This window comes from Gymnodraco acuticeps, unplaced genomic scaffold (genome assembly GCF_902827175.1).
Source record: "Gymnodraco acuticeps unplaced genomic scaffold, fGymAcu1.1, whole genome shotgun sequence".
In the NCBI taxonomy this organism is placed as follows: Eukaryota; Metazoa; Chordata; class Actinopteri; order Perciformes; family Bathydraconidae; genus Gymnodraco; species Gymnodraco acuticeps.
This window is the reverse complement of record NW_022989985.1, coordinates 3,745,131-4,021,855: the sequence shown is the minus strand read 5'-3', so window position 1 is coordinate 4,021,855 and position 276,725 is coordinate 3,745,131. Positions and strand designations below refer to the sequence as shown.

Below are 276,725 nucleotides of genomic sequence, written 5' to 3'. Positions count from 1 at the left end.
AACTGCATAATAGTTATTGAATATCATTTTCTGAACTCACTGCACTGTTCATTTTGTTGTATGATTTGCTTGCATGTCAGCATTATTCAACACAAATGTCATATGTGTTAACTTTTAGTGAAAGCACCAATAGTCACCCCTAGAAAAATATTAGCAATACTGATTTTGAGGTATTTGATGAAAGCAATTGTGAATTGTAAATGTCTCCATATCACTAAGATCTAATTGTTTGAGTACTTCTTTTTATTGGTACCTTATCCTTTTTCTTTACTTTTGTTTTGAGTCAAAAATGGTGTTTTTATTTAATATTTGACACCTTGACATTTAATATTTGCTAACTTAAGTTTCTTTCGCATCTGTCGCTACTTTTGCATTAAAAAACGTCTTAGTACTTCATCCGCCACTGCACATCAATCAGTGGATATTCTGCAGCCATTCCGCATAAATCTTCAAATAAACAAAAATTGAATTGAGGGAAATTATAATGAGACTGACCCGTCTGTCCCTCGTTTTGCTTCAAGGACTCCTGATGCTGTCGGCTCTCCACTTTTAGAGCTACTGGCTGGCACACAATTTGACAATTTACAGAGGAGAATAATTAATTAAAACCAGAGTTATAAATCACTGATGTGTCATAAATAAGTTATCGCCAGGTTATTGTTTTAATTTAAAATGAGATTGAATCGCAAACTCCATACCGCTGCTCACATTACTCGCTTATAGAGACAGGTTTGTATTCTGATTGAGCATAAATGAACAAGACCTGGAACATAATAATGATCATATAATAATTGAGCATGAACAAGACCTGGAACATAATAATGATCATATAATAATTGAGCATGAACAAGACCTGGAACATAATAATGATCATATAATCACAAAAGGCTATAGTTGAAGTTGCTGCGCATACTATAATTGTTTAGAAACCAAATGAAACTAAGACCAAAGCAATTGTAAACTTGTCTATCAGTGAGACTATACTGAATTCAATTACATTTCATTTCAAACCAGCCAGTATCACAAATAACGCCCACCTACCTGCACAGTGAAGTAATTTACAGCTGTTGGCTGAGATCTGGTAGTCCATTTAGCCTTTTGTTTACCCCATCATGTGTGTGTGTGTGTGTGTGTGTGTGTGTGTGTGTGTGTGTGTGTGTGTGTGTGTGTGTGTGTGTGTGTGTGTGTGTGTGTGTGTGTGTGTGTGTGTGTGTGTGTTTCTTCTGTCACTGGTCAGCCAAATGGTGCTGTCAATAATGTTCAGCCATCCAATGCTTTTGTTGTTCCCTGCGGCAGGGTGATGTCCATGTTTTGTTTTTTTCCTCAGCTATAGTGAGCTTTGAATCCCATCTTGTGGTGAATTAGTAATACCACAATACAACACAGCTGAAACCTGTTATTGAATCTCATTATTTATAAATCGTAGCTATTTAAAAAAAGAACACCATACAGCAATGTGAGGAACTGTAATCAATGCAGACATTTTAAAAAGATGTTGCCTTAAGTTAATTACATTTTTGAATTGTTGCCTTCTTTCATCACATATAATTATAGTGTAACACATATGGATTATGTGATGTTTTTAACACCTTAAACAGCTTAAGGATTCAAACATATTCACCGAGCTCATCCTGAAAATGTGCTACTAAAAATGTATCTTGCAGCCATTTGTAGAATTCCCAAGGTTATGGCTTGAGCTTTTACACATGAATAGTGTGACCTATTTCAGTTTGAGCTGTAGGTGCCTGCTGTTTGGGCTTTTACATTTATTGAAAGGGGGGCTTCAAATAAGCTCATGCCCTTTTCAACAATCATTCTCTTTATTCGTTTGGCAAACTCTCTCACACTTATTATCAGATGTGAGGAGTTGCTTTTGGAATTTTAAAAGTTTAAAACAATCAAATCTGCAAAAAGGAATACAATATTGCCATCACCTGACTGCTGTGTGCTATTGCATACAATAGACCTTCCCTTGTAAAACCCCAAGAATGTGTTACACTTTGTTGTGACATGTAATTTAAAAAATCTTTTGTTACCTTTGCTTAACTTTACCCCATTAGAATCGTTAAGAATAAATCATTAAATTCAGATGGTGTGTGTTAGTACGTGCATGCCTCGCATTAATGTGTGTGACAGTTTGACAAGCAGAGTTGAACTCTGGAGTTCACCCTGAGTTGAAGGCTCCATTAGCAATAGGACCAGACAGGCTGAATCTTCACAGGAGATTCCCACTTCCCCTTCTCTTCTAATTCAGATCAGATTGTATCTCAGACATCCTTCCATTAAAACTCGCTGAATAGGTACATCTTTGACCTAGTCATTTGATCTTGTGCAAATGTGCACGGTAAATATGAACACTTTCACATGTGTATACAGAGGCTGAACATAAAGACTGATAGCTTTCACTTCTTTCTGCATGAAAGTAAAGAAGTGTTGTGTTAAGAGTGGGCTGTAGTTATTGTAGATAAAAATAGAGATGAAGCTACTGTCTGTTTACTTCGCCTAAGGGCTTTTCTTGTGTGTCACCCAACAGACACATAATGAATGAACATTTAGCATGACAAACAGCTGAAATGATAATAAATATGCTTTCTATTCACCATCCACCTTCCTACACTCTGGAGCATTTTTGTTTGTGCAAGTTACATGCTCCAGTGCACATGCCTGTGTTCTTTTTACTGTAATGGGATGCAAAAAAATGTAGCTCGTCAAGCATGCATATGTATTAAATGTATTATTTGAATAGATCTTGACCTGACTTGACTCCAGAGTTATTCAGTCGGGGACAACACCAAACTCTGTGAAATTCCTACAATGTAAGGAACTACATTGCTCCTGAGACAAGTGAGTGGTAGGGATCTGAACACCTCTCATAGCACCCCCCACTAAGGTGGTTCAATTATTGAGACAAAAGCAGACAAAGGGCCTAATGGATTTATGGGTCTTCTGCCAGAACCGCATGACGCCAGAGGCAAATTGGGCCTCGGCATCCACCTGGCTGTCTGGCAGAAGAATCAGGTGACAGCCTGGTCCTGCAAAGCTGAGCGGATAGGTCAATGCACTAGTCTCAACATCCTGGAGCAGAATTTGATTTGCAGTTGACTAATGGCTCAGGATAATCCACATTTTTTTCCTTTAACAGTTTGTTATATCAAATAAATGTTTCTTTAGCTTTTGCTGCATGGCATCAGATCCTGTATGTGCGTCAACGTTGTAACTGTAATGGTGGAAGCTGTCAATATTTATATGTGCTAATATTGACACCTACATGAATTACTTATAAGCTTGTAATATATTTTGATGCGAGACGTTTTTGTGCACAGAAATGCAAAAACCAAAAAAATCATGACAGCAAGAAACATAGTGTTAAAGCGTGATCACAAAATCAGGCTACTGCAGGTAACTTAGATAAGCACATTTATATGTATTATGTGTATAATTAACATCTCATTTCGAGATTGTGTTGCATGAGAAAGGACTTGCCTTGAGGCTCCCTCATTCATCTCCATCTGACTCAGTGATGCATCCTTTGTAGGCCTGTAGTGCACACATAAGGCCATCTGAAGCTATGTCTAAACCAAGAGAAGAGGGGATCTATTTTTAGAGTACGAGAGCCATATTTTTAAATGAAATAGTCTCAGTCTGCTGTCTTCCGGGCCAAAGGGAAGGCTTGTTCAACAGAGCCTTTTAATTAGGCGATACTCCGAGATCAGCAGAGGGAGCCACAACTCTTATCTTAGGCTTTCTTTCCTTTGTGAAGACAAAGCTGTCTGACAACTAAAAAGGCAGACTGCAGTGTGACCACCCTCTCTGTCTGGACCTTGGCCTGAGCAGCAGAGGAGTGTGCACACCCACCCAAAATGTTAAAAACATACTCAGGCTGACTCTCAAGGTGAAAGTATGTGTGAAGGAAACTTCTGTGTTGCAATGTTGAGGTGGAATGAAGGAGTCTGGATCGTCTTTAGCCACAGCACTGAGAGTTTATTTAAGAGTACATTTAATACAGCCGGGGAGATTACTTCGTTTCACACATCTCTGTGCACCCACCAAGCCATCTCTGACAGAAAAGAAGACACAGCCCGCCTCAACCTGAGAAGAGGCGGAGCTATCAGAAACCCGCGTTTTACCTAATCAATATCAGATGTGAGACAATAATCTGTTTGTCTCGCAAACTGCATGCAGGCAGGGATCCTTCCCCCACAGGAAAGGGGGAGAAGCTTTTGACCTGTGACCTCAATTTACAGAGAGGAGCTTTGACTTTAATACAAAGAATATTTGCAATATCACAGATTCTAAGAAAAGATAAGAAACTCTATAATCAAGATCAGATTAAAATATTCTCTTACAGTTGATCCTTCCAAAGACGTGTATGGCATTTCTTCTGTGTTTTGTTCCCCCCTTTACTCATTAAAAGATGTACATATATGTGTTTCTACTGCAGGTGCCTCCATCAATCTGGGATCACTACAGTGCAGCATTTCAGCTCAGCATCAAATCTGCTGTTTCTTTAAATAGTTCAAAAGCAAAAGAAAAATGTTGCTGCTTTAGTTTGCAGATTACATTTCTGACATTTCAAAACAGTAAATTATTGTATTCTTCTTGTATTTCCTCATGAAATAAAATATGCTTGTGTTGTAACTGAAAGCTGATATCACTTTCGTTATGAAGACAATGTTTCATGACTCTAGGACCAAGCCAGCCTTTCTTGTTTAGCTGTTAAATTCTAGGAGCAGGTGAGTGGTACAAAGTCAGTTTTTCAATACCTGACAATGAACAATTGTAAGTGTCATATTTAGGGTTTAGACATGATTACATTTTGTGAAGTATAAACAGACTATCAAGAATATGTCCTCGTGTTTGGAAGTTAACTGATATGTTAAAATCCTCCTGAATGTTGAAGTTAAACTTTTGTGTTTTTACGAAAACAATGTATTTTGGGGTAATACTGATAGTTCTTAAAAGGAGCTGCTGATGCCTGCTCCACCTTCAGCTCTTTGTTTTTCATCAAAGTATTGTACGTGTGGGAGGTCTCAGTGGGCCTCAGTGATGGGCCTCCCTCGCCCTCTGACAAAGTGTGTGCCCACTGGAGTGAGAGGGAGTTAAAAGATTTATATACCGGTCCATTCACATCCTAAATGTGACAGATGAAACGGAGCAAAACTCAATTTCTGAAAAATGAAATGTGATAAAAAAACGATACAGCTTTGCTTTGATATGTTATATTTACTGTGGATCGGTGTCCCAGCATGACCTAACATGCACCAACAAACCACAAACACACACTTGCAAGCCTCTAATAGCTGCATTATACGACACAAGTGATACTGTATGAGCACCTGAGAGAGTATCGATATATCCTGGTGGTTTACTGTATCTTTTGTGAAAATTGTTATCACTACTTTAGCATTCTGTCTGCAGGGTGGTTTATGTATTAAAATCTGGCCTGCAGTGCATCACTAGTGTATTTGTAATCAATAGGAAAACATTTACAATATTGCTATCTGTTTGAGTGGTGGATGGTGTGAGTGTGCAGAGCCAAATGCGCTGCAAAGTAGAATTTCTAGTCAATTAAATTGAGTGCTCCCTGGTCTTACTGTAGCAACCGAAGAGGAGGGTAATGTAGTTTAGCTGGGGTAAACTGAGGACAACGAGGATGGAGCTACAGAGGAGATCAAACCGTTTGGGGCATTGCTTTGACACGTTCAAAAACAAAGAAACTTGCATATTGAAAAAGAAGGTAAGAGTTATGATTATAAGCTGATGCAATAATTCAATGTGTGCCTGATCAAAAGATGCTCACACCAGTTTGCGTGAGAAGAGATGAGTGTGTGTGTGTTTGAAATTACCTTGTGTGATAGGATTGTGTCTCTGCATATGCCTAAAGAAAGCCTTTGGTCTCACCTCCTTTTTGTTCGGTAAAAAAACAATCTGTCCTCTGTCAAGGTTTATGGCAGCGGGATATGCTTCTCTTCTTTCTCTTGCTCCCCTCGATTCCTCCTCAACCTCTCTCTCCCTAATGCAATAATGAAATTGCCCCCCCTCCTTCCTCTCTCCCTCGCTCTCTTAACTGTCCTGCGTGAGTTGACACTTGGCCAGACTCTTTGGTGCAGCAGACTAGCTGACTCATAAATGTTTCAGTGCGCCCTGATTTATGGACAGTGATGGGGATGAGTTTGAGGCAGCAGGAAAAACACCACTGTCAGCTCACCCATCAGAGACTGTAGGGCACATCAGCGCAGAGACGACCTGCTGACTTAAGATAAAGAAGAAAATGCCATTGTTACTCTTTTCTGATAAACTACTTGTGTTTAGCCAAGTCCAGAGAAATATAATGAGGCTGTGTTGGCAGATAGTGCTGAAAAAGTGAAGCCTTATACTGTGTTTTGTTTTGAGTATGTTTCAAGCATTTTAACGTCAAGGTGTGGCTTGGTGTCTTCTGCTGAGTTTGCTGCAGCCCTCCCTTCCTGTTAATTGTGAATTGAATTATCAATATGGATATAACCAAAGGCTCCTTGGCTGCCATCTATTTTCTTTTTCCATTAACCTCCATTAACATTCTGGTGAGAAAGCAACATTCTGTATAAAATTAGCAGTGAGTCACAGAGCTTCGACATTGAATATAATTTTCAGCTAATGTGTTTATTTATTATTTCTTCTGACAGTTCATGGCAACTGTTCCTGTTTATTGGTACAAATAAAAACTCAAGGGCCAGCTCTGGGTTGACAAGGCTTTATTGAAGGCAGCACATCATGGATTTAAAGCACTAAGTGAGGACTTGAAGTAAGGCTTTTCAAACCGGGTGTTGCACATAGAGTACAGGCATATATTGGTGAAAGTAAAGCACACAGGTGTTTGCAAACAAATCTTTTCAAAGCCACATTTTCTCTCCCGACCATAAACATCCTGTGTTATTGATTAGCTTGTATTTTGTTTCGATTCTTTGCTTTTGCACACATGCTGTTGGTCAAGTTGTTAATACCGAGAATTTCACCAACGTGATGTCTTCTAATTTCAGGATTAGAGAGGTATCTCACCGGAGAAGACATCCTACAGCTACAATGCTAGCAGGGACTTTGTAAAGCATTTCAATTTAAACTTTTTTCTCAGTTGCTTTTCCATTTTTCTCTTCGGCCTCCACCTCGTCTTGTTTTTCAGCTTTTTCCTCCTCTTTCTTATCCTCGTCATCATCCTGTTTTTCTTTCTGCTCAGCATCCTCCTCTTCTTGAGGCTGGGTGTCTTCTCCTCCTTCCCCCTCATGTTCTTTTTCTCCATCCTCTGCATCACCCTGTTCATTTCCTAAAGAATGTGAGGTGAGAATAAAAGTTAGAATTACTTTACTACTACACACATGCACTATGGAAAAGATTAAAAACGGTTACCTTCTCCATCTGCTTCTTCCTCTCCCTGCTCTTCCTCCTCCTTTTCTTCAGACTTGTCTTCCACCAACTCTTCTCCCTCTGAATTCTCCTGGACCTTCTCTTCACCCTGATCTTCCTCCTTTTCTTCCTCTACTTCCTCCCTCTCTTCCTCTTCCAGTTGCTCTTCATCCTCCTCCTGAGGCAGGCTGGCCTCCGCCTGCTGTGCTTGGCTTGCGGATATTGTCTCTTCTGTGGGCAGGGATCTAGAGTAGAAGCGGGAGCTCAGCATGTACGGAGCTGCAGAGGTTAGCTGGGACTGCATGGAGAACTGAGTTCTTCGAAAGGATGGAGGAGTGGCGTACATGGATTGGGAGTAAACGTTGAAGGACCCTGGGCCCGAAACATTGAAACGGTTCTCTTCTCCTTCAAGGAGCTTCCTAAAAGAATAAGAGTCACATAACATCAAGTAAATACGTCAAATCCCACAATTACAGCACAATATATAAGCAACTTGCATCCCTTACCTGTAGGCTGCAATCTCAATATCCAAGGCCATCTTCACGTTCAACAGATCCTGGTAGTCTTTCAAGTATCGAGCCATGTCATTCTTGTTGGCCCTCAATTCTTCTTCTATTTGACTTATTGAATCCTGCCGAAAAAAGATAAAGTCACATGTAATAGCACATTTAGGGCAGGATGTGTATCAGTTCTTCTTTCAGGTATCACTGCACGCTCTGTGAGACTTACCTCAATTGCCAAAATCAATATACATTTTCCATAGAAAGGATAATTCAAGCACTGTTCCTTTATTTTACTTTATTTCGGTCACTAACCTGCAGTGCAGAGATCTCAGCACTCTGTTTCTCCTCTACGTCCTGAAGTTGGTTTTCCAGAGCTTGATTCATCTCACGGCAGGCATCAATGTCCAGCTCCCTGGCTTTGATGAGGCGACGATATTCTGCAGCCTCATCTTTGGCATTACGTGCACTCTCTGTGTTGCGAGAAGTGCCTACTGTCATCACATTCACCTTGTCACAGAACCATTCTTCGGCTGTTTGAAGGTTGCGGTTTGCCAGCTTCTCATATTGAACTCGGATGTCCCGGAGAGAAGCGGAAAGGTCAGGCTTGATGACCTCCATCTCCACTGAAACCTCGGCGCTCAGCTGTATTTGGGCCTGCAGCTCTGCAATCTCACTCTCGCAGAGGCGCTTCAGAAAGGTAAGCTCATCCAGCAGGGTCCCAACTCTTTTCTCCAGCTCTGCCCGGGTCAGTGCACCTTCATCTGCTCCCTTCCTGGCATCCATGAGCCTGCCCTCTGTTTCCTCTCTACCAAGCACTTCCTCCTCATAGCGTTTTTGGAGGTTAGTAAACACGTCCTCCATCTCATCCCTGTGGTCCTGGGCAGCTTGCTTCTCATGGCGGGCCTCTTCCACAGCAGCACGGAGCTGGCGAATCTCATGCTCATACAGGGTACGAAGGTTGGATGGCTCAGTCTGCCTCTGCCTGAGAATCAGGAGTTCAGTCTCCAGCAACTTGTTCTGCTGCTCTAGTTCATGGACCCTCTCAATAAAGCTCACAAAGCGGTCATTCAGGTCCTGCAGTTCAGCCTTCTCCTGGGTCCTTAAGACTTTGAACTCAGAGCTGACCTGGGCTGCTTGTTCAAGGCGGAGCTCGGTGGCAGCTGCAGATACTGGAGCTGAAAGCATAGAGGAGTAGCTGGAAGTAGCTCGGGAATGGGTCGGATAACTTCTGCGTGAAGAGACATAGGAAGCCATTGGGGCGGAGTGGCTGGAGTAGGCAGACCTAGATCCTATTCCTCCTCCAGCTCCATATCCTGCATTGCGCACAACTACCCTCCTCTTGTGAGAAGAAGGGAAGTAAGGGTCAAAGCCGATGGAAGTCATGACTTCAGAAAACGGGACGCTCTAGGAATGAAGCTGGGTTGACTGCGAAGTGAATCTAAAATACACTGGCTTTTATAGAGCCAGTAATGACTGTGACGTAAGCTATTTTGCAGTCATGCTGACAGAAGGAATTGATAGTGGTGCCAGCTATCCAGGCTCAGCCAAGGGAAAGATGCAGTGGGGTTAGGATGGAGGAGGCGGGTAAGTGGTGGAGCCACACAGGACTGCAACAGACAGGGTCACTGAGGACAAAACAGTACGCTGTTGCGCATAAAAACTGCAGAAGTTGTTATAATTTGCCATCATATATCCTGACAAAGATGGAAGACAGGAGAAAAATTACCTTTCTTAAAAGATGATGCTGCCTTGCACTGTTTTGCATTATCTGCATGCTGTGTTAAAAATAATATTAATAAAATCATTATTATGATGCAAGGGTTAGGGTTAGGGTTACATCACAATTAAATGTCACAGACAACAAAGCAATTCAGCTAAAGATCAAACCCTTAACCCAATGCTCTGATCAGGAAAATACCACTTTAATCTTAGAGAAAACATTTTACTGTATTATATTAACATTTTGCCCTCTAGTGGTTGCCTTTTGCCACAATTTACAATGCTGGCTAAAAATGTATAAAACGGAGTATGCTATATTGATGTATAAGACGTTATTTTCTGGTATCCTTCCTGAAATTCCCTGGCTGCTATCATACTATTTCACATGCTACAATTATTTGTATTTATGTTTAAATACTGTTACTGTATCCTACTTAGTGTTGTCCATCTGGATGGGTACTTTTTGTGAACTGTAATTTGTGTAATTTCTATCTCTAAAATGTTATGCATGACTCTTAATTAATATTTGTCCTCTTTACTTTTGCTGTAACAATGTAAACGTATCCTCTGTGGGACTAATAGGTATTCTGATTCTGATGCTGAAATAAGTGTAATGGCTATAGATGTTTTTAAAGCAACACTTTTGACAGATTTGTAAAGTTGTTATGCACAAGTGAAACATATTAAGTTAATTAGCTTGTTGTGCCTAATGTAAAATAGATTGTCTTCCTTGTTCATTTTCCCATTCCAGTTACTCACTTATAAGGATTAACCATAGACTTTGAGATGAATGACAATTTCTGTGGCGTGGCTTCAACCAATATCCCAACATATGATTGGTCACAAGAATGCACCTACAGCGTATTGACCAATCAGGGACGTCTTTACTAATTGGCGGTAACCAAATGTCATGCTCTGACGCCAACGCCCGTAACGTTAACAACAACAAAGGATGGAGAATAAATGAAGTTTCAAACTTGCTTTGTGCCTTACGTCCACTTATGACCGCGGTGTTTTTTTAACCGTACGCTGCCTTGTTGGAATAAAAGTAACGTTACAAATGCTTTTACATCGGGAATGAACGGTAAGACGCCCAGCTTTGCAAGTGATGGTCACCCGGTGAAACACCAGCTAACGTTAGCTCATATGATCTGCTAATACCAGCTAACTGAGACAATAATGTGAGCCAGGTGAATCTGCTAGCATGTCAGCGATCTATATTAAGCATGCTTTCCAGGGTTTTGTTCGTAATAATAACCGGTGAAGCTTAATACCTGCTCCAGACAGACTGGAGCAATGCACCACCGCAGAGCTAAGCTAACTATGCTAAGTTTTAAGTTGCATTTCGGTGAGGTTAGCTAGCCGGTCCCAAGATGTATGATTGTGTTACGTGATAACAGTTGACAGCAGCAGGGTTGCCTTTCGCTTCTCTTCTCGAACAAAGCTCTTGCATACACTCAAAACTGCACAAACGTAATGAATAATGCAGAGCCTTTAGACTGGTAAGCGATAGATAGATACCTAATTCATGCCAAATTGGGAAATGATTTTGTCGCAGCAGTGTTGTGAAATGTAATCGAACGTTTTTCTCTATACGGATTTCCACGTTATGTCCCATCTTTCTTGCTGAATTGATGTCCTGCCTGCCTTCATTCTTCCTATCTTTGTTTGCTTTCCATGCATCTGTAGATTCCAGCAAAAGCTACTAACCGTGAAGGTGGAAGGTCTCATCACAACATATTAAAATGGTAATGCTTTTAATAATTGAATGCATCTTCGTTCCCAATCCTGATGTATATTTACAGGAGTTATGGATCTGCTTGCTAAAGGGGTTTGCTACTTTTTCTGTGCTCTTTGCAGATTCGCATAGCAGCGCTGAATGCTGCTTCGACAGCTGCAGATGAGTCCCAAGACCCCTTGAGAAGTAACAAGAGTCAGACAAAAGAGGCTCAGGTACAGATTGTGTGCGGATGAATCAGCAAGATTAGGCCTGCACAGCTGATGCAGACCTTTTTTTTGCCTCTGTACATCTAAATGGGTTTTCTGATTGGTCTTCTATTTCTGTCAACAGGAAGCTGAGGCATTTGCTTTATATCACAAAGCTTTAGATCTGCAAAAACATGACAAGTTTGAGGAGTCAGCCAGGGCCTATCATGAGCTTCTCAAGACTCCACTGCTCAAAGAGGTAATATATCACTCATTATATAGTGCTGTCAAGACTCTCAAAATATCACAGCAATAACACTTTAATACAATACAAGTCCTATCCACAACAATGAAATACTGATTAGTATATATATAGGTAAGATATTTCACACATTGCCACAGGCCTCTGGGCTTTTAGGAACTGGTGCCGAAACAGTTTATGACGTCACTTGTTCTTTACTTGGTGAGACTGTTATAAGTATACATTTTGAATCTGTTTTAAACATGCCTTCCAAATATTACATTTTATTTTTGCTGCAATGATACGCCAAATATATGATTCACAATATGCACTTTGGCTTTGTGGTGGGACAAACCCTGCTCATGTACAAAAGCTGTGTGTGTGTAATCATTCATATTGATTGACTGCAAGAGAATTCTGCATTGCTCTGTGTTTGGTGCCAAATTAGATTTTATTCTCTAATCATTTTAGGCTATGCCCTCGGATGATCACAAAGTAGGTCTCAAGCATCCTGGACTGATGTTGAAATATTCTACTTTTAAAAACTTGGCTACTATGTCTGCATTGCGGGATGACCTGGAGACAGCTATGGAGTTCTATTTGGAGGTAAATCAAAGGAAATGGTGCCAGTTGAACGCTTTTTCTTTATTATCCTTTTTGGCAGGTCAGATTTGTGCAACTAAATGCGTCATTTAGATACACATGAATAAAAGTACTAACCTTATGTTCTGCTTTGCTCTTTTTTAGGCAGTTATTTTGGATTCCACTGACGTAAACATGTGGTACAAAATCGGTCAGGTGGCTGTGCGACTTGTGCGCATTCCCCTTGCTCGACATGCCTTTGAGGAGGGATTGCACTGTAACCCAGACCACTGGCCCTGCCTGGACAACCTCATAACTATTCTCTATACACTCAGTGACTACACCTGTATGTAATGCTTCATTATAATCCCCTTTGCTCTGTATCCTCTCTCATTAACAATGTAAGAACTCAAGTATAGAAAGCAAAGTAACTGTTATCTGCACACATTCTCCCAGGTTGTTTGTACTTCATCGCCAAAGCCCTAGAGAAGGACCATTGTTACACTAAAGGCCTGGTGTTGAAGGAGAAAATCTTTGAGGAGCAGCCCTGCCTGAAGAGGGACACAATGCAGATGTTCATGAAATGGTGAAGCCGCTCACTTTTTATTCCTCCATCTCTTTTGAATGTTCCCTACATGAAGCTCTACAAGTTTACATCACTGACAAACCTCTGTGATTTTCAGTGATATGTCTATTCACTATGTGGAAGTGGAGACGGAGGAATGCAAATCCATTGTGGAAGAGGCACTAGACTTACGAAAGCGCCGACAGGCTCTCTCTCACTGTGAACCAAAACCAGACCTTGTCCTGATTCAGCCCATCCGCTGCCTCTCGTAAGTGCTGCGAACGTTTTGTTCTTTCTGTCTGGGTGGTTTAGCCTACATTGTTCAACAGAATAAGTTTGGTAATAATATTCAACAAGCTGTGTTTTAGTAGCAGAACTTATGGGGCGGTGGTGGCGAAGTCGATAGGGACTTGGCTTGGCAACTGGAAGGTCACCAGTTCAAGTCCCGACAAGACCAAGTGCTACCGAGGTGTCCCTGAGCAAGGCACCGTTCCCCACACTGCTCCCCGGGCGCCGTTCAAAATGGCAGCACACTGCTCCTAACACTAGGATGGGTCAAATGCAGAGAAACAATTTCCCCACGAGGGATTAATAAAAGTCCATCTTATCTTATTATAGTTTTAATATATTTTGGTTGCAAGTAGTATATTTATTACAATATCTAACAACTTTATTGCAATTTAAACATAGAATGCATTCTTTATATGCCCTTTTTCTTTGTGACAATGGATTAATTAATACTTAGAAAAGTGTTGCTAGAAAATGCAGAAACAGTATATATTTTCCTTAAAATCTTGATTTACCTCGACTGATATTGAAGTAAAGGATTTCAGCACTAAATGTACGGTTGCCCAAAGCTCTTTCTTGCAGTGAATAAGTGACATCCCTTTATATAAACACACTGTTGTTGTATCTCAGATGGAAGCATGTGGGTGAAAGCCTTCTTGCGATGTACCGACATCAGACCACATGTGAGTCACCACGCCCGAGTCTTGGCCGCAGAATTGATTTATCGGAGTACCGGGACCCAGACTTCCTTCAGAACCTCCCCCAGCCCAGCAGCCCTGTCAGTGTGGTCCCGCCCACTGTGCTGAGCAGCAGCCCCAGCTCCCCCCCGCCCCCCATGCCCCTCCCTGAGCCTGCAGTGCTGCCCCAACCCAGCGCCCAGCCTCAGATTACACCTGCCCACACCACCGTGGAGGTCACCACTTCTGCTCCCATTGTCGGTCAGTCGCTTATAAAGAGAAATGTTGATGTGACCTGCCTATGTATAATAATATATAATCATTATTTTCCTACTGTATGTTTACAGCTACTGCCATGGACGTTTCAATGTCAGATAAAGTAAAGAAAGCTCCAAAAAGGAAACGCGTGGCAGTAGAAGATAGTGGGGACACGGCCAAGCGACGCTCGGCACGTGTTCGAAACACAAAATGCAAGAAGGAAGAGAAGATTGATTTTCAGGAACTGCTTTTTAAATACCTACCTTCAAGGTATCTCACACTCAACTATTGTACAATACATACATATATGTCTTGTTGTAATTGTGTTGAAAGACTTTACTGGTTTGTCTTAGGTTAAAGAAGTTTGATCCTGATAATGATGATGAGAGTCTGAGTAATCTTGAGACACAGTGTGATGGGAAGGAGGACATGAAGCCTTTACATGGGAGTTGCCTGCCTGCTGAATCAGTTGAATACATGGAAAATGGTTAGTAGTGCATTGTGGATTTGCATTTAAAATGTGGAGCCATGTTGCTGATTCTGTCATTTTAACAAACTGCACATTTCCTTCTGCAGAACAACAGGATGTCCACAACTTCCTGCTCGATAACATGACCAATGGTGGTATACTGGACGTGATGATGCGCTATCTGAAGGCAGTGGGTCAGAAGTTTACGATGGAGTGGCCCCGGGGCCTCACTGCTGTGGTACTGGAGGTCTATAAGACCTGGAGGAAGCACAGCGGGGGGCTTCCTAACCCTCTGCTTCGCGACTGCACCAACAAACACATCCGGGTAACAGACAAGAAAAATGCTTACTTGAACTTTGATTGTTATTTCATTAAGGACGTTTGAGTGCGTGTTCAATTTAAAACATTGGCACTGTCCCAGGTAGTACTGATATTTTCAGACTGGATATGTATCACATTTTTGAAAGAGTCTGCTTTTTCCAGCCTCTAATATAGCTTTAAATCTTCTTGAATTGGAACCAGGGAACTATAGCTTTTTATCCGAATTGGCCTCATATGATGCCCCCACAGCTAACTCTAATACGTGACTGTATATCTGCTACCTTTACAGGAAATGTTGGAGATGAGCTTAGCATCTATGGAGTTGCAGTTGGAGCAATGGGGATACGCCAAAGGGAAGGCTGGTAAGTAGCAGTGAGCTAAGCCCCCATTTTGAGGCCACTATACTGTTGATTTTAATAAATTGGACTAGATTGGCCTAAAGGGGGCACTGCAATTACAGTTCTAAACACAGTGACATGAATGAATAGCTAAATCCTGGGAAGTCATTTGTGTGTTACAACATGTTCATATTTGTTTTATATATTATTTTCCTTGTCTAGTGTCTACAAGAAGAAGCAACATTTGTCCCGGCAGTGATGCGGCTGACTCTGAGTTCCCCGGGCAGCACTTCCAAAACGATTTGTTACTCCTAGCCTTAGGTTCATCCCAGAGAGACTTGTTCGAGGAAGACTGGCTGGATGTCATGGTGCGTGTCTACTGGCTCAAGGCACGATTCTTGGCCCTGCAGGTAAAGTCTATATTTTTTGTTTTTGCTTCACTTTTTATTAACTTGGTCCTTTCCCTCAAACTCTGCCAGATGAGACTTGTAAGTCTGTCTCTCTTGTGTTTGTCAGGGAGACATGGAGTTAGCCCTGGAGAGCTATGATGTGTGTGTAGGTCTGTTGCAGAGCAAACCGAAGACCCCTGAAGGGAAACATTACACCATCAGCCTGCCTAACCTACGTGTAGACGCAGCGATCTCTGTGGAGGAGGTCAGTGCAATGGCTGACAAACCACCTATCTTCCATCAATATGACCTCTCATTTCCAACAAAGTATAATATAATAATATAAAAAGTGTTTTAAAGTCTAACTTTAATATAGAAAAAAAATATTAGCAGGGGGCAGTCGATTTGCAATTATAAAAAAAAAGAAGTGTATTATGCTAAATCATACAAATAATTAAATAAAAAACACAGCTTTTGTTTTTTTCCCGGTTTGATTTTTAAGCACGAGTGTAAATTATTAATTAGATATAAGGCCCTTGATTATCTTGTCGCTGTGTTTTGACTGTTTTTTCTCTTTTTGGTCTCGTCTATCCCCATGGACAGATTGACAAGAGGCTGAAGTCTCTTGAGCGTTGTCAGTCCTTGGAGGAGATTCAGCGTCTCTTTGAGTCTGCAGACTTTGATTCTGTGGTGCGCCTGCTGCAACCCACCCTTAATTACGGCGGCAGGAGTAAACCTCTGGAGTTTGTGAGCTCAGCACCAGAGCGGCCTGCTCAGCTGATGCTGCTGCAGGTTAGATCCTCTCCATCAGTATCCATTGAACCTGGTAGATCTTTTGAAATGTGTGATGGTTGACACTTCTTCCCTGAATTTGAACTCTAGGACTCGCTGTTGAGGCTTGAGGACTACCAGCAGTGTTTGGAGTACAGCGAGCTGGCTTTGAATGAAGCCCTGCAGCAGCTCAACTCTGCTCCTAACAACTCGTCCCCCAGTAAGGAGGAGTGGGTCAGTACCATCGGGAAGCTGCTGGACGGCACCGAGGTCTGCTTCATCACAGACTCAGAGATTCTAAGCAATATCCCTCACCTCTCCAGTATGGCTCGACTGGCAAACAACCTCATTCAGGTAAGAAGGGAGCCAAAGCCAAAAAACATTTTAAATTTGACACTGAGTAGAAACTGATCAGCCTCTTTGGAATTGTAATCTGTTGTTTGTGTGTTTTCAGCTGATTGACATGAGCATGAACATTTCCGACGATCCCAAGGACCCTTATTTCTTCTCGGTCCTGCCTTGGATTATCCTGTATCGCATTATCAAACATGAGGAGGCTGCTTTCGACTGCATGCTTCTACAGCATATCCCTGTGGGGGGTGAGGAAGGTTTGTTGTCCTCTTGTTTTTAATGCCTTCCCTTTTCCCTTGGTAGTTGTTACACCGAGTGACCCTTTCAAGTCTCATTTTCAGAGAACTCAGACACTCCCATGCTGCCCTCCTCCCTGATGCTGCTGAACACGGCCCATGAGTATCTCGGCCGTCGCTCCATGTGCTGCAACTCAGACGGCGCACTGCTCAAGTTCTATGTAAGTGTATTTATAGACTTCTCTCTACACATACTATACTACCACCAAGGTGATATGTGAATGCACAGCTTGAGAACATGGCTGCGGTACATTCCTGCTAGTACATTTTTAAATAATGTAAATTAAGCCCTGAAAAATGTCTATGTGATAGTGTGACTAGAATAATTTGTATGTACTACCTTGACCGGGCGTTTTTTCTTATGTTTTGTAAAGGTTCAAGTTTTGAAAAAAGAGGTTGCAGCCTCTTCCAGCACTGCGTCTCACCCCTACAAAGAAGAGTTGGAGATGGCTTTGGAGCAGTCCCTTTTCTGCCTATATGCTTACCCCAGTAAGAAGAGCAAGGCCCGCTACCTTGAGGATCATTCGTCTCCACAGGTCGCTCACTCACATGCTCCTAAACTTCTCTCTGGTCATACATTTTATTTTATATATATATCATAATTTTTTCATGCTGCTTGGAGATTCTTTTGAATTACAAAATGCAAAAATCAAATACAGCTCAGCTTGTTGTTCTTAAACCAAAGTATTATGTAATCTAAAATGGCTGCTATAAAGATAAAAGACAAATGGTGTTGAAGAGGCGGTGAAATAGTGAGGAGGTGGTGAAAATGGCGCATGGCTTTGACTAATTGGTATGATTTCTCACATGTATTGGCAAAAAGAGATTTGAGAGACTGCAATCATTTGCCCTCGTTGATCCTCACTCACAGAGGACGTCTGCATTTTCCACTAATGTTTTGTTTGCTTGTATGGTTAGTACGCCTGGGGTCAATTGAGGGGGTCAAATGGCATTAATGACGAAAAAGCATTAGTGAGGAATGTAAAAAAAACGTTGGATCAACCTGCAGCACTCCACCCACTGTTGTTCAGCAAAATGTAGATCTATCGTTGTTCACCTTTTGAGGTCATATCGACCCTAAAGATTATTTTTGAATAGCTACATTATAACTCTTAAATAACAATTCCACTCCTTTATTATCTCATGCATTCTGAAGCTTTGTGGATACAGCCCCTGGTCTCTTGTATTTTTGTAATGCACGTGTCCAGCCACAAGGGGGGTGTCATTGCCACCGTTTTTGTAATAGTGCTACTGACTGTAGTTATGCAACATCACAGGGCAAGAGGAGCATCCCCAGAAAACCTCCATACCACTTAATTTCTCTTGTCTGTTGCTCTCTAACACAATGCATGTTGACACTAATGCTTTTCTTTGGACTCAATCTGTGTTTTGCAGGTTGAGCTGCTGTGGTGTGATGCCCTATTCATGTTCCAGTATTTCAAACCTAAGTCACTACCTGAGTTTGACAGCTATAAGACAAGCACAGTGTCTGCTGAATTGGCCAATCTGCTGAGGAGGTTCGCTGGTATCGCCCCCACAAGCGACACCCCTGTCCTCACCATGGATGAAGTGGCAGCCTACATTGAGGGCATGGCAGAAAAGGTCAGTTTGTGAGGCCACACTGACTGTGGAGACACCAGTGACTCACACAGGCTAAAGAGGGCTGAGTTCTGCTCTGTCTCTGTGCCCGTCATTCCTTCAGCTTCATTTGCAGGCTTGTCCCTAAGAATCATGGTTATTAAAGTAATGTTTAACTTATATATTTTTCAGGCCCCTTGTCTTCCTGAGGGTAGTGCTCCTGCTCCTCCAATCATCGATGAGATGTTTTACCTGCTGGCTGATTACCATTTCAAGAACAAGGAGCAGTCCAAAGCCATCAAGTTCTACATGCATGACATATGCGTGTGTCCCAACAGGTAGGTCTTTTCTTTGCTTTAGTGTCACAAAGCATCTATGTGTTATGAATACAGGAGAAACCAATTATAGTGATCACAGTTACAGTTATCAACCACTGCTGTGGATCCATAAGCTTGAAACAGAATACATCCTGTTTTTATTCATTTCCGAAAAGTCATTAAGCTGTCGTATAACAGTGTTACGGTACGTCCACACGGCAGCGTCGCGTTGAAGCTTGCCGGTGGGCGTGTCTGGCGTGCGACCAACAACCAATCACATTAATCTCCCGCCCCAGACACACAAGCACGTGGTTTGATTGGCTGGCGCTTCCAACGACGCTTGAAAAGTTGAACTTTTCTCATCTTTCGAAGCGAGCAACGGAGGCGACGCGACGGAACCACAATGCAGTTCGCCAAAGCGTGACGTTACTCCATTCTAAGTGAATGGGAAGCGTTGAAGCATGCGACGTTGCCGTGTGGACGTACCGTTAGTTCCTTTAAGGACAAAATATACATAACATTTTTTTTAACTACAGTAATAAATAAATGAAAGATAACGCCCTTAATTTAAGAAGGCCCCTAGCGAAAGAGCAGGCAGAAGAACTGGCAGCGAGCCAGTAAATACCAAAGCAGTCTGTTCCATTACCTTCTTATCATGTAATAAATTAACAAAAATATGATAATCTGCATGATATTTTATTAAAACCAAAACAATATTTGTTAAATAATCATACGGGTAATGTGATCAATTTGATCCAGACTTGAACACTATAAGCGGTTTCCACTGTATTAGCAAATGTGTGTCTTGTATTTTACAAAAATAGTACAGATGCATACTACAGATCTTTTACTAAAAGCAAACATTTCTCCTCAGGTTTGACTCCTGGGCCGGAATGGCTTTAGCTCGGGCCAGCCGTATTCAGGAAAAGCTCAACTCCAATGAGCTGAAAAGTGATGTTCCTATATGGAAACACTCTCAAGCAGTGCTTCACTGCTTTAAGAGGGCCCTGGAAATAGACAGCTCCAACCTGTCTCTGTGGATCGAGTATGGCACCATTTCATATTCGCTGCATACATTTGCTTCTCGTCAGCTCAAGCAGTGGCGCAACGAGCTCCCCCCAGAGGTGGTTAAACAGGTGAGACATGTTAACAGAAGTGTCCTGTTCCTCATCTGTAGTCACTTGTCAGTTTTTGTTGAGTTTTAATGTCAAATGTTTCTTGTGTGAGCCTAACAGATGCCACATTCTGTCACTTTTGCCTGTTGCACATGTGAATTTGTTGTAACATAAATGGATCTGTCGCCTTCATCTAAATAACTCATCAAGGTTCAAACGTGTGTGTGTGTGTTTGTATTCAGATGGAAGAAAGGAGAGACTCCATGTTGGAAACAGCCTCCCAGTGTTTCCAGGGAGCTTCCCGTTGTGAGGGTGACAGTGATGAAGAAGAGTGGCTCATTCACTACATGCTCGGGAAGATAGCAGAGAAACGCAAACAGTCTCCAGTGGAATATCTGCAGCTTTACAAAAAGGTAAACAACTTCAGGTTATAACCTTAAGTTCTGTTTCATTCCCTCCTGACTGCCAGTGGCATTAAACAATGAGGACAAGACGCTTTGTTCTCTGCACAGGTCAACATCTGATATAAAGAAGTCATGTGGATGACATGTAGGCTCTGGCATGGCCTCTCTGATCTTATCGCTGTTAGCCTGGCAGCTACCGCTGGTTAATCTCTCCATAAGATCTATGCTGCTTGCAGGTGTAGGCAGGCACGTTCTGTGTTGTTTAGGGTTTGTCATTCTGCCCGAGATTGTATAGGTGCAGTGCAACTGGGTCAATATATTATGTTTTATGATACATTCTTTTGAATGTTCATTTCTTCTGGGGTCCAATAAAACGTGTCAGCTGGAACCTGTGTTAAAATGTAACTCAAGATCTTAAAAAATAGCTGGAAGAATACGGCTATCACACAGCTAAAATACAAAAGCATAAGGTTCAGGGAGATTTTCTTAGGTGAGTATAATTGATATAATTCAGTCTGATAGGAAGAAACAATTACATTTAATAGATACCTTTCTTCGTGGTTAACATCAGAGAAATGGTAACCGTGGAAAAAGTCATTTAAAAAATCTTTTGGTATGAAGTTGACTGCAGCCATTTATTAAGCTCTCTCCGGAGTCGTTTCATAACCCGCCTACAGAAACAAAGGCCACTGCCCTTCCACCCTCGCAAAATTAGGTTTTTTCCTAGAGAGAACAATGCATGGAGTTAGTCATCGCTTTGTTGTTGTGATTAGATCAGAGGAGGCACATGAACCTGTATGAAACACGTTGTCATGGAGGTCAGCAGAGGATGAGGGGGGCAGTGTGAACACAGGGAACCATGATGCCAGGCTCTACTACTCCTTACTGCACGCCTTCCCTCCATTTTACCTTAACAGATGATTGTGTCGGGTTGGTGACTCTCCTTTTTATATCTCTAGGCAGCACACTATCTGCATGAGGAAGCTGCAAGGTACCCCCGGAAAATCCACTACCATAATCCTCCTGACCTGGCCATGGAAGCCCTGGAGGTAAACTACCTGTCGCCGGTGGATCAAACACTTTCTAGTGGTGTCACATTGATTGTGTTATGTAAGATAGCTGTTTAAAGCATTCACATTTACGCCTTTTTCACGTCTTATTTCTAATTTCTGTCTTCCAGTTGCATTTCCGTCTCAGTGCCACCACCCTTAAACTATTAGAGGGTGAAGTGTCTGATCTGGACCACGAGCTGTTTTTCAATTTGTTGGTAGAGGCCGCTACCGGGGCATTTGCCAGGGCGGAAGAGAAGAGTATGCCGAGCATGCCTAGGTCCCTTGAAAAGTAAGATAGAAATATAACCAAGCAGCAATCACACAAACACTGCAAAACCATCATTCACCTTGTTGTTGATTGGAACTTGATTTTTTTGCAGGGAGAAACCCCCCTCCATGACGGATGAAGACTTTAATTGCTCGTCAGTTTGCACAGGGAACGTCCTGAGTCCCTCCCGTCCATCCGCTGCCACCCCAGGTCTGACATCCCCTCCTTACGTGGCCACGCCGTTTGACCATGATTACGCCAAACGCAAAACACTCCGACGGCAGCAGTGGCAGCAGCAGCGGCATGAGGAGCAGCAGGCCGATGGTACAGTCCCAGTCCTAGGCACTGTCTCTGGGGTGGGGCTCTCTGCCCTTTCTGCACTGGGACAGGAAGCCCATTGGGGAGTGCACAGATTGCTAATCACCATGCTTAATGGTTTTGGTTTTAGTTACTATGATCCCTATGCACTGGGTGATTGGGATGTGGTGAAATGGGCAATATGGCTACTGATTATTTCACTCTTTTCTTTGCCTGACAAAACGGCAGTATTGAAACGAATGGTTGAGTGTGTCTTTGTGCGTGTGAGTGTGTGTGCGCTGAAGAAACCTTTTCTTGTTGCTGCTTTATTTCTGGTCCTATTTTCTCTTCTTACCAATCATCTTGCCTCTCCTAATATTCTACAGTTTTGCTTTGTTACAACTTCCTTAAGCCTATAGCTTCACCGAGACATGCCTGCTAATTCTTTATGATCCTGATTTGTTGCTTCCCTGTGTGTTGGTTCAACAGAGTGGTTTGCATTGTCAGAGATCTAATCATGTGCTCATTATAACCAGGTAATTTTTTTTAGACTGATTACATAATTATTAGAAAGCACATGCATTATTATTCTAATCACTTTTCAATCAGATCATTTATTGAGATGAAGTACAACAGACAAATCAACAACAGATGAAACAAACAACAAACTAGCAAGCCAGCCATGCCCAAGCAAACATTTGGAACAAATACAGACAAAAAATCCAAATGTAAAAGTTTGAATTCATGCAACGAGATGTTTGTTCAAAAAAAGTGAGGCACTTTACAAGCCAGTTGTGATAAACAGGAAAGTGTTCAGTCCCCAATATAAAGGCAGGAAGTGAAAATATAAAATGTGTGTTTTTGAAAAACACATAAAGACGGAGATTATCATGCAGTAATGACTTGTACATTAGTGCTTTCAGTCATTCGGTAATGTACATCTAGTTCAGAGTTTGAACAGTGATAAATATAACTGACCTTTTTGTTCAAGCACATTGATTATCTTGTATGTTGACTCTTGTAATTGCAGTCATGCAATGATAATTGTCTTGTCAAATTTCAGAGAAGACTCTTCATAGAATGTTTTTAAAATAGTAAACAGCCACGTACATGCACAGTTAGTTAAAGCAGCCTGGACTTACATTTCAGGAATTGAAAGTCAAGGTTTTTTTTTTAGTTCCTACCCTGGCAATTAAGTGTGAACCAGAAACCAAAATAATGTTTGGAAAGAACAGTTCTGACTATTCTTTACATATGACAAAAACAGACATCCCTTCCCCATGTGTCATCTTTAGCTTGAATGTGCAAATAACGCAGCCATATTGCCCATGTTGCCAGTTTTGTCACCCTTTCCAGATTCCTTCCTACCTACCTACCTGCCTGCTACCTCTTTGCCTGCTTGCTTTTACCACCTGCTTTGCCATTTATATGCATGTAGTTCTAACAGGGTGAATGTCTTCACGACCGGATAACGTCAGTCTTTTATCACACTTCACTTAATTGTCTGGTGTGTCATGTGGTCTCATGTGATTTGAGTTTGGTGTGGGCTTAACTTGACCGAAAAAGTCTTTTAGATATTTCAAAAATCTCTCCTTAATCATGTGTTTGCTATTTTCCACTAATTTGCTATAATTTCCAATTATGACCAATTAGTGTGAAAATGTCAATTCAAGAAGAATGTGGCTGGCCTATAATTGGCTTTGAAACTGCAGTCAGAAAATCCTCCACCATGCACATGTTTACTTGAAAGTGGCAACTTTTTCTGGCTTGAGTGCTGCTTAAAGGTGACAACGAGAGTGCAGGACCTGATTCAGACATGCGTTTATCTTCTCATTATCTGGTGAAATGCATTCAAGATCTCCTGGTCATCATGTACACTGTTGATGTTTTCTTTCTTTTGTGCTGTACAATTGACGGTAAAGCAAGAGATCAGTTATTGAGTAAAATCGCATTTTCAAGACTCGTAGGTCTTCGCTGCTTTGCCAAAGATGCAGCAGGTCTATCCACGGATCATTTCACAGGCCTTACTTTTTCATTTTGGGATGAAATATTGATCTTTAGACACACTTGATACATTCCTAACACTTGCACTGATACTGTGAATGTTTGTGTCTGAATCAGGTTCTACATTTTCAAGGGGATTACATCTATTCAGTTTTCATAACGACAAATTATGGATTTTTAAGGAAAATTGCAGACATTTAAAAATATAAATTCTAAGATAACGGCTTTTCTTGATTATATTTTAAAACCAGCTCCCCATATCTTCAACAGCCTCACCAGAGTTTGACCATGATTACTGCCTGCCCAGGTCTTCAATGTGGCTGGCTTCCCTGAATGGTACTGCTCTTCAAACCAACAAAACTCTTTAAGAGGAGATGTTTTAACCCTAAATGAAGTGCATTCTAGTGGGAAGTGTTCAGTTTTCACAAACCTTACAGTACCATAGTAACTTCTCCTGTTAGCTGATGACTGTGAATCCTTTGAAAAGCCCCTTGTGTGCAATAGTCACTGAAATAGCAAAAGCTTATTGCCCTTCTGATTGTGTTAGTAACAGTTCCCTGCCAAGGATCTTTTTTTTTGGCTGAGGTTGCACAACATGGCAATTAAGAGGAATGCTGGCATTTTGGTTTTGGACCTCTAACAAAAACAAACCATCTCTCTTTTATAACAATGTGTCATTAGGGATGCACTAATAAGGATTTGTGGCTAATGACCTATTCGTGTTTCAAAAATGATATTTATTTCTCCCACACACACACACACATTATAACAGGACATTTTTGGCTTTTAAAAACAGCTTGAAAAAGACCTATACAGCATGCTGTTAAATTATTCCATTACACATTTTGGATAATTGGTTAAAACTCATACAATACAGTAATCTTAACTGGATCAATAAAAGATTGTCCCACCTGGAAAAAAAGAAAACCCCCCACTTTTTAGAAAGAAAAAACACAATTATAATTATATTTTGTAATGCTATCCTGAAAGGATGTACTAATATGTCTCGATCTGGGTCCATGCGACTGGCGGCATGACCCATGATGTGTTTTTGTTCTGACAGAGCGCAGTCAGGACAGTGAAGTGGTGATTCTCTCTGACTCCAACTCCACCCAGGATGCCTTCACTGACCCCGCCAGCTCCCAGGACAGCAGCCACAAACCTGCTTCTGGGAAAGTCAGCTCCTCGTCATCAGAGAGTACGACCCCAGTGAAGGACGGGCAGTTTGCATCTGAGGACACAGGTATGCTTGGACTGGAAATGACTTATTTCTTTATGGCTGCATTTACCTTTACATATTTTAGCTGAATGTAATGAATGTATACAACAATGTCATAGTAAGATGTGGTGTTCTGATGTTTACATTCTCGACATTACAGGTTCAGTTAATAATGTTTTATATGAATTATTTTGTATCATAACTGTCACAATATCCTCACAGTATATGAGACAGATCATCTGTGGACAGCTTCCTCTCTCTCCTGTTATTGCTCCTCATGGCATTTGCAAGATTCCATTGCGCTCAAATGAACAATAACCAATCAGATCAAAGGGGAGTCCATCCCACTCAATCAATGCGTTAAAGGGCCCTGTTTGGCTTTTTTGCGGTTTTCCTTTTCCCTTAGGTTTTTGTGCATGTAAATGTTCTGCAAAGAATAAAATCCCAAAGTTCCCTCCGGGAGAAGTTTCTCTCCCACATTCAGAAGGCAATCACCGCCCCCACTGACAAGAGCTTACTTTCTCTTTTTAAAGTTAGTTATTTAAACACTCATCTGCTCTCATTGGCCCTTTTCCTCCAGGCACGGGGACATCTTGCAAATGCCATAGCAAGCAATAAGTGGAGGCTCAGGATATAATGACAGTTTGGGGAAATATGATGACAGGTTATTTTATAAAGGTTAACAAATGACCTTTATAAAGCAAGCAGAAAACTGATCCAACATGCACAACTCTGGATTAAAGTCCTAAAGTCTTTGCTTTAAATCTTTAGCATCACATAGAGATCACTCTGGCATCCAGACGGATGAGAAAGTTATCCAGGAAGTGGTAGAAGCCGTGGTGGTGACACTCCCCGAGTCTTCAGCCTCTAAGGTCTCAGCAGACCCTGGTCCCCATCCTCTGCCCGTCCCAGTGACCCCTCCAAAGCCATCCCACTCTCAACAAGCTGCTCCTCAGACCCCAGCCAGTGAGGGGAAGAGGAAGCCAGAGCCCCCCCTCGAGGTGATCGAGGTGCCCAAGGCCCTGCCCACAGATCGTGGCGACCAGAGACGAATGCTGGTGGAAATGTGCGTCGGATCTCTCTTCCTCTGCCTCGGCCGCTTCCCTCAGCACTACAAGAGTCTGTACCGCCTGGCATTCTTCTACCACAACAGCAAGGCCCATCAGGTCAGTGTACCCCTGTTAACGGATTACACAAGTCCGCTTTCATTGCATTTAAAGGCCAAGTCATCCATTAAACCTCAGTCATGCACCCTATAATCACTATCCCCTCTCATTAATGCTGACATTTACAGAAGATTGGGTTTGCTAAGAATTGCTTCAATTTCATCAATTGACATGGACCTTTTGGATTCATAATTTCAGTGTCAAGTATATCAGAGTTTTCTTTCCCCGCCTTGGATTCTCTTGTGGGTCTGTTCACTCTGCAGTAACGCAGGAGTTTGGTGGGCAGAGGTGTGCGTGGGTGGCAGCGCAGTGCTCTCTCAGCCAGTTTGGCACAGAGACGTGGCGTTGAGCTTTCCTCTGGTGGCATCCTTCTGTCAGCACTCCATTAGTCCAACCTTTTTAATACAGCCTTTGTCCTCACTCAATAAGGGTGGATTGGGAATGGAAAATGTTTTTTTGTATGTTATGTAATATGCTCATCTGACTGCAGAGTACTGTGTGTGTCACAGCATGGTTTTCATTATTTGCTACAAGACTAAAAAAACGTTACATTTGTAGATGGATAGATATGTAGATAGATATACTTTATTGATCCCAATTTAGAAAATTATTTGGTTACATAACCAAGCATCAGTGTGTTCAGACATTACAATAAAAATACTTAAAAAAGTGGAATAGAGAATTAACAACAAAATGTAAAATATTATATCTAATATAAACAATATAAATGTGTTTATTATATTATGAACAGATCGAAGGTAAAGATTACTCCCTTGAGAATGAATGAGATGCAGATAACCTTTTGATAGAGGCTTACACAGGTGGTAAGGTTTCCCTCTGTTGTTGCCACCAGTGGAGTTATCAGCTGCCTGGATCAAAGAAAAAGCTGTGACTCGATGACAGTCAGTTGATTTGATGCTGATGACACACGTTGTGTAGCTGCCCTCACAACCCAACACATCCAGTGTTAAAAGCCTCTGTGCCCCTTTTGTTCTCAGGAAATCCTGCTCCCGCTCACATTGACTGGCCAGCTCTATCCTCCCTCCCTCCATGGAGTGAGAGGGAGCCTGTAATGTTATGCTATAGCCTACTGGGTCTGTGAAAGATAACGTGAAGTGGCATTAGCTTGCTATCTTTTCCAACAGGGCACTGGCGTAGACACTGATTTGTGAGTCATCACGCTGTGAAAAGGGGGTCTGATTGCAAATGAGCCTAATTTTTTCTTTTTGGCGAGATGTTAATTCAGCATGCAAATATATTGCATCAATCTATTCATATAAAAAAGGGTATCCCCTTGGTTCTGTCATTAGGAATGATGTTGTGCGTGTAAATAAATGTACATTCAAACGTATGTGATTTTCACATTTATTTATTTCTCTCCTCAGAACCTACAGTGGGCCCGAGATGTGTTGCTAGGAAGCAGTGTCCCATGGCAACAGCTGAAACACATGCCAGCACAAGGACTTTTCTGTGAAAGAAACAAGACAAACCTGTTCAATGTAAGTCAGTTCACTGCGATCACCAAGCATGTTTCCTTCTCCCTCCTCTCTGTCAAACTGTCAACACATTGCTCCAAACATTTCAGAGAAACCTGTCATTACTGGAGTTATTGGCATTCCTCTATGCCAGGGGTGGGGAACCTTTTTCCTCTCAAGGGCCATTTCAATTTTTTCAACATCCTCCGAGGGCCATACAAATGATTGACCTCTGCTTAAAAATACTAAAATCACAACCCATTCATTTGGCCTTTCTTTCATGCTGTGCAAAGAAAAAGCAACCTCTTAGTCCAGATATCTTACCATGACTCGCGTATGCATGCACGTGCACCAAAACAGAAAGATATGGACACAAGATGTGTGCAAATGTATTTAGTTTCATATCCATGTGAACATGATTTAAGTGGAACCTAACCTCCTCTAGGATTTTTTTTTTTTTAATGTTGATGTTAAAAGCATCAATCTGGTGCACTTTGAGAGCAACATTAGGAGATCTATGGATACATCTCTCAACATCCATATGAAACAGAACTGTAAGCAGATTTAATTTTTCTTTATGGATATTTTACAAATCACTCCTTTTAAACTGTATTCTTAAACTTTTTGTTACTGTCATATAGTATTTTATACCTGTTTTTCCTTTATTCTCTTATTTTTTTATAACTATAATGATCATATAAAGATGTGCCTTTACCTCACTGGTTGTAGAAAAAGCTTCTTATATTCGTTAGCATAGCTAGCTATTTTTATTTTTTATTTAACCAGATAAAAGCATTGAGATAAAATCTCATTTTCAATGCTGACCTGGCCAAGAAGGCAGCAACGTTACACATAACACAAACATATACAAATACAGAGAACATAACTAAGCAAACAAAAAAGCAGTCACTACATTGTGCACATTAGGACAGTAAGTAAGGTACACTACTTATTACTGCAAGAGCAGCTGGTGGTAAGGACTTCAGACAACTTCAATTTAAAACATGCTATTGAGACAAGTGCCCTCAGTTTTAGGTTTGATTGAAGGTCATTCCAAGACCAAGGACCATAATAAAAAAAGACTCCTTTTTCCAGCCTCAGTCCGCACAGCAGGTACCTGGAACCGTATCCAGGTACTGGATCTGTGGTTGTAAGATGCTAATAACAACAAAGTTATTGACTGTATGATCAGTATGACAGATGAACAGATCGCCACTGGGCTTTCAACTAAAGACACAGCCACGCAAAAACTGCGGCATGTGTACGGCTCCTTATGGGTACTGCAATTTGTAAAGTGCCGGAGCGACGTTCTGGTGCTCTCCGTCAGCACTACACCCCTGTCAGACAAGACATATACCACGTGATGACACGTTAGGCTCGTGTTGTGTTCAAGGACCCTGACCTTGGCCAGGAAAAACAGGCACTCGCTTGTTTAATTCTTTTGCGGTCTAGATTTCTTTAATTTTTTTCTTTTTTGCGTGTGTTTATAAATTACATCGAGGGCCGTACCAAATGGTCTCGCGGTCCGTATACGGCCCGGAGGCCAGAGGTTCCCCACCCCTGCTCTATGCAATCAACAAAAAATGATCCCATTCAAATAAAATGACAAAAAAAACAAAGTCGCTTGATGATTTTCTGCAACTGACTTTCAAAGTGAAAGTCCTACTTGGATTTTCTTTAATGAATACTATATTATTTAAAGCTCAAAAATTAAATATTGACACAATGCCCTTTTTGAAGTGTATCGGCAAATTAAGTCTTGCTCCAGAAGCAATTATAATCAGCATTATTGTCACCTGAGCTAAGCAATCGTTGCTGGGTAAATGTGTTGACACCACTGGATTAGGGCTGCACGATTTTGGGAAAAAATCGAATTGCGATTTTTCTGCCAAATATTGCGATTCGATTTGCGATATTTATTTTTAAGCGACCCAACGGAAGTTTATTGTAAAATGCGGCCATATCTCCGGCTAGGAAGGTCGCATCAACATGCTCCCGTCTCTAGCACACACGCAGCCCGAGCTACGAGTGAAAGAACTAAACTTACATGAAACTTCCGTTGGGTTGCTTTAAAGTCAAGCTTCAGTTTAAGATTCACCCTGTAATACATGTAAAACATGTGATGGAGCATTACTAACCTGACTCAGATGCTTTGTTTCACCAAACCATCTAGGAAAGCTCCATTGGAAGCCATTTGGAAAGGGCAGGCACTTTCAAAAATACTTGGCAGGTGATTGGATCAATCTGTCTATCACCTTCTATCATAGGCCACTTAAAATCGATTAATCGTTCAGCCCTACACTGGATCTTTATCTGTGATTTTATTACAGTGCAGTAATAAATCAGTGGGAACACAGCCTTTGGGTTGGCCGTCTAATGACTAAAGATAGACATACTTTTTGAACTTGTTATGCCATGTTTAGTATAAACAGAGTTCAAGGTATCCTGCGATGTAAACAAAGCATTCTTGTTGTTACTTCAGTCAAACAGCATCTCCAGCTGAGTACCGCCTACATTAGTCTACCCCACAACCCTACTGGTTCTATTTGAGACATTTCTGTCCATAATTGATCATTGTCACTAGGTGAAAATAATAATATATCTCTCGGTTGACTAAAGTAATTTACTTCATGGTGTCCCAGTTATGTTTAAGTGGTTTATGTCACTTCTGCTTTGGATTTAAACAAAACATCCTGTTGGAAATATACAAAATACCTTTCTCACAAACACAGAGATTAGTTCATACAATAACGTGCCTGTAAAATACTTGTGTATGTGTCGTGTTTTTACTCTCAAGTTTAGCCTCATCATAGTAAACAACTGCACAGTAGCAGCTAATGCAGCCTCCCAGAGGGAAACCTGTGAAGCACTGAAGTGTGTCTTCACGTTTGTGACTAATGAGCTGTCTGCATGTTGGCTGGGAGTGAATGATTGCCGTTCTGCAGTTGTGGTTTACCTTATTCACACACATTATTCACATAGTTCAATAGGATGCACAGAAATCAGCCCTAAATATGAATCACATGGTGCTCTGAGGAGAGTGCTAAATTATCTGCTTCTCAGAATTACAAGGCCTCTGCTGTTATCCAGTGGAGGAGTTTACTGTCTGAATCTGTCACCTGTCACACATTTCAGATGATTTTACTCTTTACTTGAAGCAGATATTATGTCTTGTCAATGTGGGCCGAAAATGGCTTACTTTTCTATTTGTTCCTGTCGGGGCCTAAATGCTCAGACTCTCCTTACCAAGCAGATGATACAAACGGTTTGTCACATCATCTTAACGTCACATATAAGTCACTTGTCAGGGTATATTTTGGTTGGGAACATTATTTTGGACATAGTGGATTGAATAGGTTATTGAGTCAAATGTGGCCTTTGGGAACAGACTGCAGAAGCGATGTGGGCCAAGTCTGAGCTGGAGGTTAGCTCCGCATCGCTCTGGCTCCCACTGGGCTCTCACAGAGCTCCTTCTGGAGGTAAACCTGCCACCCTGGCGTACCAACTGTTGGAGCTTTATTGTTCCCTTCAAACGAAGCCCTCTCTCTCTAGCACAGGAAAACACAAACATTTCTAAATGGCTGTTTTTAACGAGTCTATGAGTTCTCAGCAGCTATAACATTAACGAAAATGTACAGAATGAACATTATAGAGCTTGGATTTCCACCATTTATTTTGTTAGCTTCATTAAAGCAACAGCAGTGGAGGTAATTTCACTTGTAAATGGATAGAAAGGCATTGTTCAGCACACAGTTGTTCCCAGGTAGAGATGGATTTTGAACAAACAGCCTTCAAGCCAGCCTTTCAAAGCTGTGTACTTTTGACAAGTCAATTTCAGCCGACAGCTGCGTTCTAACCAGACTAATCACTCTGCGCTAGTGTTTTATAGACTTGTTGTTTGTGCTTGAGTCATCTCTCCAGTGACAGAATAACCAGCAAGAGGGGATTGCCCCAAATTGAAATATTGTTGATCAAATATTAAACATATGGCACCTTGATGCAAAGGACACTCTCATCCGTGCTTCAATGAGCCTGTTGGTGAATGCTTGGTTCTGCAAATGTGGGTCATCATGGCCTACATTTCCTGTTCATTTGGCTGGGCTACATTAATTGGAGTCAGCGTAAAGTAACCTATATATCGCTGTTCAGGAATGATCCAGATAAGCTTGTGTTGCATAATTCATCGCTGTGGTTGTCAGCATGAGGCCAAATAGACTCTCTGCTTTTTTAACGCAGATTTTCATACCGGCTCCTACTTATTTATTTATCTCATTGTTTGTATTTTAATGTCATTTTAGGGCGTCTTTTATTGCTGTGTATTTTTACAGAGTTCGTGAGCCTCTAACCTAAGACCATTTTTCTGAATCTCAGATCACTTTGATAATAGTTATGTAGTTGTAAATATATTTAGTAACTGAGTCACATTCTATAACTATATGTTCACTGACATTTGTATTGTGAGACTAGGGCATTTGGACTTGCTGCTTGCTTTGGCCCTTACTGGCTGTTTGACATTTAAAATGATGGTGTATATTTATATGTTCAGGTTAAGAGGTCTCAGACTCATACTACTTTAATCAATGCTTCTGCTGCCTGTACTGGAGCGCTCGATAATGCACGGAATAAATCCAGCATTTTTCTTTTCATGAAATAATTATAATATAATACTATTTTAGGAAGGGTTGTCCTGAGTAACCTTTTCCGGTTTCGTGGTCTTTGGTAGCGAATTTTCAAATCTTACACTGCATCGCACTGATAATCTTTATTTGTACTGCTCTTCAATAGGTTAAAACTTTATAGAACTAAGTAAAAAAAAAAAAAAAAAAATCGTATCAATAGCATAGTGTCGTAGCAGAGCAACCTCATTAGTGATTTTTACGATTCACAAAAAACCCCAAATCAATGTGTATCCATGATCTTGTTGTAAAAACATCCAGTCATTTATTCCAGTATCAGCAAATGTTGACAACACTTCCAAACCCTTCATAACCATCTGCTCCTTCACTTGGTTAGCACACAGTGTACCTGGCACACACTACACAGAGTCTGAGGAGCAGGTACTAACACACTGTGCTCCATGTATTTTGGCTGTAGGCAGACATTTCTACGATTTATAAAATTCTTGTCTGTTATGGCCGACGTAGTGCAGCAAAATAAGGATCATGTTATTTTATAGTCATGTTATTTTTATTAAGTGTTATTCAATTAAAAAAATCCAGAAAGGAAAAACAAAACACGAATGTCGGAATCTTAAAATAAAAAAACAACTATGTACCCAAGAAACTAATATTTCAATAGTCCATCCCTAATTTAAGTGTACTGGCTATATCTTTTAATTATATTGTGATGTGACATACCCTTTACCCATACATACCCACACTATTGAACAATTATTCTGTATTCTAACAGTCATCATTTTCGGTAAATGATTGTAATTGTAATACAGTTATTGTAACAAAGTATCAGGGCTGAATCTGATGCTTTTGGTTATAATGCTGCTGTAACAATAGAGGCTGCTCAGGACTCCTTCAGAGCGATCGTGAGGAGTCCCTGTGTAGCCTCCTCCTCCCCCCCCCCAACCAGACACACCACACACTCATACTCCTGCTTACATATTCTTCCACTCACTCACGCATTCCCTCTCTGCGAAGCTCCAGAGAAAATGGATGTCCTTGTTGCTAAAGAAAAACATAAATCCCGCCTGTTCTTTTAACTTCTCGGAGAACGTGTTTTAGCTGATACTGTGTTTCCATGACAAGCGTACATGTTTGACTTGACTGCTTGAATTTAACGGATCATGCACTTAGGCCTCGGTGTCTTGTATTATTAGGTTAGGAAAGTCTTCTGGAAACAGTGACACTTGTATTGCTCGCCTCGATTTGATGTATGACTCAAACATTTGTTCGTTCAGCTGTAGGTGGAGCTCCACTCAGGAGAACCTTGTTATTCTTTCTTAGGGGAGGAGTATTGGCCCAATGAATACATCTTGCACATAGTCTGTGTTTTGATTTGCATGTTGGAGGGTTAGGTATGGCTGCCAGTGTGTTTTCCATTGCCTTCTTTTTCTCTGTGTTCACTTGAGCTTGAGATTCTTTAGCAGTTCTTACCCGCACTCACACAACAGGAAGCAGGAAAAACAAGGTGTGTTTGCTTAGTATGTTTATGGTGGACAGCTGGAGGGAGTCGACCAGAGTTAAAGGAGAGGAAAGGAAGAAGGTGAGGGCTGTCAGTATTCTGCTATCTGAGGAAATACTGTGTGTGTGTGTGTGTGTACACACCACAATCGTATCTATTCAACAGCATTGTTCCTCAGCCTGTGTTTCTGTGGTTACCGTGGGCTGTCCTTTTTTCTCTCAAGTTTTTGTTTCATTTCACTACTGGTTTGCCGTCTTCTTGATTCCTCCCAGCACATTGATGTGGTCGCACTGAGTTCACTTGTGAGCCAGTTTCTGTTCTCTTTTCTTGTTGCTCCGTCTTCAGGGTGATCACGCACTCCCCCTCCCCCTGGCTCTTACTCGCTCTACTCATCTACTCTCTCTGCTGCACTGGTTCTGCTTCCTCATTACTCTCTCTCTCTCACTCCTCTGTTTGTGTGTGTAGTGTGTGGGTGTGCACTAAGGGCGGGAGTTTCTCTGCTTGCTTCCGATTGGCTGGCAAAGGCCTACAAGGATTGGCTGTACACTGTGTATAGTGCAGGAGAAAGGAAGGGAGGAGGGGGGAGATAACTCCGACAGGCTGGGGTCAGGCAGAGCGGAGATAGAGTGCGTGGGTGTTTTTGTTTTGAGATGGCAGGGTTTGAAAGCAGGAGAGGAACGAGTCGGCTCCTCTGTCAGGGGCACACTGAGCTTACAGGCCCCTCACTCCATCGCTGATTCTCCTCCTGCCGCTCTCCTCTTCTTCTCTTCCTCTTCTGCCGTGTGCAGCTGGGCTTCCCTTTTCTCTTCCCCTTCAGCTCTCGCTGCCCTAGCACCCAAATGCAGCCTTGCTCTCCGAGCGTGAGCCTCTTTCAGGGTGGAGGCGCTGCCAGGGCTGCAGGTGCTGCTACCGCCAGCAAGAAGTCTCTAAGAGCACTAACGCAGGCGCAGGGGAGTAGCTTTCTTAGGTGATGGTGAGTCTCCTTCTCCCTTTCCCTGCAACTTTTGAACAAATTGCGCAGAAGTTTGTAGGTAATTATTGTGCGATCAGAGTTCCTGTGTCTAGGAGGGCGTTCTACTTGTTTTTGACTAAATGTGTGATACTCTTATTTAATGGCATAGAGCATCCTGTTAAGTATGTACTGTTGAGGGTCTCAACTGTCTAGATTTCTGCATGTAAACTACAATAGACTTAAGTAAGATGCACATTTACACCACCCACATGCAAAGTGCTGAAAGCATTGCAGGTTACCAGCCATCTTGGGTTTTTTGTGTGAATCTGAAGTTGTTGTTGGCTGATGAAATGCTGATATTGTTGTTACCAGTAAGCTGCAGTAGTGTTTGCTGAGTGTTTAAAGACACATTAACACTCAGTTAGTACAACTTCCCAGCAGTTAATAAGTTCAACCATGGCTCATATTTTAGACCTGTGCCTTTCTTGTCATTGCTGCTGGCATGATAAGATGTTGATAGTAGATGAGGTTAAAAAAGACACCTGGTTGAGGGTTTATTTGGCAAATGTTGTTCAGCATAGAGACATTGTTTTATTTTGGCTCAGTTTCTCACACAAGAAGTAGAGGGACCGACAGAAGTTGGTCTCTTTTGTTTTTTGTCACGTTGCAACAGAACTCCGTTATGTTGATGTTTATAATACCAGAAAAAGTGACTTAGTGAATTAGGATAACTTTACCAGTTACTCTTTTGAACCTAACAATTGTCTGATTATTCTTTCTGTACCAAAGGACTCTCTTGTCATGTATTTATCTCTCACACACCCCCGCCATGCGTCTTAATCTCTTATCAGTCAGATGTTTTTGCGTAATGTATTGGCAACATCTGCCAGTTCTGTCGCTCTAGTCTCAAGCATTGGTTATTTTTTCTCTCACAAAAAAGGGGGTGCTTAAAATCATTGCAGTAAAAAGTCTTACAAATCTGCTTTAGCTGTTGTGTTCAGCATAATCTGTGTAAAGCCATGACTCTGCTTTCCCTAAACAGATTTGCTGTGGTTGGATGCTTTTCTGATGAAGAACAACTCTCCTCCATTAGAGATGTTTTTAAGTGTGCGGAGCCCACCCCCTCATCATCATACTTGTCCCGTTCCTGTTGGAAGCATTTGTTAATCTGTGCATTGAAAGGTTAAAACCTTCCCAAGCCCTGCCTGATTGCATCATATGATTTATACATTTTCTCTTTTCACGCGGGCATTGGAGCCGTTCACTTGTTCTTTCGAGGTTTTTGTTGACCACTGGAAATGTGGCTGGAGAAGAATACAATTATTTCTAAATTAATCTTAAAAGATGACAACATTAAGTGAACTAAAAGTGTAAAAGCATCTTTTAATCAGTTTTTTCTAAGGAAGCCTTGAATATAAACACAGAGGCTTGTTTTGCCTGGGATGAGTTTATATGACGTGCTCAGGAATGTGATTTGTTTTGATGTGTTTATCTTGCCTCTCTTTCCTGCTTTGTTCGTCTCCGGTGGCTTTGAAAATGTCATCTGACGATCAGGAGCTGTCTGTGAGGAGGAGCTCCCCGGTGCCTTCAGCAGCCGATAGAGCCGTCTCGTTTGTTTTGCTCCATCCTAATATGGTCCTCTTTGTTTTAGTCTCAAACACATTTCCTAAGGCCAGAAACTGAACCCTGCGCCATGTGCTTAGTGTACGCCTCCTAGGCCACCATCTGCACTCGTATCAGTAGCTTCAGAGTGAGAAGCGCGCCTCGCTTCACCTGCCGAGAGGACATGTGCTCACAGGAAAGGTGGACTCCTCCATCTTTCTGCACAGCAGGGCTGTGTTTGTTGGCAGCCAGTCTGCTGGACTCTGCTTGGACAGAGCTGAGCACTAATGAGGCTGCCTATCATGTGTGCCCAGTGAGAAAGCCCCCAGATCCCCCTCCCCCCTTCCACATGGCCATCCAGTCCACTAGATCTCTCCTGCAGCCTTCCCATCCCCTCATTAGGGCTTTCTTGTTTCAATGCCATGTTTTCAACTCCTTTTAATTCCTCTACTTTCTTTTTCTTCAGTGTTTTCCATCTCTCCCTGTTGATTGTCTGTGTGTGTCATACATTCCCTAGGCCTCTGAAAACCTGGCAACAAAGAGCGCTTGTAAAAACAAAACTTTCAGAATTTCATAAATTAGCCTTTTGGCTTGTTGTCCAGTCAAATGTAAAACAAGTTTAATGGAAGCAGCTCCTCCTATTTGGCCTCCTTGGCCAATTTGAAATAATACTTGGTGAACTTTAAGGCAAAGGCTCCACCAACAAGTGTGTTTGTGCCCAGGATCACCAGCATTTAGTGGAAAACATGATATTTTAGGTTGTATGAAGTCGAACTAACCTCCAGATTCTGCTTCCCCTTTTTCTGTTCTTGTCTCCTTTAGGGCATCTGGCGTATTCCAGTAGATGAGATTGATCGCCCCGGGAGTTTTGCATCTCATATGAACCGATCCATTGTCCTCTTGCTGAAGGTGCTGTTTCAGCTTAAGGATCACGATACTCTGGTGAAAGTGTCTTTCATGCTGCAGAGAACCCCTGACCAGGGAAAGTAAGGACCCACTTCATATGATACTTCTACTTCTGTCATGTATTATGTATTTGTTCCATAACATTTCTCCTCTTGCTTCTTTCTCTTCCATGAAGGAAGTATTTACGGGATGTTGATCGCCAGGTTTTGGCCAAGAGAGCATTTTTCCTAACTGTAAAAGTCCTGGAGGACAATCTGAACAGTCTCACAGGGGTAAGGAAGCACAAATCACAGCGCACACACAAAGAGCAGAGAGCCGCTCAGCAGTTTAGATGTCTGGCATGCACCCTCTTCATGTTTTGACAGGTTCTGTTCTGTTTCAGGTGTCTGAGCAGCTTCACAAAGCGCCTGCGCCCTCCATGGGGGAGATGACTACAACGGAAGCATCCAACAGGCCCAGTTCAGAGGACAGCAAGCATGCACTGCCTAAGAAGCCTGGGCTCACAGAGGGAGTCTGTGCCACTGAGACAGGGCCCAGGGAAGCCTCCCAGGCACAACTCACCCCTCCACTGCCATCATTAGATAAAGGGAGCAAAGTTCAGGAGATCTACCCTGGGAAGGTGGAGACTGCTGGGAGTGAGGGACACAAAGCAGGGCCAGAGGAACCCATGGACCTGGACAGTGGCCAGTGGAGGAAACCCTCTGCTCCCACAGACTCTCAGGGCAACCCAACAGAGGCAGAGACCTGTCTGAGTGCCGTGGAGCCCTCGCACAAAGTGACTGACAGCAGCCGGACACCAGAGCTGTCTCTAGAGGAACTAAGTATCAGTTCCAGGCAGCAGCAGCTCCAAGCTTTGCTACCCAAGGTCACCGTGGCAGCCGGTGGGACGGATCAGGGGCTACTACGAAGGCCAAACAGGAAAAGGAAGCTACTTGACGATGTGGAGTCCGGAAAAACGTTACTGCTTGATGCCTACAGAGTTTGGCAGCAAGGCCAGAAAGTCATGACTTACGACCTGCAACGCATCGAGAAGATCATGTCAGAGACTTATATGCTCATAAAACAGGTAAACCTGTTACCACACATAGATTACATTATTGCCAGAATATGTGCTCCAGTGTTTTCTCTGTTCTATTTTCAAAGTCATGCATGCTTGATGTAAGCCCTCTTAAAGTAAAGGGGACTTGGGAAACCCTTCATCTGACTGAAATAGTAACACAGCACCCGCTGCAGAAGAGGGACTTTCCCTCTTTCCGTTTTCAAACACACCGACAAATCCAGCTCATACCGCGCGGTTTTGTTTTTACTCTCAGTAACCCAAATATAACCTCTGAGTCTGTTTGTTCTTACTACAGAAGCGGGTTGTTGAATCTAAAAGTAGCCCCACTGGGTATTTTTCAGGTGAATTGAGACTTTTGTTTTGTAATGATGTCACAAGAAGGTGGGGAGTTGCTCAGTCATTATGTGTGTAAGGAAACTGGTGCCAACATGTAAAGTTGTGGCATAATGCCAATACAGAGACAAAGGTCTGTCTGTACTATCAGCCACTTCTGCTTATTAGGTTGTATGTATCGTTACACTAACAGTAACTTCTTACTGCCTGTATCTCACAGTAAAAGCAGGGAAGGAGCTGTTATCTGTATAACTATTATTCATTATCTGAAATTCATATATCATTATGTCAAGATGTTCTTGCGTAGGGAGTGTCAGGGAAGTGTCTTCACATCTCTAGAGCCAATGTTCCTCAGTTGTTGAAAGTTAGTCCAACTTCAGGGCCTTCTATGGCATTGATGAAATAGTAGCAGAACAACCCACTTCAGTTTTATACGGCCATATTGAGCTGCAGATCAATGCTGGCCCTACAGAAGGTGCCATGTCGTTATCTGTGTAATGCCATAGAGCTGGAATAGGAGGGTTATAAGCGAGGGAAAACTGAAGAGGAGAGAGAAGAAATCAGAGGGAACTGGCCGACTTCAGCAACGTTTGTTTTACTGATGTCTTTAATGCGGCTTTCACACCAGCGCTTTTCCCTTTCTAGCTCCGAGCTGGAGCTTTTCTGGTTCAGCTCCGGTTTCCCTTTTCTGCTCCCGCTCTGTTCACACCGCCCAGAGCCCAACTGGTGCTGCCGCTGCTGCGTCATGACATCACCGTCAACGGCGTTACGGCGCTCACAACAACAACAACAACAACAACAACGGGGAACTGCGTCGCGTCGATGATCGTGTTACTTTTAATCACACGAAGCCAGATTAAATTAAATAACGACTTCTCCAACCTTATACTTTGCTCCAGAGTGCCGTGGTTCATTGTTTATTAATGTGTTTCTGCAACATTTACCGACCGCTGCAGTGTTGGCTGCTCTTCCACGGGAGTTTATTCTCCCGTTAGCTCCCGGTTAGCTCACACTGCCGCTCTAAAGTATTCACTGTCCGACTCACACAAGCAGCTGATACATATCCCCAGTTCCCCTTAGCCTAAGTGAATGTGTGTCAGTCTGAATTGACGCTGTTTGGCATCACAACGCTGTTATGAAAGTTTCTCTGGTATAAAATGGGTGATGTTAGCATAGCAACCGAAGCTAAACTGACTACTATTGCTATCCTATTGTGGCATAAACCGTTTTCTACAGGCACATTTTACCGGCGTATTTTTATTATGATTCTACTTGTGATAGTCGGACACGACAACCTGTGCAGCCCATGTATTGATTCCATCCGATAGCTGCTACAATACAAAACAAAACGTCTGCCTCTCTCCACAATGATCAATAACAGTGAACGGATGGTCAAAGTAAGGTACAAATAAACAGAATCACACGAAGCCTGGTTAGTGTTGCCTGACTTTATAAAGTGTGTTTATAAGCACTACTGCTTGTAGGCAGGCATGACAGTCGACCCATGTTCAGGGGAGGAGGGTTTAGTTTCCTGCACGCCTCGACATCCCCTAGTTTCCACCGGATCGCGGCCACTCTAGTCAATGGGTGTTATTCCACCAGACGCGCCGCGTTACGGCTCAGAAGCGTCCCAGAAGCGTCTCGCCGCTGGGCTCCGCTCGAAATAGGATTGAAGTCTATTTTTCGACGCGACGCAGCCGTAAGGTAATGTCGGGCAGGCAGGAAGTGGAACGTTCAGAGCATATATAGCATATATATATACACACACACAAACTAATTTTGCAGACCCTATCCCTCCGTAGTCGTTCAAGTAGGAGGAGAAATGCAAAGTAGTCTGTCCAGGAAATATGCTCAAATCAACTGAAACTGCGAGCCGGCAGGCAAGACGCTCCGCTTCTGAAATGCTTCTGAAACGCGCCCGGTAGGGTATGACGCCGGAGGAGGCCGGACCAAAACTGCGGCGCAGACGGACCCGGTGGAAACTAACCCCCTAATCCCACCAGGAGCGTCTGCGCTGCGCTGCGGCTGCGGCGTTTTTAGCGATCGCGGCCACTCTAGTCAATGGGTGCTATTCCACCAGACCCGCTGTGCCGCGGCTCGAAGCGTCCCAGAAGCTCCTCGCCGCAAGGAATTTCTAAAATATAGGATGAATCCTATTTTTTACGCAGCGCAGCGCAGGCAGGAAGTGGAACATTCATCCAACAACTGCGAGGCTGCACACACGACGCTCCGCTTCCGCAACGTTTTGAAACGCGCCTGGTGGGTTATGACGCAGGAGGAGGTCGCAGCGCGTCGCAGCGCGTCGCAGCGCGGCGCAGCCGCAACGCAACGCAGACGCTTCCGGTGGGATCAGGGGGTAAGAGAAACGTAAGCGACGCCACCTCTTAGCTCCGAACAATTTTTTGGAGCTGGAAGTGAACCGGATTCCGGAGCTAAGAGGCGCCGCCGCTGCGGTGTGAACAGGAAAAACCGGCACTTTTCAGGCTCCAGCTCTGAGCCGGAGCTGAAAACGCGTTGGTGTGAAAGGGGCATAAGAGACTGCAAAGAGAACATTTACTCAGACACACCATTAAGAGATAATGTTGCCAGAACGAGCGATGACATGTTTCCTGTCTTCAAATGAGTTGTGCAATTAATATGCCTGGACATATTACAGAAGCACCTTCTCTCACACACTGCAGAGGCTCGGTGCTTTCGTGGTGTGCTGCGTTGCACAGCAGCATGTGGGTATAGTTTTGATCGGCTTCTTGCATCCTTTTCCTCCTTGTTCATGTTTTGGTTATCAGAATATTTTCTTCCTTTTTATGCTCACTCCTAAGACACTGCAGGCAGTGTTATGCACTTATCACTAATGAGAGCTTCTCCATAATTCAGAACAAGTTATCATTATTCAAAAATAACTATTCAGAAAACTTGTTATTTAGAATGAATGTCTTAATATAAATAATCAACTGGGGTTTCTATTTCATCTGCTATCTACTTATTAAACAGTATAGTGTTGCAAAATGTATTGAATCTTCAGAATCATATCTTTGTGTTTTCAATTAAAACATTTATTAATTCTCACTCTGTAAAAACCAAAAGGATTTTTGGCTCGGAGGGATTTGTTCATACATAATTCATAGCCTGATTTATATAACAGTTTTTCTACAATACAACAATATTTCCTTGCTGAATAAGTCTACAAAATGAGACCAGAATGTGAGCCTGGCTCTATCCAATGCTCAGATCTCTGTTTAATGTCAAATAATACCATTAGCATATTCAAACAAAACCTTTTGCAAAACTTATAATTACAGATAATTATTATCTAAACGTTAATCATCATCTAGGAATCCCTAAGAGCCACAACATTGGGTGTTTGAGCATTTCCTGTCATGAGAATGCAGTATGTTCTGGACATTATGTAGATAGTTGTATTGATGTGTTTCAGTGCTTCTCAAAGTGTGGTCCGCGGACCACTGGTGGTCCATGAATGCCCCCTAGTGGTCCGTGAGTATATTGGTAACATTTCACATTTGAAATAAATAAATAAATTTAAGTTTTCCGCACTCTCGCAGGAATATCTCCGCAATGGAGCGAGCTTAAGTTTCACTTTCGATTGCATGATATAGCCCAGATAAACACCTTCATCACACATGTTGCCACTTGTTTGTACCATTTTCAGGCGATTTGTAAAAAACGATGTGTTTTGGGATATTTGTGGAGTTAGGTGCTCCGCGAGTGTTTTTTTATTGGTTAAGTGGTCCTTGGTATGAAAAAGTTTGAGAAACACTGTTCTAGATGTATGGTTGAAAGGCGCCTGTTTCAAATAGTAATCATTATGTGTTATTGATAAGTCATTGCTGGCAGCTGTATGTGGTTTGACGAGGGAAGTTACCATAGAGCTAGACATGAATAGAAAGCGGTGGGCTGTGATACACTGAAGCTTGACTCAGTCCATTTAACAATTGGCACCATTTGAAAATGAGAATGCGGCTGCTGTAAAATCCCTCCCTTTGGGGGTCCCTGAACCGCTGCACACAACAGGCTGCTGCAGGGAACACAACAGCTGTGTGAACAAGATGACTGCCAAGTGTACGATGTTGGGCTGTGGCTAAGCTCGCTAACTGAGTACTGGGCTCTCATGTTACTGCTGCTATGGTCAGAGGCAGAAGAATTTATAATTGTTGATTAGTGATGCAAGTAAATAACACGGTGGGAACACAGGGCAGTTCACCTCAGAAATATGATATCATTGCAATTACACCCACTGCTCCGGTGTTGCGTGAGGACATTTAATGAATATAAATGGATGTGTGTAAAAAGTTTGTAAAGATGTGTTGCTCTTCCCTAATGTCCTTGTTCTGCTCTCCTGTCTCAGGTCGATGAGGATGTTGCTCTGGACCAAGCTGTGAAGTTCTGCCAGATACAGCTGGCCACTTCTGCCCAACGACAGGTAAAACACTTAAACTCAGCATGCCCATCTGCCATCTGTCCGCTACATCACCTCAACAATGTGTCTTCCTTGTGCATCGTAGCATTTATTTTGGTTTGTATACGGGCAGCTATGTTGCACAAACCAATTTGACACAGTAGAGACTTGATAACCTACGCTAATTTCAGGGTCTTAAAAAGTATTAAAAGTTGATAAATCAATTTAGCAAAAATGAAGGCTATTAAAAAGTATTAAACGGCATTTTCCAAGGTATTACATTTTGTAGCTTGTTTTCAATAAGTATATAAATTGTCCAAAGAGGTTGTATTCTACAGTCTGCCTGAATGTAATCATTGCAGTGTGATTCTGTAGTTTATTTATGGCATCCCGTTGGATTTGACGTCATCTGAACAGGACATCGCACGCTCACTGCGTGATAGCGCGCGAAGGTCCGTTTGCGCCGGCTGTGGGGAAATGCAAGTTTGCGTCCAAATGGTTGGAAGATAAGGAGGAAGGACAATCACTACTGTATATAGTAAAGTGTGTCGCCAATGTAACCGGTTAAAACTTGAACTGGCGATAAGCTCTTAAAATGCATGGAAAGGGTCTTAAAAGGTATTACATTTGACTTCAGGATTCCTGCATATACCCTGAATGTGCATACCTGACTAGATAGTAGTGCTGGGGGGAAACGATTATTTTGAAAACGATTAATCGGGCGATTATTTGATCGATTAGTCGACTAATCGAACGATTATTTTTCTGTTGTTCAATTCATAAAAAACGTAATGTAAAAAAAACGTAATGTAAAAAAAATTTTTTTCACGATACTGTGTCTCAGGGGATCTTAATATTTAAGAACCTATTAATGTGTTATACCAGATTAACGGAAATAATCTCAGCTAACTGACGATACAAACCATGTTTACCAAAACAAAACACAAGTCTCATAAGAAGCATCTAAATGACCCCTGAGCGAAAAATGCTAACGGACATTGGCACAGAACTCGAGATAAAAGTACCCTTATTACTTATCGTAGCTGCACATACAATATATCCGATTAAAGCTGAGACCCCACAGATTATGTAGGTACATAGTATCATCACTGAGTGATCCGGACTCGCGACAGGGGAAGCAAATACAGTCATCACAACACGTACCTTCACAGAGCTTCTAGGGAGATCGTCTCACCGCCGTAGCTGTCAATCTGATCAAAAGACGTGTTCAATGGCATTAAAATGAGAAAAAACGCGGCTGAATCGGTTAATCAATAGGTTTTTAACGTCTATGTATAAACAAATTATTGAATTTATAATCCATAATTCCATTTTTATGTAAAAATCGGAGAGCAAATGCTAGCTGCTAATGGTAGCCACCACAGCTAGCTGCTGCTTCCGGTCAAGCAGCAGTCTCAGTGAGATATAAATATCTTTGTGTTTTGGACTAACTTTAAAATATTCCCATGCTTTTGAAGACCTAGGGCGAGATGTTTTCGTTTGGGGGCTTCGTGCGCAATCCTGTGAGGAGGAGGTGGTAGCCGTTTCAGTCTCCATTGTGTTAGAAGTGCGATTGCGAACTGCTTGTTGCTTTGGGTGACCCACGTGTGTGTGGCGACCATATATACAGTCTATGGTGGCGACGCGTCGACGCGGAAATATGTCGTCGACGATATTTTGAAGTCGACGCGTCGCTACAGCACTACTAGATAGGCCTTATACAAATACCCAAAGTTCAGAATGATGACAACAACATGAACTAACAAGAAGCACCAGAATATTCATCACCATGTGTATGATCCCTTAGTACAACCACACAGTAACTGTGCATCTTGGTAACCTGGATATGAAGTAATATATTAATTAAAGATAAGTACATGTGATACACTTATAAATAAATGGTATTTACTTTCTTAAAAGCACGACTATGATCTGATCAGCTTCCTATCATAATAAAAGGCCTGTCAATAGTAGATGCACTAAACTATTTTCAGAATGAAATGGTGGTCACTCTGTAATACGTCTAAATCGATGTTAGTTTGCTCATCGTACCTTGCTCACCATCTCACAACTCCTGCCTGGCACCTTTTCTAAGAAACAAACACCCGCTTCCTGAGATCTGACCTTTTTCCAAGCATGATTTTCTCGTAGTGTTAATCCTGTCATGTCATCCAAGTCCTGTCTCGTCTTGTTTCACTGAAGGAAAGGGGAACACATGTTTGAACTCATTAGCTCCTATTGAGGCAAAGACTAAATGACACCTGAACATCGAGTGTAAGACATGATGAGTTATACAGCTGTTTCTATAGCGAGTCAAGAGAGTCAGCCAATCCATCAGCCTTGTTTTTCCAAAGTTGATGCCAAACACTCATTTGTTTCCCCTCAAGTAATAGAAGTAATCTTGCATCGTAAAGACTTTACGGAAAGAAAAAAAAAGGGTATTGTGCAGAAGCAGTATGTTAGTGACTTGTTGAGCAACTTTTTAAAATATTGAAATGATCATAACCGCAGGTAAAACTTAAGCAGATAATATTAAAAGGATATGTTTAGCATAAAGAACATCTGATTTAATGTGAGGTAGGGAAATAATCATTTGAGTATAAGTATATGTATATAAATATGTAATTTACAACAGCTGTAAGATGCTTGAAAATGCACCTTGAAAATGCTTGAAAAGTGCTTGAATTTGACTTTTGAAAAAGTGTAAGAACCCTGAAGGTTGTAACCATCATGGCACTGTACTGACATTTATTAAAGTCTGGTTTCCAGCATGGCAATAGATTACAATAGTCTTCTCATTAGCTTACAATAGTCTTCTCATTAGCTTACAATAGTCTGCTCATTAGCTTACAATAGTCTTCTCATTAGCTTACAATAGTCTTCTCATTAGCTTACAATAGTCTTCTCATTAGCTTACACTAGTCTTCTCATTAGCTTACAATAGTCTTCTCATTAGCTTACAATAGTCTTCTCATTAGCTTACAATAGTCTTCTCATTAGCTTACACTAGTCTTCTCATTAGCTTACAATAGTCTTCTCATTAGCTTACAATAGTCTTCTCATTAGCTTACAATAGTCTTCTCATTAGCTTACAATAGTCTTCTCATTAGCTTACAATAGTCTTCTCATTAGCTTACAATAGTCTTCTCATTAGCTTACAATAGTCTTCTCATTAGCTTACAATAGTCTTCTCATTAGATTACAATAGTCTTCTCATTAGCTTACAATAGTCTTCTCATTAGCTTACAATAGTCTTCTCATTAGATTACAATAGTCTTCTCATTAGATTACACTAGTCTTCTCATTAGATTACAATAGTCTTCTCATTAGCTTACAATAGTCTGCTCATTAGCTTACAATAGTCTTCTCATTAGCTTACAATAGTCTTCTCATTAGCTTACAATAGTCTTCTCATTAGCTTACAATAGTCTTCTCATTAGCTTACAATAGTCTGCTCATTAGCTTACAATAGTCTTCTCATTAGCTTACAATAGTCTTCTCATTAGCTTACAATAGTCTTCTCATTAGCTTACAATAGTCTTCTCATTAGCTTACAATAGTCTTCTCATTAGCTTACAATAGTCTTCTCATTAGATTACACTAGTCTTCTCATTAGCTTACAATAGTCTTCTCATTAGCTTACACTAGTCTTCTCATTAGCTTACAATAGTCTTCTCATTAGCTTACAATAGTCTACTCATTAGCTTACAATAGTCTTCTCATTAGCTTACAATAGTCTTCTCATTAGCTTACAATAGTCTTCTCATTAGCTTACAATAGTCTTCTCATTAGCTTACACTAGTCTTCTCATTAGCTTACAATAGTCTTCTCATTAGCTTACAATAGTCTTCTCATTAGCTTACAATAGTCTTCTCATTAGCTTACAATAGTCTTCTCATTAGCTTACAATAGTCTTCTCATTAGCTTACAATAGTCTTCTCATTAGCTTACAATAGTCTTCTCATTAGCTTACAATAGTCTTCTCATTAGCTTACAATAGTCTACTCATTAGCTTACAATAGTCTTCTCATTAGCTTACAATAGTCTTCTCATTAGATTACACTAGTCTTCTCATTAGCTTACAATAGTCTTCTCATTAGCTTACAATAGTCTTCTCATTAGCTACAATAGTCTTCATTAGCTTACATAGTCTACTCATTAGCTTACAATAGTCTTCTCATTAGCTTACAATAGTCTTCTCATTAGCTTACAATAGTCTTCTCATTAGCTTACAATAGTCTTCTCATTAGCTTACAATAGTCTACTCATTAGCTTACAATAGTCTTCTCATTAGATTACAATAGTCTTCTCATTAGCTTACAATAGTCTTCTCATTAGCTTACAATAGTCTACTCATTAGCTTACAATAGTCTTCTCATTAGCTTACAATAGTCTACTCATTAGCTTACAATAGTCTTCTCATTAGCTTACAATAGTCTTCTCATTAGCTTACAATAGTCTTCTCATTAGCTTACAATAGTCTTCTCATTAGCTTACAATAGTCTGCTCATTAGCTTACAATAGCGGCTTTAATGATATGTGTTTTGTTGTTGTATATGTGGGGAAGTAAAATGCAGCAACAGTAGTAAAATGTGCCCAACTGATGGAAAAGTAACTTCAGGTATTTTCTGCTGCAGCTTCCGGAGCTAAATGTATCCCAATGCGTGGTGTGAAGCCTCCCCGTGTTCCCTTCAGCCTCACAACTTAGTTGCTAAACTTGTCATTGGTCTAACCGAGCAACGGTACGCATGTTTCTTATTTGCATTGATTATTAGCATAAGCAATGTGCATTCCAGACAAAATGATCTAAAACCATTAAATATGTATGTCTCGTTGTATTACACGAATGGGTTCAGCTAGTGCTAAACCAGCTATTAGTTCAGCTTCGACTTCATATCCTTCGTCGAATCTTTACTGGCTCTGCCTCGCCGGTGACTCCCCCTCCCTCACATCCCCCCCCTCCTGCCCACACAGTCAGTCTCTGCCCACATCCTGTTGTCACGGTGATATCCACCAAACTGCAGGCTGTGTGAGCAGTAGCTGTGGGCAAAATAAATGTCTGTTTTCCTAGTTCACTGATCCTATCATCTTGTTTTCTGCATGAATCTTTTTGTTGGTTTTGTGTGTACAATTGTTCGTCTAATTTCCACGCATCAACACACGACACAGAGATTATGGTGCAGAGGAGGCACAGAGCGACAAGCCGCATGTCTTTAATGTGTGGAAACCTGTTGGATTTACTGAACCAGCTGTGTGGTTTGAGCACTTTAAAAACAGTTTACATTTATTTACATGTTTAAATCTTCATACTATCTATATGCACCTTATTTTAAGTCTACATTTTTTTAGAGTTCATTGAAGTGCAATTTTGCTTTTCCTTGGATGTAATATATTGTATAAACTATTGCTTAATGAGTCCACTGCAAATTAAAAACAAAGTAGTAATGAATAAGAAAACAAGTCTGAACTAAAAAAGTCTCACACTTGAAATGTTATTATAGCAACAGCTTTTAAATGAATCAAAATCAATTTTATTTGAATACTTGTCTTTTATTCCATTATCACCAATTACTTGATTGGTGACATTAGTCTCATGTGGTGAACTCTTAACCTGTCAGGTAATTGTGATGCTGTTGTTATCTTCAGATATACGTAGTGATGGTTATATATTGTGATAATTACTGTGCATGTGGTGCTTTTTTCCCCTTCTCCCCTGATGCTGATGGGGCGCTTCTGCGTACTAGCTTTTTCTCTGCAGTGTGATCCAACTGCTTTCTGTGTAATGATTGTGCCACCAGCTCCTGTCTTGTATTTTGTATTTGCTTTCACTTGGATGTAGTGGGAAATGTGAGTAGGCACCTTGGAGTTCTCGGCTCGTGGGCATGAAATATTCTTGCCTACCTCTTACAGATTCACACATCCCTTCAAGCCCCCACAAGTGACGAGCGAGCTCTTCTCCCTTACTGCTGATCCGGAGAATTGGTCCAGTCTTGTGTCTCATTTCTTCCCTTCGATATCAGGAGAAAAGAGTGGCAAAGAGCACAGGTTGTGTAACACGCTACATGGCTGTCACTCAATTCATATATATCCTTTATTTAACCAGGTAAAAGACTCATTGAGATTAAAATCTCTTTTCCAAGAGTGACCTGGCCAAGAAGGACAGCATGTACGAAGTTACAACAGATAAAACACAGACGTGACAGGCAGACAAACACAGCTAAAGCTACAATTTATCTGATGTATCTCCATAATCAGTTTTTTTACTCGCCTCTTTGTGGAGATTGTGGCTCTCTTTGAGAGACTCGATGTAGTCTTTAAAACACTCCAGTCTCACCTCCTTTACGTTTCAGCAGGATGGAAGAATGCTGAGGTCTTAATAATCAAAGATTGAACATACGCTTCTCAACGGAGCTCCAGTGTCAGTCACATTTGAGCTGGCAATTTAATTAAAATGTTCGGTTGGCCGGTCTTTCAATTGTGTTGGAAATATGGCCAAACCTGTGCACGACATCCACAGCTGCTCTCGCCTGATTTAAAGCTCGATAATTGCACAGAAGCACCTCTCCTTTCACGCTGTGGGACCTCTGTGTGTCTGCCAGCAGCCCACTCTCACCCCGCAGAGACCCACGACTAGACTATGTGCTGCAATTTTCTCAAGTACAGTGTTTTTTTCTAAAAGCACACGGTCCAGCTGACATGTTGGTGTCTTTGGTTGCCAATGTTTAATTCATGAGGTATGAATCATCAGAGCTGGCAGGGGAGCCGCTTCATGCTTGAAGCTGCAGTTGTGGAGCTGAAGGATCTGTCTGTGAGGATTTGGAAGGCTACTCCCGGTTGTTTGAATTGCCTGTGCTCTGCTGTGTAAATCCCGTGGGGAGCTTCATCACACACAGCTGTGATTCAGAGCACAATTTGACTTTAACTCCCAGCAGAGACCCTGAGAAAAATGGTACGAGAGTTGTGTTATTGCCAAATTATCTTGCGCTAACATACCGTATCTGTCAAAGCCTGCTTGTTATGACAGTCGTGGCTCTGATTACTGTCTCTAGGCTTTGGGGGACCTTGGCAAAACTGTAATACATTTACCAATCAAATTAACCTCAGACATAGAAACATATTTATGTGTTACATGCCTGTGTAACTAATGCAGTACAATTCTGTGTAACCCTCCACTGGCTATACAAAGATTTCTTCTAATTGTGCACACAAAAGGTTATCTAGGCTAGTTTCATCTAACTTTTCATCCATTTTAAATGGAAAAGTAGAGGGATTGTATTCGTGCCTCCTCTGTGTTGCCATGACAGCGGCTGTGTGAGCAGGGCTGCTGTTGTCACAGGTTGTTTGTGCAGCCCTTGTGTTTGTAAGTGGTCCTCCAAAAGGACACACAGGAAAGTGGCTCAGAGGGATGTAGTGTGGAGCTGAGCTGAGTCCAGCACACAAGTAAGCCTCTCGCCACCCGGGGGACCACACCGCCACTCTGCCGAGGATTTCATTACTACTAATGTGGAAGAGCCGGAGACTCTTATGGCTGTGTTTTTAAAAGTGCAGTTTTATCAACTGTGGCTCCCTCTCTGACCAGATTCTGTCTCCAGGGAAGGGTAGTACACTTCTCAGAGGAGAGTTGATGCTGCTGATGGATCCCCCAAGGTCAGTCTCACCTCCTCACAACCTCTTCTTCCTCCAACAGTCTGCAGGCGATGCCCCCACCACACCGAAGTACACCAAGGAGCACCGAGACCTCTTCTTCCCCCTGCAGTCCCCCGTCCTGCTCAGCCACACCGCCTGCCACCCGCTGTCCACCCCGGAGGCCAAAGTGTTGTACGAGCCGCTCAGCAAGCTGTCCAGACCTCAAGCCCCCCCGGGCTTCACCGACCAGCCGCCGCTCCGGAGAGTCGTGAGCCACCCGGCGGCAGCAGCCATGGCCTTCCTGCCACACACAGGTACCACGGCCCCCGTTAACTCACCATTAAGTGTTTTTACCACAACAGAAAAAATTACTTATTGCACTTTTCTAAAGGGATGTATTGAAATGTTAGATACTTCCAAGCCTCGTTCATAACGTTGACACATTTTCAATCAGCATTCGATTGCTACTCAACAATGAGTTTAGATTTTTATTTTGAAGCCAGTTTTCTTCACCGATAAAGATTGTGCCACGCTCAGAATCAGAATACCTTTATTCGTTCCACAGAGGGGAAATGAACATTTGTTACATCAGAAAAGAGCCAAAGACAGCTTGATGTTAACACTGATATTATTAGTGTTATACAACTGAACTGTGGTAACTGCATAGGATTGTGTGTAGCTCCAAACATTTCCTAATCTCCAGTGTTGTGAACTCTAAAACATGTATTGAAAAAATATGAATGTGTTCATTTCCAGAATTCGCACACACCTGTACTAATGAGACGTGATAATGTCTTTGAATATAACGACAGACATTACACTTAATTAAAAAAGCTCACTTGAAGCTTTAAATGTTAAAACAGCCGCACTCTCTGATGCCTTTGAGGTTATTTTATTGTTATTACTTTTGGTTATCATACTGCTGTAGTCTATTACAACTGTCTAGTCGTAGCTTTGCAGATGTCTGTTCAGTTTAAGACCCCACAGTGCTGCGGCCCATGTGACCAGCAGGGGGCGCCTGTGGTCTTCCTCAGATCAGTTACATAACAGCAGACTGCTCAAGTTTTGCCTTTTTGGTTTTTGTCAGTTGCCAAAAGGAGTTTTAGGAATCCTGCGTCCTCCTTTCTGAGCTCCTTGGCATAATAATCTCTGATCCAAATAATGAGTTCTGGCTCGCTCACATATCTCATATCCAAAGACACATGTCATGCACCCAATGTCTTCATTCTAAATCCCCCGAGACAAAGCACAAACTCAACCTGTGATCTTGAATCTGTAGTGTTTACAAATGTATTGTCTGTTCTAGTTATGAGATCTAATTGTTATCATTTTGAACAGTCATTTGTTTTTGCACAAGCCCGTAGAGCCTCTAGAGGGCAGTATTCTGATCATTTGGAGACCCTGAAGGCAGACGTGTTGTTGTTGAGCTTTCATTTTCTTTCCCGTCAGATAAGTGCTCAGTAATTGGAGCGTTTGTATTTGACTCCGTTCCAGATGTTGCTCCTGTTTTTGCCCATTTTCCTTTAATCGTCACAGGTGTTTTACTGCAACTTTTGAAACCTCACCAAATAACCTCAATTGATCGTTTTAGAAAGAAATGACCCTCAGGAATGTTCATTACATGGACTTGATTCCAAATGTCCTTTAAATCAAGCAGAAACATCCTTCTGAATGACAAGCAGCTATGTTTACACACAGACTCGGGTTATTATAAAATCATGTAAGTAAAATATGTATTGTATCATCAGTAATGTTTGGCTTTATATTAATGACTGTATAAGTCAAAACATATAGTATCATAGTTTAATACAAAATCGGATTTGTTGCAGTCTACTTTTAAAAAAAAGAAATCTCATTAAGATAATTTATGATAAGCAGTTACTGTAAGGCTGTTATACGCAAGTGTTTTTTTAATGTTACAATATATTTGATATCTCTATAGTGTCACATGTAGGGTTCTTGTTCAATTTCATAGTGAGATAGCTTTCTTTGGGAGTAAAACGTCGCCTCCAGAACAAAGATCCCAGCTTCGTGAGTGAGCTGTCAGTCAGAGCTCTCTTCTGGTTGTCCTTCATTAGAAACCCACAATGCAGCTTCACAGCAAACTTTATGGAGCTCTATTTCAGATCTACTCGAGTCCTTCTCATCAGCTATTACAAATACACAGTGGGGATTTCAGCTGGACTCTTATGAAGGTCATGTGACGAGCTTATCTTACATCATAAATCCAGTTGACTGAAAGTAACCAGTAGCTGCATATCAGCAATCTGTGTGGATCCATTAGGCTTTCCTTAAGATTCACACACACACACACACACACACACACACACACACACACACACACACACACACACACACGCACATTAGCATTAAGTAACATTGCAGCTCTGTGTTATATAATGGTTTCCTAGGCAACATTAGTGGAGAAGCCTGAAAGAGTATGATATCATGTTCTGAGCTGCAGGGGGAACATCTAGTCATCAATCAATCAATGTTTATTTATATAGCCCAATATCACAAATGTTACATTTGTCTCAGTGGACTTTACAGTTTGTACAAAATATCAGTATGACAATACGACACCCTCTGTCCTTAGACCCTCACATCGTACAAGGAAAAACTTCCGGAGAAAACCCACAGTTTAAAGGGGAAAATGGGAGAAACCTCAGGGAGAGCAACAGAGGAGGGATCCCTCTCCCAGGACGGACAGACGTGCAATAGATGCCGTGTGTAAATTGAAAAGATAATACATTTGCAACATAGGTAGTCCAAATGTTTGGAAATGCATGTGTGTATAATAGGAAGATGAATCCACGAGGATATCCATCCAGGACCTATGATCCAGGACCACAGCCACGACTCAAGATCCAGGGCTCGCGATCCAGGACAAAGGACCGCAGGATCATCCGTGACTCCGGATCCCGGCGTATATAGACACCAAAAAGAAAGAAATTTAGGGAAGCTGGGTTAATCGGAACATGAGAGTACACAGGTATAGACAGAGAGAAGGAAGAAGTAAGATGTCCCCCGACAAACTAAGCCTATAAGTCATCTAATTGTCTGCCAATAAATGCCAAAATGTAGTGAATAATTTATTTGATTTCTACATCAAATACGGTAATCTCCACTGACTTTGTGCTAGGAACTGTCCATCCATCCATCCATCTTCTCCCGCTTATCCGTGGTCGGGTCGCGGGGGTAGCAGTTCCAGCAGAGAGCCCCAAACTTTCTTTTCCCTGGCGACATCAACCAGCTCTGACTGGGGGATCCCAAGGCGCTCCCAGGCCAGCGAAGAGATATAATCCCTCCACCTGGTCCTAGGTCTACCCCTTGGTCTCTTCCCAGCTGGACGTGCCTGGAACACCTCCCTAGGGAGGCGCCCAGGTGGCATCCTAACTAGGTGCCCGAACCACCTCAACTGGCTCCTTTCGACGCGAAGGAGGAGCGGCTCAACTCCGAGTCCCTCCCTGATGACCGAACTTCTCACCTTATCCCTAAGGGAGACACCAGCCACCCTGCGGAGGAAACCCATCTCGGCCGCTTGTATCCGCGATCTCGTTCTTTCGGTCATGACCCATCCTTCATGACCATAGGTGAGGGTAGGAACGAAAATGGCCCGGTAGACAGAGAGCTTTGCCTTCTGGCTCAGCTCCCTTTTCGTCACAACGGTGCGGTAAAGCGACTGCAGTACCGCTCCCGCTGCTCCGATTCTCCGGCCCATCTCACGCTCCATTGTTCCCTCACTCGAGAACAAGACCCCGAGATACTTGAACTCCTTCACTTGGGGTAAGGACTCATTCCCTACTTGAAGTGGACAGTCCATCGGTTTCCTGCTGAGAACCATGGCCTCAGATTTGGAGGTGCTGATCCTCATCCCAGCCGCTTCACACTCGGTTGCGAACCGATCCAGTGAGTGCTGAAGGTCGCAGACCGATGAAGCCATTAGAACCACATCATCTGCAAAAAGCAGTGGTGCAATCCTTAGTCCACCGAACTGCTAGGAACTGTGAGCCAGGGAATTAAATCAGCTTCCAAATGCAGGGGAAATGTTGCCTGTGGCAGGTAAAACTCTCGGATAATGTGCCACCATGGTAGATAGGATAGGTTTTCCTTATTACTTCTGAAAAATCTGATTCCTTAATGACAAAAGGCAGGGATGAGGGTTACATGTTATAATTATTTACAATTTCTAAAGTCTTATAAATAGATTTCAGGATTGGCAAACCAAACAATGGAGTTGCCAGTAAAAATACTCACTGAGCTTTGAGTGGTGAGGATACAATTATTTATTTCAGACCCGGCTGTCAATCTTCTACCAGTGTGTAGTCCTTATATTACAGTCTACTTGCATATACACACTTGTCAATAAAGTCTGATGCGATTATTTTAGTTGGAATGAAATTGGATCATTAATCAAACGGTTTTTTCGATTTAAATACTGTAAAAAGCCCAAATGCATATGGAGTAGCTTTAATGTGTGTGTGTGTGTATGTTTTGTGCCCCCAGAGGAGCGGGAGGTGCCCTCAGAGTGTCTCTCGTACCGGCAGCAGGAGTCTCACCTCTGTCAGCAGATGAAACTCGCCACTGTTTCCCAGGAACAAGAGGCCGCAGCAGGCTGGTTCCAGGGGGAAACCGCCACATGTAGCAGCGCACAACCCTGCCCAGGTCAGACCCTTCACATCAGAGGTGTGACAGAAAGAAGGAATGGAAGTGGCTTCACATGTCTTAAAAGTATCCTTATATTTAAAGTGTCCTCTTGTGTCTCGCTCTCAGACCAGCAGCAGTTTGCCGGAGATGAGCAGACCAAACTTCCAGACCGAATCCGCTCCCGTGTTCCAGCCAACATGCCAAAGCTTTTCATCCCTTCCACGGTCACCAAGTTCCCCCCAGAGATCACAGTCACACCCCCCACTCCCACCCTGCTCTCCCCCAAAGGTAGCATCTCAGAGGAAACCAAACAAAGACTTAAGGTTTGCACTTTGCCTTCACATGTGTGTTTCTGTGTGTCCATACACGCAGCAGTTCCTCTCGATTTGTTATTAGATACTCTTTTAATGAAACTAGGATTCTCTTGATCTTTATTATCACTTTCTTAGCACAGAAGTACAAATTATACGATACGATAATACTTTAATGGTCTGATCAAGTCCATTAAAGTATTATGGTATCATTTGTATTTCTGTGCTAAGAAAGTGATAATAAATATCAATTGATTCCCAGTCAATGATATCGTTATGATGATTATGTTGTTGCCTTTATGTTGTTGTGCATTGTGTAGTGCTAGATTGAAAATAAAAAATAAACATAACCACAAGTTGTGTATTTTTTATTGAATTATTTGCTTATAATGCAAGTTTTTGTGTGAATGTTGGAGCATTTCGGCAAGCGGCTTTCGTTTAAGGCCTGTGTTAATTAACTGTTTAACTTCTGACTTTAAGCATATGAGAAAAACTATAATCTGTACTCTAGTCTGACAGTGAACAGTGACCCCTGCTGTCTGCTCCTCTACAGAACGTCATCCTGTCATCTCAGTCGGCAGCCACGGTGAAGAAGGACACGCTGAGCCAGCCGGCGCTGGAGGTGCAGGAGACATCGAGCCAGGAGTCCTCTCTGGAGAGCGAGTCGGACGATGAGGACGATTACATGGACATCTGAGCCTCTGAGGGAAGCCCCTCGTGTGAAGCTCAAACGGACCTTTTGTCGCTAACCTGGCGTCACTCTGCCAAACCCTAGGCCCCCTGTCTTAAAAAAATGGTACATGTCACTGCAGCTGTTGCTCCGTCACGTGCATTACAAAACAACCACTCCCAAACTGAAAAATGCAGTATTTTCTTCGCCTGTCATGTCATATACATCTCTGTCAGACATCTCAACAGCCCACGACGATGGCTTTAGCATGTCTGTAACGTTCCATTTATGCATATCACACATCCGCTTACCGAGCTCCCCTGCCCCCCACCGTACTCTGGGTATGACGAGAAAGACTTTTAGCCTTTTTAAAGCCAACCAGCCCCGTGTTACACATATTTCTTTTTTTATGCTGGGTGCTAACCGTATCTCCAAGCAGCAGCTAAATCCTCGTCTGAGAAACCGCCAATCTGAGCTCAGTCTGGACGCTTTGACCACTTACTTTGGCATGATAATTTCATCCTTAAGATACTTTGCGTTGGTACATAATATATATAATATAAGGAACACAAAGGGTGAAATAAGGACAATCGGCTGCATTCGAGGGCCTCACAACCTGTAGCAGATTGGAAATGTTTACACTTAACGTTTGGGATGTTTTTCAGTTAGCACTTAACTTTGTGCTATTTTTTTGTATAATTGTAATATTTTGTCCTATATATATTTTTCTTGAGTGTGCATTTGTAGCTAAAGGGAGGACGTCTTGTCACCAGCACTGATCTGAATGGTATGGAAAGGGGTTTCAGTTATTATGAATTAGCCTTTGTACATATCTCAATCCAAATATCCTTTTCCAATTAGCTTGGCTTTAATGTGTGTGTGTGTGTGTGTGTGTGTGTGTGTGTGTGTGTGTGTGTGTGTGTGTGTGTGTGTGTGTGTGTGTGTGTGTGTGTGTGTGTGTGTGTGTGTGTGTGTGTGTGTGTGTGTGTGTGTGTGTGTGTGTGTGTGTGTGTGTGTGTGTGTGTGTTGTGTGTGTGTGTGTGTATGTGTGTGTGTGGTGTGTGTGTGTGTGTGTGTGTGTGTGTGTGTGTGTGTGTGTGTGTGTGTGTGTGTGTGTGTGTGTGTGTGTGTGTGTGTGTGTGTGGTCTTCAGTGGAATTGAAACGCCTGCCGAGGAAGACTTCCTGATACAGATGCCTTTCCATTAAAACCATTTTGGTAAATTTGTCACAATTCTAGCTTAACTCAGAGGAAGACAACAGAATGTTTTTTACAGATTGTTTTCTATAAAAAAGGAAAGATGTTTACTGACTATGTTTCTTGAAAGCTGTCTTAAGATCATTTTTTAAAAGGACACAAATTAATTATTGTAAACTATCACCCTTGAAAAAAAGAAGAGAAAAGTATTTTGTATTTCATTGTTGGTTTTTGTTGTAAAATAGTTTTCTATTGTTCTTCTGGGAATGTGCCTGAAGAGGTGAGCGGAGACTCTGCTGGAGGGGAACTGTTCTGTGTCTGACTGAATGCGTTATCGATGTCAAACCAAAAATATATTTAAGAAACGCAAAAAGTGTCCTGTGTGCTACTTCAAATACTTTCCACATGGGTCCTTGCATCAGGTAAGATGCATGAACAGAAAGATAAAGAAAATATTTCACAAAACCTGTAAAATAAGTACAAACATTTGAAAAATAAAGGGGAAGAATTAAAAGAATTATTAAAGTGGAAGATAAATTACAAAATATAAAAAAATGATAATGTTTTTTGTCATTCTTTTCTAGATTTTTTTTTATTTGTATATTTATGATTTTTTTTTCATATTTTTTTGTATATGGAATATATTTGTTATCCGTTTTATTTTTTATAGAATTTGTCAGTCTAACCTGTCAATCATCTGGCCTTCTTCCTGCCCAGACTAGGTTGTCAGTACCTGCTAAAAAAATATTTTGTCTTTTTGTTTATCTATCTATTCCTTTTTATATTTCCAAATGTATATATTTTTTATGGCACTCTTATAATTCCATACTTATCACTTAGTGGAGTAGTAGTGCAGCGTCATCCATTATTTTCTTTTATACGGTTGCCATATATAATATTTAGTGCATAAGGTGCCCCAAAAAACATATTTATAGCCTATTAAAATGAATATCTGACTAATATAACCAGCTGCAAATCAAACATTCTTAGGGTGCAAGGATATATATAGATGTGTGTGTGTGTATATATATATATATATATATATATATATATAATGGGTAGGATAAAATCCCATTCATGTCAAAACAAGTGTTAATTAGGTCCAGTTAAGTCGTATGAACTATTTTCTTTTCCAAGAAATTAGATAACAAGGCTAAAACTTGCATAAAGATGTTTAGTTTTAACGTTGATTTTGTTTCCTTATTTAAAATATTTTATCAGGAGTCATCAGGTGAATGTTGGAGGATCTGGGACGTCGGCCTGCCTCCAGGACTGTCAGCAGATGAAGATTTCATCGAGGTGTCAGTAGAGAGGAAGGTGATGGACACTCACTTAAATTCCAGGCAGGCCACACGGCACACAGGATGTTATCAGAGACGGCTCATTCCTTGGCAGTCAAGTTTATTCACAAGGTGCGTGTGTGTGTCCTGAAAACACCTTATTTCATTTTGCAATATTTATTAGTAACACACACGGTGCTTCATCCAGATTCCCTATAATGAAACGCATAACAATGATCTTGTATCTGTCATGTCTACACAACCTTTTAATGCCAGATTATAAATTCCCAAAGGCTAATACAAAAAGATTATAAAACCGATTTGACAAACATTCATTAAAAATCAGAATTGTGCCTCAAAAGAGCATCAATATAAATCGCTCATACAACACCCTCTGTCCCTAGACACCTCAGATCAGGTAAAGCTCTCATAACATGATTTTGTTTTAATCCAATTGGCTTTATAATAGGATTAAGCAATATTTCTACATATTATATTGGGGCATGAGTAGACACCGCTTTAGATTTGCATTTTGTGATACTGATAATGATTTATCATAAATCTCATTGTGTAAATGTTTAGTGTAAGCATCTATTGTCATCCCTATAATATCAGCAAAACATCCATATTTAGTATTCTATCAAATATATTTAGATATTTGACTTTTTAACACATCACCCAGCCTATCATTTTAATCGCGTTTATAATAAATAAACTTCTTGAAAGAGCCCCCTCTGCCGGTGGAGCTGTGTGCTTTCTGCTGCGGACCACCCTGCTGAACCCCTCTGACAACACTGCCTCTGACCACACTGCCTCTGTGCTCAAAGGGCTTGTACACTCTGGTGTGAAGTCCCCGACACGAGGGAAGTCATTAGTCTTCATTAGCAACTTCCAGGAGTTTCTTATGAAGTGCTGTGAAGTTGTCATTTGCCCCCTTTGCCAGGCAAGCTAGATTTAGAGTTTGTTTTCTTTTGGTCTGGTGGACCAAATGTGAGCTCACCCGGCCCCTTCTTGAGACCCCCAGCCCCTCTGGAGTCAGGCCAGGGAAGCCAGAGCGGAGTAGAGAGTTTGTTTTGTATAATATCTGCAAACCACAAAGGAAACTGAGGAATTGGCCTTTCGTAATGAAATGAGGGTTTCTTCTTGAGGACAACACAGCATATACTTGAATGGTCTCTCAGCAGATTCAAGTTCTCTGCTGATATAATGTTATGAAGTATCTCTAATAACACAGAATCCCAAATGTAGCTTTTGCAATACCAGATTTTCACTACACGAGCAATTGGGCAGAAATAATTTACTATAATTATTATTATAATAAGGATGCAATTACAACATCTATAGAACATTTAAGATTTAAAAATATCAAATGCATAGTTAACTTCCTTTGATTGTGTGTTTTGGTGGCAAATAGATTACACTTTAAATATGATTAAAGTGAGGTGGAGTGAAAGTGTATAAACACATTTCCTGATTAAAATCAGTCATTAAAAAGAAAAGCTAATAAAATAAACATTAAAAGAAAAAAATACATGGATAAAAGTTACAGTGCAGTCTAAGATATGAATAGTTAAAAGCAGCGACAAAAATAAAAGTCTTCAGCCTGGATTTAAAAGTAGTCAGAGTTGCAGCGGACCTGCAGGTTTCTGGGAGTTTGTTCCAGATATTTGGAGCATAATAACTGAACGCTGCTTTACCATGTTTAGTTCTGACTCTGGGGACAGAAAGCTGACCAGTCCCTGAAGACCTGAGAGATCTGGATGGTTCATAATTTAGCAGGAGGTCAGAAATGTATTTTGGGCCTAAACCATTCAAAGCTTTATAAACCAGCAGCAGTATTTTGAAATCTATTCTTTGACACACAGGAAGCCAGTGTAAAGACTTCAGAACAGGAGTGATGTGATCCACTTTCTTAGTGTTAGTGAGGACTCGAGCAGCAGCGTTCTGAATCAGCTGCAGCTTTCTAATATATTTTTTAGTGAAACCTGTGAAGACACCATTACAGTAGTCGAGTCTACTGAAGATAAAAGCATGGACAAGTTTTTCCAAATCCTGCTTTGACATTAGTCTTTAAATCCTAGATATATTCTTTAGGTGATAGTAGGCTGATTTAGTAACTGTTTTAATGTGACTGTTGAAACTCAGGTCAGAGTCCATGACTACACCTAGATTTCTGGCTTTATCTGTTGTTTTGAACATTGCAGACTGAAGCTCAGCGCTAACCTTTAAACGTTCTGCCTTGGCTCCAAAAACCATTACCTCAGTTTTATCTTTGTTTAATTGGAGAAAGTTCTGACACATCCAGTCATTGATTTGTTCAATGCACTTACTCAGTGTTTGAATTGGAGCATAGTCTCCTGGTGAAATTGTTACGTAAGTGTGTGTGTCATCTGCATAGCTATGGTAACTTATTTTGTTGTTTTCCATTATCTGAGCCAGTGGTAGCATGTAGATGTTAAAGAGAAGAGGCCCCAAGATGGAGCCTTGAGGAACCCCACATGTCATATTTGTCAACTCAGATGTGTATTTACCTATAGAAACAAAGTTGTTTCTGTCCTTTAAGTAGAATTCAAACCAATTTAGAACTGTTTCCGAAAGTCCCACCCAGTTTTCCAGTCGGTCTAGTAATATGCTGTGGTCAACAGTGTCAAACGCAGCACTGAGATCTAATAATACTAACACTGAAGTTCTGCCACTGTCTGTGTTTAAGTGGATGTCATTGAAGACCTTTACAAGAGCAGTCTCAGTGCTGTGGTTTGGACGAAAGCCTGTAGGGATACAGTTGTGTTTTCTGTGACATCATGTTGTCTCCGGCCATGGGGGCTGCTATCTCTATAAACCCTCTCAAAGTGGCCAATTAAGCATCAAAAGGGCATGCTGCATGGCTAATGTGAGCGAAAGGTGTGAGATTTCTCGTCAGTCCACCCCAGGGGCTCTTTATTGGGCCGCTGCAGAGCCGTCTGATCCCCGGTCCTGGCTGTATATTGGCAGCTGTTAACTGTCGAGCACAAGGGATCTGTGCAGTTAAAGCAAATGGCCAAAAGACTGACACCTGGGAGGAGAAGAGCTCTGCAAAGGTGATCGAGGAGCAGGGAGACGCAGGAAGGAGAGCCAGTGGAGTCAGATGTTAGTTCAGTTAAAAGGAGGAAACAGCTGATTATCATAACTGAAGATGCTTATGGAGAATCGCCAATGATTCCTCCCTCTTCATAATTTTCCTTCAAATTATTTTCAGTGGTTACACTCGTGCTGTCAATGGAAACAATTATGTATTAACCTTCATTAAGAACCGAGTCATCAAAACCACGGTGGATCTTGTTAAAGGCCCCAAATATACTGGATAACTCTATATACAAATGTTATTAATTAATAGTAAACAGATAGTTAATCAAAGTTGTTTTACTGTAGACAAAATTAAATTATAATTCACAATTCTAACTAATTATAGTACTGCTATATTTTATGTTGCAGCATTAGTTGTGTCATTACTGATCAGAGACAACATTTTTACAATAGTCAATTTTTTTTTATTGTTGAACATATTTAAGACTATATTAGGTATTTGTTAATAATTCCACAATTATTTGTAAAAAACAAATAATATAACATAATAATAATAATAACAAACTAATAGATGGTTCCAAAAACGATTTTTATTCAATGAAAAGTATTATTATATTCATATTATCTGTCTGAATAATGTTTATAGATTCTTAACAAAGTAGTCCTCAAGCTTTAAGTGTTGTTGCAATGTTTTAATAGCCATCAAAATCCAGTTTACAAACCAATTGTCTTACCAGTACCTGGTCAGTCTATCTATGTGATGTCAACAAATGATAAGCAATCCATTTTTTAGAGGTTTAAAATAATTTGGTGAAGTTAAACTTCTGCAGTCTGCTTTTTACACTTTTCAGTCACATCTGTTCCACCTTAGGTTGGTATTAAATTCAGATAAGACAAAAGTCATGTTGTTTTCCAATAAGAAAAAGTTACCAACTGTTCTCCCCGTCACAGCATAACCCCATTGAAGCTGTTAACACCTACAGATACTTAGGCATCACTATAGATGAAAATCTCTGCTTCAAACCACATATTGACAATCTCTTAAGGAAATTGAAATTAAAACTGGGATTCTTTTTTTGAAATAAGACCTGCTTCTCCACTAGTGCGAGGCTTGTAGCTGCCACATTTTTGCCGCTCTTGGAATACGGGGATGTTGTGTACATGAACGCCTCAGCTCACTCCCTTCATCTGCTGGACGCTGTTTACCATGGGGCTCTGAGATTCATAGCCAACTGTAAACCCCTCACACACCATTGCACGCTGTACGCTTTAGTCAACTGGACATCATTATCAATGCGCAGATCACTGCACTGGTACAAACTCATCTATACCGCTATGCTTGGACTGCTGCCCCTCTACATATCCACTTACATATCACACAAACAGTACAGCTATAGACTACGATCTCAAAATTACATCACTCTGTCCGTCCCCTCAGTACGCACGGTGCTTGGGAAAAAAGCCATATCATACTCTGCCTCCTCGACCTGGAACACACTTCAGCAGGAACTTAAGCTGACCAGTTTGATACCCATCACGGATTTTAAACTCATTTTTAAAAAGCTGGAGAAATCATCTGTGGGTGTTTGCACCTGCTATATCTGACTGCTGTATATGGATTTCAATGACTACTTTTTTTACGATGTTGTATTTTACTGTTGCCTCTGTGTTTAGTGTCCTGTCTGTCTGTAACTTTGTGTGGTAGTGTTACCACTGACAGGTCTCTCTTGAAAATGAGACCTTGTGTCTCAATGAGATTTTACACCTGTATAAATAAAGGCTAAATAAAAAATAAATACACAATATGAAATGTTTGCAACAATAAACTTAATTATAGCTTCTCTAATAACAAGTAAATTATTTAAATTATCATCTCCTTGTTTTTTAGCAGGCAATAACGATACTTTTTTAACAGTATGAAGTTCCACCCAGTATAGTTTGATGCTCATTTTGAAAATCCACCTTATTTTTGGAGCTCAGTCCTTGTAAATCTTTTCCAGGTGACCTCCCTGAAGAGTCCTGCAGTGCTTATTGCCCCGGGCTGCAAGAGGCTCGCTCTCTGTCAGCCCTGACTCTAGTCCTCAGCCTGCAGACCCCACCAGTCACATCTGTCACCCCCAGACCCGCAGCGGAATGGGATCGACACCGCCGCTGCTCAAACGTACACCTCCGCTCAGACATAGAGAATTTATCATCAAAAATCTATTTATTTCCTGCGCCATCTTCTCTGCAGAGGCGTGTGACCTCTCTTCCCCCGTGAAAAAAGGGGGTCTTCACGGGGCCCCCCGAGGAGCCTGCTAATGCTAAGTGAGGAGAGCCACACTGAACCTGTGATTAATAACTCCTCAACAACAGTTGGCTTCACATGAGGAAGATAAAAACACATCGCACTTCCTCAAGGCCAATGTTGTCCCACCAAGCTCCACAGAGAGGGGGGGAAGGGGTGGAGGGTCCCACATCAGGACTTTTAGCATGAGTAAATGATCCTACAGACCCATCTTTAAGTGCATCATTACAACCGAAAGTTATTATCCTTTTTATTTCGCATCGACCCCGCAAATGAGCCTTTAGGAAGCGAGTCAATATTTTCACGCCAAGACTTTCTAGCCTCTGACATCTCTTCATTCTCACTAAACTGCTGATTGTACAAAGTGCTGTGAAGCCTTTAAAACTGTGGGACCGATACTTTTAAAACTCTAGATCATGTGTTGCATAACTGTTATCCATACAATTCCACAGAATCCTCTGTGATTGAGTGTCAGAGAGCTTACAGGTGGCATTGTATGCAACACGCAGACTACAATGAGAAATGTGAGTGGAAGTGGTGTGTCCATGCTAGAATAGAAGTTGAATGAGATGTGAAAGTCACCTCAATTCAAATTTTGATGTCAGTGGAAACACTGTGGTCTAATTTTGTTCCTCTATGCTCTAACACCTGCAGTGTTTAGCATTTGTTTTGCCTGTGGTAACATGGCACGATGCAGGAGACAGGCCTATGAATGAATGACACCCGTGGATTTTGCCTGGCTGTGGATGGTGTGTGAGGACGGCCGGGTTGTTGTGGCAGGTCTTTATTCTCAGACCCCTCCTCTCCCATTCAGGGCTGACTTGGGCTTGTGGTGCTAACTGGCTGTTAATTGCCTGCCTATACACAAGGCTTTCTCCACATGCAGAAACTAGCTCCTTCAAGGGAAACTTCCCTAATGAGATTATCTATCAGAGCACAGGTCTGTCTAGACACCCCAATATACAACACCCCCACCTCCACACACCCACTGCTGCTGGCAGAAGCCTCTGAAGATGCCCTCAGGTAGAAGTTACCTGCAGAAAGGGTGCATGTTATCATTACACCATTATGGGTTTACACCCACTGCGTAATTTATATTATGGAGAAGGCTGAGAATGTGGAAAAGTGTAAAGGTCATCGAATATTTAATTGTATAGTCTTTTATCCTATTTAATTTCAGAACAACATATTGGATACATGCAATCAATAGTGTTAGAATAATTGTTATACTTTGAGAATTCTGCTATTTTAACTCAGGATTATCTCCTATAAACGTTAAGCCAATTCTATTTTCATCAGTTTTCTTACAATTATTATATTGGGTATTTACCAGATTGCACAAACACACTAAATGGTGTGTGTGTGTGTGTGTGTGTGTGTGTGTGTGTGTGTGTGTGTGTGTGTGTGTGTGTGTGTGTGTGTGTGTGTGTGTGTGTGTGTGTGTGTGTGTGTGTGTGTGTGTGGTGTGTGTGTGTGTGTGTGTGTGTGTGTGTGTGTGTGTGTGTGTGTGTGTGTGTGTGTGTGTGTGTGTGTGTGTGTGTGTGTGTGTGTGTGTGTGTGTGTGTGTGTGTGTGTGTGTGTGTGTGTGTGTGTGTGTGTGTGTGTGTGTGTGTGTGTGTGTGTGTGTGTGTGAGAATGATATTTACACAGATTCTGGTGCCGATCTGCAGCAGGGAAGTGCGTCCATATTTGTTTTAAAGTCTCTTAGCAGTTAATAAAGATGCATTTCCTCCGTTCCCTCTTCCTGTGGGGACGGTATCAAGGCTCTGTTAAGTCTCTTTGATTTCCAGCACCCTCCAATCACAGCGGGGCTCTGACTCATCATTGTGCCACTTCAAAGCCTGGGAATGGCTCTCTTGACCCCACCCACCCCGGGACTCCCCTTAAAAGTCATGGTCATCTTCTTCCAGCAGGACTGATCTAATGTATCTGCTGGAACAAGACGGACCAACCTTCTGCCTCCCTGAGCTGCTGGATTTCTCTTTTTAACACATGAGGCAGGACGTTAGATCTGAACACACCGTTGGATATCACAAACACTTGGATTGCTTTTTGGCCCTCAGTGCAGGAACCTTTCTCAAGCTTCTCCTGTGTTTAACCTGAACAATGCAGTCCATCAGAGGTGAGTGGTTCTCGGCTTTTATTGGATTTACTTTGCTTTTCATTTAATTCCCCAGCCTGTGTGTGGTGTTGTCTTTAGCTGAGCATACCTATGGTGATCTTCTATCACTTTTACTGAAGCATGTTGCTCTGTTGATTATTATTTAGACTTGAAGCCCAACTTCGGCCCTCCTCCCCAGTCCATGGCGGCTGGCCCCGATACCTATATGCAGGGCAACATCAGGTTGACTCTGGAGGACCCTGACCTCTGGAAGTCCTTCCATGATTTAGGGACAGAGATGATTATCACCAAACCGGGCAGGTAAGAAGACAGAAAAATACAACTTTATGCAAAAAAGATTTGAAAAAAGTGTTTCCTGTTGCTGCATTTGCTTCTTTTTCTTCTTCTGTGTCTTCCAGGAGGATGTTTCCACACTGTAAAATTAATCTAGCTGGCCTAATTCCATGTGCCAAGTACATTTTACTGGTTGATATGGTTCCTGTGGATGGTTTCAGATATAAGGTAAGATAGCCATTATTTTTCTTTCTCTTGTGAATGTTGATATCAGTGATTTTAGTTGGCTTTTCTAAGAAGAGGAAGTAGCCCTGACTCACAACAGACTTTGGTATTGGGTGAGGATTTCCCTCAGTGGTTACCAGTATCCCCAGACAAGGCATCCCCTGTTTATCACCCCCCACTGTGCTGACATTGTACATCAAAGGGTGCTATCTCTTCCTGTTTTTCTATCCCCTGCTGGGAGCCCAATGTACTACCCCCTATCTCTGTGGGTGGTACTGGCCGGCAGTCACTCTCCCCTCTGTGGTGCTCTCACCCTGTGGGAAGGGAAGAAGACTTTCCCCTGTGACAGACAGACAGACTCACTATCTGTCTCCTTCCTTCAGTGGAATAAAGAGAAATGGGAGGTGGCAGGGAAAGCGGAGCCCCAGCCTCCCTGCAGGACGTACCTCCACCCCGACTCCCCCGCGCCGGGGAGCCACTGGATGAAGCAGTCCGTCTCCTTCCTCAAACTCAAGCTCACCAACAACACACTCGACCAGCACGGCCACGTAAGTACACAAAGTGTGGTGCTTATCAACAGTGTATTTTCAAATCTATCTACACTGACTTAAAGGTTACCTATTGTGCAAAATCCACTTTTTCATGTCTTTTAAACATAAACATAAACTCTGTGGAAAGAGATTCTGAACGTTTCAGGAAAAAAGATTCGCTCACTTTTTGTCCTGATCCATTTATATAAAAACCTGTCTGAAAATGAGCTGATCAGATTTTGGCCACTTTATGATGTAAATTGTTTGGCTTGTGTAACCATTAGCCAATCACCAACCAAGGTAACCCCCCCCCCCCCCCCCCCCCTCCCCTTATCACCTGAATCTCCTAGAGCACCATTGTGTTCTTTTGAACCAAATATCTCTCAGAGGGGCGTGGGGAGGGGCTCCTTATTTTCATCTAATAAAGTAACACACAGAGAATCAGCACTTTTGAAACAGGGCTGAAACAGAGGGGATTATGGGATGCTGCAATGATCTGTTTGGTATTTGGAGCCAAACACTTCAGAGACATGTTTTGTATATATCTGAGACCTATAATATATTGATGAAAAACAGCATAATAGGGGACCTTTAAAGATATTTGGTAATAAAGGACTTGCAACACTTACTAAATGAAGCTTAACGTTCTTAAAAACATGAAAAAGTCCTCTGAATTAATTACGATCTTCCTCTCTGCAGATCATTTTGCACTCCATGCATCGCTACCACCCGCGCTTCCACATCGTCCAGGCAGACGACCTGTTCAGTGTGCGCTGGAGCGTCTTCCAGACCTTCACCTTCCCTGAGACTTCCTTCACCGCGGTCACAGCGTACCAGAACACCTCGGTCAGTTTCTCTCCCTGCAAACACAAAAATGCAAACTGCTGGCAGGACGCCCCACACATTACCCAGATTTGAACTGTTTGGATTTCCCCTCATACAGATCACAAAGCTGAAGATCGATCACAACCCATTTGCGAAAAGGTTTCCGGGATGAAGGCACCAATAAAAAAAGGTGGGTGTCGCATTAGTCACAGGCTGATGACCATTTTACAGATTTCCATAACAGGAAACACTCTTTTCTTAGTGTTTTTATGGCTGTCATTTCTGTTAGAAGTAATGCATTGTTTACATTTGACTGATGTTCCTCTGCAGGCGTTCAAGCAAGAGTCCAGCCTGCAAGGAGAAACGAGCCAAGATGTCCGACATGTTGAACAGAGACTCTAAGGAGGACAGTCCACCAGGTACAGATTCAAGACAACATTGTGTCAATATTTGTACTCTTATGTCCTGTACTCTGCAGTAAACTAGTCTGATGATTTGAACCCTCTCAGACTTCTGCCGGTCAGCGTACGAGGCTTACGACGGAGAAGAAGGAGACATGCCCAAACGGAAAGAGGCTGAAGGCATCAAACAGGAGCGTTACTCCCCTTGGGACGCAGAGCGGGAGCACGGTGTGAGGACCGAGTCCCCCCCCGGGGCAGACCACAGAGACGTGTACAACACGGAGCAGCTGGTCCCTGCCCCGGCCTCCTACCAGCCCCAGAGGTACTGCCAGCTCTATCTGTCAAGCACTACGCCTCTCACAGTTTATCAAGTACAGTCAAGGATGCTGCCTAGATGACCGAGAAATAGAAACAAGACGGAAAAGTAAAAACTGCAGAAAAGACAAAAGTAAATTTAGCAATTTCAACGATTCCTGAACAATGACAATAAAATCATAAAAGATATAATAAACAGCAGTCGTGGTCAAATATAATTAAACACAAACAAAATATTTAGATAAACAATACAATTAATTAAAAAGTTGTACAACTTAAATACAATTACTTTTAGTTTAAAAATGTGATAAAGTTATACAAACTAAAAGGAGTCATCATTAGTTTTATGTTTATGTTTTTAAGATTTCAACCTTTTTATAAGTGTTCACATTCCCAGACTGTTCCAACTAATCAGCAAATAAAACTAAGAGCGGACTCACCAAAGATTGTGAATGTCTAACCTTCATTTTTGCATTTACTGTATTTTAACATTGTGGTATTGCTTATTTGACCCAAGTAAAGGATCTGAATACTGGCTGATGCACAACCATAAGATTCTTTAAATTAAAAAAAAATGTGTGTTTTATTAAAATAAATTGTATTAAAATCCTAAAGTAACCCTATGTCAGGTCTCAAACACGTTGAAATAGAAGCTGTGCAACACATAAGAGCATTGCGTTGTCCTGAAGAGCCGATGCTGATCTCCTTTATTTTCCTCTTCAGGGTCCATGACTTTGGGAAGCCCACCTCGCCCTCCCCCAGCGTGGGCAGCAGCCACAGCGGGTCAGGACGCAGCAGCTTCGAGTCCCGAGCCCTCGACGTCGCCACGGTGCCAGACCACGACGCCTCAAAGCTCCGCACACACGAGGTGGGCCCCCCCCCCTGTGGCCCACAGCCCCTCCCGGCCCCCCAGGACTACCCCGGGGTCCTCAACATGTCCATGGCCCACCAGGCAGGGAAACCGGGGTTGATCGGACACCACCTCTACAGTCCGTACGGCCCCGAGCAGCCCCTGGGCCAGTGGAGCAACCCGGGCCCCCCACAGTACCCCCCCCCCTCACCACCTGACCGCCGACTACACAACGCCCACTGTGCACCATGGATATCACCATGGCAATGTGGCTGAGTGGAGCCAGTACCCTCTGTTCTCTTACTCGTGCTGGTGAAGGATCCAAGGTGATAAGTGACTGATACCGGTGCTGATCCGGGGGGTGCAACAAAAACTGATTTGAGAGAGGAAAAATATGAGAGCGGCCGGACGTCTCCAGACCGACAGGATGCTGACTGAAACCAAAGTGTGCTACGCCATGCTGTTTGATTGTTATTATTGTTAAATTGTCTATTTATTTTCTATTTCATCTCATCTCCAAGTTTAAATATTATTTTTGTAAAAGAAAGATTAAAACGTGTGTGCAATTTATGTCTGTCTTCAAATTGTGATGTGATCTGAAAATAAAAACCTTAAAGTAACAGGATCAAATGACTTTTCTGTGTTCTTTTTGAACCATTTGTATCTGTTATAAACTAAACAAAGGTAGAATATTATTTTAGAAGGCTCATACTGCAGCTTAATTAAATATAACTTGTTTTCTTATCTACTGAAACTACAACATTTTAAACATAGTTGAATGGTTTAATACTTTCCATTTCACGTAAGTACATTGAAATAAATGTATAGCATTATGTAATGCTCAGTTATCATCTCTAACACTTTAAATTCAACTGAAGTTTAAATCTTCCACTTAACCATGAAGTAGCACATTTCCTGTCTGTAGTTTAGTTTTTAGACTGTGTAATGTGGATCCAGCTAGTTTATTGAATTAGTGTATTGTGGCAGTGTCTTGTTTGCGGCTGCACATCTGCATGCTTTGTACCCGTCACCTCTGATAAGCAGCACGTCCTTTCGGTGGCATTTGTTTGTATTTCCTCTTTGTTGATCTAACGAGGGCCCCTCTGTAGTTTGGAGGGTCCCAGCAGGCTTTAAAGGGACTGTATTACTGTGACTGCGGGTCACCTGCTGAGGTTTACCCACCGGTATCATAAAGCCCTGCATGACTCTTGTTCTACATCTCAATGAGCCCTTCAAAAGCTTGAAAATGGGGGGCTGTTGACACCTTTTCACAAGCTCAAAAACACAGGCTGGGCCTATCGACTCCACCCTAGGTGGATATGAGCTGCTAATGACTGTTGTAAAGTCCAGGGGAGGAGGAGGAGGTCATCCTTCAGGAACGAGGCTGACATGGTGTAGATTTTACTCAGAGATTCATTAAATTGGAGGTTGCTTGGACCAGTAATACTTTTCCAACCTCAGTGACCCCAGCTGTTTGCACACAACTCATTCACTCATTTTAATGAGGATGGGAAGAGCTATATATACTGTATGACCTATACTTATATGTCTGTAGACTACGGCTGCTGTGTTAGGACGTCACTTGATGATGTTCAATTTCAGACTTATTGTTAGATCATACCTGAGGCCAGCTTTTCAGCAAAACAAAGATAATCATTATGTTAGGAATTGGAAAAATTAAACCATCAAAGACTGAACATCATAGAATTTTGCCCCAGGTTATTGTTAGGGATCATACACGGTGACTGATATGTGTTGCCATATCATTGCAATTATCATTTGTGTTTACAGATTATTTATCATCTAAAATATTTGTCATTAAAAAAACACTGCCCTGCATTTTAACTTGCTTAAAGCCAGACATTATGGTTTTATGGGGATTTGTTAGAGCCTGGTTCCACACCTGTAACTCAATTCATCATTCCTCAAATTGAACTTTAATGAGTCACTTAAACATGAATGAATAAAAAAGACACACATTCGCATTTTTTAAAATTACAAGGCAATATTGCTACACTATTCTTGTTTGGATAATCTCTCCCTGTCCCCTCCATATCTGTGAACAAACATGTGATGAACATTTACAATAAATGAATATTTTATAAACTGTCAGTGGCTGCTGCATCAAAGGGAATATTAGTTGGTTTAAGGACAAAGGGCAGTCGTTTGAAAGAGGGTTTTTTTAGGGGAACGGAACACTTTCTAAAAGAGGTAGGATAGGATAGCTGCTCCTTTTTGGTTAAATGCCATCTCCAGATCATGTTATGCTGATGCTATTTGATCTTCTATTCAGTGGTTCTCAAACTTTTTTCAATAATGTACCCCCTTTGAAAAATAAATGCAGCCAAGTACCCCCTGATCAGCGCCAAAAAAATTGTTAAGGAAAAAATGCCTATAAAGAGGTACAGTACAGCGCTGCACCATCGGTGTCTGATTTATTATAACAACAACCTTGTAACTGAGAAACACTTAAATGCTACATTTCAAATGTTTACAATCCATCACTAAATTCATGGAAAACCAATTTTAACATCATGCAATAACACTAAGACGACATTAGTTGCATTGAACTGATCTTTTCAATAAGTTGTACTTACAATTTAGTGAGAAACATGGGCTTGTGCTTCACTGAGGATCTTTGTCATGCTGACAGGGAAAACATATATGAGCATTTTATGAGCATGGGATTTTGACCCCTCCTATAAACATATGCATAATGCTGCGCTATACTTTGCGGCCACACGCCGTTGCCAGGCAACGCTTATTGTTTAGGTCCTTTGATAAGCAGGCAGTCATATCATTAACTAGAACTAGCTAGATCTGATAGATTTGGACATAAACGCGAGTGAAGTCTAACCGGACGCGAGAGAGAGATCAGAGAACAGATCAGCTGCTGCTGACGGAGAACACGCAGCTCTGCATGATCACAGCTCGTCCGCTGTGACGGACCGTTGAGTGGAGCAAAATACACTAAGAGTTAGACCTAACACACTTAGCTAGTTTATCTACTCTGGAACAAGCTAAACTAGTTATACATATATTTATTATTTACTGTCGGGTCACTTATTACAGGTTCAGCGAGCTGCACGAGCCTGACGAGCTGTCAGGAGAGGGAGAGGAAAAGAGAGCACCCCGTTTATTGTTCCCATTTTATTATCCAGAATTACTGTAAACTTTTGAAGAAAGTAGTTAATCTACTATTAGTAGTTTGTTTAAATGCATTAATTACTTTTTTTGTTTCATTAACATAAAATAAATCTCACGTACGTACGTACGCCCTGCAGTAGCCTACTCCAACGTACCCCTAGGGGTCCGCGTACCCCCATTTGAGAACCACGTTATGTGTTACATTGGTGCACAACAGGTTGTACTCACTGTCAGTACATGTATGAAATGTGATGTAAGGTAAAGACAAAGCCACTGTCGTCACAGGGTCAGGGGTGCAGCTTCCTACCTGCTCTAATAGATGTCCAAGAGGAATATTGTGTGTATTGTCAGCTGGAGAAAAACAGCCTTTCAGTCCACAGGTGACTTCCTGTGTCCTCTATTGACTTATTGCACCTCCTGCTCTCCCACACAGCAGGAGAAATACGAATGAAAGTGAGCACTTAGTAAAATTCCCTCGACACACACATCCTCAACTCCACTGGGTTTAATCTGCATAGCTCCACATCAATGGTTATTGTGGACCTTTTATTTGCTCTGTTAATAGTCCAGCAAAGAGCAGCTCATCGACCTGCACTCAGAGGCCAGTAACAGGGGTAAGTGCATGACATATGTCCTGAGAATCCTCCGGGTGGTACTGCAGCGTCAGAATGAAAAGACGCATAAAGGCAGCAGATTGTTGATCCTGGATGTCCGCTGCTGTCAGCACATCCCACCAGACAACTAAGAGGGGGCTGGCACTGTAGTGTGAACAAGAGAGAGGGGGGGTAGGGGGGGGGGGACACTCACTTAGGGCTGGCAGGGGGTAACAGATGTAGATGAAACAGCCTCCGAGAGGAAAGCAGCAGTCAGCCTTCATAAAGCTGATGGAGCAGAGGGCCAAATGGAGAGGAACTGGGAGAGACTGGGAGGAATAAAAGACATGAGCAACGACAGGAAGACAGCCATCAGGAGACTTCTATTAAAACAACACTAACGTTGATTAAAGAGAACACAAGTTCTAAACCCCGGCTAGGGACTCATCAAGGCTTCTAGCAACACCAAGACCCCCACCCCAAGGTGCTAGAGAAATGTTTGAGTTTTACATTTTTATTTCAGCCAAGGACCCCTAACAAAATAGAATATACTCAGCCTCTCTTGCCCTGTGGAATAATTAGATGTAGCCTATGATGAAAAACAAAAGATGAATGTAAGGGAGATGTAGGGCATCTGCAGATTACAAGGGTTATTTAATTGTCGGGTAAGCATAATAACATTACAGGGTTTTACAAAATATTTGTTAAACTTTGAAGCATTTAAAAAAAAATATAAATATGTATAATATTTGAATATATATATTATACATATTTTTTCTTTGTATTGTAATGTTTTTTAATGCATATGTATGTCAGAGTGGCCTGACCCCACTTTAAGAACCTAGTCCAAGATTATTTTTATTTACCTGGTAGGCGGTTCATTTAAGTGTCCTGAGTTTTATTTAAGTTAGGCAGTGATGTCAGGGAGATTTCAGTAGAAATTCTTAAAAACTATACACAACTGTCTGCCTGTTTTTTTCTGTAAATCTCTGTTCAAAGAACTTATTCCAGGAAACAGTTTTGTAAACAATTAGCCAATAAAGTGAAACATTGCCATTGTATTTGTTTAACGTGATGCCTAAAAGGTGTTCCAAAGTTCTCTATAGCGCTGCCAGAAATACAATTGTGTTGGAAAAATAATTAGCTTGTTGAAATAAAATAGTCAAATAGCTTGAAATTAATAAACACCATGTGACTTTAACGCTATGACCCAAAAACATGGCAAAAGAAATACATATCTACCTTTACTACATCTCAAAACCTATGTCATGAATGTTGTATTAAGATTGCATATCTTGTGTGTGTAAAAAGCATTTCTCTTTCAGAAGGAACAGACTCGCACCTGGAGTTTTTTAATGACAGAAGTTAAGGATTCACAGAAGCTTCTTAATGTTTGTAATAAACAGCGTACCGAAAGAACTGAGGCATGGAGCAAAGCTGGACTGAGTGGATGGAAATATTTTCAAACCTCTCCTCATTGTGCTCTTTGGACTCAGTACCAGAATCATTTATACAGTATGGAAGATCATCAAAAGGACTTTGTTTCACACACAAATCAAGACTCCCTGAATCATTCACAGACATGGCAGCATATTGTGAGCTGCACTCTACAACCTGGAAGCGTTCACTAGTCATGTTCAAGCATTATTTAAACTAATAACGATGCTAGAGGCACAACAACTAAGACTCAACTCCATCCACACATTATATTGAAACATAAAAATAATACACAACACAAGTTGAGGATCCACAGAAACAAGGCACAACCTAAGGGTTACTCAGTAGTTTGGATGAGAAGATCATTTCAGTTTCTGCCGATAACCAGAAGCTGCAAGAAGAATTACAGTTTGCATATTTGAGAAGTCTTTTTGAACTCTCTGTGGTTAACAATTTAGCTTAAAAGTGCTGTAAATATCTGAAGTCTAAAGCCAATTCAGGCCATATATATATTAGCATATTATTGCACAGCCAGTGGTCTTGACTGCCTGCTGTATATTTAAGATATTGAGGTTTTCTCTATGACAAATAAAGAGAGCTAATAAAAAGGTAGCTACAAGGAAAATCTAAAAATGAGTTTTTAGTGACAGTGATTCATGGGCGGAGCATGATTATCTTAAAAGATATTTGCAAAATAACAAACAGTGTGCAAAGGTCCCGAGTGACTCTTTGGTTCAGAGGCACTCAGTGATCGACGTGCAGGAAGGACCCGATGCTGCGCAAAGAAAACCCCCCCAGGTACTTTAACATGCTGTGTAAGAAAAAGTGCATGATAGCGTCCAGTGCTCAGACAAACAGCTGCTTCAGTCCTCACTCGAGTCCTCCGAGTTGTCCATTTCCACGTCTTCCCATGATGCCTTGGTGCGCTGCTCCCAGCTCCGGGCCTGAGCGATGACAGCGGGGGGCATGAGCACCACGCAGGCTGCCAGGCCGGAGACCCGCTCCTTAAAGTCCGCCTCGCCCTCCCACTCGTCTGCGTCGCTGTTGAACACGTGGATGTATTTCATCCTGTTGCCTTTGTCGTGAGAGCGGCCCCCCAGGACGTAGATGCGACTGTCCAGCACGGCGATGCCCGGTTCTCCGTGTCCCGCGGGGAGGGGGGACATTAAAGACCAAGAGTTGGCCTCAGGGTCAAAGCATCCCACCTGAAAAAAACAAAAGACAGGAAACAAATGAATTTCCATTTCATAACATTTCTGTCCAAACAGTTTAACCTCGGTCAAAAAGAACAGCTCGGATTGTATTCTTATTTATTATAATATTTCACTGAGCCAACACCAAGAAAGTCAACACTAATATTATTTGTATTTGTTTGTAAGATTAAAGAAAAATGTGTCTCTCAAAAAACAGAACATGTTGCTGTCTGCTAATACAGTGAATACTACTACTGCACTAAGACTTCATTCCTTTTTCATCCAGATATATTTTTCAATAACCTTGTTCTTTTTCTTACCTCTAAAAATGTATTTACTTGATACTTAAAACTAAAAATTAAACAAGTACCAACATTGTGTCTGATTTTCTTATTTAATTGATCTTGTCCGATGAAAAAACATAAACATAAAAAACCCAGCTTCGGCTATAGTAAAACCCATGATGGCTGAACTAGCTTTGGGGCATTGGACACATAAACAACATTTTAATATAAAATCAAATGGAAAAGGACACAAGAAATATGTCATAGGCAAGAACTTAACTTAAACTTTAAACTGAGCAGAACAACACTGCCCTCATTGTGCAGCATCAAACACCCCTGACGACCTGAGTCTCACCTTCAGGACATCACGCCGGTACCCACGCTCATCGTTGCTCCCCCCAATCACATAAATGCGTCCGTTGACAGCCGTCATGCCGTGCCACGCGCGCTCCACCGGCCCCTCAGCACACGCTGACCAATGATTGGCCCCAGGGTCAAAACAGTAGGTCTCTTTGAGGTACGCATTCCCTCTGCGCCCGCATGAGATATACATTTTCCCATCAAGCACTGCTCCAGCATGGGCGTAAACCTGGAGGAAAGGTCAGACTGGTATTAAATTGAGTTAAAAGAGGAGGGAAACACCTGGTTTATAACAGAAAACTCCATTAGGACTACACAGGCGGGGAGGTAGCACCATCATGTGGATGGTAGGAGCATTACATGCATGTTTTCTATCGGCTCTTTTTCCTTACCTCTCTCTTCAGGGGTGATACAAACTCCCACATGTCAGTGTGTGGGTCGTAGCGCTCCACTGACTCCAATTCGTTGCTATAGTCCCGTCCTCCAATGGCATAAATATGGCCGCCCATCACGCAGACACAGTGGTCAGCATGCTGCTGCTGCAGAGGGTGGATCGCGCACCATCTGTTGTGACGAGGGTCGTACCTGGGAACAAGCATCAACACAACTTTTGAAATTCAATCTGCAGCGAGAAGTTTGTCCAATCAAGCATTGAGAATACAAAATAGATTTGTTGTGGAATGTTTTATGCCATGTTCAACACCACCAAAAACAACCCATTACATTTTGTGGATCTGAAGAAAAAAGTCATCTTAGTTGTTTATTGATTCATTTTGATAGTGAATTTAAATGCCTCACGAACACGGGTTCCAGCTTCTGAAATGTGAGGATTTTCTGCTTTCTGTTTACTTTGACCAGTGTAAACTGAAACAGCTGCTCAGACAAAGCATGCAATCTGAGAACATGTCGACATTTCAAACTATTGTCTGACATTCTACAGACTGAAGAAAATCAACAAATCAGGTGGGCTTACATAAGAGCCAATATTAGCTTATTGCAAATACACCCGTATCTGCAAATGTGTCAGACTGTCGGACGATATGTAAAGAGTGATTGTAGCTCCAGTCAGGGACGCCATATACGGTTTGTCCACTAGAAAGGACTGGCTTAAGTTTTAGCTGTAAAAGGTTCTGCTCAATACATATTATATATTAATTATACACTACAACTAATCGATTACTTGATCTTATTGAATAGTTTCAACTGTAAGACAATAAACAATAGTGGTTGGTGGAGAATATCCATTTATATAACAATCAATATTCTAGGTAATTGTCTACAAATGTACCAAGATATTTCTTCTGACGAACAGATATCCTAAAAAAGGAAAAGTCACACCAAAGACCAATTTAGAAGTTTAAATTGCCAAGATTCTTGGAAATAAAGAAGGCAGCTATCCTCAGCCTAAACGATTTGTTTATTTAACAGGCAGCATCTTTATTTGTTGTAAGATTTGAACTCTGAACTCTTAAGATGGCTGAGGACTTTCTTGTAGTGATGCTAACTTTGCACAAAGTAAATAAATAAATGTTACCTTTTGTCTTAGGTTTGACTTTGTGTGTTTACAGTTTTGCAATCAGTTAATAAACCTTTTTCAAATGTAAAAACTACAAAACTTATAGACTTTTTACTCTGCTTTCACTCCATCATTTGCCACAATGCCTCTACTAGCACACAGCAGACTGGAGTAGCTCCTGAAATTAGCAACCTTCTGAACTGTAATGAGAATTGATTTTGAACCGCGACCCCAAAGACGTGAAAAGAGATGAATTCTTACCAAAAATTACCATCCCTAAACAATAAAAACAAAATTGATGAAGTGAATGAGTGTACGTTAGGGCTGCACGATATTGGAAAAAACTGACATTGCGATATTTTTTTCCCCCCTGCGATATATATTGTGATATGAACAAAATACAGGAATTGAAGAAATTACAGTTTTTTTTGTCCGCAAACCATTCTTTCTTGAACTTTAATGCTATACAATTGGTATTTTTCTAACTATATTTAACCGGATGAAGGATTTTAGTCACGGACGTCTGGATCTTAAAGGGGACCTATCATGCAAAATGCACTTTTGTACGTCTTTTATACATGAATATGTGTCCCCGGTGTGTCAGGGAACTCACCAAGTGTCAGAAAACACAACCCTCTCTCTTTTCCTCCGTACCCAAATCTCTAAAAATGGGGCTACAACAGATCAGATACAGACTGATACAGATTTGAAATATCTCTGACGTCAGAAACGAGGAGCTCCGCCTATATGGGCAACTCTCCACCTATCAGGGGATAGGTGCTTGCTACAAAAGGAAAACTCGCGCGACTCTCATGTCAGGGGTGCTTGAGTGAGTGACATGCAGGCTCTGCATGCACAGCCAAGCAAACGGACCCGGTGATTAAAGGTAAAAACACTGAATAAAGTAGTTTCATGTGTTTCTCCAGGGCAGTTCGGCGCTGCTAACCGAGCTAGCTCAGCTTGTTGCTCTGATAACTTAAAGTGGACCTATCATGCTATATTTGAATAATATATTGAGGGCCATACCTACTGTATATAAAACATGTCTGTGAAGGTTTTGTTTTGAAAATACCAAACAGATCATGCATTTTAGCCATGCCTCATTTCGCTCTATTTGCTCTTTTCCAGCCCTGTCTTGACAAGGGCTGATTCTGTGGCAAATGAGCTGCAGCTGACCACGCCCCCCTGCAAAGGAGGGGGGCGACGCACGAGCGTCATGTTACCATGCTGTTACCATGCTGTTACCATGCCACGGCAACCCCCATCGCGCACCATCTGTTGTGACGAGGGTCGTACCTGGGAACAAGCATCAACACAACTTTTGAAATTCAATCTGCAGCGAGAAGTTTGTCCAATCAAGCATTGAGAATACAAAATAGATTTGTTGTGGAATGTTTTATGCCATGTTCAACACCACCAAAAACAACCCATTACATTTTGTGGATCTGAAGAAAAAAGTCATCTTAGTTGTTTATTGATTCATTTTGATAGTGAATTTAAATGCCTCACGAACACGGGTTCCAGCTTCTGAAATGTGAGGATTTTCTGCTTTCTGTTTACTTTGACCAGTGTAAACTGAAACAGCTGCTCAGACAAAGCATGCAATCTGAGAACATGATCAAGTAATCGATTAGTTGTAGTGTATAATTAATATATAATATGTATTGAGCAGAACCTTTTACAGCTAAAACTTAAGCCAGTCCTTTCTAGTGGACAAACTGTCGGACGATATGTAAAGAGTGATTGTAGCTCCAGTCAGGGACGCCATATACGGTTTGTCCACTAGAAAGGACTGGCTTAAGTTTTAGCTGTAAAAGGTTCTGCTCAATACATATTATATATTAATTATACACTACAACTAATCGATTACTTGATCATGTTCTCAGATTGCATGCTTTGTCTGAGCAGCTGTTTCAGTTTACACTGGTCAAAGTAAACAGAAAGCAGAAAATCCTCACATTTCAGAAGCTGGAACCCGTGTTCGTGAGGCATTTAAATTCACTATCAAAATGAATCAATAAACAACTAAGATGACTTTTTTCTTCAGATCCACAAAATGTAATGGGTTGTTTTTGGTGGTGTTGAACATGGCATAAAACATTCCACAACAAATCTATTTTGTATTCTCAATGCTTGATTGGACAAACTTCTCGCTGCAGATTGAATTTCAAAAGTTGTGTTGATGCTTGTTCCCAGGTACGACCCTCGTCACAACAGATGGTGCGCGATGGGGGTTGCCGTGGCATGGTAACAGCATGGTAACAGCATGGTAACAGCATGGTAACAGCATGGTAACATGACGCTCGTGCCTCGCCCCCCTCCTTTGCAGGGGGGCGTGGTCAGCTGCAGCTCATTTGCCACAGAATCAGCCCTTGTCAAGACAGGGCTGGAAAAGAGCAAATAGAGCGAAATGAGGCATGGCTAAAATGCATGATCTGTTTGGTATTTTCAAAAAAAAACTTCACAGACATGTTTTATATACAGTAGGTATGGCCCTCAATATATTATTCAAATATAGCATGATAGGTCCACTTTAAGTTATCAGAGCAACAAGCTGAGCTAGCTCGGTTAGCAGCGCCGAACTGCCCTGGAGAAACACATGAAACTACTTTATTCAGTGTTTTTACCTTTAATCACCGGGTCCGTTTGCTTTGCTGTGCATGCAGAGCCTGCATGTCACTCACTCAAGCACCCCTGACATGAGAGTCGCGCGAGTTTTCCTTTTGTAGCAAGCAGCAAAATAATTGTAACATGACGTGTTTGAGTTATTTGCCTACTTAATATCGCACGTCCTAAAATTATTTATTTTTTTAATAAAAAAATTGCACGTCCTGCGACGTGAATATCGCGTATGCGTATATCGCGATTCTCGTCACAACACGATATATCGTGCAGCCCTAGACGTGGTGATCCTAGATAGAACATAATTTAAATCCATCAACAGAATAAGGGAGATCTCACCTCCAGCAGCGGGTCTCTGCGCGGAACCCACTGGTGTTCTTGTCTCCTCCGATCAGATAAACAAAGTTGTTGAGCACCACGATGCCCTGGTTGGACATGCGGGGGCCGTGGTCTGCAGTGAGGGTCCTCCACTCACCCCAGCTGGGGTGGAACACCTGGAACAAATGCTCGTTGTCTGTGAGGGAGCTGGAAGTGAACATCCCCCCGAACCCCAGTATGCAGTGGAAGGTGGAGCGAGGCTGGGTGAGGGGGGTCTGCAGGACGGGCTGCCAGACCTCCTGCTCATGGTACCGCAGGGCGGAGGACACACAGTCCTTCAGGGGACACTGGTTCAGTCTGCCGTACAGACGCTTCAACACTTGTTTCTCAATCAGGCAGAAACGCACAGCATCGATCATCTTCAGATTGTCCTTTGGGTCAGAAACATCATAAAAAGGTTAGATTGGTTGAGAACAGCAACCAAAACCTATCTTTTTAATATGGCTTTTAATTTGGGTTAACTTTCAATTCTCACTAGTATCATTGTGCATGTTTTACTGTATTTTTTCCGTTTTGCTTTTATTTTACATTGTTTTATTTTAACCTATTTGAATTTCTTAGGATCACTAGATGTTTTATCTTGTTCTGTATTTATTTTAATATTGTGTTTATGTTTTCTGTAAAGCACTTGGGGCTGCTTTGTGCATGAAAAGTGCTATACAAATAAAGTGTATTATTATTATTAGATTGCAATCCAAGCAGATTAAGCTTTGTGAGTATCTGATGGAAATGATAGATGAGTACAAAATGCAGGACACACCTTAGGACTGACCTGCAAGTACACCTGGTCAGTTTCCACCTGCAGGGGACTGTAGTGGAAGTGCAGCGCCGCCTCGTACGCCTCGTTCTCGCTGTTCACCTGCAGCTCGTCACTGCTCAGCGCGCTGAACACCACGTCCTGGGGGAGCTGTCGGTACACGTCGGTGCGGGACAGAGTCTGGATGTTCCTGAGCATGTAGGAGTGGACCCTGGCACTGAGCTGCTGCAGTCCGTACAGATCTGCCAGGTTATAGACCTCCAAAATGTTGCTCTCGTCCAGCCAGGAGAAGAGGAAATCGCAGCAGAAGCCAGTGACAACCTCGAGCTTTAGAACACAAAGGGACACAGGTAAGGTGAAGAAAAAAGAAAAAATGTGATTAAGCAAGAGATTTTTTTAAGAGTTTACCTGTACTAACGTGGCAGCTATCAGGACTTCCTGCACACACTCCAGGTCTAACTCAATCTCCGAAGTGTAGATGTAGTCCAGTATTTTTGTCATGGCCATGAAAGTGACTCCATGAATGGGGATCTCTTTTTGCTGCGTCTCCCGCAGGCCTCCAGCAAACATTCCCCTATCGGAGAAAAGACACACATTGTTTAATATAAGAACTGTCCAATAAAGATACACATATGAGTAGAAAACGTTTATGTTAGGCCCAAAATCAATTGAGAAAAGGTGTATGTACTCTATCCAAACCATACAACACATCTTTGTTGAATATACTTTGCCTCAGTTGTTTCCCTTAAACTGTGAATAAAAGGCAGAGTCAATACAGTGAAAGCATCTTTGTAAAGGGAAGTTAGTGATCTATCTGTAGCTGCTTTTAGCATTTTAATAGGATTACAGAGCAACAGTAGGGCTCTGGTTTAATGTCACAGTGCAAACTCCAGAGTAAAGACTTCCTCCACCCCTGCCAGCACAGTAAGCTCCAAACAAATTAGAATAATACTTGAGTTCAAATCCAACACACCTATCTGTCCTCATCGTGTGAGCTGCTGGCTGACTGTGGATCAGGGATTGTACCTCTGTGATGTCATCTGTCTACAAAAGCTACAAGTGAAGGTTTCAAATGCTAAATCATTCATCCCTTCTGCACTCAAACTTTTAAATTCTTGAAAAGGCTTTTAACTTGATTATTTATTTATTATTGTGATGCTTTGAACTATTTATAGTGTAAATTAGAATGATTCACCTCTGTGCTCCCGGGTGTATCTGTGTGTTTTTCTTCCTGTATGTTCCTGCCTGTGTACATGACATAAGCTGCTGCTCATAACCAATTGCCCCTTGCGGGATTAATAAAGTTGTTGATTGATTGATTGATTAACACATTAACATGACATATAAAGTACAATTATTGAACGTGTCACACCTAATCTTCAGGTAACAGGGCACTCTTATTTGCACACAGCAACACACTGCACATAGTTGTCTATATGATTGTGATGTTATGTTAAATGTTTGTTTTTCTTGTATTGTGTCTTAATATTTGTCCTTGTTGATGTTGCAAATGGAGCTGCTGTGATGCAAGTCAAATGTCAGACTTTATCAGACCATTAAAGTACTATCTTATCGTATATAAGACACATGAATGTCACATAAAATCTCTTGTTTTCCATTTCACAACACTGGCATTCAAAAGGCAACACCCATGCTACAAGCCAAGCCAAGTCATTGTCCAATCTTCTTTTAGGATGTAAGTAGACGCTATAAAAAGACTACAGGCGAGTAACTGTTTACAACCACAATGGAAGCAAACAAAGCAGTGAAAGGCCTGTTTTGATTTTCAGTAGCAGTAGAAACACTTTAACTCGTGCTTTCTTTTTGTGTCCACACATTTTCGTAATTTACTATATTCTTTTACAAACGTTTGGAATGTAGGGATGTTTTGAGATATTTTACAATGTGGAGAGGATAATGTTTTCATCAGTGTGCTGCAGGGCTGCTCAATTAATCGTATTTTAATCGCAATTACGATTTTGGCTTGCAACGATTATGAAAACAACATAATCGAAATAAAACGATTTTTAAAAATTATTATTATTATTAAAATATTATAAAAAGAAAACAATTTGTTATTTTTTTTATTGGTTTTTCAATTGAATAATACTTAAAGTTCAGGGTAATCAACTGTTAAAAACATACTACACCTTTTTCTTTTTCAATAAATTGATGTTTTCAAAGTAAATGGATAATCGTTTTTAATAATCGTGGTTTTTGCCATAATCGAGCAGCCCTAGTGTGCTGTACGCCTCTGTTAGATTGAGCACAGCAGAGTGTAACTGGTTCAAAGACCAGGTAAACCAAGTGTGTTGGATTATATAGAAGGAAGTGTTTCATTTTGATAAAGATCTAAGGTCTTTTGCAACCTGTGTGTGTGGTTTGTGTGTAGTGTTTTGGAAAATGAGCCCTGTTTTTAAATCATGCTCAAGCAATCATTTAAAAAAACTGCACTGTTGGTCTTGATGGAAGCATACAAGTAAGAAAGAAAGGACAATTAAACACAAACAACAAAGAAACACCTAAAGTGTGCACACCACTACTGATCATATCACAATGTAGATCATCTGCAGGGATTTTCTTTGAACTGGACTCTGCACCGGGTCTTTGCTGCAAATGCATGATTTGATTACAATGTAGAAGAATGTAAATACAGTAGATACATTCAAATTTCTATAAAGCAACTTGAATTGTAAAGCATTTACTCTATTCTGTCCATCAGTGGTGTACATATACATACTGCATGTATCTGCGGATTTGCTTTGAGTCAGAGGTGGGAAGTAACTTAGTACATTTACTCAAGGGCTGCATTTTTACAATTTTGAGATACTTGTACTTTTCTTGAATAGTTCCATTTCATGCTACTTTGTACTTTTACTCCACTACAAAAAAATGTGTACCTTTAGTTACTTTGCAGATTTGGATTAATGATGTGAAATAAAACCAACACTTAAATAAGATTTTAGTTAGCAACCTACCCTGCAGTATACAAATTAATTGAAATTATTTACCAGCTTTAATAAACACATTAATGCATCAATGATTATAATGAAAACATATAATATATATTATTCTGAAATTGACCAATTTGCATAATAAGTAATTTTACTTGTGGTACTTTAAGTATATTTTGATCCTAACACTTTTGTACTTTTACTTGGGTAACATTTTGAATGCAGGACTTTTACTGATCTAAAGCTCTGAGTACTTCTCCCACCTCTGCTTTAAGTTACTCATAAAAGGAAGTACAAATAAAGGAAGCAATGAAACTGCAACAAGGAGACGATTGCTGTGGGGTTTACCTAAAATAATCGCAGGAGGCAGCCAGCAGTATGCGGTGGGCTTCGATGGGCCGGCCCTCCACCAGCAGCACCACGTCGAACAGCACGGCGCCCTGCCGCAGCGCCAGCAGGCCGTCCAGCAGGCTGCGGAAGTGGGCTGAGCTCCTGAAGGTCTGTCGGCCCCGGCGTCCTCCTGTCGGGCTCAGCTGTCCCTGCTCAGCCATGACAGGGTACGGATGTTCCGGCTTCATCTCTTTTATCTATCTAGTTTTATAATTGTAACTGTTTCTTCCCATAATTGTTACGAAGAACGCTGCTTTCCGGATTGAGGATACAGAAAGAGGAAATTGGACACCTAGCAGAGGGGTGGTTACGGTGTCTATTTTAAGGATACTGCTGTATGCCAAGTTTTACACGCGTTGTACTAGTCTACCAGCTATAATAAATAACCTAAAGGGTATAGTTACATAAATATGCCCTTCTGTCGACCTGACACTACACTGTCAGCTTAAACGTTAAATAATATTAGCAAGTAAGCTAATTTATCTAGCCTGTTAGCTGATGTAACGCAATATAAAAACAGCCTTCTTTAAAAAGGATACCAACGACTACACGAAAATATCCCCGTGTTCGTCAATGAAAAAAAACATTTTACATTGGCAGTTTGGTCACAAAGCAAACAAATCCTTTTTGGGAATGGCTAGCTTAGCCACAGTCGCCTGATTTTTTGACAGATCAAAACAAGTGTGTTTACTTTTTGGTGTCAGACAGTGAGCTCACACTCTATTGGATGTTACCGTCGTATTATCCCGCCCAGTTTCTAAGAAAGAGCCAATCAGAGACGTTCTTCACACTGCAAGGCCATCGTGTCAGTATGTCTTATAACATTGTAAGGTGTTTAAAATGTGCTCTGTACAGTATTATATTTTGTAACCCTTCATTTGGTATCTGATTTTTTTAGATTAATAAAATTAGTATTTACAGTAGTTTGACAAATGTTTTAGATAATGTGACTCTTCCTGTAAACACCAGAGGATGCTGTTTATTCTCTAAAAAGTCTTAAAGGCTATGTCTATGTCTCTGCTGTCACACATCATGTCATACATATACACCAGCAACAGATTTTGAAAGCGGTTGTGTATTTACTCTGTACTTTATGTTGTGAGACACTGGATACTTGCATGTTTCTTTAAGTTTATACCTCTACTCATTTGCAGTGATATTTAATGGACATATTTTCTTTTCATTGCAGTTTTCAATGGTTCCAGTAACTAGTTATTACACAGACTGATTAACTCACCACCCTAGTTAGGCTAACTATCACCTGAACCAGCGACATAATGCATGCATGTATATTATTGCAATATGAATTACACATTTTAAAATGTCTTCTTTCAAAGTATTTCAGGTCATATTTTATCATTGAAAACACAATTCAATCTTACTTTTATTCCATTACATTACATGTTAGACGCTTTTATCCAAAGCGACTTACATACTCAATATGTGGGCAATCCCCACAGGAGCAATTTTGGGGTGAAGTGTCTTGCCCAGGGACACAACGACATGCTGACTGCAGTGGGGTTTGAACCTGTGCTCCCCTGATCCCAACACCAACACACTAGTCCACTGCGCCATTCCCTCATATATAGGACTTAAAGTTGTAATGGAGTACATGTGACTTATTTCCTCCATTTGTCCAAAATAAGTGTTCATCTTCGTGACCGTATTTATTGAATTGATAATTGTTGTCCCTCTAATATTTGGTCTCAACCCGAATGCTTTCAGGATTGATTTTCCACTGCTTGGTAACTGCATGAGCTGCCACATAGATGTTATAATGCAGCCAGTCAGGCTTCTTGTCATGAGGCTTCCATATTGCTCAGGTTTTACAATCTCATTCATCTTCTGCCGAGGTTTCAATTTGCATATATCATTTTCTGACACGGAGAGTAGAGATTTTTCCACACTGTTGAAATAATCCATCACTTGATTTATTTTCCAGTCTAATATACATTGCAGAGGAGCACAGCCAAATATGAATGGGGAAAAGCCCCCCTGGCTTTTGGTCGTTGGTGCAGAAATGCCCTTTTCAAATAGCGAATCATAACTTTTTCCCTGACACATATGTCATGGGGCTGAAGAAATGCCCTATCATAGTTGCTGCAAGTAATGGAGCCATTTTTAGCTTTAGCATTAAACAGCAAACATGCAGATACACTGTGAACCTACTCTGACAGCACCAACGTCAGTTTCTTGATTAGTCAATTAGCCAAATTACTGTCTGGATGATACATAATTTGTTCAAGCCAAATAATACAAATGTATAATTTATAATAAAAATAATCCAGACAAGTATTATTATTTTAGTTTTTTTTTCATCCAAACGATTAAATGGTGTGAATGCTGTAACTACAACTCTAACAACTACATTTTAAACCAACCAACGCAATCTTGTTGAATTTAGTGATTATGAATTGTGTGTTGTGTTAACCAAGTTTTGTCAGTGTCTTGATGCTCACCCTGCTCCTTCAACCTTTACCCGCTCTCATAGCTATTGCATACCCTGATCCTTCACCAATTGTTAGTAGAGAACATTTGCAGTAATAATGAGGATAATTGTTAGTCACAAACTTATTTGCAATTATCCACAGTTCATAGCGAAAGAAGAAAATGTATATCAGTTCAGTCACAGACAATGAAGCTAATTCTGAAGCGATACAAACCCTTTCATTTGTCCTTTGTTTGGATATGTTGTTCCCAATGGTATCATTATGAAGCCCTGGGAGACAAGCAAAAGATAAAGACGGAAATATTTTATTCATTTTCTGTTGGGTTTGTGACTTGAAAACAAGTGAAAAGGCAAACATTCTGCTGAGATATAAAGTTCCTTGAAAGCTTTTCGACATTGGAAAAGTTTTCTTTTGTATGTTGTCGTAACAGTAGAGAGGCTGAGACAGATGGAAAATATATAAATATAATAACAATTCTCCTGGCAAAACTTTTTTCCCCACCTGTTTCACATATTCAAATTAAACAAACTCTGGAAGAAAATGCTGGCAACTCCTTTTTAAACCTGTTTTTAAGCCATAAACACAGGAGAGAAAACATTAAGACGGTCTTATAAAATCTGCTTTCATTTTCCCCACATTAGGTGCCAAACCTTCTAAGCAGTGGCTATCAAACTACGATGCACTTTTGAATTGCTCAACATGAATTAATAATGTTTTTTACACAATACGGGTTTAATAATCACAGGTGCACAATATGAGTGATACACCTTTGTGAGTCAAGGTCAAAGAATGAAAGCCTGTTTTTGGCTGTTGTTGGACCTTTTTGGAGGTCAAAGAGAGCCTATTGTTGCTATTATTAAGAGAAGAGCTTTCCAGTGCATTAGCAGCGGGCTGTCTCCTCTCATCAGGATAAGGCTGTGGCCACAGCAGGCGCGCCTCAGACTGGAGGAAGAAATTACAAAGAAATGAAAACAAAGTGGGCTGCATTTACAGAATTAACTGTCAATCTAGATCTCAAACAGACCTAAAAAAGGGATATAGCAGTGACATGAAATAATCCATGACAGGGAGCTTTTCTGAGCATCCCTGTTACACAAAACCTGCAACTGTGATTACTGAAGGAAACCATGTTACTGTGCCTTGAGTGGTCATCCTGAGGAGAGTTAGAGAGTAACAAGGACACAATAAGCGCTAACAAAGAAGAGTGCAGCGCTGCAGGCTGCTGGAGATGCTTATGTACCTGCCATGATGTTTCCCCTATGCTGTTTCCCCTATGCAACATATGTTCAGAGAGATAACTGGCAGACCACAGAACAGTACAACTATTAGATTACTTTGGGACAGCACAGCTCCAGTGGTGCCATTAATTTTGCCTGCACCCACCTCAAGATGTTTCCATGCCAACTACCTGCTGCCTTTTAATTGTTGCTGTTTTGGGGTTTTATTGTGTGAAAAGCACTTCAACATTGCTTTTTCAAAAGTATTATACAAATAAAGGTTATTATTATTATTTGGTGTGGAATATGATATCTGACAGGCGAAGTGTGGCACAAATCATTTTAAACGTACCAAAGTGTATGATCATATTAAAAAGGAGTATACACAATGGTGCTTCAAATTGGACATTAGTCTAACATAAAAAAAAAAAAACACAGTATCACACCTCCTTTATCTTCATTAAAAACGCTCCGTCCCTCCAGATGTTGAGATTGTGCTTGGCATTTGGAAGAGCTGAAATCTTAATGAGCCGCCTTTCTATACACAATATCTTCTTTAATTCATTTGCAAGTTGAACACAGGCAAAAAGTAAGGCAGAAGTTGTGAAGAGTGCCTGTCAAAAAAAACATTTAGGCAATTTATAAGGGAATGGCAGCAGTGCGAAATGGAATGTGTCCACAGTATTAAAGTCACTGCCCTCCCTGTGATTCATATGTTGAATGGAAGGTTGTAAAGTGACCGAGGTGCAGCCCTGGCAGGTGCAATTTTGTTGTGGTTGATTGTGAGGCGGGCAATCAATTTTCCTCTGCACCAAAAATCCTGTAACACAACAACTTGCAGCATTGCTGTTTGATGCAGCCTGCTAACCGCCTTAGTGCGGCAGCCGCTTGGTGCTACATAATTCTCCTGAGATGATAAGCAGTGGGGGTCAATTACACAGCCACAGGATTTAGACCGATCTGTCTCAATATATTTAGTTGTGATTATGATTCATTTTGTGAGAAATTGCAATGACGCTCCACCATGAGATTGTGAAGAAATGCGGTTTATTCTGTATTTAAAAAAGGGATCTGTATGGGAAAATACTGGTGTTTATTGTTTGACCATAATAGCAATTCTTAAGACAGCTAAAGTGGTGTATTTTTTCTTCATTGGGTCAAGGTCTTGGAAAAAGAGAAAGCTTCCCCGCCTCACTGGGGAGTTAGAGAAAACAAACCAATGGCACTGAAATATTTAGGAATCCCCCCAGTATGTGCTGCTCTACAGAATGCAAGGAGGTGTCAGTTTGTATTCATATAAAGAAGAATACATATCACCCAATTTCCAACAGGTCGTTCCACATGTGTCTCCGTCACTGCTCATTTTTCAACAACTTTTAACATCTTGTAGAGACAGACAGAAGGTTGATCTTTGTTTTATTTTTCTCACATGGCCCACACGTGGCAGGAAACTGGCATTTCCCAGTGGAATGTGTTATACAAGACAGCCAGCATTGACTTGATAGCACCAGATAGCTCAGTTGGCCTGCTTTCCTCTCAAAGGAGAGTTGTGGTCTGCATATAGAGCTGATGGAAAATGTCTTTACTTTGACGTTAAATGATTAATTTACACTATGCACATCAAAGACTGATCAGTATGTATTTTCTGCACATTTCAATGAAACGTAGCCATGATCAGTAACCCTAGTAACCACCTTCCTCTCTAACACTTGCAATTAATGGGACGAATGGTGGACCAAGTGTTTGTTGGGAAAAGCTAAATTGTTGCCAAGAACCTGAGTAAGTGGTTGGTCATAATCTGCCATGTGTCATTGTATCTGGACTAATATTGAACAAGGCTTCTGTGGATCAATAGCACCTTGCTGTCCTCGTGCCGCGCTACCTCAGAATTCAATTGTCACCTCTTGCTATAGGGGCAAGGGTTGCAACCGACAAGCACTATTTTGGGGTGTGACATCCACCGTCTTATTCGCTGTGACAACGTTAGCGTAAATCCTGAATCATATTTCGACACAGAAGAACACGAAAAGCGAGGCGCTAAAAAGAATGTGTCAGTGTTGCACACAGATGTGACTAGAGCTGAGTAGAATACGTATGTGGCTTTGGAAAGCAGGAAAGACATGCAGAACATTCGTATGAATTAAAGGAGGGGGTCAGCAGGTCTAATGCACACTGGATTGATTCTACCTTTCGGCCTGCTAATGCAATTGTGTTTTAATAAACCCCTCCTCTCCATGCCCTTTCTCTCTATTCTCTCTTTTCTTCTCTTTTCCCTATACTCAATCAGTTTTTTACCACTTTACGAAATGTAATTTGAAGTAGCACATTACACATTTGGCAGCCTTTTTCTCCAGAACTAGGACACTGACAAACCAACAAACCAACATTTAGTTTGTTTTAATGGTACTCTAATAAAAGTTTAAAACGGTCTGAGAGCAGCTATCGAAAAACAATCTCAGACTGTATTTGAACCTTTAGATGCACGAGTGACTGGACCCTACTCTTCCATAAGTGGGTCAAAAAGGACCCGTATTAGAATAATATGTGTTTTTATGCCATTTTTGTAATTTTGGTTAAGAAAAATCACTTGTACAATATTATATTTTGGTTCACACTAGAAATATTTTATATTTAATTTTTCACTATTTTATATTTTGAAAAAAAACGAAATTCCATAGAAAATGCATGCGGGTCATTTTTGACCCACTTATGGAAGCTTGGGGTAGAAATACAAAAACTACAATTTCTTAAAATGTATAAAATGTCAATTTAAAATGTGAATGGCATGATATCCGAAACATGTTTTTTGAGGAATAGCTGGAATATGAAATGATACAAAAATGTAATTACAAAGATACTTCAAGAAAACCACCTCACCGGGCCAAAAAAGACCCACTTGTGCATCTAAGGGTTAAGAGCACTTTATTACTGCAGCTGAAAAAGATGTTGGTGATCTATAGTTCTCAAATTGGAAAATCATTGTTACAGCATAAATACAGATTTCATATTTATTCTACCTATATTTACAGTAGAAATATATAAATATTTATAGATGTATACAATTAACTAAATAAATACATATTTGTATAATACACTATAACATACCAAATGACTACAACTAAAATAAAAACCTTGAATAATATATACATTAGTAAAGTGTGTTGCACTAGTTGTCTTTGTTTTATTTAAATAAAAGAGTTACGATGTGAGTGAAATATGATCAAATATCCAAATAATAAATGAAGAAGCTGGAAGTTTAGCTTAATTTATTGTTATGGACAATGTAAAAATGCACAAACATAACAAGTACAAACCTAATATACTGGGCAGGAAGGAGCAGATTAACCCACGGGGCTTATTACTCTTTCTCTGCGGAGATAAGGACAAACATATCTGTGGGTTCTTCCCTGTGATAAACCCCTTAAGTGTGGCTGTATGAAGCCTGAGTAGTGTGTCTGTAATATTTGCGCAGTATTACCAGCTGTTCCTTAAGTCCCATTTACACAGAGGAGCATCAAGGTGAGCGTCTGTGTCAGATGGGATCTGCTCAACTGATGGGGGTTGTTAGTCATCCAGGAGCACCAGAGGCATCGTGGCATTTGTTCTTGACTCAGGTTATTTAAAGCCTCAGGGGATTTATAGGACTCTGTTGAAGTGATGGAGTCAAGGATCACTTCAACTTGGATCATGTAAGTAGCTGCAGAACCGCCAGGAAGATTGTCCTTCGCTCAATGAGAAATACCCTGTACACAATGCATATGGATTTTGGGTTGTAAGGAGAGAGGGGTCGAAGGAACAGTCAAGTGACATGATCAATACGTTTTTTGTGTTTCGTGTTGTTTTGATTTTGAAGGGTGAATTAGACCTCAGCCATTGTCAGACTATTTGTTGTTAGCTTCAAACCATGAACATCCGGGAATAATTATGATGCTTATATGAGGGGTGTGAAGAGAGGACTGCTCAAAAGTATTATCAAAACATGTTGTGAGTACATTTTACATGTCTCTTTCTTTCTTTCTTTCTTCAATCCGAAATCTTTTATTTGTCCCACTGTGGGAAGATTTACTGGGGAAAGTGCAGATTAAAGACACATATAAAATAGTCACACACAGGCATATGTGGCGGGAGGCGTGTGGCGCAGTGAGTAGTTATACACATACCACTTTCGTCTCATTAGTATGCATAGAAAGTGACAGGTCACACCTCTCCCTACTTATTAAGCCCCGCCCACTTCCGGCTAAACCCCGCCCACTTCCGGCTAAGCACCGCCCACTTCCACCGGAAGTCCCGCCCCTCCATAAGCCCCGCCCCTTCCGCCGGAAGTCCCGCCCCCACTTCCGGTTTTTCAAAATAAAATTTAAAAATATTTTAGAAATGATAAAAATAAAAATGCTGCCCCTACCGGTCACCCCCACTTCCGGTTTTTCAAAATAAAATTAAAAAATATTTTTAAAATGGCAGTATTGACTGCAACTTACAAATACTTGCAAATAACATGAAATATACAACCATATATTTTAAAAGTAATGTCTCAGCTCTAAAGAGCAAGGTCCCGCCACCTAACCACGTCCTGTGCCCCTGTATACAGCAGTATTGACTGTAACTTACAAATACTTGCAAATAACAAGAAATATACAACCATATATTTGTAAAAGTACTGTCAATCTCACTAACTCTCTCTCTCTCGCTCTCTGCTATTCTCTGCCGTGAAAAGTTTGGTGAACAGTCAAGACAGGTGTGGGGACCATAAAACCCCCAGACATCCTCTGCGGGACAAATGGTGGGGCGATGGGGAGGGGGGACACACACACACACACACACACACACACACACCCCACCACTCACCCCTCATCCGTTAGGGTTAGATAAATAAGAGCCATTCGTCTTTCTCACTCTTCAATATTTTCTCAAGTCGAGAGAAATGGCCAAGAGACGTCTTGATATGGGTGTAATCTGCGAGACACCGCCACCTAGTCACTTCCTGTGCGCCTGTATACAGCAGTATTGACTGCAACTTACAAATACTTGCAAATAACATGAAATATACAACCATATATTTTAAAAGTATTGTCTCAGCTCTAAAGAGCAAGGTCCCGCCACCTAACCACTTCCTGTGCCCCTGTATACAGCAGTATTGACTGTAACTTACAAATACTTGCAAATAACAAGGAGAAAATAAAATGCTGCCCCCTACGGTTTTACAAAATAATAATTTTATAATGAATCACATATGCATAGGATCAATGTCCCTGCCACCTAGTCACTTCCTGTGCGCCTGTATACAGCAGTATTGACTGCAACTTACAAATACTTGCAAATAACATGAAATATACAACCATATATTTTAAAAGTAATGTCTCAGCTCTAAAGAGCAAGGTCCCGCCACCTAACCACTTCCTGTGCCCCTGTATACCGCAGTATTGACTGTAACTTACAAATACTTGCAAATAACAAGAAATATACAACCATATTTTTTAAAAGTACTGTCAATCTCACTAACTCTCTCTCTCTGCTATTCTCTGCCGTGAAAAGTTTGGTGAAACAGTCTGAAGACAAGCTAGGACACGTCATAAAACCCCCCGACATCCTCTGCAGGCAAATGGTAGGGCGATGGGGAGGGGGGAACACACACACACACACACACACACACACACACACACACACACACACATTTAAATTCAGAGGATGAAAAAGCAGAAAACATAACTTGTTTTGTAAAACGGTCAGCACGTCAGTTTCAAGAAAGACGTTTGCATACATAAAAAAGTGTATCTTACAGGTCCTTTTGTGAGAGAATTACACACAAATCTGCAGAGTGTCACTAAAAAGTTGTAACACAGGGACTGACATTCTGTATGGGGTTTCACACGGACACAAAGTCTACTTCATTATCTACTTTGTCAGCTTTTATACACAAAAGTGTATCTTTCAGTAACTTTCTCAGAGAATTTAAGCATAAATCTGTCAAAGATTCTTAACGAAATCTACTTCATTATCTACTTTTCAGCTTTTATACACAAAAGTGTATCCTTCAGTAACTTTCTCAGAGAATTTAAGCACGTCAGTTTCAAGAAAGACGACAATAATTAGTAGTTAGACATTTTGGAGAAATGTTCTCTGTCGTTCTTAATGCAAAAACAAATCATCTCTACTCCCTTTGGGTGAAGTCCAGGAATGTTCTCGGGGGGGGAGTGGACACTTGCTGTTACATGGCATAAAGCTTCTGCAGTGTGCCAATAAATGTATAGTTTCCCTAAAGCTCCATACATTTACACATATTGACTAATGACTCAGCACATGAGGGGTAAATACAAAACAAATCTAAATATCACCAATTATTCCAGAATGTGACTAGAATAGAGTCTAGAGAATGGACCCAGGCTTTGTCTTCAGCCATCAACTAAATAGGGGCGTGCTTTTTTTTTTTTGAATCACCAGTATGTTACTCACCATTGAAGACAGTGTTGAGGGGGCAAGCAAAGTGTACTCAGCGGCAGATTGCATGGAAGCAGAAAGGCCTGGCTCAGACACCATGTCTCCAAAGGTTGACGGGGAACTTCCAACCAGTTCCATCACCTGTTTAGCTTGAGGGAATTTAAACACCATTAAAAATATGGATTACAGAAAAACAATATATGTAGTAAATCGGGTAATCATTAATAAGGGGAAAATGTGCAAGTCTAACCTGAGTCTGGCATGAGCACTTGATCAATAAGGTGGATGACAATGTCCTTCTTGAGCACCATCTTGATGCCATTGACTGTTAAACTCTCGCCATCACAGCCTTGAAATCAAAGTAACGCGTCTAAAAACATATATTTTAGAAAAGTAATGTTAGTCATGTCAAGTTATCAAGACTGCTGTGTTTCATCGAAACAGTGTACAGAGCAGAAAGGGGAACATTTGTCGCCACATTAACATACCGACTCCTCTATCAGTTTTTGCATACATAAAAAGTGTATCTTACAGTTCCTTTTGTGAGAGAATTACACACAAATCTGCAGAGTGTCACTAAAAAGTTTTACACAGGGACTGACATTCTGTATGAGGGTTTCACACCTGAGCTGCTGGGGGGGGGGAGGGCGTTGAAAAGGGGGTGAGTATGTTTGGCTCTCTGGTGTGTTAAGAGGCACAGTCTTAAAGAAAAATCTGGTCAGAAAAAGTACTTAACTTTCTACCAGTTGTAAATTGTCTTACATATAAAAAAAGTAAGAGACTCACTGTTTCCTTTGTGAGAGAATTACACATAAATCTGCAGAGTGTCTGTAAAAAGTCTCAAAATCACAAACTGCAGACGCCTCAAGGAGAGACTTGAAAAGATCCAGGCCGAGTGGGGGGAGAAGAAGAAGACTAATAACCAGCAGTTGACTGAAGCCAGGGACTTTTTTCTTTTAAAGTAAAATAAAATGGGAAACTACTATGCAAAACGCTCTGTATATATTGATCAGAATGTAGTCAATACCCTTTTAATAAGTGTGGTGATGAGGACGATTGAAAACAGAATGAGTAGTGACCCCTGTGTAAACAGAATGGCTGAAGTTTGTAAACTAGAAGACATTTTGGCTATCGTGCGTTCTGGCAGTACTATCCCCGGTCATTGGGAAACGATTGTAAACGAAACATTTAAAGTGGTCCTGGAATCTTCATTTTCCGAAACATTCTGTAACATTATCTCAGAAATGAAACAAACATCAAAAGTGTATCATGTGCTCTCAGTGTATGCTCTGTTTGTAGATGTAATGCATCTATGTGCAGAAAGCAGCATACACATGAATATTCTGACTGAAGTGAAAAAACTCCATCACGATATCTCCAGTCATATGGGGAACTCTAAGCTGGAGACGGTCCTGCGGATGTTGCAATCAGTATAACTATTTGATTTTTGGGTGTGAAAAATAAAAAAGTGTTTTTACATTTAAAAACTGTTGTCTTCATTATAGCAAGGGGGAGCGTGTCTGATACATGTGTATTACAGTCCTTCTTTTTGTGTTTTTCAGTGTTTTTCTGTGTGTCTGTGTGACAAAGCACAAATCATTTCAAACAAACCCTGAATCAAATTTAGAGAGGACCATTAAGAGTCAGATTCTTAATGAAATCTACGGACACAAAGTACTTCATTATCTACTTTTCAGCTTTTATACACAAAAGTGTATCTTTCAGTATATTTTTGAGAGAATTTAAGCATAAATCTGCCAAATGTTTCAAAAACAGCCTTGTTTCACTGAAATAGCCTCAAAATCACAAACTGCCATTAAGAGTCAGATGCTTTTACGGAATCTAATAAAACAGAGTATTTTCTACAGATGACTCCTCCCACTCAACGCAATAAGTACCATCCCATTCAGCAAATCATATAAAACTAAGGACCCCCACTAAGACGACCGTTGAAAGTAGCCATGAATCTGAGAAAAACCAAGTCTGATATAGCCTCCCCTTATTATCACCAGGATAACGGATATGGGCTTAATGACTGGATGTTACAAAGTAGGGGAGAGGATGTTCCCGAAGAAGAGCCCTCCTCTATATCATATCCATGTAAGGTCTTTAGGACAAAAGAGGACCACGATAACATGACATATGAAGAATATCTTTCTTTAAAAGAGGGTATTATAGATAACCTTTATAGAAACAGTATATCTCATACCACTCGCCAAGATCGCAAACGACAATTAGCAGAAAAGAAAAGAAAAAGTAAAGAAAAACGAAGAAAAATGAAAAGGAGAAGAAAAATTAAAAGCAAACGCAGAATGCGAATGAAAAGAAAAGGACGGAAAACCAAAAAGACAAAACGAAGGAAGGTGAAAAGAAAAAGGAACAAAGTGAAGAAATGTAATGGTGGTGTTGTTGAGTCATTACCGGATCATAATAATCTTATAGATCATCTACCGCTAACCGACTGCTGCGAATGTGTTGAACAAATACCAAAAGCAATGGCAGAGCTTTGCTTCAATATAATGAGAGAAAAAGCACGATACTGTGGAATTGCCCAAATTGGTGACAGTGCCAGAACATGCATTAAAAGAATGTTGGAGGATTTCTATTCTAGTATCGGTTGTCATTACATCGAGGGATATGCCAAAACGTGTGACGACATAGACAAAGCTTTTGAAGACAATTATATGGTACCTGTCCTTACAGCTAAACAAATCCTACGCCAGGTATTCAACAGACCACAAGAAGCACAAGAAGCTCCAGAAAGGATTACATTCAGAGCTAATAACGGTGAAACCGAAGAAGAAGCAAAGCAGATTATAATCGTTGCGGGTGAAAGGATAGAGAATTTGCATGTGATGTTAATGCATTTATCTGATATAAAAAATGCATTTGTTTACTTCCAAGAGACCCCTAAACATCTACTTGGGCAATGTGAATTGAACGATAAACCGATCACTGTCAATGAAACGCGGAGAGAAGCAGCAGTGCAAATCGTTAAGTCTATTACCTTGTATGCACTACGGCATTAACTTGGTCAAATGTAATGTGTTTTTATGAAAGTGTGTTGAATGTTGTGTTTTCAATTAAACAACCATTACAAAATGAAAATGTGTTTTATTTTTTTGCTCTCATATATAGTAATAGTATTGTAAACGAAACATTTATAATAAATCTTCGACAGGCTGCCACACAGCCTGCAGTCCGTCACCCCGACCCTCAGTATGTGCACTAAAGAATGGGCAAAGATTACGGCTTTTTTCGGTTTTCTAACCACCATTAGGCGTCCTAAAAAGAGTTGGTTTTACTGAGGCACCATTTTTTGCACGTAATGGATGTCCTGTGGTGCTGGTCAGTCAGAGTTGAATAGGCCTGCGTCAGGGGTTCACACCAAAAGCCATAAAGGAGTCTTTTGTCATTGATGAGCGAGGTCATCTCTCTCCTCCACTGGCCAATAAACTTTCACATTCTCCACTTTTTTATGATTTTGTTTAGCTCACGGACCCCAAACAAAAGTGCAAAGAATTGAATTAATCACAGGGAAATGAATAAAGGATTAATTTGCATTGATTTTTGCTCCACCACAAATGGAGTCATTTTCTTGACCATAAGGACCTGAGATGTGCACCAACCTGGTGACCAAATACAAGAAGCATCTGACCTATGTGCTGTCCAACAAGGGTTTCTCCACCAAGTACTAAGACATGTTTTGCAAGGGGATCAAATACTTATTTCCTCCACTATATTTGACTCTTCACTTGCTGTAACAAATATGCATTTCCTCTCTGTGGGACGAATAAGGGTATTCTGATAATTCCTCATACATACTCCTTTAAACCATTTTTTAAAAGTTAAGACATTCAATGGTAACCTTGTTAACAGAAGTGGCAATAACAGAGTGATATTGACTTTTAGTGATTTATTTATTATGCACTTTTTTCCTGCAGGTGTGGCTTGAGGAAGGAACACAGCGGCATTGTGGCATTTCCTCCGCCGCTGTGTTCCTCTGAGGAACAGCGGCCTAATTTGCTGTGTCCAGTTTGTGCTTTACGCATCTATATGGACAGGTCAAAAGAGTTTCGTTGTAATCACACGTTGGACAAATTATCAGCTGCCATGGCTGGATTGTCCATGAATGCACAGCAGCCTCAACCTATAGGTGAAGCCTGCAGCAAGGATGATAGAAAACCCACAGGAGTCACTCTGTCCATGCTTCCTGGGGCATCTGATGCCCATGTAATGCAGGAGAAAATAAAACAGGACAAGGATTTGTCTGATAAGTTTGTTGAGTAAGTGTTTCATTAATCCCCCTCTGTGCCAATTATAGATTAGGTTTTCTAAAACTCAAGAAATGTAATCGAAATGTTTGGTTTTAGAGCAGAGCGGCCTATTGAACAGGAGGAGAAGCCTGAGCTCAGCAGGAGAGGAAAGACTGTGAGCAAGAGGGTGGTGAAGGCTAGTAAGCCAAAGCCCCGACGAGGTGCAGTGTTGGTGTCCAGGTATGTTCTATGACAGCCAACACTTTATTAATGATGTCTTATGAGTGCAGCTTAAGTTTATCGCACAGGCAATAAGGCTGTAAAACTCCTGAGCTCTGTGAAGTGTTTTCACTTATCTTTTTATGTCTTGAGTATATTGTATGTTGCATTATTGGAGAAGCTTAGGACCCAGGTTTAGGGCTAGGATTTTCATTGCCTAAACAACGCTGTTGTGCATACAGTATGTCAATACACTTGGTATGTTGAATTGAAACTTGTGTATATGTTGTCCAACAGTATAATCAACCAGTGCTGCTATAAGCTGCCATCACGTCTCCCCTGCCACGGAGCGTCAGGGCATTGGAGATGATGGACAACCTGAATGCCTCTAAATCCATCTGCCCAAAATGCTATGCGAGATGAGGCTCAAGCCACACCTGCAGGAAAAAAGTGCATAATAATATAAATCACTAAAAGTCAATATCACTCTGTTATTGCCACTTCTGTTAACAAGGTTACCATTGAATGTCTTAACTTTTAAAAAATGGTTTTAAAGGAGTATGTATGAGGAATTATCAGAATACCCTTATTCGTCCCACAGAGAGGAAATGCATATTTGTTACAGCAAGTGAAGAGTCAAATATAGTGGAGGAAATAAGTATTTGATCCCCTTGCAAAACATGTCTTAGTACTTGGTGGAGAAACCCTTGTTGGACAGCACATAGGTCAGATGCTTCTTGTATTTGGTCACCAGGTTGGTGCACATCTCAGGTCCTTATGGTCCAAGAAAATGACTCCATTTGTGGTGGAGCAAAAATCAATGCAATTAATCCTTTATTCATTTCCCTGTGATTAATTCAATTCTTTGCCACTTTTGTTTGGGGTCCGTGAGCTAAACAAAATCATAAAAAAGTGGAAGATGTGAAAGTTTATTGGCCAGTGGAGGAGAGAGATGACCTCGCTCATCAATGACAAAAGACTCCTTTATGGCTTTTGGTGTGAACCCTGACGCAGGCCTATTCAACTCTGACTGACCAGCACCACAGGACATCCATTACGTGCAAAAATGGTGCCTCAGTAAAACCAACTCTTTTTTAGACGCCTAATGGTGGTTAGAAAACCGAAAAAAGCCGTAATCTTTGCCCATTCTTTAGTGCACATACTGAGGGTCGGGGTGACGGACTGCAGGCTGTGTGGCAGCCTGTCGAAGATTTATTATAAGTGGATAGAGCCGTGGTGTTGGGATCAGGGGTCACAGGTTCAAACCCCACTGCAGTCAGCATGTCGTTGTGTCCCCAAGACGCTTCACCCCAAATTGCTCCTGTGGGGATTGTCCACAGTACTGAATGTATGTAAGTCGCTTTGGATAAAAGCGTCTAACAAGTAACATGTAATGCATATTCAAATAAAAATGAGTATACAACCATGGTAAAAATGATTAGCAGCATAACAAAATTAAGTGAAAACAATAATATATAGTAAAGAATATCAGCACAACAGTGTCAATACAGTCAGTATTCATGTGTGTGTCACATAATACATCCATGCAACAAACATCACATCAAAATCATAAATGATTCACATATTCACATCTCATATATCACAACTAAATATTGCAATTTAAAGAAATTGTCATCATCTGTCATTCTCAAAAGGTACACATTGACACACCACCACGCTATGTACTGGTAATAATTGATGCATCAATTATGTTGCTCTCGGCTTCAGTCAGTCTGCACACATTCATGGGTACGGATCCTTATCACCTGATATAAGGATACAAACTAATGTATGACTTGCAATATAAAGTGTTGGCACAGAGACACATTTCCATGGCGTTAATACTAGTGGCTAAATCTTATCATTCTCTTCTCTTTATACTTTAGGTGAGCTATAAACAGGAAGTAATCCATGATAGACCTTGACCTAATTATACAGCAACAACATGTGAAATTGACATTTGAATGTGGCACTCTGTGTTAATATTTACAACATTGTCACTATCAATATACCCTGTGTATCAATCAACAATTATCCACATGTACTGCACATCTGTTTTTCATGACATCATGTAGAAAATATGAAGGAAGTAGTGATTTTCTACATTAATTGTTGTAACATTGTCACCACTCCTTTGGCCTCATATGCCACTATTTATTAATACTGTTTCAGTAAAACATATCTTATGTATTAGGAACTATCAGCCTTGAACTTATATAGGTAAAACATTCTACCAACTACAACTATGTGCAAGGAGGAGCATGTATAATTTACATGTTCAGCACGGGAGCATCTATTTTTGGTGTATTTATTTCATCTTTATCCAGATTGTCCTATAGGTTTATTCAGTTCACAATATAACAAACATGATGATCCCATTAAAAACTTGCTCGCACTCGGTGATTAAAGAGCTCTGACAAGGTCGTTTCCGTAATAGAAAACAATAGGTGCTTCTGCCCCTTTATTGTGGATCAGCTTTTTAAATAGGTTTCTCCTCGGCTCATGCTACATACTCCCACCAAGTTGCATGAAACAATGTGCCAGTAGTTTGTCCGTAATCTTGCTGGCAAACAAACCAAACAAATCCACAATCAAATAAGGTATCACGTTTTATTTGTCACTTTTTTCCATAGGGTATTAAAACATCCTGAGCCTATGACTAAAACATGGATCCACAACATGGGTCCCTATAAGCATTAAGTATTCTATTCAACCAGGTTCTTTCTTTCTTTCTTTATCTTGTATACCCCCTTCAAAACATGACTGAACAAAGTGTGAAGTTTAAGAGAGAAGCCATTTGTTTCTTTGTTTCGGCTGGCTGGCGTTGAAATCTATTTCACAGCTTCACAGCACAACACAGGATATTAAAGGTCTGTTAAAGTGAGAGTTTTTTGCCAACACAAATAAATCACCCAAACAGCGACTATGGGCTTAAGACTATAGAGGAGCAACTACTCCCCAAACACTATTAACATGGATATGCAGAGCTACAGCAGGGGAACAATTCCTTCTTAATAGAGCATGGTACTGTATTGATTTACACTGGCAATGACGCATAAAACTATTACAACTAACAATTTTCCCACAAGAGCCACTCACAAATGCCTGATGTAATAAGAGTCTCTCTCTGAATCCAAATATGGACACATTTTTTAAACAAGGGACATTATGTACTGTATAAATGGACACAGGATGGGAGTCTAAACAGTTGATAGACTTTACCATATAAAATAAGCGATCAAAGAGCTATTACATATTTCATGTGACAGTGAAATGATATTAAGACAAATGTTTGGAACATGTAATCTGTTCTTGTTTGCCCATATCATAAAAAAATATTAAATGGTATCTGCTTTCTGTTTCTTTATATATACTATACTCCTGAGCTCTGTGACAGAGACGTTCGCTTAGAAAGATGTTCCCCTGCTTTCCATGAGAGATATTCATTCTTCTTGCACAACCTTCTCTGGCCGAACTTGATTGTGCGGCCATCAACTTGCCACCTATCAATTAGAAATAAATTGGTGGACATACACAATAGTGCTCAATTGTCTGGACATTTAGGACTTAACCTAAGAAATGTTTTCCTCCCTTCCTGAAAGAAAAAGGAAATTGTGAGTGACAGCAGTTGAGATTGCACAAGGGGTGAGGTGCAGCCATTCAATGCTTCGATATATTGAATGGATGCTCATTTGAGGAAAAACATCAAGTCCTGCTGTGCTGTACACTTATTTTTCAGCATTCCTGCTTTCCTTTGATAATGACTTGCATAGATTAATCATCTTGAGTGACTTGACACCCGTGCCTCTGTGTAAATCCAACAGAGCCGTTGTTGCTGGTGGCGAGGCATTTCACCGTTCCTCTATTACAGCTATTACAGTTTTCTCCTTTACAGCCTCCAATGGAAGTAGGACTGTGTGGGGACAGTGTGAAGAAGCAGTTAACAATCTGTTGCAGAAGAAAGAGAGGTGCAAAGAACGGGTTAAAAATAGTTCTAGGTGTTATCTGCGGAGGGATCAAGACATGTTTTCTAATCGTGAGATGAGTTGGTTTGGGCGTCAAAGCATTATGCAGATGCAGAGAACCTGTGTGGTTAGTTTTGGCTATTGAATGTATTGGATTACACATTGACATGTTTAATGATCTTTATGAGGGGTAGAAAAGTCAGTTCATGGCCTTTACTAGAATACATGCACACATCAATAAACATCAATGAGCATCCATCAATACTCATCATGAAAGTCTTGCTTCAGATTTGTTGTTGTTTTTTTAAACATGTATGTATGCAATGTGTTTTGGGTAACACGGTTCAATGGAATAGGAAAATATCATGATGTACGTGCTCTGTATAATTGACATTTAGTTTTGTCTCCTTCAGCAGACACACTCACCAGAGCTTTGCATCCACAGAGCCTCGCAGAGTGTGAAAACCTACATACAAAATCTGTCTACATTTCTCTAGACAGCATTGTCTCTGTTTATCCACAACTGACTCGATAGTTTACTTTATAGACTTGATTTAAAAATATCCCCCATTTGGAAAGAGTAACCCAATATGATATATGTTACATCCATGATGTATAAACTTATATAGCAATAATTATGGCAATTTTAAACCTTTTATTACTGTGATATTACAGCGATTTCTCTTTGGTGATCAATGAAACTCGCATCAACATGGGAAGGCTTAGCATGGCTTTTTACAACAGACCTAATGAGACAGATTATGAATACTGTACACATTTCAAACAACTCAATATCCCCACTGGCCCCTCTAAGGGCGCGTGCCTGAGCGCGCGTGTGCAGTACATGCGTGCGGACGTGCGTGCAAAGCCACCGAGAATGTATTATGTAACGTGCTCCCAATCACATCTCCTGCCGGAGTCTGAGGCATAAGGTCGCTTTAAGAGATATCTCAGTTTCGACAGGACGCCTCCTACCTTCTGCTCGACCAAAAACTCTTGTTGTGTCTCACCTGATGCGAAGCAGCGCGGGCAGCCCGAGAAGAGACCCCTCCTCGGTAAGACATTTGACGGCTAATTAAAACACGTTATTCCGTTCTACAGCACAGCATGCAACTCTTTGTGTTGGAGGGCAAACTAAAAGTAAGAAATGACGCTTTTCTATAGGGTCGTTTTTCTTTTATGACATGCTACGACAAAGCTTAAAATGATAAATAGTCAAAAATATGTATTCATGGATTCTTTACGTTGTGCATAGCGAGTTTTTACAACCTTATCGTTGACTCGGGTATTTGTAATTATTCCTTTTGTTGGTGGGGTTTATAGTTTTTTGTTCTTGGTTATTGGAGTGCTCAATTAAAAGAAAGTGTTAGGAGAGGTGTTTAGTGGAGGTTCAGGTAGAAATTAGTGACGGGTGCCCCCCGGCTCTGTGGGGGTCTCCTCCGACTGTCCGGTGCTGAAGACACACAGACAGACAGAGAGACAGACAGGGGGTACAGGACAGCTGCATACACACAGGGTAGGGTGCACATACAGTAACCATTCTGACACTTTTCATCCCTTCATGCGTTTCTCCTCCAGGTACATGATGCGTATATCATTCCTGCACGACCTGTGTCAAAGTGCTTTAGTGAGGGGACTGAAAGGTGAAAGATAATAAATAAATACATATTTACAAAACATCCACATTAGGGCAGAGCTAAATTGCCACATCTTGTATTTCATAACTCGATACAGCACGACATAGCTTGTTTGCCGGCATGATAATAAATAAATAATCTATATTATACAACACATGGAAAACCGGTTTTAAATTCTCCTGTGTGAACAAAATACATGACAAATGAAAATTATTTCCTAGTTGTATGATTAATTTGAGTGCAAAAATGTTTTTAAGTTTCAAGTTAAATTATATACACATATATAACTAATATGTTACATGCATGCGAAACATACAGAGTAATACAAATAAGACAATAGATTTATTTAACTTGGTTTGATCTGATTTGCTGAGTCAAATATGTCATTCTTCAATCAATTTAGAGAATTGTATTGTGTATCATAATATTAATGTATTGATATGTATGTATATATATATATATATATATATAAGTTAATTGCAATAGGATTCCACAGAGAGACAACAATTATAATTTTAAATTATTGCTCAGCTGTTAACACTATTTTTAGATAAATTCCCATGAATCCTTGTTTCTTTTTCTGGTTTTGCTTTCAAATAGTATATTTTTATGCAGACCATGTCTTTATGAGTTACCCCTCGGACTGCCATTTTCCAGCAGACACAACACGCAGCAATACATCACTTTAAGTGTCCAAGTTCTGCCATAAATAATCAGCATCAAGGCTGCAGCATGATACCGCGCCACATATCCAGAAATCCAGCCAGGTTTAATCGGGTTGACATCAAGGGGGAGGATTAATTATCCAGACGCCTTGACAGAGAAGAGTGTGAACCACTGAATAAATTCAAGTGGTTTTACCGCAATTAGCTCCAGGTACAAGGGTTTACTTTTTGTTATGATTATTCTGTCTTTCTTTGAGAACACCACACATGAACACATACAACATTTCTGCTCATCATAGGGACAGCCACAAGCAAAGACCGTCCTATCTCTCCACGTCTTCATTAGGAGTCCTCTATGGTCCTTTTAAATCCTGTAGATTTTATTCTGTTAGAACATAGGTGATGAAAAACTATTATCTGAGGAATGAGCCTTGGGCCAAACAGTTTGGTTAATCAGTGCTATTTTCACTGCTGTACACACACATCCAGACACATGAATATGGCACGTCCACACACACTAGTAAGATGTTCTTGGTGCCACAAAATTGTATTTCTGTTTTGCTTTCTTTCCAGTACATTAATTCATCAAGATTGGGAGAACTAAATGTGCTTTAGCGTCGGGGAAGCTATTGTGAATGCTCAGCGACAATGAGTGGTGTATGTTCCTTTATGGACAAAAACTGAATAAATTGGTCTCTAAAGGAGCAGTCATCATTATGTATTGTGATGGAGATTGAAATTACCGTGTCATTATAGCGCATCATTTATTCTTATGTCCTTGAGGAGATAGAACATGTATCTCATGATATCTGCATAACAACATCAAATATTCCTCTCCTAAGTCTCTGTTTTTTGTTAGGCTTTAATGAATCACTGGCAGCGTGTGCTAAGGTGAAACTGGAACACTTAACACATCAAAAACACTTGTTGAATTACACGCGGGGCACTGAGATTTAAAGCCCCGTCTTGTATTTAGAATTCGTTTATGGCACGTATTCTCATTTAAAAGAAGGAACAGTCTCTGATGAAATTAGCTTTTTCAGCAGGGGTCAATTTCTTTTCATGCTGCAGTTTTTTACAGCAGCTACATTTCAATTTGAGCGATACACCAACCTCTATATATATCAAGAGTTCATAACTTTATAAAAAAACGTTCATGACTTGACATTTATTTAAGGTTATTCATTTCATTTTCTTTCTGTTTTTCAGGCAGCAAATGAAGGCTGGTCCATACACTGGGGAGAATTAAGGATGGGGGGAAAGCTGTAAAAGAATGCAAATGATATTCATGAAGTAATTACAGCAGGTGTGACACAATAAATTAGTTTGATTACTCCACAACCTTTGAAGTGAGCCCAGGAAATTCACCATGGAGCTGCAGCACAACACCAACCACAACCAAGCCTTGTGGAAGGAGATACCGTGGGATTTCACAGATGACTGCTCCCTCTCAGTGAGTGGCACCACCTTCCTCATCATCGCTTACAGCACGGTAATGGCGGTGGGTCTCATTGGGAACTCTTGCCTGGTGTTTGTAATCACACGGCACAAGGAGATGCGAAACGTCACCAACGTCTTCATCGCCAACCTCTCCTGTGCTGACATCCTCATGTGCATTGTGTGCCTGCCGGTCACCATTATCTACACCCTGATGGACCACTGGATCTTAGGGGACCTCCTCTGTAAGCTCACGCCCTTCATCCAGTGTATATCCGTCACTGTGTCCATCTTCTCCCTCGTCCTCATCGCCATGGAGCGCTACCAGCTCATTGTCCACCCGACTGGATGGAAGCCCATGGTGGGGCAGGCCTACCTGGCGGTGGCTGTCACCTGGACCGTGGCGTGCCTAATCTCTGTGCCTTTCCTCTCGTACAGCGTCCTCATGGCGCCTTTCCAGAACCTCAGCATGCCTTTCCCAGTCAGCGACCAGCTTGTGTGCATGGAGCGGTGGCCATCCGTTCAGGAGCGGCGAGCTTACACCACCTCCCTGCTCATCTTCCAGTACTTCCTCCCTCTCACCCTCGTCATGCTCTGCTACATGCACGTCTACCTGCGCCTCAGGAGGAGGAAGGACATGGTGGAGCGCGGCAGGAACACCACCCAAAAGAAAAACAAAGGGGCCATGAGGATCAACGCCATGTTAATCGCCATCGTGGTGGCATTCGCCGTCTCCTGGCTCCCGCTCAATATCTTCAACACGGTGTTCGACTGGAACCACGAGGCCATCCCGTCCTGTGGCCATGACGTAATTTTCTCTTTCTGCCACCTCACGGCCATGGCCTCCACCTGCGTCAACCCCATCATCTACGGTTTCCTCAACAGCAATTTCCAGAAACAGCTCAAGTCCACCCTACTGCGCTGTCGCTGCTGGGGGGTGACCGAGAGGTACGAGAGCGTGCCCCTCTCCACCATCAGCACAGAGGTCACCAAGGGGTCAATTTTGAGCAATGGATCTATCAGCATCAATACTTAAACCCAAGCCTTTTCAGTGAAAGACAAAGAGACTTCTGGGGGCCTCTTCAGCCCTCATTGTGTCATCCTTTGGAGCTTTTCTTGCTTTGTTGCGTCCAAAATTGAGGTTGACATTTACAAGGTTATAAATCTCACAACAGCAGCCCAGAGATTCGACTGAAGACAGTTAACCTGTATGGTGTGAGGCCATCGATTCACATGTAAGGGGAAGTAGATAACAAATTGATGGTGCAAAGGTCGGACAAGTATTGTAAGGTATGAAGGCACTTCACATGAGCACTTTTGCAGTCTGTATAGTCCTTTCCCCATGTGCTGTGGGCACATACAAATGAAGAGACAGCTTTAATCTGGTATTCATCAGTCATGTTTTCTCTCTAAAGCACTGGGATCTACTCAGATTGTCACGTTTTTAAAAAATGTCAGCTATTAAGGAGTTGCTTTTCACACTTTCTCTTATTAAAATGTGAGCAATGGAACCACTCAAGAGATGTAAATGGACTAAAGGGGTTTAGAAACTGCAAATGTTTTTCTCAGTTTTGCTGTTTTATATTAATAGTATTGACGACATATTAAGAGATTGTAAAATGTGCTTTGTTAATGATTATCGACAGAGTAGTTTATTGAGTATACTGAAGGAGGGAACATTAGTGCATTAAATGTGCCTCCAGGCGTTCATTTAAACTATTTACTCCCATCATCTTAATGCATTTCTTATTACCTAAAATCACCACATTCATTGTAATGGTCTTTTACAGAGAACCTTTCCAAGAGATACACTCCACTCTGTCCGCCAAGGTCTGCAGTGTATTGTGCGTGTGGGATGTTTTTACTCATAAATGTGCCATTCAACAACCATATATCAAGTGCCATAAAACAAAATAAAAAAGGCAGTGGAGGGCGATGTCAGAGCACGGTTCGTCTGCTGTATATAACATTACTAAATACTCGTATAGCCTGTAAAATATGTAACACAGTTATAATTAATGGTGTGGTGGGGAATAAAGAGCACTGTGTAGCATAGCAGATATCTCCTAGGAAACCTGTTGTACGTCACTTTTCTTTATGGTATTGAATTAAACTTTACTATCTCTTATCTTTAATGATAGCGTCTATGTTGTAATCTTTTGTTTAGATGAGTTACATTTTTGCCTGTTTGATCTTCGTGTACTGCTTTTCAGTTTGTTTGCCAAACTTCACGTCTGCCTTGCTCTCTGAGTGTGTGTTGAACACAGAATATATTTTAAACTGCCCTGTTGGTTGTCAGTTCATCCACATCCATCGCAGTTTTACCAGATAATTGATTTGTCCTAATGATGCGTTCCGGACAACTAGGGAGGTCGACATTTTCTCGGTTTAATTGTCCAACTTCCGATTTCCAAGTGTTTCAGATACAAGTGTCATTGCTTGTGACAAACTGATGGTTTTTTGGCAAGTGTTCAGCAAATTAAACTCTCAGCAGTGCAGCACATTTTTTTCTCATTTCTAAGATATTCCCATAAAACTTGAGCACAAAAGGAGAAAGCTTTGCGAGATTGTTTACTGTAACAAGATCAATAAGATCGTGACATATTTTGACAACAATTTACATGCAAAACAGGTTTTACTTCACAAATGTATGTCTAATTTGAATTAAATTAAGGCAATTACAAATACTGTTTAGTTGATGGTGTACCAGACAATGTGTTCTTCCATTGTTATGTGACGGCTTATTCCTGAAGTCGGTGTGAATGGATATGCTCCAAAATCGACTTCAAGTGAAAATCCATTGTACTTTACTGTACTCTAGTAGGAGGTGTCACATTTTCAAGTTGTCAGGAAAAAAAGCATAGAATGTTACGTTTAGAATGTTACGTCCAGACTGCATCATTTCCACTTCAGGAAACTGTGTGAAGTGCGGGATTAAAGTGTTGATGTGCCCACAAACAAAACACGTCTTTGCTGTGGTATGTTGTGTACAGTAAAAAAAAGAATCGTACATACAGTTTTATAAAAAAGAATGTCTCTTTCTAAAAGTTCAAATTAAATGTGCTTCATCATTCAGGCGTCTGAGATCACAACACATTTTAGATGTGCTTGTAGTGTTGAATAAATCAGTGTTGTGTTTTATGCCTTAGATCTTAAATAGCATGGGAAAGAAAAGAAACAGCATGACACATCAATGGGAATTGTGTTAAATATTCATGCTGTGGGAAGGCATGTTAACAGTTATACTCACATCGGTCTCAAATAAGTACATCAGGGTTAGGTTTTGCAGCTTTATAGCCTTGGAAATGAAGTCAGGAGGTTAAGAGTTGCATGTTTTGACAGCTTACAGAAAATCAAACCTGTTTTTGAACTGACAGCGACTCACTCAACCCACCAAACAGTTTTCCATGGGACATTTAGCCCATAAGAGAGCTCTCAGAAGTCCTTTAGGACATAATTGACAGTGTTTTTTTGCCTGAGCTGGCCTTTAGAGACTGTCATTCCCCTCTGCTCACCTGTCTTTCCTTTGTAAAAACCACTGAATGAAGCAGCAGGTGTTCTTTTCGTGTGGAAGAACGGACCCAAGATGCCGGAGGTGCTGACGTACTCCAGCGACACTTGACAATAACTGGAACTTAAATGGTGCCATTTTATATTGTTACCAACGTAACAGCGAAGGGGCTAATACGAGCACATTACTGCGCTATGAAATGAAGCTCAGCTGAAGCAAAAATGCAATGAGTCCACAGGGCCACACTCTCCTTGTCAGTAGAGCCGTTCCAACAACATTAGCATCTTGGCTCTCCGCATTTTTCATTTAGAAAGATTCGCATAAGCAGTCTCTCCCGATCACAGGAACAACATGAACTACATCGCTGGCGAGAGATTTCCTCAAGGTGTTGTTTTCAGCATTTAAATTCACTGTTTTTTTTGTGCCTTCCTAAGAAGAGGATATCATTCACCCTGTTTTGCATTTTTAATTAGTTGTAGCTTTTTGTGTTGCCTTATTGAAATATAAGTCTTTTTTATGTCGAAATCCTACATGTGAAGATCTACGTGTTAAAAAACACAGCATTTACAGTGAATCTCCAGAGTCCCCCGAAGCCTTATGATTTAAAATATATGTTATATAAGCTATCACGTGCTGCAAACAATTTTTCATTTGTATGCAATGATGTCAGATAAAGTAATTGGCCCCATATACCTTTGATCCCCTTGGGTATAAGGAACTAATCTTTTTGTTCTGGCAGATGAAAAGGTCAGAGGGAGTTAGACTGTTGCCTCTGGAATCCTAAAGATGGTGTTAAACATGCTAACATCTCTAGGACGCATTGAAAGTGACAGGTAGCTCATCTAGGGGTCAAACACATAGATCAACTTGGTATTTCCTTCTCCTCTTACTATCATATTTCCCTAATGTTCCACCTTGAATTGGACGTTTCCTCATTCTGTGAGGGAGTGTTTATATCATTCCCTGTCTTGTACCTGTTTGGAAATCACAACAACATGGACATTTTGTCAGCCTGCTCATGAGTCAGACCCCGGGGTTACACACATGTAATCCTCCAAATAAAATTCAAGTCAAAACAGTCATGAATGTCTCTGCTTTGTGAATAAATGTAGAAATAGCCACCATGCACTGCAGACATTTACTACATTTCTCCTGTGTCTTCTGTAATATTAATAACAGACGCACACGCACGCACGTGCACGCACGCACGCGCACACACACACACACACACACACACACACACACACACACACACACACACACACACACACACACACACACACACACACACACACACACACACACACACACACACACACACACACACACACACACACACACACAGACTGTTGTCTTGCGTAACACAAGCAGACTTGACAGCCAGGAATAGAAACCCCCTAATTGGCCAGTTTTTCCTGGGGATTGGATTTGAGACCTCACATGAAGAAAATGAGATCAGAATAGAGGCTTAAAGATGGATGAATGGATGAATGGATGGACTTTATTGATCCCTAGATGTAAAATGATTGTGTTACAGCTTTGAAAGGTTATCAAGGCATTGAACAGGAATACAAAAACATGTTGAGTTATATAAGTAAATACAGATATATAGATAGATAGATCATGAGATTATTTTAAGCATTTCATCTTCATAATCTTGCCTTGACAATTTACGAAGTGGCCTCTGAGTCTGACCTCCATTTCTCTTTGATCAGAAAGTAAGAGGTTGACCAGCTTGCTTTAGTTGCCTGGTTACAGCTTCCTCAGGGGTTTCAATGAGTTTCCTTCAAGCTGACACGGGGCACTATGCTATTAAAGGCACTTTATTAAAGAAGGTTTGAGGGACTACGGCAGCCTGAAGCAGCCCTAGTGACCAAGCTCGCTCAGGTGGTTATTTTGCTTGAAAATAAGTATGTCAACGAAAGTGGGACATAACATTTATTTATTGCTGGGGATTGCACAAACTGTACTTTTCCTTTTTATTTGAATTGCTTGTTCAAGGTTGAAGAAGATTAGGGTGTATAATTGTTGTATACAAACACTGTTATACAGTCATTACACCTGTGTTTTGTCAAAATGGCAGCTGTGAAAGGGGCCTGTAGAGTTGATTCATACAGCAGACAGTTAGACGTGCCAGAGAAAGCACAGGTTTAATTAATACAGTACCCTTAATGATGTCTGCATTCAATTAAGGGGCTCCAGCAAGAGCCATTTTCCTCTGCATGATGATTCATATGCATGTCTTACCAGGAAACAAAGGCATTATTAGAAAGATAGTGCTTATTTGACAGTAAATATGTAACTAGAGCCAGGAGATGGCTATCTAAGCATAAACACTGGAAACAGTAGGAGACAGCAATCTGAAGGTTAAAAAACACAGTACCAGCAGCTCTGATGCTCATTAATTAACTAACACCAAACTGTACAGCTGTCTCATTTGTTTAAGAAAAAAATAAAATGCTTGTATGAAAGCGACAGCTTGTGGTTTTATAGGGAGCTTGAACTGGATTATGTTTTGGCTGGGAGCATACAGGCGACCAATGCAGACTCCAATTACTGGTCTCAGCCAAGGAATTATCATATTTATAACCCCAAGGAAAATGAAAAATGTGCCTTTTTACACTTTGGTTTTCGTATGGATTAAACCTAACATATTATGTAAAGAGCTTTAGAGGTGCCAGTACTGGGTTTTGATATCTTAAGACAAAGCCAGTTTGGCTGTCTGTAGCTTCATATTTATCATGCAGACAAGAGAGTGATATCAAAATAAAAGAGATTGACGTTACTCTAGCCAGTTAGCTTATTTAACCATAAGACTGGAAACTGAGCAGAAAAGAGCCTTGCTGTGTCCACTGTTTTTCAAGCCAAGGAGGAACAATTAAAAGTCAGCTATCAGCTACAATCAGCCATGTTGAAAACCACAAAGTCCAGAAATCTATTAGCAGTCATGGATCCGACATGAATTCAACAGTCTCATTAAGAAACAAAGTTGATTTGTGTGCCAATTCTTTTTCAAATCAAAAACATATTTAACCCAGCTCTGCATCATTAATTATTGTATTTGACATCTGTTCTTTTTAAGCTTGTTTTTATTTATATTGTTTGGCTCTTTAAGGTGTTTTTATATGTCCTTTTATAATGTGTTTCTTTGCTCTTAATTGATAAGTAATGCTTCTGATATGATGTCTAACATTCTAAAGTGGAGGGTAGGTGAGCACTTGGAGTTGTTATCTGTAATGGTGTTGATTTTAGATAAATATGTGCTGCTCTGCTTTGCCTTTCATATGTAAATCTCTTATCAAATCACTTCCAATAAAGAAAAATACTCATATGATGTCGGGTGTATGTTCAACAAAAAGCAGAAATCTACAGAAGGGTTTTTTAGTTGAGTGTGTTTGCTGAGTAACAGCAGAGTGACAGACAGATTGGACTTCTTTGAAAAACACACTTTCCATTTGAGATAAGAGTGTGAGCTCCCCATACTCTTGCCAGCAGGATATTACAGGCTGTTGTATCACTGTCACATCTCTGTGATGAATGCACTTCGATTCCTTATTCAGTTTGTTTAAGTTTCATACGCCATTAGCAAACACACACACATGGGTTACCTGGTAAAATCATTTTCATGTTGCCCATCCAACCGGGAATAAAATCTTTTATAATCCAAAGGAGATTGTGGAGTGTGCGTGAAGCAAGCGGAGCGGTGAGCTATTATAATACAATAAATTGGCTTCAGACACATGTCCTCATGGTGAACAAACACAATAAAATGCAGTCAATTATTAAGTATTATCAGGATCTGATCCAGCCTTACGGAAAATACCGCAGATAAAATATCAGCAGCAGTTGGAGAGATGGTTTAGATGGTTTGGATTTATGGTACATTATTCTATGAATCAGACATTACATTAAACTCAGTGATGAAGTAATAACTTTGGGGATGCAGTTTGATGTTGTTTCCTAGTGCCATCTGGTGGCTGAGAGAATAATAAACCTTGATGTGTTGTTTGGGTCAAAATGACCTGGTTTAATTAATGCAAAAAGATAAAAGCAATTCTTAAGTCCTGTAATCTTCCCTTGGTCTTGACCCGGTTGATTTGACCCATGAAGTTTTACTTTAGAAATGTCAAAAGACTGTTTGAACAGCGGACCTTTTTGAAATGTCATGGCATCTGATATTCAGTAATATGTGAAGCACTTTAGATTGCAGGAAAGCAGGAAAAGCACAGGTGTGATCAAGTAAGGGTAACTGTTCCCTCATTTACAACATGTGTTTCATCTGTGATAAAGGTTTATTTTCAAAGCACTGTTGTTCTCATCTCTCCAAACCCTGTTAGTAAACTGCACACTCACATTTGTTAGTTTGTGTTGCACATGTCGAGTAGGAGTGGAAATGTATGACTTTAGTAAAAGTACCAGTACATTGATGTTAAAATACTTCATCCAAGTTAAAGTCATTTATTAGAAATGGTAAGTATTAGTTTAAGTTACAGACTTATCAGCAAAATGTACTTAAAAATATCAACATAAAAGTATGTTGTGGAAAACTGGCCTCTGTGACTGATGTATTAATGTACATTTTAATATACAATGGACATTAATGATACATCAAACACAGAGCTTTTGAAAGCAGAATCGTACCATTGTATAGTTGGTGGAGGTGAATCTGATTACTACTCTATATATTTGAGTCCAGTGGTTCCTCCTCACACACCAGAGGTCAGACCCTGTCCACAGGGTCACGAGATAAATCTGAGGGGTCATGAGATGATTCATTTGGTATGAAATTAGGAAAAACAAACTTCTGCTGCAGACATATTCATTTCTGAAACTATTCTCTCCTCTTTAGTATTTCGTGAAATATTTGTTAAAGTGACACGAATTTAAACTAAAGCATGGGAGAATTTTAACGGGGACATTTATTTTTGGTAGACTTTATAAGCTAAGCATGTGTTTTAAAGGAAACTCTTATTCAGAAGGTTGTCAAATAAATGTGGTTTAAAAAATACAATATCCTTCTCATGTAATTATGTACTGGCAAAACAATGGATCGGAAAATGTATTATTTTTTTGGATAAAAACTAAAAAAGCATCTAACAAGTAACATGTAATGTATTATAAAACTGCATTAAATAATGTTTGAGTTTAAATGTGCAAACAGAAAGAATGCACAACATTTCCAATATCTCAAAATGTAGCCTAACATTAAATATTTATCAAATCATCATAGCAAAGGCTGCAGTAAAAAAAACGTCATAAAGATTTGTATAGTCAGAAACACTTCTATTTTTAACTGTTTAATTGAGCTTGAATTACAAAGAATTTCCCAATTAACCAGAGCACCAGGAGTAAACTCAGGCAGACACGAGGAGAACGTGCAAACAGGAAGAAGGCTCTGATCAGAGAAGACGGCAGCGCCTTCCTCCTGCGAGGCCAACGTGCTGCCCATGAAGCTGAGAGAGAAAAAGGGAGGTAAGTGAGGGAGGGGAAGTAAAGAAAGGCATGTGAGGGGAAGCAAGGCAGCAAGAGATAGAGAGAGGGGCTTTGAAGAGGAAGGAATTAGATGAAAAGCAAGAAGAGCGGATACAAGAAATGAAAATAAATAAGGACGTCAATAAGAGTAAAGAAGAGTGGAAGGGGAAGAGGAGGAGAGAGTGAAACATAAAAGATACAGAAGACAAGAGGAAGGACACAAAATAGAGATATTGACCAAGAAGATAGGCGAATAAATTAGTGTATGTACGAAATAAAATGAAAAAGAAAAAGGGTGGCAGGATGGAGAAGAAATATATATATATATATATATATATATATATATAGGGTGAGGAGGACAAATGAGGGATAGAAAATATGGATATTAGAAGAAGGAATGAAAGAGAGCTGTCAAACAGAATTGAGAGGATGTGGCGATACGAGGTGGAGGGGGGAGAGGGGTAAGATAAAAAGCCTTCCCTCTCCATTCCCTTTTAAAAAGGTGGAATGCAGGTTAAAGAACACAGTAAGGGACAGAGAGAGGAGAGGTAAGAGGGAGGAAAGGGTGGGAGGAACTGGAAAGACTTCACAGCTGCAAACAGGGGAGTTGAAAGGCAGGTAAAGAAACAGAAGACATGAAGAAGATGAAGAGAAAAGGGAAATCAGGAATAGAAAAGGTTGAGAAGGAAGGAGGATGTGACATTGTAAGTAAGAGGTAAAAGAAAAGCAGAGCTACAGATGAAGGAGGAGGAACCATTCAGGTGGATAGAAGATGAGGGAGACAAAAGAGTGAAAGGGTAGTGAGGCTAATTAGGGAAGATGAGGCTGAGCAGAAGGAAGGGAGAGGAAAGAAGATTAAACACAAGATGAAGAACAATAAGGGGAAGGTGGAGAGGTACAGAAAAAATGTTGAAAGAGACAAAGATAAAGAGGAAGAGTAATCAAATTTAAGGATGGAAACGGTAAAGAGGCGGAAAGAAATAAGATATCGGCTGGATTAGGAAGGTTTAAGGGATTTAATGGATGGAAGTGTGGATGGGAGAGAGGAGAGAGATAAGATGAAGAGCCATCCCTCTCCATCCATTTAAAAAAGGTGAAGCAAAAGAGAAGTAGTGAGTAGGGAGGGTGTAGAGATAAATGCGAAGAAACTGAAGAACTATTTTGAAAATAATTCACCTTTTCGGTTTTAAGTGGATGTAACCTCCAAACGCTGAACTCATGGTGCCACACTAAAGAAATGTAATGACTCTGTTGTTCCTTCTTATGAGTTATATTTACATAAACAGGCTGTATATAAGACCAGCAAATATCCTGAATTGAACACTTTAACGCATTTTTATCTGGAGGACTTTATTTTGTTTCTTTTTAAATTTCATGTTGAAGTTTGAATTTGCTAGGACATAATCCTCCAAGATATGTATCTATATATATTTGATGTTGTTTCATAAAAAAAGATATATTTTGAGGTAGAAATCCTTGAAAAGGTTAATGAGTGTGTAGTAGTAGCTAGTATTTGTGATTTGCACATGTCGAACAATAACCACAACAATGGTGTCATGCATAAATGATATTTTATTGTTCAATCAAAAAATCTTTATTTTTTGTATGTTCTGTGTCCATTACCCCTGTCAGTGACACTGCCCTGAAAGAGAATGAGAAATTAAACCTTGTGTGAATAAATTAAAACTTTATTAGAACCAGCAGGTGGTTTACAACTAACCACAGAAGAACAAATGAGAAAAACTTACAAGAAATCCTTTGGTTTTGTACATTTTGGCAAAGGGTGATTCCTCAGCACAAGCCAGAACACTGCAGTGTGTTTCCACGTGTGGGAACGCCTCCACCAGCTGCTGGAAGAAGATCATCGCAGCAAATATGTGCAAAAAGAGATTCGATTAGATGGTATATTCCTAAATGTAATCAAATCAAACCAAAGAGAAGAATATCACACATATGTATCGATAATACTTTCAATAAAAAACATAATGAAGTATTTCATGTCTGACAAGTAGTGGAAGGAAGTAAATGGTTATCCTAAAAAATAAGATCCTAAATTAAACATTATTTATTCACACGTGAATATTCGGACTTTCCCCGAGTTCAAATAAATCCGAAACATAACAAACCTTCATATTATATTAAATGTAATTTAGCTGATGCTTCCATCCAAAACGACTTACATACACTTCAACATGTCGACATGACGATGGGAGCAATGTGGGGTTAAGTATCCTGCCCAAGGACACTTTGAAATGTTACTGCTGCTACTAAGTATTGAACGACTGACCCTTTGATTGGTACACCATCAATACACCTTATTCAAATGTAATGGGCATGTGAGAAAATGATAGGAGTAACTAATGCTGAGGACACCGGTTGGCAGCCATTATAAGAATGATAAATGCCTACATTGTCCAGCGTGTCCGACAGGCTGTCCAGGTCCCTCTTCCCTCCGGGGCTCAGGCCGTAGGACCAGTGCTGACAGCCGCCCTGAGGCAGCGCTGCAGCTATGAGCAGCAGGCACAGTACCAACGTCTTTGGAGCCATTCTGAGGGGGATAATATACATAATAATTTACTTTTGGTATGGTTTTCATCCCTAATTAACACTCTTCAAATGTACAATATTAGGAGAATTTCTCACCTTCTGTCCTCTGATTTGTCTCGTCTGCTGTCCTTTGTGAATCCTGCTGCAGTTTTCCAAGCTTTATATAAACCTGTGGCCCTACAGGGGGTTACAAAGTGGGATTAAAAAAACACTTAACACTTACCTCTATTTATTACAAGATGACACTTGGTGTTTTTTTTCCGCCCTCCACAAACAAAGCCCAACATGGGGTGACAATGTTCAGCTCCGGCTCTTAAATGACGCACTTCGAGTGTACAAAACACTCTAAACTGACACAGTAAAGGATTACAAATCATGACCATTTTTTTCTTCTTCATAGCAGTTTATTTATAACAGTCATTCATGGAAATATATTTCCACGGTCAAGTGCAATAATCTTAGACAGGGAGACCTGTCTAAAACACAAACCAACCTCCGCCTCGTGTTGCATTCAGTGAGATGTATTAAAAATAAATACTCATAGCTCTTCCTTGGATTTTCGAGATGAAAATACACAATTGTATGATTGCCTTCATCGTTCATTCTCACAGGCTGGGTACCAACAATTAGTGAATAGTATTGCATCAGAGCAGCTTTGAGCTACAGGTAGAGAAACTTCACCAGTCAGAGACGAGTAGAGTCTTCACACATGCAAACAGAAAGAACTGACAAAACCAGCTTACCATACAATAACAATTTCAGAAGTTTTGGAAACACTGGAGTAGATTTACATAAGATTACAAGCACCAACAATTTTTGGTGAGAAGGTATACAAGTTAACATGTAGTTGTGCAAATAAGTTCGAAGCATGATTAAGTGATATACATTGATACATGGAGCATGTTTGCAGGCAAACCCACTTTAACAGCATGTGAAAATGGCTTTTTCTTTTAAAGCACAGCATTTGTTTTTCTTCAAATGGGGACTGAAGTATAATGAATGTCATACATGCACATTACAATAAGCAGTGCCACAGTCGAATGCATGCAATTGTGGATCACTTGCACACCAGATTAAAAAAAGAGGTAGATTCACAAACAAGGGAAAGCTTCTTTTTTTTAAAGAACACACTATTTAAAAGTCAGAAAGGAGAAACCTCACAGCTGTAACATCATGTATTGCATAACCAAGCTGTCGCATAGTTTCATGGTGTGCAAACAGCACTTTTAGCCTTCTAGACTGTGCTATCCTTATGGCTTTGGCTTGCATTGCTTCCTTTATTTATGTTGAATCCAGCAAAATTAAGTTAAAGAAGATTATATAACACCACAGTTATTGGTAAGTGCCACTTTCTGTTTCTGCTACGGCAGCACAGTGAAGCTCAGCTCTGAACTTCACTGCTCACAAATGATCTGACTTTAACTCCCATTAACACGTCAAGTAAGATGAAGTGAATATAAATGATGAAGAACATTAAATTAGTACAGTTCATTGGATTGCATCCAGACACATCTACGTACACGAGGAACATTATTTGGTTTTGGTGATATACGCAGCTGAACATTTAAAACGTCCTACCATACAAACAACCCTGAATAATTATAGTGCAAGATATTTAAAGCTAACTTAATAAAGGTGGAATGCCAGGGATGTGCATACAACTACCTGCTTTACAGACAGATTGGAAGTAGAGGAATATACTGAAGGAGAGAGTATTAAAGAAGCCAGCTGCGCCCCCCCACTGACACTGGTGTGTGCAGTTATCTGACACTCTGGGACATGTGCAGAGGGGTCAGCATCTCCTCGAAAATGGCCCCTTTCACATTGGACCCTCTCAGGTTGGCTTCTTGGAGATCGCAGCCAGACAAGTCACAGTTCTGCAAAAAAGGCAGCAGAGACTTAAGTGTAAACCAGGAGGATTAAATGCATTGATTGCATATATTTTAGTGCATAACATACATAGTAGTGCATAGTGCTTAGTGCATACATAATCTTATTCCATCAACAAATGAAATTATAATTATTTGTTTTGCTTATTATGTTAGAACCTTTGTTGTCAGCTTTGGATGTCTTTTTGCTAAAAGTGTTTTGTTTCTGTGATGTTAGTTTCTGTGTCTTGTAATTGCACTGATCAAAAGTAGCGCTCCTGACTTTACTGTGTTCTCTACAATGACAACGAGATTTATTTTATCCTAATAAGTCCAGTGAAAACCCCAAAAGATTCCTTGAGTCATAGAAAAGTAAAAAAACAACAAAATTGGCAATTCTTCTCTAAAATATGTAAGCTTCCAAAGGCTGACCCTTATAATTGATGGTTAAGGTTATGTTATACAAGAGAGGGAAGCCTCCTGACTTGATATATTAATTGATAATCACATAAGAACTACAAGTTCAAAAAGCTAGTCCTCTACTTTGAGCACAAGGCACTCGAAAACATGCTTATTTTACAATCTGGCTAAATCTAATTGAAATCTCCAGTAGGGACACTTTTATCTATTTGTGAAACCAGTGTCAAACATAAACAACCAAATGCAGGAAGACCATTACATTGCAATAACGATAAAGAAGATTGCATTTGTTGTACTCATCAGACTCATTCTGTGTTCTGCTAGAAAGTTGTAGTAAATCCCATTGTCACTTGCCAGCTGAGCCAACATGTTTCAGAGATAACCCCGTCTGACGGCCCTGACTCACCTCCAGATCGGTCCCTGCTAAAGTGGCTCCCCGCAGGTTGCAGTTCTTCAGCGTTGCATTTTTCAGAGTGGCCACACGCAGGTTGACGCCGGTCATTTGGCTTCCTTCCAAGTCAACTCCTTTAAGGTTAGCACCTGGTCACAAAAACATTGGGTTAAAACACGACTATAAAACTGCCTCTTCTTAACCAAGAGTTGTGATGGATTACCTTCCAGGTTGGCCTTCAATCCCGATGGATCTTCAAAGTTGCATCCTTTGAGAGACGCTCCCTCGGCGTTGGAACAGAGCATCTTCACCCCTTGTAAGTTGGCACCCTTCAAAAGACAAAGATCAGAAGTACTCATAATGTTCTATTAGAGCACAAATTGAGAAACACCCCTACAAGGAATGCATGTAAACTTACTAGAGCTGTCCTTTAAGTCCTTTTGTTATCCTTTTAAATACGGATGTTCTGCTTTTCTCTGTTTTATTTCATAATCAACTGATTTTCTTTAGGTTTTTGACTAATAAATAGAGACTTTTAAAGACAACATTTAGGAAATCATCCGTAGATAAATCATTGTGAGCATTGCTTTTTTAATGGGGTGAATGTGAGTAGGTGTGAGCCATTGGCAAACATGTTTAAGAACACAGGGGCCCTTCCTCCACACAATTGAGGGGGCAGGAGGTGTAAAATGGAGAAAAAAGTAGTCCACCAGCCAACAAATACAAATATCACAAGAATGACACTCACAGTAACGTTCACTTCCCCACAGTGAGATTTTTGAGAGGTTTATACTGCATGTGGATCATTTATTGCTTTCAAGAAAAAAGGTTTTCAGGCTTACGTCCAGGTTGGCTCCAGACAGATCGGCCCGCTCCAGGTTGGCGCAGCACAGGTTGGCATGTGTCAGATTGCAGCGGCTCAGATTAGCCATCTTGAAATTGATGTAGCGTAAATCCAGTCGGGACAGATCTGCTCCACTGAAGTTAAGACCCTAAAGACAGCGAGATTAAAGGTGTCAAATATGATCTGGATATGGGAAAATTATGGGGGTCATTGGGGTTTGGCATTATGATGCTATATATATATATATTAGGGCTGTCAAGTTAACGCGTTAATAAAAAAAAAAAAGTAACGCCACTAATTATGGTTAACACAGGTATTAACGAGCCATCCATCCATCCATAACACACACACACACACACACACACACACACAACACACACACACACACACACACACACCACACACACACACACACACACACACACACCACACACACACACACACACACACACACACACACACACACACACACACACACACACACCACACACACACACACACACACACACACAACACACACACACACACACACACACACACACACACACACACACACACACACACACACACACACACACACACACACACACACACACACACACACACACACACACACACACCATTTTTATTGTATTAGGTCCCAGGTTGAATTGAAGCGAATATTTGTAATTTTCAGAGGTTGTTGTGTTTAATATTCATGAGAATATTTGTCCACTCATATGTTGATAAGAGTATTAAAAACTTGAAAAATATTCCTCTAAAGTACATTTAAAACAGATCAAAAATGTGCGATTAATTTGCGATTAACTATGGACAATCATGCGATTAATCGAGATTAAATATTTTTAATCGACTGACAGCCCTAATATATATATATATATATATATATATATATATATATATATATATATATATATATAACAAAGATAAACATTTTACCATCAAGATTCTGCATTACTGTTCCTATTAGATATAAAAGAACTCTGGTTATGGTTACCAGATACTTTTTCAAAAGTATTTTATCCTCTTTTTGAAATGAAAGATGAACAAAACCTGCAGATTTTATTTTCCTTTAGTTTGCTCGAAAATATAAATGTGTTGGTTTCTTATATTGTGCCGAATTAAGTCATTATTAGTAGTTTGTATTTGTTTGCACATGTTAACCTTTAAACCTTTAGTCCTTAAAATTAAGGAATCCTAAAGCTTCTATTTTTAAAATATTTAAGTTTTGAGGTTTTCTTTTCAAACACAAATCTTGCTTCGCGATGCAAACAAAAGAGGAAAACAATCCAATGTGATGAAGTACGGTTTGGTTATTTATAGACCATTAATTAATTGGATTAATAGAACAAATACTACTTTTATAATATATACCGTTCAGGTGATGCAAAATGACATATACCACAAGATGTTGGCCATATAGCCCATTTTAACTTGGCTATACCTGACAGCGGAGCTCTGACTTGGTGGGAGTTGCCAGAAGAAAACGAACAAACTCCTTGCGGGAAATGGGAGAGTGGTCCTCAGCTGGCTGAATGTTCTGATTTGAAAGTAAGGCGAGAAGTCACAATGCGTTCATGGGAGATTTATCACATTAAAACAATTCACTTTGCACGCTTCAAATAACCTTGATTGCGGCTTCCAGCTGTTCAGTAAGCTGCTCAATTCCAAAGAAACGAGCCTCCTCGAGGACACCTGGAAGACAAATATTATGAGAAGATTTCATTTTAAACCCATCCTCAGAGGGATTCAAATGGCAGACTTATTTAGTGTTCATCAGAAAAGCTTGCCTCGTATATTTATGCCTTCATTGATAATGAGCTGACCATGTCTCAGGTAATTGAGAATTGGTTCAAAGTATTCAGGGCTTCGGTCGATTAGGTACGCTCCATGCTCATCCTGCTTATTCCCCCACACATCTGGAGCAAACACAGAGGTTATAAAACATATTCAGAGAGGCTGCCTCATATAAAAATAAAGGAAATGTCTGAAGGCTTGTCAGCTCACCTTTCTCTCGGAACATGTGAGCTAGCATACTCTCTGGCTCCTTGCTGACCAAGGTGCTCCTGAACACAAAACAGAGACACATTTAGGAAAGAAGAAAATGAATGCAAATGTAGCCGGAAAACAAAAGAAAACATACACTGTGCTATAGAAGAAACCACAAGTATTTTATAATGTTTTTAAGACTTGTGAAAACATCAGATACCTGGTGGTGGTGAAGGGACGACCACCAATATTAAGGGTCAGCCAATCAGTGTGTGCTCCGTGCTGATCAGCTGTAACCTTGGCCTCATTCTGAGGGTCTGTGATACAAAAACAGATAAGAAGTCTAAGTGTCTGACACCATATTCACACTTAAACACACAGTAGATGAGACTGCAGCCATGGGTGGATTACTGACAAGCCGATTGGGCAAGGGCACAAGGGTCTAAACTCTAAAGTGACATATAAAGTGTCTTAAAAAGTGTATAAAAAAAGGGGAAAGTCTCACACATAGACGCTAACAACTGGGAGATACTCCTGACTACAAAGAGATACAACATTACTACAAATGGGCTCCAAACAACTACAAGAGACTTTTTTAAACAAATGTTCTATCTTAGGTGCCTTTGCATGATGCTTTGTGGAGAAGTTTTATAGATCTGTCAACTAAATCATCTAATCTATCAGTCAAAAACAAATTGTACTGGTGTAGTTGGACGACAAAAACAAAAGTCTTGGTCAACAAAAGAGAGAAGAAAAATAAACAGCTACAAAGAGAAGCAAAAGGAGGCTGCACATTTATAAAGTCTTTGAGTTCAGCTCCTATGTAGAAGAGTTGGTGGGGACTTTTACATGTCTTGCCTGCAGAAGATGTTCACAACACTCACCAATAAATGGATCTCCTTCTGAGACATACAACACTTCGTCATCTCTGTTGGAAAACACAGACACAGATTAGGCTTGCAGGCTCACGTCACAATGCGCTCAGATACATGTGTTTTATCATTATGGTGTTAGTTTACCTTATAAGGGCAATGTCATCTATGAGACCACCCTTTCCATTGTATAAAGACACAGCTTTGATTCCTAATTTATTGCTTGCTACGGATAGTAAATCTGACAAGGTCCCGTATACTGCTACAACCTGAAACAACAGCAGTGCTAAAGGATTACAGTCTGAAATGGGTCACTCATACCAGATTAATGAGTCACATCTTGCTTTAGATCACATGTTGTAAAATGACAAGCCGTTTACAATGACTGTATATGAACATGTTATTGCATATGTACATATATAGATAATATAAAACTATAGTTAACGTACACTAGTTATAATTAAACACGTATGTTCAAAGGGAAAAGCCAGTCATTCTGCGGCCCAGATCTTAAACTAAACAGCCCCAGAGTTGTTTTTACAAACCTTGCCATTTTTAGATGTCCCGTTAACAAACAGGGTAACTCTTCTCATGCTTTAGGCGCTTTGGTATTTAGTGCTTTGTTATAATTTAAATGATAATGTGGCGTTTGCCAACTAACACTCGGTTGACTCAAGCTTACTGGCTAGCTAGCTGCATCAGACAACAACACGAGACACAAGAGGCGTTCAGGAACTGTCGGAAAACATACGTACGTACAATCCTTCCAACTTCAAGAACGCATTTAAAAGCAAGGGTAGACCAGTGGTGGAAAGTAACTCAGTACACTTACTCAAGTACTGTACTTCAGTAAACATTTATTTGAGGTACGTGTACTTTACCCGAGTATTTAGATGTTATACTTCTTCCAACTTACTTTCTACTCTACTACAATTTGGTGTGGCATATACTTTTGACTCCACTATAATTATGTAGTGCACACTTGTTTACTAGTTACTTTATAAATTTAGATTTGACACATGATACTTAGGAAACACGTTAAAAATATGATTATTTGGTATACATTAAAGCACCCAACATTATATTTTATTAACTAAAACCATGAGTGGGTTAATATAAAATTAATTGGCAGACATTTTGCTAAAAAGAGTGTCACTGTTAAAAAAGCAATTTTTAAAAATAATTACATTAGAATATAATCAATTAAATAATCAATTTATATATAGTGTTATTTTTGGTGATAATAATAGTTGTTTTTTAAGATCCTTTAAATGTGATAGTTCGCTTTTCATAAGCAATACGCAGTAATGAGTCTCAGTTTAACAAAATACGACAAATCTAAGAGCATTGAAGGGGTCTTTCTTAATACGCACCTGTGATTGGTCGGAGCCTTCACACGTAGGTGCGCTTGTTTTATATATCGGGTGGTCTGGTGGTGCAAACGTTTTGCCATCCTGCAGTTTTGTTCACCAAAGACAATTGTTATTGAAGTAGTTTCGACCTGTATCTGAATTATAATGCAACATATACTCTTTATATATGGTCATACGGTTAAACAGTCATATATTTGTTAGGCTTGTGTGCTTTGAAGCTAAGCCTGTTGGTGGTGGTAATGTACCACCAAGTTGTCGACCACCAAAGATAGAAGAAGAAAACACGGAAGTGTCAAACAGCATCATGGAGATGCATGATTGTAGCTCCAAAACAAGTCTTTAGCTTTTATTTTGAAAGTGTATGTAACTATTTTGTTATATGCACAATGGCGACTGACATACCACAATGTTCGTGTTGCACTAATCCAGTCTCCTCTCCCAGTGTTTACCAGACGCTGAGTGAAATGGATTTTGAACGAGGTTTGCATTCACCTGTCATAAACCATAGTCTAATAGAGTTCTGAAAATACATAACATATGTATTAAATGAATTTTGTTCACCTTGGCAATAGTTTTCTGGAAGTACAGTGCTGTGTGTCATTCTTCTATGCAGGTATCTGGTCTGCTGCGATGGATGGGGACTTGGAGAGGGTCAAGTCTTTGACCCAGAAGGGCACAGACTCTAACCTGAGAGACTCTACTGGTTACACAGCTCTGGTGAGTTCTCTGGGAATATGTTTGTGTGCAGCATCAAGTGTTTTAATCCATCTAAAATTATTGCATAATTTGTTGTGTGTTTTATCTCAGCACTATGCAAGTCGCAGTGGTCATCACGCTGTTTGCAAGTTTCTTCTTGAGAGTGGTGCTTGTGCATCTCCCCAGACACCAGGCGGTGCCACGCCACTCCATCGATCAGCTTACTGCGGTCATCTGGATGTGGTCAGACTCCTGCTTCAGCACCGAGCAGACCCAATGCTCTGCGATGACGACGGTTCTTCTCCTCTACATAAGGTACAGAAGTACCAGTATAAAATAAACTGCACCACCAAATAAACATCTGCTCAAAGATTGTATGTCAACCCTTTAAGAATCTCCATGACTCAATCTACCATAGTAACATATTGAGGCTTTCCAACAACATTGTCTCTGACCCCAACCACATCTTCAACAGCTAATATAAATTATAACCATCAAATCAGAGATACTGCTTTCCAAAATGTATTAGGATGTGATTGAAGCAATGTTCTGGGCACCAGTCAACTCTAAAGTTAAATAATTAGTTTAATCCCAAATCAAATGCATGTTAAAGGGTCTTGAAAATATTGTCTTTAGTGATTGTAATGTTTTGTTAAATTTCTGTTGTCTTGTTTATTGTCCTAATTATTTGTCCTAGTTGATGTTTGAAATGGAGCTGCTGTGATTCAGGAAATAATTCAGGCTTCTTTTAACAATCAAGTATTGTGTAGATTAATTGATCTTATAACCTGGTGCCTGTATTTGTTAATGCTTGAGCAGGCTGCAGAACGAAGTCATGAAGAGGTGTGTCTGCTGCTGATGGAGTGCTGTGCAGCGCTCTGCAGCCAGGCGAACAACAGGCTGCTGCTTCCCTTCCAGCTGGCACCCCAGGGAGACCTGCAGGAGCTCCTGAAGCCACCTCACACACTGCGTCTGCAGACATGCCGAGAAACAATGACTTAAGCTAAAAACATGCTAGGTGAGGTCAGGATTACACTCATCTTCACCTGGAAAGACAGAGTTGTGGACGACACAAGACATTTAAGGACATTATCTTGGGCTGGGAAACACTGAACGACCACCATTCTTTTCCCCACCATTTTCAGACTTATTTTCTTGAAGATATTTTTTTGACATTGTTGCTTTAATTAGATAGAAGGACAGATGGACGAGAAAGGGAAAGCATACTGGGACAACATTAAAAATGATTCATCAATGAATATAATCTTTAGTTTCAGCCCTTTTCTCCCTTAAACATCAGCAAAGAGCCGCTGAACAAAACTGGGAGGATACAACATTATATTGCCAGCTTCATACCATAAGTAATCTGTTTTGGATTTCTAGTTTACATTGTTGCAGTAATTACACCTCCGACCTAAGCCATATAAACTTGTACAAAAAACAACACCACTGTCCTGCATCTGTTACTGCTCCACTCTTATCAAGATGTCGTCAAATTCATAATAATTCTGTATCAGACATCAGCGTTAGCATTATTGACTGTTTTCTCTGAACATATGTCCTGTTTATGTTGTATTAAAACCGGAGGCCAACATCTGGGTTATTTTGTTAAACTTGTCGGACATTTTGTTATTTGTGGCAACAGGGGGAGCTATTGCCCTAAAAAACAAATGTGTTTTTTTCCAGCCCACCATGTGAATTAGCTGGCAGCTCACACACAGTGACCTCATTCGATCCTCACAACACACTGATGGAAAACTAATCGAGGGGACTATAAGATAGAGAGAAAAGTTAGTAGATAGTAGGACATCATAGATGGACACCCCTGATCTGCCTATACAGTAAACATGTACTGTGTCACATACCACACTCTGGTATGTATTCTGTATTAATGGAGTTTCCAAGTGAACACAACAGCAGACTTTCTTTTTTAAACTGCCAACTGGTTTTTCACACATCAGTGATATCATTAGTCATACGAGGATCATTGCACAACACAAGGCTGTGCAACATAATGCACTTATAGTCACATTTTGCTACAGAAGAAAAACCAAAAAGGAATGAAACTATTTTTTGATGGCATCTTTTCTAATTTGTTATGGAGTGTAGAAGAGTCCTGCTCTGTCTACATATTTTTGCTCCTGGCTTGTTGCTAGCAAAATGTCTCAGCTGCTATTACTGTAACTAGTTTTAAGTCTCTTTGTAAAAGCAAATATTTTGAACCCATTGCCACTGGTGTAAATCTTTTACACTTTTAATCTCTGAGAGCAGATGTTGGCGGTTGATTTTTTTTTTGTTAGTGTGGGGGAAACTTCTGAAGCAATAGGAGTCAGGACTCAGAGAGACACGAGGAGAGCTGGAGCTTTGATGGCAAACACTGACGGTTTATTTGGAGCTTCGGCCGGAGAATTCACAAGACATGTCAAAGGGCCACGAGTTGAACACACGGTTGAGACAATCTTATTTGTTACAGTGTACCGTGCACCAGGTCCCTATTCAGAATTATTTTCTGAATTCTCTGAGTTTTGATCAACTTTGGTTCTTAAAACAGATAAAGTAATTATCGTAGGTGACTTTAATATTCATGTTGACGATGATAAAAATAGCCTTACTCTTGCATTTAACTCTATATTAGATTCTGTTGGTTTTCGTAAGAGTGTAAATAAACCAACCCACTGCTATAATCACACTCTCGACCTTGTTCTGACTTATGGTATTGAAATTGAGCAACTATTAGTCGAACCGCATAATCCTGCTTTATCCGACCATTTCTTAGTAACTTTTGAAGTACTGTTACTAGACTACAAAGCATTAGTCAAAAGCTCCTGCAGCAGAAACCTATCTGCTAGTGCTATAGCCAAATTTAAAGAAGAGATTCCACCAATACTTAACTCGATAGCATGTCTGCATGTAAGGGAGGAAACTTATACAAAATGTACACCACCCCAAATTGATCATGTTGTTGATAGTGCTACAGATGCGCTGCGAATAAAATTAGACTCTGTTGCTCCTTTGAAAAAGAATAAAATAAAACAACATAGATTAGCTCCATGGCATAATGCCGAAACCCGCAAAAGTCGAGACAACTTGAAAGGATATGGCGTTCCGCTAAACTTGAAGAATCTCGTTTAATTTGGCATATTACTCTTAATGAATATAAGAAAGCACAGCGTAAAGCGAGAGCAGCATACTACTCTTCATTAATAGATGAGAATAAGAATAATGCAAGATTTCTTTTCAGCACTGTAGCCAGGCTGACAGAGAGCCATAGCTCTATTGCGCCTTCTATTCCCATAGCACTCAGTAGTAATGATTTTATGTGCTTTTTTAATGATAAAATTGTTACTCTTAGAAACAAAATTAATGACCTCTTGCCTTTGACCAGTATAGTGTTATCAACAGCTCCCGGAAACGTAAGTTCTAATATTACACTAGATAGTAAACTAGAATGCTTTTCAGCCATAAACCTTGAACAATTAAATTCATTGATTCTCTCTTCTAAACCATCAATGTGTATGTTAGACCCAATTCCAACTAAGCTGTTGAAGGAAGTTTTTCCATTAATTAGCACTTCTTTATTAAACATTATGAATATGTCTTTATTATCAGGCTATGTTCCACAATCATTCAAAGTAGCAGTGATAAAACCGCTTCTTAAAAAGCACAACCTCGATCCAGAGGTTTTAGCCAACTATAGACCTATTTCTAATCTTCCATTCCTCTCAAAAATTCTTGAGAAAGCGGTCGCAAAACAGTTGTGTGATTACTTAAAAAACAATGATTTATTTGAAGATTTTCAGTCTGGCTTTAGAACACATCATAGCACAGAGACAGCTCTGGTTAAAGTCACAAATGACATTCTAATAGCCTCAGACAAGGGACTCGTCTCTATTCTTGTTTTGCTCGATCTCAGTGCTGCATTTGATACTATCGATCATGATATCTTATTGTAAAGACTAGAGCACTTAGTACAGGGAACTGCTTTAGGCTGGTTTAGGTCCTATCTATCTGAACGCTCTCAGTTTGTGTGTGTCAACGATGAATCTTCCACGCAAACCAAAGTTAGCCATGGAGTGCCACAGGGCTCAGTGCTCTGACCTATTTTGTTCACATTATATATGCTTCCGTTAGGCAATATTATAAGGAATCATTCTGTACATTTTTATTGTTATGCGGATGATACTCAACTATATTTATCAATCAAGCCTGATGAAATTAATCATCTAAATAAAATTCAAGACTGCCTCAAGAACTTAAAAACGTGGATGACCTTAAACTTTTTGATGTTAAACACGACCAAAACTGAAGTTATTGTACTTGGCCTAAAGACTCTACGAAACAAATTATCTAAGGATATATTAACTATGGATGGCATTAATTTGGCCTCCAGTGAGACTGTAAGGAATCTTGGTGTTATATTTTATCAGGATTTATCCTTTAACACCTACATAAAATCAATTTCAAGGACCGCCTACTTCCATCTACGTAACATTGCAAAAATCAGGCATATCTTGCCTCAAAACGATGCAGAGAAACTAGTCCATGCATTTGTTACTTCTAGGCTGGATTATTGTAACTCCTTATTATCAGGGTGTACCAAGAAGTCAGTCAAGTCGCTTCAGCTGATTCAAAATGCTGCAGCTCGTGTACTAACCATGAGTTAGGAAAAGGGACCACATTACTCCTGTTCTGGCTGCCTTACACTGGCTCCCTATAGAACACAGGATAGAATTTTAAATTCTTCTTCTCGCCTACAAAGCCCTTAATGGGCAGGCGCCATCTTACCTTAAATAACTCATTATACCCTACTGTCCTACTAGGGCATTGCGTTCCAAGAATGCAGGGTTGTTGGTTGTTCCTAGAGTCTCTAAAAGTACAATGGGAGCCAGAGCCTTTTCTTATCAAGCTCCACATTTGTGGAATCAGCTTCCAGTTTGTGTTCGGGCGGCAGACACCCTATCCGTTTTTAAGAGTGCGCTTAAGACCTTCCTTTTTGATAAAGCTTATAGTTAGGGCTGATTAGATTCAGCCCCTAGTTTTGCTGATATAGGCTTAGTTTGTCGGGGGACATCTTACTTCTTCCTTCTCTCTGTCTATACCTGTGTACTCTCATGTTCCGATTAACCCAGCTTCCCCAAATGTCTTTCTTTTTGGTGTCTGTATACGCCGGGATCCGGAGTCACGGATGATCCTGCGCTCCTCTGTCCTGGATCGCTAGCCCTGGATCTTGAGTCGTGGCTGTGGTCCTGGATCATAAGTCCTGGATGGATATCCTTGTGGATTCATCTTCCTATTATACACACATGCATTTCCAAACATTTGGACTACCTATGTTGCAAATGTATTATCTTTTCAATTTACACACGGCATCTATTGCACGTCTGTCCGTCCTGGGAGAGGGATCCCCTCCTCTGTTGCTCTCCCATTTTTTTTTCCTTGTATGATGTGAGGGTCTAAGGACAGAGGATGTCGTATTGTCATACTGATATTCTGTACAAACTGTGAAGTCCACTGAGACAAATGTAACATTTGTGATATTGGGCTATATAAATAAACATTGATTGATTGATTGATTGATTGATTGAGATGCCACAATCAATTCTGAAGAACTCTTCTGTAGTTTGAGGTTTTAACTAGTTCGGAGTGTAATAATCAACATTCTTTATCAGCGAGACTAAACAAATATGGACCCTGAACCTAACTAAAGCTGTCGTCCATAGAAAAGAATGTGCGCCACTGCGCCAGGGAACCTACGTTCCTAAAAAGAAGGGCTTCTAGATGTCCCTGAACAATCAACTATCTATCTAACTATGAGAATCTTCAGATTTGAGTGTGGATTTACACAACATCAATTACATCAATAACAATCAGATTAATAACAACATAATAAGATTGAAACATTCAATCATAATGATTGAGACAGCCAATCGTAATAGAAAAATCATCTCCCGTCAGTGTTTGCAGCATCTTTTGTCAAAAGCATAATAATGGCTGAAACATTTATTTTAAACTAATATGTTTTAACATTTAACCATTAGCTAATCTCCTTTATTAAACTATAAAATCAAAACCAGCTTGCAGCTTAAAGATTTACTTCAAGGCAATCACTAGTCAAAAGCATTAAAAAAAACTAAGGATCATAAGAGATCCAGTTAAGGTATACAATTCTTAGTGGTGATTTGATCAATCTGTAATCTGCCAAACTGCAGTGTCTTCAATTTAGGATTACATTTACGTTTACTTCATTACGCTTTCGTCAAGAGTAAGGCACTTTAGTCTTAGTAAAATCAATACATTCATTTTAGTCAAGTACATTGTTCAAAGTCTGAAAAGGAAAAGTCAGACATTTGTAGTATATTGTAACAATCTGAAAAGGAAAAGTTAGGCAAATATTCAAAGTCTTTTGTAAAAACCTGGAAAGGAAGAAACATTCCTAAAACTTTAATTTATACATTTGTAAATGCTACAACTGATCTGTACCAACTCAACTCAATTAATTATTCGTATTAGCCATACTTACCTGAAAATCTACTTATGGTACTTTGAAAGGGTTCTTCTGTGTTTATCTAATGTTGAATATAGAATATCAATTTCTTTAAAATTATACTTCTCTAATTTGAGGATCAAATATGCTACATAATTGTTATATGATTTATTATACATGAAATTAATCCAGTACTTGAAACATCATTGTAGGTATGTCTGTGCATGGATAATACATTACAGAGTAGTGTTGTTAAGCCTGATTGCTGGACAATTAAGGATATTAACATTATCTGTGATAATAGTAGAAATACCTTATTATTCAATACCTTATAATCTGAAAATATTTATTTTTTAATTGCGAAAGTGTAATCTGATCTGACAAAAATATATGAATCACCACTATTTAACACATGTGTACATCTGTAAACATCTGGTTATTCAATTAAAAAAGCATCTTTGTAGAAGAGCTGGGAGAACATGTCTGTCAGTCTTCCTGACTCGTTCTCCTCCTCCCTTTATGACACAGAGTGTCTGGTGTGTAAAGGCATCCTGATACTGTAGATTAGCACCGAGGTGCTGATTGACTCAAACTCTTCTTCATCAGTGCGCCATATTTCAACCCCCTAATTGCTCTGCTTTTATGTGGCCCATTCAATGAGCACTGTAGTTGATCCCCCCAGTGAAACGGAGGCTCATCTACCTGCATTCCTTCTGCTATCTGCTTGAGAGCAGTGCAACTGCGTATTCCTAGTGATGCATCCCGGTGTCCCATCCCCCCCGTGATAGGAGAGGTTAGGAACACATCAAACTGCTCCAAGAAACATCAACCTTGTATTATAGAAGCCTCTGAAGCCCTCGCTCATCCTGCAGGGTTGTCTGCTTTAGCCCCACGAGCAGAAAGGTGAAGAGAAGAACCCCCTCTTATCAGAAAGTTGAAGAGTAGAAGCCTCTCTCAGAAGACAGGTGAAGAGAAGAGTCCCCTCTCATCAGAAAGTTGAAGAGCAGAATCCTCTCATCTCGAACGACTTTGTGCTTGGCTGGGGGTGCTCTCTGCACCGTGCACCCGGAGAGTGTGACCCTCTCTCTCTGACCCTTGGCCTTGAAAGCTGTCCTAGTTATATCTCTCACAGGCTCTGCCCTCTACTGGACTCTATGGGTAATAACTTACGGCCCCTACACACGGCGGCGTGCGTTGTCGTTTGCCGGCGGGGGGGGCTGAAACTCGACCAACAACGAATCACATGAATCTCCCGCCCCAGACACACAAGCACGCGGTTTGATTGACTAGAGCTTGTACTGCATATGATTCGATTGGCTGACGCCTCCATCGAGGCGTCAAAAGTAGAACATTACTCTTACTTTTGCAGCGAGCACCGCTTGAAACCGACTGAACTGATTTTGGATATTTGTACTTTGATAACGATTAATCTCCCCTTCAATGTTGACCATATTCTGGATCTTCTTGGGGATTCTTCAAATCCCGCCAAATTATATGTGATTCCGTTCCGGATCCCAGCATCTGCATGCAAAAACACGATGGCGCACACAGCAGCAAGCTCAGACAGCGATGACAGTTTAATTTTGAACGTGTCTGAGAGCTCATATGAGGCTTGTTTGATGTTCTCATAAACGAGTCATGTTTATCATAGAACTTGGTTTAATAACCTTAATAGTGACGGAGCAACATTACATACACATGACAGTTATCACAACACTACTCGAACGCCGCATGTAGATCCCTACATCCGGTACGGTGTCTGCAGAAGGACCAAAGAGACCAAATGCGAATACTCTACATCCCCTTTCTTTAGCTCTTCCTACAGTAGTGAACAAAACTGTTATACTGAGCACATATGACAGAACATACAGAATGCTGCAAATGTACACATTATCAAACTATGTGTGCATTTAGTAACTGATGAACACAGAGGCTATCTCAAAGAAGGAGTGCAGCAATTATTTCATTAATTACTACAGTAACAAAGTAGATTACTAAAATAGAATACATTTGCACTGTGAAACAAAACTTTAAGCCTCAATATGGCATAACTGTGTGAACTAACAGTTTAGAGACATTGTTCTCAGAGTGGTATGCGTATGCATACATGACAAAGCTTCAGTCTCTGTATTTGGGATTAGGCTTGATAGCACGGCCTGAGCGTGTCCTGTAGACACTCTCAGGAGTGTCTGACGGCAGTTTAGCTGTGGGAACATCAGCCCTCATGTGTTCACTGTTCAGTGATTCCTGTGTGTTACAATCTGTAAACTAAAGTCCTGTGTCCTGATGATCAGTGTCACTTGTGGAGGTATGTGACGGGACAGGCTCAGCTACAGGCAGAATGTGCCTACGATTCCTTCTGTACAGCTTCCCGTCTGAGTGGACGACGTATGACCGGGGTTCCTTGCAAATCTCTTGAATCATTCCAGTCCTGCTGTAACCTTGTGGGGTCTGCATCCTAACAACCTGTCCTTCCATCAAAGGTTGTAGTGGTCGGCTTGACTTATCATAGCACTGTTTTTGATACAGCCTCTTGTTTAGAAGCTGGGCTTTTACCTCTTGTAGATGGCGCATGTCTGGCTCAAGCAGCTTCACCGAGACTGGGAGTGTTGTACGTGTTTGTCTCGACATCAGTCTCTGTGCAGGAGATCCTAATTTTGCGTCACGTGGTACATTCCTGATGTTTAATAGGTTAAGAAAAACATCAGTTCCATCTCTATGAGATTTCTCCATGAGCTGCTTAGCACTGCACACAGCCCGTTCAGCTAGGCCGTTGGACTGGGGATACTCAGGGCTGCTGGTAATATGAGTGAAGTCCCACTGTGAAGCAAAGTCTTTAAAGCGCTGGCTAGTAAACTGCCTCCCATTGTCTGACATGAGGGTGTGAGGTGCTCCATGAACTGAGAAATGTCTTTTCAGCTTTGCAATGACTGTTGCTGCAGTGATATCACGAAGCATGTCTATCTCATACCAGCCTGAATATGAGTCCACTAGCACTAAGTATTGCCGATTGGGCCACTCAAAGATGTCAGTTGCTACAGTTGACCACGGCAGGTCTGGAACTGGATGCAGACGGAGTGGTTCTTTCTGCTGGTGTGGTTTTGTGCTGTTGCACACAGAGCATGACTGTATTTCTGTGTGAATGTTGTCTGTCATAGTTGGCCAGAAAACAATGCCACATGCTCTCCGCTTTGTAGCTTCTTCACCAGGATGTCCTCTGTGCATGATGCTGATGTATTCCTTCTGTAGTGACAGAGGAATATCTGCTTTGTGACCCTTCATTATGACTCCATTTTCAACAATCAGTTCGTCTCTGAAAGGGAAATACGGTCTAATGGCATGTGGAAGATTATGCTGTTTAGCGGGCCACCCGTGTCTGATAGTGGTGCTGAGTGTTTGCAGAGTCATGTCTTCAGAGGTGTGCCTCTCTAACTCTTCTAAGCGAGAAGAAGACATGTAGTTAACAGTCATCACGTCGAAGTTGTCCTCTTCTTCAGCTTGCTGAACTGTGGAGCTGCGGGGAGCTCGCGACAAAGTGTCAGCCAGGAACATTTGCTTTCCACATTTGTACACAAGAGTGATGTCGTACTTTTGTAGTCGTAGCATCATTCTTTGTAGTCTTGCAGGTGCTGTGTGTATGGGCTTTTTTAGTATGGTGACGAGGGGCTGGTGGTCTGTTTCAATAGTGACTGGTTTACCATAGATATAGTCATTGAATTTTGAACATGCAAAGACCACTGCCAACAACTCTTTTTCGATTTGAGCATATCTGGTTTCTGTTTCAGTTAGTGTACGCGAAGCATACGCTACAGGTTTTCCTTCCTGCAAACACGCTGCACCGAGTCCGTACTGTGAAGCGTCACAGGTAAGTGTCACTGGCTTGTCAACGTCGTAGTATAGCAACACCGGTGGGCAAGACATGCGTTTCTTTAAATCTTCAAAAGCTTTCTGCTGCTGTTCATGCCATGTCCATTCTGTGTCTTTATGTGTGAGCTGCCGTAGTGGAGCTGACAGCTGGCTGAAGTTTGGTATGAACTTTCCAAGGTAGTTGACCATCCCCAGAAATCTTTGTAAGGCTGGGACGTCTGCTGGCACTGGCATCTCACTAATAGCACTTGTTTTGGAAGGATCTGCTTTGAGTCCTTCACTGGTGAAAACATGGCCAACATAGCCGACTTGGCTTAGCCTGAACTTGCACTTGAGGGGGTTAAGCCTTAAGTTAACCTCCCTGACCCTGTTAAGCACTTTTCTCAGGTTGGCGTCGTGCTCTGCAACATCTTTACCTGCAATAATGATATCATCAACGATGATTTCACAGGGGTATCCGGCGAAAATATGTTCCATGGAGCGCTGGAACACCTCGCTGGCAGAATTTATTCCAAATGGCATTCTTAGAAATCTGTAACGACCAAAAGGGGCGCTGAAAGTGGTTAACATGGAAGACTTAAGGTCGAGTGGAATCTGCCAAAAAGATCTCTTTGCATCTAATACAGAAAACATAGTTGCTTTTGACATGTGTGTGGCGACTTCTTCCACAGTACGCATAGGATGGTGTGGTCTTTTCAGAGCAGTGTTCAAGTCTCTTGGATTAATGCATATCCTGATTTCTTGTTTGTCCTTTTTGCTAGTGGCTACCATAGAGGACACCCAATCAGTGGGCTCTGAGACAGGAATGATGCCGCCCAGTTCCTGCATCTTGTCGAGTTCAGCTTTGACTCTGTCTTTCATAGCCACAGGTATGCGATGTGCAGGACGAACGACTGGTTTTACATCTGGGTCGAGAGTCATGGAGTACGTCACAGGTAGCTTTCCAAGCTCATCAGAGAAGAGGTCGCTGTATTCTGTTTGGATCTCAACTGAAAAATCATTGTCAGTGGGGCTTAATTGATGAACTGCATCACTGAATGAAACTAGTCCCATCCGTCTGCACGCTCGTAGCCCAAGCAGTGGCAGGACATCCTCTTCTACAATGTAGAATGGCAGTGTGTGGAGTTTTCCCACTAGGTGGCACTGCAGTCTGACTACGCCCGCAGTTTTGATTTTGCTACCACCATATGCAACAAGATTAGTGGATTTAAAACACGTCTGTATTTGTTCATCTCCTTTTATCACATTGAATGACATTTTTGACATAACATTGCACTTCGCACCAGTGTCTACTTTCATCTCGACTGTAGAGGAAACTTCTGTGTAGCTATGCAGTGGGAGTCACCGACTCAGGAAGGAGACACGGTAGGAGCAGTAGCTTTGATGTCAAACACTGATGGTTTATTTGGAGTTACGGCCGGAGGATTCACATCACAAGTCCAAGAGCCAGAGGTTCTGACTTCACGGTAGAGTTGCCACGTCAATTCTGGAGAGCCTCTCTCTTGCCAGCCCATTTAACTGGTTCCACAGAGAGTCATCAACATGTTTTGATAAGATAGCTTTAGATAGTTTGGGCACACTAAGTTACCAGCTTCCGCCACTTATGGCCTTGGATATGTCATGCCCTGGAGTCCTCAGACAACAGAGAAGGAAGTGTCCCAGTGTACCCACAATACAGACCATCTGTGACCCAGTATTGACCGGTCACAGAATGGGAACAATAACATTATTGGCTGAAACAGCCTGTGTCCTTAAAGGAGGTAAACAGACGTCAAGGTTTGTCCTGTATGTCACATCTTGGCGTCTATGATAATTATTTCCCTAACATCGACTACATTGTCATTGATGTGCACAGTGACAAAAGCCTCATCATTTGTATCTATCTGTGCATCAGTTGCGTCAACACTTACTTGCAGTGTTACGCCGTCAACATAGAATGTTTCATCTGTAGTTGTATCAGCTTGATCAGGTTCTAGTTGATGAACTATCCTCCTGGGCCCTTGCTTGTTATATGCTTGTTGTATGGAATTGCAACACTTCTTGAAATGTTTCCACTTTTTGCAGGTACACTGTATGACACTGACACGGACAGTTGTCCCTCTTTGCTGCATGACTACCTCCACAGTTGTAGCAGTTGGAAATAGAGCTAACTCCATTTGCCTGAGGTTTCCTTTGTTGTTGTATTTTCGTGTTCCTCTCTGGTAAGTCTGAACTGAATCCACATTTGTGGCAGAGTGTTGTGGCATAGCTAGCGTTTTATTGTGCTCTTCAGTCATCTCATGGATCTGACATATGTTAACAGCCTTGATTAGTGTTAAATCACAGTCTCTCAGGAGCATTTTCCTTAAGTTGTCATTACTGATACCACAGACCAGTCTATCTCTGATTAGTTCTTCATAGAGATTCCCAAATGTGCAGCTCTTTGCCTTGATCCTTAAAGCACTGACATACGATTCAATTGACTCACCAACTTTTTGATTCCTTGTATTGAACTTGTGTCTTTCCATAGTGACATTTGTTTGAGGGTTACACATCTCCCTACATTTTCTTTTCAGACACTCCGGGTCTTCTTTAGACTCGGCATGAGTGATGATGGGCGCATCCTCGCCAGGACCCCTCACTTCAGCCGCATAGACGAAAGACCTCTCGCGCTCGATGGCCTCTGGTCCCGCTATATTGAGGAGAATGTATGCTCGTGTGCGTGCTGGCTTGTCATAGTGTGCCGCCACGATGAAAATGTCATATTCCTGTTCGAATACTCGCCAGTTCTCTGCGATGTTACTGTCAAAGACGAGTGGGTCGGGTCTCCGGAATCCTTCCGCCATGTTACGGCCCGTCTACACTACAGGCATCAAAACATCTTGAAGCTGGGCGTGTCTGAGGCTTGGCGATTTCTCGCGCCCAAGGTGACCAACAACCAATCAGGAATCTCCCGCCCGCCCCCGGCATACAAAGCAATAGCAATGTTAAAACGAAGTAAACTGGATATTAAATCCCCAAACAGGCGAAAACCTACCAGTTTCATCCACTGTCTCTGCCACCTCTCTCCATGCCTCTCTCCTCCGGTTTGTATCCCGGTAGATGAACAGAGACTGATCATACAGCACCGGGTGATTCACTACCGCTATAATGAATTTTCCCTCCATTTTTTTGAATATGAGGAAATGACCTGCGTAGTCTCTCCCAGCATACACACGGTTTGATTAGCTGGCGCTTGTACTGTCAGATTTGCATACGCGGGATTTGATTGGCTGATGCCAAGCATCGAGCATCAAAAGTTGAACATTGTTCAACTTTTGATGCCGATAGACGCTCGTGATGCTTGCAAAGCCATGCCATGCTCCCCACAATGCAGTTCGGCGAAGTTTTAAAATCTTCTACGTCACCCCATTCAAGTGAATGGGCGAAGCGTTGAAAGCATTTTTCGATGCCTGTAGTGTATACGGGCCGTTAGCTTAGCTGCATGCGTCGTGGTGGAGCAGGCTTAGTTGTCCTCGCAAACGTCACCCAGACGTGAAAAATCCGCCGAAAAAAAACTCCGGAGACTTGACTTCTGACACCATGTTTGATGTTCTCATAAACGAGTCATGTTTATCATAGAACTTGGTTTAATAACCTTAATAGTGACGGAGCAACATTACATACACATGGCAGTTATCACAACACTACTCGAACGCCGCATGTAGATCCCTACATCCGGTACGGTGTCTGCAGAAGGACCAAAGAGACCAAATGCGAATACTCTACAAGGCTGAAGGATCGGTTTATGTTGTATCTGTTAGAAGTTTAGGAATTAGGTGCGTCAATATGGGCGATAATACGGTCATGTGGTGGACTGGGACTAAAAATGATCCCGGGACTCTCGACCGGCCCATTTCGGTACCGCTAGTAAATTGTCAACGGGGGGAGTGGGGGATGTGCTAGTGATTTATCCGACCAGCCCACTTCGGTACCGGCCCATCGGGATTCGTCCCGATGGCCAGTCTGCCACTGCACCCAGCCCAGCCCACGTAAACTGTCAACGGGGGAGCCTCGCTGCGGGGAAACGGTGGACCTAGTGTCCCAATCGGAGTAGGAATAATAATAATAATAATAATAATAATCATAATCCGTGCATTTTATCCATTAATTTCCCCAACATTGTGGTAAAAAAACCACACGTTTAATTCATGTTGGTGTACTACAACTACAAAAAGCATCGATTTGTTTTTTCATCAGGAAATGCAGACCGGCTCAAACAAACGATTTGTAATCATCATACTCACGATCATTTAGTGTATCATATGTTCGCCGAATTGACATGAAAGCACTAATAAATGTAGTTTAATCCACTTGAGTTTACAACTACAAAAATAATCGATTTGTGTTTATATCACATCTGACGGGAGGAAATTCAGCAGCTCTCACTACCGATGTTTAATCCTAATTTAATCATCTTCACCACGATCATTTATGTTTATGTTCGCCAAATTAACATGAAAGCACTGACAAATATGAATATACTGTAGTCAACTTCATTAAAACGTTATTAACGTGCCTAAACCCAGTAATTCACCATTTCTACGCATGACAACACACTTTGTCCATGTTTGGCTCTCTCGCCGCACAGTGAAGCGTTCCCGCATTGACGTCACTTCCGGCTTCCCCCAAAACTTCAAAATGAGAAGGAATTTCCCTGCGATGTTCGAAATTGTTGATATTTATCGGAACGGTATCGCACCTTCTTTTTTAAGCTGACGGTTCGAGATTACTAGTAGCCCAATATTTCATTGCACAACAGTTGTTGGGAGGCTGTCACAGGCTCTTTAAGTGAATGTGTGTCAGTCTGAATTGACGCTGTTTCACAACGCTGTTATGAAAGTTTCTCTGGTATAAAATGGGTGATGTTAGCATAGCAACCGAAGCTAAACTGACTACTTGCTATTGCTATCCTATTGTGGCATAAGCCGTTTTCTACAGGCACATTTTACCGGCGTATTTTTCATTATGATTATACTTGTGATAGTCGGACATGACAACCTGTGCAGCCCATGTATTGATTCCATCCGATAGCTGCTATAATACAAAACGTCTGCCTGGATCTGGATCTGGATTAATACTGAGCAGAACCCAGAGGTATCACGCTCAGTGGGGGATGGATGATTCCCGCTAAATGTCTCTTAAAATTTGCCGGAAGCACTCCACGGTTTCTGCGATGACAGCTTCTTCTGGTAGCAAGTTCCACTCTCTGATTGTTCTCGGAAAGAAGGAGTATTTAAGAGTGTCACTAGTTGTGAAAATTCGCTCGAAGTTCAGAGTTGGCTTTGCGGGTTGCACTTCTTCTAACTGGCTCTAGGTACATTGATGCATCAATGGCTGAAATGTTATGGACAATCTTGAAGAAGAGAACCAAACGAGCCAATCGCCGCCTTACACTTAATTCCACCCAGTTCAATCGCTTGAGCATTTCTGTGACACTGCTGTCCCATTCATAATCTCCAAAAATGAATCTTGCACCTCTTCTTTGTACTGATTCCAGGGCATCACTGTCTTTATCAGTGTAGGGGTCCCAGACCGAGCTGGCATACTCTAGTTTAGAACATACTAGGGCCACAAAAGCTGTCTCCTTCAGTTTCTGGGGACAGCGTTGCAGGTTCCGGCGTAGGAAGCCGAGCGAACGGTTTGCCTGTGTTACAATTTGGCCAATGTGTTGGCCAAATTTCAGGTTGTTATGGATTTATACCCCAAGATAAGGCTGGTGGGTCACCTCTTTTAACACCTGGCCACATAGAGTATAGTTTTTAATGTGCAGGTTTGTTGATCTGCTTGTTCGTAGGATGTAGCACTTACTAGTATTAAAGCACATTCCCCAAGTGTTAGCCCATTCCTGAAGTCTAGTCAGGTCACCCTGTAGGTCTTCTTGGTCACTTCCATTTTTAATAGACCTGTAGAGCAGGCAGTCATCCGCGAATAACCGCACTGTAGATGCTACATGTGACAGCAGGTCATTAATGTAGCATAAGAAAAGCAATGGACCCAGCACAGTGCCTTGTGGGACACCAGAGTCAACGTGAACTGTACTTGATTTCACCCATTCTACGACTACTTGTTGGCTTCTTTGCATGAGAAAGGTTGTGGTCCAAGAAAGGTTGTGGTCTGCTCTCCACAATGATCAATAATGTTGTGTTATTCAATAATACACGTGAGTCCAACTGTCACAATTACGTGTCTCTTTATTGGTAGCCCACATGCTAGCACACACCTAGCTCACATGCCCCGTTACCATAACTTGTCGTCTGCCTATGACGTCACTGAACCGTGCCCGTAAGGCTTCACTCCTATTGGCTAACACACACACATATACAATAACACCACAAATAACAGCGAACGGATGGCCAAAGTAAGGTACAAATAAACAGAATCACACAAAGCCTGGTTAGTGTTGCCTGACTTTATAAAGTGTGTTTTTTTTACAAGTGTGTGGTTGCCTTCTAGTCACTTTGCTCAGCGCTACTGCTTGTAGGCAGGCATGACGAGACTCTTCAGTCGACCCATGTTCAGAGGAGGTGGGTTTAGTTTCCTGCACGCCTCGACGTAAGCGACGCCGCCTCTTAGCTCAGGAGTCTTGCTTCTAGACCTATGTTCTAGACCGACAATTTTTTGGAGCTGGAAAAGAACCAGATTACGGAGCTAAGAGGTGGCGCCGCTGCGGTGTGAAGAGGAAAAAACTGTACTTTTCAGGCTCTAGCTCCGAGCCGGCCCTGAAAACGCGTTGGTGTGAAAGGGGCATCATGTCAGGACATCGAGTCCACAGTTTCCCTAACAGGAAAAGGACCGGAGCTAGCTTTCGTTCCTGGGTGCGTTGTGCGAGGTGCGAGGTGCATCCACCTCCCTGCAGCCAAGGCCGGGTTAGTACCTCCAGGGGCCCCTGGGCACTGAGCACTCATGGCCCCCCCAACCCACGTACCAACAAGTAACACCACGCCTACCCAATCCTACCAACATGACCAATATTTTTGAATTTTCAGTCAATCTGGCATGTCAAATCGCACACCTATTTCTCAAAAGCAGGGACGCAGCCACATAGTTCAACCAAAGTAGGTCTAGCCTTTTGCCCTTTCAGTCAAAAATCACAAGACAAAGATACAATGGATAAGATCTCAAGACAGTGTATGGCTCAAGAAGACCTAGGTAATATCAATCAAAACCTCAGAACAGCACCCCACTTAATGCCAAAATATGACTGGCTGGCTGTACAAGTACACGAGGAGTTCTATTTGTCACAAACATCGAGAGTTACAAAAGTAAAATATGTAGTGAAATTGTGTGGTTGCTCAAGGGTGGGGCTGTGATTCGGCTATACACCGCCGCCGCGTAGTAATAAAGTTGAGCACATACATAGTGAGACCTACTGTTACGGGTGAGCGAAGCAAGCAGGACCGAAATGCAGATAACACTGAAAATACCTTTTTTTCAAGGATACACGGACAAACAGAACACTCCCCGGTGAACACAGTCACAGACAAACGACGAACCAACAATGACAGACAGAAAAAACAGAACTTAAATACACACAGGACTAATCAAGGAAACAAGAGACAGGTGAGGAGGGAGGAGAAAACACAGGGGCACCAGGTGAACACAATCAAGAAAACAGGTAGGAGGGAACACACACAAACAGGAAACCAAAGACAGATCTAAACAAGACAAAACACAACGCAGACAGAAAACCAAAGACAGATCTAGACAAGACACAACACAACACAGACAGATCATGACACCTACAGTACAGAGACCTACAGTAATTTGACCCTATGGAAAAGCTGCGTTATTTATGGCGAAGAGTGAGTGTCATTTAAAACAATGTATGATGAGTGAGGTTGTGCCCAGTTATCTTGTCACTGAGGGCCCTCTTTGCTCAAGGGCCCCTGGGCACATGCCCAGGTTGCCCATATGGTTAATTCGGCCTTGCCTGCAGCACATACTCTCCACAGCTGTAGCCTATCAAACAAAACGTTTATCAGGAAACCGTATTACATCTCTCTCTCCCCCCCCTTCGCTACTCTCTCTCTCTCCCCTCCGGTACACAGCACCGTAAGACGTAGTGTGGAGTTGCATTAGGTAACGCGAGATATGGCTGATACTTGCGCATTAGTTTCTGTTATGGATCAGTATCAACAGTCCTGCCAGTAACGTTACTATATTATCAATACCACTTTAGTTATAGCCTGATATATGATAGCTAACTTTAAGATGTTGTGATGTGACTGACGTTAGCCGGTCACTCACCAAGACAGCTGCCCTGTTCGCAGTGGTGAACCGTCAGGGCCTTCAAGGTATTCAGAGAATACCCTGGAACACTCAGATGAAACAAACAAAATATCGATTTAATTATAGAAATAAAATGTAATACAATTTAATAAAATGTATTGTAACGATCACAAAGGGAGTCGGAAACAGGCTGCTAGTTATTAGGCTTTAATAACTCTTCTTCTTTACAGATGATCACAGGTTCAGGAACAGCTTGTGGGTTCAACCTCACACTCCACTCACACTAACACTAACTTCTACACATACCCATATATATAACAGTGTCTACGTCACAACTTCCCGCCCTCCCCCGTCTGCTCCCCCAACCACAGGCCCGCACCTCAACCAGCATCACTGTGCAGCTCTTTGATTGGCAGAGAGACGGGGGATGCCTGAGTGACACCCTCAGCATCCTATACAGGGTCGCTACACTACCCACTACAAAGTTCCTCGCCCACGAGGAACAAATAAAACTCAGCACAAACACTACCCCCACCCTCTCCAGTACTCTGCAGGGACCAACCCACTGACTGTCCAGTTTTGGGCACCGGCCTTTCTTCCGTTGTGGGCTGTAGACCCAGACCAGCTCCCCGGCCCGGAAATGCTTCCCTCTTGTCCTGGTGTCATAGTTCCGCTTCTGTCCACCTCGTCCAGTCTCAGCTCCATCTCCTTCAGTTCGCCTCCAAGTCTGAACCTCACAGAGTCCAGGGTCTGCTCCACCTCTGCCTTCATCGAGGCCTCTCTGTGTTGGGCGTTCTGCTCCATGGTACTCCTCTCCGCTATAGCTACGCTTGCCTGTTTCTGGGACTCATCCAGCTGAGATTTACAGGTATCCAACTCTGCTTCTGTCCTTTTCAGGTCTTCTAGAGTTTTCAAAGTCTCCAGTTGGGATTGTCCTAGCTTATTCTGGAGCTCATTGTAACCTTGCTGCAGCGCCTTAGCGTCTCTACCCATCTCACTGATCCTCTCCTGGTACTTGATGCAGTCCCTCTGCAGCTGCCGGACCTCCAGCTGCTTCTCCCTCAGCAGCTCCTCCTGCTTACCAGACTCTGCTTCTGCTTCTACTCTCTCTCTCTGTGCTTGCCTCATGTCCTCCTCCAGCCTGGCGGCCCGGTCGCTCTCGCTCTGCGCCTCAGCCTCCAACTCGGCCCGCTCCCTCGCCAACCGCTCCACCTCCCGCTGCAGCTCGGCCAAGTGCTCCCGGTTGTCCGCCGCCTCCTGCTGGTAGTCTGCGATGCTGCCATTGAGCTGGGACAGCTGGTTCGTCAGACGCTCCTCCAGGTTGTCCTTCTCGGCTTCCAGGCTCCTGAGCAGCTCTTTGAACTGCGCCTCCCTCTTGGCACCCTCCTCCACCAGGCTCCTTTCTCTCTCTTTGCCCTCTTGGAGGCACTTCTCCAGAGAGGCCACAAGGCTCTCCTTCTCTTTACTCTCCTGGAGATCTCGCTCAAGAGAGGCCAGCTCCGCTTTGAGTCTAGCCTCCTGTTGCTGCCGCAGTTCTCTCTCTGCATTGACAGCTGCTTCCATCTCCCTAATTTTCTCCTCTAATAAAACTTGAACACTTTCAGTCATTTCGGTAACCCATACAGGCTTCTCCTCCACTCTGCAGCTCCTCACAGCCGGTGGTACCGGCCTTCCGTTGCTCCTCGCCGCTACACTCCACACAATCTCTCTCTCCACAGCCATCTCCAAGGCCGCCTGCAAGGACTGTGGATGCTGCAGCTGTACCCCAACCCTCAAGTCCGCAGGGAGGAGAGCCCTGATGAATTGATCACGTGCCAGCTCACTCTGCACTCCGGGTGGCATGTGTGCATATGCCCGCCGCGTCAGGCTCTCCACGTCATTAGCCAACGCACGCAGCGTCTCTCCAGACTTCCTACAGCGGTTACTCAATTCGTTCCGGAGCAGCTCTGGCGGGAAACACTGTCCAAACCGCCTCTTCAAAGCCCCCGCTAACGCTTCATAGCTGTGTCGGTCCTCAAGGCTAAGTAGTAGCAGACATGAAAGAGCCTCGTCTGTGAGGCACAAAGCTAGCTGTAGTGCTTTAGTCTCTATCGACCAACCCCCGGCATGTGCAAGTAGTTCAAATTGGGCATGGAAAGACTCCCAGTCTGCCTTACCCGAGTATTTGGGTGTTTTCACGGACGCGGCGGCTGCTACTGGTTGATGGGCGCCGCCTTTGTTGTTTACATTCAGCTTGGAAATGGCGCGAAATGGCGCTGAAGACGGCGACATTCCCGCATCTCTAGCCATCTTTAGTTGTGCAGCTCCACTAAATTGGAACAGTCTGCAAACATGTTTAAAACTGAGCACTTTGGTTCCCCTGCATCATTTTAAAAATCGGCTGGGTGACATGCTGTTTGATACTCATGGTACCTGTCACTGTAAATAGAGTTGGTAAACTGTACCCTGTACATTATGTTGTATGTCATCCTTATTGTTGTTCTGTTGTTTTTATGTTACATGTGTAACTAATGTCCTGCAGGTCACCCTTGAAAAAGAGATCTTTTGATCTCAAGGGGCTTCACCTGGTTAAATAAAGGCTACAAATAAACAAACAATCTTCACCGCCGACTCTCTCAGGTGCTCTCTCGCCTCCCGTGCACTCCTGAACTCTCCACTCATGTCCTTCGACCACCCGCATGCTCCATCTTCCTCTCCATCACTACTTTCCTGCTTCACTCCCATCTTGCTGAACTTTTCCATCTCCGCTAGCTTACCAGCTAGCTCCGTGACGCAGTTACGAACTCCCGTCAGGATAGACGTCCTCCGTTCGAAAAGTCACTTCTGACACCAATGTAACGATCACAAAGGGAGTCGGAAACAGGCTGCTAGTTATTAGGCTTTAATAACTCTTCTTCTTTACAGATGATCACAGGTTCAGGAACAGCTTGTGGGTTCAACCTCACACTCCACTCACACTAACTTCTACACATACCCATATATATAACAGTGTCTACGTCACAACTTCCCGCCCGCCCCCGTCTGCTCCCCCAACCACAGGCCCGCACCTCAACCAGCATCACTGTGCAGCTCTATGATTGGCAGAGAGACGGGGGATGCCTGAGTGACACCCTCAGCATCCTATACAGGGTCGCTACAGTATATAAAATGAATAAATGAGAATCGTATCTGTGTTGTTGATCTGTAATATTAAAGTGTTACGTTGATTTGTTTGTCCTTCTCGGACCATGCACTACGCATTTCAGTGGTTTTGTGTTAGAAAAGAAAGCAACCAATCAGATCTTGTTCTGGGTCTCTGAGTAGAATATCCTTCAACCAAGGTATTCTACATCCTTGATCGAATGCCCTGGCCGTTGCACTGAATGAGAGCGTACGTTTTGACTGACAGTTTGATCAACCAATCATATATTGATTTGTAGCCAATGGGCGTATTCTTTCATAGTTTCCCTCGGTTCCAGGGTACTCTAGAAGGCCTGCTAGTTAACTGGCTCGAGACAGAGGATCTAGGAATGCGACGAAGCAATTAATGCCGTGTTATTGTTTTTAACGTTGAAATGACAAGTGCAACAGCTGAAAATGAAGTTGTTGCGGAATCGTTATGAGTACCCTTTTCAAGACGACAATTCAGTGAAAAGACTGACATTATAATGCCCGGAGGGGGGGGGCAGCGGCGGGTGTGTGTGTCTACAGAAGGTCCAGTTGTGATAGACACGGTTCGCCACTGCCTGTTCGCCACTGGTTCTATCTCCTCACACCACAGCTCAATTTCTCGCCGATGGCCGTTATTTCTTCTAATCCTTGGCTGCTCCTGGTCTCTTGGACGCCTAGCAGGCTCATAATTATAATCATATGTATTCGAATATATATTTTCAACTTCTTCTGTGTCAAAACTAGCATTGTGATCCATGTTTATACATACGTTAGACCGGCCGCTCTCCCCATGTTACGTCACACGCGGGAGGTCACGTGGGGAGGCTTTTTTTATGCGGAAGTAAAAATGTCTTACAAAAACGACACCAGATGTATATTTCTGTATATTTTTTTGAAAATCTAGTGTATACATCATTTTCCTACACATTTATTCACTGGTGTGTCCAACCTGCAAGTTGCTCTTTAACTTAGTCTAATCGATGAGATCTCCATTCAGAAATTCAACAAAATGATTCACGTGCACAATCTTCACTATGCTTCATCTAGACGTACTTTACTTTAAATAACCTACATTTCTCTGCGCGCTTTCCCTGCACGTCCACGTCTCCAAGTGTCACTCAAAAAGGCCCCATTCACTTCAGACTCTACTTTAAATAACCTACATTTCGTTGTGCTTACAGTTGTGTTGAACTATTAAATATACACTAATGGCTCTGTTACTCTATGTTATATACTTGGTTGTGTTGGCTAAAATATTTGCTTGCTTAATTCACCGCTTCTGAATCGTGGCTATTGTAATTTTTTGCTCCGATTCTCCCTCTCTCACACTTTAATAACACTCTCTCCCTCTTTCTCTTTGCATTTGACCATCAACTAGCATTGCCTCAGATTCCAAAGGCTCAAGTTGGACCTCTTATCTCTGATAAGTTATAACCATCATAAAATGATGTATTTACTTTAAATTGGTCTGGATCAATTATCAAGGATAATTACTGCTGGTCTGATTTGAACTATATCAATGTAGTTTAGTATTAGACCAGCAGCAGTTCTCACTACAAGGGTTGAACACACTTTTTCATTTATCAAGGGTAGCCAACACTATGTCAGTGTGAAACTGCTGTCATTGTAGTGTTGGGCAAAGAGCCATTGAACATTTGAACCTGTATATAATGGCATCGTATTAAGGAAGCATATTTACGGTGGCCCTGAAGTGCAAGACACTACAGCATTTCAGAAAACACCACAGCATTTCACAAAACACTACAGCATTTCACAAAACGCCACAGCATTTCAGAAAACGCCACAGCATTTCAGAAAACACTACAGCATTTCACAAAACACAACAGCATTTCACAAAACACTACAGCATTTCACAAAACGCCACAGCATTTCAGAAAACACTACAGCATTTCACAAAACACAACAGCATTTCACAAAACACTGACTACAGCATTTCAGAAAACGCCATAGCATTTCAGAAAACGCCACAGCATTTCAGAAAACACCACAGCATTTCAGAAAACACCACACCATTTCACAAAACACCACAGCATTTCAGAAAACACCACAGCATTTCACATTGGACGGAAAGGGTATTCCTTTAGTGATGTTTGTGATTGGACAGAGCCATCCAGAGAAGCACTGCTGTGATTGGTTGTTTTTGCTGCCAGTCAAGAAATGACGCTTCGTGATTGGTCAACACCCGACAGCGAAATATGTCCCAACACATCAGCCGTTAGCTGTTAGCACACACTCAGAGCTCACAGCTCCTCATATCTGTTCAGAAACTGGACAAAAGTTAAACATATACAAACCACAGACTGTCTGTGTCATGGCGAATACAGTCGCTGCTTTATTTATGTCTGTATGACGTTGTTGTGAGTGTGGACGGAGCAGCAACAGGTTAGTTTAGCTTGATGGATCCGATTCCATTCAGAAAACACGCATTTTAAAAGCTTTTCGCCTGCCGTCTTATCTGCTGACTTGTCAAAGCGTTAATTCATGGTTTTTACTAACCATTATCAGTATGTAGTTACTTCGGCATCACTTTGAAACGTGTATTACAATTAAATCACGGTCAAATATGTTCATTTTGTTGTAGTTGGTATCTACCAGGATTTACATGGAGATACGCCCCGCCCCCTCTCAGCGCCTCTTGTTTGAATGACAGGAGCAAACACAGCTGACAGCCGCGTTGAAACTCGAGCGATTAGAGTGATGCGAATATTGGGTGGTCTACCATAGTATTTACATGGAGATAAGCCCCTTAAAAACCATGAATTAATAAAGCATCATGTCATTCAAACAAGACGCTGGAGAGGGGGCGGGCCGTATCTCCATGTAAATCCTATCGGAATCGCATCGATCAGGCTAAACTAACCTCCGTCCACACTCACAACAATGGCCTACAGACATAAATAAAGCAGCGACTCACTGTATTCACCATGACATAGACAGTCTGTGGTTTGTACATGTTGAACTTTTGTCCAGTTTCTGAACAGATATGAGGAGCTGTGAGCTCTGAGTGTGTGCTAACAGCTAACGGCTGATGTGTTGGGCCAATCACGAAGCGTCATTTCTTGACTGGCAGCAAAAACAACCAATCACAGCAGTGCTTCTATGGCTGGCTCTGTCCAATCACAAACAAGAAGTGTTCTCCCTAAGGAATACCCTTTCCGTCTATTACGTTACCATTGACTGTTAGCAGGCTCAATGTCGAGTCAAGGCAACATAATAAAGGAGACGGTAGCCGAAGTAATCAAAAAAAGAATTTAATTAATAATTACCACCATGGTTGAACAAAGGAAATATAAAGTAATGACAGACAAGAACACATACTGCACAGACAGGATCAGCACCAGACAAAGGGGAAGGCAGAATACTTATACATGAGGTAATGACGAGACAAGACACACCTGGGTTAATTACAAATGGGTACACCTGGAGGGGAAACGATAAGGACTACAAAACCATAACAGGAAACTACAGCTAGACATGACACATCACACTAGGAGCCCCTGATCAGGGCACAAACACATAACACCCCCACACCCAACTTTATGTCCATAACCCTAAGGCGAAATGGGGGAATGAACATAAACAGAAGAAGGAAACAAGAAACAATAATACTGTCAGCACAATAACAAATAGTACTAACAGCACCGGTATGGACGGCCCTAACCCCCACACCACCCCATGGATAAATAGCACCCCCCCCCCCCCCTGTCGACACAGTCCTCCATTCTGGGCAATGGAAAACTATCAGGCCTAGTCACGTTATTTACCTGGCGAAAAGCCGTACAAAACCTATCTGTCTTGTCTGACTTATCAACCAATAAGCACGGCGAGCTCCATGGGCTGAAACTGGGCTCAGCGATATTGTTAGTGAGCATGTATTCCACCTCTTTCTGTAACCGCGCCCGCTTATATGGATTCACGCAATACGCGTGCTGTTTAATGGGTAATGCCTCCGCCACATCGATGTCATGTTGTAATCCGTTAGTGCGCGAAGGAATATCGGAGAACAGCTCACAATGAGACCCAAACAAACCCCTGATATCATCTCGCTGCGTTGTTGATAAATGGCCAAGATGACAGTCAAGAGTGATCAATGACTCAGTGTTTGTCAACCGTCCCTCCACGACCGCCTTGGACGGAATAATGACGTCATCTTCCAGTTCTCCAACCCCCTCTGAAAAACAAAGACTGTCATTACTCTCATCAATGCTAGATGGGGCCAACATACAAACTGACACCGGCACAGTGGACACACTCGCAGAGGGAACAACAATACTGTCAATAGGATTCACCAGAGGCTCCCTCACATAATATGGCTTAATCATATTAACATGACACAAGCGAGTCTTCCGCCCACGATCCGGTGTCTCGATCAGGTAGTCCAAATCCCCTACTTTCTCTCTAACCAGGTACGGCCCACTAAACCGTGCTTGTAAGCTGGAGCCTGGGACAGGCAACAACACTAAAACCCTCTCCCCTGGCACAAACGTTCCATCCCGAGCCTTCCTGTCATACCAGCCCTTCATCCTCCCCTGTGTGTCACTCAGATTTGTCCTCGCTAGTTCACATGCCCTCTTCAGCTTCTCCCTAAAGCCACAGACATAGTCTAACAGGTTCTTCGGCTCACTCTCCCCCAACCACTTCTCCCTCAGCATCTTAACCGGCCCCCTAACCGAATGCGCAAATACCAGCTCTGCAGGACTGAATCCCAAAGATTCCTGCACCACCTCCCTTGCGGCAAACAACATTAAATGAACCCCTTCATCCCAGTCGTCCTTCGTGTCATGACAGAACGCCCGAAGCATTGTTTTTAGCGTGGAGTGGAACCTTTCCAAAGCCCCCTGGGATTGTGGGTGATGTGGGTGATATGGGCTAGAGAAACTATGCGATATATCCAGCTGCTTTAAAACCTGCGAGAAGATGCGGGATAAAAAATGTGTACCTTGGTCGGACTGTACCACGCGAGGCAAACCAAAAACGGAGAAAAACCTCACCAAGGCCTGTGACACTGTTTTGGCCGTTATCCGTTTCAGTGGAATCGCTTCCGGAAACCGTGTGTTGGCACACATAATGGTCAAAAGAAAGCTATTACCTGCCTTGGTTCTAGGGAGTGGACCCACACAATCAATGATAACCCTCTCAAAAGGTTCCCCCACTGCCGGGATAGGGTAGAGTGGCGCCGGTGGAATGACCCCGTTAGGTTTACCCACCACCTGACACGTTGAACACCCCCTGCAGTGCTGCACCACATCCCGTTTCAACCCTGGCCAAAAAAATTGACGCAGCACTCTATCATATGTCTTATTGACCCCCAGATGTCCTGCGAGCCTGTGATCGTGAGCCAAACACAGAATATCGTGACGGTATCTAAACGGAACCACAACCTGCGTCACCACATTCCAATCATTCTCCGCTGACGCGTCGAGGCTAGGAGACCATTTACGCAGCAATTACCCCCGTCCCTCAGGATATAGCAACTTTTAGAAACCTCACTCTCTCCCACTCCCACAGTGTTCGCAAAAAGGCCTGACAGGCTTGGATCTCTACCCTGTTCCGCGATAAGCTCCTCGCGAGCAAAAGAAAACCCAGCCGCGCTACTGGCAGACTCACACGAGGAAGTAGAGGGCAGTAAAGGGCTGAGACCGGCTGGAATAGATGGAAGAACAGCATCACATTCAAGAGGGGCAATTTCAGGAACAAGCTGAGACGATGACCACAAGTCGGGTTGCCCCGGGAGCGCCCCCTCCACCTCAGGCTCCCGTGGTACTGCACCCTGGGGATTATCCATAAGTGGGTCACGACACTCAGGCACCCCGTTAACAGTCGCTATGATGGTATCAAACAAGTCCACGTCGTCCTTTTCCTCGGCCAGAGCCTTAATAATCATGGCCCGCGTGACTGCACATGAGGAGAACACCCTCGGATACGCATCCACCAGGACGTCCACCGCCCCAGACTCTGCTGGCACACAAGTCACATCTGCCTTCACGAGGACCCTACCCCCTGCCAGATCATTCCCGAGGATTAATGACACGCCCTCGACAGGAAAACAATTTTCCACCCCAATTACCACTGGCCCCGACACCAACTCAGATGTAAGATGGATAGTGTGAAGCGGAACTTCCATGACATGCATCCCAAAAGACCTGACAGTTATCCCAGCATTCACCTCTGAACCACTGTCAAAAGGCAGCACATCTCTCCGAATAAATGACTGGGACGCAGCCGTATCCCTTAATATGGTCACAGGAACCTTCACCCCTTCGCCGGACAAGGATACAAACCCCTCACTGATGAACGGTAAGTAAGCTTTCATATCCTCACCCCTTTGGGCATCCCTACTCAGAGATGTGTGTGTGGGTGTGGGTGTCATTACCAACGATATTTGTTTACTGGGACGGGTAAGGGCAAAACAGTTCTCCTTTATGTGGCCTTTTTTCCACAGTGGAAACACTCACGCATTTCTCTCCTCATTCCCCGCTCAGCAACCTCGCCCACACTGCCACCGCCAGAGGCCACAGGCCTGTCACCCAAGCCCCACCTCGGTCTACTCTCCACACTGCGCACGGGATAATTAGGTCTGTCAAAGAGCACTTTGTGCGTCAACACGAACTCATCCGCAAGGCTCGCAGCCACCGAGCACTCAGTCACCTTATGTTCATTAATGTACATCGCCACATTATCGGGCAAACAATAGGACTTAAACTCCTCAAGAAGCACGAGTTCCCACATCTTAACCAAAGTGTCCACCTTCTCTGACGCGCACCAACGATCAAACAACAGCTCCTTCTCGTAAGCAAACTCCACGTAGGTCTGCACATTGTTCTTTCTAAGAGCGTGAAACCTCTGCCTATACGCCTCCGGCACAAGCTCGTAAGCTCTAAGGATAGCAGCCTTCACCACGGCGTAATCCTGGGTGTTTGGGCAAAGTGACGCGTAAACGTGTTGTGCTTTCCCGGTGAGTGCGCTCTGGAGAAGTAATGTCTACTGGTCATTAGGCCATTTCAGAGTTGTGGCTATATTTTCGAACATAGAAAAATATTTGTCAACATCCTTCTCTGAAAATTGCGGGACCAGACGTAGGTGCCTAGTAGCATCGAACCTAGCTTCAAGATGCACTGCCCGCGCCTCTACCCCAAGCCTTCTAAGCTCAAGCTCATGCACGCACCCACGTTCTGCCTCCTCCGCTTCCCGAGCGCATAACCGCTCTGCATGTCTCAGCTGCTCGAATTTAAACTCTAGTTCCAACTTCCTCAGCAAAACCTGGTTCTCCGAAACCGGGTCACATGTGACTACCTCCTCCTCCTCAGGTTTGCCCACAGAGCACTCCATAACCTCCTTGGCGGTCAAAGCCTCCACCAGCGCTAACCGCTGCTGCTGCTTTTTCATGCTCGGGGCAAGCCTGACACCGTAATGCTCTGCTATCCCCGATAATTCCTCCTTAGTGCACAAGCCCAACAAGTTGACAGTTGGCCTAGCCACAAAATCACATACCTTCACAGGCATACCTGCCCTAGTACCGTCGCACCGGGGGAGGAATAAACTAAAGAACCAACCCCGCTTCCACCAGCATATACGACCAACCAATTAACATATACACAAAAAAACAAAACAAAACCGGCTTCACCCTACACGTCTGTACAGTCTGTTCTTAATAACTCTGGCCACCGCTCCCCTACCGCTATACACTAAATAGAGAAGAGCACCGGTGTGACCTTCTAAAGCATCCACACTCAAAATTATTCGCAAGAGATTAACAACTGTCGTGTGTTCAAAAAAACAAAACACCTAAAGCCCATCCCTTAAACCAGTGGTCCCCAAACTAAGGCCCGCGGGCCGGGTACGGCCCGCCTCCACATTTGGCCCGGCCCCCTGAACAATACCAGAGACGCATTATGATTTTTTTTTTTTTTTTTTATTTTTTTAATTTTTTTTCAGTCTGGCCACGCGAATCCTAGACTAGCCCCTGTCAAAATGTTGTGACCTGCTCTATCGAAATCAGTCGCATTGACCCGAAGACACCTTTTGAGTTGTATACACTGTTGGAAAGAGGATATTCCTAGCTTTCTAATGATATCAGGATTGTTTTTGTACTTCAAATATTAAGCGAAATATGTCACATTATATAATGACTGTCACCGAGTCATCATTTTGAGAAAAAGGCCTTCAAAGTTCTCTGGAATCCATCGATCTGATTGATTATTAGCGGAGCAAATGATCAAAATACTACCGAGGGAAGATATTTTCGTTTGGAGGGGAAGCTCGCGAGTGTGTGTGTATACGTGTGCGTGTGAGTGTGTGTGCTTGTGTAATTTTGCGTTTGTGTGTATTGTGTTTGTTTCCCGGGGAAAACACTCACGAGAAACACCGGCTGTAGTTATGCCTGCCGTTCTCCGCTTGTAATTATGCCGAAGCTTCAAAGTTGTATTTATCATCTGAATTTGCCGAAACAAGTTTAATATTCTGAAAGCCAAGACTTTGTTTAATTGAAATCAGATGAAAACAAACTGTAACGGACCCTGCAGTGTTATCTATGATTACTGTACTCTTACATTCATAATTTCAGCGGAGTGAGGGGGGGACGGCGCTGCGGAAGAGCAGATTGCGAGTGAGAAATAAATAGGAAATAAAAGTTTCATATTCTGAAAGCCAAGACTTTGTTTGTTTAAAATCAAACAAAACACCCGAACCCCGAAAAAATAGTTTTTTTTACGTAAATCCACGTTTATTTTGAGAGATTCTGCTCTGACAACTAAGCTAAACTTTTACCTGTTAAGATTGTGCACGGCACAACAGAAAGTTACAGTAATTTTCAATGGACTTTTTTCTGTGAAGAACCCAGAGAGGGTTATTTGGTTATTATTTATTTCATAAATAGTGTTATTTATTTCATTAATAGTGTTATTATTTATTTCCTGACTTTTTTTCTGTGAAGATCCCGGAAAGGGTTATTAATATTTGGTTATGTGTGGCTTTCTAGAAAACAATAAATGTTTACGTTTAGACACCCATGCGATCGTCACACTTTTTCTGTTACAAACTGACCCGGCCCCCATCAGAGAAGGGAAAAGTTATGTGGCCCTCACAGGAACAAGTTTGGGGACCCCTGCCTTAAACGTTTCCATCCCTCACTATCAGACCCCCTATATAACTAACTAGCTGACATACGCCGGCCTAGGAGGAGCCTGACAGGGTCTTCCTACTACCCCGACCAGCATAGACGGTATGTCTACCAGGCGAAGGAAGGAACCATAGAAAATGGTCCAGCTGCCCTAGCTGGATGAAAACACTCCTTATTGGAGAATTATTTACCAAGAGGGTATAAAACATGGGCCACACACACGACACTGTCAACCATAATTCAAAGTGTGGACTAAGCTCAGCGGCCACCACCAAATTCCTGCTCAAATCAGTTTGGCACGAGCCCCCATATTACGTTACCATTGACTATTAGCAGGCTCAATGTCGAGTCAAGGCAACATAATAAAGGAGACGGTAGCCGAAGTAATCAAAAAAAGAATTTAATTAATAATTACCACCATGGTTGAACAAAGGAAATATAAAGTAATGACAGACAAGAACACATACTGCACAGACAGGATCAGCACCAGACAAAGGGGAAGGCAGAATACTTATACATGAGGTAATGACGAGACAATACACACCTGGGTTAATTACAAATGGGTACACCTGGAGGGGAAACGATAAGGACTACAAAACCATAACAGGAAACTACAGCTAGACATGACACATCACACTAGGAGCCCCTGATCAGGGCACAAACACATAACACCGTCCAATGTGAAATGCTGTGGTGTTTTCTGAAATGCTGTGGTGTTTTGTGAAATGCTGCGGCGTTTTGTGAAATGCTGAGGCGTTTTGTGAAATGCTGTAGTGTTTTGTGAAATGCTGTAGTGTTTTGTGAAATGCTGCGGCGTTTTGTGAAATGCTGCAGTGTTTTGTGAAATGCTGTGGTGTTTTGTGAAATGCTGCAGCGTTTTGTGAAATGCTGTAGTGTTTTGTGAAATGCTGTGGTGTTTTGTGAAATGCTGTGGTGTTTTGTGAAATGCTGTAGTGTTTTGTGAAATGCTGTAGTGTTTTGTGAAATGCTGTGGTGTCTTGCACTTCAGGGCCACCGTACATATTAGATAGTTAGGTATTACGTGTTATACATTAGTAAAAGGGGTTTGTTTTCAGAGATAGCTCTAATATTTTCAAAAATAGAATGAGGCAATCCTCTGAAGATAAAATCATAGAAATTGTGAAAATTCAAATAACATCAAATTGTCCTGCAAGGTTAATAGAATAATAACAAGATATTAATCATTAAATGCATTGTCAATATATAGATGGATAGATAGATGGATGGATGGATATATAGATAGATAGATTGATTGATGGATAGATAGATGGATAGATAGATTGATGGATAGATAGATGGATAGATAGATGGATACAGTTTTACTGACGCTGTTCATTCTTAATATATATATAGTTATTAAATAATATTCTAATTTAAAATGTCTAGAAAATTGTATAAATGGTAAATGGAAATATATATATATATATATATATATATATATATATATGTGTGTGTGTGTGTATACAACTGTGCACTAATTTCTATTAAACAAAAGATAGAGAGTAAAATAGATTTTAAGTTCTGTTGAGATATTGCTCAGAATGCATTTAAACCATACTGCGTGTTCCTCTGTGCCTCTGTGTTTCAGGGGTGAAGTCCAGGTCAGGGTGGGGGAGGTTAATCAAAATGAAATAATCAAATAGTTAATAGTTAATAGTTAATCAAATAGTTAATGCACATGATGAACCTCTGGATGAACCTGCAAACCTGCAGAGCAAACATTTGGCGCTAAAACTTCAGATTAGCTAATGCTGCATTCATGCAATACAAAAATGACAGTTTTACTGTCCCCGACTCAGTAAGAAGTCCCTATTATAGTTTCTACACTATTAAGTAATCTCTCCTTAATCTTATTAGGGTTAGTTAGTTAAAGTGAGAGAAATATACTTCATAAGAAGTATTTTGGTTTTGAAACATTTTGCAAACTCCAACATGAAGCCGCAATGTACATGTGCACTTGAACGCATCATTACAAACATCGATCGGCACAGAAAAAGATTACTGAGAGTCTGAGACTGAAGCAGCTCCACATGGTGTGTGAAAGAAGCAACACAGCAATGAGTAACGAATTACAGCAGGAAAAACACACACAACTGCTCCAGGTAAGTGATATTTTATAAATGTTAACTATGTTAGGTTGTTTAATGTTTTAGCATTCTCCAGCATGAGTGGAACTGCTGAGGCTAGGCCAAACTCTAAATTAAGCTAACGTTGCTAAGGCAAGAGAAGACTCTAACATCTAAAATGTTGCCTGATACATTTGCATATTTGTATCTGACTAATACATATGCAATCTCTACCATCTCAAACTACATACACTTACATTTATAAAATATATTATGCCTTTTATAATTTATTTTGTTTGTTAAAATGGACGATGCTCTGACGTCATCACCCTCGCAAATTTGTCATATACAAAAAACTATAGGCTATGTTAAAACTGTTTTCGTTCGTTCGGGTCGATATGTATTGACCAAGCGGCAAACTCTGGAGAAGAGCCGGGACGCCAATACGGAAGTACGGTGGCCCTGAAGTGCAAGACACCACAGCATTTCAGAAAACGCCACAGCATTTCACAAAACGCTACATCATTTCACAAAACACTACAGCATTTCACAAAACACAACAGCATTTCAGAAAATGCCACAGCATTTCAGACAACACAACAGCATTTCAGACAACACAACAGCATTTCAGAAAACGCCGCAGCATTTCACAAAACGCCACAGCATTTCACAAAACGCCACAGCATTTCAGAAAACACCACAGCATTTCACAAAACACAACAGCATTTCAGAAAATCTGAGTGCAAGCGTACAGTTTGAGCAGAAGCAGAGCAAATCTAAGCGCAAGCAGGCACTATTTGAGTGCGAGGACAGGGTTAAAGGGAAATAAATCAATAAAGTATACTCTCAAATTTAAATACCACGCTCTTGAATAAAGATAGGGAATAACCCCCATACTCGAGTCTGACTCGAGTCAAGTCATGTGACTCGAGTCCCCACCTCTGGTTATTGCCACTCGTCGACTGAAGTCTTTGCGGTGTGTTCGTAGGCGGGCTGCGTAACCGACGCAGGCGACGTAGCGGACGTAAAAGTCGGGACGCCTTCGGTATGCGTTCTTTGGTCTCAGGTTGGTGTGTAGCGGCCTTTATAATCGAAAACATGTTTGAAAATGAAAAATAATAGCCGTCTGTGTGTGCCTTCTTAATTGTTTGTTTGCGTACCTCACTTCCGTTTAGCTTCTCATGCACTGATTCGCTAAGCTGAACAGCCAATCAGACTGATTTATTTTATCGACAGCCTCCGCTGCCGATCGGAAGGTGTCGGCATGGCCGAAAAGACACGACGGTGCGGGAAACACCAATCTGAGTAGGGCGACAGGACGCTCATCGACGGCCTGACATCTATCGACGGCCGAAATCGGCTTTGTGTGTCAGGGCCTTTAAAGGAAACCACAGCTGCATCTGAACATGACTTTGTGTGAATCTCACCCAGATGTTGCAATGATATCTCATTTATTAAGAGCTGGGCGATCCTATCTCACTATATCGATATTAAAGGGTTGACCATTGTGTTGACCACCTTCACAAAATTAGGAACACAGTGGGATATTGGCATAAATAATATGAATATCAGTGCATGACATTAAGGATTTTGGGAGATGGCCCTGTGGGCCATCTAAGCTAATTTACAGATGACCCTGAGCCCAATTGAGATTGCCCTGAAAAATGCGCGCGGACGAAATGGCACGAAGGGTTTGGGGGGCCTCCCCCTAGAACATTTAGATGTTTACAGGTGTTACTGTAGATGCTGTCTGGTGCATTCTCTTGACTGAATTATAAGATGAACCACCAAAATATTATATTGTACAATTTCAATTTTATTCTTCATTTCACTTGTTTGTTCGTTCTTGTTTGTGTTTGCTCGCTTGCATGCCCTGCATAGCTATAAGAACTACTTAAGTTGTTGGTCAAGACACTTTCCATCTGATGAAGGCAAATGCCTTCCCAGATGTAAAAAAGTAGAAAACATTACATTCAGTTGTAACTGCCAAAACAAACATTATTTACACTATTATGGCCCCTGTTAAAAATGTTTGTAATGTTGTCTACTGTAAGTTGGTCGAACGAATGCCTCCTCATCCGGAAGCTGACCGAGCAGACCCGAGCAGCAGTCGAGAGGAGCCGAGCGCATCCGCGAAGCACACAAAATGGCGACGTCAGAGTTCCCGTTAGCCGGCAAATCTAAATCTCTTCGGTCAAAATTATTTCCCTTTAGCGCAATACCGCTTCAGTTGCGCCACTTATGTGACAGACAAGAAGAGTATGTGACAGACAAGAATAGTCAATTCTAAGGTCTAACACTTAATGTGGAGAAAGAGATGTCCTGTATGGGTTGATTGTGCGTTGATCTGTTGGTAATGCCTCAGGGTTCCGGTGGGCATGTAAACAAATGCATAATGCTGCGCATACTTTGTGGCCTCACCCAGTTGCATAGCGACACACTTATTGTTTAGGTGTCTTTTAATAAGCAGGTAGTCCTATCATTAGCTAGAACTAGCTGGATCTGATCGATATGGACATAAACGCGAGTGAAGTCTAATCTGACGGGAGAGAGAGATCAGCTGCTGCTGACGAGTCGATACGCAGCTCTGCATGATCACATGCAGCGTTGAGCGGAACAAAACACTCACTTCAGGTTAGAATATCACACATAGCTATTTTAATTACCTCTCAAACTACCTAAACTAGTTATAGATATGTTTAGTTTTACTGTCGGGTCACTCATTACTGGATCCGCGAGCTGCATGATACTGGCATAATAGATTGCCCGGTCGGGCAACCAGCAGGTGAGGCTTCATTGCCGAGCTAAATACTAGATGGCCCCGGGTGTTATGAACTTGGTTACACAAGGATAAGGACTCAAATGCACGACCCGGGAGCCAAAGGTAAAGTACAATTAAGATACTTTATTTGCACAAAAAAGGTAACAAAAGAAGATCACTCTTAAGAGATGACAAAAAAAGGTTTGAGCAAGGCAAAACAGAAAATCACTCACAACGTGAGGAACTAAACTTATAATAAGTTTCAGGAGCCAACATAGGCTTTGAATCAAAACGAGCTGAAGAGCATAGCTCTGTCATGGGGACAGGACAAGACGAACTGACACTGAACGCTGGGAGACTGGGGAATTTAAACACTCAACAACAAGACACAGGTGAACACAATCAGGGGCGGGGCTGATACTGATGAGGGCGGGAGAACACATGAGGAAAGGGAGTCAAGGGACCTGAAATGAGACGTGACAAAAACAAAACAGGAAGTGAAAAACAATACAAAATAAACATGAAACATGATTGACTAGCACTTTTGACGGTGCACAACACCGGGCCATCAGGCAGTCCTTAATGTCGAGCCCTGAATATAATGATAATGCGGGTTAAAGGCACATCATATTACAGCTACCACAGTCTGGTAAATTCAGAAAAAAGCATCACTTTACTGTTACGCTGCCCTTAAACCCAGGTAAAGACCACACATATGATATTACTGTATCAGAAATCTAAGACAAAATCTAGTCTAGCATCTCGATATCAATATAATATCGATATGTTTCCCAGCCCTACAGTATGTTGAATAGTAAGTTCTTTATTAATAAGCATGGGTTTTGGCTTGACTTGGGTAAAAAAAATAGCATTAGTTTTACGTTTCCTTACAAGTCATGGGAGCAAATGGTTGAAAGGAGGGGTGACTTGGAGCTTGGGGACCAAAACCAACTGTTAGGTGATAGATCTCTCAGCGTGGAAATGATGGCCCGGCACGGTTTCTCTCTACAAGGGTGTCACATAACAGGCTGTAGTTTTTTCGGTCTTTAAACAAATTCCTCAAGGAGGATCATGGGGGTCCGGGGTAAGTGTTAATCTATGTGGCCAGATGCTGCAGAGGTGATGATGCAAGCAGATGTGAGGCTCACCCACTGCACAGAGCCCCGCTAGTAGCACAATCAACAACTTTGAACATTGTCTTAAATTAATGGTAGGACAGTCCTTATGAGATCATACTATACATACTAGGGTTGCCAGAAACTGACCATGATCAAAATCGATTATTCGGCAGCCCTGGCGAATAATAATCGATTATTCGACCGATAAATAGGTTGAGTATAGTCTACTTACTGTACATTTTGGGTGTGGAAACATCATAATATGTTTTTTTCTTCTCCTCGCTCTTTCCAGACTGTTAGCTTCACCCACCTGGTCATGATTTCCCCATTACTAATGATTATTTATAAAAAATCTCATTTAAATAGTTGGTGAAAGCTCCAATGATCAACTCAGCAATATCATTAGGAATATCTTTATATTTGATCAAAGTTTTTATGAAATTCCTCCTTATTGCCTAGCCCCAATACCAACGTTATCTGGTATTTCATCTACAAAATCTCCCATGTAAACCAACATTTTTCAATATGTAAAATAATAAATATATCCTGGTGTCCCACTCACACCAAACGCAGTTCGGATTACAAAAAAGCAATGGATTAAGTTGAAATGTTTATTTTCCACGAGCAAATACAAGCAAATATGTCTCTCGCTAAAATACTTGGACCATAAACCTATTTTTAGTAACTGTTTGCTTTTAACCCATGAGGCTGCTTTCTCACGTAGTTATGCATTAATTTGTTTTTATTACTTTTTGTTTGTTTTTAGTTTAGCACTGTAAATGACCCGCTGCTGATGCCCCAACGGTCTGAATGGAGTTGCAGTTGCAGAAAAGCAAACGGTTGTAGCTCCCTCAGCAGGATGCTGATGAGACCGAGTATACTTCTGAGTCTGGTTTTACTCTCCCAAGTTTTACGGACGGAGTGCCGGCCTGCCAACACTGATGAAGGTAAGATGTCTTATTTGTACACTGCCTTTTTCTGCTTCTGGATGTAGTATTACTTAAAAGACACGTAACTGTTGTAGCTTCATGTCTGACTTATCTCGACTCCCGCCTTGAGGAACAGTCCGCTGATAATCAAAGCTTTGTTCTTTGTACAGGAATGTAACCCTAACACACTCCAGGCTTTGGTGAAATCTGTCCTTTGTAGCATCAGTGTTTCCTCCACCACCCCCAGTCTGATGTTTGAGAACACTTAACTGCGTCAGATTTAGTACAACCATGTTTCAGACTATTAGAAACACCTTTTTCAGTTTTTCCTGGTTAACTAAACCAGAGCGTAAAATAAATGAGTTAATCTTACAGACTGAACTCTTGGTCTAATGGTTTTTATTTAGTTCCTAATCTGGACTGTACAACTTTAAAGATCCTCCCTTTCCTGTGTTTATCCATTAGGGCCTCAATGTGGGGCTAAATGTAGCAGAACTCGTTTGAATGACACTGGAAACACTTTGGACTGCACAGTAGGGGTGTAACGGTACACGTACCCGTACCGAAATTATTCGGTACGGGCCCTTCGGTTCGGTACAGGTGTGTACCGAAGTTTACCGAACGAATATATCGTTAAACGTAAACAATTGAGAACGTGAACAACTTTTTGGAAGTAATCTCAGGTGCTGCGTCGCAGCATTCAGAGTAATTTGCTCACATTGGGTTCAACGCGTCATAGAGCGAGCAAGTCATTTCATTGGATGAGAGGCATACTATGAGAGCTGGTCAGAGGGATGCGTTCAAATTTAGTCAGTAATTTGAGGAACTGTCGAAAATTAATGGCGAACGCAGATAAAGTTGAGCTCGAAAATCCTCCAGCATCATTGAAGTCTCCGGTTTGGGAACATTTTGGTTTCGCAGTTACGAACAAGGATGACGGACAAAGACAGGTGGACCGAACCAAAGCTGTTTGTCGGCATTGTTCAACTAAAATTGGTTACGCGGCTGGCAATACATCAAACTTGCACACTCTTGAAAAGGCATCACCCGAACGTGAATATCACCGGTACCAAAAGAAAACAGACTGAAGTGTAAACCCAACTCCCGCTAGCATTTAAGCCTCCACCACTCGCAGAGAGTTCAGACCGAGCCAAAGCTATTACAAACACCAAATATCCTTATGTTGCCATGTTAGCAAAGCGCTACCTGGCTGTACCTCTGTCCCTAGCGAGGGTGTTCTCCACAGCAGGAGACATTGTTAGTGCCAGCAGATCTGCCCTTTCGGCAAGCAATGTGGACAAGTTCATCTTTCTTTAAAAAAACATGAAAATACAGTGACAAGCAAGTCCTAATGTCAAACTGGCTGCTTAGGTGCTAGTACAGTACAGTTAAAATACAGATGATTTCAGTTCATCGAAAAGCTGCACCTTAATGTTCATTTTATTATATTTTGTATTTATTTGAGTGAATATTCACAGTTTAATAATAATTAAAAACACAAAACTAATTTGTTTTGTGAGTACTAGTACAGTAAAGTTCAAATACAGATTATTTCAGTTCATCGAAATGCTGCACCTTAATGTTTATTTTATTATATTTTGTATTTATTTGAGTGAATACATTATTCACAGTTTAATAATAATAAAAAATATATATATATATGTTTTGTTTTGTGAAAAAAAATTCTGCTGTACCGAAAACGTACCGAACCGAACCGTGACCAAAAAACCGAGGTACGTACCGAACCGAAATGTTTGTGAACCGTTACACCCCTACTGCACAGTAATCCTTGTAGCTCCCTAGTGTTAATCCATGCTGATTGTCAGCAGCTAATTTAGGAGTGGAAAGGTCCTCCACTGGAGTGCTTTCAGGAGAAACATACTCACTGTGACTATAATTTAAGAACATGCATTATGTAATACATCCATCCTTTTCTGCCGCTAAAGCAGGGGTCACCAACCTTTTTTAGGGTGAGGGCTACTTTCAAAAAATAAAACAAGTCGGGGGCTACTTTTTTTCCTCTTTTTTTAGTTTTTTGCAGTGTATATATTTAGCACATTTTAACATTATTATATGCTTACCTTTAACCTTTGTGTGCTGTTTGCGTCTGTGGGACCCGTTTTCAGTGTTTACTGAAAGAACATGTATTCAATTTAATTATTTTAACCTGCTTTATTTGGGGGTGGACGTGCCTCATCTCCTCTAGGGGGGTCCTCACCTCCTCTAGGGGGATCCGGGGGCATACTCCCCCGGGAAGATGTTTTTTTTTAAATGTTGAAGTTAAAAGCATCAATGTGTTGCACTTTGAGCACAAAATGATTTTATGGATACAGCTCTCAACACTCAGATGAAAGGGAGCTGTATACTTTTCAATAATCCAAACATCTTGAGACACAACCAATAACAAATAATTTAACGTGGTTTATTCTTATCTTATGTTACCTATAGTTAGCCTTCTTTCTTTTTATTTATGCATATTTTACTGATCACTCCCCTTTTAAACTGTTTTTTTTTTTTTTTTATTGTCCTTTAGTACACATTGGAATGATTTCTTACTTTATCTTAAATAGATAAAGGTGTGCTCTCCCTAGCTCTCTCGCTCACTCTCTCTCCCTCTCTCTCTCTCCCTCCCTAGCTCTCTCGCTCGCTCTCTCCCTCTGTCTCGCTCGCTCACAGAGGCTGTGTGCTCCTCCGTGGCGATGACGGCTTGCGTTAAAAAATAATAATAAACATATTTGTAAAGTGGTAGGACACAAACGGGATTTCGAAAAGAGCGGGGGACATGTCCCCCCTGTCCCAGGTGGAAATTACGCCATGCGTTGTTGGAGCAGATATCTCTGCTCCACGCCGATCCTATATGAGTTTGCTTTAAAAGAAGGAAAACTCAAAACAACCAGGATAGGGGTTAAACAATAATCTGTTTTAATGATAAACGGTAAGAATACAAATACACTTCTCAAAGGGGTGGGCCCAGCCCCTGCTCTGGTCCAAATGCCGGGAGAACCTTATCATCTTGACGGCAGGAGAAAAAGAGGCCAGACACCAGGACTCAACAGGAGATATTGTAAAAACAAGGGAGGAGCTGTGTGGATGCTACCCCCATACAGGTAATCTATTGGCCCATATATAAACGATGGGCTTTCGTAGCGTATCAGCGCGCGCCAGCCGAGATGATCTGGAAACAGTCTTAGTTTGAAGCAAAAACATCTGGTATTTCTGCAGCTTTCACACACACACATTCTTCAGACTTCTGTCTATAGCATATGTCTATATAAGGGTATTTCCTCTCTGTCCCCTACACTTCTCAATGACAGGGAAGTTTTCACTCCTCATATCTCCAGCTTTTTGTTCATATAAACTGCCACTATTAAATACAAAGTAATTAAGTACACACATGAATATATAAAAACACACTTCTTATATATCAGGGGACATTAAGATGAATATACCAAAAATACGCTGTATCAAACTTTCACTTCAAACTTTCAAGTTACTTCAATTTTCCCTCAATTCCCCCTTTTTATCTCATTCTCAAGAATTAAACTTACACAAGGCATTTTGACACAGATCCCCTGTCATTCTTTTCTACTGTGTCCGTCTCAACATTGTATAAATCTATCAGAGACTGAGACCCAAAGTACTCGAAATCTTTGGGAACAGAACACCACTTTCCATGGCAGTGAAGGAACCATGAGAGGGCAACCTGAGTGCTAGAAAGCAGTCTCCTTGTGTGGTGAATCATCAGCCCCCCCCCCCTCAGAGGAATACGCCAACAAGGGGCAGCTGATAGGGAGGGGGAGATGCGGCTTTCCCTTCACTGGTGGAACTGATCAGAGAGAAAGACACCTCTGCTGCCTCGACAAGTCCCCCAGCCCGCTGACAGCCGCTTCCGAGTAGTCTGCTGTAAGGATGTCTTCAGAATCCTGCTCCTCCAGTCCACTGATGGCTGCTTCCGAGTAGTCCTCCTCTGCGAGGGCCACGTCCGTCCTGATGTCGTCCCCGGTCCTAGCAGGTGGTTTCCCCGCCGCACACTGGCTCCCGTGGTACGAGCTGTGAGATCCGCTGGGTCACTCGGTCGGGGCCGGAGAGCCTGGGGTTGAGCCACTTTGTCCTGATGACCTTCAGCCAGACGAACTCCGCTGTGTCAGCCTCCTGCGTCTCAGGTCCCCCTTTTTGCATCACCAACCTGTGTGGAGAAATCTGATACAAATCCCTCAAGCCTATGCTCAGGGCTCCTGGGCCCTCAGAGGTCAACTTCTTCAGTATTCCATTCTGGAATTACATCTCTCACAGTAGCCCCTTGGCCAGTGATTCTGCATCTGTGTTACCTGTTATAACTCAATCAATATTAGAAACATGTCAACATCCATCAAACAGTATCTTATCCCCAGATATGGAGCAGGTCAATCCTAAAACTGTCAATCAATGGTCAGATTGAACAATCGAGTTGGGGCAGCAGGTTCCTCTCAGTCCCTAAATGAAAAATGTAGATTGTGAAGTTTACATTCCCCCTTTTTACACATGAACTCATGTGTAACCAAAATCCTGTATGGGAAGAAAACCTTCAGGTAATAATGGATTATAAGAAAATACCAAACATTTTTCCCAAATGTACATCCATCCTTTTCCACAGTAAACACTTCAGTGAAATGAAGTGTTTCTCTCCATCTTTCAGTCCTAAAAGAAACAGAATCTTCATGTTTTAGTTTGAGTTTCACATTCTGCAAACTGCCACCTCCTGTGGAAGTGAAATATCAAGTAGATTAGAAACGGGTCACCTGTACGGTTTTCCAATTTTTGTGGAATTGTAGGAAACCTCTCGTTGCCCACAGAGCCCCAGAATAATGTGTTAGTCCAAAAGCATGCTTGATTAGTCATTGTTTTAAATCATGCAGTTGCACTGATCACATGCAGACATACACTCACATTCACACTCACATTCACACTCACACTGTCAGGTTGTAAAGTCTTGGTCAGGTTCACCCCAGAGTCAGTCATTGACAGTGCCTTCTCAAGTTACACTGTCGGTCAGGGTCAAAGGTCAGTTGGTCTCAATCTTTTTGGCCATGTGTCGTGCTCTGCAGAGACTTTGATATTTCAGCATAGGCCAGTATCCTTTGTCTACAAAAATCTGTATATATTAGTGCTGGGGGGAAACTATTATTTTGAAAACGATTAATCGGGCGATTATTTGATCGATTAGTCGACTAATCTAACGATTATTTTTCTGTTGTTCAATTCATAAAAAACGTAACGTAAAACTTTTTTTTTTCACGATACTGTGTCTAAGGGGATCTTAATATTTAAGAACCTATTAATGTGTTATACCAGATTAACGGAAATAATCTCAGCTAACTGACGATACAAACCATGTTTACAAAACACAAGTCTCATAAGAAGCATCTAAATGACCCCTGAGCGAAAAATGCTAACGGACATTGGCACAGAACTCAAGATAAAAGTACCCTTATTACTTATCGTAGCTGCACATACAATATATCCGATTAAAACTGAGACTCCACAGATTATGTAGGTATATAGTATCATCACTGAGTGATCCGGACTCGCGACAGGGGAAGCAAATACAGTCATCACAACACGTACCTTTACAAAGCTTCTAGGGAGATCGTCTCACCACCGTAGCTGTCAATCTGATCAAAAGACGTGTTCAATGGCATTAAAATGAGAAAAAACGCGGCTGAATCGGTTAATCCATAGGTTTTTAACGTCTGTGTATAAAAAAATGATTGAATTTATAATCCATAATTCCATTTGTATGTAAAAATCGGAGAGCAAATGCTAGCTGCTAATGGTAGCCACCACAGCTAGCTGCTGCTTCCGGTCAAGCAGCAGTCTCAGTGAGATATAAATATATAAATATCTTTGCGTTTTGGACTAACTTTAAAATATTCCCATGCTTTTGAAGACCTAGGGCGAGATGTTTTCGTTTGGGGGCTTCGTGCGCAATCCTGTGAGGAGGAGGTGGTAGCCGTTTCAGTCTCCATTGTGTTTGAAGTGCGATTGCGAACTGCTTGTTGCTTTGGGTGACCCACGTGTGTGTAGCGACGCGTCGACGCGGAAATATGTCGTCGACGATATTTTGAAGTCGACGCGTCGCTACAGCACTAGTATATATGGAGCGCCATCATTTATTAATTCACGATTACAACTATAATTTTCCAGATATCTCTAACTTTTCATCGGAACAGCTGTTTCCCACATTCCCTGAAAAGTGTTAGCCAACATTTTTTTTTCACTTCCTTATTGTACTACTACTGCAGTTTATTAACACCTAATCTAATTTGCCTTACCCTCCCCTACAATAAAGCTATTGCCCTGATTCAAATGGAGCTTGAGGTTTAGGCCCCGTCCACACGGAGACGAAAACGAACCGTAGTCTTTTTCCAAAAAGTCTTCCGTCCACACGGAAGATTGACTTTGATTGACTTTTTTTATTACATTGGATGCCATTTTGTCACAGGAGAGGTTTGCCTCAAGAATAGATCCTAGGTATGTAATTTCCTTCTTACCCCCTAATCGCACCAGGAGCGTCTGCGCCGCGCTGCGACCTCCTCCTGCGTCCTAACCCACCAGGCGCATTTCAAAACGTTGCGGAAGCGGAGCGTCGTGTGTGCAGCCTCGCAGTTGTTGGATGAACATTCCACTTCCTGCCTGCGCCGCGTCAAAAATAGGATTCACCCTATATTTTAGAAATTTCTTGCGGCGAGGAGCTTCTGGGACGCTTCGAGCCGCGGCGCAGCGCGGCGCAGCGTGTCTGGTGGAATAGCACCCATTGACTAGAGTGGCCGCGATCGCTAAAAACGCCGCAGCCGCAGCGCAACGCAGCGCAGACGCTCCTGGTGGGATTAGGGGGTTACTTGTGACAATAATGTCACCCACTGTAACTGAGAAGTCGTCGGATTTGCTGAGATTATGTTTCGAACCGAAGAGAATGGACTCTGTTTTACCCAGGTGTAATGATAATTTATTATCGGCGAGCCAGGTGCAGATTCTGCCGAGCTCGGAGCTGAGGGTTTTTTCAACCTGCAATCTGCTCCTGTCAGAGACCAGCAGGGCTGAGTCATCCGCGAACAGGAACAAGTTGCAGTCACATGCTGATGACATGTCATTTGCATAAATTAGGAACCGTAACGGACCTAATATGCTTCCTTGTGGAACACCACAGCTCACTGGGAGGGGGGGGACAGAGTACCGTTTACCTCCACCATCTGTTCTCTCCCCTCCAGCTCACCGATAGTTTATCAAAACCAATTGCTTTTAGCTTGTCAATCAGAATGGGGTGATTGACAGTGTCTAAAGCCTTTTGTAGGTCCAGCATCACCATGCCGCAGTACTTGCCCTCGTCCACCTCTTGTTTGATGTGGTCGCTCAAATAAAGAAGGCATGTGTCAGTGGAGTGGGATGTTCTAAAGCCAGATTGAAATTCATAGATTAGTTTCTTTTCCGCGAGGTACTTTTCGACCTGTTCATATACTATTTTTTCCATGACTTTCGAGATGGAGGTAGAAACAGGGCGGTAGTTGCCTGGGTCCAATTTTCTGCCCTTTTTGTGCAGGGGGGTTACTCTTGCAATTTTGAAGTCTTTGGTTACTTTTCCCTGTTTTATGGAGAGGTTAATTATGTGAGCTATGACTGGTGAGATGGCGGTTGCTGTGTCTCTGAGGAATTTGGAGGGGATATTGTCGTGGCCAGTGGCCTTGTTAGGTTGGAGGGCGCTCAGTTTAATGAGTACCTCTGCTGTTGTTACCCTTGCTAGACTGAAATCATCTTTGCGTACCCCTAGGTTTTTGTAGTAGGTCATGATGTGATCTACCCCAAAAAGCCCTGAGTGGGAGGGTAATTTATTTACAAGAGTTGTGGCTATGTTTGTGAAAAAAATGTTCAAGTACTTGGCCACATCCAGTTTGTCTGTGATGAGCCTGTTATCTGTCTTTATGTTTAAGATCGAAAATCTCGTTTTGAGTTTTTTACTGCAGCCAAGCTGGTTATTGAGTAATTTCCAAAGTTCACTGGGTTTATTTTTGTTTTCCTCAGTTTTGACATTGATGAAATTCTTTTTGGCAGTTTTGATCATGGAGCTTACGTCATTTCTTAGTCTGTTTCTTTCAATTTGTAGTTCAGTCACGTGGGCCTGGAGTTCACTGCTCGTGCTTTTGGAAAGCATTGACTAACTTTTATGAAACTCAGAGCATTTTTTGTCTCTGGTTTTCATTGCGGTCAGTATGCCGGAGTGCATCCACGGCTCAGCGCGATTTTTTATCCTGGTTGTTCTTAGGGCGGCCAAATCATTGAGTATTGCAGTGAATTTGTTTTTGAAACCAAGCCATGTTTCTTCAACTTGTGTACCACTGAGCTCATCTGACCAGTCCAGGCTCTCCAGTTCTAGGTTAAAGGCCTCGCTAGAGTAGTTTTTGAGGTCTCTAGATATGACTGTTTTGTGACAGCCGGCCCTTTGTTTTAGCTTTTTGCGGGTACAGAATATCATATAATGATCACTTAAACCGCATGCTATAACCCCTTTACTGGAGATCCTGGACCTGTCAGAGGTCAGAATGAGATCAATGGTAGTTTGTGTTGTTTCACATACCCGGGTGGGTTGGGTGATTAGCTGGCTGAAGCCGTGCAGATCACAAATCCTACTGAAGGACTTGAAGACGGACGTGTCTTTACTTTGCATATCTGTGTTCCAGTCTCCAATAATAATTGTCTCTACATATCCCCCACATCAGCCAAACACCCATCTAATGTATCATAAAAGTCACTCTGTTCCGGTGGTCTATAGATTGTCCCGACTATTACAGATTTAGCATTGTCAAAAATAATTTCAACCCACACAGATTCAATATTTTCATGATGCAGGTCAGTACGGTTTTTGAAATTGGTGTTTTTATGTATGGACATGCAGACACCACCTCCATTCACGTTCCTGTCCCTTCTCACTACAAGATAATCTTCAATTTCAATCTCTGAATCTGTAATGGAATTGTCCAATTTGGTCTCAGAAAAGCATAATATGCTTGCCTTACCGTTCATGAATAGCTGCCTGAGTTCAGCCAGTTTGTGTCTCAGGCTGTTAGTGTTCAGATGAAAAATATGTAGTCCATTTTTGTTGCTTAAATGCACAATGTCGTCAGCTTGCAGATATTTGTCTTTGTCCGTTACAGCAACCGGCTTGCGGCCTGCCGTGGTGTTTGGAGCGGTGGGGTGGAGGGAGGCTCCGTTGTAGCTTTAGCCGTTGATATGCTAGCAGGGTGGCTAACAACATGGCTAACAACATGGCGGATATTTGTTCCCTCGGATCTCGGTTCTCTTCCTCTCGTCACTGCCTCATGCGTGTCTGTCTGTCGAGGCGTCCCCGGGGGAATGTCGAAGTCTCCGTTTATTCCTCGGTCTCCGCTGTCTCCACGGTCTCTGTTGTCGTCGCGTAGTTGTTGCTGCAGCAGAAGAGATGCTAGTTGTGATGCTAGTTGTGATGCTAGCTCCTCGAGCCTGCAGGACTAGCTTCTTGTCTGCACCGGGCCCGGATTCAGATGGATGTCTCCCGCTAACAATAAGACCAAGACGATCATACTTCTTCGGTCTAGTTTGCCTGACGGGGGTAAGTACTTTCACGTCGGATTTGCAGTTAATAATGCATGACATTTTGCACTTCCAAAGGCGAGGTGTTTCCTTTCCCAGCCGTTGAGAAGGTAAAAGTCATTGTGGTTAATTTTATCCCCGCTTTCATTACTCTCCTTCGGTACGGTTCGGTACAACAAGAAAAAGCAAAAAAAAGTCCCAAATGCATAATTCCAGGTTTGTTGTTATTTATGTTTGAACAGTAGTGCAAGTTTCAGTTTAAAAATAAAGAACTGACATTTTGAATAATTAACTGTATTAAACAGTTAAAAACAAACCATACACAGTACACTTAGATGGCCATATTATCTATAATGGCTGATGTCAAACAAAAAGGTTTCATCAAGCTGTAAAACTAAAAAGAATGTCTTGAAAATATGACATCATAAATAATAAGAAAGTGTTTCAAGAGCGCAAAGTCGTTGAAAAACATATGCCAAAAGCTTCCGTTATTTATTTTGGTCTCTCGGCTCTCATGTCTATTGGCTTCTTAAAAACAGCGGGGATAAGCTGCTGAACTGCTGTTGTCTTTTGCCGGGCTCCGGCAAATCTGGGTGATGCCTTCTGATATGATTTAGCATGTTTGCCGTGTGTTCCATTAGCATACCGCACCACTGTAGAACAACGGCGACACACCGTCCTTGTCCGATCCACCACTCGTCCGATCCACCACTCGCACACTTAATCGTTATTGTAGTCCACAGGGAACCCGAAATGTTCCCACACAGCTGATTTAAAAGAAGCAGGTGGGTTCTAGCTCCTGTGTGTTATCTGAAATCGCCATACTAACTTTTCTTCTTCTTGCATTTTGTTCGTTTTGTTGTTGTGTTTCTTCTTGTTCTTCATTTGTCATTTAAGGGCAGCTGGCAAACAGCTTTTAGGCGCAATACCGCCCCCTGGATTATATATAGTGTAGTGGATAATGCCCTGAATGAAATACTTTTTTCCCACTCGTAAAAAAAAAGGCGTATTCGTCGTGTGACTGCGTGTGCCGAACCGTGACGTCCGAACCGTGACGGTACGGGACGAATACGGATACCGTTACACCCCTACTTAGAATACAACCCCTAAATAACATTACCATATATATTTCTTACAGTGAGTTTGTTATCTAATGTTTAACAAATTCTCCTTTTTCTATGTCTAATCTAGGTGGAATAATCCACTATTATATTTAATTTGAATCGAACCTTAACCTGCATGTACTTCATATACTCAGTAAACCTCTTTTTACTTTTAAATTCCTCTGAAATATAATTAAGTAAAATTCTTAGTTAATGACAAATACCACGAAATTCACAATGCAATGCAATAGTAACAATCAGTTCTCAAAACTTCTCATAAAAACCACAATGTGACGTAACTGTATCCGTCAAAAACTATGCTAAAAACAACAAATTATAGTTTCTTATTTATTTCAATATCTACCACCTCAAATCACACATTGATCTATTAATTTTCAATGTTATTCACTCCAACTTCAGATCACTTGTTGATCTTTCACTCCTTGCTTTAAATTCAACGTTCAGCAGCCATTTTCCAGACATTAGAGAAAAAGAACAAGCAGTCTGGCTCCGGGCTGCTGCACAGCAATTAGAGCAGAAATGTGGAGAAAGGGGGGCTTTCTCGAAAGTATGGTATCCTTCCATTATGACTTCGCATTTCTTTATCTGACTAAGGCCATTCTATGTTCAATAATATATTCTATTAATTCACAAGCACATAAATATATCCTCCACGCTGTCTGTTCAGCTTTTAAGATGCGATATTTCTTTCAACAGAATGGGCGTTAAACCTAACAGAACAAGACAGTGAGAAATCCGTTAATTTCAATGGCTTTTGAAGTTCGCGTTTCTGCCCTTGGATTTTCTACATATAATTCACCTCCAACTCCTATGAGTCTTTGATTTATTATTCAGTTTAGTCATGGATAGAGACTCTACTTGACTTCCCCAGGAAGTATACCCTGCGGGGACTTGATACCTCCACTAGGCGTAGGGACTCTTATACCCTTCCAGCCGCCAGAGACTCAATACCTGACGCTGAAATACTTCGCTGCTTCACTTGTAGCTAACGAGTAGCCGTATGATTGTAAAAAATCTACGAAGCTTTTAACCGTTGCTTTATTTATTTTATAACTTACCTACGCTAAAATATGTATTGCATTATACCGTCAATACTATGACACTGGGAAATATCTTTGACAACTCTAACATTTAGCTTAGCCAATTTACAGACCTTCAATAGAAACAGGCGTCCGTTTTACCTTTCAGTTTTAGGATCCTGGTTTTAGTTGTCATAGATTATTCCAGGCATCTCCCTCCGTCCGCTGGCTGCTAGTGTTTTCCTCTAAAAAACCCTACTCACGTCGGGGTCACCATTTTGTTGGAGCAGATATCTCTGCTCTGCGCCGATCCTATATGAGTTTCCTTTAAAAGAAGGAAAACTCAAAACAACCAGGATAGGGGTTAAACAATAATCTGTTTTAATGATAAACGGTAAGAATACAAATACACTTCTCAAAGGGGTGGAGCTGTGTGGATGCTACCCCCATACAGGTCATCTATTGGCCCATATATAAACGATGGGCTTTCGTAGCGTATCAGCGTGCGCCAGCCGAGATGATCCGGAAACAGTCTTAGTTTGAAGCAAAAACATCTGGTATTTCTGCAGCTTTCACACACACACATTCTTCAGACTTCTGTCTATAGCATATGTCTATATAAGGGTATTTCTGTTACGATTATTGTGTTATGTCACGTTTTCTATGTCTTGTTTTGGGTGTTTTGCTATTCTCCCTGTCATGTTTTCCTCTTGTTATATTGTCTGGTCCTTTTCCCTGTGTTTTTCCTCCCGTCGTTAGTTTCCCTGGTGTGTCTAGTGTCTGATTGTTTTCACCTGTGGCCCTTGTGTTTCTCCTCCCCTGCCCGGCTGTGTCTCGTCTTGTGATTACCCCTCCCTGTATTTAGTCTTGTCTCTTCCTGTGTTCAGTGTTGGTTCGTCTCGTGTCATGACTAGTTCGTCGGTGAGTGTTCTGTTTTGACTTTGTTTATCACCTAGCCTTGAAATAAAGGAATTTTCACTTTAATCTGCATTTGGGTCCTGCCTGCTTCACACACCGTAACATTACGAACCGACCTAACAAATGGACCCAGCAGATGATCCATGGGAGGTAGAATTACAGCATTTTACCTTCTATCTGGCTTGCTGCTTCGATTGGTGGAAGGGAGCGTCCAGTGTTCGGCAGAAGAGGGCCGCTCTGGTAGAGGCGCACCGGTTGGCAGCAGAGAAACGATGTTTTGTGGAGTTCTTACCTGACTGGATGTTGGACTTCCTTGAAACATGTGATTCCCGGCCTGCTAGCCCCAGGCATGCTAACTCCATGTCTCCCAATTCCCAACCTGGCACCATACGCCTTGGTGGGTTCCGCCTACAGTCAACCCTTGCTTCTGCCCCAGTTCCTGCTCCTGTCCAGGAGTTGTATTCCGGAACTCGTCTGGCTTATGGAGGTCCACGGAGTATTCAGGCGGCTGCTAAGAGGAGTCGTCGCAAGGCCAGGCTAGCAGCCCGAGCAGCCATGGTTCCGGCTACAGAACCGGCCCACACAGCCATGGTTCCAGACCCAGTTCTGGCCCCAGCAGCCATGGATTCAGCTCCAGAACCGGACCTTATAGCCACGTTTCCGGCTCCAGAACCGGACCTTACAGCCATGTTTCCGGCTCCAGAACCGGACCTTACAGCCATGTTTCCGGCTCCAGAACCGGACCTTACAGCCATGATTCTGGCTTCAATTCCGGCCCCCGCAGCCATGGTTCCAGACCCAGCTCTGGCCCCAGCTGCCACAGTCCCATCTCAAGTTTCCTCTCGAGTCCCCTCTCGAGTCCCCTCTCCAGTCCCCTCTCCAGTTCCCTCTCCAGTTCCCTCTCGAGTCCCCTCTCCAGTTCCCTCTCGAGTTCCCTCCACTAGTCCCTCCTCTAGGCCCTCCTTTAGTCCCTGCTCTAGTCCCTCCTTTAGTCCCTGCTCTAGTCCCTCCTTTAGTCCCTCCTCTAGTCCCCTCTCTAGTCCCTCCTCGAGTCCCCTCTCTAGTTCCCCTCTCGAGTCCCCTCTCGAGTTCCCTCCTCTAGTCCCTCCTCTAGTCCCTCCTCTAGTCTCTCCTCTAGTCCCCTCTCTAGTTCCCCTCTCGAGTCCCCCTCTCGAGTTCCCCCTTGGTCCCCCTCTCGAGTCTCCTCTCGAGTCCCCTCTCCCTACCCAATGTCCTGGTCCGTTGGAGGTTCCGCTGGGGGTCCTGCCAACTCCATGTCCTGTCCCGTTGGAGGCCCCGTCGACTACTCCTCTGCCGGGGGTCCTACCAATCGTATGTCTGTCCCGTTGCAGGTCCCGCCGTCTACACTCCTGCCGGGGGTCCTGCCGGCTCCTTGTCCTGTCTCGTTGGAGGTCCCGCCGACTACTCTCCTGCCGGGGGTCCTGCCAACCCTTTGTCCTGTGCCGTTGGAGGCCCCGCCGACTACTCTCCTGCCGGGGGTCCTGCCAACCCTTTGTCCTGTCCCGTTGGAGGTGACTTTCCCGGCCGCGGCCCTCGCCCTCATGCTCGGCCCCCTGAGTTCGCCCGCAGTGGCCTTCGCCCCTCCATAACCCCCACCTTGGACTCTGTCTTGCCCCCGGGCCGTCCGCCCGAGTCCCCCTTCTCGGCTTCTGCCTTGCCCCCGGGCCGTCCGCCCGAGATCCCTTCCGGGTCCTCCGCGGTGCTCTTGGGTTGTCAGCCCAGACCCGTCCTCCGGACCCCCTCTACCCACCCTGGTGGCCCTAGTTTTGTTCGTCGGTTAGTGTTCTGTTTTGTCTTTGTTTATCACCTAGCCTTGAAATAAAGGAATTTTCACTTTAATCTGCATTTGGGTCCTGCCTGCTTCACACACCGTAACAATTTCCTCTCTGTCCCCTACACTTCTCAATGACAGGGAAGTTTTCACTCCTCATATCTCCAGCTTTTTGTTCATATAAACTGCCACTATTAAATACAAAGTAATTAAGTACACAAATGAATATATAAAAACACACTTCTTATATATCAGGGGACATTAAGATGAATATACCAAAAATACGCTGTATCAAACTTTCACTTCAAACTTTCAAGTTACTTCAATTTTCCCTCAGCGTGTGCGTCGAGTGCAATAAATATATAGGCAATGCAAGTTGCAACACACACAGTAAAACTCTGCCCCTCATGTGTTGTATAGGCTGGCACGATAGGCTGTTCAATGGGGCTGATGTGTTGTGTAGATTCTGCCAGAAGGAAAATCAGCGGGGAGGTGCCACATTGCTTTTCTTCCCGACTCCAACGCTGGTCCCGCAAATCAAGCAAGAACGTGATTGGTCGATATTCATTGGGGCAGGGGGAGGAGGGGTGTTAGATAGATATAGAGTTGTAGTAAGTAGATAGAGTTCACTCTGATTTAGGTTTTGTTTATGCATAGGGTAGATTCTTTTAATTACATTTCCTTTTTTGTGTATTTTATACATTTTGAATTAGCTTGGCGAGCTATCTTTAGAACATGCCCGCGGGCGACTCACGTTGCCCCTGCGGGCGACTGAGTGCCCGCGGGCACCGTACCGTGTTGGCTACCCCTGCGCTAAAGCAAGTCTGGTTTGTGGTGGGAGGCCAAAAAAGACAGACCAGACATTCCTCATTGCTTCTTATCCTCTTTTTGAGGGTGAGCCCATCCACTACTGATGCACCGGTTATGATGTAGGTTTGTGATGCAGGGGTGCCCACACTTTTTCAGCTTGGGAGCTACTTTTAAAATGGCCAACCCCAAAAGATCTGCCCAGTCTGTGTCGCGAGCGCGCTAGTGGATTAAACGGCGGATAAACTGGTTTACACTAATTGCGCATAATAGTGCGCCGCATTTGCGCTTCAGATGAGGAGGTGAGGCCCCCTCATAACGGCATGAACCCGTATGGCACAATACAACTCAGACTGGCTTACCTGTACGTCAATCAAGTGGCAAATGCCATAGTAAAGATGGATGATAGGCTAACTTTAAAAAAAAAAAAAAAAATATTTTTTTTTTTTTTCCTTCAATGCCATGCGATCTATACCTTTGCGATCGACCGGTCGACGTATTGGGCACCCCTGACCTAGAGGTTCCCCAGAGGTTTGGTTAAGCTTACTAGCAAAATATAACAGTTCAGATCGAGTCTCTCCATTGCCAAGGTGGTACAGTTTTTCAAATTCAGACTAAATGGAGCAACTATGCTAACAATATCTCTCTTTATCAATTATAAAACATTCACACACATACAGCAATTCCCCCGTAGTCTGTCCTTATTTCAGTCCTGATTACTGAGCTACTTACTGCAAAAAGTTTGAGTCTGGTCAGGTTCAGGTGGTTGATTAAACAAAATGTGTGTGGGTTAGTCAGTGGGGATTATGTCCCGAAATTGGTCAGGTGGGAATAAATAAAACAATTGCTAGCAGACTTCATCCAGCCACACTACAATCTAAGGGAGACTCAATCTCTAATATTTGAAATCTCATTATTTTGGAACCCTGAAAGGCCCAGTTTCTCTATTCGAGGTTCTTCAGATCATTCTTGGCCACTTCATTTGTCAGGGTCTTATGGCGCATTTCGCATGGCTTAGTACGATATAGTTAGGCCTTGGTAGGCCAGGCTCACTTTATGCTGCGTTTCCATTACAGTTTAGGAACTGGGGTAGTAACTATAGTAACGCAGTGTAGAAGGAGCCGTGACGTCATCTTCAAATTGGTCCCCCTGGCACCAATTTGCCTTACCCTCCCCTACAATAAAGCTATTGCCCTGATTCAAATGGAGCTTGAGGTTTAGGCCCCGTCCACACGGAGACGAAAACGAACCGTAGTCTTTTTCCAAAAAGTCTTCCGTCCACACGGAAACGGCTCAAGAAACGTGTCCGTCCACACGAAAACACTCGACCCGCTGGAAATGCTGTAGTACATAATGCCGGGCCTGTAAGTGGCGCTGTACTTCCGCCACAAAATACACCAAAAGCAGCGAATGAGACCCACGAGCATGGTTGCCATGGTTGCCTGGTTACCCTTCTGGTTATTCCCCGCGGTCGATTTAGCAACATATAGTTCACTAATTTTTTAGAAAACATGGCGTCTCTTACCACCTTTATGCGGACGACTCCCAAATAACTGAACGCTGCTTCTCCATGTTTAGTTCTGACACTGGGGACAGAAAGTTGACCAGTCCCTGAAGACCTGAGAGATCTGGATGGTTCATAATTTAGCAGGAGGTCAGAAATGTATTTTGGGCCTAACCATTCAGTGCTTTATAAACCAGCAGCAGTATTTTGAAATCTATTCTTTGACACACAGGAAGCCAGTGCAAAGACTACAGAACAGGAGTGATGTGATCCACTTTCTTAGTGTTAGTGAGGACTCGAGCAGCAGCGTTCTGAATCAGCTGCAGCTTTCTAATAGATTTTTTAGTGAGACCGGTGAAGACACCATTACAGTAGTCGAGTCTACTGAAGATAAAAGCATGGACAAGTTTTTCCAAATCCTACTGTGACATTAGTCTTTTAATCCTAGATATGTTCTTTAGGTGATAGTAGGCTGATTTAGTAACTCTTTTAATGTGACTGTTGAAACTCAGGTCAGAGTCCATGACTACACCTAGATTTCTGGCTCTATCTGTTGTTTTGAACATTGCAGGCTGAAGCTCAGCGCTAACTTTTATACGTTCTGACTTGGCTCCAAAAATCATTACCTCAGTTTTATCTTTGTTTAATTGGAGAAAGTTCTGACACATCCAGTCATTGATTTGTTCAATGCACTTACTCAGTGTTTGAATTGGAGCATAGTCTCCTGGTGAAATGGTTACGTAAATGTGTGTGTCATCTGCATAGCTATGGTAACTTATTTTGTTGTTCTTCATTATCTGAGCCAGTGGTAGCATGTAGACGTTAAAGAGAAAAGGCCCCAAGATTACAAATATTACACACCAGAAAACACAGAAATATCCATGAAATAAACATACAGTAGGCTATAAACAATTAAAGGGATAATTGGGAAGGCATTACAAATGTAAATATATTTTAAATAATAAAACAATCCCACCACCACAGGTATCTACAGGAGAAGAGGGAATTCTCTCCACAAAATGTGAATGCCCATGTGGAGAATGGAAATGCAGTCATGCGGCTGCATTAGCCATCTTTGCCATCCACAATTTCAGCTGCACTGACACCCCCTGTCAGTGGAAGAAGCCAAAGGCAGCTAAACGTACGCATTCAGTGGAGGAGCTATTTCCTCCAACCAATAACTCATTCAACCCGCTGACAAGAGAGCCCACCTCCGAAGATCGTGACTGGCTGAGGGACAGACTCGGGGGCAGGTTCTCAGGAATTTCTTGGCTTCTCTCCCCCGAGCCAGAAGAGGAACACTACAGCTTGGAAACACTTACTGTTCCTGAAATTATCAAATCTGTTGGGCATCAGGGACCTGACCTGAGGCAATTGTGGCAAGCATGGCATTGTCTGAGGGGCAACAGAGGGCAATTCAGGTGGCTACCACTGGTCAGCGAACCAACCCAAACTGGCATTTGTTCAGGAAAGGAAGGTTGACTGCCAGCAACTTTGGAGCTGTCCTGAGGTCAAAGCGTGTGACTGCTTCCTTTATTGCCAGGGTGCTAGGGCAACAACAGGCCCTTGATGGTGTTTTGTCTGTACAGTGGGGAACTATGAATGAATGTGAGGGTGTCAGGGCATTCACCACTGCAACCCAGATGCAGGTCCATGAGTCAGGTTTGTGGCTCTCCCAATCAGGAGTGTTGGGGGCATCTCCAGATGGTCAGGTAGGGTCTTCCGCTGTGCTGGAGGTAAAGTGTCCCTACGGAGCCAGGGAAATGACAATTAGTGAAGCATTGCAAATCAAGGGCTTCTGTGTCAGTAAGGAGGGAGAAACATTCAGCCTGCGTGAGGAACATCCTTACTGGCACCAAGTGCAAGGTCAGCTTCACCTCACTGCAAGAAAGAAGAAGAAAGAAAACAATTGTGAATCGTTTTTAATTTACATTTACTCGCCTTTGCAATGTTGTGGTTGTTAGAGTGTTAGGCTTCCTGTCAGCTCTTCTGTTGGGAAGATATAAAATATTAGTTTCATGGAAGTAACACCGTCACATATAAGAGCATTAAGACATACAGTACACTACATAGGCTAAAACAAAACATTTAAAGATATAACCTTGCACTTTGTCTCGTGAACATTTTCACTATTTTGACATTTTTATAGATGAAAATTGAACTAAAGAAATAAATGGTAGATTAATCCATATTGAAAATAGGTGTCAGCTGCTACACTAATTATAATAGTTATATTTCTTAATTAATTAAGATAAGATATTACTGTATTGATCCCAATTTGGGAAATGTTTGTGTTGCAGCAGAAAAACAAAATATAAGTTATTATATATACAAAAGTATGTGAGGGATGGAATATTAAATTGAATATAAATGTAAAAGGTACATGTGATTTTACGTCCAAGAGAAGCTATGGAGCAGAGAGTTCTCTGCCAGCCAGAGGTGATTTGTTATTAGTTCAATATGTCAAACTGATTTCCCTGACTACAATCTTTAGTTACATGGTGAAACGTTATGCTGCTTGTACTAATTAGACTTATCATATAAGCCACACAGGTTTTAATAGGATGTATTCATTATCTTTACTTATGTTGCAGTCTTTTCAGCAGCGCCATCTCTAAAACGGCGATACAGTCACTACCCATCATTTACATTTCACCGTGACATGGACAAAAATGTAACGTCAGCTTACCTCATAGCACGAATCCAGACTCTCCTTTGGAAAACATTGGCCGGAAAACGATAGAACGAGCACGTTTCATGCAAAGACCTGTGGCTGCAACCCGGAGCAAAGCAACAAACCATTACGTAGCTAACTAGTAGCGCTAGCTTTAGCTAACGTTAGCTAACGAAACGAACTGCCGAGTAAAATTGGAAAACACTGGTAATTCATTATTCTATAATTTGTAAAACTACGGTGTTAAAAACGACAATTTCAAAAATACAGATTCTAATGGTCAGATATAGATACTAAAGATAGGCAGGTACTTGCTTTCAAGCAGAACACAGGGGAAAACAAACTTAGCGGGAGTGTTTACGTGTTAGGCGTAATGACGTACAACGGCCTCGACAATTTCTGTAGTCCTATTCAGCCACTCGGTAACAACCATCGTTTTTCAGACACGTAAACTCTTCAAAAATCACCAGTGGGGTCACTGCTGATGTATTTAATGTCGTAGAACAAAACGTGATTTATCTCTTAAATTTGTGTCAACCACAGACCTTATTTCGAGCTATTTTCCAAAACCCTATGGAGAAAATGCATTGCTTTTTGACGAAGGAACCGGAAGTGCTAAAAATGATAACTTACTTCCGGGTTTTACGACGCGTCACTGCGGTTCTCTATTGCCCTGATTCAAATGGAGCTTGAGGTTTAAGGTACCTACAATGTTTTGCATCCTTACAAACACAAGATAGTATTTATTACTTGTCTGATTTATTTTTTATTTTGTGTCGTCTTCTTTAGCAATGGCTCCACAATGGGCTCATCCAGAGAAAATGGAGAAAAAGCTTCACGCTGTCCCAGCCAGTAAGACGGTGAAGTTTCGGTGCCAGGCCAGCGGAAACCCAAATCCCACCCTGAAATGGTACAAGAATGGAAGGGAGTTCAAGAGAGGCCATCGCATCGGGGGCTTCAAGGTAACAGAACATATTTTTAGAAACGTTTTCCGTTCAGTTTATTTTTAGTGACGCTACACCCTCCTTAGCATTTCTTATTGAATAACTCCAAGCCCGTTCACTACGAGGGGAGATGTGTCAGTGATCTCATCTCTACATTAGATCACCACCGCCCCCTCCCCTGGAGTAAGAAACACTTCCTGCAAGTGAAAAGCGGAGGCAAGTGTCATATTTGACCTGAGAAACAATGCAAGATGAAACCTAATGCCACAAAAAGGGAAGTCGTGGCAGAGCTATAATACCTCCAGGTGGGCAATCCTAGCCACCCATAACATTGGCTGTCCTCATTCTGGGTATCAAGACATTTCTGTAATTTCATCCATGCAGCAGTAAATCTACCAATATGAGGGCTGGGTATTGTTCAGTTATATCTGGTCCCTGTGTCTGATCCCTGAATGATACCCTTTTTTGACACCAATGTTATACATTTAATTTGAATACAAACAAAATTACGACAATGTGCAGTACCTTACAGATTATTTTTTTTTCTTATTGTACAGACAAGCTCCATGTTTATTAGCTCACTAACGTTCATGAGATTTAATCCTTATGTATTGGAATATGGTATCAAAACGTATGGCTTTTAACAATTTGGTCAGTGTCAAAAGATAAAAATGTTGTTTCACAGCCTCTATATATTACTTACTGTATATTTTGTGTATGCTATCATAACTTCGTCAACGTCTGCCCATTTCCTGGCAAGCTGTATTAAAATCCGCAGCCATCTGCTAATACGGTAAACTGCTAAACTATAATTGTTGATAACACAGTTTACTGTTATCTCTGGATTTACTTAGCAGAGGTGAGGCAGGTGATGGATGTGAACCGGATCTGTTTTACACCACCACTTACTGGCTATGGCATCATGAGGCCCCAGAGACTTTGAATAATGTATTCGTTTTTAAGTATTGATTACAGCGTTTAGAATGTGTTAAATGAAATGTCATGAAAGAGTTAAGGAGGAGAAAAGGCGTGTTTAGATATATATTGAATGTACAATGTCTGTATCCTCTGATATGCGTAACAACGGACATTAAATACGTGGAGGGCCGGCCCCCAGCAGTGCCGACCGGTACACAAGGAGGAGCCAGCAGAGGGGGAACTCGCCCTCTTTTCTCCGCTAGCAAGAGCCAGACGACAGCTGCTTTTCTGTCTGATCATTTTCCTGTTTGTAACATTACCGCGCCATATTTTTAATTAAAGTACCAATTTGAACTTTCACAGAGACTCAATTAGTCTCCTTTTTTAAAGCTTCTCTCCTGGACGCGAGAATAACCAACACAGATAACAACTCCCCCTCATCACGTTTTAGCTAAATGAGGGAAACTGTATGGCTTGGTCTTGTCAGGGTTCGTACGGTCATTGAAAACCTGGAAAAGTTATGGAAATTCAAAATGCAAATTCCAGGCCCTGGAAAAGTTATGGAAAACAATATTTTTCCCAAAGTTTTGGAAAAGTCATGGAAATGTAACTAAAGTTGCGTCAAATATAATTTACATTTGATCTAATTGCCGAAATAATCTGCGGTTGCGAGCTGTTATGTGCCATCATGACGCGCATGGTGTTATATTTTAATATATGAAGCGCGAGCTGTGTGCTCGAGTCTTCCTGCCTGGCGGCTGAACTCTGCTGTTCCGGGATGATGGTCAGCTACATTAGCTACGGTGCGTTCGTTAACTGTGCGGAGTCACTGTGGCACAGACTGCACCGCTGGTGAACAGCTGTTAGAACGGGCCGTTCAGAGCAGAGCGTGATGTGAACTGAAAGGTTTTTCTGTCGCAATATCATTTAAGGCAGGGGTGGGGAACCTTTTTCCTCTCAAGGGCCATTTCAATTTTTTCAACATCCTCCGAGGGCCGTACAAATTATTGACCTCATCTTAAAAATACTAAAATCACAACCCATTTATTTCTTCTTTCTTTCGTGCTGTGCAAAGAAAAAGCAACCTCTTAATCCAGATATCTTACCATGACTCGCGCATGCATACACGTGCACGGTTGTGGCATGACCACCAAAACAGAAAGATGTCGACACAAGATGTGTGCAAATGTATTTAGTTTCCTATCCATGTGGACATGATTTAAGTGTGGGGGGGGGGGGGACCTAACCTCCTCTAGGGGGGTCCGAGGGGCATGCTCCCCCGGGAAGATTTTTTTAAAATGTTGAAGTTAAAAGCATCAATCTGGTGCACTTTGAGAGCAACATTAAGAGATCATCTCTCAACACCCATATGAAACAAACCTGTAAGCATATTTACTTTTTCTTTATGGATATTTTACAAATCACTCCTCTTTCAAACTGTATTCTTGTTTATTAATAACAACTTTTTTTTACTGTCATATAGTATTTTATACCTGTTTACTTTATTCTCTTATTTTTTTATAACTATAATGATCATATAAAGATGTGCCTTTACCTCACTGGTTGTAGAAAAATATTCTTATATTTGCTAGCATAGCTAGCTAACCAGATGCTAATAACAACAAAGCTATTGACTGTATGATCGCCACTGGGCTTACAACTAAAGACACAGCCACGCAAAAACTGCGGCATGTGTACGGCTCCTTATCTGAAGGAGCCACGTTCTGGTGCTCTCTGTCAGAACTGCACCCCTGTCAGACGAGACATATACCACGTGATGACACGTTAGGCTTGTGTTGTGTTCAAGGACCCTGACCTTGGCCAGGAAAAACAGGACACTCACATGTTTAATTTTTTTGCGGTCTAGATTTCTTAATTTGTTTTCTTTTTTGCGTGTGTTTATAAATTACCTCGAGGGCCGTACCAAATTTTCTCGCGGGCCGTATACGGCCCGGGGGCCGGAGATTCCCCACCTCTGATTTAAGGAATCGTTGAGCTAGCTAGCTAGCATACATTGTCACTATCTGCTAACGTTAGCTTTAGCCTTCGTTTTCAGAGGTGGTATAAGTATAGATATTTACTAGAGTAAAAATAGAATTACTCAGATCTTGTACTTTAGTCGAAGCACTCAGATCTTGTACTTGATAAAAGTATAGTACTCAGATCTTGTACTTGAGTAAAAGTAGAAGTACTCAGATCTTGTACTTGAGTAAAAGTAGAAGTACTTAGATCTTGTACTTGAGTAAAAGTAGAAGTACTCAGATCTTGTACTTGAGTAAAAGTAGAAGTACTTAGATCTTGTACTTGAGTAAAAGTAGAAGTACTCAGATAAGTAAAAGTAGAAGTACTCAGATCTTGTACTTGAGTAAAAGTAGAAGTACTCAGATCTTGTACTTGAGTAAAAGTAGAAGTACTCAGATCTTGTACTTGAGTAAAAGTAGAAGTACTCAGATCTTGTTCTTGAGTAAAAGTAGAAGTACTCAGATCTTGTACTTGAGTAAAAGTAGAAGTACCAGAGTGTTGGAATACTCTGTTACAGTAAAAGTCCTGCATTCAAAATGTTCCTCAAGTGAAAGTAGAAAGTATTCTCATCAAAATATAGTTAAAGTAGCGATAGTAAAAGTAGTCATTGTGCAGATTGGTCCATTTCAGAATAATATATATGATATGTTTTATAATGATTGAACATTAAAGTGTTCTCAAAGCTGGTAAAGGTGCAGCTAGTTTGAATGACTTTGTATACTGCAGGGTAGCTTGTGAATTTACTCCAGGTGGAACTAAAGTCTGATTCAACACTTGATTATATTTCACATCATTCATCCTGATCTGTAAAGTAACTAAAGGTATTAAATACATGTAGTGGAGTAGAAGTACACCATGTACCTCTGAACTGTAGAGGAGTAGAAGTACACAGTAGCAAAAACATTGAATAAAGTACAAGTATCTCAAAATTGTACCCACTTAGTTACTTTACACCAGTGGCTATACAGATAGAAAGACTAAGCCTTGCACAGAGGCATGAAAATACATTTTCAAAATGCTCAACAGTGCTGCCAGAATTATAAACTGACTGCTACACGATTAAAATAAATACTTTTATATATTTCTATTAGATGTGACTCTTTGGCGTTTCTGTTATTATTAACACTGCTGCTTTAGTTGTTCTGACTGCTAAAATCCTCTGTTCCTCATTTTAAAGCCGATATTGCGGGGGGTCAGGGGCTCGGGTCCTTGTCACCTTTTTCATACCTGATGACTTTGCCTCCCTGACTACAGTTGCTTCAGCGTGTAGAAGCTAGTAAGCCTACTATTTGATTTGTTTTAGATAGACACAACATGTTTCATATGCAGACCTTATTTTCCTGTTCCATGTTCAAATAAACCATTTTCAGTGGTAATTTTTTTTTGGTCATGGAAAATTAGGTAAAGGTCATGGAAAAGTCATTGGTGAAAAAGTGTATGAAGCCTGTCTTGTGTATATGCATGTTTGATGTTGCCATTGCCTCAGAGGTTCGTTGGGTAATCACACACTGCCGGTCTTCGCAGATTTATGGAAGAAAAACTACAACATGTCTTGGAAAAAAGAGCCAGACATCAGTTGGCGCTAATAAGACAAGTTGGGGCAGATGTATATAAAACATGTACCCATTTTCCTTTGGTCTTTGTTTGGTAGGACAAAGATCCGCTGTTTGTAACATAGGCTGGTGTCACAGGAAGAAGGAGTAGTGTGTTATCTTGTTATCATCACATCACACATCATTGACCCTTGTTAGCCGTCGCTTTGAACAGAACAACATTTGATTTACGACAATTCATATAGGTTAAAAGCAGATGGAGAGAACACAAGTTCTCTTAAGTTTTTAATGTAAAATGCAGAATTGCAATTTAGCTTCATCTCTGTGGGCTAGCTGCTGGCCTCATTTACGTTACTTCAATTTGAGTTGAATTTAAGTACTGATTGTTCTTAAACACTATTAAGTGCTATTTTTACCATTTCCATCAGGACCTAATCTGACCTGCAGTGAGAGGTTTTTGTGAGCTAACACATCTGTAGCTGCCAACAAATGAACTAATCTGTGTACATAGCTGGGATATCCCCTGTGCTGTTTAATACCATAAACCGTATGTTTGGATACTTATGGCGCGTTTCCACTGCAGCGGGGTAGCCCCGTTTAAGCGTCCCTAAGCGTCCTTGCTCTGGCCTCGGGCTGCCTCGCTGGCCGGCCCAGGCCGTGGCGCATTTCCATTACAGTTTAGGACCTGGGCTAGCAACGCAGTGTAGGCGGGGCGATCAGCTTTTTGGCGGGCTTTTTGGGCGGAGCGACGCTGAGATAAAACTGCAGTGGCGTCATCTTCAATGCGACACAACTCACACACAACAATGGAGGATATGGAAGCGATCGTGTACTTGTTTCTTGGTGTGGCTTTTTATCACAGCAAGAAGAAGGAAAGGGATCACAGCACCTCCTCGGTCGACCACGGTGTGCTTTTCTTAGAAGTAGCCATTTTTGTAGCTCCTCCGTTTACAAAATGCTGTGTATAAAAATGCTGCAAGCTTGCTTCTAGATATATATGCGACGCTAGGGATGAACTTGCGCGCAATCTTGTGACGATTCTCTCTGACCAATCAGCAGTCGAGAGTGTTGACGTCACTAGTTCAGCCCTGGCCCTGGTCTGAGGGAACCACGATTTTATGAGGCCGGAAAAAGAGGGAAAAAGTACCCGCTGGCCGGTACTAGGCTATATGGAAACGCCACCAAAAACCGGCCTGGCCGCTTGAGGACGGTTAAGGACGCTTAAACGGGGCTACCTGCTGCAGTGGAAACGCGCCATTAGTCACTTTGAGCAGCAGTCCTATCTGTACTGTGTTTGTACGCCAGTCACTCTAACATCTGCTTTTTCCAAACTGTTAGGTCCGGCATGTGTGGACCATCATCATGGAATCGGTAGTTCCCTCTGATAAGGGAAACTACACCTGTGTGGTGGAGAACCAGTACGGCAGCATCAATCACACCTACCAGCTCGACGTAGTGGGTAAGTGTAAACTGCAATCAGGTTGTCTGTATATTAAACCCTGATCAATAAATCTATATCATGGCTTGGTCACCTGTTGAATATTGATGAGAATCCAGAGTATGGGTGTTAATCTTTCAATGTTTTCTGATTTTGATTCAATATTGATTGATTTGGTTTGTTGGGGTCACGCTTTGATTGAAATCCCCAGTCCGCTTTGTGCTAATAAAGATGTTGTCCAAAAATATGGTATAGAAGCAGTAAAGTGTGCTTAGAACGATTTAATTGTTATATTATTGCATATTAATATGTATTCATGCTAAACTAGCACAAATAAACAGATTTAGCTAAATGGTGTTTAGTATTTCTTAATTCTCACTTACTTCAAGAATAACAACTTCAAGTTACACAAAAAATAAACTGCTGCCGATGCATACATGAAAATGGGAAGCTTAGACAAGTTTCTTAAGGAGTTAGCCTATTTCACCATACGTTTTGTTTCACCAAGACATTCACCATACATTTCTTTTATTTATTTAAAAGAAAAAAAGGGTTAGGGTTGCCCCAATTCCTACATGAATCAATTTGTCCCTAATCCTTTTCCTTAAGTAATGTTGGATAATACCTCTAATATCTCATACCAGAATACCCTATTACCCAACCAGTTGTAATCCTCATCCCCGAAGCATCAAAGTCTTGTGTTGGGTTCGACTGTATCTCTCTCAGCCCTTTAATAAATAAAGCCTGTGCACGAGTGATGGATGTGTGTAGAGGAGAGAAGTGATGACTCCCCTCAGACCTGCCCTGAGCCTCACTCCTACACCACTGGTTCTATAAATCTCGGCCCCACTTCCTCCGTCACTGCTGTCCCTGGGCTCGACCTCAGTCCATGTTTAGACCCTGATGAGCAGAGATACGGCGTCAGTGAAGGGAGAGTTTTTTCACAAGTGCTTGCTAAATTTCCTCAATAGCTGAGGAAATAGCTGATTTTATTCTCCATGTAGCAGAACGATTGTCTATAAATTACATAGTATCAGTTTAGATTATACAGACGGACTGTCCCGGCCCTTTCCCGTAACAACGCATTGGTTTTGTTTGGCCTGTGTTTGATAATCAGTCAGCCGTGTGTACTTTTGGAGTGATGCACGTGTTTGTCTTTGATATTGAAGCTCGCCAATCTTCTTCTAATCTAACATTCGTTTGTTTTGTGTTGTGTTTCAGAGCGCTCTCCCCACAGGCCCATCCTGCAGGCCGGCCTGCCCGCCAACCGCACCGCCGTGGTGGGCAGCGACGTGGAGTTTGAGTGCAAAGTGTTCAGCGACCCTCAGCCTCAAATCCAGTGGCTGAAGCACATCGAGGTGAACGGGAGCAGAGTCGGTTCTGATGGATTACCGTATGTCCGTGTGCTCAAGGTAGGAGCTTCCTCTTATCACTCCTCCTGCCAGTATAAATTACTCTTTTGAATGCTTCTTTATATATTGCCCTGTATTGCTATGTCACTTATTTTCTTAGATCGTAAGTACTTCCTGTGAAAGGGGATTCTTATAAAAATCTTAAAAGGCATTCAAATCATCAATCTGAAATAAGTATGGATCAATCTTCCAAAGCTCTTAACAATGCTAAGATGAGTAATGAATAATACATTTTTTTCTGTCATTAGTTTTAAAACGACCAAATGATTGGTAACATATCTTTTTTGTAACTATTGACTGCATGCTTCTCGCATTAGCGTCACACATATCAGGATAGAGTAACCAGCAGTACACTTATTGGTTGGTTTTCTGTGATGCTCAGAGCAGATGCAACATGAGTGAGTGATAATTATATGAAAACATTTTTATGTTACAGATATATTTTTAGCAAGGTTGCTTTATTTAATTTGTTATCTTTGAGTTGGTATTGCATCTAAAATGTGGCATAAAAGTCTTAAATCGAACTTGTCTTAAGCTCTAGGAACTGAATATATGAAGTGTATCTTGCTATTGAATCTCTGCACATAACCAACATGACTTCTGCTGAATTCTTTACTGTCATCTGATTTTCTGTGATGTACATGACATGTTTTTATTTCCAGCATTCTGGGGTCAATAGCTCGGACGCTCAGGTGCTGGCCCTCTACAATGTGACTGAGGAGGAGAGCGGAGAGTATATTTGTAAAGTGTCCAATTATATAGGAGAGGCCAATCAGTCGGCCTGGCTGACTGTCACCAGATATGAGCCCACAGGTAACCACCGCGCAGCACAGGGACGACAGAGTGGACCACCTGGATAAACTAGGGCCGTATAACTCAAGACAACCTCAGCTGTTTCTCTCCTCCCTCTCTCCTAGCTCAGTACTCCTGACTGTAAATTATGCTATGGAAAATTCCCAGCAGAACAGTTTAAAAAAAAGTGTTTAGGCTTGGGTTTATGTTGGACCCGGCAGATGGTGTTGGATCGAGGAGGAGAACGCTCCTCCATCCCCTTTCTCTTTCAGAATCCTTTACTCATGGTTACCTTTCCCCTCTTGGGCCTCTTGTTGGGTCTGCTTCCTTTGTTATTTTCTAGACCGCTGGCCTTAACACCAGGGACAAGGAAATCGAAATCCTCCAACTGAGAAATGTGTCGTTTGATGACGCTGGGGAGTACACCTGCTTGGCGGGCAATTCTATCGGGTTCTCTCATCACTCTGCATGGTTGACCGTTTTTGAAGGTATCAGTGGTTCTGTCTCTCCTATATTTCCATTATTTACCATTTTCCTACTCCTGCCTGGCTCTCCACCTTTACATTGGCCAGAAAAGAGCCTGACTCTATTTCTGTAAAAAAAATTAAGAGGAAGCCAGGGTGAGTTAAAAAATACTAAAACCGTCTCTGTCCTCAGAATGGCTCCTGCTCCATCTAAACTCTCTAGATGGGAGAGTATGGGCCATGCTTTACTGTTTCTTTAATGAAATCAGCAAATGCAAACAACCCCAAAAGCAGACGGAGAGAACACAAGTTATTTTAAGTTTTTAATGTAAAATGCAGAATTGCAGTTTAGCTTCATCTCTGTGGGCTAGCTGCTGGCCTCATCTACGTTACTTCAATGTGAGTTGAACTTAAGTACTGATTGTACGGTTCTTAAACAGTATTAAGTGCTATTTTTACCATTTCCATCCGGACCTAAACTGACCTGCAGTGAGAGGTTTTTTTGAGTTAACACATATGTAGCTGCCAACAAATGAACTAATCTGTGTACATAGCTGGGATATCCCCTGTGCTGTTTAATACCATAAACCGTATGTTTGGATACTTAGTCACTTTGAGCAGTAGTCCTATCTGTACTCTGTTTATACGCCAGTCACTGTAACCTTTGCTTTTCATCATCATGGAATCTGTAGTTCCCACTGATAAGGGAAACTACACCTGTGTGGTGGAGAACCAGTACGGCAGCATCAATCACACCCACCAGCTCGACGTAGTCGGTAAGTGTAAACTGCAATCAGGTTGTCTGTATATTAAAGGTCCCATGTCATGGCCATTTCTACTGATCATAATTCCATTGTTGAGGTATACTAAAATAGATTTATACTGTGCAATTTTCCAAACTCACATTGGTTTCTCATACAGCATCTCTGTAAAGTATGTGTATTCACCGGTATTCACTCTCTGTCCTAAACGGCTTGTTGGAGCTCGCCCCCCCCCCCCCTGTGAGCCCAGTGTGCTCTGATTGGTCAAGTAACGTGCAGCTGCTCGTGAGGAGCTGCTGTGAGGAGCAGACAGGGCTTCCCTGTCGGAGATAGATACAGCGAGAACAAGCTAAACTCATCCTGAGCACACACAAACACTCATAGCCGAAGTAAAAACAATAGGTGTGGCTTGATATTGAGTAAGAAAAAGGTTTATTGCGCTGTGAGCATGGGTCAGCGGAGAGCATTTCTCCGCGATCCCAACGTAGTCCGAAAAACGTTTACCCATTTAAACAGTCGTGGTAGATACCTTGTTTGTTTTAAACATCATAAATACACAAACAACAATGAATACTTACAGGTTGTGTACCCGAATCTCCCGCTGGTCAAAACAAAGCAGGAGTAGTGTGTGTGTGTGTGTGTGTGTGTGTGTGGTGTGTGTGTGTGTGTGTGTGTGTGTGTGTGTGTGTGTGTGTGTTGTGTGTGTGTGTGTGTGTGTGTGTGTGTGTGTGTGTGTGTGTGTGTGTGTGTGTGTGTGTTGTGTGTGTGTGTGTGTGTGTGTGTGTGTGGTGTGTGTGTGTGTGTGTGTGTGTGTGTGTGTGTGTGTGTGTTGCATGTAGCAGCCGCATGTGTGCAAACTGCTCCGCCCCCTCGCACACAGACGGGGAGAGAGAGATCTCTCATCAGCATTGGAAAGATCGAAAATACTAAAAATAATCATAGATGCATTTTTGCAGTCTTTTTGCATATTAGATAACGGAGTTGACGGCACCAAAACTGCAATATAATGTTTGTGTAGCATAATAAATATGACATATCGTTCTTCAGTGCCCTATGCTGTACATATCCGGAATGAATTGCTGAAAGGTTTTGGGAAACTTTGTTTCGTGAAAGGCTGGCAGAGGGTGTGGCCATAGCGCTGGGCGTGCCTACTGGGTATCCCTACGTAGCAATACCCAGGAAGTAAATGAGAAATTTCCAACGAGGCGTTTTGGGGAGGTATTTTCTGTGTTAGAGTTGTACTCCCTACAGCAGGGGTGGGGAACCTTTTTCCTCTCAAGGGCCATTTCAATTTTTTCAACATCCTCCGAGGGCCGTACAAATTATTGACCTCTGCTTAAAAAAACTAAAATCACAGCCCATTCATTTGGCCTTTCTTTCATGCTGTGCAAAGAAAAAGCAACCTCTTAATCCAGATATCTTACCATGATGATGCACGGTTGTGGCATGAACACCAAAACAGAAAGATATGGACACAAGATGTGTGCAAATGTATTTAGTTTCCTATCCATGTGGACATGATTTAAGTGGGGGGGACCTAACCTCTTCTAGGGGGATCCGGGTATGCTCCCCCGGGAAGATTTTTTTTTAAATGTTGAAGTTAAAAGCATCAATCTGGTGCACAGAGCAACATTAGGAGCTCTATGGATACATCTCTCAACACCTATATGAAACAGAATTTAGATTTACTTTTCTTTATGGACATTTTACAAATCACTCCCCTTTCAAACTGTATTCTTGTAACAACAACAACTTTTTTTTACCGTCATATAGTATTTTATACCTGTTTACTTTATTATCTTATTTTTTCATAATAATGATCATATAAAGATGTGCCTTTACCTCACTGGTTGGAGAAAAAGCTTCTTATATTCGTTAGCATAGCTAGCTAACCAGATGCTAATAACAACAAATTGACTATGATCAGTGTGAAGATAAACTTCTGTTGTTGCAATGTTGAGGTAGAATGAAGGAGTCTGGAACGTCGTTAGCCAAAGCACTGAGAGTTTATTGAACACAGTACAGAATACAGCCGGGGAGATCACCTTAGTTTCACACGTCCTGTGATCCACCAAAATCATCTCTGCCAAAAAGACCCACAGAATCGCAGCAACACGAGGAGAGGCGGGCCCACAGAAGCCCGCGTTTACCTAATCAATAGCAGATGGGAGACAATAATCTACTTGTCTCAAGAAAATGCAGACAGGCCTGAAACCCTTCCCCCCACAGGATATGGGAGAAGCGTTTGACCTGTGACCTCAACTTACAGAGGAGTTTTTACTAAACACCACAAGCAGATGTTTGCAGTATCACAGATTCTAAGAAACCATAAGAAACTCTATAAACAGATCAGATTAAAATATTCTCTTACAATCAGTATGACAGTCATGAACAGATCGCCACTGGGCTTTCAACTAAAGACACAGACATGCAAAAACTGCGGCATGTGTACGGCTCCTTATGGGTAGGCTACTGCAATTTTTGGAAGTGCCGGAGCGGTGTAAATCATTATCATGGCTTGGTCACCTGTTGAATATTGATGAGAATCCATAGTATGGGTGTTAATCTTTCAATGTGTTCTGATTTGATTCAATATTGATTGATTTGGTTTGTTGAGGTCACAATTTGATTGAAATCCCCAGTCCGCTTTGTGCTAATAAAGATGTTGTCCAAAAATATGGTTAAGAAGCAGAGTAAAGTGTGCTGAGGACGATTTCATTATTAACCTGTTAAGCCCTTAGCCTGTTTTTCAGGTCTCAGGCTCGAAAATGACATTCCCAGAACAAATGACCATATCTTACCCTCTAAAAAGGGTTAAATTAATAATCTTTTTTCTCAAAGTAATGATAAACCTGTGAATTGGATGTAGAAAAGTCAGAATCAATATAGATGTTTTTTATTTTAAAGAAAATTCAGATTGAACATGGTAAAAAACTGTAAATTATAGTGTCCGTCCAAAAAATATGTTGTACTTATAGTGAAAACTAACCTTGGATGATGGGTTAGTAGACATATAATAAATACCCTGTATCAAGATTGATGCAAAACAAGTGATAGTTTACCTTTTTAGACAGATTTAGCAAAAAAAAAACCTTCTGGGGCCATTTGGGTGGATTTTCCTTATCTCTGGCCCCCCTTGTTCGATTTTGACATGTGACATCTCTTTCTGACCGTAAGAGCCTATAGAATCGAAGGGAAAACTCCCCGCACACACTCATGTTAAAAAAAAAAGATCCCGTCTTTGTGCACACAGTTTTGCTCCAGAGTGAAGCTGTCTCTAGGTCTGACATCTCAAAACCGAAAAGCAGATTTATTGCTCATGGATTATCAGAAATCATTCCAAGTGACACAGACACATTGGATTAACCTATGGATTAACTTCAGCATCGTTTTTATCGTTTTAATGCCATTGAAGAACACTTTTGACCAGACTACCACACAGGTAAGCCATTTTGCCGTTTTTAGCTAACTAGCTCCATATGTTTTGATGTGTGTTCTTGTCATTATCTCCGAGAATTCGTATAATTTAGTGATAATGAGGGTACCCATCGATTCTGTGTCCCCTTACGATGTGAAACGATGGGTTGAGATGTGCAGCAAAGATAAATAATAAGGTTTTGTGAGTGAATTTCAGTGCAGTCACCTGTTAGCATTTTTCGCTCGTTGCTAATTCAGAGGCTCAGCGTTAGCATTCTGGGGTTTTCTTTTGAAAAAATAATTAAAATGACCAGTTAGATGAGTTTCTTTCCGTTACATGGATATAAAACATTCATAGTTTATTAAATAAACATGCCCTGTTTTCTGCAAGATATTGCAGGAGGCCCCCGTTACCGGGGTCTCTGGCTTAACAGGTTAAATGATTGCATATTAATATGTATTCATGCTAAACTAGTACAAATAAACAGATTTAGCTAAAAAGTGTTTTGTATTTATTAATTCTATCTTACTTCGAGAATAACAAATTCAAGTTGCATAAAGAATAAACTGCTGCCTGTTGCATACATGAAAATGGGAGGCTTAGGCAAGTTTCTAAGAAGTAGTATTTCAAAAATGGATCACAGAACACTTTCATCATACGTTATGTTTATTTATTATTTAAAAAGAAAAGGGTTAGGGTTGCCCCAGTTTCTACATGAATAAAATGTTCCTCAATTATTTTCCTTAAAGTGGACCTACTGTATCATCCCAGCTAGAAAATGTTGGTTCTAAAAACATTCTGAGAATGTTACAGTCATTGTTCTAGGAAGGTTTCCAGCGGGAAGTTTTTGTTTGGTTCCCAGAACATTCTTCTGAAAGGTAGGATAACGTTCTCTAAAAACATTCTTAAAATGTTTTTGATAACATTGTTAGAACATTATGCCCTACTGTTCTTAAATTATTTTCAGCTGCAAGTTAGATTTGTTATGTTGCCAGAATGTTATTATTTTAGAAAAGGATAACATGGTTTATCTTTAAAAAAGTATGCAAATGTTCTGTGGTAACAATTTACTCAAATATGTTTACATTATTAGAACATAAAGACATAATATTCCTGTAATTGTTCAACTCAAAATTCCTGGGTAAGTGGACTGACCACTGTGGTCATTAGGATGATTATGATAGTTTACTTAACTATTGGAATTTGACTATTAACACATGTAAAAGGATGACTCGGAATCAGCTGGTGAAAGTAACATTTGTTTATTAGAAAAGGGGAGCTGGGAGTGGAGGTTGGTTATGGCGGCAGTGGGAAACAGTTGTTCCAGGGTGGGTAGAGAGGCCTGGCTGGTCTTGGGAGTGTGGAAGGCCTTGGATTTCTCCTGGGAGAGACACAAACATGAGTGTGAGGCAAAAGCAGGCAAAGTTGTCAAAGAATATGCTGGTAAAAAGGTAGAGCGGCACGCAACAAACGTTCATGGCAACAATCCGGCAGGGAATGAGTGCAGGCTTTCATAGTGTGGCTGATGAGCAGGTTGCAGGTGTGGTTGATTGGAGATTGCTCCCAGCCGTGTCGAGCAGACCAGCAGGCAGGTGGGGGCAGTGATAGTCGGTCCATTCTTCTAAATGTCTGTCTTTGGTTTTCTAAGTGTTATTCGATCCATATGACAATAGAGATATGTAGATAAACAACAAAAACACTTGGGGTATAATGTTCGAACAATGTTATCACCAAACATTTTAAGAATGTTTTTAGAGAACGTTATCCTACCTTTCAGAAGTACATTCTAGGAACCAAAATAAAACTTCTCGATGAAACCATTCCTGGTATGAATGGTAACATTCTCAGAATGTTTTTAGAACCAACAATGTCTAGCTTGGAACTCAGACATGCCTACGCAAACGTGCAATATCATGAATTACGTGCTTGTTTTTTTCTAAAAACTAAAATGTGGTGACATCAGATTTCTTTTAAACATCCTTTTCAAACAAATGCAGCAAGTTTGTTTTTTAAAGCGCACTACAAATAAATCTGACGTTGACCATGACCCTGTTAATATTTCGCATCACAGGAACATTTTATAAAAAAATAATAACCTCCTGAAAACATTATTCAAATGTTGCTTTTAAAATATTCTTCTTTGGTTATCATGTAACATTGAGGGACCGTTTTATAAAGAACATCTTTAATGTGTTACCCAACAACATCCAAAACACATCCTTAGAATGTTGGAGGCAAAACGTTCCACCTTTGTTAACATATCACATTAAAGGAACATTTTATAAAACCCTTCTGTCATCTCAGGCCTCATAACATCCTGAAAATAGTTTCAGAATGTTGCTTGGAGAATGTTCTTTATTTGTTATCATGTAACATTGAGGGAACGTTTTATAAAGAACATGTTTAATGTGTTACCCAACAACGTCCAAAACACATCCTTAGAATGTTGGAGGCAAAACGTTCCACCTTTGTTAACATATCACATTAAAGGAACATTTTATAAAACCCTTCTGTCATCTCAGGCCTCATAACATCCTGAAAATAGTTTCAGAATGTTGCTTGGAGAATGTTCTTTATTTGTTATCATGTAACATTGAGGGAACGTTTTATAAAGAACATCTTTAATGTGTTACCCAACAACGTCCAAAACACATCCTTAGAATGTTGCAAGGAAAACGTTCCACCTTTGTTAACATATCACATTAAAGGAACGTTTTATAAATAAACTTTCTGTCATCTCAGGCCTCAATAACATCCTCAAAACATCCTCTGAATGTTGCAGTTAAAACGTTATGTAGTTAACCTTAAACCTTATGGGAACATTATTTGAAAAAATAAACATCCTAAAAAGGTTCTTTGAACATCAGATTAAAACGTTTCTTTAAAACCTTATTAGAACCAATAGGTAACGTTAGCCAAAGTTGTGAGAACGTTCCCCGCTAGCTGGGATGCTACATTTGAATAATCTATTGTAGGGCCATACCTATATAAAACATGTCTGTGAAGTTTTTAAAAAAAAATACCAAACAGATCATGCATTTTAGCCATGCCTCATTTCGCTCTATATGCTCTATTCCAGCCCTGTCTTCACAAGGGCTGATTCTGTGGCAAATGAGCTGCAGCTGACCCAGAGTCCTGTACGGGTCTGATTTTCAAGACCCGCACCCGCGACGTGCAATATCGAACCCGTCCCGCTAGCCGCACATAATGCCAATTAGTTCCGCAACCCGACCGGACCCGTTGGCACAGGATCCGCTACCCGACCCGAACCCGTATATATATGAGCAGTGAAAACGTGCAATTATTAACACACGCAGTTGCATATTTGTATCAAAAAGCGTGGGATGTTGGTTATTTTCTCCATCTAGGATGACACCAAAAGCCTCCCAGGCGTTGGATTTCGCTCTTGAGGAATTGTTATTGAAAATGCTGTATTCTCCGCTAGAGAGCTTCACCTCAGCCATTTCGAATGTGGCGCGCTTAGCAGCAGATTGATGCGCTGCAGAGGTTATGATTATGCGCGGTCCCGCAGGGGAGAGGTCTGAGGATTTAAACATTAAACTAAATTATTATTATTTTAATATATTTATTATGCAACACCCGCGACCGACCCGCATCATCTTTGTTTTACCCAGAACCGAACCCGGAAAAAAGCGTTTGAAAAAATACCACCCGCGAATCACCTTTTTTGCGGGTCACCCGTCGGATACCCGACCCGATGCAGGACTCTGAGGGGGGCGAGGCACGAGCGTCATGTTACCATGCTGTTACCATGCTGTTACCATGCTGTTACCATGCCACGCAACCTCTCATTCCCCTGATAGGTGGAGGGTTGCCCATATAGGCGGAGCACCCCGTTTCTGGTCAGAACAATTTCAAATCTGTATAATTCTGTATCAGATCTGTTGCAGCCCCGTTTTTAGAGATTTGTGTATGGAGAAAAGAGAGAGGGTTGTGTTTTCTGACACTTGGTGAGTTCCCTGACACACCGGGGACACATTCATGTATAAAAGACGTACAAAAGTGCATTTTGCATGATAGGTCCCCTTTAAGTAATATTGGGTAATACCTCCAATATCTCATAACAGAATACCCTATTAACCAACCAGTTGTAATCCTCATCATCAAAGTCTTGTGTTGGGTTCGACTGTATCTCTCTCAGCCCTTTAATAAATAAAGCCTGTGCACGAGTGATGGATGTGTGTAGAGGAGAGAAGTGATGACTCCCCTCAGACCTGCCCTGAGCCTCACTCCTACACCACTGGTTCTATAAATCTCGGCCCCACTTCCTCCGTCACTGCTGTCCCTGGGCTCGACCTCAGTCCATGTTTAGACCCTGATGAGCAGAGATACGGCGTCAGTGAAGGGAGAGTTTTTTTCACAAGTGCTTGCTAAGAGCCAATGAATGTCTTGGTGAGGAAAGCCTGCACAGTTGACACACTGCCAGATTCTTGGCTAGTGAGTTTACTTTGGAGAGTTATCAGTCATCAAAATGGAGCTGCAGGAACTTTTAATTTTTTCAGTTACAGCTCCAGATCAGATACTCAACTTCCATGTATTGTGGCCAACTCTTCATAATCTCACCAGCAATCAATAGCTGAGGAAATAGCTGCTTTTATTCTCAATGTAAGAAACAATTGTCTATAATTTACATAGTATCAGTTTAAATGATACAGACGGACTTGTTTGCCGTCTGTCCCGGCCCTTTCCCGTAACAACGCATTGGTTTTATTTGGCCTGTGTTTGATAATCAGTCAGCCGTGTGTACGTTTTGAGTGATTGCACGTGTTTGTCTTTGATATTGAAGCTCGCCAATCTTCTTCTAATCTAACATTCGTTTGTTTTGTGTTGTGTTTCAGAGCGCTCTCCCCACAGGCCCATCCTGCAGGCCGGCCTGCCCACTGACCGCACCGCCGTGGTGGGCAGCGACGTGGAGTTTGAGTGCAAAGTGCTCAACGACCCTCAGCCTCACATCCAGTGGCTGAAGCACATCGAGGTGAACGGGAACAGAGTTGACTCTGATGGAGTACCGTATGTCCGTGTGCTCAAGGTAGGAGCTTCCTCTTATCACTCCTGCAGCAACAAACCAGTATAAATTACTCTTTTGAATGCTTCTTTATATGTTGCCCTGTATTGCTATGCCACTTATTTTCTTAGATAGCCAGTAGTTGCGGATCTGCATAAAAGTCTTAAAAAGGCATTCAATGTGTGAATCTAAAAATGTAGTGCTTATTTATGGGAAAATATGACTTTGATTAACCTTTCAAATCTCTGAAAAGGCCAAGACAGGCAGTGGAGCTAAATAAATGTTTTTCCTGATAAAACACATTTTATATTTTACAATCTATAAATGATAGGTATCCATCTTTTTTTTTTTAAATAATAATTTACTGCATGGCTTGCACATTAGCGTCACGCAGATCAGGATACAGCAATACTCATGTTTCATTTATTATTTTAGAGTTGTTTGCTGTGATGCTCAGAGGAGATGCAACATTTGGGAGTGAAAATTCTATGAAAAAGGTTTAATGTTACACATATATTTTGGGCCAAATTATTGTTTTTCTATTTAACTTTGGTTATCTGAAAGTTGATCTTACATCCTTTTTAGAGTGGCTTAAAGTGGTAGGAACTGAATATATGAAGTGTATCTTGCTATTGAATCTCTGCACATAACCAACATGACTTCTCCTGAATTATTTACTGTCATCTGATTTTCTGTGATGTACATGACATGTTTTTATTTCCAGCATTCTGGGGTCAATAGCTCGGACGCTCAGGTGCTGGCCCTCTACAATGTGACTGAGGAGGAGAGCGGAGAGTATATTTGTAAAGTGTCCAATTATATATGGAGAGGCCCGATCGTCACCAGATTTGTTTCCAGCTGTCCTCCTTCTGCTTAGCTATGTTCCCCAGACCTCCTGTTTTTATCTGATGCTTACATAGTTTGTATGATTGTGAGTGTGAGTGTGCCCTGTTCTGCTACAGAGTTTTCCATGTTGCCCATCTCTTGCATGTAGAGATGAGACTGAGGTATTTGATGTGGTGATGGGGTGGCCCAGTTCAGGAGTCAACCTAACCCTCTTCTCCACTAACAGAAAGGAGAGTCCTCTGCAGGGGCTCTCTTGCGGCTTTCACACCAGCGCTTTTCCCTTTCTAGCTCCGAGCGGGAGCTTTTCTGGTTCAGCTCCGGTTTCCCTTTTCTGCTCCCGCTCTGTTCACACCGCCCAGAGCCCAACTGGTGCTGCCGCTGCTGTGTCATGACGTCACCGTCAACGGCGTTACGGCGCTCACAACAACAACAACGGGGAACTGCGTCGGGTCGATGATCGTGTTGCTTTTAATCACACGAAGCCAGATTAAATTAAATAACGACTTCTCCAACCTTATACTTTTCTCCAGAGTGCCGTGGTTCATTGTTTATTAATGTGTTTCTGCGGCATTTACCGACCGCTGCAGTGTTGGCTGCTCTTCCACGGGAGTTTATTCTCCTCCGTTAGCTCCCGGTTAGCTCACACTGCAGCGGCCGCTCTAAAGTATTCACTCTCCGACTCACACAAGCAGCTGATATATATCCCCAGTTCCCCTTAGCCTAAGTGAATGTGTGTCAGTCTGAATTGACGCTGTTTGGTATCACAACGCTGTTATGAAAGTTTCTCTGGTAAAAAATGGGTGATGTTAGCATAGCAACCGAAGCTAAACTGACGACTTGCTATTGCTATCCTATTGTGGCATAAACCGTTTTCTACAGGCACATTTTACCGGCGTATTTTTATTATGATTCTACTTGTGATAGTCGGACACGACAACCTGTGCAGCCCATGTATTGATTTATACGGTGGCCCTGAAGTGCAAGACACCACAGCATTTCACAAAACACAACAGCATTTCACAAAACGCCACAGCATTTCACAAAACGCCGCAGCATTTCACAAAACACCATAGCATTTCAGGAAACACCACAGCATTTCACATTGGACGGAAAGGGTATTCCTTAGGGAGAACACTTCTTGTTTGTGATTGGACAGAGCCAGCCATAGAAGCGCTGCTGTGATTGGTTGTTTTTGCGGCCAGTCAAGAAATGACGCTTCGTGATTGGCCCAACACATCAGCCGTTAGCTGTTAGCACACACTCAGAGCTCACAGCTCCTCATTTCTGTTCAGAAACTGGACAAAAGTTCAACATATACAAAACACAGACTGTCTATGTCATGGTGAATACAGTCGCTGCTTTATTTATGTCTGTATGACGTTGTTGTGAGTGTGGACGGAGCAGCTACAGGTTAGTTTAGCCTGATCGATCCGATTCCGATAGGATTTACATGGATATACGGCCCGCCCCCTCTCCGGCGTCTTGTTTGAATGACAGGAGTAAACACAGAATTAATGCTTTATTAATTCATGGTTTTTAAGGGGCTTATCTCCATGTAAATACTATGGTAGACCACCCAATATTCGCATCGCTCTAATCGCTCGAGTTTCACCGCGGCTGTCAGCTGTGTTTGCTCCTGTCATTCAAACAAGAGGCGCTGATAGGGGGCGGGGGCGTATCTCCATGTAAATCCTATGGGAGATACCAACCACAACAAAATGAACATATTTGACCGTGATTTAATTGTAATACACGTTTCAAAGTGATGCCGAAGTAACTACATACTGATAACGGTTAGTAAAAACCATGAATTAACGCTTTGACAAGTCTGCAGATAAGACGGCAGGCGAAAAGCTTTTAAAATGCGTGTTTTCTGAATGGAATCGGGTCCATCAGGCTAAACTAACCTGTAGCTGCTCCGTCCACACTCACAACAACGTCATACAGACATAAATAAAGCAGCGACTGTATTCGCCATGACACAGACAGTCTGTGGTTTGTATATGTTTAACTTTTGTCCAGTTTCTGAACAGATATGAGGAGCTGTGAGCTCTGAGTGTGTGCTAACGGCTGATGTGTTGGGACATATTTCGCTGTCGGGTGTTGACCAATCACGAAGCGTCATTTCTTGACTGGCAGCAAAAACAACCAATCACAGCAGTGCTTGCTCTGTCCAATCACAAACAAGAAGTGTTCTCCCTAAAGGAATACCCTTTCCGTCCAATGTGAAATGCTGTGGTGTTTTGTGAAATGCTGTGGTGTTGTGAATTGCTGTGGTGTTTTGTGAAATGCTGTGGTGTTTTCTGAAATGCTGTTGTGTTTTGTGAAATGCTGTGGCGTTTTGTGAAATGCTGTTGTGTTTTGTGAAATGCTGTGGTGTTTTCTGAAATGCTGTAGCGTCTTGCACTTCAGGGCCACCGTAGATTCCATCCGATAGCTGCTATAATACAAAACAAAACGTCTGCCTCTCTCCACAATGATCAATAACAGTGAACGGATGGTCAAAGTAAGGTACAAATAAACAGAATCACACGAAGCCTGGTTAGTGTTGCCTGACTTTATAAAGTGTGTTTATAAGCACTACTGCTTGTAGGCAGGCATGACAGTCGACCCATGTTCAGGGGAGGTGGGTTTAGTTTCCTGCACGCCTCGACGTAAGAGAGACGTAAGCGACACCACCTCTTAGCTCCGGAGCTCTTGCCTCTAGACCGACAATTTTTTGGAGCTGGAAGTGAACCGGATTCCGGAGCTAAGAGGCGGCGCCACTGCGGTGTGAACAGGAAAAACCGGCACTTTTCAGGCTCCAGCTCCGAGCCGGAGCTGAAAACACAGCTGTGAAAGGGGCATCTGTGGTACTTTGTGGGCAAATGGTGTTGGATCGAGGAGGAGAACGCTCCTCCATCCCCTTTCTCTTTCAGAATCCTTTACTCATGGTTACCTTTCCCCTCTTGGGCCTCTTGTTGGGTCTGCTTCCTTTGTTATTTTCTAGACCGCTGGCCTTAACACCACGGACAAGGAAATGGAAATCCTCCAACTGAGAAATGTGTCTTTTGATGACGCTGGGGAGTACACCTGCTTGGCGGGCAATTCTATCGGGATCTCTCATCAATCTGCATGGTTGACCGTTTTTGAAGGTATCAGTGGTTCTGTCTCTCCTATATTTCCATTATTTACCATTTTCCTACTCCAGCCTGGCTCTCCACCTTTACATTGGCCAGAAAAGAGCCTGACTCTATTTCTGTAAAAAAAATTAAGAGGAAGCCAGGGTGAGTTAAAAAATACTAAAACCGTCTCTGTCCTCAGAATGGCTCCTGCTCCATCTAAACTCTCTAGATGGGAGAGTATGGGCCATGCTTTACTGTTTCTTTAATGAAATCAGCAAATGCAAACAACCCCAAAAGCAGATGGAGAGAACACAAGTTATTTTAAGTTTTTAATGTAAAATGCAGAATTGCAGTTTAGCTTCATCTCTGTGGGCTAGCTGCTGGCCTCATCTACGTTACTTCAATGTGAGTTGAACTTAAGTACTGATTGTACGGTTCTTAAACAGTATTAAGTGCTATTTTTACCATTTCCATCCGGACCTAAACTGACCTGCAGTGAGAGGTTTTTTTCAGTTAACACATATGTAGCTGCCAACAAATGAACTAATCTGTGTACATAGCTGGGATATCCCCTGTGCTATTTAATACCATAAACCGTATGTTTGGATACTTAGTCACTTTGAGCAGTAGTCCTATCTGTACTCTGTTTATACGCCAGTCACTGTAACCTTTGCTTTTCATCATCATGGAATCTGTAGTTCCCACTGATAAGGGAAACTACACCTGTGTGGTGGAGAACCAGTACGGCAGCATCAATCACACCCACCAGCTCGACGTAGTCGGTAAGTGTAAACTGCAATCAGGTTGTCTGTATATTAAAGGTCCCATTTCATGGCCATTTCTACTGATCATAATTCCATTGTTGAGGTATACTAAAATAGATTTATACTGTGCAATTTTCCAAACTCACATTGGTTTTGCTCTGATTGGTCAAGCAACGTGCAGCTGCTCGTGAGGAGCTGCTGTGAGGAGCAGACAGGGCTTCCCTGTCGGAGATAGATACAGCGAGAACAAGCTAAACTCATCCTGAGCACACACAAACACTCATAGCCGAAGTAAAAACAATAAGTGTGGCTTGATATTGAGTAAGAAAAAGGTTTATAACGCTGTGAGCATGGGTCTGCGGAGAGCATTTCTCCGCGATCCCAAAGTAGTCCGAAAAACATTTACCCATTTAAACAGTCGTGGTAGATACCTTGTTTGTTTTAAACATCATAAATACACAAACAACAATGAATACTTACAGGTTGTGTACCCGAATCTCCCGCTGGTCCAAACAAAGCAGGAGTAGTGTGTGTGTGTGTGTGTGTGTGTGTGTGTGTGTGTGTGTGTGTGTGTGTGTGTGTGTGTGTGTGTGTGTGTGTGTGTGTGTGTGTGTGTGTGTGTGGTGTGTGTGTGTGTGTGTGTGTGTGTGTGTGTGTGTGTGTGTGTGTGTGTGTGTGTGTGTGTGTGGCATATAGCCGCCGCATGTGTGCAAACCGCTCCGCCCCCTCGCACACAGACGGGGAGAGAGAGATCTCTCATCAGCATTGGAAAGATCGAAAATACTAAAAATAATCATAGATGCATTTTTGCAGTCTTTTTGCATATTAGATAACGGAGTTGACGGTACCAAAACTGCAATATAATGTTTGTGTAGCATAATAAATATGACATATCGTTCTTCAGTGCCCGATGCTGTACATATCCGGAATGAATTGCTGAAAGGTTTTGGGAAACTTTGTTTCGTGAAAGGCTGGCAGAGGGTGTGGCCATAGCGCTGGGCGTGGCTACTGGGTATCCCTACGTAGCAATACCCAGGAAGTAAATGAGACATTTCCAACGAGGCGTTTTGTGGAGGTATTTTCTGTGTTAGAGTTGTACTCCCTACAGCAGGGGTGGGGAACCTTTTTCCTCTCAAGGGCCATTTCAATTTTTTCAACATCCTCCGAGGGCCGTACAAATTATTGACCTCTGCTTAAAAAAACTAAAATCACAGCCCATTCATTTGGCCTTTCTTTCATGCTGTGCAAAGAAAAAGCAACCTCTTAATCCAGATATCTTACCATGATGATGCATGCACGTGCACGGTTGTGGCATGAACACCAAAACAGAAAGATATGGACACAAGATGTGTGCAAATGTATTTAGTTTCCTATCCATGTGGACATGATTTAAGTGGGGGGGACCTAACCTCCTCTAGGGGGGTCCGGGGGGTATGCCTCCCCGGGAAGATTTTTTTTTAAATGTTGAAGTTAAAAGCATCAATCTGGTGCACTTTGAGAGCAACATTAGGAGCTCTATGGATACATCTCTCAACACCTATATGAAACAGAATTTAGATTTACTTTTTCTTTATGGACATTTTACAAATCACTCCCCTTTCAAACTGTATTCTTGTTTATTAATAACAACTTTTTTTTACTGTCATATAGTATTTTATACCCGTTTACTTTATTATCTTATTTTTTTATAATAATGATCATATAAAGATGTGCCTTTACCTCACTGGTTGGAGAAAAAGCTTCTTATATTCGTTAGCATAGCAAGCTAACCAGATGCTAATAATAACAAAGTTATTGACTGTATGATCACTATGACAGTCATGAACAGATCGCCACTGGACTTTCAACTAAAGACACAGACACGCAAAAACTGCGGCATGTGTACGGCTCCTTATGGGTAGGCTACTGCAATTTTTGGAAGTGCCGGAGCGGTGTTCTGGTGCTCTCCTTCAGCACTACACCCGTGTCAGACGAGACATATACCACGTGATGACACGTTAGGCTCGTGTTGTGTTCAAGGACCCTGACCTTGGCCAGGATAAACAGGCACTCGCTAGTTTAATTTTTTTGCGGTCTAGATTTCTTTCATTTTTTTCTTTTTTGCGCGTGTTTCTAAATTACCTCGAGGGCCGTACCAAATGGTCTCGCGGGCCTGGTATAGACGGTTCGTCCACACAAGGCCGAAACGGAGCCCGAATCCGATACACTTTGATAACGGCTCCCAAAGTGGGTAGGCTCCGTGTGTACGCCCTATACGATCATTCCCTGAAAACGATGACGCCATAGCCCCACCTCTCCTCACCGCCGCGTCATTGATGATGCATTTTGCCAACAACAATGGCGAATCACAGGGTTGCGTTCGTGCTCCAGACGCTACTGACCATGATACAGATTTTAGTGCAAAATCTACATCTCTTCTACCACAACCATCAGCAACAATAATAATATAATATAATGCAGTGACGTGCGGTGAGGTTCATGGCTGGTGAGGCACTGACTCTTTCAGAGTCAGATTTACAAATATTATATTTTGACCTTAATCGAAATGTTCGGTTATTTTCAAAAGCTTTTTTAGTCTGATGCTTCGATTCATTTTAAACAGACTGTTCAACAAAAGGATACCCAAAATCTAAATATTGGATTGTTCTTTCTTAGTAAGATCCTATGTTCATTACAATTGTGGTCTTACCTTGACTTGAAGATTAAGTCCATGCTATCCTTCTGGACAACAATCTCCATTACATTTTTGTAAAATTCCTCCTTATCTCCCTCTAGTTTCAAAACAAAAGTCTATTTTGTTGTTCGCGTCTACCGTCTCTGCGTAGAATAACAGTAGCAACAAGAACCTGTGGGCTCACTTGCGCCCCCTTCAGTGCGGCAGAGGCAGAGATGTTCACAAGTCTTTTTTTGCAAGTCCAAGTCAAGTCTCAAGTCTTTGGTCACGAGTCCAAGTCATGTCTCAAGTCTTTGTGGGGTGAGACTTGATCAAGTCTAAAGTCTTTGGTCACGAGTCCAAGTCAAGTCTCAAGTCTCTAAAAAATAAAAGTCTCATGTCTCTTCTGGTTGTAATAAGCCTTCTATTGTCTGCTGCTATCCAGTCTGTTAAGAATACTGCACAGCTATATCTAAGACATTCAAAGCATTTACTGTATTATTATCACTCCTATATCTATTCGCATACAGTATCAGTACTGATTAGTTGTTTGTTATATGATAACTTTAAACAGGCTATTGCAATGCAATATGAGGAAAAACATCACACTTTAGCTAAATGCAAACAACTTATAAGCAAAACACTTCAGAATCAGAAATCAGTATCACAAATACTTTATTAATCCCCCGCAGGGAAACTGTGTTAAAAGTACTTAAAAGTATACATTTGTTCTGTGCCATTTGCAACTAAAAAACTATTGCTGCAATATTATCTGAAATATACTGAACTGGTCATATTAAAACATGACCTGTTCCAAAAGAGATATCTACCATTAACACCATTTACCAGCCAAATGCTGGTAAATCATGCAAGTGGCTGGTACTGTATGTTGCACGCACCAGCCACAAATAACAATGGCAATCCATTGAGTGGCTGGTAAAATTTCAACATTCACTAGGCTAGCCATTTGGCCAGTGGACAAAAATGTTAAAATTTGACCTCTGCAACCGTATTGTTTAATTACACTGGGTCTCTAATTACATCTTTTAAGTCTACTATAAATAAACATATTCCTCTATCCTCTCATTCAAACCTAGTGTAATGGTAACCTGATAAACCTGTAACATTAACGTTACGTGGTCAACAATAAACCTGTAACCTGCCTATAAACCGACAGATGTATTTATGTATGTAACTATATATTTTTCTAAGTTTAACGTTAGCCAGTAGATGGTGGCAGCGGAACGTAATGATTAACGTTACCGACTTTTTTTATGTCATGTCAAGAGTTGGATGTCAACGCCACTCAACGCAAACAAGTGTGACAAGCAAACATTCACTCATCTTTTCAAATATTCAGTTACAAAGCTAGTAGCAAGCTAAGTTAACATTATATAGCTGATGCTGAGCTAAACATGTTTGCTAACCGTCCATATGCGTTAATGTGACTGACCTCTCCGGGTGAGTTTTCAAGTGCCTGATGAAATTTGACGTTGTTGCACCAGCATCCTTGATTTTAATATTGCAGACTTTGCAGTGTGCGCTCCTTTTGTTGGTGCCGCCGGCGTTTTGTTCGAAGTTTTTATAGTTGAACCTAATTACAAGCGGTACAGCCGGTCGCCATGGTGTGACCATGATGTTAATGTTAATGTTAAAGGTGGGGTAGGTAAGTTTGAGAAACCGGCTCGAGATACACTTTTTGTTATATTCCATGGAATGCTCTTAACATCCCGATAGACGGCCCGGCTAAAGTAACTGGATGGCCTACCAGCCTGTCAGCCTTCCATCGGGGCACAAACTTATCTCGTGCCCTCATTGGTCATGTGCGCGTTCGTGTGTGTTGGAGGAGGGGCTCTGTGAGGAAGTGGCAGATTTTCTCCGGTTGTGTATTTTCAAATTCTAGCGATCTCGAGCTGGTTTCTCAAACTTACCTACCCCACCTTTAATACGCCAAAAATAGAAAACACAATGATTGTTCACGAGTCCCAAAACACGAGTCCAAGTCGAGTCCGAAGTCTTTTGAGCAGGAGTCCAAGTCAAGTCTGAAGTCTCTGTGTGTGCGACTTAAGTGCGACTCGAGTCCGAGTCACAAACTCGAGTCCCCATCTCTGGGCAGAGGTTATGGCTGCCTCTCCAGGTGCTTTTTTCATTGCCGTTGTATGATGAGACCAGCGGGCCTAAATATCATATATACGTAAAATAAGTTATTTAGAGACTATGGATGGCGAGGATAAATGTAATAAAGGGATCTACAAACATTACATTGGTGACATACAGTGAGATGGTAACAGGCATGCGCTTAGGGCCCGCTTTCCAGCCAGTTTCTGTGGGGTGACGCATTCTGAGGTGAGGCAGAGCTCATCTGTGCCTCACCTCACCCCACAGTAACTGGCTTGAGCGCGCTCACAAAATAAGTGCCCGCGCTACATTAGTGCCCGCGCTCCAGCCAGTTACTGTGGGCTTACGTGAGGCAGAGCTCGTCCCTGCCTCACTCCCATGTAGTTGTAGCGGAGCTCGGCCAATTTGCTGATTTTTACTATAAAAAGCGATTGGAATCATACAGAAATCACACTTACAACACAGATCAGTGGAGACATTTTATTATTATTACTATTTAGTTTTTCTTTAGTTGTTTTTCCGTTACATTGGAGTATGACAGGTGAGGCTCTGCCTCCCCTGACTGCACGTCGCTGATATAATGTAGTAATAATAATCGTCATCGGTCTTATTCGCTGCTTTTGGTGTATTTTGTGGTGGAAGTACAGCGCCACTTACAGGCCCGTCATATGTACTACAGCATCTCCTGCGTTTTCCAGCATTTTCATTTCTTGAGCCGACTTTTTGTGATTTTTCGTCTCCGTGTGGACGGGGCCCTATAATTACTCGTAGTGTGGCCCCTCCCCCTGGGACCAATTTGCCTTTGAAAACCCTACAATAAAGCTATTGCCCTGATTCAAATGGAGCTTGAGGTTTAAGGGTTTAAGGTACCTACAATGTTTTCCATCCTTACAAACACAAGATAGTATTTATTACTTGTCTGATTTATTTTTATTTTGTGTCGTCTTCTTTAGCAATGGCTCCACAATGGGCTCATCCAGAGAAAATGGAGAAAAAGCTTCACGCTGTCCCAGCCAGTAGGACGATGAAGTTTCGGTGCCGGGCCAGCGGAAACCCAAATCCCACCCTGAAATGGTACAAGAATGGAAGGGAGTTGAAGAGAGACCATCGCATCGGGGGCTTCAAGGTAACAGAACATATTTTAAGAAACGTTTTCCGTTCAGTTTATTTTTAGTGACACTACACCCTCCTTAGCATTTCTTATTGAATAACTCCAAGCCCGTTCACTACGAGGGGAGATGTGTCAGTGATCTCATCTCTACATTAGATCACCACCGCCCCCTCCCCTGGAGTAAGAAACACTTCCTGCAAGTGAAAAGCGGAGGCAAGTGTCACATTTGACCTGAGAAACAATGCAAGATGAAACCTAATGCCACAAAAAGGGAAGTCGTGGCAGAGCTATAATACCTCCAGGTGGGCAATCCTAGCCACCCATAACATTGTCTGTCCTCATTCTGGGTATCAAGACATTTCTGTAATTTCATCCATGCAGCAGTAAATCTACCAATATGAGGGCTGGGTATTGTTCAGTTATATCTGGTCCCTGTGTCTGATCCCTGAATGATACCCTTTTTTGACACCAATGTTATACATTTAATTTGAATACAAACAAAATTACGACAATATGCAGTACCTTACAGATTATTTATTTTTCTTATTGTACAGACAAGCTCCATGTTTATTAGCTCACTAACGTTCATGAGATTTAATCCTTATGTATTGGAATATGGTATCAAAACGTATGGCTTTTAACAATTTGGTCAGTGTCAAAAGATAAAAATGTTGTTTCACAGCCTCTATATACTACTTACTGTATATTTTGTGTATGCTATCATAACTTCGTCAACGTCTGCCCATTTCCTGGCAAGCTGTATTCAAATGCGCAGCCATCTGCTAATACGGTAAACTGCTAAACTATAATTGTTGATAACACAGTTTACTGTTATCTCTGGATTTACTTAGCAGAGGTGTGGCAGGTGATGGATGTGAACCGGATCTGTTTTACACCACCACTTACTGGCTATGGCATCATGAGGCCCCAGAGACTTTGAATAATGTATTCGTTTTTAAGGATTTTTATTTTTAGGGCTTTATTTAAAAACCTCAGATGACCTTTTTGATAAAAAAATATATTTGGTAAAACCGTAGTCATAATGTCATAGGAGGCTGTAAATACGTTGCTTTAAGTACCTTTACATCAACTTCTCTGTGATTATCTGTGTTCAGCCTCACGGGTGTGGGATGTATGGCCATGTTCTCTAAGAAACATCCCCCTCCTTCCTTCATTTGCTCTTCCTATCAAGGTGTATACTAGTCCAGCCCTGTCTGGTGCTTCCAGCCCATCTCCCTCCCCAGCTGGGACACATTTAAGAGTTTCCTCCCAGCTGCCTGCTCTCCTTGTCCCCACCCAGCCAGGCAGCAAACTTAACCATCTGGCTGCTGTTTTTTTGAGTCAAGGTGCAAAGGTCTGCATCAGCGGCCGGGGACGTCTCTCATCCCTCCCACACTCTTGCTTTTATGGCCTGGGCTTCTATTGTTCATATCGTCTGCATGGAGACGTGCAGGAGGGAGGGACTAATGTGGACCACATGTATATGTAGCCAAGCACAACACATCTGGCAGCAGGCAGCTGGACTCCCAAATCACGTTTTAGCTAAATGAGGGAAACTGTATGGCTTGGTCTTGTGTATATGCATGTTTGATGTTGCCATTGCCTCAGAGGTTCGTTGGGTAATCCCACACTGCCGGTCTTCGCAGATTTATGGAAGAAAAACTACAACATGTCTTGGAAAAAAGAGCCAGACATCAGTTGGCGCTAATAAGACAAGTTGGGGCAGATGTATATAAAACATGTACCCATTTTCCTTTGGTCTTTGTTTGGTAGGACAAAGATCCGCTGTTTGTAACATAGGCTGGTGTCACAGGAAGAAGGAGTAGTGTGTTATCTTGTTATCATCACATCACACATCATTGACCTTGTTAGCCGTCGCTTTGAACAGAACAACATTTGATTTACGACAATTCATATAGGTTAAAAGCAGATGGAGAGAACACAAGTTCTCTTAAGTTTTTAATGTAAAATGCAGAATTGCAATTTAGCTTCATCTCTGTGGGCTAGCTGCTGGCCTCATTTACGTTACTTCAATTTGAGTTGAATTTAAGTACTGATTGTTCTTAAACACTATTAAGTGCTATTTTTATCATTTCCATCAGGACCTAATCTGACCTGCAGTGAGAGGTTTTTGTGAGCTAACACATCTGTAGCTGCCAACAAATGAACTAATCTGTGTACATAGCTGGGATATCCCCTGTGCTGTTTAATACCATAAACCGTATGTTTGGATACTTAGTCACTTTGAGCAGCAGTCCTATCTGTACTGTGTTTGTACGCCAGTCACTCTAACATTTGCTTTTTCCAAACTGTTAGGTCCGGGATCATGTGTGGACCATCATCATGGAATCTGTAGTTCCCTCTGATAAGGGAAACTACACCTGTGTGGTGGAGAACCAGTACGGCAGCATCAATCACACCTACCAGCTCGACGTAGTGGGTAAGTGTAAACTGCAATCAGGTTGTCTGTATATTAAACCCTGATCAATAAATCTATATCATGGCTTGGTCACCTGTTGAATATTGATGAGAATCCAGAGTATGGGTGTTAATCTTTCAATGTTTTCTGATTTTGATTCAATATTGATTGATTTGGTTTGTTGAGGTCACGCTTTCATTGAAATCCCCAGTCCGCTTTGTGCTAATAAAGATGTTGTCCAAAAATATGGTATAGAAGCAGTAAAGTGTGCTTAGGACGATTTAATTGTTATATTATTGCATATTAATATGTATTCATGCTAAACTAGCACAAATAAACAGATTTAGCTAAATGGTGTTTAGTATTTCTTAATTCTCACTTACTTCAAGAATAACAACTTCAAGTTACACAAAAAATAAACTGCTGCCGATGCATACATGAAAATGGGAGGCTTAGACAAGTTTCTAAGGAGTTAGCCTATTTCACCATACGTTTTGTTTCACCAAGACATTCACCATACATTTCTTTTATTTATTTAAAAGAAAAAAAGGGTTAGGGTTGCCCCAATTCCTACATGAATCAATTTGTCCCTAATCCTTTTCCTTGGATGTAGTAATGTTGGATAATACCTCTAATATCTCATACCAGAATACCCTATTACCCAACCAGTTGTAATCCTCATCCCCGAAGCGTCAAAGTCTTGTGTTGGGTTCGACTGTATCTCTCTCAGCCCTTTAATAAATAAAGCCTGTGCACGAGTGATGGATGTGTGTAGAGGAGAGAAGTGATGACTCCCCTCAGACCTGCCCTGAGCCTCACTCCTACACCACTGGTTCTATAAATCTCGGCCCCACTTCCTCCGTCACTGCTGTCCCTGGGCTCGACCTCAGTCCATGTTTAGACCCTGATGAGCAGAGATACGGCGTCAGTGAAGGGAGAGTTTTTTCACAAGTGCTTGCTAAGAGCCAATGAATGTCTTGGTGAGGAAAGCCTGCACAGTTGACACACTGCCAGATTCTTGGCTAGTGAGTTTATTTTGGAGAGTTATCAGTCATCAAAATGGAGCCTCAGGAACTTTACATTTTTTCAGTAACAGCTCCAGATCAGATACTCAACTTCCATCTATTTCCTCAATAGCTGAGGAAATAGCTGATTTTATTCTCCATGTAGCAGAACGATTGTCTATAATTTACATAGTATCAGTTTAGATTATACAGACGGACTGTCCCGGCCCTTTCCCGTAACAACGCATTGGTTTTGTTTGGCTTGTGTTTGATAATCAGTCAGCCGTGTGTACTTTTGGAGTGATGCACGTGTTTGTCTTTGATATTGAAGCTCGCCAATCTTCTTCTAATCTAACATTCGTTTGTTTTGTGTTGTGTTTCAGAGCGCACTCCCAACAGGCCCATCCTGCAGGCCGGCCTGCCCACTGACCGCACCGCCGTGGTGGGCAGCGACGTGGAGTTTGAGTGCAAAGTGTTCAGCGACCCTCAGCCTCACATCCAGTGGCTGAAGCACATCGAGGTGAACGGGAACAGAGTTGACTCTGATGGAGTACCGTATGTCCGTGTGCTCAAGGTAGGAGCTTCCTCTTATCACTCCTGCAGCAACAAACCAGTATAAATTACTCTTTTGAATGCTTCTTTATATGTTGCCCTGTATTGCTATGCCACTTATTTTCTTAGATAGCCAGTAGTTGCGGATCTGCATAAAAGTCTTAAAAAGGCATTCAATGTGTGAATCTAAAAATGTAGTGCTTATTTATGGGAAAATATGACTTTGATTAACCTTTCAAATCTCTGAAAAGGCCAAGACAGGCAGTGGAGCTAAATAAATGTTTTTCCTGATAAAACACATTTTATATTTTACAATCTATAAATGATAGGTATCCATCTTTTTTTTTTTAAATAATAATTTACTGCATGGCTTGCACATTAGCGTCACGCAGATCAGGATACAGCAATACTCATGTTTCATTTATTATTTTAGAGTTGTTTGCTGTGATGCTCAGAGGAGATGCAACATTTGGGAGTGAAAATTCTATGAAAAAGGTTTAATGTTACACATATATTTTGGGCCAAATTATTGTTTTTCTATTTAACTTTGGTTATCTGAAAGTTGATCTTACATCCTTTTTAGAGTGGCTTAAAGTGGTAGGAACTGAATATATGAAGTGTATCTTGCTATTGAATCTCTGCACATAACCAACATGACTTCTCCTGAATTCTTTACTGTCATCTGATTTTCTGTGATGTACATGACATGTTTTTATTTCCAGCATTCTGGGGTCAATAGCTCGGACGCTCAGGTGCTGGCCCTCTACAATGTGACTGAGGAGGAGAGCGGAGAGTATATTTGTAAAGTGTCCAATTATATATGGAGAGGCCCGATCGTCACCAGATTTTTTTCCAGCTGTCCTCCTTCTGTTTAGCTATGTTCCCCAGACCTCCTGTTTTTATCTGATGCTTACATAGTTTGTATGATTGTGAGTGTGCCCTGTTCTGCTGCAGAGTTTTCCATGTTGCCCATCTCTTGCATGTAGAGATGAGACTGAGGTATTTGATGTGGTGATGGGGTGGCCCAGTTCAGGAGTCAACCTAACCCTCTTCTCCACTAACAGAAAGGAGAGTCCTCTGCAGGGGCTCTCTGTGGTACTTTGTGGGCAGATGGTGTTGGATCGAGGAGGAGAACGCTCCTCCATCCCCTTTCTCTTTCAGAATCCTTTACTCATGGTTACCTTTCCCCTCGTGGGCCTCTTGTTGGGTCTGCTTTCTTTGTTATTTTCTAGATCGCTGGCCTTAACACCACGGACAAGGAAATGGAAATCCTCCAACTGAGAAATGTGTCTTTTGATGACGCTGGGGAGTACACCTGCTTGGCGGGCAATTCTATCGGGTTCTCTCATCAATCTGCATGGTTGACCGTTGTTGAAGGTATCAGTGGTTCTGTCTCTCCTATATCTCCATTATTTACCGTTTTCCAACTCCAGCCTAGTTCTCCACCTTTACATTGCTCAGAAAAGAGCCTGACTCTATTTCCAATGACGACGGTTCTTCTCCTCTACATAAGGTACAGAAGTACCAGCATAAAATAAACTGCACCACCTAATAAACATCTGCTCAAAGATTGTATGTCAACCCTTTAAGAATCTCCATGACTCAATCTACCATAGTAACATATTGAGACTTTCCAACAACATTGTCTCTGACCCCAACCACATCTTCAACAGCTAATATAAATTATAACCATCAAATCAGAGATACTGCTTTCCAAAATGTATTAGGATGTGATTGAAGCAATGTTCTGGGCACCAGTCAACTCTAAAGTTAAATAATTAGTTTAATCCCAAATCAAATGCATGTTAAAGGGTCTTGAAAATATTGTTTTTAGTGATTGTAATGTTTTGTTACATTTCTGTTGTCTTGTTTATTGTCCTAACTATTTGTCCTAGTTGATGTTTGAAATGGAGCTGCTGTGATTCAGGAAATAATTCAGGCTTCTTTTAACAATCAAGTATTGTGTAGATTAATTGATCTTATAACCTGGTGCCTGTATTTGTTAATGCTTGAGCAGGCTGCAGAACGAAGTCATGAAGAGGTGTGTCTGCTGCTGATGGAGTGCTGTGCAGCGCTCTGCAGCCAGGCGAACAACAGGCTGCTGCTTCCCTTCCAGCTGGCACCCCAGGGAGACCTGCAGGAGCTCCTGAAGCCACCTCGGTGACCACAGACACACTGCATCTTCAAATGTGCTGCGAGAAAAAATGACTTAAGCTCAAAACCTACTAGGTCAGGATTACATTCATCTTCACCTGGAAACACCACATGTGGCTACATTGTTTTCTAAGGCTGCAAACATTTCACGATAATACATTTAAAACTTTTTTCCTCTCTTGCTCTTTATATGTCGTTAAATACTTGTGTATTCTGCTCTTGCTCTTTTGCACTTTTTGCATATCATCATGTATTTGTTTTTGTCATGTCTATAAATGTAATTTTCTTAAATGTTTTATGTGAGGGACTGCGGATGGAAAGTAGCTCAAAGCTAAATCCGACATATTTACGCTTGACACATTTCTTGTTTTAAGTGTATTAATGTCCAATGTCCCTGCCAAATAAACGATTCAAATAAAAGTAAAGAATGAATTGCCAACTATTTTTATAATCGGTTGAGGAAAAAACGATTATATTCTCTGATTTCAGCATTTGAAATATGATTGTTCTAAGGTTTAATTGACATTTTATTTAGAGTTTCGGACGACACAAGACATTTAAGGACATTATCTTGGGCTGGGAAACACTGAACGACCACCATTCTTTTCCCCACCATTTTCGGACTTATTTTCTTGAAGATATTTTTTTGACATTGTTGCTTTAATTAGATAGAAGGACAGATGGACGAGAAAGGGAAAGAATACTGGGACAACATTACAAATTATTCATCAATGAATATAATCTTTAGTTTCAGCCCTTTTCTCCCTTAAACATCAGCAAAGAGCCGCTGAACAAAACTGGGAGGATACAACATTATATTGCCAGCTTCATACCATAAGTAACCTGTTTTGGATTTCTAGTTTACATTGATGCAGTAATTACACCTCCGACCTAAGCCATATAAACTTGTACAAAAAACAACACCACTGTCCTGCATCTGTTACTGCTCCACTCTTATCAAGATGTCGTCAAATTCATAATAATTCTGTATCAGACATCAGCGTTAGCATTATTGACTGTTTTCTCTGAACATATGTCCTGTTTATGTTGTATTAAAACCGGAGGCCAACATCTGGGTTATTTTGTTAAACTTGTCGGACATTTTGTTATTTGTGGCAACAGGGGGAGCTATTGCCCTAAAAAACAAATGTGTTTTTTTCCAGCCCACCATGTGAATTAGCTGGCAGCTCACACACAGTGACCTCATTCGATCCTCACAACACACTGATGGAAAACTAATCAAGGGGACTGTAAGATAGAGAGAAAAGTTAGTAGATAGTAGGACATCATAGATGGACACCCCTGATCTGCCTGTACAGTAAACATGTACTGTGTCCAGTGGCGTTTTTATATGTACAAAAGTGGTGGGGCACAAAAAACTTAGATGTCTATAAGCTTCTGCAGTGACGTGCAGTGAGGTTCATGGCTGGTGAGGCACTGGCACTGACTCTTCAGGTTTACAAATATTATATTTTGACCTAAATCAAAATATAATATTATTTTCAAAACCTTTTTTTTGTCTGATGCTTCAATTCATTTTAAACAGACAGTTCAACAGAAGGATACCCAACAAATGTAATTTAATTATTCAAATATTGAATTGTTCTCTCTTAGTAAGATCCCATTTTCAATAAAATTGCAGTCTTACCTTGACTTGAAGATTAAGTCCATTTGCCTATCCTTCTGGACAAAAATCTCTATTACTTTTTTGTAAAAGTCCTCCTTATGTTCTTGTAGTTTCAAAAGTCTATCATAAATCTAATCTAATCAATAGATTTATGATTCGAAAATTATAAAAGTAGGGTAGACATGTGGATATTATCCGGCTGAACAAAACGTGCATTTTTCTAACAGCTACGTTTCCCACAGACCTTATTTGGAGCTATTTTCTAAAATCCTATGGAGAAATCTCATTGCTTTTTTGTCGAGGGAAGCCATGCGCAGCTTACTTCCGGGTTTTAGGACGCCTCACTGCAGCTCTCTCTCTCGTCTCCTCTTCACACACCACACTTTTCGCGGCACACGTACTTACAGCCAATCAGCTCTGAATTATGTGAGATGACGTATGGTGGGGATGGCAGCTCTATGCCCCTATGGTCATTATGTTTTTGCCACACACATTAAGGCCCATTCCCAAACCGCCCCTACACCCTACCCCTCCGTTTGCGCGTTCACGCGGAGGGTCCGCCATATTGAGGGCTGTTCCAAAGCAACGAGTGTGGAGGAGGAAAGGGCGATCAAGCCCTCAAACAGCGAGTCTGCAGCGGTGCTGACTTGAGACCGGTCTCTACCTGACCTGTGTGTGTCCGTCAGGAAACACGCTGTTTACAAGTAGTTCCAGCAAACATCCACTGATAAATTGCGATGTTAACAACCTCATGATGACCTCATATGTTTCTAACTTAGGATCATACCTGTGTTTAGTCTAGAAAAAGGTAAATGTGTGCATTTTATTATAAAGTTGTGTATATTTACAGACCGTTGCAAAAACTAAGAAGCTTATAAACATCAGGTTTAAAACTAAAAGAGCTTTGAAACACAATGAAAGATGTTTGGAGTTTTTATTTGAGTTATTCATTTAAACTTTTTGTCTAAGAGATGCTGATTTGAAACCGTTGTTACATACAGTTACGGCATTTCCTGTTTCTGCCGGAGAGAAGGGAGGCCGTCCCAAAGCTTGCTGCTGTATTTACTCCCTCCATCTGACAGGAGGGAGCCTCGTTGAGCTGCGAGTGTGGCTACAGACGGAGTTCACTCCATCACGGAGGGGTAGGGTCGAGGGAGTGGTTTGGGATTGGGCCTGAATAGGAAAATATTCTGAGCATGCGCAGTGTAGTTTTTACAGTCACCGTTCACTTAGACATAGAGAGGGAGGGGCGGGATCGGGTTTTGTCCCACATGGCTCAAACAGCTCAATAGGCACACACTGTAGACACTAATTAGAAGAACACAGACTAAAACAGCAATGTACAGACGAATCAGATGATTAAACATGATCTTAAAATATATTTTATATATTTTTTTATTTTTTTTTTTGCATTTTGTTGTAATCATTATTTGTAATACTTTCTACTGACACTAGGTGGGGCTGTGCCCCACCTGCCCCTAATGGCCAGTCGCCACTGACTGTGTCACATACCACACTCTGGTATGTATTCTGTATTAATGGAGTTTCCAAGTGAACACAACAGCAGACTTTCTTTTTTAAACTGCCAAATGGTTTTTCACACATCAGTGATATCATTAGTCATACGAGGATCATTGCACAACACAAGGCTGTGCAACATAATGCACGTATAGTCACATTTTGCTACAGAAGAAAAACCAAAAAGGCATGAATAACTATTTTTTTTGTGGCATCTTTTCTCTAATTTGTTATGGAGTGTAGAAGAGTCCTGCTCTGTCTACATATTTTTGCCTCCTGGCTTGTTGCTAGTATGTCTCAGCTATTACTGTAACTCAGCGTTATCAAAGTGTGGGCTGTGGGATAGGGATATGATAGGTGGGTCGCAAACGGACGCGATGAACGGGGGCGTGAGGCGGCCGGCGAGTGTTTTGCGGATTACCTGGGTACCGGCGGCAGCGGCGCTGTGAAAGTCCACGTCCCACCTATGCCAGAGCCAGCGGCCCCCCCGATGGCAGCAGCCCACCAACGGCAGCGGCCCCACACCACCAACGGCAGCGGCCCACCCACACAACGGCAGCGGCCCCACACCAACGGCAGCGGCCCACCAACGGCAGCGGCCCAACCAACGGGCCTGCCCACCAACGGCAGCGGCCCCACCGGGAAAAGTCCCGAATCTCCCGATGGCCAATCCAAGCTGCTCACACCACACACACACACAACCAGTGTGTAGTAGTGGGGATTTTTTTTACTGGGGGGACGCTATTTTATTAGGTCATCCCACACAATGCCACACAAGTGCGCAGTGCACTCACAAAAACGGGCAGACAGGTCCATAGAAACTACGGTATGATTAGTCTAACTTTAGTTACTGTACTGCAAAAAGCAGACTCCAGCGAGAGAGAGAGAGAGAGAGAGAAGAGAGAGTAGAGAGAGAAGAAGAGAGAGAGAGCAGAGAGAGCAGAGAGAGTAGAGAGAGAGCGAGAGAGAGATGAGCGAGAGAGAGATCTTCTCTTCTCTCTCTAGCTCTCTCTCTCTCTCGCTCTCTCTCTCTTCTCTCTCTCTCTCTCTCTCTCTCTCTCTCTCTCTCTCTCTCTCTCTCTCTCTCTCTCTCTCTCTCTCTCTCATAACAAACAAACAAAATGTCCAAAGTTGTCCTGAAATTAACTTATTAAATAAACAAAACGAAAAATATAGCCATACTTATGCAACCAACATTGAATCTGGACTTGACATTATTCTGATTAGGCCTAGCCTACATTGCAAATAAGCAGACAGCGCTGCTTTTCACACACACACACACACACACACACACACACACACACACACACACACACACACACACACACAAACACACCTTGGGTTTTGAAGACTGATAAATCCGAAATGGATGAACAAACTTTGCAGCCCAGTTTCCCAGCTTTGCAGTCTATCCACGGGTATGCCTCTTGTTTCCTCCGCCACATCTCCTCCGTCCATACCGCTGGGAAAGGTGAGTTTGAGCTAGCCAGGGGAACGTTGCTAGCGCAGCTAACGTGCACGTTAGCTAGCATTATCCACGTCTTTAGGCGGCTCTTCTGATGATGTATTACTAGCAGCTTCACTTGTAGCTTCGGTGCTGCTAGCCTCTTTCTTCTTGTGAATTATTTTCTTTTTAGAAAACAAGTCAAGTAAAACATGTTAGCCTGCCATTTTTTTCGTTCAGTTTCGAGCTTTTTCGTTAGTGTTCTTGAGGGAAAGAGCTGCCGGCGGGCGCGGCGAGCTGGCTCGCCGTGGGTGCGTCAGTGACCGCGAGCGTGATGATGAATCATACTTTTTTAAGGAAATCGTTTTTTTAAATTATAATTACTGTGAAATGTATTGTGTTTTTGTCATTATTACAACAAATACACACTTGCAACTGATAACACTGGCAATGATTTTATATTTATTAGACTTAAAAAAAAGATCATGCTCCAAAGAAGTGGGGGTACGGTGTACCCCCGCGTCCAACGCCCACTACACCACTGCACACAACTGAAACCAAAATCATTTACAGACATAGGTAAACATCTCTCATACACACACACACACACACACACACACACACACACACACACACACACACACACACACACACACACACACACACACACACACACACACACACACACACACACACACACACACACACACACACCACACACACACACACACACACACACACACACACACACACAACAGCGTTGCAGTCGCGAAGAAAAGCAATGTGGAGCGGCACCTCACCACTTCATAAGGAGTTTAACAGTGATACTTTTCGAAATCCCGTTTGTGTCCCCCCACTTTACAAATAGGCCTATGTTTATTATTGTTTTGTAACGCAAGCCGTCATCGCCACGGAGGAGCACACACAGCCTCTGTGAGCGAGCAAGACAGAGAGCTAGAGCGAGCACACCTTTATCTATTCAATATAGATGTAAAAAATAAAGTAAGAAATCATTCCAATGTGTACTATAGGACAGTAAAAAAAAAATTGTTTTAGAAGGGGAGTGATTAGTAAAATATGCATACATAAAAAGAAAGAATGCTAACTAGGTAACATACGATAAGAATAAACAAGTTTAAATGATTTGTTATTGGTTGTAATCATATTCTAAAGATGTTTGGATTATTGAAAAGTATACAGCTCCCTTTCATCTGAGTGTTGAGAGCTGTATCCATCAATTCATTTTGTGCTCAAAGTGCAACAGATTGATGTATTTAACTTCAACATTTAAAAAAATATCTTCCCGGGGGTGCGTGCCCCTGGACCCCCCTAGAGGATGTAGATCCACCCCCAAATAAAGCAGGTTAAAATAATTAAATTGCATACATTTTATTTCAGTAAACACTGAAAACGGACCCAAACAGCACACAAAGGTTAAAGGTAAGCATATAATAATGTTAACATGTGCTAATTATATACATTGCAAAAAACAAAGAAAAGGAGTAAAAGTAGCTCACGACTTGTTTTATTTTTTGAAAGTAGGTCTCATCCTAAAAAAGGTTGGAGACCCCTGTTGTAGAATGATAAATTTGACCATTTTAAGCTTGGCCTACCATTTTATTGGAGCGATGAGGAACAGGTGGGTCTTGAAACGGCCCACCTGTTCAAAGTGGGGAATAACAGAAAAAGTTTGAGAACCACTGCAAAGTCTCTTTGTAAAAGCTAATATTTTTGAACCCATTGCCACTGGTGTAAATCTTTTACACTTTTAATCTCTGAGAGCAGATGTTGACGGTTGATTTTTTTTTTGTTAGTGAACTTTCTTAGAAAATCTGCTGCTAATTTCTTCCCTTTGTTATCTATATTTATTTGTGTGTCTTTGGCTAAAAGGCAAAGCTAAACAGTATCACACTATCACACAGTGTTCATCTGTAATTATCTTCTTCTTTTTTTTAACCCCACTGTGCTGGAATAATTGTTTGAACTTTCCAACTTTTTTAAGGGATTAGCAGTTATTAGGTTTTGTCTTTCCATTCTCACACAGACATCTCAGTCCTTTCTTTAGTTATCAAAGGCAGCACACATCACTGGGACCCTTTTCCAAAACCAGTATTTATATGCAAAGGGTACAAAGGATGGAAGCCTGGGGGTGAATAAAGGAAGTTGATATTTACATATCTACTGAGACAGATGGAAATACTTTCAACTATTGTCTCATATACTTACTTATTCAAAGCATGTTCAATAAGTAACACATGCACATATGAGAGGCAGAACCCCTCGGTCTTTGGTAGATGTTTGTACCAAGTGCTGCACTACTTCTGCCCTCCTTCAGTCCGCACAAACACGACCCAGCGACAGAAAAACCTCTCTCTGTAGTCTGAGGAACTTTCATTGGGTCCGCTGGTGGGTGGTGTTTCCAAACTACCTTCAAACCACATCCAGTGCCGTGACTGGAGGGGTGCCAGGCCACATCTGGAGCTCATTGCAGCTGACGCCACACAGCACAAGGAGATGGGGTGTCGAGAGGGAGGGGGTAGACGGGGTGGGACGGGGGTATTTTAGCTCGCAGAACTAAGCCAAAAGAGCTGTTTACGCTCATTGACGAGTTCCTCCTTCCACTCAGCTGAGGAGCTGTAACTAGGATCACCCGTTTTCAGTGCCACATGTCAGTAATAGCAGGGGTTTACTCAGCCTATTTTTCCCTACTTACCGAGAATATACCCCTGCTTGTTTTCTCAATGGCAGAGGGAACAAAGCACATTATGCTATTTGAATCAAACCAGTAATTTTGACTGGCACACACACTATCACACCCGCCCACAGCACCTCCTGATTGTTCCCTTGCCAGGTTCTATGTAACATATTAAGTTAATGTCTAAGATTTGCTAGCAGTGAGCAAGGTAATGAAAACCCTCTGTGTCACTCAGTAAAAGCCCAGGAATATTAAAGGAAAGGGCCTCATTCTTTTTTGATATTTTTTTCACGAGCTGGTTTGAATTTGAGAGCTGCTTTACCCCCTTATGTGGAAATAATCAGAGACTGGCCGGTGGTGGGTGAAAATAAGCAGCCTTTTCGGAGGGGGGAGGTTTGTTTTCAATCAACAACGCTATTTTACCTTTACAGTACCTTTGTTTTTTCAGTACAAATATTACAACAAGTGATCTACATGGATACTGTGTGACTTTTAAACTAGCTTTTGAACGCTTTCCCGTAAAAGGAGGACTCTACAAGTGGAGGAATTTGGATTACAGCTCTGTTTAGTGAGATTTATTTGGAAAGCAATGAAACTTCCTGGCCCTGGAACCCACTTCCACCATAATGAGCCCAAGTTAAACCGGAACTGGATGTTATTTTTTTCATAAATAGAAGGTGGTCTGTGTGCCATGCTTGTGTGGAGGTTTCGAAGTCAGTGCTTTGGACTTTATTTAAACAGCGCTTTAAGCTGAGAGCGGATAATGAGAATATGTTGTCCTCTTTTAAATGTTCTTCAGTGTAATGGTTGTTTAAGGTGCAAAATGAATAGTCTGTGTGGCAGTCCAACACTTCAAATATATAATTAACCGATGTTTTCCATTTGGATGTGAATTATCGCCATTTTTGATGATCTGTGGATGCTTGTTTTCAAAGATAAAAGGGTCATCTGGTCCTTATCTCTCCTGTGTCCACCTGTACTAAAGTAAAAGCCTGTCTCTTGCCTCCCAGCTGCCCTGGCAGAGCCCGAGCTGTCTGACTTATCCCGGAGTAATCAGGTAAATGGCTGGCAGATGGGCACACATTAAGAAGTGGAGTACCAGCTCTGGCACTGAGCACCGCCCCGATTCGTCTCATCTGAACCAGGAAAATCGGGGAGGTGTTGGGTGAGGGGGCGTGTGTAATCAAATCTACGGGAGCTGCTCCTTAGAGATGCTGCTTAATCTAATTTCGGCCCACTCCCACTTCAAAGCAGCATGTAGACAACATGCTGGTTGAAGTGATGTTGCAGATCTTACGCTCCCATTTTCCAGGTCATCGAGTGACGAGAGCCATGAGTCCAGAGGCCGCACGCAGCTCTGCTCGTCCAGGCGATCAGCACTGTGACTGGGGGAAGCGTCTGAACAGGTGATCCAGCCAGGGGTGGGAGAGCAGTACTCATTAAAAGTTGCAATACAACAGTGAAAAAACAAACAAACACTCAGTTAAGTAAAAGACCTGTATTTAAAACGCCTCAAAATGTAGGCTACTTAAAGCACCAAAAGGAGAAGTTATCATTATGCAAAATGCCCTATTTAAGAATCATATATGTATATTAGAAATATTGAGGCAGTAATGTCTTCAAAGGTAGGGGTTTATTTTAATCACTTTTTATATTCCTGGGTACCTTAACCTATGTAATTTATCATGATTCATTTTGTATTATAATCTAAATATGCAAAGTAGCTAGCAAATAAAGCTATATAATGAAAGAAGTGGAGTAAAAAGAGCAATATTTGCCTCTTAAATGTTTGCTAGTGAAAGCGGCTATTAACATATTTTTATTTACAAGTATACGTAACTCAAGTAACGCAAGAGTAAATGTACCTAGTTATATACCACCACTGGATCTGGCCTAACAGAAATTGGGACCATGTGATCGTGTTTTTCCTAGACATAATAAAACTCATTAGCATCATATTAATTTCCTCAGAAAAACTTATTTTCAACCACATTATAGATCATCCAGTCATTTTTATATTGAATACAAAAGCCATGTCAGCAGAATTTGGGTTCCCGCAGCCACACTTGGACTAAAATTCATCAAGCACATCTGGACAATGTCACAACGTCTCCACCGGCATCCATATTAATGAGAAGTTACCCCCGAAAATTATGCTTGGTGATCATGCTGTGATTTCTCTATTATTGTGGGTATATTTGAGGAGGAAAAGTTTATTTTCCCAGATGTTTTTTTATTTTACTTTGCGGTGGATGGTTTTGTTTTATTGATTATGGAGATGTAATCTTCTCAAAAGCCGGCCCAGACAAACAACCCATAAGCTGTACCATATGAGTCATGGGACAATTAATGAAGCTTTTGGGATCATATATCTAGGTCCCATCATACTGGACTGTTGTAAGAAATCTCATCATTATGCATCACCTGCCAAATCTGCAGAGGACCTATTTACAGTGTATGGCCTTAGCCCTTTACTCACCGTCCATCCTATGCAGTTATAAGTCACGTTTCTTTCTTTCATGTTGTCTGTTTTCTCCTCTGTAGTTCAAAGCAAATGCTTGAGAATACACCCACAGACTGCTGTTGATATACACGTGTCAGACAATAAACTTCAGACGAGAATTGTGAGGAAGGTTGGTTTTACATGACGATTTGGAGCCTTTGAAGACACTGATATAACCCAAACCACAGATAATTATCCCCCAGCATCTCAGCTCTATGTTTCTTTATTGGTTCTTCTAGCGTTTTTCTACTCTATTTAAATGAAGAACTAACTAAAGTTATATTGCTACTTTTAAAAATAGTTTTTCAAGTAATAATACATTTTCAGACAAAGACAATAGTGAAACAGATAACCGGTTAAGCTGAAAACTTTTTTAATATACGCCTGTTTTTATTCAGCCATGGTCAGAAACAGCAGACTTCATGCAGAGAAAGATCCTTGATTTGTATTGGTCAAATTGTCACGATCTGTCTGTGTTGTGTTTTGTCTTGTCTTTTTCTGTCTTTGGTTTCATGTTTTATTTTGAAAAGTCTTCACCCCCTGTCTTACCTGTCGCTTTCTGTCTGTTTTCCCTCCTACCTGATTACCTGATTGTGTTCACCTGGTGCCCCTGTGTTTTCTCCTCCCTCCTCACAGGTGTCTTGTTTGTGTGATTAGTCTTGTCTGTATTTAAGTTTTGTTTTTTCTGTCTGTCATTGTTGGTTCATTGTTTGTCGTTGACTGTGTTCATGAGGTAGTGTTCTGTTTTGTTCCTTAAATCCTTGAAATAAAGGTATTTTTTCAGTTTATTCTGCATTTGGGTCCTGCCTGCTTCACTCACCCTAACACAGATTTCTCATTGATGGGAAATATAGCTGGAGAACAACAGAAGGGCTGAAGTAACTAGCTGCTTTTGATAGGGATTATTCACTCCTAAAACAATGCAGCTGACACCACGTTCGTCACAAGCTCTCCCACAACACCAAACAACCAAATATTCACAACCGCTATGACAATACTCCCATTCAGTGTGAATGACCAGGGAACGCAACACTGCGCTGCACGTGTAATTGAACAAGATGGTTACGCTGATGAACTAAGACTCATAGAGGCACGCCGTCCCTCTGTCAGCAGGTGCCCGGCACACACTGGCCCATTCATATGCGCATTCCTGTCTCTCCACTCGCAGCCCAGCAGGTTCCTCCCGGCCACTCAGGACAGGGGCTGACGCACACAAAGGGTCTTCAATCTGCCTCAGACAACAGGCAGCATAAAGGCCCGGAAAGCCACAACAGCGCTGTGTCAAAGAGCAGGCTGGGGGTAGTGAGCAGAGTTTGGGGGGCCCTGTGTAGAACAGGGGCTCCGCTGATGGATGGATGAGGGCTGGGCTCAAACAACGTATAGTGGAAGGCCTGTCTGAGGTTTTTCAGCATAAAGGAGGATATTTGTACTTGCCCAGTAACAATGGAATGCAAACACGAGAAGCAAGGACAATAAAACACCACTTTGGGGCGATGAAGAAGCTGCTAGGGAAATCATCATGCAAAGCATCCCTGCAGGCAGATATTATTCACTCTCAGGATTGCATGACTCTCTGTTTGTTCCCATGCTGATGCGTGGCTTAGCCTGCCTTCAGTTTGCTTTTGCATAGGGTATTCCTGGCTTTAACAGTGTCCGGTATATTTCCTTACGCTGAAAGGAAGTGAGGAGTGATTAGAAATGCCCCACCTCATCTTAAAACAGACCTGTGTTTGGGCTACATACATCCTAGCAAAAGTTCAACTGACTTTAAATTATATGTGGCCCTGGTCCTGATCTCTAATAATGTAAATGATCTCATCCTTTGAGCAAATTTTTTGCATTTTTTTACAAATGAAAACTGTACTGTGTAATTATTAATAAAAATCACAAACTTCATTTTATAGCCTTTCCTGTCGGCAAGTTGCATATATGTTTCTTGAGCTACCATGGCATGAACACATCACTGCGACAAGTTAATGATTAATGATTCAAGCTTTTTCAAATTAGCGCCACAAAATACAAGTTCTGCTTTCATTCGCTTATGTGTGCCAGTAAACCAGTCTGACAGACTGGCTCCCCTTTGCTGCTATAAACAACCAAAGACTACGTTTTATTGTTTAGTTTTTTCCCTCTCTCTCTCATCTGTTTTGCACAAATGTTACCACCCAAAGCTTTTACTGTGCAGACTGGGGTGAAGCGTCTCAGATACATCAGGCAGGTCTTATCATCAGAAGAAAACAATATGCAACCAAAAGAATACACAATCTCCATATGTTATGACTACTGCCAAGGCTTTCTTGTCTTCTGTGGAACTTTTCTAAATCATTAACAGCTTGTTGCACATCCCAAGGGAACTCTTTATCAGTGACACAAAGAGAAGTGTCTATAAAAGATCTGGTTTCTGTTGCATCAAAGATCGTATCAAGGTTGTGTTTTGATGCTCTGAACTCGTAAGATGTGGCTGATGGCAGCATATGCACATTTTACTCTCACTATTAGTTACCCTAATACACATGCTTGGGGTTGTCTCTGGTATGTGTGCAGTTGTCAGATCCACACTCCATCTGCTACAGTCAGCAGCTCACTTTGAAGCTGCAAGATAGTTTGTGCTCAAAGTACATTTTCCAAAAAAGATGGTAAAGATATTTTTAGAAGAATATTTTAAAATAATAGTTTTTTCTTGCCCAAGAGTTTGGTGAGCAGATTTAAAGGCCAACCACTTTCATGTCTGTAAGTGAAATAAATCGTCAACTGGCTGCAGAGGATTAGCTCAGCTTAAAGGGGCCCTGTGATGCTCATTCTCAGATGCATATTTGTATTGTGTTCCTCACAGTGACAGATTTTCATTCTTTAATATTCAAAAAGATCTTTATTTTTCTCATACTCATACTCATATATGCCTGTACCTCTTTTCACACTCTGTCTGAAACCAGAGCCCAGTCTGCTCTGATTGGTTAGCTGGTCGGCTCTCTTGTGATTGGACAACAGCCTAGAGATGTCCTTTCCCTTAGCCTATCAACTACAATGTGATGGAGTGCTAGCTAATAGGAGCGTGAGTGTTACGTAGTGACATCATCATGCTATAAAACAGAAAATGTACTTGCTTAACTTCATACAAAGTAACACATTCTGACCACCTGCACCTCTGTAGATGCTGATTAAAAGAGAAGTGTTACATTCTTTGTCCACTAAATTTGAGGTTGCAGTTCACAACCAGCTGAATACGTCACTTTTCCGAGTGTATTGAAGACAAAATGGCCTTCAGGTAACATAGAAATTAAGTGATGCCCTCGGGGGTCGCTTCTGCAGAAGTGCCAAAAACTGCAGTTGATGGAATGACCACATGTCTATAGTCCCCATGTCAGAAATACCAAACTTTACAGGAGAAATATATATATTAACAACCTGATTAATAAAAATGAATGTAACGAATACTCTTTGAATTTGGAGTGTTGTGCATTAAGAAAGATCTTGCTTTCTAAATAAAGTACAGTAAAAGAGCCTGTACACATTCAGAGCAGAAGTATCTTTATCTGAAGCAAAGTTGTTGTGTTTATGTGTGACTCCTTAGTACAGGTATTTAAAATACTTAATATGTCTCTCCAATAAGGTGAATATAAAGCCACTGTAACATCTCGCACATTGCATGGAAGATGAAAGGCAAATCTGTTTCTTTGTCACCCCCTTCTTTTAATCAAACTACCACGCCAGGCCTCATATGTCTTGGCAGCTTCAGTCGACAATCATTTGTCAATTGTGACATGAAATCAAAGACCATATGAGCTCCTCGGATATGAACTATGTGTTTGATCAGGCTGTGCAAACTTGTGTTTGTGTTGAGCTAGCAGATACATTTGAAATGCTGATGCTCTTTGAAATGCTGCCAAAGCATATGATCTTTACGCCAGCACAATAAAGCTATTTTATATCTTGCTTTGAATAGGAAGTTGAAGTAAGTGCTTACGTTGTGTCAGTTAATTAATATTCATTTTAGTAATCTGGATCCCTGCAAGTAACACATTTTTCTCCTTAGATACACACTCATATCATATCCTGCACCCTTTCAGCGAGCAAACATCTTTTTACACTGTCTTTACACGTCTCAACTTGTGCTCTTTTGGTGTAAAAGCAACTTTATAACGTATCATATCCTTTTAAAGAGCTCAACTTCTTTCCAAATTTTAGTTCTTGAAACATTTACATTTGAGGAAATATAATTACGGTCCTAAACGCTTTTGAAGAATGGATATTTTAGGTATTTTGAGATTTTCCCTGTGAGCCTTTGGATTTGGATAATGTTCTTTGTAAAATGCAATAAACATGTATTGTTCTTTGTTCTTTTATCAATAATCCAAACGTGTCTTTTTAAAGTAAAAGTGGTGTTTGATCAACTCTTCTGTGACCTTTATAGTGAGTCTGTCCGTGATGTTGGAGTGACTTTATTTAACTGTAGTTTGTTATTTATTTTATAAACTGTATATCTTACATATTGTCTATATATTTAAAGTAACTATGTTGTATTCAGGACTTAGCAGTGTAGTTGGCAGTTCATTTATGTAGTCAATTTCCACTATGGTAGTTGAAATGTAACCCAGGAGCACTATCATTATTTATAGTCTCCATAATTAGCCTGTGTATGGTGATCTCACAATGCAAAGAGCGTTGTGTGGAGGGTTGGTGGAGCTCTGGTGCTTCGGATGGCTGGGGGAGCCAGGTTTCTACAGGGAGACCTGAGCCAAGCCTGAAAATAAAAGCCTGAATAATGCCGGAATTCAGAATGATTTGACTTTCAAAATAAAAGCCACTCTTTCGTCATAAAGGGAGGGGGGATATAAGCATTTGTGTGGAGTAAAACCACCATGATCTTACCACACGATACATTTCATATCGATATGTTGTGGGGGGGGGAAATCATATAATACAATATAATAATACAGTGCACAATATTTCCTGGTGAATTTCTATTCTTAGGGCTCGGAGAGGTTGGTTAAGAAACAATAACTTTATGGAAATGTTCAAGATGTTATATATATTATATGTTATATTATAAAATATAGATGCTGCTATAGAATATTTTACATTAAAATGGAACAAGTATCCTCCATGTGACGATTGTGTTGGCTTTTCTAAATAAAATGAAAATAAATAAATAAAACCTGCATAGAACCATTTTAAAGAAGAATATACATTTATTCTAAAAGTATTTATTCATGATTATATATATTTTTTTTAACAATATGTTTATACATTTTTCATTATTTTAAACAACAAGACACGCCATACCTTACACATACTTACAACAACAACAAATACAAATGAAACAAATAATGTTAAAAACAGAGGCAAAGACAAGACAGGACTTATAATATGTGATTTATTGATTTAAATATTGAGGTAAAACCTGAAGAAAATGTAAGTGGCAAGAGTTTTTCTGAAACAAGTAACAACATAAAGGTAGAGTTGGCTCTCCTGTTGTTGTAATGCCCCTTTTCCGATTTTAAAAACCACCACAAATAATTTCAATAATTTCCCCCATGTTAATATTCCACAGTTCCTCTTTTAATCTTAACAAAGGTAAAAGCAGTTTAACCTTTACATGCTTCACAATTATCTGTATTAGTATTATGAATGGGAGCCTTTGAAGATAACCTGAGCATTTCTCAAACAAAAAATTGCAAATATGCAAGTTAACAGCAATCTATTTATCCAAAAAGTCCAAAAGCATCAAGCCAAATGCTGCTTCTTGTCGTCTTTTATTTTGTGGTCAGAGACCGGAAGTGGACCGCGTCGCTGCCTCTGTGCTGACAGCGGTCCGGAGGATGCGCATATTCTCAGATTTAAGGGGGAGGTTTGGAGCAGCCCAGACTCTCGTTGTTCAACAGCATTTCTCCGCCAGGAATCGTCAAAATACTTTTTAGGGATTCATTTAAGTACCAATGTTGTGTAGAAAACAACTCCAGGTGACAAGGTGTTTTCGTTCGTCTTGTTACAGTTAGTTGAACAACTTTAGGAGACAGTTTTCGGAGGTGAGGCGACCTCATTTCATCGCGTAAGAAACATTTTGGGATAAAGAGCCCACCGACCCGCACGGGCTGCCCTCAGCCTGGTTGTCTCAGTTCAAAGGTGTGCGCTAGAAAGAAGTTAATCGAGGAAACGCTAAAACACATTTTCGTTACATTGTTTCGGATTTTTTTCCTCCTCTCTTTTGATTATTTGCGTTTTTTCAGAGTTGGGACCCACATTCTGTGTTTTCCTTCGCACAAGTTTTGCAAAAACATGCGCGAATGTTTTAACAAAACAACGATATCTTGGATTTAGTGAGGCTCGGTAACGCACCACGCATTTGAGTCTGGATATACTGTTTTTGGGAAGTTTTTCTGCATCAAATCTCAGCTCCGGAGTCTTATCTGTCCAACACTGGCTGTTTCACAGCCCCCCGCCAGTAAGGTGAGTTGGTTTCTTATTATCCCTCAACGCTTTGATTTGACTTCACTACACTGGGTGTTTACATGCTAAATGTTTGATGTTGTCCTCCTTTGTGCTCGTTGTATTTACAGAATACAAGAACTCCTTGTCTTAAAATTACGGCTCTCAAATTGACAAGCAGTTGATTTATTTATAGGCCTAGAACCACGTTTTATTAAAAAAAATATTGTTGAGTTCAGGGAAATAGAAAATCTGCCTGTTTAAGTACGTTTGTTGGCTTTTTAGAGAGATGTTTAGACCCAGTTTCATGCGTAGTAACACCTCATTCACCTCTATGCTTAACACATGAAAGGGGGCCAACAGTAAGGCCCAAATGTTGCCTGCAGTCCTGCTAGTTTTCTATCTAAAGACCCATCAGGCGCCTTTTATCAGATGAAATGGCTTACTTGAATTAATTCTACCAACACGAAGAGTCACATCTAGAAAGCCACTTTTCAAACTGCAATTCTCAAACCACAGTTTGGCTTCATTGAGAACTTGTTATCTGCAAAACAAAGTGTGGTTCTCGAGACCTTAATTATACTTATTCATGTCTTTAGCCCTGTCTATGTATCTCAAAGGCTTATCAGAATGAGCTAACATAACAAGCAAAGTTCAATTAACATCTTGTTCTATCTCTCCTTTCATGGGACAGCTTAATTTTTGCGACATGCAGGGAAGCAACTAACATCTCTAAACTCTCAGAGGACGGCTATCATTACTACATCTGTCATGAAGTCTGGGTCTGTAGGGGCCAGTCTGATATTATGTAAAGCTCTAAATGTTATGATATGAAGGGAGAGGGAGAAGATGGATGGTTTAGAAAAGCAGCATGTCCACAGGGAGTTCACCATGAGGAAAAAAGGTTTTCTCCTGAACCATAATGGGAAGTGAGGAGTAGTCAGTCCTGCCCTTTAATTTACTAGGCTGCTCCCCTGACACAGGGTTATTTGCCTTGGACTCTAACTTTCATATTGTGTTAATTACAACTAAATCCATCAAGAAATATTTCCTTGCAAGCTGTGTAGAACGTACATTTGACGAAAAAGAAGATTTTAGTTGGCCATCCTTTTTAGATTGTAGCGTTTTCAAGATGGTTAAGGCAGCACATTCAATTGTGTGTGGATTTGTTTATTTTTGAGCTTTTATGCAGATTTTATTCCAGATAAAACATGCGCATGTTGATAACAGCTCCAGTGTTAGAGTAGTGTTTCCAGATCTACCTCCCTTGGGAAAACATACACATTCATGCATACTGAGAGACTTTGGCTGCAACCAAATGGCAGCGTGTCGGATGGCCTGATGTTGATGGTCTTTACATTTGAGTGTAATCTCATGACACCTGATCTCCCCCCATGGCACACTGGTGGAAAACCACTGATTCAGTTTGTGAGGCTGCAGAGAAAAACCCTAGAAGTGTCTTGTTTTTGTGAAAACAGTAGCCTCGGGAGATGGTCTGATGCTCTTGTGTCCTCTGAGCTGCAGACTGGTTGTTTGGCTGGGAGTGCAGGGGGTTCCACAATCTGGGAGCTGAGGAATTTTATGCATGGATGGCGGTGAACAGTAATTATGGTGCGGGCCATGTTATGGGTTAGGCCTCTAACCTTTGTCTTTGTATAATGAGAGAAGCTAAATATGTCTTGCGTGTTCTAATCTGTTTAGTTGAACCCCCTTTTATTTGCCAGATTTTCACTGAAGTGCTACCGTCTCTGAAGAGCTCACAAAAACAAGTGTGATTTTTCTCAAACATGTGATTTTGTACATGATTCGTTATGCAGTGAATAGTGCTAATCCTTCAATAGGCAGGTTTTTTTTAATGTTCTAAGCAGTCACTGTTCATCAGCTACGGATCATTCTCAGTTGTATGCACCGTTTTCAATCCTTGTGTGTTATACATTTAAAAGCGAAGCATTTTACAGCATACTGAAATATCTTGGCCACTAAACTCAGAAACTATTTTTCATTTTTCACTAAAACCACACTTAACAAAAATGAAAAGGTTAAGACAGTGGGAAACAAGATGATTGTGCATTACAAAGACCATTCAAACACTACATCTATGAATATATTCTAGTTAAGCACTATATAAACGTCCTTTACTAATGATTAGGTGTATTTCAGTCTAGTCTACATTCCCTTGTGGGTTATGAGTTTCCTGTTTTTGTCTGTGAACAAGTCTGGTTTTAGTGAAGACGGTTTAATCCATCAAAAGCAGTTGATTTGTTTACTGTTCACAGTAACAGACTGTGAGATATGTTTCTCATCACTTGGTCCCCTGTCTTATTTTTGGTTCATCATCACTTAAACAATATAGATGGTATGAAAGGGAATAATACAAATACTATTTGGTAGGGGTCACTGCTTTGGTTATTGTGTCCTCAAAAGATATGTCCTGAGGGCAGTATATTTTTTGAACAAGATCTGACAATAAGTACCAAGCAAAAGTAACTACTGCCAGTATTAATATTTGAGAACAGCAGTCTTTCAAAAGTTTTTGATTTGAACAGGATTTGACAGAAAACAAACTTTGTGACAATTACACAGTTTCTTAATGACCTTAAACCTAATTTAGGATTCCTGAGCTGCACTTATCGTCCGACCATTCCACATTGTCTGCAATTAGCTCAAATTGGCCCGGGTGATACAGTATGTCGGTCTAGCTCTTTTTTAAATCTGAATAAGAACTACACTTAAATCAGACGAAATGGGAACCAGAAGTTCAGCACATTCTTTTTGCTGATATTAATATCTTAAGGAAGTAAAACCAGTCTCTACTCAACTACTCCCAAGTTCAAGATGAGCGTGCCCCGTGTGTGGATAGTAAAGACACACTGTTTGTTTAACTCTTGCTCCCATGGGAGCAGAAGATGACAAAGTACTGTGTCATGATTTGAAGAAGCTACTTCCTCCCCTCTCAATTATTGACGGTCCTCGTGGTGACGAGGGCCACGGGGAGCACGGTGCGGCCGCTCTGCGCTTCCTTCTGTCTGCCGTCAGAAGCACTTCTTTTTTTTTGGAGTTTTCCCAAAACACTGACTCACTGCTTACAGAGCCACAATGACCAAGCTTCTTTATCCCCCTCGGACCCCCCTGACCCAGCTCAGCTGCTAGAACACTAGGCCATTCTTGGAAAGTGAAATTGAATTGGTTTTGAGGAGAACACAATGTCTGTTTCAGTTATGAACACTCACACAAGCGGTTACATCTTAAAGGAAACCACAGCTGCACCTGAACATGACTTTGTGTGAAAACCTAAACCGAGTTGGGGTTTCTCTCACCCAGATGTTGCTATGATATCTCATTTATGACTCCATTTATTAGCTGGGCGATCATATCTCGCTATATCGATATTAAAGGGTTGACCATTGAGGCCTTCACAAAATATGAACACAGTGGGACAGTTGATAAATAATATAATGATAATGCGGGTTAAAGGCAAATCGACCTTGGGTCCCTTGAAAGGCATTATATAAATCCAAGCTATTATTATTATTATATTACAGCTTCAACAGTCTGGTAAATAAAATAAAAAGCATCACTTTACTGTTACGCTGCCCTTAAACCCAGGAAAATACAACACTTATGATATTACTGTATCAGAAGTCTAAGACAAAATAGTCTAGCATCGAGATATCAATATAATATCAATGTGTTTCCCAGCCCTACGTTGAATAGTAAGTTCTTCATTAATAAGCATGGGCTTTGGCTTGACTTGGGTAAAAAAAAAAACAGCATTATGGCGCATTTCCACTACAGGGCCTCGCTCGGTATGGCTAGGCCTCGCTCGGTATGGCTAGCCTAGGCCTCGTTAGGACTGGCTCACTTTATGCTGCGTTTCCAGTACAGTTTAGTAGCTGGGGCAGTAACTATAGTAACGCAGTATAGACGGAGCCGTGACGTCATCTTCAATGAGAACCACAGAAAAACAACATTAGCTGTTAGCACTCAGAGCTCACAGCTCCTCATATCTGTTCAGAAACTAGACAAAAGTTAAACAAGTACAAACCACAGACTGTCTGTGTCATGGCGAATACAGTCGCTGGTTTATTTATGTCTGTATGACGTTGTTGTGAGTGTGGACGGTCGGAGCATATAGCCGATCTCCATTTAGAAGACACGCATTTTAAAAGGTTTTTCGCCTGCCGACTTGTCAAAGCATTAATTCATGGTTTTTACTAACCGGTATCAGTATGTTGTTACTTCGGCATCATTTTGAAACGTGTATTACAATTAAATTTAAACGGTCAAATATGTTCATCTTGTTGTAGCCCCCTTGCCAGCGATTCTCTCTCTAGTTTAGCATACTCAGCCCGACTCAGCCTGGTTGTTGGCCCGGAAAGAACCTCGATTTTATGGGGCCAGAAAAACAGAAATTGTACCCGCTAGCCGGAACTACGCCAAGTGGAAATGCAACCAAAAACGGGCCGGGCACGCTTAAAGCAAGCTCCGCGCTGTAGTGGAAATGCGCCATTAGTTTTACGTTTCCTTACAAGTCATGGGAGCAAATGGTTGAAAGGAGGGGTCACTTGGAGCTTGGGGACCAAAACCAACTGTTAGGTGATAGATCTCTCAGCGTGGAAATGATGGCCTGGCACGGTTTCTCTCTACAAGGGTGTCACATAACAGGCTGTAGTTTTTTCGGTCTTTAAACAAATTCCTCAAGGGGGGCTATGGGGGTCCGGGGTAAGTGTTAATCTATGTGGCCAGATGCTGCAGAGGTGATGATGCAAGCAGATGTGAGGCTCATCCACTGCACCGAGCCCCGTTTCGGAGCGTACTGTACATCTTCTCAAGCCCAACAATGGTCTAGTAGCACGAACAACAACTTTGCACATTGTCTTAATGGTAGGACAGTCTATGAGATCATACTATACATGCATTAAGGACTTTGTAGTCTTTAAAATAGGGTGAGTATAGTCTTGAAAGTAGGAAAAAAAAGCAAAATTATACTTGTACTTTTGGGTATAGAAACATCATATGTTAGAATGTTTTTTTCTTCTCCTCGCTTTTTCCAAACTGTTAGCTTCACCCGCCTGGTCATGATTTCCCCATTACTAATGATTGTTTATAAAACATCTCATTTAAATAGTTGGTGAAAGCTCCAATGATCAACTCAACAATATCATAAGGAATATCTTTATATTTAATCATATATTTATTGCCTAGCCCCAATACCAACGTTATCTGGTGTTTCATCTACAAAATCACTCATTTAAACCAAAAGTCTGTAATATGTGAAATAATAAAAGATATCCTGGCGGCCCACTAACACCAAACGTAGATTGGACCTGAATCCTTTACAAAAAAAGCAATGGATTAAGTTGCCATGAGCACGAAACCTTTTGGCACTTTTACAGACCTTGAAAAGTGCTTAAATTGTACTCTTTGAAAAACTCTACCAGTCCTCTGAAAACAAAATGCTTCTTATCTGTGTTCTTGTACATGCAGGCCTAAATGCCCACCTCAAACCTTGGAGAGAAACAGAATATCCTCTTCTTCTTGATAGGTGGGGAATGTCAATGTCAACAACAATTTAGATTTCCATTCATTTGTAAAAATATACATTATTTATTATAAGAGCCACAGAGCACATTTTCCATTCGTGCATACAAATGTTTATTTTCCACGAGCAAATATAAGCAAATGTTTCTCTCGCTAAATACTTGTACCCTAAACCTATTTTTAGTAACTGTTTGCTTTTAACCCATGAGGCTGCTTTCTCACGTGGTCATGCATTAATTTGTTTTTATTACTTTTTGTTTGTTTTTAGTTTAGCACTGTAAATGACCCGCTGCTGATGCCCCAACGGTCTGAATGGAGTTGCAGTTGCAGAAAAGCAAACGGTTGTAGCTCCCTCAGCAGGATGCTGATGAGACCGAGTATACTTCTGAGTCTGGTTTTACTCTCCCAAGTTTTACGGACGGAGTGCTGGCCTGCCAACACTGATGAAGGTAAGATGTCTTATTTGTACACTGCCTTTTTCTGCTTCTGGATGTAGTATTACTTAAAAGACACGTAACTGTTGTAGCTTCATGTCTGACTTATCTCGACTCCCGCCTTGAGGAACAGTCCGCTGATAATCAAAGCTTTGTTCTTTGTACAGGAATGTAACCCTAACACACTCCAGGCTTTGGTGAAATCTGTCCTTTGTAGCGTCAGTGTTTCCTCCACCACCCCCAGTCTGATGTTTGAGAACACTTAACTGCGTCAGATTTAGTACAACCATGTTTCAGACTATTAGAAACACCTTTTTCAGTTTTTCCTGGCTAACTAAACCAGAGCGTAAAAGAAATGAGTTAATCTTACAGACTGAACTCTTGGTCTAATGGTTTTTATTTAGTTCCTAATCTGGACTGTACAACTTTAAGATGTCCTATAAAGAATGTAGCCCGGTCTGGCTGTTACACACGTTCTGAAAAGGGGAAAGAGTCACTGAAATCGAATCCTTAAAAATGTGCCTCTTGGATTCAGTCCAGCAGTGTAATAGCTGCCTGGACTTGTGGGTAGATGGGGTTGTATGTTTACACGTTGCAGTCGGAAGTGGGGAGCTGCAAAATAATATGATAAAACCCAGCATTATAATTAGAGTAATTAAGCAAGAGGGTCTCTCTTGTGCTGTAAGCCCTAAAATAAACTTGGCGCGGCTGTGTTTAAGCCAACAGTGGGACATGGAGGAGTAAATGACTCCCATCTGTAGCCTGAGGGCAGCCCCACTACCTTCCCTGCTCCTCTCCTCCTTTGTAATGAAAAGGTATTTGTTGTCACTGAGAGAGGAGTTAACTGCCAGGGAAACCATAAATTAGCCAGTTTTTGAAAAAAGGAAACAAGATGCTACTTTGAGCCCTCCCTTATCCTGAAGGATAGGGTTTCTGTGGAGAGTGTTTGTCTTCTAAGGTGAGCCATAAATTGTCTTCAGGGTGGGGGAAGTCTGATGCGTTTACTCTCCACCCAGTTCTTAATCACCAAATGGCCAGGTACTATCTATGCGCCTCTGTGCTTTTTCACTCCTGCTCCCCCACCGACTTTTTCCTGGGAATGCTTCACTTTCCCCCCGCTCCCCTGCTGGGTGACGGATGGTTTCAGCTGTCGACAAACAATCACAGCAGAAGCATTTGATTGCATTCCTTTTGTCTTGGTCTGGGGAAACAAAACAGTTATATGGAAATGGTCATGTATTATGCGTGCTTCTTTGTTTGTCTTGGGGGCTTTTTTTGTTTTGTGCTGTTCACATAAGAAAATAATATTCCCTGAACAAATTCATTTCTTTACATTTCTTCAGGGGCCATTTAAATGATTACAACATTTATAAGCTTTGTGAGCTCAGTGAGATCATTGAGAGTGCTTTTGTCTTCATCTCAATGTCTGTACATCTTTTTGGTTTAAAGACAGTGAAATGTCAGAGCATTTTTTTGGCCTCCCAGAGGATTTCTTCTCTGCTGTCAGTCAGTGTAGACAAGCTAGTGGCTCGGCTCTTAAATCTGAAGCTGCCACAGTCCTGAGAAAGACTTTTTCAGACAGTGATGGGGGCCCATAGGAGTTTAAACTCTGCTGAATCTCAGAGAGAAGACGAAAGAAGTGAACTGACTTTAAGGTTGACACAAGATTAATTAACTTTTCCCCTGAAGGCATTCATTTCCACTCAAGGATAACGCACTGATCGTTATGTCAGGGAGAATTATAGCGGTATAGTGTCATAAATCAAATTCAAAGCCTTATCGTTTTGGGTAATATGTAACATTTGTGAGTTCAAAATTCAAAAAAGGTGTAAATTAAGTAACATTTCCCGGTTTGATTTTTATATTTGCTGTAGTAATTTATCGTCTTCTGTTTGCGATCGCAGTCATGTGTTTTTTATTTGCATGTACAGCACTTTGGCTCGACCAAAAATCGTTTGTAAAATGTGCTATATAAATAAAACCTGATTTGATTTAAATGGGGGGGAAAGCACGGACTATGGAGACCATGTTTCGCAAAAAAATGTTTTATGGCTAAAGGTTGAGCAGTGAGCATGATGTTAACGTTAAAGCTAATAAAGAATGAGCGGAATCTGTAAATAAATTGAAATGTTTAGAGGAACCTCTTGAAAGAAAGATTAAACAATGCAATTGTTTATCCGTTTTCCTAATAATTACATTGGAAACCATCTGGTTAGAAAAGAAGTGTATGCATGTGTTGCAAGAGTGTAATGATTACTTTAGTCTAAGTTGCAACATGTTTCTCCAAACCATTTTTTTTATTGGTGTTTTTTTAAACGTGTGTGCCTGTGTGGTTTCTAAGACCAACCTGCAGCAGAGCAGACCACACTAATGGTAGTTATAAAACTAGATCTACATGAAGTTTAATTATTTTAAAAGATCCTCCCTTTCCTGTGTTTATCCATTAGGGCCTCAATGTGGGGCTAAATGTAGCAGAACTCGTTTGAATGACACTGGAAACACTTTGCACTGCACAGTAATCCTTGTAGCTCCCTAGTGTTAATCCATGCTGATTGTCAGCAGCTCATTTAGGAGTGAAAAGGTCCTCCACTGGAGTGCTTTCAGGAGGGACACTCGCTCAGTGATTTTTTTTTTTGGGCTTGCTAATAGGCATTGTCCTTTTCTTTTACTTCCTCCCAGTCCTGCCTTTTGTCTCTTATCAATCCCCGCTGCACGTCACCCACCCCTTCACTTTTCTGTAGTCAAATCAGCAGAGGGAACTTGCTGTGGCCATTTTCCTCTGTGTGCCACAGCAGAGCCCCATCCAGACTTTACTGCATTCAACCATCACTGCAGTGAGAGCAGGAAATCCCAGAAGTCATTCACGCGGCATATTGCTTCCTATCTCGTAGCCAGAGAAGGTTCCATAGACTGGCGCCAAGTTGGTTTTGGATTTACAGACTAGTGAGCCTCCCCCCTTAGTTTAAAAAGAAACCCTCTCAATGATTTCTTCTTCACAAAATTCCTTTCATGATTTCTGTCATTAAGCTGATTTTAAACAATGTCAATCATTCCCCCCCCCCCCCAAATAGTTGTAAGAAAACTTTCCAGATGGGTTGCTTTCAGAAAATATGGTGCTTAATCCATTTTAATCCAATCATAGCGGCAGGAGGATTAAGTGAGATGAAACATCCTTAAATTCAAAGGAAATGCTGGAAACTTGGCACTTAACTCTGCCCGAGAAGTTGAAATGAATTTACTTTGTGATAAAGTGTGTTGCTGTCAGTAGGGTTGTCAGAAAACATGTGTAGCAAAATCTTTTTTGATATTGTATGGATTCTCAAAAACGCTTTTGATTTTAAGGCTAAAATAAGTTACAAACAATGGTTAATTTGGTGTTGTGGTTAAAACTTCAAACATGAGTGGGAAATGTTGCCATTACTTGATATTGAGATGTTAATCATATGGTGTTGTGTTCTGTATACTGTGAAAGTTTTCCTAAAAATGGCTAAATATGACTTCATTTAAATCATACAGGGAATCGTATTCCATGTATTATGATGCATATTGTATCGTCCACTTGCAAATACTAAGCCCTATCTGTTAGTTTAATATTTATACAGCGAGTTAATCATAGACATAGTAGCTGTGTCTTTTGTTTTTTTATGGTAGTAGGGTTAATTTGACTACATGTGTTATATCTTACTCCAGTTTTATAAGTATACTGTCACAGAAGCATAAATGCTCCTGACTGTGGCCTACGATGAAGCAACAGGCACATTTTACAGCTTTTATGGGCGTTTTATGATGTCTGCGGCCAGATTAACAGCTGGGATGTTGACACAGTCTTATCAGTGGCATCTCCATTTAGAGCAGACTGGGACAGAAACATGCCCCCCCAGCGCGCGTGCGCACACACACACACACACAATATATCCTGTAAAGAAGGGTTGTGTTTAAAGCTGTGTCCTGGTTAGATAGTGCATCACTAAATGCCTCTTCTGCTTTCCCCTTCTGCTTTTGTTTTTGAGGAGAAAGTTGATCCTACCCCCTGGCCCCCTTTCCTGCTGGGATTAAGGGCCTGTCAGACATATGTGATCCAGGAAATACCTTTACTAGGCCCAAGTGGGGTCACCATAGCAACTGGCACTAGAACCTGCCGCTGCAGGCCCTCGATCGCTCCCGTGCACATGCTCTCTGCTCTCCCTGCCCGCTCCCTCTTCCCCTGTATTGTTCAGAGGCCTTTGTTGTGATGGTGGGAGGGATTAGGCAGGTTTGCTGATGTTGTCTTTAGGTTATGCTACATAGAAGTACTTCCTGTTGTAAGGAAGTGTGTGTGTACAAACACTGTGTGCGTTGAGAACCATTCAGAATGATCACGTTATGCTTTTACATTGGGTTATCTAGTTCAATTTTTTTGTTTAGTTTAAATGCCGGGGGGACTTTGGGAAAGGAGGACGAGTAAAGTGATTTCACATTATAGTTCTGCCACAGGGGATTACTTTGTCGTGATAAAGCAACCCAACTATATCAAGTAGAGCTAAAACTATTGGTTGGCAAATAAAATCTACCACTATTTTGATAATCAATAACATTTAACGCACAAACCTTTTATACATAATTTGGTTCAAGCTTTTTTATTATTGATTGGCTTTTTTTCCCTCTGTTTGCCTCATATTACTTTAAAACGGTGTCAGCAATAGTTTGAAGCAATCAGGCAAAAAAGTAAAGGGGGGGGGGGGAGAAACGCATTTTTTTTTTTTAGGTAAATGTCTTCACATTTTAAATATCGCCTCTGAAAAAATGCTTTGCATACCAAATGTTTTTTAGTTTAGCCAATTTAAAGCATTTCTAGACAACATCTCAGGATTTCGTAAATGATGTGGCATTATTTGAAATGTTTTGGCTTCTAAAACTATTAACATTTGATAATGTTAGATGTTTTAATGTCTTTTAAAACCAGGATCCTATTTGCACGTTGTTGGAACCTCATGCTTATTTTTGCCATGGATGTGTGATCCTAGCAAGAATGTGTAGCTAGTTGTCCAGTGACGATCTTTACCTTTTGTAACTAGACAAACAACACTATTGTGATGGACAACGTGTCAGCCTAATTGGGTTACCCCCTCCCCCTCGCGGACTATGTAGTCATTTAGCACAGGGGGGCTCAGGTGTCTCGCTCTGTGACGCCTCCCCTCTCTTCAATCCTCATAATTGAATTTCGCCTTCCTTTCCCAAGTAGCTCCTTGCCTGCCTGACGATAGGGCCTTAACTAATTTTCTATATGATTTAATTTAAGGGATAGGTAAGAGACGTGGTTTGCTGGGAGGAAATCATGAAAGGACTTTTCTGGTGTCCCCGTTTTGTGATTGAAGTACTTTTTGAACCATTTATAGTGCAGATACAGCCCCATTTTGTGTCTCGCTACACACTATATACCCCTCCAGTTATTCGATATTGGTGGTTATCCTATTTTATATTTTTAACAGTTTTGTTTGTGCCAAAGATAAAAACAGTTTGAGCCCTGCTTGTGTTTCTATTTACATGACATTACTGAGCTTTCGAATAACTAAGCCATGTTCTGCTTTTTCCCCTTCAGTCTCTGTGGAAACGCAAACAGAGCTGTTCACGCTCTATCTCGGGGATCGTCTGGATCTGAGTTGCTCTGCCAAAGACTCCCTGCATGTAGTCAACTGGACCAAAGAACATGTGTCTGTGGTGGACGGAGAACACACACACATCCGCAACGGCCAGCTGGAGATCGAGACTGTGGAGCTGACGGACTCTGGTCTGTACGCCTGCATCACCTTCGGCAACCACAGCGTCTACTTCAATGTCACAGGTAACGTCTCAGAAAAGAAATTGCAGCAGATTTGGTCTAGTTTGATCACTGAGAAGCTAAATACATCTCCAGTGTGAAAGTACATCATTCCGGTAATGGTCATGCAATGGAATCGAAATGTTGACATTACATATTAAAGGGGCAGTGAAATGCTTGGTAATGTACGTTTTTATAGATTCATCCATCAAAAAAACAGTGGAGATTTCCTGCCCTGATTTCTTTTCAATTCAATTTTTTAAACTAACAAATTATTGTTAAAAAGTCCATTAGACTTCATTGTTGACAAGAACGGTTTGTTTTCAGCGACACCTGTTAACACTGTATCAATTCTCAGATTGTGCCCATACAAGTCATTCTGTTATTTATTTATTTTTGTACTAAAACTGTATGATTAATGTAAAACGGGACATGCAGTGGCCTTTTTTTCAATGTGTATATATAAACTCCCAAAGATTGTATCCTTACTTTAAGAAAAGAAACGACTGAAATGCTAGTCTTGTTTTTGGTGTTGTGTTACTGTCTGTATAAATAGAATTGTACCTTTTTGTTTCACTAGTTGATACCCTGGCCTCATCTGAGGATGATGATGAAGATGAAGAGTCTTCGTCTGAGGAAGCCAAACTGTTGGGCAGTCAGAAGCTTCTGCGTAAGTGTGCTCATCTCTTCAGCGTACTAATGCCTCTGCAACAAATGCTGGCCCTGAGTCACAGGGTTGTGAGTAATTGTCATGAATGGTCAGTGATTTGAAAGCTTTATGATTCGATTATGGGTCTGCCATGTGTGTGTGGGTCACACTCTGTCAATAATTTTTCTCTGAATCACAGGGTTTTCACCACCTCGGAGACAGCTTTTACATAAAGAATGTCCCTGCGGTGACTAACAGTGGTTAACCTTAGATGACTTCCAATTTGTTCCTTAGAGTAATTAAGACACTCGAGCTTCATCATCTGGCCACTCTGCCCACAGAGAGTCCAGCAGCTGCCAAGCATGGCTACCAAGATGACCTTTACTTGTTTTACTCCCCTTAAACCTACACAATGTGACTTTACTCACCGAAGCACAGCCAAAACCTCTCAAGAAAGTATTTTTTTCCGACTTTTATTTAAAGTGGACCTATTATGCTATATTGTAAAAATATATTGTAGGGCCATACCTATACAAAACATGTCTGTGAAGTTTTTTGCTTAAAATACCAAACAGTTCACCCATTGTAGCCATGCCTCATACTGCTCATACCCCTCTTTTGCAGCCCTGTTATGGCGCGTTTCCACTGCAGGCCTCGCTCGGTTTGGTTAGGCCTTATTAGGCCCGGCTCACTTTAATGCTGCGCTTCCATTACAGTTTAGGAACTGGGGTAGTTACTATAGTAACGCAGTGTAGGCGGAGCCGTGACGTCATCTTCAATGAGAGCCCCAGAAAAACAACACAGCCGTTAGCTCTTAGCACTCAGAGCTCACAGCTCTTCATATCTGTTCAGAAACTAGACAAAAGTTAAACAAGTACAAACCACAGACTGCCTGTGTCATGGAGAATACAGTCGCTGGTTTATTTATGTCTGTATAGGCCGTTGTTGTGAGTGTGGACGGTCGGAGCATATATAACGTTAGCTTAGCCAAGCTCCATTTAGAAAACACGCATTTTAAAAGGTTTTTCGCCTGCCGTCTGTCTGCAGACTTGTCAAAGCATTAATTCATGGTTTTTACTAACCGGTATCAGTATGTTGTCATTTAGAAACGTGTATTACAATTAAATCACGGTCAAATATGTTCATCTTGTTGTAGTTGTAGCCCCCTTGCCAGCGATTCTCTCTCTAGTTTAGCATACTCAGCCCGACTCAGCCTGGTTGTTCCTGGCCCTAGAACCCCGATTTTATGGGGCCAGAAAAACTGTGAATTAGGACCCGCTATCCGGTACTAGGCCAAGTGGAAACGCAACCAAAAACGGGCCCCGCACGGCTTGGCACGCTTAAAGCGAGCTACCCGCTGCAGTGGAAACGGGACATTAGAGAAACGTGGATTTTGGGTTCTTAGCTTTAAAAAAAAATAAAAAGAGGAGGCGGAGCTAATGCCTGATCAGAATTCTACCGGAGATAAAGTTAAATTCTGCTGTGATAAAACGCCATCCTGTTCTAAACCACGTCAAGGATTATTTCTGAAACAGTATGGAGCTCAAATGCTTTTTGTCTTCCGGGTTTATCACAAGGTGAGGTCCTTTTTTTATTTCCTGCTTTTTAAACACATGTGCTCTACAGTACAGGTTAGCTCTGAGTGTTAGCGAGGCTTGCTAATGTAAACAAAGACGAGATTACGTCCAAAACACGTCAGGCATTGTTTCTGATAGCAATTTTCTGTGGGTCCGCTGCCGATTTGACGTCAGATCGGCAGCAAATCTGTATCCGCTCGTTGTACCCCTGTTTTTAAAAGATTTGGGTACGGAGGAAAAGAGAGAGGGTTTTATTTTCTGACGCTGCGTGAGTTACCGGGGACACATATTTATATATAAAAGACATCACAAAGTGCATTTTGCATGATATGTCCCCTTTAAGGAAAGGAAACATACTCACTGTGACTATAATTTAAGAACATGCATTATGTAATACATCCATCCTTTTCTGCCGCTAAACCACGTCTGGTTTGTGGTGGGACCGGCCAAGAAAGACAGACCAGACATTCCTCATTGCTTCTTATCCTCTTTTTGAGGGTGAGCCCATCCACTACTGATGCACCGGTTGACCTAGAGGTTCCCCAGAGGTTTGGTTAAGCTTACTAGAAAATATAACAGTGCACAGACACATGTGCAATAGTCACTCCACTAATTCTCTAATACCAAATCTCATTGTACAAGGTGGAACAGTTTTAAAAATTCAAACAAAATGAGGCAACTATGCTAACAATATATCTCTATCAATTATTCTTATATACACACATGCAGCAATTTCCCCCTTAGTCTGTCATTGTTTCAGTCCTGATTACTGAGCTACTTTACTGCATAAAGTTTGAGTCTGGTCTGGTGGTTGATTAAACAAAATGTGTCCGGGTTAGTTAGTGGGGATTATGTCCCGAAATTGGTAAGGTGGGAATAAAAAAAACAATTACTAGCAGATTTCATCCAGCCACACTACAATGTAAATGTAATTCAGTCTGTGATATTTGAAATCTCATTATTTTGGTCACCCCTGAAAGGCCCAGTTTATCTATTCGAGGTTCTTCAGATCATTCTTGGCCAATTCATTTGTCAGGGTCTTAGGTCCCGTCCACACGGAGACGATATCAGTTGTATCCGCTAACGTTCTCTATCGTATAGACGGTTCGTCCACACAAGGCCGAAACGGAGCCCGAATCCGATACACTTTGATAACGGCTCCCAAAGTGGGTAGGCTCCCTGTGTACGCCCTATACAATCATTCCCTGAAAACGATGACGCCATAGCCCCGCCTCTCCCCACCTCTCCTCACCCCCACGTCATTGATGAGGCATTTCGCCAACAACAATGTCGGATCACAGGGTTGCGTTCGTGCTCCAAACGCTACTGACCATGATACAGATTTTAGTGCAAAATCTACAGCTCCTTTACCACAACCATCAGCAACAATAATAATGTAATATAATGTAGTAATAATAATCGTCATCGGTCTTATTCGCTGCTTTTGGTGTATTTTGTGGCGGAAGTACAGCGCCACTTACAGGCCCGGTATATGTACTACAGCATCTCCTGCGTTTTCCAGCGTTTTTGTTTCTTGAGCCGACTTTTTGTGATTTTTCGTCTCCGTTTCATCTCCGTGTGGGCCTTATAATTACTCGTAGTGTGGCCCCTCCCCCTGGGACCAATTTGCCTTTGAAAACCCTACAATAAAGCTATTGCCCTGATTCAAATGGAGCTTGAGGTTTAAGGTACCTACAATGTTTTGCATCCTTACAAACACAAGATAGTATTTATTACTTGTCTGATTTATTTTTATTTTGTGTCGTCTTCTTTAGCAATGGCTCCACAATGGGCTCATCCAGAGAAAATGGAGAAAAAGCTTCACGCTGTCCCAGCCAGTAAAACGGTGAAGTTTCGGTGCCAGGCCAGCGGAAACCCAAATCCCACCCTGAAATGGTACAAGAATGGAAGGGAGTTCAAGAGAGACCATCGCATCGGGGGCTTCAAGGTAACCGAACATATTTTTAGAAACGTTTTCCGTTCAATTTATTTTTAGTGACGCTACACCCTCCTTAGCATTTCTTATTGAATAACTCCAAGCCTGTTCACTACGAGGGGAGATGTGTCAGTGATCTCATCTCTACATTAGATCACCACCGCCCCCTCCCCTGGAGTAAGAAACACTTCCTGCAAGTGAAAAGCGGAGGCAAGTGTCACATTTAACCTGAGAAACAATGCAAGATGAAACCTAATGTCACAAAAAGGGAAGTCGTGGCAGAGCTATAATACCTCCAGGTGGGCAATCCTAGCCACCCATAACATTGTCTGTCCTCATTCTGGGTATCAAGACATTTCTGTAATTTCATCCATGCAGCAGTAAATCTACCAATATGAGGGCTGGGTATTGTTCAGTTATATCTGGTCCCTGTGTCTGATCCCTGAATGATACCCTTTTTTGACACCAATTTTATACATTACATTTTAATACAAACAAAATTACGACAATGTGCAGTACCTTACAGATATTTTTTTTTTTATTATTGTACAGACGATCTCCATGTTTATTAGCTCACTAACTAACGTTCATGAGATTGAATCCTTATGTATTGGAATATGGTATCAAAACGTATGGCTTTTAACAATTTGGTCAGTGTCAAAAGATAAAAATGTTGTTTCACAGCCTCTATATATTACTTACTGTATATTTTGTGTATGCTATCATAACTTCGTCAACGTCTGCCCATTTCCTGGCAAGCTGTATTCAAATGCGCAGCCATCTGCTAATACGGTAAACTGCTAAACTATAATTGTTGATAACACAGTTTACTGTTATCTCTGGATTTACTTAGCAGAGGTGTGGCAGGTGATGGATGTGAACCGGATCTGTTTTACACCACCACTTACTGGCTATGGCATCATGAGGCCCCAGAGACTTTGAATAATGTATTCGTTTTTAAGTATTGATTTTTTTTTTAGGGCTTTATTTAAAAACCTCAGATGACCTTTTTTTTTTAATAAATCTTTTTATTAGTTTTCGCACAGATATCAAACAGACATTTTCAAGACATTACATGTAAAATACTGTGTTTTCCTAGTACAGTTGACAAATACACACAAACCCCAATACCCCGCAATCTCATTCACACAAACATACAAGGGGGGGGGGCAAGGAAATAAAAACAAAATTAAATAAAGGGTGAATATTAAATAGTATTTCAAAGAAAAAGTGGGGGGGGGGGATGCTCTGCTGAGAATTAAGTATAAGGGTGTCAATGTGGTCCAGAAAAGGCTGCCAGGTGTCATAGAACGTCGTCAGGGTGCCCCTAAGGGAGAACCTAATCCTCTCAAGCCTGACGCAATACAGGATTTCATGAATCCATCTATTATGGGTGGGAGGGGAGCAATGTATCCATTTAAGGAGAATAAGCCTCCTGGCAAGCAGAGTGGTGAATGCGATGACTCGTTTTGAGGTAATGGGTGCATTGGGCATCAGAGGAATTCCGAAAAGAGCAGTGAGGGGGCTAGGGTCCACTGTCTCACCTAAGACCTCCCTAAGTGAATCAAATATTGCAGACCAGAACTCCGATAGTTTAGGGCACGACCAAAACATGTGCATGTAGTCAGCCGGAGATTGTTTACATCTATTACATGCGTCAGACCTGTCAGGGTATATCCTGGCCAGCTTAGCGTTCGTGTAATGTACTCTGTGCAGAATCTTGCACTGCAGTAAGCTATGCCTTGCACATATATAAGAGGTGTGTACCAGGTCTAATATACGTCCCCACTGATCATCTGACATGTAAATCCCAAGGTCCTGATCCCATACAACTCTAAGGGAATTTAAGCAAGTAGGATTTATCTTAAAAATGTTATTATATATAATGGAGGTGAGCTTCCTTGAATCGGTCTTAAGTGATAAGAAAGAATCAATTATCGAATCAGGAGGCCGGCCTGGAAATTGGGGGTATTTCTTTTCCACAAAGTGCCTGATCTGAAAGAATCGGAACAAGTGAGAACTTGGAAGGTCAAATTTGTTGGCTAAATCTGCAAACGAAGGGAAAACACCACCAGCATAAAGGTCGTTAATAGACCGCAGGCCTTTGTCTGACCAAGTCCGAAAGACAGGATCCGAGCACGACGGGAGGAAAAGGTGATTGCGATAGACCGGGGCTAGACCTGATGACGCTTGTAAGCCAAACTGCTTCCTAAACTGACCCCAAATCTTTAAAGTGTTAGTTACAATCGGATTACGAGCAACTTGTTTAATTGGAAAGGGCAATTGAGAACATACCACCGACCAAAGTGGGAGACCCGAAGAGGAAGCCTCCATCTGGGCCCATCGAGGGTGTTCGCCCTGTGCCAAATTAGTGTTCCAAAAAAGAAGCTTATTAATATTACATGCCCAATAATATTGGCGGAGATTGGGCAGGGCCAGGCCACCTTCAGACTTAGGGAGTTGAAGAACTACTCTTCTGATACGAGCCCTCTTGTTGCACCATAAAAAAGAGTTAATCTGCCGGTCAAGTGCTGAGAAAAAGGATTTATTTATAAATATTGGAATGTGTTGGAAGGAATATAAGAACCGAGGTAGCACCACCATTTTTATCAAATTAATGCGTCCCATTAAGGAGAAAGGCAAGGAGGACCATCTAGCTAAGTCTGCTTTGAGGCGCTCTACTAATGGACTAAGGTTCTTGGCAAAAAGCTCAGTAAACGATTTAGTAATATGGATACCCAGGTATTTGAATCCCTCTGAGACCTTCTTAAAAGGAAAGAGAGCTTGGGGAAGTTTTTCAGCGAGGGTGTTAACAGGGAAATATTCGCTTTTCTGGAGGTTGAGTTTGTAGCCAGATAGCTTTTTAAATTGCTCTAAAATGCTTAGAATTATAGGAAGGGAGGACGATGGGCTGGAAATGTACAGTAAAAGGTCATCTGCATACAAAGAGAGCTTATGCAAAAAACCGAAGCGCGTGATGCCCCTAAATCCTTCCTCACTACGAAGCCATAAGGCTAGAGGCTCGACGGCGAGCGCAAATAATGACGGAGATAGAGGGCAACCCTGCCTATTAACTTAACACCGTTGACGTTAACTGAAGCCACCGGAGATGTATAGAGGAGTTGAATCCATGAAACAAAGTCCCTGCTGAAACCAAATTTGTTAAGTACATAGAACAGATATCCCCACTCTACTCTGTCGAATGCCTTTTCCGCATCCAAAGAGAGAACAACTTCAGGGGAACTAGTAGAGGGAGAATAAATAATGTTAAACAACCTTCTGGTATTAAAAAATGACTGTCGTCCTGAGATAAAGCCTGTCTGGTCGGGATCGATCAGGCCCGGCATCACCCTCTGGAGACGGCTAGATAGAACCTTAGCCATGATCTTAAAGTCTACGTTTAAAAGGGATATCGGCCTATAACTGCCACACAAGAGTGGGTCCTTATCTTTCTTCAACAGTAGAGTGATTGATGCCTCAGACAAAGTAGGTGGTAACTGGCCTTTCAGAAAGGCATCATTGAATACTCTCACCAGGATCGGGGCAAGTACAGAACAGAAAGTTTTAAAAAACTCTGTGGAGTAGCCATCAGGACCAGGCGATTTACCGCTCTGTAAAGATTTGATAGCCTCTGTTACTTCAGAGATGGTCAACGGAGCTCCCAGATCACCAGAACCTCTTCCATCAACTTGGGGATAAGCTAGAGTGTCTAAGGGGTTAGGGTTGTCCCAATCCTGTGGAGAAGACTCTGAGGTGTATAATTCAGAATAGTAGTCTGAGAAGATATTACTGATTTCAGCAGGGTCTGTTGTAATATCACCTGTTGGCGACTTCACTCTAGGGATCAACCTGGAGGCAACGGCCACTCGCGATTGATATGCAAGCAGTTTGCCTGCCTTATCTCCCTGCTCAAAAAAATCGTTGCCTGGTTTGCAGAAGTTGCCTCTCGATCTTACCAGTTGATAACAGATCATATTGAGATTGAAGCTGAAGCCGTTTTTTATACAAAATAGAGGTGGGATTAACCGAGTATTGGCTGTCTACATTTCGGATATCATCTGAAATTTCTGCCAATTTGGATTGCTCCGATTTCCTGAAATGTGAGACAAAAGAAATTATCTGCCCACGAAGATAAGCCTTAAACGACTCCCAGAGTATATCACTACCAATATTCAGAGTGTCGTTTATCTCAAAGAAAAATGTGATTTGTGTTGCAAGAAAAGCCTTAAATTTGGGTTCGGACAGTAAATGAGGACTAAATCTCCAGAATTTAGAGGGTGGTCTACCATGGGGAAAATTGATTTCTACAGAAGTAGGTGCATGGTCGGAGATAACTATGCTATGGTATTCACAGGAAAGAACGTTATGTAATAGTTTATCGTCAAGTAAGAAGAAGTCTATCCGAGAGTAAGTGTGGATACACTTTACTGGAGGGAAACTTAGTCCTCCACGGGTCCCTCAAGCCCAGCTGGTCGGCGTGAAATTTTAAGACTTTGGTCGATTTAGATAGAGTAAACTGCTTAGTGGACGATCTATCAAGCTCTATATCCTGGACCAGATTAAAGTCACCTCCAATTATAATTTGATGCTCATTGAGATTAGGTATAGAAGTAAAGAATTTGGATATGAATTTGTCATCATCCCAATTCGGAGCATATAGCGAGGCCAGGACCACAGGTGTATTTTGTAATTTGCCAGATACTATAACGTACCGGCCGTTCGGATCAGATATAGCAGTGTTTAGTTCAAAGGCAATATCCCTGTGTATAATGATAGCTGCCCCTCTAGCCCTCTCGGAAAACCTCGAATGAAACAAGTGACCCATCCATGGCCTCTTGACGCGAGACATTTCTGCCGTGCGGAGGTGTGTCTCTTGTAAAAAGCAGATGTCTCCTCTAAGGTGTTGCAAATGTGAAATTACCTTGTTGGCTTTGGTGATATTGTTCATCCCTTTAACGTTCCAGGAAATAAACCGGATATTTTTACCACTCACTGACATAGTCCTTTAAATTGTGGCATAACCTGAGCTGAGAATAAAATAAAAGGGGAGGGGGAGAGAGAAAACAGGAAATGGGGGGGGGGGGAGAAAAACACACACACACACACACACACACACACACACACACACACACACACACACACACACACACACACACACACACACACACACACACACCCCAGTCCCATTGGGAACATCAAACATGTGTATCTCCTTGGATACAAACCTTCCTGACGTGGGTCAGTCCTATCCTTCCCTTACTTAACCTCCGTTCCCTCTACATTGAACAGTGAACAAATTCCCCATTTAAAAACCCCTGAGTTAGCTGCCATCAGATGACCTTTTTGATAAAAAAATATATTTGGTAAAACCGTAGTCATAATGTCATAGGAGGCTGTAAATACGTTGCTTTAAGTACCTTTACATCAACTTCTCTGTGATTATCTGTGTTCAGCCGCACGGGTGTGGGATGTATGGCCATGTTCTCTAAGAAACATCCCCCTCCTTCCTTCATTTGCTCTTCCTATCAAGGTGTATACTAGTCCAGCCCTGTCTGGTGCTTCCAGCCCATCTCCCTCCCCAGCTGGGACACATTTAAGAGTTTCCTCCCAGCTGCCTGCTCTCCTTGTCCCCACCCAGCCAGGCAGCAAACTTAACCATCTGGCTGCTGTTTTTTTGAGTCAAGGTGCAAAGGTCTGCATCAGCGGCCGGGGACGTCTCTCATCCCTCCCACACTTTTGCTTTTATGGCCTGGGCTTCTATTGTTCATATCGTCTGCATGGAGACGTGCAGGAGGGAGGGAATAATGTGGACCACATGTATATGTAGCCAAGCACAACACATCTGGCAGCAGGCAGCTGGACTCCCTCATCACGTTTTAGCTAAATGAGGGAAACTGTATGGCTTGGTCTTGTGTATATGCATGTTTGATGTTGCCATTGCCTCAGAGGTTCGTTGGGTAATCACACACTGCCGGTCTTCGCAGATTTATGGAAGAAAAACTACAACATGTCTTGGAAAAAAGAGCCAGACATCAGTTGGCGCTAATAAGACAAGTTGGGGCAGATGTATATAAAACATGTACCCATTTTCCTTTGGTCTTTGTTTGGTAGGACAAAGATCCGCTGTTTGTAACATAGGCTGGTGTCACAGGAAGAAGGAGTAGTGTGTTATCTTGTTATCATCACATCACACATCATTGACCTTGTTAGCCGTCGCTTTGAACAGAACAACATTTGATTTACGACAATTCATATAGGTTAAAAGCAGATGGAGAGAACACAAGTTCTCTTAAGTTTTTAATGTAAAATGCAGAATTGCAATTTAGCTTCATCTCTGTGGGCTAGCTGCTGGCCTCATTTACGTTACTTCAATTTGAGTTGAATTTAAGTACTGATTGTTCTTAAACACTATTAAGTGCTATTTTTACCATTTCCATCAGGACCTAATCTGACCTGCAGTGAGAGGTTTTTGTGAGCTAACACATCTGTAGCTGCCAACAAATGAACTAATCTGTGTACATAGCTGGGATATCCCCTGTGCTGTTTAATACCATAAACCGTATGTTTGGATACTTAGTCACTTTGAGCAGCAGTCCTATCTGTATTGTGTTTGTACGCCAGTCACTCTAACATTTGCTTTTTCCAAACTGTTAGGTCCGGGATCATGTGTGGACCATCATCATGGAATCTGTAGTTCCCTCTGATAAGGGAAACTACACCTGTGTGGTGGAGAACCAGTACGGCAGCATCAATCACACCTACCAGCTCGACGTAGTGGGTAAGTGTAAACTGCAATCAGGTTGTCTGTATATTAAACCCTGATCAATAAATCTATATCATGGCTTGGTCACCTGTTGAATATTGATGAGAATCCAGAGTACGGGTGTTAATCTTTCAATGTTTTCTGATTTTGATTCAATATTGATTGATTTGGTTTGTTGGGGTCACGCTTTGATTGAAATCCCCAGTCCGCTTTGTGCTAATAAAGATGTTGTCCAAAAATATGGTATAGAAGCAGTAAAGTGTGCTTAGGACGATTTAATTGTTATATTATTGCATATTAATATGTATTCATGCTAAACTAGCACAAATAAACAGATTTAGCTAAATGGTGTTTAGTATTTCTTAATTCTCACTTACTTCAAGAATAACAACTTCAAGTTACACAAAAAATAAACTGCTGCCGATGCATACATGAAAATGGGAGGCTTAGACAAGTTTCTAAGGAGTTAGCCTATTTCACCATACGTTTTGTTTCACCAAGACATTCACCATACATTTCTTTTATTTATTTAAAAGAAAAAAAGGGTTAGGGTTGCCCCAATTCCTACATGAATCAATTTGTCCCTAATCCTTTTCCTTAAGTAATGTTGGATAATACCTCTAATATCTCATACCAGAATACCCTATTACCCAACCAGTTGTAATCCTCATCCCCGAAGCGTCAAAGTCTTGTGTTGGGTTCGACTGTATCTCTCTCAGCCCTTTAATAAATAAAGCCTGTGCACGAGTGATGGATGTGTGTAGAGGAGAGAAGTGATGACTCCCCTCAGACCTGCCTTGAGCCTCACTCCTACACCACTGGTTCTATAAATCTCGGCCCCCTTCCTCCGTCACTGCTGTCCCTGGGCTCGACCTCAGTCCATGTTTAGACCCTGATGAGCAGAGATACGGCGTCAGTGAAGGGAGAGTTTTTTCACAAGTGCTTGCTAAGTGCCCAAGAATGTCTTGGTGAGGAAAGCCTGCACAGTTGACACACTGCCAGATTCTTGGCTAGTGAGTTTATTTTGGAGAGTTATCAGTCATCAAAATGGAGCCTCAGGAACTTTACATTTTTTCAGTAACAGCTCCAGATCAGATACTCAACTTCCATCTATTTCCTCAATAGCTGAGGAAATAGCTGATTTTATTCTCCATGTAGCAGAACGATTGTCTATAATTTACATAGTATCAGTTTAGATTATACAGACGGACTGTCCCGGCCCTTTCCCGTAACAACGCATTGGTTTTGTTTGGCCTGTGTTTGATAATCAGTCAGCCGTGTGTACTTTTGGAGTGATGCACGTGTTTGTCTTTGATATTGAAGCTTGCCAATCTTCTTCTAATCTAACATTCGTTTGTTTTGTGTTGTGTTTCAGAGCGCTCTCCCCACAGGCCCATCCTGCAGGCCGGCCTGCCCGCCAACCGCACCGCCGTGGTGGGCAGCGACGTGGAGTTTGAGTGCAAAGTGTTCAGCGACCCTCAGCCTCACATCCAGTGGCTGAAGCACATCGAGGTGAACGGGAGCAGAGTCGGTTCTGATGGATTACCGTATGTCCGTGTGCTCAAGGTAGGAGCTTCCTCTTATCACTCCTCCTGCCAGTATAAATTACTCTTTTGAAGGCTTCTTTATATATTGCCCTGTATTGCTATGCCACTTATTTTCTTAGATCGTAAGTACTTCCTGTGAAAGGGGATTCTTATAAAAATCTTAAAAGGCATTCAAATCATCAATCTGAAATAAGTATGGATCAATCTTCCAAAGCTCTTAACAATGGTAAGATGAGTAATGAATAATACATTTTTTTCTGTCATTAGTTTTAAAACGACCAAATGATTGGTAACATATCTTTTTTTTAACTATTGACTGCATGCTTCTCGCATTAGCGTCACACATATCAGGATAGAGTAACCAGCAGTACACTTATTGGTTGGTTTTCTGTGATGCTCAGAGCAGATGCAACATGAGTGAGTGATAATTATATGAAAACATTTTTATGTTATAGATATATTTTTAGCAAGGTTGCTTTATTTAATTTGTTATCTTTGAGTTGGTATTGCATCTAAAATGTGGCATAAAAGTCTTAAATCGAACTTGTCTTAAGCTCTAGGAACTGAATATATGAAGTGTATCTTGCTATTGAATCTCTGCACATAACCAACATGACTTCTGCTGAATTCTTTACTGTCATCTGATTTTCTGTGATGTACATGACATGTTTTTATTTCCAGCATTCTGGGGTCAATAGCTCGGACGCTCAGGTGCTGGCCCTCTACAATGTGACTGAGGAGGAGAGCGGAGAGTATATTTGTAAAGTGTCCAATTATATAGGAGAGGCCAATCAGTCGGCCTGGCTGACTGTCACCAGATATGAGCCCACAGGTAACCACCGCGCAGCACAGGGACGACAGAGTGGACCACCTGGATAAACTAGGGCCGTATAACTCGAGACAACCTCAGCTGTTTCTCTCCTCCCTCCCTCCCTCCGTCTCTCCTCCCTCTCTCCTGGCTCAGTGCTCCTGACTGTAAATGACGCTATGGAAAATTCCCAGCAGAACAGTTGAAAGTGTTTAGGCTTGGGTTTATGTTGGACTCCTTACCATTCCTGCCCCATGCCTGTGCCGTGCCCTCCTAATAAGGGCCTCTCTTGCCATCTTCTTCTATTACTCTCGCTCCCTTGCCCTTCAAAGTCCTCCGTGCACAGCACACAGGCTCTCTCTCTCTCTCCTTTTTTTTCCAGCTGTCCTCCTTCTGCTTACCTATGCTCCCCAGACCTCCTGTTTTTATCTGATGCTTACATAGTTTGTATGATTGTGAGTGTGAGTGTGCCCTGTTCTGCTGCGGAGTTTTCCATGTTGCCCATCTCTTGCATGTAGAGACGAGACTGAGGTATTTGATGTGGTGATGGGGTGGCCCAGTTCAGGAGTCAACCTAACCCTCTTCTCCACTAACAGAAAGGAGAGTCCTCTGCAGGGGCTCTCTGTGGTACTTTGTGGGCAGATGGTGTTGGATCGAGGAGGAGAACGCTCCTCCATCCCCTTTCTCTTTCAGAATCCTTTACTCATGGTTACCTTTCCCCTCTTGGGCCTCTTGTTGGGTCTGCTTCCTTTGTTATTTTCTAGACCGCTGGCCTTAACACCACGGACAAGGAAATGGAAATCCTCCAACTGAGAAATGTGTCTTTTGATGACGCTGGGGAGTACACCTGCTTGGCGGGCAATTCTATCGGGTTCTCTCATCACTCTGCATGGTTGACCGTTTTTGAAGGTATCAGTGGTTCTGTCTCTCCTATATTTCCATTATTTACCATTTTCCAACTCCAGCCTAGTTCTCCACCTTTACATTGGCCAGAAAAGAGCCTGACTCTATTTCTGTAAAAAAAATGTAAGAGGAAGCCAGGGCGAGTTAAAAAAATACTAAAACCTTCTCTGTCCTCAGAATGGCTCCTGCTCCATCTAAACTCTCTAGATGGGAGAGTATGGGCCATGCTTTACTGTTTCTTTAATGAAATCAGCAAATGCCAAACAACCCCAAAAGCTGTCTTCTACCTGGTCTACCATGAACAACAGCCAGTGGTATTTTAAAGTATACTTAATGGTCTCAGCCAGGTAGAACATCACTTTTGTGGTGCGGTTGTTTGGCAGCTCTGATCAGATTTCACTTTGAACTGTCTCTACCGTTCTGCTTTTAACTGGTGTTTGTGCTCAATTTGGTGTAAAGCTGATTTTCTTTGACAAGTGCTACAAATGACATGTATGCCTTATGTCATTTCCTGCTGTGAGCACAGCGGCTGGCTTTGATAATTGGCCCGCAGTCGTGAATGTGCGTCTCATTCCTGAGGGTTGGAATGGACATTTGTCCAATTATCAAGCTGCTTGTCAGTCAGCCTCTTCACACAAGTGCAGCTCACTTGTGTTGCTGGTGTTGGTTGGGGGTGTAACGGTGCACTTCAGTCGGTACGGCAACCTTGGTTTGGGATGCATTTTTCAACATGCACACATTAGTTGTAGTTGATCATCCCGCACTAAAAGGAGGCAACACAGTGCCACAGCGTCATACTTTTAAGTGGTAATACTTCCTACAATTGGAGTTAAGAGTCAAAACGTTTCATTTATTTCATTTAATCGCTTATTTGAACCGGGACAGTGCACATTAATGAACATTTTAAACAAAATAATGCTTTCAAATGTAAATGAGCCGGATTTTAGCTTTGAGCTAATTTCCATCCGTAGTCCCGTCACATACAACATTTATGAACATAACATTTATATACATGGCAAACAGAAATACATGATATGCAGACTGAGCATGAGCAGCATACAAGCCACAAGGCAGTACAATGTAGCAGCTACGACATATAAAGTGTAGGAGGAGATAAAAAAGCTACATAAAGTGCAAGATGAGTTACCCCTGTATTAAAGTGCATTTAGCGGTGATTGCACGTCCGTTTGTTTCTTTCATGAACATTTTTCATACACAACCCTGCGTTTTTGTCAAGTTCTAAACAATTTAAACTAAACCGTTAAAGCTATTGAATAAATAAAATAAGTTATTAAGGCATATTGCATTTTATTTATTTTGTAAATGTAATATAAATGTTTCTAAATAAATGTTAAGCGATATGCCAGATTGGAATGAGCAGTTGTATGGACTTAAAATACATTGTTTGACACAAATAAAGAAGAGTAGTCATTATTAATCTCAACAGGATTTAACACCGTAGGTAGAACAAGAAACACACTCAAAACTTTTTGATATCTAGCTTTTGATCCAAATGCAACATCCCAAGCCAAGGTAACCACCAAACTATTTTTTTTTACTGAAATCCCTTACACCCCTAAAATTGGTATGGTAAACGTTGGTGTTTTCACTGAATGGGAGGAAAAAAACAAGATCTGATTTGGACAGTTTCTTTATAAGCAATTTATTTGTTGCATTTTTGAACACTTAAATGTTTTCTTAAAAAAACAGTCTTATTACCAGCCCCAACACACCACTTATTATAATAGCATTACAAGTCGAGTCAGAATTGTACATTTAAATGTAGCTAGTTGGATAAACAGTTAACTACTGTATTAAGCTTGTGCTTTTTTAATATGCTGCTTTTAGACTACAGGTAGACATGACATGAGATTAGTCTAATTCTTATGTAGACATTATGTTTTTAAACTTTGTGTTTGAAGTGTTGATATGCTGTTTAAAAGTCAGATCCTTTGCACACTGTTACACTTTTATTTTTGAAAGAAATGTCAGTCTGAATGAAATAATTGGTTAGCTAGTGTAACAAAGACTGTTAGTCATCTTTGTTTGTCCCAACTGTTTCTCATTTATCTCAATGACCTCTTCATATATTATCTTCAAAGTGTAGTTTAAAGCCTCATGCTTTAAAGAAGTGATCATTTTCAAATGACCATTTTTTGTCTAAGGTGTCTGTGTCAAAGGCTCTGGTTTTTAGACAGTGTGTGTGCTGTGTGGTTTTGTGTGTGTGTGTTTGTTTGGGTGTGCAGTTTGATTTATTTGCAGTGTGCTTGAAAGCATGGGTATGTTTGGTGTGATTGGGCTTATAAAGTTAGACATTCTGTGTAGGGTTGGGCAATATGTAGAAAATCAAATACTACCATATTTCTGATAACCTACCTCAATTGATATTGTAGGGTTGACTTTTATTGCTAAAATAACTATCTACACAATTTAAATTGTTCATATATAATCATTATTAATGTGGATGTAGTGGCCAATAATAAATCAGAAAACTCCACTAATTTCCTCTAATGCAGCTATTAAAACAGGGAAAATACACTTAAATGTTATCTAATCTCATATAACATTATCGATATAATATGAATATATTGCCCAGCCCTACTTCTTTTGTAGTGTGATTTCATGGATGACCGCTCACCCCCTCCCTGCTCCCTGCGCTCCCCCTTCTAGCTGTCCCGCACTATCCTGCAGCAAACCATACCTACCTGGAGGTGGTCATCTACTGTGTGGGCTTCTTCTTCATCGCTGTCATGATTGCCATCGCGATCATTGTTAAGATCCGCACCTCCTCAAAGAAGAGCGACTTCAACAGTCAGCTGGCTGTCCACAAGCTGGCCAAAAGCATCCCGCTGCGCAGACAGGTAACAGAAAGTAGATAGGGGGTTTGGAACATTTACACCTTTTCTTCTTCTCTTTCTCTCACTACATCCCAGTTGCTCAATTTATTTGGAGATTAAAAGCTTTAAAGGTCACCTATTATGCAAAATACACTTGTTCATGAATGTTATACATAAACATGTGTCCCCTTTGTGTAAAGAGATTCTGAAAGTTTCAGGAAAAAAGATTTTCTCACTTTTTGTCCTGATCCATTTATATAAAAACCTGTCTGAAAATGAGCTGATCAGATGTTGGCCACTTTATGATGTCATAACGATTTTTTTGGCTTGTGTAACTATTAGCCAATAACCAACCAAGGTAACCCCCCCCCCCCACCTTATCACCTGAATCTCCTCCTAGAGGACCATTGTGTTCTTTTTAACCAAATATCTCAGAGGGGGGTGGGGAGGGGCTCCTTATTTTTTATCTAAAGTAACAGACAGAGAATCAGCACTTTTGAAACGGGGCTGAAACAGAGGGGATTATGGGATGCTGCAATGATCTGTTTGATATTTCAAGCCAAACACTTCAGAGACATGTTTTATATATATCTGAGACCTATTGATGTAAAACAGCATAATAGGGGACCTTTTAAAATGTATTTCTGTATATTTACAGAGTTTCTGTTTATGCTAACAAATAACTAAAAGCATGCATTTAAAGAGCTTCCAGGTTCATTGTAGCTCTTCGAGGTCTTGTACATCAGGTAAGTATTCGAGGAGTATTCTTCTCCGTTGGTGTAGTGCACCTAAGTGGTTTGTGTGGTTGTTCCATGGTCCTACATAGAAATGATATAAACTACTCAGTAGAAATAAGATCCCTCACACGAGTTACTTAAAAAACTGTCTGAATCTCTATCATGGTTTGAGAAGCCTTGTTTTATATTGAAAGGAATAAGTATGTAAGAAAGAATAGACAAACATGATGTTGCTATTATTATTTATATTATTATTCTTTACTTATGCATGGGGACCCTATGATGTTTATAACCTTATTAAAGTTGTTTCGAGTCATTTTAAGAGTTTAAAGCATATTTCAAGGGTAGTAATGATCATTTAAATATCATAAGGGATATGAAATGTTTAGATTGTCCCATGCCAGTTTAATTTTTCTTTACTGCCCTGCTGTGAACTATATAAGATCTTGCCACTGGTGTCTGTTCCACTATGAGAGAAGTAATTTTAGTCTTTTTTCCTCAGGTGTCTGTGGACTCGAGCTCCTCCATCCACTCTGGAGTGATGCTGGTTCGTCCCTCCCGCCTCTCCTCCTGTGGATCCCCCATGCTGCCCGGAGTGTCAGAGTACGAGCTGCCCCAGGATCCTCGCTGGGAGCTTCTGCGGGATAGGTATGCACACTACCTTGAAGTTTGTTTTTCCTTCAGAAAGTAAACTATCCAGTTAAAATAGTTAGTATGCTTGAAAAGGAACCAGCAGCTCAAATGAAGTGAGAGTTTCTCTACCTTAACTAATGTTAAGGTACCTTTTTGCCGTCTTGAACGAAACCTCTTAAAGATTAAAACTTAACACACACATTCTACAGATTCATAGTTATATTCCATTGACTATCTCTGTCTTTCTCCCCCCCCGCCCTCAGACTTGTTCTTGGGAAGCCTCTGGGTGAAGGCTGCTTCGGTCAGGTGGTGATGGGAGAGGCGCTCGGTCTGGACAAAGAAAAGCCAAACCGTCAGACCAAGGTTGCGGTCAAAATGTTGAAATGTAAGTTTGGTGTTCTTCTTTAAAGTTTTTGATCACGTGGGTTTACAGAAGGCTTGGATGTACAGTTACTTAAAAAAAAACAGATCTGCAGAAATAATAAGTTTAGAAAGATATTCGGTTTATAGTAATAGATCTTGGCAGAAGCCTAAAGCCCACGCTCCAGGGAAAATAAAACACCGAAACTTGATGAAGAGATACTAGGAGACATCTGCACTGGATTGGAGCCACTGCGTAAATGAGCAGAGGAGAGTAAACATTTATGAGAGCCCTTGACATCCCATATAAAACAGTGTTCATTAAACTGCGGAGGAGTGACGATGTAGGGAAAGTAGCATTTATTGTCTCCTACTCTAAGTGCCTTTCCTCAGGGAGCATTCTCTAAAACAGTCAGCCAAACTCTGCAAGATCTGCAATGTAGTTGTATTTTCTTTGCACAGTGATTATTATGAGGCCTTTTCAGCAACAGCACGTTGACTAATTGCCCTAATATGATTAATTTCTCTTCCCCTCCAGCTGACGCCACAGAGAAAGACCTGTCGGACCTGATTTCAGAGATGGAAATGATGAAGATCATTGGGAAACACAAGAACATCATTAATCTGCTGGGAGCCTGCACTCAGGATGGTAGGGCCAGACAGTCAGGGGTCTGCCACTGACATCACACACACACACACACACACACACACACACCCCGTTTCCCCGTAGACTATCATGACCCTTACTCTGAGAGAGGTGTAGACCTGCATGAGTAAACTCTCCTGACACCAGCTTCCGAGCTCACAGTTTGAATCGACCAACGCTGCTGCCAATTCCCTCGAAGCATACCTGACAAAGAACTAAAGGAAACATACTTTTAATAATCCCGCAGTGCACACCGCTCTGGTGCTTTCAAACTGAAACATCAAGCTCTTTGTTCACTCTACTTTATTTAGAAACTGTTACCAACCAATTTTTTTTAACTTAATATCTATTTTAAAACTCCAGGTATGTTCATTTACTTGCCTATAGTTCTAGTACCTTTTTTTAAGTTATTTAAGTATTTCATGTGCAAATTGTTTCTGTAAATAATCCTTCATCCATCAGAACTATTATTTAGTTATGATTATCTTGGGTGCTGCAATAACCTCTACTTTCACAATAAACACACATATATTTTACTCAATGTTTCTGGTATCCGCCCTCATATCTGAGACACTAAAACATGTCATGTGTCTTATGCTGTCTAATGACAAACCAACATAATTATAACTCGGCCTCTATTTATAATAATAATAAATGCATTCCTTCCAATTGTTTGCAGGTCCTCTGTACGTAATAGTAGAGTATGCGTCCAAGGGCAACCTGCGGGAGTACTTGCGAGCTCGGCGCCCGCCAGGCATGGAGTACTGCTACAACCCAGACCAGGTCCCTGTGGAGAACATGGCCATCAAAGACCTGGTGTCCTGTGCCTACCAAGTGGCCCGAGGCATGGAGTATCTGTCCTCTAAAAAGGTAACTACAAAGTTCAACCAACCATTCTTAACTGTTCTATGTTAGATTTGCAGATTGAGTAAGGAAAACCTGCATTAGGCAAGGCCATTTATTTGTATAGCACAATTCATACAGTGATGCAATTCAAAGTGCTTTACAGGATCAAACAGATAAAAACATAATACATTGTAGTATGGTCATAGTGAGAAGAAATACAAAAACACACAAAACAATTAAAAGAAAGAAAACCATGTTTAACAGTTCAGATTTTTTTTTACTATAATAAACATTCTATGCAGATTATCAAGCTCTGTATTTGACTGATGTATTGCTTCAGTTTTAGTAATATCTATTATGTGTGCAGTGTATCCACAGAGATCTTGCAGCTCGCAATGTTTTGGTAACTGAGGATAGCGTGATGAAAATAGCTGACTTCGGCCTGGCAAGAGATATCCACCACATTGATTACTATAAGAAGACCACCAATGTGAGTATTCCTATTATTAGCTTAACACATGAAAAGAAAAATGAAATTCTGTACACAGCGATAACAAGCATATCTTTCCACAGGGTCGTTTACCAGTCAAGTGGATGGCTCCTGAGGCTCTGTTTGACAGAATATACACAAACCAGAGTGATGTGTGAGTATCACAAATCTATACTTTTCCAATCCAGCCATTTTAAATGTAAACGATCCTGTCTGTTTCTGTCTGCAGCTGGTCATTTGGGGTGCTGCTTTGGGAGATCTTCACCCTGGGGGGCTCTCCATACCCCGGGGTCCCAGTGGAGGAGCTGTTCAAGCTGCTGAAGGATGGCCACCGTATGGACCAGCCCTCAACATGCACTCATGAAATGTAAGTAAACACTACACACCAAAATGGAATTGTTCCTCAAACTCTTTCAATTTATTTTATAAGGTTGACTTTATATATCCTTTATTTAACCAGGTAAAAGTCTCTGTCGAACCTAAGGTCTTTACCAGATAGATATATATAAAAAATAGTATTCGGGTCCCACTTTAATTTTCTGCCATGACCAGATCTTGTCTGTGTTTTAACCAGACTGCCTCTGAACCGGATGTTATCTTTACCAATATTATAGTTATTTCTCATATGTGTGCTTTGATTGAAAGAAAGAAAAGGTAACCAGTCAATGCCAAGAGATTGAGTCAAGTACAGTATATGCCTTTTTTTATTGTCACTTTAAAAACAATAATGTAAGGGTTTAAAGCCCGGTCACTGCTCTGCCTCATGCTCAGTTGGCATCAACATTTGTATTAGTTATTTATAGAAAAGATCCAGGAGCTTATCAACGTTATAATGATCCTGCGTTTGTCTGTGTGACAACCACTCGCAGGTTGAGTGAGCACCAAATGGAGCGTATTGATTTTAAAACAGATGTATAAACACTACTGGCAAGAAGATTGGTATCTATATCTTACATTGCACGCTGTCACAAACAAGATTGTCTCATCCATAGGTAGATGCATGCATCTTTCCCAGCAGTGAGCAGGTATAGTTCTGTAGAAAGGAAATAGTTCATAAATGAAACGGCTCACACTAGGGTCTGTGTAATATATCTTAGTTACCGGCCTGTGATTTCTGGTAATAGACATTGCTGTTGTTTAAAAATGTATTTAGCTGAGTACCCACTATTTCCATTCTATATACAGTGGGGCAAAAAAGTATTTAGTCAGCCACCAATTGTGCAAGTTCTCCCACTTAAAAAGATGAGAGAGGCCTGTAATTTTCATCCTAGGTATACCTCAACTATGAGAGACAAAATGAGGAAAAAAAATCCAGAAAATCACATTGTCTGATTTTCAAAGAATGTATTTGCAAATTATGGTGGAAAATAAGTATTTGGTCAATAACAAAAGTTCATCTCAATACTTTGTTATATACCCTTTGTTGGCAATGACAGAGGTCAAACGTTTTCTGTAAGTCTTCACAAGGTTTTCACACACTTTTGCTGGTATTTTGGCCCATTCCTCCATGCAGATCTCCTCTAGAGCAGTGATGTTTTGGGGCTGTCGCTGGGCAACATGGACTTTCAACTCCCTCCAAAGATTTTCTATGGGGTTGAGATCTGGAGACTGGCTAGGCCACTCCAGGAACTTGAAATGCTTCTTACGAAGCCACTCCTTTGTTGCCCGGGCGGTGTGTTTGGGATCATTGTCATGCTGAAAGACCCAGCCACGTTTCATCTTCAATGCCCTTGCTGATGGAAGGAGGTTGTGATTGATTGATTGATTGATTGAAAAGTTTATTAACAGCTTGTATATTGGGTACAGTACAGTACAGCTCAAAACATACAATTGTTAAGGGGATGCAGACCAGAGAAAGACTTTCGTCTTGTTTACATCAGGGTCCCCCATTTCCAATTCATCATATCACTTAAGACATATTTGACATACAGATGGCTTATTTACAATTTTCATTTTAGATTTCGTTCTAATACATCCTAACCGGACATTTAAGACATACCAAGTCTACAGATATACAGTTAGTAACAGAGTCTAAAATGCGAGTATATACATAGATGGGGGGGGGAAGCTGTCCATTGTACGACAGGTTGAGATTTGTACCATTACCAGGGCCAGTTTTGCAATGCTCTCCCCCGAAGGTGCTCTTTAAGAGAGGTTTTGAAGGTAAGTATAGTTTTACTTTCCTTTACAGTTGTGGGAAGAGCGTTCCACCTTGATGTGGCATAATTGCGAAACGTGTATTCCCCCTTTTTTGTGCCAAATCTGGGTTTCACATGATTTGTGGAGCTCCCTCTGGTGTTATGATCATGGTATTCCTTGACCTTTGGGAAGAATTTTGACATGTACATGGGTACCATAGAGGTGTAGTGGATCTTGAAGACCAGGCCCATTGCAAGTAGCTGTACTCTGTCATCTACTCTAAGCCATCCTAGGTTGTCAAAGTGGGCAGAGGTGAGGTGGGTTCTAGTTGAAAGGTCAAGCAGTAGTCTGACCAGTTTATTTTGCGATGTTTGAAGTTTTATTTTTAGCGCCTTGGAGGTGCTATGGTACCATGACGTGCAAGCATAGTCATAGTACCCTTGAATGAGTGCTCCTGCCAGAGTTTTCAGGGTGTTTTTGTTTACCAGAGAGGAGATCCGGTATAGGAATCTAGTTCTTTGATAGACTTTTTTTATTACATTGGATGCCATTTTGTCACAGGAGAGGTTTGCCTCAAGAATAGATGCTAGGTATGTAATTTCCTTCTTACTTGTGACAATAATGTCGCCCAATGCAACTGAGAAGTCGTCGGATTTGCTGAGATTATGTTTCGAACCGAAGAGAATGGACTCTGTTTTACCCAGGTGTAATGATAATTTATTATCGGCGAGCCAGGTGCAGATTCTGCCGAGCTCGGAGCTGAGGGTTTTTTCAACCTGCAATCTGCTCCTGTCAGAGACCAGCAGGGCTGAGTCGTCCGCGAACAGGAACAAGTTGCAGTCACATGCTGATGACATGTCATTTACATAAATTAGGAACAGTAACGGACCTAATATGCTTCCTTGTGGAACACCACAGCTCACTGGGAGGGGGGGGACAGAGTACCGTTTACCTCCACCATCTGTTCTCTCCCCTCCAGGTAGGACCGCATCCAGCTCACCGATAGTTTATCAAAACCAATTGCTTTTAGCTTGTCAATCAGAATGGGGTGATTGACAGTGTCGAAAGCCTTTTGTAGGTCCAGCATCACCATGCCGCAGTACTTGCCCTCGTCCACCTCTTGTTTGATGTGGTCGCTCAAATAAAGAAGGCATGTGTCAGTGGAGTGGGATGTTCTAAAGCCAGATTGAAATTCATAGATTAGTTTTATTTTCCGCAAAGGTACTTTTCGACCTGTTCATATACTATTTTTTCCATGACTTTCGAGATGGAGGTAAGTATAGAAACAGGGCGGTAGTTGCCTGGGTCCAATTTGCTGCCCTTTTTGTGCAGGGGGGTTACTCTTGCAATTTTGAAGTCTTTGGTTACTTTTCCCTGTTTTATGGAGAGGTTAATTATGTGAGCTATGACTGGTGAGATGGCGGTTGCTGTGTCTCTGAGGAATTTGGAGGGGATATTGTCGTGGCCTTGTTAGGTTGGAGGGCGCTCAGTTTAATGAGTACCTCTGCTGTTGTTACCCTTGCTAGACTGAAATCATCTTTGCGTACCCCTAGGTTTTTGTAGTAGGTCATGATGTGATCTACTCCAAAAAGCCCTGAGTGGGAGGGTAATTTATTTACAAGAGTTGTGGCTATGTTTGTGAAAAAAATGTTCAAGTACTTGGCCACATCCAGTTTGTCTGTGATGAGCCTGTTATCTGTCTTTATGTTTAAGATCGAAAATCTCGTTTTGAGTTTTTTACTGCAGCCAAGCTGGTTATTGAGTAATTTCCAAAGTTCACGGGGTTTATTTTTGTTTTCCTCAGTTTTGACATTGATGAAATTCTTTTTGGTAGTTTTGATCATGGAGCTTACGTCATTTCTTAGTCTGTTTCTTTCAATTTTTAGTTCAGTCACGTGGGCCTGGAGTTCACTGCTCGTGCTTTTGGAAAGCATTGACTGACTTTTATGACTTTGTCACTCAAAATGTCACGATACATGGCCCCATTCATTCTTTCCTTTACACGGATCAGTCGTCCTGGTCCCTTTGCAGAAAAACAGCCCCAAAGCATGATGTTTCCACCCCCATGTTTCACAGTAGGTATGGTGTTCTTTGGATGCAACTCAGCATTCTTTCTCCTCCAAACACGTCTAGTTGAGTTTTTACCAAAAAGTTCTATTTTGGTTTCATCTGACCATATGACATTCTCCCAATCCTCTTCTGGATCATCTAAATGCTCTCTAGCAAACTTCAGACGGGCCTGGACATGTACTGGCTTAAGCAGGGGGACACGTCTGGCACTGCAGGATTTGAGTCCCTGGCGGCGTAGTGTGTTACTGATGGTAGCCTTTGTTACTTTGGTCCCAGCTCTCTGCAGGTCATTGACTAGGTCCCCCCGTGTGGTTCTGGGATTTTTGCTCACCGTTCTTGTGATCATTTTGACCCCACGGGGTGAGATCTTGCGTGGAGCCCCAGATCGAGGGAGATTATCAGTGGTCTTGTATGTCTTCCATTTTCTAATAATTGCTCCCACAGTTGATTTCTTCACACCAAGCTGCTTACCTATTGCAGATTCAGTCTTCCCAGCCTGGTGCAGGTCTACAATTTAGTTTCTGGTGTCCTTTGACAGCTCTTTGGTCTTGGCCATAGTGGAGTTTGGAGTGTGACTGTTTGAGGTTGTGGACAGGTGTCTTTTATACTGATAACGAGTTCAAACAGGTGCCATTAATACAGTCAACAAGTGGAGGACAGAGGAGGCTCTTAAAGACGAAGTTACAGGTCTGTGAGAGCCAGAAATCTTGTTTGTTTGTAGGTGACCAAATACTTATTTTACTGAGGAATTTACCAATTAATTCATTAAAAATCCTACAATGTGATTTCCTGGATTCTTTCCCCCCATTCTGTCTCTCATAGTTGAAGTGTACCTTAAGAGGAAAACACTTAAGGGCAATCTCATCTTGACCACTCAATATTGAATCTCTTGATCTCTGCAGGTATATGATGATGAGGGATTGCTGGAATGCCGTGCCCTCTCACAGACCAACATTCAAACAGCTGGTGGAGGACCTGGATCGCTGCTTGGCCATGACCGCCAACCAGGTCAGTCCTCCTCTCCTCATCAAACATGGAAGAAGCAGAAATGTTTTGTACGTAAAATGCTGATTTATTTGTTGTCTACAGGAGTATCTGGAGCTGTCTCCGCCTCTGGACCAATATTCCCCCAGCTACCCGGACACCCGCAGCTCCACCTGCTCCTCGGGCGAGGACTCGGTCTTCTCCCACGATGCCGGTGCTGAGGAGCCCTGTCTGCCAAAGTTCCCTCCCCACCCGAACGGGGCAGCCATTAAGAAACGCTGATACCTCAAACCTCCATTCAGACAAACATTGACATTTCCTCCGCCCCCTGCCTCATGGGGTTGGACTCTTCCCCACATTTCCAGAGAGGAAGCTAAAAAAACACGCAGTGCTCTGTGAGAAAGGAGCTCGGAGAGAGACGCCTAGTAGAACTTGTTGGATCACACGGACTGAAGAGTGCAGCCGTTTTCCGGGGCTTGGTGGTGACGATGTTTATGGGGCACTTCGTATTAACGGGACAGGCAGTTTGTCACAGTGCCAGAAAAAAAAAAAGATAAGACTCACACTCTTCTCTCCACTTTGGGCATTCGACGGGTCAGGTGAATCGAAAGGACTGACTATGATTTCGATTTTGATCGTTTTGTTGTTTCTTTCTCCCCTCAATGGTTGTTTCATCAGTAGTAGAGGACAATATTCTGCTTTTCAGACCAAATCCAGAGAATATACTACCAAGGGACATGCAGCACCGTGGTCCTCTGCATCATTAATTATCTTCTTGTAAATACAGTTAGAAAATTATAAATATGAATATATATTTACATTGTACTCTTATTTTTATTACCATCATTGATTTATTTCTTTTGTACAAGGTTTGATCAATTTTTTAATATAGTCTGTGGGAAAAGTTGTTACAGGAGAGTATCTTTAAATTGCTGAGGATTACATGGCCAGTTTTTTTGCTGTATCACAGCGTTGATTCCCCTAAATTTACTGCATAATCATCAATGGAGAAAATATATATTGGGTTTTCTATTTTTTAACTGTAAGTTCTTTTCATAACACAAACCTGCAATACAGTGTAACTCAGTGTTTGGGGTTTCTCTCCATCAGAAGAGATAGATTTATAATATCTGTTGTGTGTGTGTATGCTGGATGTGTGTGGAAAACTGTATCTTGTCTCATTCGAAATTGTTCATTAACTTCGAGGATGGTCACAACTGTAAATATTCCTGGTTGTACGCCATGCTGGTTACAATCCGAGTAATTAGCTTCAGTCAACATCATGCACTTCCACTGTGCATGCCTTCCATGTGATGAACTTATTTTCTACTGTAGATGCTTTAACAGGAGTTACATTTGCTGCCATATAACTTCTGACGAAGGGTTGCAGAACACGTATGTCATCGTAAAAGGATTACATTAAATAAAAATGCTATCGAAAAACAAACCGCCAAAGCTTTCAGAGTTTGAACTCTACTTCATAAAGGGGTCTATAAATAACGATATATTCATGTTTGTGGTGTAAATCATGTTTACAGAGATGGAACGATGGTCACTTCAATCCCCCACCCATTTAACACGGGTTGCTGGGTGCTGATTAGATATGATAATGTGCTGCTGACATCAGTAGAAATGTTGGCGAGCGCAGAGAGCCACAGCCGGCAGTAAACATGTAATTTATGGCCGTGGGAATGGCTTGGCAAGTGCTGGTGCTACACTTCCATCCATCAGCCACACCAACCTTGATGCCTGTCTCTGCCTCTGGCTTCCTGCCATTGGCTGATGCATCACCTGGATTGCAGTCTCCACGCAACAGGCTAAAATCAGCCGCACAGCGCGACTGGCTTTCGACCTTTTTAAAAAGCCAGCTCTTAAAGCTCGGGTCAATGCAGTTAGCCTTCTGTGCATACTGTATTACAGCAATGGGTGGGGTGGGGGGCATTTTACTTAATAGAGCTTGCTAGTTTTAACAGTTATATGAATACAAGCTGCAGGGATTTTTACGATGATACCATTATACTGTATGCTCAACAATACATCTCATGGCTTTAAGGATTTCAACACACACTTTAAGGATTCGACAGACCTTATTGTTTTGGGGAGACATATCATCTCCTCCTGGAAACGAATGTTGAAGGGGGGTTATAAACAGTATCATCTGTGCCGTGGTTGAGGTGATGATGAAGAGCTCTATTTAAGAATGGAAAGCACAGGAGAGGCCCAGCTTTATAACCT

General features: G+C 41.5%; 10 protein-coding genes across 25 annotated transcripts; 6 read left to right on the top strand and 4 right to left on the bottom strand.

Moving 5' to 3' along the window:
- Positions 1-6,714: 6,714 nt before the first annotated feature.
- On the bottom strand, positions 6,715-9,363 carry neflb (neurofilament, light polypeptide b). The gene is made up of 4 exons (XM_034212573.1): positions 8,193-9,363; positions 7,884-8,008; positions 7,381-7,796; positions 6,715-7,297 (listed from the first exon to the last, which is right to left on the bottom strand). Exons 1-4 carry the CDS (start codon positions 9,261-9,263, stop codon positions 7,092-7,094), a joined length of 1,818 nt encoding a protein of 605 aa, XP_034068464.1. The 5' UTR covers positions 9,264-9,363; the 3' UTR covers positions 6,715-7,091.
- A 1,125-nt stretch (positions 9,364-10,488) lies between these two features.
- cabin1 (calcineurin binding protein 1) lies at positions 10,489-57,613 on the top strand. Of its 5 annotated transcripts, none has more exons than XM_034212561.1 (39): positions 10,489-10,683; positions 11,289-11,347; positions 11,460-11,552; positions 11,671-11,784; positions 12,238-12,372; positions 12,514-12,694; positions 12,805-12,934; positions 13,032-13,181; positions 13,832-14,139; positions 14,226-14,406; positions 14,490-14,623; positions 14,713-14,930; positions 15,216-15,288; positions 15,487-15,674; positions 15,781-15,918; positions 16,257-16,445; positions 16,536-16,778; positions 16,879-17,032; positions 17,117-17,232; positions 17,446-17,607; positions 18,467-18,673; positions 18,842-18,987; positions 19,841-20,102; positions 20,324-20,494; positions 21,445-21,534; positions 21,666-21,826; positions 21,918-22,015; positions 24,377-24,442; positions 25,170-25,349; positions 26,097-26,491; positions 27,877-27,990; positions 37,478-37,641; positions 37,737-37,833; positions 37,944-38,627; positions 43,318-43,392; positions 51,056-51,308; positions 55,501-55,680; positions 55,768-55,964; positions 56,506-57,613. In XM_034212561.1, the coding sequence occupies exons 2-39, from the start codon at positions 11,345-11,347 to the stop codon at positions 56,647-56,649; spliced, it is 6,594 nt and encodes a 2,197-aa protein (XP_034068452.1). In that variant the 5' UTR covers positions 10,489-10,683; positions 11,289-11,344; the 3' UTR covers positions 56,650-57,613. The 5 variants fall into 5 exon arrangements, with proteins under 5 accessions (XP_034068452.1, XP_034068450.1, XP_034068449.1 ...); XM_034212559.1 differs by having other exon boundaries at positions 21,918-22,129; positions 55,501-55,659; XM_034212558.1 differs by having other exon boundaries at positions 21,918-22,129.
- A 1,598-nt stretch (positions 57,614-59,211) lies between these two features.
- On the top strand, positions 59,212-70,619 carry tbx16 (T-box transcription factor 16). Its single transcript, XM_034212575.1, is given in 12 exon segments — positions 59,212-59,230; positions 66,362-66,570; positions 66,717-66,870; positions 66,969-67,071; positions 67,452-67,616; positions 68,298-68,444; positions 68,542-68,577; positions 68,579-68,613; positions 68,754-68,842; positions 68,933-69,146; positions 69,863-70,187; positions 70,189-70,619. Coding segments are annotated over 11 exon segments (1,401 nt in total). The 5' UTR covers positions 59,212-59,230; positions 66,362-66,554; the 3' UTR covers positions 70,306-70,619.
- A 4,429-nt stretch (positions 70,620-75,048) lies between these two features.
- klhl22 (kelch-like family member 22) lies at positions 75,049-86,331 on the bottom strand. 2 transcript variants are annotated; one of them, XM_034212572.1, is made up of 7 exons: positions 85,579-86,331; positions 82,685-82,850; positions 82,292-82,603; positions 81,481-81,890; positions 77,396-77,588; positions 76,999-77,232; positions 75,049-76,371 (listed from the first exon to the last, which is right to left on the bottom strand). In XM_034212572.1, the coding sequence occupies exons 1-7, from the start codon at positions 85,806-85,808 to the stop codon at positions 76,030-76,032; spliced, it is 1,887 nt and encodes a 628-aa protein (XP_034068463.1). In that variant the 5' UTR covers positions 85,809-86,331; the 3' UTR covers positions 75,049-76,029. The 2 variants fall into 2 exon arrangements, with proteins under 2 accessions (XP_034068463.1, XP_034068462.1); XM_034212571.1 differs by having other exon boundaries at positions 82,280-82,603; positions 85,579-86,330.
- Positions 86,332-105,048: 18,717 nt separating this feature from the next.
- Positions 105,049-114,744, top strand: npy8br (neuropeptide Y receptor Y8b). Its single transcript, XM_034212580.1, has 2 exons — positions 105,049-105,217; positions 107,674-114,744. Exon 2 carries the CDS (start codon positions 107,834-107,836, stop codon positions 108,935-108,937), a length of 1,104 nt encoding a protein of 367 aa, XP_034068471.1. The 5' UTR covers positions 105,049-105,217; positions 107,674-107,833; the 3' UTR covers positions 108,938-114,744.
- Positions 114,745-118,438: 3,694 nt separating this feature from the next.
- Positions 118,439-119,732, bottom strand: LOC117543924 (progonadoliberin-1-like). 2 transcript variants are annotated; one of them, XM_034212587.1, is made up of 4 exons: positions 119,528-119,732; positions 119,294-119,432; positions 118,633-118,734; positions 118,439-118,526 (listed from the first exon to the last, which is right to left on the bottom strand). In XM_034212587.1, the coding sequence occupies exons 2-4, from the start codon at positions 119,429-119,431 to the stop codon at positions 118,479-118,481; spliced, it is 288 nt and encodes a 95-aa protein (XP_034068478.1). In that variant the 5' UTR covers position 119,432; positions 119,528-119,732; the 3' UTR covers positions 118,439-118,478. The 2 variants fall into 2 exon arrangements, with proteins under 2 accessions (XP_034068478.1, XP_034068479.1); XM_034212588.1 differs by having other exon boundaries at positions 118,633-118,731.
- An 81-nt stretch (positions 119,733-119,813) lies between these two features.
- Positions 119,814-126,558, bottom strand: kctd9a (potassium channel tetramerization domain containing 9a). Of its 2 annotated transcripts, XM_034212578.1 has the most exons (12): positions 126,361-126,558; positions 125,963-126,084; positions 125,828-125,871; positions 125,164-125,260; positions 124,962-125,020; positions 124,745-124,873; positions 124,582-124,649; positions 124,399-124,494; positions 122,953-123,102; positions 122,334-122,439; positions 122,126-122,259; positions 119,814-121,308 (listed from the first exon to the last, which is right to left on the bottom strand). In XM_034212578.1, the coding sequence occupies exons 1-12, from the start codon at positions 126,406-126,408 to the stop codon at positions 121,192-121,194; spliced, it is 1,170 nt and encodes a 389-aa protein (XP_034068469.1). In that variant the 5' UTR covers positions 126,409-126,558; the 3' UTR covers positions 119,814-121,191. The 2 variants fall into 2 exon arrangements, with proteins under 2 accessions (XP_034068469.1, XP_034068470.1); XM_034212579.1 differs by lacking the exon at positions 125,963-126,084 and having other exon boundaries at positions 126,361-126,522.
- A 666-nt stretch (positions 126,559-127,224) lies between these two features.
- On the top strand, positions 127,225-129,476 carry ankrd39 (ankyrin repeat domain 39). Of its 4 annotated transcripts, XM_034212585.1 has the most exons (5): positions 127,228-127,547; positions 127,631-127,668; positions 127,802-127,905; positions 127,996-128,199; positions 128,704-129,476. In XM_034212585.1, the coding sequence occupies exons 2-5, from the start codon at positions 127,653-127,655 to the stop codon at positions 128,884-128,886; spliced, it is 507 nt and encodes a 168-aa protein (XP_034068476.1). In that variant the 5' UTR covers positions 127,228-127,547; positions 127,631-127,652; the 3' UTR covers positions 128,887-129,476. The 4 variants fall into 4 exon arrangements, with proteins under 4 accessions (XP_034068473.1, XP_034068475.1, XP_034068476.1 ...); XM_034212584.1 differs by having other exon boundaries at positions 127,226-127,668; positions 128,071-128,199; XM_034212583.1 differs by having other exon boundaries at positions 127,229-127,668.
- A 31,286-nt stretch (positions 129,477-160,762) lies between these two features.
- LOC117543911 (fibroblast growth factor receptor 4-like) lies at positions 160,763-221,503 on the top strand. Its single transcript, XM_034212570.1, has 15 exons — positions 160,763-160,897; positions 165,507-165,687; positions 185,897-186,069; positions 191,883-192,003; positions 193,204-193,394; positions 194,530-194,674; positions 195,343-195,426; positions 203,689-203,879; positions 207,691-207,835; positions 208,504-208,587; positions 214,294-214,466; positions 216,768-216,891; positions 218,258-218,448; positions 219,659-219,803; positions 220,444-221,503. The coding sequence occupies exons 1-15, from the start codon at positions 160,826-160,828 to the stop codon at positions 220,461-220,463; spliced, it is 2,040 nt and encodes a 679-aa protein (XP_034068461.1). The 5' UTR covers positions 160,763-160,825; the 3' UTR covers positions 220,464-221,503.
- A 14,684-nt stretch (positions 221,504-236,187) lies between these two features.
- fgfr1a (fibroblast growth factor receptor 1a) lies at positions 236,188-275,941 on the top strand. Of its 6 annotated transcripts, XM_034212564.1 has the most exons (19): positions 236,188-236,814; positions 242,281-242,338; positions 242,603-242,783; positions 248,347-248,589; positions 249,146-249,235; positions 252,567-252,739; positions 259,382-259,505; positions 260,866-261,056; positions 261,719-261,869; positions 265,419-265,615; positions 266,825-266,970; positions 267,219-267,340; positions 267,854-267,964; positions 268,641-268,831; positions 269,175-269,297; positions 269,381-269,451; positions 269,527-269,664; positions 274,409-274,514; positions 274,596-275,941. In XM_034212564.1, exons 3-19 carry the CDS (start codon positions 242,630-242,632, stop codon positions 274,770-274,772), a joined length of 2,508 nt encoding a protein of 835 aa, XP_034068455.1. In that variant the 5' UTR covers positions 236,188-236,814; positions 242,281-242,338; positions 242,603-242,629; the 3' UTR covers positions 274,773-275,941. The 6 variants fall into 6 exon arrangements, with proteins under 6 accessions (XP_034068455.1, XP_034068458.1, XP_034068454.1 ...); XM_034212567.1 differs by lacking the exon at positions 242,281-242,338 and having other exon boundaries at positions 265,419-265,609; XM_034212563.1 differs by lacking the exon at positions 242,281-242,338.
- The last annotated feature ends 784 nt before the right edge of the window (positions 275,942-276,725 follow it).

Bases quoted from the DNA above. Each gene is read 5' to 3' on its own strand.
- neflb (XM_034212573.1), bottom strand. From the start codon at position 9,263: ATGACTTCCATCGGCTTTGACCCTTACTTCCCTTCTTCTCACAAGAGG. The intron at 7,797-7,883 runs GTAAGGGATGCA...TTATTCTTTTAG, and splicing joins ATTGAGATTGCAGCCTACAG to GAAGCTCCTTGAAGGAGAAG. The intron at 7,298-7,380 runs GTAACCGTTTTT...CACATTCTTTAG, and splicing joins GGAAGAAGCAGATGGAGAAG to GAAATGAACAGGGTGATGCA.
- cabin1 (XM_034212558.1), top strand. The intron at 14,140-14,225 runs GTCAGTCGCTTA...GTATGTTTACAG, and splicing joins CACTTCTGCTCCCATTGTCG to CTACTGCCATGGACGTTTCA. The intron at 15,919-16,256 runs GTCAGTGCAATG...CCCCATGGACAG, and splicing joins CAGCGATCTCTGTGGAGGAG to ATTGACAAGAGGCTGAAGTC.
- klhl22 (XM_034212571.1), bottom strand. From the start codon at position 85,808: ATGAAGCCGGAACATCCGTACCCTGTCATGGCTGAGCAGGGACAGCTG. The intron at 82,851-85,578 runs GTAAACCCCACA...TTTCTCCGATAG, and splicing joins GCCTCCTGCGATTATTTTAG to GGGAATGTTTGCTGGAGGCC. The intron at 81,891-82,279 runs GTGTGTCCTGCA...TCTGACCCAAAG, and splicing joins ACTTGCAGGTCAGTCCTAAG to GACAATCTGAAGATGATCGA.
- npy8br (XM_034212580.1), top strand. From the start codon at position 107,834: ATGGAGCTGCAGCACAACACCAACCACAACCAAGCCTTGTGGAAGGAG.
- LOC117543924 (XM_034212587.1), bottom strand. From the start codon at position 119,431: ATGGCTCCAAAGACGTTGGTACTGTGCCTGCTGCTCATAGCTGCAGCG. The intron at 118,735-119,293 runs GTAGGCATTTAT...ATCTTCTTCCAG, and splicing joins TGTCGGACACGCTGGACAAT to CAGCTGGTGGAGGCGTTCCC. The intron at 118,527-118,632 runs GTAAGTTTTTCT...ATTCTCTTTCAG, and splicing joins ACAAAACCAAAGGATTTCTT to GGCAGTGTCACTGACAGGGG.
- kctd9a (XM_034212578.1), bottom strand. From the start codon at position 126,408: ATGAGAAGAGTTACCCTGTTTGTTAACGGGACATCTAAAAATGGCAAG. The intron at 125,261-125,827 runs GTGAGTGTTGTG...TTTGTATCACAG, and splicing joins AGAAGGAGATCCATTTATTG to ACCCTCAGAATGAGGCCAAG. The intron at 125,021-125,163 runs GTATCTGATGTT...TTTTGTGTTCAG, and splicing joins CGTCCCTTCACCACCACCAG to GAGCACCTTGGTCAGCAAGG.
- ankrd39 (XM_034212582.1), top strand. From the start codon at position 127,503: ATGATTGTAGCTCCAAAACAAGTCTTTAGCTTTTATTTTGAAAGTGTA. The intron at 127,669-127,801 runs GTTTGCATTCAC...TCTTCTATGCAG, and splicing joins TGAAATGGATTTTGAACGAG to GTATCTGGTCTGCTGCGATG. The intron at 128,200-128,703 runs GTACAGAAGTAC...ATGCTTGAGCAG, and splicing joins GTTCTTCTCCTCTACATAAG to GCTGCAGAACGAAGTCATGA.
- LOC117543911 (XM_034212570.1), top strand. From the start codon at position 160,826: ATGGTGTGTGAAAGAAGCAACACAGCAATGAGTAACGAATTACAGCAG. The intron at 195,427-203,688 runs GTAAGTGTAAAC...GTTGTGTTTCAG, and splicing joins CCACCAGCTCGACGTAGTCG to AGCGCTCTCCCCACAGGCCC. The intron at 207,836-208,503 runs GTATCAGTGGTT...TGGAATCTGTAG, and splicing joins ATGGTTGACCGTTTTTGAAG to TTCCCACTGATAAGGGAAAC.
- fgfr1a (XM_034212563.1), top strand. From the start codon at position 242,630: ATGCCCCAACGGTCTGAATGGAGTTGCAGTTGCAGAAAAGCAAACGGT. The intron at 259,506-260,865 runs GTAAGTGTAAAC...GTTGTGTTTCAG, and splicing joins CTACCAGCTCGACGTAGTGG to AGCGCTCTCCCCACAGGCCC. The intron at 267,965-268,640 runs GTAGGGCCAGAC...AATTGTTTGCAG, and splicing joins GGGAGCCTGCACTCAGGATG to GTCCTCTGTACGTAATAGTA.